Genomic DNA, 247,561 nt, shown 5'->3' with positions numbered 1-247,561 from the left:
GTAGAAGTTATTCTCTGATATATTCCAACTCCTAGACAGTTCCTGTGTTAGATGCCCAATAAATATTTGGTTGGATATTGAATAAGCTTGCTGTGAAGGTAAATAATGGTGGACTAAGCCCAGTTTCGGTAGAGGACTGGGAAGGTTCTTCTGAGAAGGTGGCCTTGAAGCTTGAGACCTGAAGGTTGACTTGGGTTGATTGGGAAGTAGGAGAAGCTTGCCAGAAAGGAGTGTCTTAAGCTGCTCGCCTAAAATCTTTGATTCAGGGAAGAACCTTGGAAGTTAGAAGGGACAGAAAGTAGACCAATGAGGTTGAAGCATGGAGAGTGGGTGAGTCTGAGTAAGTGAGGGTGGCCGCAGACAAACTATAAAGGTAGGAAGGGTTATGATCATCTGGGGTCATGTGAACCGTATACTCTTTCATCTTGATTCTAAGAGCAATAGTTGCCAGGGAAGGGTTTTAATAAGGAGAATGTTATTGACAAATTTCCATTGATCATTCTTGCTGGAGTGTGGTCACTGGGGAAGTCAGTTAAGAACCCATCACCATGGTCCAAACCTGGACTAAGATGATGGCAGTGGAGAAGGGGAGATATGAGCACGTACTTAGGAGGTGATTGCCTGGATACAAAGAGTAAGAGCCAGGGAGAGCATCCGCCAGGGTGCCTGTATTAGTTATCTATTGCTGCGTGACGAATTTCCCCAAACAAGTATTTATTATTTCACACAGTGTCTTTAAAGGTCAAGAGCCTGGGAGCAGCTTACCTGGGTGATTCTGGCTCAGTCTCTCATGAGGCTGCAGTGAAGCCATTGGCAGGTGTTACAGTCCTCTAAGTTTTGATTGGAGCTGGAGGATCTGCTTTCAGTCTCACTCATGTGGTTGATTGCAGTCTCAGTTTTTTACCATACTTGACGTGAAGTCTGGCTCACTTCAAAGTGAATACTCAGAGAGAGCAAAACAACCAAGAAGGAGGCTGCAGTGTTTTTCATGACCAATCTCAGGAGTGACACACCATCACCTCTACCATCTTCTATGGTTAACGCAGACCCAGTCTGACCCACTGTGGGCGGGGACTGCACAAGGATGTGAATACCAGGAGGCAGAGCCTGTTAGGGGCCACCTTGGAGGCTGGTTACCACTGCGCCCATGTGAAAAAGATGGCACTTTCAAATTAGGATAATTTGAGAAGTTGTGTGTACGTATGAATAGTTGGTTTGTTTTCTTACAAAAGGACAATTTACAAAGATGTGTTCAGGGAGCAGGGAGACCACAAAGGAATAATGCAAGTGCCCAGAGCTGGAAGCTGTAGAGCTGTGATCACCCCTGTCCCCAAAAGGACAAGGGGAGGAAGAGGTTGCTGGAATTCTGAAGGGGAGAGAATCATGGACAGCAGGCACACCTTGAGAAGAGTTATGTTATTCTGTCGGGAGACACAGCCAGCCATGTGCTAAGACTGCAACCATCTTTTCCCCACTCTGCATTCAGTGACGTCACCTGGGTAGCTGCAGAGGTTGTGGTTAGAAATATACCAGAGAAATCAGTAAATACTAGGAAACAGAATTCTTATTCTTTTTTTTTTTTTTTTCAGAGAGCCAGTTGTTAAACATTTATAGGCACACTGCTGGGCACAGCCAGCCTGAGGCAGCGTCTTACTGTGGGAGCTAAGAACTCACACCCAGACCTCACTCTCAAGATAGAAGAGGACCAAACTCAACTGGAAAGCCAGAGAACACAGGAGTCTCTTAACTCAATTGATTGCTCTTGACTTTTTCTATTCAAACCTCCCCTGGGGGAGGCAGCAGGTGGAGGAACGTGGAGAGAGGATCCAGCATAGCCAGGCTGCCTTTCAAGCATGATTCTCTGGTTTCTTCTGTGAGCAATTGTGTGGACAGTGATTCAGTTTACTGGGGGGAAAAAAAAGACAAAGTATCATTTGTCACAGTATCTCTTAATTATACCTCCTACCCACCCACATCACTCCTGATTCCTCAAATCAATGGAGGTAACTGTGACAGACAATTGAAAACTTTATAGTTATGTTAGGGTCAGCAAATGAGTTCACTTTTTATTTGTTTTATTTTTTTTTAACAATAGAAACTGACTTTAAGTTAAGAGAGAATGTATTAGAAAGATGTCAGAGAGCTTAGAGAATTGAAAAAGGACCTGCCGAACAAGACTCACCAAGGGCAGAAATAGGGCAGCAATGGATCATCCAAATGGTAGGAACTAATCAACAATCTCGGAGTATCTCTGATGAAAAAACTCCTACTCCAATTGTTTTTTCTTTCATAACGGTCCTTGAGTTACTCTGCACAAGATGCACTGTCCTAGAATAAAATCTGATTGTCCAGCTTCAGTCAGTGGCTACTCTCAGCAAGAAGAAGGCAGGGTTCCTTGACTGACTGTCCCACTGGGACTGTCACACTTACAGGGAGTCAGTAATTCCCAACAAGGAATTGAGTGCTCTTGAGAACAGGAAGGTGCATGGCGGCTGGGAAGCCAAGAGCAACAAGTGTCCACTACAATCTGGAACATGACCTTGCACCAGGGTCCCTCCTGACCTGGGGGGTAGGGAGCAACTTTCAGACCATTAACGTGGAAGTAATTGGAAATTAGCTATTCTTTAAAAAAATCTCTAGGTATAATGTTCAGAATGTCACACGATTTGACATTAAGAGACTTAACATTGAAAGATCCCAGGTATGTAAATAAATGTTGGAATTAAAATAAGAAACTGAAAGAAAAGCTGAAATGTGCTGATGTTTTAAAAGGAAGATCAAATGTCAAACCACAAGCCTGATGAACAGATAAGGGCACTCCAGTAGCATTCGGAGTTAACTGGACAATCTAGAGTTAAGATGGAGACAGGCTGTAGTATGAGTTTGTAGGAAGCTTTCTGGTATACCTCAGTTATGAGAGAAAATGCTTGACCTTTAAGACCATGGGCCCCTGACCTGCTCTCCTCTAAGCTCTGCTGTCCTTCAAGACCCAGCACACGTCTTCTCTCAGAGCTTCCCGGACTGAACCCACAGGTAAATAGCACTTCTTGTCCCATGAACTTGGCACTTCCCAAATGTCCCCGTAGGTTGTTCCACGTCTTCTGATACTGCATCCTGATCCTGGTCCAGTGCCTGAGACTAGTGGAGGCAGGAGCTCTGTCTTATGATGATAAGCTCGCTGTTGGAGGTTTAATGTAACTTTTTAAAAACTTACCCTTTCTTCTCTTTTCTAGTTCCTCTTTTTTGCCTTAACCCTGAAAATGTGCACCTTAGCAGAGATTTCCCCCTTCTTCCTCTTTTTCTTCTACCTCACAGTGTTCTTGAGAGAACTAATGAAAGTACACATGAAAAAGCCCAGACTGACACTCAGGTGTTTTAATTTTGTTTTCTGCTCTCTCCCTATCAGCCGAAATCTCCCAGTGCATAGGAAGTTCCTTGTAACGGTTACTAATATTGGTTGTATGTGTCTCATGCTCCACATCCTTCCTCAACGCTCTCATCTGCTTGGGTGGTCTCAGCTGTGATCTTTAAGAGGGCGACTCACTGTGTGCCTTCAGCTGACTTGTCTTCCAAGCCCCAGGTCTATATTTCCAAACATCTAAGACTCAACATGTCCTGAATTGAACTCATCCTTCCATACAAACCTAGTCCCTTTGATTGAAACACTTGATCACAGGTCATAACTAGGCTAGATGTGACTAATGCTTGAAATGTCAGAACATTCCAGCCCCAGCATCTCCCTTTCACTCTCTTGCGTGCAATATCCTGGTTGGGTCTGCACGGTGTTGCTAATGTTCCGTTTTCCCTGCAACACCCCTGTCTGACCTTCACTAAATCTTAACTCAAACCTTACGAGGATGTCCTATATCTCTGCCCCCACCTCAGCCTGTGCTCTATCTACACTATCAGTAGAGTTTTTTTTTCCTAACACACTAAGATTTTATCAAATCCCAGCACCCTCCCCACATACACCAACGCTTTTAGTCTCCCTCCTGTTGCATATAAGCAATCCAAACGGTAGCCCCCACCACACTTTCTGACCTCCTCTCCTCTCCAATCTCCAAACCTAACACCACCTCGATTCTATTCACGTTCCCAGAAGATGCCCTCCACTGTCACACAATTAACTTAATTGAAGTTGTTTCCACTGTCTTGCCAACCAGGCTCTTCCTAATCTTACATCTTCCTAAACACTTTACTAATTTAAACCGTTAGAATCAGTTGTCCTTGGGGGATGGTTTAACTCAGTGGTAGAGTGCCTGCTTAGCATGCACGAGGCCCTGGGTTCAATCCCCAGTACTGCCATTAAGACATAAATAAATAAACCTAATTACTCCTCCCTAAAATAAAAATAAATTTAAAAAAATCAATTGTTCTTTCAAGTAATGACTACCCATTACAGAGAACCGAGTGCCAGGGGATTTACATATATTATCATAGGAATCCTCACCACGATTGGGCAAGTTGGATATTATAGTTCCACAGTCCCTTAGCCAAAACTATGAGGCCAACTGTGCTTCCAAATTCAGAATGTCTTGTTTTTTTTTTAGAAATGGAATAAAGTGGACTGTCTCAGCTTCCCCATCTGTAAAATGGGGAGGCTGAACACTAGCAGGGTACCCACCTAGTGGGATTGTTGTGAAACAGGCAACGTGTTCCTTCAGAGAAGTGTCTAGTGATATGCCCTCTTCCAGTGCATTTTGGGGATCTATTCATTTGTTATAAATAATTCATAATAGCTTATGAACAGTACCTTACTTGGAAAATGAATGGATCTGACTTTTACAGTTACCTAATTTGTAAGAGGAAAGTAATTTGGAGATAAGCGTCCTCATTTTGTTGGATGTGTTTCTTTTTCTCTTTACTTTCACTTCCTTCTGCTACTTACCACACCCTTTACTCAGCATTTCCTACCAAAATCACAGGCCTCTTGCCACTGCAGTAAAAACTTTCTTCAGTTTTCTGTCCTACTTTACTATTAATTTATCATTTTCTCTGGCAAAAAAAAAAAAAAAGCTAGATAATTATCCCCTTCCTCTCCGACAAAAATACTTCAGGACAATCATGCTAATTTTTAGGAATTCAATGTAAATGCCACTAACAGCTCACCTCCTTTGCTCTTTCACGGGTCTGGAAGCAGACGAGATCAAGGATGTCATTAGTGTTGGCGGGGACTTTGAAGGTCAGCTGGTACACATGACCTGGGTTGATTTAATTATCTGCAGGCAGACCTCGTTTTATTGCACGCCACTTTATTGCGCTTCTCAGATATTGCTTTTTTTTTTTTTTTTTTTTTTTACAAATTGAAGGTTTGTGGCAACCCTGCATTGAGCAAGTCTATCAGCATTGTTTTCCAACAGCATTTGCTCACTTCTTGTCCCTGTGTAGCGTTTTGGTAATTTTCATGTTATTTCAAACTCTCATTATTAGCATATTTGTTACGGTGATCAGTAGGCTTTGATGTTACTATTGTCATTGTTTGGGGGCATCACACACTGCACCCATGTAAGACGGCAAACCTAATTTATATACGTGTGTGTTCTGACTCTCCACCCACCGACTGTTTCCCTCCCCCCACCTCCTTGGGCCTCCATATTCCTTGAGACACAGCAGTATTGATATTAGGCCAATTAATAACCATTCTACAATGGCTCTGAGTGTTTAAGTGAAAGAAAGAGTGGCACGTCTCTCATTTTAAATTAAAAGCTAGAAGTGATTCATCTCGGTGAGGAAGGCACGTCAAAAGCTGAGGCTGAAAACAAGGCCTCTTGCACCGAACAGTTAGCCAAGTTGTGAATGCAAAGGAAGAGTTCTCGAAGGAAATCAAAAGGGCTACCCAGTGAAGACACTGATGGTAAGAAAGCAAAACAGCCTTATTGCTGATGTGGAGGAAGTCATAGTAGTCTGAGAAGAAGATCAAACCACCAAAACATTCCCTTAAACCAAAGCCTGATCCAGGGCAAAGTCCTAACTCTCTTCAATTCTAGGAAGGCTGAGAGAGGTGAGGAAGCTGTGAAAGAAAAATCTGAAGGTAGCAGTGTTTGGTTCGTAAGGCTTAAGGAATGAAGTCATCTCCATGACATTCAAGTGCAAAGTGAAGCAGCAAGTGCTGATGTAGGAGCTGCAGCAACTTACCCAGAAGATCTAGCTCAGATCATTCACGAAGGTGGCTACACTAAACAGCAGATTTTCATTGTAGATGAAACAGCTTTACATGGGAAGAAGATGCCATCTAGACCTTTCATATCTAGAGAGAAGTCAATGCCTGGCTTCACTGCTTTAAAGACAGGCTGACTCTTTCATTAGGGGCTAATGTAGCTGGTAACTTTAAGTTGGAGCCATTGCTTATTTACTGTTCTGAAAATCTTGGGGCTCTAACGAATTATGCTAAATTGACTCTGCCTGTACTCTATAAATGGCACAACAAAGCATGGATGACAGCGTTAAGTATTATAATTTTTATGCAATAAACAGAAATGTAATTTTCTAACTGTTCATTTCATTGTATAGAAATACAATTGATGTTAGTATATTAACCTTATATCTTGAGCACTTACGAGTTCTAGTAGTGTTTTTTTGGTTCTCCAGTTTTTTCTATGAATATAATCATTTCGTTTGTGCACAAAGGCAAATTTACTTCTTCATTTTCAATATGTATGTCTTCTGTTTCTTTCTTTCCTTTTATCTCCTTATTATCCTGCCAGGATCTCCAATACAACTTAAATAGAAATGGTGAGAATGGAAAATCTTGTTGTATTCTCAGTATTGGGGAGAAAACATTCGGTCTTTCAACATTAAGGATGATCTTAACCTAAGATTGCTTCATTTTGTTTCGTCCTGTTTTGAAGATGTCCTTTATTAAGCTGAGAGAGTTACTTCTATTCCAAGTTTATTGAGAGGTTTTATCATGAAAAAATTCACTCTTGGTATGTTGAGTTACATTGATTGATGCTCAAATATCAACTAACCTTCCATTTCAAGAATACTTGCCCCCTTCCCCCCACAACCCCTTGTTCATGATGCATTACCTTTTTATCTTGCTAAATTTGATTTGACAAAATTTTGTTTAGGATTTTTGCACCTATGTTCACGAGGAATATTGGTCTGTAGTTTCCTTTCCTGTAACATCTATGCTTGGTTTTGGTGTCAAGTTAGTATTGGACTCATAAAATAGGTGGAAATTATTCCTTCTTTCTGTCTTTTCTAAAGTAGTTTTTGAAAATTTGTATAATTTCTTCCTTAAATGCTTGATAAAATTCGTTAGTGAAGCCATCTGAGCCTGGAGTCTTCTTTGTAGCAAGATTTTAAATTACTAATTCAGTATCTTTAGGTGTAAGTTCATTTGGATTTTCTATTCTTGTTATGTCAGTTTGATAAATTGTGCCTTTCAAGGAAGTTGTCTGTTTCAGCTGAGTTGTCAGATGTATTGACATAAGTTGTTTATAATATCTCCTTATTATCCTTTAACGCCTGTAGGCTCTACAGTTGTGCTCCTTCTTTTATTCCTAATATTGTTCATTTGTACCTTTGATCTCATTGATCTTTTCAAAGGACCAACTTTTGGTTTCATTCATATTCTCTGTTTTTATCTGTTTTCTGTTTCATTGATTTCTGCTCTTATCTTTCTTATTTTTTTCTTACTACTTACTTTAAGTTCAATGTGCTCTTATTTTTCTGATTTCTTTTTTTCCCCAGCTTTAGTAAGACATATTATGTAAATTTAAGGTGTACAACATTTTAAAATTTTCCTGAGGTCAAAATTTAGATCATTGATTTTAGACCTTTCTTTTTTCTAACAAACATTTAAATTAACAAATTTCACTCTAAGTACTGCTTAGCAAACAAATTCTGATATGGAATTTTCATTATCATTCAGTTCAAAATATTTTGTTATTTCCCATGTGATTTCTTCTTTGATTTATTCAGATATGTATTGTTTAATTTCAAAATATTTGGTGCTTTTCTATTTATCTTATTGTTATTATTTCACATTTAATTCCATTGTGATCAGAGAGCACACTGTAAGATTTCAGTCTTTTGATATTTATTAAGACTTATTTTATGGCCCAGGATATGATCTGCCTGAGTGAACATTCCTTATCTACTTGGAAAGAATGTGTAGTCTGAAGTTGATGAATATAAATAAATCTATAAATGTCAGCTGGGTTATGGTGCAGATAGTGTTGCTCAGATTTTCTACAGCCATACTGAGTTTTTGGTTGTTTGTTCTATTAATTACTAGAGAAGTACTTAAAAATCTCCAACTATTTTTATATATTTGTCTATTTCTCCCTTTAGTTCCATCAATTTTTTTTTGCTTCATGTATTTTGAAGTTCTACATGTATAATTATTATGTATCATAAAAGTACATATCATTATGAAATATCCCTCTCTGTCTCTTAAAAAACTTTTCTTGAATTTTATTTTTTATAATATAATCACTCTAGCTTTCTTACAGTTTGCCAGATGTATATTTTTGACACTGTTTCTCCACTTACATTTCTGTAATTAAAGTGTGTCTCTTATAATACGACCGCAAAAAATTGGGTCTTGCTTTTTAAATTCAGTCTGACAGTCTAACAATCTCTGCTTTTTGACAGTCCTTAGTCAACTTAAATTTAATGTAATTGTTGATCTGATTGGATTTTGGTCTACCATTTTGCTATTTGCTTTCTATTTATCTCGTCTGTTTTTTCCCCCGTTCTTTCTTTCTTACCTTCTTTTGTGTTAAATCAATTATTTGTAGCATTTCATTTTAATTCCTTTATTGACCTTTCAGCTGTATCTCTTGGCATTATTTCTTTAGTGATTGCCCCAGAATTGACAATCTTTAATTTATCACAATCTACTTAGAGTTAATGTTAATTTAACTCTAATGTTGAAATACAGTAACCCTCTGACAATATAGTTCGACTTAATGTTAATTTAACTCTACTGGTGAAATACAGTAACCCTCTAACAATATAGTTCGACTTAACATTTCATCCACTCTTTGTACTAGTGTTCTATCTATCCGCTATTAAATACATGTATATATTTATGTCATCTATACGTATTATAAACTAAAGAATACTAGATCCCAATTTTCTGCTCTATTATGCCTGAATCTTGGTGAGATCAATTTTAAATCACACTCTTAATAGTTATAATATGGCCTAACAAATTCAAAACCAGTTTCTCATTGGGTTAAGAAATTTTCTAAAACATTTTGAGTCTTAATACCGTTATAAAAGCTAGTAACAGGGAAACCTGAACAGCTCACTGAGATTTATTTCTTGACTCTGAAATGAACATATGGAACATTTAAATTTCAAAACTGAAAGAGAATTAGAAACCTTCTAGTCAGCACACTCATTTTGTACACAAAGAAATGATATCCAGACATCTAAGATCATATATATTCATTCATTTAGTAATTCACTTAAAAATTTATTTCATTCTAAAAACATGTACTAACTGTTTACCTGTCCCTGAAGAAACAAAAATGAATAAACACTAAAAATCATTGACATATATACTTAAAATAAGTGAGTACTATGGTGGTAAATTATACCTCAGACAAAGCTGTTTAGAAATGAGTAAAATTGAGTCCTTTCCATCATGAAGATCACAAAGTAATATAAGACAAGCATAAGCAATTACAATAAAATACAAACATGCTGTAACAGACCCATATGCTTAGTCACTTAACACTGGAGTACCCCGGGGCTCAGGCTTGGACTTCTCGTATTTTCTTTCTACAACCACTCCCTTCGTGATCTCACTCAGTGTCATGGCTTTAAATATCAATTGTATGTTGATGACTCCAAAATTTTTATCTCTAGCAGATGTCTCTCCCCAAACTCCAGACCCAGCTGACAGCCTGATGTACGTCTCTCCTTTAAAGGCTAATTAACATCTCAAACTCAACATGTCCATAATCAAATTCCTAATCTTCCCTTCCAAATCTGCTCCTTCCACACAGCCTTTATCATCACAATTCATCTCTCCAGTTGTTCAGGCCAAAAACCTTGGACTCATCTTTGGCTTATTTCTTTCTCTTATTTAATCCATCATGAAATCCTATGACTCTACCTTCAGAATATCCAGAATCTGACTACTTCTTACTGCCTCCCCTGGTGCAACCTTGATCTAGTCCACAATCTTCTCTTTTCTGGATTACTGCCTTGTCCTTCAATGGTCATTTTTCATAAGCCAGAGGAACCTTTAAAATTGTAACTCAGATAAAGTCAATTTTCAGATCAAATCCTCTAATGGCCTCAAATCTCACTCCTAGTAAAAGTCAGAGTTCTCACAATGGCCTTAAAGACCCCATAAAATCTTGCCCCCCACCTCTACTCTATTACCTGTCTGACCTAATCTCTACTGCTGTTCTTTCTGCTCACTCTGTTCCATGCACATAGGCTTCCTCGCTGTTCCTCAAATATTATTGTCAAGCTCCGACCTCAGGGCCTTTGCACTGGCTGTTCCCTCCACTTGGGGCTCTTTTCATTGCATATCCCTGTTGCTTTCTCCTTTAAGTCTTTGCTCAGATGTCCTCCCCTCACTGAAGTCATCCAGATTACACAGTTTCAATTTGTAATCAATTTGTACCCTCCACACACAAACTCACCTTCCCCACTTCCTGTTGCCCACCCACTCTGGTTTCTCCATATGTACTTAATGTTTTAAATATACTACATAAAATGTACTTATTTGGTTCATTGTCTTTCATCTCCATTAGGCCAAAAGCCCTATGAAGGAAGGTTTGTCTGTGTTGTTCACCACCTTTTTCCAGGCATTCAGAACAGTAGGCATTCAATAAAATATAATTGAATAAGTGAATAAATGTGCCTAGTAAGAAGGAAATGAGTGGAGTTTCTTCTGTGACCAGGCCAAGTGTGTTTGTTTGGGTTTTTTTGTTTCTTTAGTTGGGGGGAGGGGTACCATAGCTAAAATGGGAGAAAGGGTGACTGGCTGTTAGGGAAGAGTTAATTGTGGAAGTGGCAGTTGAACTTAGTTGTGTAGGATGCTCAGGTATTTTGCAGACCAAGAAGACAGTGAAGGGCTTTCCAGGTAGAAAGAACAACACGTGCAAGAGCAGGACATTTTGCAAAAGCATGACATGGTCATAAAATGCTGCAGAATTGAGTGTTACCTCAGGGAAGTATGGAGCCGGGAAAGTGAATTTGTGGGTCCAGAGAGGAGGCCAGAGGGCGAGCCAGAGCCAGTCATGAAAGATGGGGGCAGGTCAGACCCTGGTCTCCCAGCTCCCCTCCCAATGCCATGCCCACTGCTTCGAATGGTCTCCCTTTTCAGTCTAAAAGTTATTTTTCTTTTAAATGTTGTAGGCTGATATCTTTACCACCCACATTTTCCTTTATAAATAAAAATGCATTCATGATCCCAGAGTGGGAGATTTAAGGCAGGTGAATCTAAAAATACACACATTTAAAAAAGCAAAAACCTCTGAAAGGGCTTATATTGTGAAATAGATTATAGATTTTTGATTACTTAGATGCAAAAGACTGGAATAACCAAAACTTCCAAAGAAATGACAGCTGGTGCCTAGTGCAAGCCTTAGAGATCAAACTCTGTAGAAAAAAAAATGCCAATGATACAACACAGAGAGAGGGCTGTGGAAACAGATGTAAGTTGGAAAATGTCCTCTGAATTTTTTGGCAATTGGCAACTTTTAGACCAACATGGATATTATATTAACTATTATATATTTGAATTGTTAAATTAAGCAATGAAAAGTAGGAAATTATATGTAGTAAACTGATCATGAACTATAATATCAGTTTTTAATTCTTAAAAATGGTATTTCTTGTACTTCAGTTCTCCTTAATTTGATTTGTAAACCTGAAGATCTTGCGCCTTTTTGTTAACTTTGTTAGAGTTAAGTATTAAATTTTAAAAGTAGGCAATGAGCAGAACAATTAAACATTCATTAATTTATTCAACAACTATTTGACAGCCTACTATGAGCAAAGAGTGTAATTTGGTTTTAGATTTCAATTGACACAAAAGCAAGTAGCTATTTCTCTTTTCTTAGTGTAACCAGGAGGAATACATTGATCTGTAGTGTAGAGAATAACTATTCAGATGAATCTGCAAATTTACAGTCTTGTTTGATTAAGACAAAACTGTTGTGAGAATCCCCCAAAAGTCCTATGGAAATCAGATCACTTCCATTGACCTGTATGCACAATTGACTAGAACTTTGTTGAAAGTTGTATCTGCCTCTGTTTGCCTTCCAACAGAGATGTCACTTAGATTCCTTACACTGACGTGAACTCAGCCCCCATCTAGCCCTTGGGAGCCTGAACCACTGTAATAAGTCCGATTTCCTATGCATACATGTATATATCCATAGTATTTTTAAATTGTATTTCTTGCAATGTGAAGCAAGAGCCAATATATGTTCTGTCACTTTGACCTAGCAATCCTACTCCTGGGAGCTTATCCAAAGGAACTAATTCCACAGAAGCAAAAATCTAGATGCACAGGCTTCTTATAAGGCCAAATGATATAACAGCCAAAATCTGGAAGGAACCTAGGTTTCTACAACAGGAAAATGATTTAGAGAAGTGTAGTGCATAAGTATAGTGCAAAAGTAATGTGTCATATTATGTGATCACTAAAAGCCAGAACCATGAAGACTGCAGAAATGTCAAAAATACTTTTGTTAGAAACTGAAATTAACAATCAATGTGATACACCACATTAACAATCTGAATAAAAACCATATGATCATCTCAATAGATGCAGAAAAACGTTTTGATAAAATTCAACATCCATTTATGATAAAAACTCTCCAGAAAGTGGGCATAGAGGAAACATACCTCAACATAATAAAGGCCGTATTTGACAAGCTCACAGCTAACATCATACTCAATGGTGAAAAGCTGAAAGCATTTTCTCTAAGATCAGGGACAAGACAAAGATGCCCACTTCTGCCACTTTTACTCAATATAATTTTGGAAGTCCTAGCCACAGCAATCAGAGAAGAAAAAGAAAGAAAAGGAATCTAAATTGGAAAAGAAGAAGTAAAACTGTCACTGTTTGCAGATGACATGATACTATACATAGAAAATCCTAAAGATGCTACCAGAAAACTACTAGAGCTCATCAATGAATTCGGTTAAGTTGCAGGATACAAAACTAATATACAGAAATCTGTTGCATTTCTATACGCTAACAACAAAATATCAGAAAAAGAAATTAAGGAAATAATCCCATTTACTATCGCATCAAAAAGAATAAAATACCTAGGAATAAACCTACCTAAGGAGGCAAAGGACCTGTAGTCCAAAAACTGTAAGACACTGATGAAAGAAATTGAAGGTGACACAAACAGAAGGAAAGATATACTGTGTTCTTGGATTGGAAGAATCAATACTGTTAAAATGGCCATACTACCCAAGGCAAAATACAGACTCAATGCAATCCCTATCAGATTACCAAAGACATTTTGCACAGAACTGGAACAAAAAAAATGTTAAAATTTATAGGAAACACGAAAGACCCCAAATAGTCAAAACAATCTTGAGAAAGAATAATAAAGTTGGAGGAATCATGCTGCCTGACTTCAGACTATAATACAAAGCTACAGTAATCAAAACAGTATGGTACTGGCACAAAAATAGACACATAGAACAGGATAGAAAGTCCAGAAATAAACCCACACACTTATGGTCAATTAATCTACATCAAAGGAGGCAAGAATATATAATGGGGAAAAGACAGTCTCTTCAATAAGTGATGCTGGGGAAACTGAACAGCTATGTGTAAAAGAATGAAATTAGAACATTCTCTAACACTGTATACAAAAATAAACTCAAAATGGATTAAAGACCTAAACGTAAGACCAGATACTATAACATTCCTAGAGGAAAACATAGGGAGAATACTCTTTGACATAAATCACAGAAATATTTTTTTTTGAACCACCTCCTAAAGTAATGGAAATGAAAGCAAAATTAAACAAGTGGGACCTAATTAAACTTAAAAGCTTTTTCACAGCTAAGGATACCATCAACAAAACAAAAATACAGCCTACAGAATGGGAGAAAATATTTGCAAATGATGTGACCGACAAGGAACTAATTTCCAAAATATACAAACAACTCCTAGCTTAATATCAAAAAAAAAAAAAAAAAAAAGCAACCCAATTTAAAAAATGGGCAGAAGACCTAAATAGACATTTCTCCAAAGAAGACATCCATCCAACAGGCACATGAAAAGATGTTCAGGTTTGCTAATTATTAGAGAAATGCAAATCAAAACTACAATGAGCTATCACCTCACACCAGTCAGAATGCTCATTATTCAAAAGTCCACAAACAATAAACACTGGAGAGTGTGTGGAGAAAAGGGAACCTTCCTACACTGTTGGTGGGAATGTAAATTCGCGCAGCCACTATGGAGGACAGTATGGACGTTCCTTAAAAAACAAAATAGTTACTGTATGATCTAGCAATCCACTCCTGGGCATATATTTGGAGAAAACTCTAATTCAAAAAAAATACACAAATTTTAAACTTCACTTTAAGGAAAAAACAAAAATTACAGTGTTCCGGTGACTATTTTCAATTTTGATTCTCTGGGGTGCAGTAAGATGTGGCAGATGTGTTCACACTGCTGCAGCCCAAGGCACGCTTTCCTGCGGTCCTCGGAACACACCAAACCAAAGAAGGAAGACCCTAGAGAAGGCGGATGAGCCATCCCAGACCTCTACCCTCAAGGCAGGGCCCTGTGGGACCTTGTAAAGAGACCTTATAAAGTGGCAGCAGAGGTTCTCGGGATTTTCCCAGGAGGCAGATATTGCTTTCTTCATTAAATGTATATGGTGTTCAAAATGCCCTAAGCATCCCAGAATTTTTACTTTGATTCCTAGCAATTTTCAGATACTCAGCTGCTCCCTGTAGAGGCATGAATCTCCATTGCCTCCAGCATCCCCTATGGCAGTGTCCGTGCAGGAGGGAGAGATTTCTGGAGGCGCAGGAGGAATTTATATTGCTGGCTGTGGCACTGATGGTATGGATTGAATTGTGTCCTCCCCACATTTGTATGTTGGGAGTCCTAAGCACCATGTGACTGTTGGACATAGAGCTTTGAGGAAATATAAGGTTAAATGGAGTCATTGGCTCTGATCCCCTGGAACTGGCTTATAAGAAGAGGAAAAAACACCAGAGCTCTCCCTCTGCCATGTGAGGACCCAGCAAGAAGGAAGATGCAAGCCAGGAAGATGTTCTCACCAGAACCTGACTCTGCTGCAGCCTCCAGATCTATGAGAAAAGAAATGTGCATTGTCTAATCCACCCAGTCTATTTTGTTACGGCCGCCTGAGCAGACTGAGACACTGACCTCCTAGAACCTCGTGGCTCCTCTTGGCTTGGTGTTCCAGGCTCCACAGCACTGCCTGGGAACCCCAGCTTCTCCCTGCCCTGGCTGCCAAATGTCAGCTATGGGGGCAGGTCCAGAGTCAGTAACAGTAATGTACGTTCTGCCAGCTTCGGCCGCTGTTCATATGCGCGGTATATAGGAATTAGGTGCTTTAATATATAAACAAGAAGGCACAACTGCACTGCAATGTATGCATTCGCTCATCCAACAAATCTTCAAATACTAGCTATGTGCTGGGCACATGGGCACGAGGGACGTGGTAATAAACAACAGACAAACCTTCCTGTCCTCAGACAGCTGATCCTCTACTGGGGGAAGACAGATGATAAATGAAATGTCAGTCAAGTATATGCTAGACAGGGAGAAGGAGCAGAACGGGCAGCAAGGGGGCTGGGGCGCACTGGCGGTGATTTTCAGTAGAGAGGCCGGGGGACATCTTGCTAAAAAGGAGCAGAGGGGTAGAGATCTGAAGGCGATAGGGAGGGAACCGTGTATATATCAGCAAAAGAATATTCCAGAATGACAAAATACTGAGGTGCATTGGCAGGCACTAAGGAGGACAGTGTGCCAAAGAAGAGACGCAAAGGGGTGGGAGAGATGGAGAAGGTGGCACAGACCATGCAGAGCTGGTAGACCATACCCCTGACCTCACCCTCTCCTCTGAGCAGAGCAGCAGCACGGTCTGCTTTGCATTTGAGCAGAATCTCAGGCTGCTGTGTTGGCAGAGCTGCTGTGGAGTGTCAGCTGGGAACACAAGCCACATTGGCTTCCTAGGGACGCTGTAACCAGTTACCACAACTGGGGGCTTAGAACAACAGAAATGTAGTCTCTCACATTTCTGGAGGCTAGAAGTCTGAAATCAAGGTGTCAGCAGTGTTTCTTCTGGAACCTCCGAGGGAGAATCTGGTCCCTGCTTCTCCCCCAGATTCCTTGCTGTTCCTTGGCTTGTAGCCTCATCACCCACCCTCCCCAAACCCTGCCTCCATCTCCATAGGGGCTTTTCCTTGTGTGTGTGTTTCAGTGTCTCTGCATCTGTATCTCCCTCTCCTTTCTCTCTTTCCCTGTCTTTTTTTTTTTTTTTAATTGAAGTATAGTCAGTTACAATGTGTCAATTTCTGATATACAGCATAATGTCCCAGTCATGCATATTTATACATATATTTGTTTTCATATTCTTTTTCATTAAAGGTTATTACAAGATATTGAGTATAGTTCCCTGTGCTATACAGAAGAAATTCGTTTTTTTTAATCTGTTTTTATATATAGTGGTTAACATTTGCAAATCTCAAACTCCCAAATTTATCCCTTCCTTTCTCTTATAAAGACACTAGTCAGCGGATTGAGGGCCCAGCCTAATCCAGTATGACCTCATCTTAACTAATTCCATCTGCAAAGACCTGGTTTCCAAATGAGGTCACACTGACAGGTTCTGGATGGACATGATTTGCCGGGGTGGGGGGTTCTCTACGACTCACTACACATACCTATCATTAATGTTTAGGTTTATGGTCTGAAAAAACTAGCCTTGTTTTTCTTTTCCATCAATACTAAATTTAGGCCCTGCAATTTAGAGGAAGAAAATACCATGTGAAACAAGGATAGATCTCTCAGTAAAATGGAACTGGCTGAAAACAAAATATAAATAAAAAGGCCAAAGTCCAGGTCTGAGGAACTAAACTATTTTTTTTTTCAAAGTAATAGTGAACTTATATAAACACATACATGTGAAAAGAAAACCAAAAAATCCTTTCCACAACATTATTTTCAGTAATGATGTTTTTAGTCCCATCTGTCCTGGGTCTCCGGGATGAAGGCTGGGTAAGGGCTGCCCATCCTTTCCTGGTGACTTTAAAAAAAGGAACATGTTTGTGCTCCAGGAAATAGAAATGTGGGATAAATTCAACCTCTGCAAATAATAATAATCAAGTTCTTAAAGTGCTGCATCTCTTCCCCACACCCATTTGCTACGTCCTCCATGGAGCCTTCTGAGCCTGGTTCACTGAAGTCTGGGAAGGGATCGCAGGAGAGAAGATCCAAAGGATGTCATCATGCATCGTGTCCGATGTGCACAGAGGTCCTCGTGGTTAAAACACACTCCCCTCCCTCTTGGAGAAGTCAACTATAAGTACTATGAGGGCAAAAAGAGTAAGAAAGTACTGCCTCTTGGGACACACTGGAAAATCTTTTATTGACTCTGAACAGGGAGACAGCAGCTTCTACCCCTAAATTTACATCACATTGCTCTGCATCCCACAGAGGTCCTTTGGCTAACAGGATGTGGTCCATACACTCCTATATAGAGTTCTTGAAAATCCATTTCTCAGATCAGCCAGGATTTAATGCTATAGATAGCTTCTGAGACCCGCCCAGACCAGAGCACCATGGATGAGGTATGTGAATCATCACTTCTCACTATCAAAAAGCATGCAATATGCTGATCGTTAACCCATAACCTAAGAGAATACCTTTCTTGCAAGTGGAGAATCCAGTATGACTTTGATTAGGGTACAGAGATTCCGAGCTGGGACGGGAGCAGGAGCCTTAGCAGTGTGGGACAAAAAAAGGCAAATAAAATCTCTGACTCAGGCAATGTGAACTTGGGGAGAAAGGAACAGTATGAGGTATCAGGTTCAAAGGGGTGGACAGAGAGCAAGAACCAGATTACAATGGAAGTGGGGACAAGGAAGAGTTCCCGAGACTGTATCATGCAGAGAAAGGAGGCTGTCATACAGACCGGTAGTCAGGCCCCAGCACCACTTGAGAGCTATTTAAGAGGCTATTGATCGAAGGTTTTCACCACATATTTGAGGTTTGGAAAGCAAACTTAAAAAAAAAAATCCTAAGAGATTTCACTTAGAAAGAAATGGAGAATGATATCAGAAACCTTTTAATTTGTTTTGGGAAAAAACAGTACAAAGCAAATTGTGTATTTCTATACAAAATAGTTCCAATTCCGGAGAATAACTTCATTGTCAACAAATCTTTTTGTGATCTTTATAAAGTTCCAAGTTAATAAACCCCTCAAGCCCCTCTGGTATTACTTCATATACATATATACACACATACATATACATACCTGGCCAAGGTGGGCAATAAGTTTGAATCAAGATCTGGGTTTCCAAAGTAGCAAAACCAAGTATACAGTTCCTTACGGGAATTCTTTTGTAAGAGGGTTCTTATTTATTTTTAAAGGGTTTGGGGTGTTTTTTTTTCAGTGGGGGCAAAGGGAGGGAATCTGAGCATGCCCCATCCAGATACATGACACCATAATAACTTGTAGGCAAGATAATCACTTTGTTCCTTCGACTACGAGATAACAAATCATGAATAGTTCTGTATTTACGTGGACGTACTCCTGATAAAGGAAAAATATTGAGGGCTAGAGTGAAGGCAGCTCAATGGATATGTTAATGTCTCATTCAAGAAAAGGGAAGCTGAGGGGAGGGTAATAGCTCAGTGGAAGAGCGCATGCTTAGCAGGCACAAGGTCCTGGGTTCAATCCCCAGTACCGCCATTAAATAAATAAATACATTTTTTTAAAAAGAGTTTCAGTTATTAAAAAAAAAAGGAAAGGGAAGCAGGAAAATTCTGAACATTAAGGGGTAAAGTGTAGTGGTTTGGAGATTTGGGGCGAGGGTGTTTATTTGCCTTGTTTCAGCATTGCTAGAGCGCACACTAACAGTAGTGTTCCATTTCTGGAATTCCACTTGTTCTGGAATTCCAGTCCCTCCAGATCATCGTGCGTTCCCCGACCCCATGGTGCTGCTTGGGAAGGCACCTCCTTTTCTTTGCATCATAAATTGTTTAGCAAACTATTCCTGAAAGCCAAAAAAAAAAAAAGAAACAAAACCTATAATATTCCATGGAAATTATCTTGAGCTCTGACTTAATGTATCCAAATATTTTTTTCTGTATCTAATACTCTTAAAAATTAAAACTCAGCTGAAGCTTCAGCTAGTTAATCCTTTGGCATTTTGAGAAGTCATGATCCAAACAGAAGAGACAGCCTTTTGCTTCACCCCACTCATCCTGAGCCTAAAACCGAGACAAGATGTCCCGCTCCCTGGGAAAGGGGCACCACCACACTTTGGCACATCTGCCCTTTTAGAATGTTCCCCAAACGTTAACAGCTGCAGCTGAGCCTGCCAAGGGGATGCTTTAGTGACACAAAAGGCTTTCATTACAGTTCTCAATGCTATTTGTGATGTTTGGACTCTTATGTGGTTACTATTATTCTTGAAGATTGCCTCTAGTTTCGAGCACTAGTTAAAACCTGAGGATATCTTTCTCTTAGATCAAAGTTACCTTGTGCCCACAGATGGTGGTGTATCAGTACACTAAACAGGGCTTTGGCACAGATGATCTTCCAGCTGGGATGACAACACCTGAGCTATTTAATACAAACTCACATTTTTAATCAGTGACATAACATGTCTTATACTTTCGTGTTACATCCTTCTGACTTCAAGTCTTCATTCTACTTTGAATGTGCAGATTTTCTTTAATCCCATTTCTTAATGAAAAAAGAAACTATTAGGGAGATGAAAAGTTTAGCGTTTTTAAATGTATGCTTCGGGGATATTGATTTTTATTCCCTGTATACCCCTTGGTGATACAAATGAAAAAGGATATCAAGCTAACTTAGAAGTTTGCAGGGTTTTCCCTCTCAGGCTTCTGTGCAATTAATTAAAACAACAGGGAAGCCTTTCATGAAAGTTATATCTTCAGGCTCATCCTCATGTCCTTTTATCTGAACGTAACATGTTGGTTTCTAATTTCTTTTCTTTTCACACCCCCCACCCCCAATCATGTAGGGTAACAGCCAATCAAAAAGCAAAGAGATTTTCTAATATTGAGATTATGATGTATTTAACATGATAAACCACTTTCCCAATTTCAAAGTATAGCTTTCATGCAGGAAAAAAAATGTCATTATAGAAGCTGCCCTCTTCAAACCACAATTAATATGATAATGAATTTCTTGGATTTTTAATCTATCAAACCATATTATTGAGTTCCTGACGGGGTCATAGCAGTATGCTCTGTGTTATACTTTGTTAGACTTCTTTGGAGCCTGATACAAATCAGGGATCTGTCCACCAGGGTCTTGTTGACTAGTGGGGGAAACCAAGTGGATAGTTGTGAAAGCATCACTCAGGGTAGTGTTGGGTCCTGTGGTGGAGGCTGGGGTGTGCTCTTCTTTGGCACATTCCCCAGATGCTGGGAGCCATGGGGACCAACAGGCCCTCTCCCAGAATTGCCCTCAGCCAAAGATGGCCATCCCCGCCAAGGTCATGCTCCCTCCCTGAATGCAGCCTTTATCCAATGACTAGTTGATTAGAGATGGGTACCAAAGGCTCCAAGCTCTTGCCTCGAGGCAGGATAACTCAGAGCGACCATCCCTACTCCAGCGCAACCTGTGGGACTACTTAGCTTCATTGCATTTCTGTCATTTTCCCCTCTCCAACTCTGTGCTACTCCTCAGGGCACTTCCCAATATATTCCCACTGTATTTCCCAGTATATTTCTTATATGTAAATCTGTCTCAGAGCCTGTTTTGGGGGGGACCCAGCCACAGCAGCATCAAATGCTGATATAATGAAATCAGGATGCTCAGGCTTTGGTCTTGCTCCTGTGACCACAGGGAGTCACCTCTCTCCGCTTCCTTTAAAAAGAAGGGTTGGACTAGATTTCCAAACGTATCTCTAAAAGTCTGAGATAACTGTCGTGGTAAGCACTCAATCTCTATTTCTTCTAAAAATTACAACCTAAAAGAATGCAGAATCAAAAATCAATGACTAGGAATCAGTCTCCCAATTCAATGACTAATTTGTTTGGCAATACGAAATAGATTTTCCCCCCAAGTACCTACTTGACAATAGAAGATGCTCTTGTAAATCATCCCAATTCTGAGTTTAATTCAACAGCTTTCATCTCCTTCCTCCTCTCTGCCCTGGTTTACAGGAGTGCAGGTAAATCCACTCAGTCATCAACTCTCCATCTAGAACCAGATCAGTGATTGCAGAGAGGGTTTGCAGAATCCATCTGGAATCAGGTATTTCAGAATCAAGCTGCACCGTGCTAGTATTCTTAAGTGGAGGATTTTTAAAGGAAGAGGGGCTCCTTTAAGGCAATTTCATAAATATAACACAGAAAGAATTGTAAACAATTTATTAAGTGGAATATATCCAACTAATTACGATACGTTACTCCACTTCTTTAAGTCCCAAGCCCTTTGCTTTTCGTTTTATCCTCTTAGTTTACTTTTTGGATGTGGACATCATTAAACCTATTGTAGTACTTGCATTAACTCTATCCTTCTGGGTAGGTGCCTTTAGAGAACGTAAACTCCTACTGAGAGAGGCACAGTGTCAGTTCCTATGACCAGCATCAGGGCATTCTTCACCTCAGGATAAAGTTGTTTACAAATTAACTTTTTTTCTCCATTTTCCCTCCCCTTCCTCTCCTTTTTATCTGCTTTTTGGTTCCTCGTTCTGGTAGACACCTTGTCCCGCATCTTTTCCTCTAATGGTGTGCTTTATGCCCACCCTTGACTGTTGTTACTGCGATTGCTTCAGCTTTCTTCCTGCCTGTGTTACCAAACCACAACCTGGGTCTGCTTGCCTCCGTGCAGTAAACCCAACCTACTGACGCTGGGTTGTGGGGAAGGCGAGTGCAGCATTTACTGTAGGGCACCAGACAAGGAGTCCAGGGCAGCTAGTGCTCAAAACACACAGACTCCCTGATGGGTTTCAGGGAGGCACTACTAAGGGCCAGGTGAGGGAGGGCAGCCACAGGACCTGTGATCAGCTCGTGCACAATGCTCTGATTGGTTGATGGAGAGGTAGCAGGTGGTGTCACAGGGATTAACTATCGATCCTTAGGCTCTAGTAGGCCTGGGGGCTGTCTGCTTGTGGTCATCAAGTGGTTAACATCTCCCATTTGGTGGGGAGTTTTAGCATCTGTAAAACAACTCAGGAAATGTGCGTCAGATACTATAATCTGGGTGCTTCAGAGAAGACCCACCACAAAGGATGCGGGGGAGGGATCAGTCCCGGGAAGTCCCTGTGGGTCCTGCTCGGTTATACCTGTTGTCTCCACAGCCTGCTGAACTCACTCTTCCAAGTGCCCGTCTCAGCCGGAGGCTGCCTTCTCCTGGTGCTGTGGGCAGTGTGTGGAGGGGTAGTGAGCTATTATGAGATGACATGTGGGGAGAGAAGGTATGTGATGGGGAGGTGAGGTAAGATGTGGTGTGGGGAAGTGTGGGGAAGTGCGGTTCTATTTTTTCTAAACCTCCTACATGCACAGTGGGAGGAACTATATAACCTGCTCTGGAAACCCTCACGTTGGTCAAAAAGGCCTAGCTATCTGGCAGTACTGTCTGGTGACCCAGTTGACCATGGAAAACAAACACATTCTCCATGTATGTAGTTTGTCTCCCTCACGAGGGAAAGGGGTCTGGATTACCCACCATCTGACGTCTGGTCAGTTGTGGCAACTACCATGCTCATAGTACTTTGCTTTTCATCTGCTACTACCCAGGAGGTGTGTGCAGACTTGTAGCAAATGCATTTGGAGGAGAGCTGTGGAGAAGTTTTTCTACCCAGTTATCCCTGGAATAAAACTGCTCCATGTGAAGAAAGTAAAGAAACGCTTAAAAACTTGCATCAACCTTTGTCTATTCCCCCAGGCTTATATTCTGCCCCAACCCTCTTCATTCACAGATTGCTGCTTGCTTCTCTCACTTTCTGCCATCCTTACTTCCAATCCCATAGACCCATAGAGTTGTATGTAAAGAGGAAAAAATTAGTTTCCAAGAGATTAGGCAATACATTTAAATTTTTCAAATACTTAATTTTTTTAGAGCAATTTTAGATTGACAGCAAAATTGAGAGGGAGGTACAGCGATTTCCCGTGTACCCCCTGCCCCACACGTGCACAGCCCCCCTCATTGTCAACACCCACCGCCAGAGTGGTATGTTTGTTACGACTGATGAACCTACATTGACACATCATAATCACCCAAAGTCCACAGCTTACCTTAGGGCTCACTCTTGCTGGTGTACATTCTATGGGTTTGGACAAATGTTTAATGACATGTATCCATCATTATAATGTCATATGTAGTATTTTCACTGGCCTAAAACTCCTCTGTGCTCCACCTAGTCATCTTTTCCCCTCTCAGTCTTCTCTTCCTAACCCTTTAAATGATGATATTCTCCAGGGCTTCATCCTCACCCTTCCTCTTCATTTCATTCACATTTTCCCTTGGATCCCATACAACTCATAGCTCCAATTTAACTTGCAATCTGATAATTCCATATACTATCTGCCTAGATATCCCAGACATCCCAGAGCCCTTCTGAGCCCTAGGACAGTAACTCCCTCATGGATATTTCTACTTGATAGTCACACAGACACATCAAATTCAACATGTCCCAAATCAGTCTTCATCTCCCAGCCTCCCATACCTGCTCCTCCTCGGCTGCTGTCTTGGTAGAGGATACTGTGATCCACTCAGCCACACAAGCCAGAAATCTGATTCTGATCCTTAGCTCCTCATTCAAATCCTCTCCCTCATCTTCTGTTCTCAATCAGTAAAATCTTATCATGACTATTTTTAGATCTCTTGAATTTGTTTCTTTCTGTCCAATTCCTCAACTATTGCTCCATCATCTCCAACCTGGACCAGTCTCTCTGGCTCCAGCTTTGTCTCTTTCCAATCTGTCCTTCATCAGGCTGCTAGCAGCCATCTTTCCTTGTTAAGGTAGCTTTCTAAATGGTGTATCAATCCTCAGCTAAGAGTTCTTAAGTGAGAGGAACATGGCTATTGAGTAATCAAGTTACCTGAATTTATTTTACTTAATCTATTTTAAATTATAACTTTTATATTACATTTATAGTTAAAAATCTCAGGACCAGTTTGGTAGAGGAATATGTGGGACTTCTAGAACCTCTTTCTCAGAATCAGGCATTCTGATTAATAGGGCATAAGTTAATAGAGCATTCAAGAGTTTTATCTTGAATAGTTCTCAGTTGCCAGTTTGGTGAAATACAACAGTACGTACCTATGAAATTTAATTCTCAAATCAAATAATTAAAAATATATTTATTTCACTTATACAAAATTTTAAAGTTCTCCCTATATTTAAAAAAAAATCAGTTTTTCAGTACTTCTCTTAAGACAAGATCCAGCTGCCTCTCACTTCTCTGGGATCTGACGTGAGGGCAGATGGTTCTGTAACTGAACGCCTGGGAAACAGTGAGTGAATGGGGGCAGCGGCAGATTTTGTATTTATTTGTTTATGATTCTTTATATCTAAATGGGAATTCTTTCTCATGTTTCCTACCAATCCTTGAGTCTGGGGGGAGGAGGGAAATGACAGCAGAAGGGACCCAAATCTGTGTTTACACTATATATATATTTTTCTTATTTTTTAAGTTGCAATATAATTGCATGCAACATTATATTTTTTTCAAGTGTATTGATTCAATATTTGTGTATATTGCAAAACAGTCACCACAATAAGTTTAGTTATCCATCACCACCCATAGTTACAAATTCTTTTTCTAGTGATGAGAACGTTTAAGATCTGCTCTCTTAGCAACTCCCACATACACAATACAGTATTGTTAACTGTAGTCACTATGCCTATATTTTAATCAGTATAACTTTAAATGCATTTTGATATCTGATATGACCATTATCCCCTCTTTACTTTTTTTTAAAGGACCACATTACCTTTAATTTTAGCCCTGCTCTTGCTTTTAACCCTTACTCTTACATGTTTATGCCAAACCATTAAGTCTTAGATCAATACAGAGAAAAGAGACAGAGAGAGAATGGACATTTAGAATTTCTTTTGATTTTGTTTTCCAAAAAGAAGACTGAAAAGGCATTTAAAAATTCTTGAAATGCTAACTGTAGAGGTTAAGACTCACTCTGGAAGCCAAGATCTCCCACCTTGGAATTCCAACTCTACCACACACAAGCTGGGTAAGCTTGGACAAGTTTCTTAACTTTCCTGTGCCCTCAACAGTCACACTGGGATAATATTATTGTGCCAACCTACAGTGGGTAAGAACTGAATGAATGAATACACAAAGCTCTTGGACGGTACCTGGCAGGTAGGAAATGCTTAGTTAATGTTAACTTATACTAACGCCCCCCTAGAACGTACACACCGTGAAAACAGGAACTACTATTTTGGCCACAACCCTATTGCCAGCATCTAGCAAACAGCAATAAATATTTGCAGTTCAGTTCATTTAAGTTCAAGAATATTTGTGAAGACTTACGACATGGCTGACAGATACCCGACATGCGGTGATAAGTAAGAACTGGGCCTTGTCCTAGAGAGGCGAAGACGGACGGGAAGACACCGTTCTCTCTCTACTCTTCCTTTGTATATGCTGGTCCCTATTCCTGGAACACTCTCTCACTACTTCCTCACCTGGTTAATTCCTATCATTATTTACATCCTTAAAAATCTTAGCTCAGACACTACAGCACTTATACAGAAGCCCCTGTGCAAACTTCTGTCATGTTTTTAGCAGATAGTAATCTGTCTCTCTCCTCCTGCTGACTGGACCGAGCAACTGAGGTCAAGAGGCTGGATCTCAGCTCTGTGGCCTCAGTGCCCAGCCCAGGGTCTGTTACATAGTGTGCATACAATTTACAGTGAAGAAAGTAACGATGATGAAAAAACTTGGTAGTCTTCCCAAGACAGGATGACTTTTTTTGAAGAGTCATGCCATAGCTTTAAGAAGCAAAGACATGTACTACACTGCAAATCATCACTTAAAAATAGCATGATAACAAAACAGAAACAGACTCGGACATGGAAAACAAACTTGTGGTTTCCAAAGGGGAGAGGGAAGGGGGGAGGGACAAATTCGGGGTATGGGGTTAACATATACAAACTACTATGTATAGAATAGATAAACAACAAGGCTATATTGTACAGCACAGAGGATTATGGCCATTATCTCGTAATAACTTATAATGGGATACAATCTACAAAAATACGAAATCACCATGCTGTACACCTGAAATTAATATAATATTGTAGATCAACTAAACTCAGTGACAAAAAATAAAAATAAAAGTGACATAACAAGCCAAACTTTATAAAATCTCCTTTTTACCCTTCCTGGGTACTAAATTGTTTTGAAAGTTACATAAACAACTAAATGGTGAGAAATGAAAATTAAAAGTCACTGTTACCTCTGTGGTGACCATGTAGCCAGAACACTAATCTGAAGAGCCTGGCAGGTGACTGCGAGCCTGGGGTCATTTCTACACAATAACATCCATTTTACTCGTTTATAAAACTGTGGGGGAGAGAGCTTAATTATTCCAGATCAGAAGTATTTTATAGAGTACATTTTAAAATGATAAAGGCATTACAACATCTCTGGTTGTTACGGAGGGAAAAAAAAAAAGATATGAATTAAAGTAAGCAAGTCATCTTGGCTCACGTTGAGGGATTAACTACTATGATAATCCTGGCAGTGGCTGAGGTTACCAGAGACTCAAGTGTGCCTGATTTCTTGGCACCACATCTCTGTATCAACCTTATGTTCCTCCAGTACACTGGGAAGGAAGAATAGGTAAAAATGGTTCCCACAGAGGGGTAAGTCTCCAAATCCCTTTCCTGCGCTTCCTCAGCTCCTGGTAATCTTCCACGTGCTTCTCCAAGGGTGCTGCCCTCTGCCTCCCCCATCATGTGTTCAACCTTATCTCCAGAGCGCCAGGGTGCCTTTGCTTTCTCCCCACCCAGTTTGAAAAGCCTGTTAGACCTGGAGTCGACCAGGACTTTACCATTGGAGTAAAAATGGCCCAGAGAGTTTAACATGCGATCCTGAGTAGGACTGTTAGTATTTTAAGAGACGAAGTCTTAATCCAAGAAAATGAATTCCTGGTTTTCAAAGTTTTAGGCATCAACAAGCAAGCAGTGGGAGGGGTTTTGGGGTCTTGCCCAGGGCAGCTGTCTGCTCCACCTAGTTAGATGGCTGATCTTCAGTCTCAGTTTCTATTTAAAAAAAAAAAAAAAAAAAAAAAAGTCTCTTCCTTCTTCCATAAAAAATTTGCCTGGAGTTCTAGCCCATAAAAACATTATAATCTCGTGTAGTGATTTGAGAAAAACCATAATGATGAAAACCTCAAGGTAATCTTTCATCCAAATACTTTATATTATCTGAAATTATAAAAAGTTAATACAGTTACAACCTCCTCCCCCTGCCCAAATCAGAGCAGAAGGAACAGGGTTTTGAACCTAACAGTCTTTCCTCAGTTAAGAGCATTCTGGAAAACAAACCAGCATTTGATCAAGTTTGGACAAGACTTTTTTGGTGGCTGTTTAAGATTGCTGCCATGGCTTCATGTTAAGCTTTCTTGCCCCTTTCCAATTTGTTTACAATCACTCTCCGTCCCCAGGGGTTTTGGAGTGAATCATCAACTTTTCTTTTTCAAGTACACTATTAAATTAGGCTACAGCCTGGAACCAAACATTTGTTCTTACAAGCATTTCTTTCATGTCATCAGCTGTAATGGAAACCAGAAATTCAGTAGGCAGGCCTTATCTTCAACAAAGCAGAAGCAGGGACATCGAGGCCCACACTTCTGCTATCATGCACCATTTGGACAAATCTAAAAATCATATCTAAAGGTTGAAGAATGAATGCCAAAATTAGCAAAGACCAACTTAAATTTATATGAAAATTCATAATTTCTTTTAATTCAGAAGTGAAATATGTCATTCACATTGAGTAAGAAGTTGAAAACAGCTTCTTCCTCTGAATCTCAATCTTATGTAAAATGCTTTTAAAGGACATCCACACTTTAAAATAAACCGTGTTTTTTCAAATTCCAGCTTGAAGAACTTAAAGTTGCTTTCAGTCCATTTTTAATTTCAGGAAACATCAATTGTTGAATATAAAAATACCTGATTATAAGAATGGCTAGTATTTAGTGACATATTATTATGAAAATCAGACCTTTACGAAAAGATGTAAATGAGATGACGTATGAGATAACCATTTATCCTTTCAACTAATAGTGCTATCCTTAAGCTAAGGATTAAGGATGCAGCAATAATCCAAAAACCCCTGTCTTATGGAATTTATATTGAAGGGAGGGCTGGGTAAAATTGATGATAAACAAAATAAATCAGTACATATATAGAGAAATACTATAGAGAAAACAGAGCAGGGAAGGCGATTAGGGAGTGGTGGGGTTGGGGAGGAGGTCACAATTTTAAATAGGAGGGTCAAAGAAGGTGGCGTTTGAGCAAGGTCATAAAGGAAACGTGACTTTGAAGAAGAGGACTCCGGGCAGAAGGAACCACCAGTGCAAAGACCCGAAGGCAGGAGCACCTGGCATGGTTAAGGGACAGCAAAGAGTCCAGTGTGGCCTGTGCAGAGTAGGCCGGAGGGATGGAGGGATTAAGTCACAGAAGTAGGGTTTTGGGGTGGGAGTGAGAAGATTATAAAAGGCCTTGTAGGACATTGAGAAGATGTTAGCTTTTACTTTGAATGAGGTAGGTAGCCATTGGAAGATTCTGAACAGAGAAGTGACATGATTTGATTTAAGTCCATAAAAGATTGTTTTGGTGGCTATGTTGCAAACAGATTTAAGAAAGTCAAGGCTAGAAAGAAGAAGACTAGTTGGGTACATACTGGGCACCCCAGAAATACTTGTTTACTACATACTGCATTTTACATGGTTTCTTCTCTTTTTACTTATTTCACCTTTAAAAAATTTACATTTATTTCCTTATTCTCTGTGTTATTAGGGGTTGTAATTCAAATTTTATTTTATTTTATTTTTTTTTTTAATTTTTTTGTGGGGGAAGGTAACTAGGTTTATTTATTTTTAGAGGAGGTACTGGGGATTGAACCTAGGACCTTGTGCATGCTAAGCATGCACTCTACCACTTGAGCTATACCCTCCCCTCTGTAATTCAAATTTTAAAGCAGTACAGTTGCATTTCTTTGAAAGACTGAATGCATTTCAAACTTTTCACCGTGGAGTCAAACTGGTCTCTCATTGACTTCCCCTTTCCTTTCCCTTAATTTGGGTAGAGAGTTAAAAATAGCTTATTCTCCTAGAGCAGAAACAACTACAAGTCAACAGAAGTAGACGACAGTTAAAAAAAAAAAAGTAGATGAGAGTAGCCTTAATACTAATGGCTAGCATTTTTTTTTTTTTTGACTGTTCTACATGTACTAGGCACAGGGCTAAATGCTCAACATGAATTAGCTCTTTACAATGACTTGATGAAGTAGGTATTGTTATCATTCTCATTTTCACTGGAAGAGAGAAGTTAAACTTGGGGTTACACTGCTGGCAAGTGGCCAGGGCTGGATTGGAACTAAAGCCATGGGGCTCAGAACCTGTGCAGCTGACAGCCCCAGTGTTTCTTCCCAGCCACCCACAGAAATGCCCACGCTAAGAAACTGAGAGAGAGGGAAGCCCTTAGTAAACTTTGACTAAAGAGTGATGCTCTAAAAGTAACAATGGTCCACTTGGTTTTATTGTGGTCTATGTAGTTAATGAACAGATGGCAAATTTCTGTTTATAAATCAGCCTTCTGTGAGTTTGGTTTGCAGGAATCAGCACCTCCTCCTCTGCTACTGCCTCTCCCATCCCCCGACGTCCCAGCCCCCTCGCCTGCCGCCCCATCCCCCTACACCTCCCAGAGCTTTATCCATCCCGGGGCTGGATTCTACTCAAGGTGCCCGTCTGCACCCACCAGCCAGCTCTCCCTCTTTATACACCATGGTTCCAAGTGACTGTTCAGAGTTGTTTACAGCATAATGCAAAATTATTCGGGGAAAGGCTTTTAAGATATTTTTGTGCCATGATTTTGATTTATTTAGGCTTCTTTCGTCTAAATGAAGAGGCTTAGTACATTTTGTAAATTTGATTTGTCACTTTGCTCTCTAGATCGGGAATGCATGGTTCCTATCTTACTTGCCATCAGAGGTAGGGAAAGCTGAGGTGGTGGACGTTTATATTTAATGCCATTAATGTAGCACGGATTCTAGATTTATCTCTTCTGAAACTTGGTAAGGAAACGGATTCGGGGTTTAAATAAACTGGTAACTGACAATATTGGAAAAATACCAAACAGTTTTCTCAGCTGCTTCTCTCCCTTTTTGTGAACAGACCCTTTATCAGGTCTCTGCATTCCATTTGATTCCTTAGAACTGCTTAGCACGTTGTTCCTCTCCTGTAAATATTTTGGATATTTTGCAGATATTGCATTTATTTTATCTGTGTGTATGTATATGTGTATATGTTGTACATGTATCTATTTCTTTTATTTAAAAAAATCCTGCTCTTTTATAAAATACAGTACTTGCTTGCAGAGAGAAGAATGTAGTGGCTAGGAAACAGGGTTGAAAAGGAAATTTTATTCCATGGTATATATTATTTTCTACCTTTTGAATACTATACAGTATTTGTGAGTTATCTATTCTAGTTCATTACCTGATTTAAAACAAAACTATTTCAGATGAAAAGAAATTAATCCTCTCTTTATGTAGGGTCAAATGCATCATATCCTTTTTTATCAACTTAGTTTTAAAAAATTAGAATAATAAGTTACTCTTGATAAATATTGTTTTAGGAAAATTTTCCTCGAAAATGATTATTAGACAAATACTATATGATCTCACTTCTCTGTGGAATCAAAAAAAAAGTGAAGCCATAGATACAGAGAACAGATTGGTGCTTGCCAGAGGTTGGGTTTGAGGCTAGATAAAATAGGTGAAAGGTTGGCAAAAGGTACAAACTTCCAGTTATAAAAATATAAGTCCAGGAGATGTCATGTACAGCACTGTGACTATCATTAATAATACTGTACTGAATACTCGAATGTTGCTAAGAGAGTAGATCTTCAATGTTGTGGTCACAAGAAGAAAATTTTGTAATTATGTGTGGTGCTGGATGGTAACTAGATTTATAGTGGTGATCATTTCACAATATGTACCTATAGCAAATTATTATGTTGTACACCTGAAACTATATGTTATATGCCAATTGTACCTCAATTGAGGGGTAAAAGAATAAAGCCACCATGGTCAGACAGCAGACAGTCAGGTAGAAATCTCAGTTCTGCTGCATACCAGCTGGGTGTCCTAGACACGTGACATAAGCTCTCTGTTCTTCATTTTTTCCCATCTGCAGACTGAAGATGTGATGGTCTCTACAGGGTAGTTGTGAAGATTAAATGAGTCCTGTACAGGTGTAAACCTGTAGCACAAAGCCTGGCACACAGTTGTCTTAATAAATATTACCTTTAAAACAAAAAAATACAAAGTTGTTTTAACCAAAGGTTTCATTTAAAAAAGAAAAAGGGATTGTTAAAGGAGCCTCCCTTTAATAAATATTAAACTATATTCAAGTAGAAATTATAGCAATATTCTCTTAAAACATAATTCAAAAAGGTTTTATAGCAAAATCATGTTCCTCAGCTTATAGCAGTAGCTGCAAAATATACATACAGTTGCAGATACTGCAAAGCATTTACTACTGAGTAGAGACAAAGGGCCATATTTAGTCATGGCAAAACTCTAGAAACATCCCCTTTAAAATAAAGAAAAATATGAAGATAATGTGATCACCACATTAAAAAAAATCTGAGAAGGCAAAATAATAAGCACAAATATTGTCAAGGAGAAAATAAAATTATCATTTGTACATCATACTATCTGCTTAAAAAAAGAGAAATCCATTTATTAGAATTAATATTAGGTGGATGGTTACAAGACATTTAAAAGTCAATAGATTAGGAACTGGGGCAACTGACTATTCACATGCAGAGCAATATAACTGGGCCACAGAAATTAACTGAAAATGGATCATAGATCTAAAAAGAAGGGCTAAAACTACAAAACTCTTAGAAGAAAATATAGTTGTAAAATTTTGTGACCTCGGGTTAGGCAATGGTTTCTTAGATATGATACAAAAGCACAAATGATCAAATAAAAAAATAGATAAATGGGAATTCATCAAAATTTAAAACTTCAAAGAACACCATCAAGAAAGTAAAAAGACAACACACAGAATGGAAGAAAATATTTGCAAATTACATACCTAATTTATCTGATATTCAGAATATATTTAAAAACTCTTACAACTCAACAGTAAAGAGATAAATAACCCAATCAAAAAATGGGCAAAGGACTTGAACAGACTTTTCTCCAAAAAAGATACGGTAGTCCCCCTTTACCCATGGTTTCACTTTTCATGATTGCAGTCAGCTGTGGTCCAAAAATATTAAATGGAAAGTTCCAGAAATAAACAATTCATAAGTTTTAAATTGCATGCCATTCTGAATAGAGTGAGTAAATCTTGCTCTGTCCTGCTCCCTCCCACCTGGGATCACCCCTATGTCCAGCATATCCTGCCCATTAGTCACTTAGACTTGGTAACCCTCTCCGTTATCAGGTTGACTGTCGTTTATTACAGGACTTGTATTCAAGTGACTCTTATTTGACTTAACAATGGTCCCAAAGCACAAGAGCAGTGACACTGGCAATTCAGATATGGCAAAGAGAAGCTGTAAAGTGCTTCCTTTAAGTGAAAAAGTGAAAGTTCTCAACTTAATAAGGAAAGAAAAAAATTTAAAAATTGTATGCTGAGGTTGCTAAAATCTATGGTAAGAATGAATCTTCTATCCATGAAATTGTGAAGAAGGAAAAGAAATTCGTGCTGGTTTGCTGTTGTGCCTCAAACTGTAGCTGTTAAGGCCACAGTGCATGGTAAGCACTTAGTTAAGATGGAAAAGGCATTGAATTTGAGAGAGAGAGACCACTTTCACATAACTTTAACTACAGTTTATTGTTATAATCGTTCTATTTTGTTATGATTGTTGTTGATCTCTTGCCGTGCCCAATTTATAAATGACACTTCATCATAGGTATGGGTGTATAGGAGGAAGCATAGTATATATAGATTTCAGTACTATCTAAGGTTTCAGGCATCCACTGGGGGTCTTGGACGATATCCCCCCAAGGATAAGGGAGACAACTGTATACAAATTGTCAAAAGCACATGAAAAGAAGCTTGTTGCATTTCAACCCCAGCTGGATGTACTGCAATTCAATCTTGGCACTAACAACCCAGAGCCAGTGCAGACCCCACGAGGTAAAAGGCACGACCCCTACAAGAACTGTTCTTACTTCAGATGTCAGCTACGCTTTGGAGGTCCCAGGCCACCCACACTTTTGACCGATTGGCTATAAATTCAGGGGTTTCCATGACTCCCTTAGGTTTGATAATTCACTGGAATGACTCACAGAGCTCAGGCAAGCTGTACTTACAATTAAAATTTTATTATAAAGAATACAGATCAGAAGCAGCTAACGAAGAGACAGAGCTGGGGGGAAGGGGAAATGGGAGTGACCGCTAATGGGTTTGGGTTCCTTTTAGGGGTGATAAAGATGTTCTATAGCAGGTGGTGATGATAGTTGCACAACCTTGTGAACATACTAAAAACCACTGAAATACACACTTTAAAAGGAGGAATTTTATAGTATGTGAATAATATGTCTATAAAACTGTCTGTAGTCTGGATAAGAGACAGTATAATGAAAAAATACTCCACTGAACTATAAGAGTATCAAGGATGAACTTAACATGAAATAGCATAGGCCCATGTGAGGAATCTACAATCCCGATCAAGCGTCATAATCAAAGACCTAGATAAGGAGAAGGATAAACTATGTATCTGGATATTTTAATATTGTGAAAAGTCAATTCTTCCTAAATTCACTTATCAATTTAATGGTATCCCAAAGGATTTTTCTGGGGAGGAAGGCGGGGTGGAGTGAGGAAATGTACCAAAAGTAATATAAAATACATGAAAGAATATATTATTTATAATAGATATAGTATAAAGATATATATTGAAGAAATATGTCAGTGTAAGTTCATCATTTGTAACAAGTGTACCACTCTGGTGGGGGTTGTTGATAATGAGGGAGGCTGTGCATGCGTGGGGACAGGGGGCATATGGGACCTCTCTGTACCTTCCGCTTAATTTTGCTGTGAACCTAAAACTGCTCTAAAAATATAGATGGTTCCAGACGTAGGATGGTTTGACTTATGATTTTTTGACTTTGCAAAAGTGTGAAAGCAATAAGCATTCAGTATAAACCATACTTAGAATTTTGAATTTTACTCTTTTCCTGGGCTAGTGATGTACAGGACAAGGCTTTCTGGTGATGCTGGGCGGTGAGCCACAGCTCCCCGTCAGCCTCGCGATCACCGCAATAAACAGCCAATACACTTAGAATCATTCTGTACCCATACAACCATTCTATTTTTCACTTTCAGTACAGTATTCAATAAATTACATGAGCTATTCCACATGTTATTATAAAATAGGCTTTTGTGTAGGATGACTTTGCCCATCTGTAGGCTAATGCATGTGTTCTGAGCATGTGTAAGACAGGCTAGGCTAAGCCATGATGTTCAGTGGGTTAGGTGCATTAAATGCACTTTTGTCTTAATATCTTCAACTTATGATGGGTTTATGGGACATGACTCCATTGAAAGTTGAGGAAGATCTGTATATATGGAATAATAAATATGGAAGAATAATGGGCACTTTGAAAAAGTGGAGAGGAGTTAAGCATTAAAGATAATCTTTAAAAAACATGAAGACGAGATAAGGATCATATTAGATATCAAAGCACATTATAAAACAATACTGATTAAATGTATAGTATAGGCAGAAGGCTCATAGACAGAACAACCAATCAGAATAAAAAGCCTAGGAACAGATTTAAATTTATTTAAGAGTTTATCATATGTTAGTGATAGCATTTCAATTGAAAAGTGAAAGGATAGATTATTTTATAAGCTTGGGATAATTGCCTAAATAATAGGAAAAAAATAAAGTTAGACTCCTACCTCACAGATGTAATCAAAAGTTTGGTAGGTTAAAGATTTAAAAAGTAGCCAAAATTTCTAATGAATCCGATAATTACAGTGAGAAAGTATAGTTTCTCTTAGATTATTTATATAACCTTGGGTACAGAAGTTCTTTCTTTTTAGCAGTGCAACATAGGCAGACTTATAAAGGAAAACCTGGTATGTTTGACCACTTAAAGAAATCTTTATGCCCAGAAAATTAAATTTAAAACTAAGACAAACTGAAGGATTACCTAAATTTAAAAATTAAAATAAAATAAATTTTAAAAGAAAAAAACTAGAATATATGTAATTCTATATGTAGACTAAACATAAATGTATGATAAATATATAGACAGGGCTCTTAAAACTCAATAAGAAATCTTCAAAGTCAGTAGTTTATGTTCAGAGGACATGAACAGACAGTTCACAGCAGAAGCAATGTACGTGGTCAATAAACATCTTTTTTAAAAAAATCAGGCTCATGAGAAATCAAAGAAATGCAATAAAAACAAGATCCCACTTTTCATTTATTAGATTAGCAAAGATGAAAAAGAATGATATACTCAGAGTGACAAGAGTGTGGGGAAAGAGCCTTCTCAGCCGCTATTGGTGGGAATATAAACTGAAACGATTTAGCAATGTGTTTGTAAAAATCTTAAATATGTACCTACTCTTTGATGTAGAAATCCCACTTCTAAGAACTTGTTCTAGGGAAATAACCAGTTATTTGTACAACGATTTATTTGCCAGGATGTCCATTTACACACTGTTTATAAAAGTAATAAAAAAAAGGAAACAATTTAAATGTTTAATAGCAGGGGAATGATTAAAGAAATTATGATATGCCTATACTATAAAATAGTGTGCATCTATTAAATATTTTAATGGTGCATTTATTAATATGCACATATTTATTACACATTGGTAAGTTAAAGTATAACATGGTATGAACATATTTTATGAAAATTGTAAACGCTACTATATGCACTATTTTGGCAAAAGCCTGGAAGAAAATAAACCACCAACGTTGATTCTGGTTTATTCTGGTGGCAGGATTATGGATACTTTTTCTGTTTCATTAATCCCATTTTTTCTGTAATAAAACAGTAATTATGTAATAAAGTGATGATTAACAAAGAATGACAAAATTCAAAAATTAGAAAGGGAGTAAGTGGAGAAATAATTATTAAAAAAATAAAAGAGAGCTCTGAAGGTAGATTATCTTTGTGACTAAATCTCTGAATATAAGTTAGGCTACATGGACGCTATGAAAAAAAAAATTTCCTCTGGAAAGCCTGAACATTCTTTGTGAAATCTTGCCCGCATGAAGCTATTTTAAAAATGGTACTAATGGTCATAAAGGATCTTGAAAGGTGAAGGCTACGTAAATTACAATGACGGAAGCAAATGAACAGAAAGAATCTATGATCTGGAAATTGTTATGCGTATGATAAATCAACTCAGCATCAAAGGCCTTTTTTTTTTTTTTTCAAGATGTGGCCACATCACTCCTGCTGGGGAATTCATAAGGAGAGCAGCCGAACTGGCTATTTCATTTCTTGATTTACTCGTCGTTTCTTCTGGGAATATTCGGACTGAAATTAGACTGCATGTTGATATATTTCTTTAAGAAACAAAAAAAAGTTCTAGCATAATAGGATCAAAACTTGGTTCTCTGTTATTGTAATGCATTCAGAGATCAGTCCTAATGAGCAGGAAGACTACTCTCTGTGATAGACAAAAAGATACGGGGTTAAGCCGACGTAGGGGAGAGTTTCTTTTTCCTTCCGCAAATGTGTGTATGATACGTGCCAAGTGCATAAAGCAAGCCCCGGGAGTGTCCCCTAGCGTCTTCTCTACTCTGGGCATTATCTACTACGTTTACCTTTTATGTTGTGCCTTCACCTACACAAAATGTAGAGAAAGCTGCATGATTTGGTTATGTATTATTGGAAGATGCTCTCCATGAGACCTGTTAGTGCCTGAGGTTGGGCCCCGGCGAGCAGACTCTGAGATTCGTGGGCAGGAAGTCTGTTGGGGACAACGCCTGTACGGGAGGCAGGGGAGCAGGACAGGGGCAGAAGTTTGGGCCCAGCTGACTTCATGGGGAGCTCCGGAGGTGGAGGTGAGATGGATCATCCGAGTTGTCTCAAAGTTGGAGGCAAGAGGGCTGGATCTTTGTGCTCTTTTCCCACGGTGCCCATCACTACCCCATCTCAGAAAGGAGTCCTAACCTTGAGGGAGGCTGCTTCCTTCAGGCAAGACCTCTGGAGGACTCAGCCAACACTTCTGACACCTAGGGGTCTGAGGGTCTCCAACCTGAAGGGGATCTGGGCTGGGTGCTATGGATTCAATATACCACCGACCTCCAAATTCATATGTCAAAACTCTAATCCCCAAGGTGATGGCACTTGGAGGTGGGGCATTTGGGAGATAGTTAGGGTTAGATGAGATCATTAGAGCAGAGCCCCCAGGGTGAGATGAGTGGCCTTATAAGGAGAAGAGACATGGAAATCTCTCTCTGTGTGTCCAAACCAAGGAAAGGCCATGTGAGAATGTAACCAGGAAGAGAGCTCTCACCAGAACCTGGCCATGCTGGCACCCTGATCTCAGACTTCCAGCCTCCAGAACCGTGAGGAATAAATGTTGTTTAAGCTATGATGATAATTTGTTTTGGCAGCCTGGACTTTTTAAAGACACTGGGCATTGCAGCAAACACTGTAAGCAGAAACACCCTGACTTCTATTAACACTGGGACATTTCCCAGGTCTGTCCTGCACAGGGTGAACGTGTGAGAGGCAAATTAATAGTTGAAGGTAGAATTCTTAAGAAAGCAGGTTTGCATTTTTACCAAAAAAAATTTATTTGACTTCTAGAGTGATAAAGTAGAAAAAATTGTTTCACTCCACCTCCTGTCCTGGGATCAATCCAGGTTATATAGTAAGTTCTTTTGTTAATGAAGATGTGAACTCAGTGTCTAAGAGAAAACGTTTGAACTACCTTCAGTTCCCTGTGTTTCTGCCGCTTCAGGGTTCTGTCCTTTCTACCTTACTCTGGAGACTGAAAAGGCCATGTAGAGTAGGCTGCTAACGTTTCATAGTAAATACTGAAAAAGCTTTGCTTTAAATTTTATCTTGAAAAATAAAGTTAAATTATGAAACTATATTTAGTTTATATTTACCAAAATATAGGCTATAATGATTGATAACCACATGCTTACTCTTAGAACTAAGACTACGTCAAATAATTGACTGGAAGTTCTGGGCATAATTTTTTCCAGCAAAATCTTATAATAGCACAAATGACCTTTTTCCCTTTATATTTTATTTGTGCAGCATGAAAATGAAGATGGACATTTAGCAAAATGCTTGAGGGTTTTATTAATTTTACCGCAGTCTCTCAGTCCTCTAATTAGAACCCGTGGGGAGTTGAACTGATCTTTGGAAACATCTCTGCTGTCATCATTCTTCCAGATGTTTCTCTCTAGTTGTGGACATTTCCACCTGGACATCCAAGAGACATAGCAGTCTTCACGAGTCCAGAACAACCCTTGATTCTCAATTTTCCCTGCCATTCCCCCACTGCTTCCCCATTGTCTCTCCTCCAGATGCTCAAGACAAATATTAGGAATTATCCTTGATTTCTTCTTTTTTCCCCTGCTCTCACATACGGCATCCAATCCATCAGCAAGTCCAGTTGGCTCTCAGACTGACTCCTTCTTACCACCTCCCCAGCTCCCTTCCAGAGCCAGCCACCAGCTACCCCTGCCTGAGCCACTTCCGTAGCTTCCTCGTGGTCTCCCAGCTTCTATTCTTTGGTCCTTACAACCACTCTTCACAGAGCAGCCAGAATGATTTTTAATGTGCTTATTTTTATTAAGTACATCATTTATGTGGTTCAAAATTCAACACACTATAAAAAGATATACCCAATATAAAATAAATAAAAAACAAATTTCTTCTGTATAGCACAGGGAACTATATTCAACTATATATCTTATAGTAACCTATAATGAAAAAGAATAGGACAACAAATATATGCTTGTATATGTATGACTGAGACATTATGCTGTACACCAGAAATTGATGCATTGTAACTGACTATGCTTCAATTAAAAAAAAAGAAGATATGCCCAAAGAAGTCTTGCATCCACTCCTTCATTCCTCACCCCGACCCTCTAATGATAATTATTTCCATGGGTATCTTTTTTTTTTTTTATCCTTATAAGATTTTTAAGACAAATGCAAACATATACAAATATCTCACCTTGTTACATATAAGGTAGCCTACCATATACACTGTTCTGACACTGGTCCATATCTGGCTTTTTTTCACTTACTAATACATCCTAAAGCTCTTTTCGTATTAGTACATGGAGGGCTTCCTTATTTGCTTTTACAGTTGTTCATCATACCATTGTTTATCTAACCAGGCACCTTTTGCTGAACAAGTAATGCAACAGAGAAAAATCTCACATAGGTGTCATTTCATACATGTGGAGCTGCATCTATGGGATAAAAACATAGAAAAACAATTACAAAATCATGTATTTTAGTGTATTTGCCAGTTTCAAAGTGAAAATTTTAGAGATAAGTCTGATTGTCACTTCCCCTGCTTAAGTGCCTCCCCAAATTTCCCATCCCAATTAGCACAAAAATGGAAACCACTGACAGCCACAAGGCCCTCCCTAATCTGGCCTTTGCCTACCTCTTCAATATCACCTACATCTTCCCCCGTCTTTCACTGTGGACTAAGCTCATTGGCCTTCTTTTATCAATCTCATAAAATTATCTTTCACCAAAATGTACAATTTTACTTTGTAGTTGATTTGGATTGTGTTTGGACGGTATTGTCAAATATGTATAAAAATGACTCTAACCAGTCATCGGCTAGAGACTTGACACGGTTGTTCCCAGAACGGGAGAGTGGATGCTAATGTTTAATGGAGGTGGTTATTCGAGGGGGTTTTAGAAGCAGTCATTTGATAAGTAAACATTTCTAAGTTATGATGACTTTTACTCTCCTTCACAACTTCAGACTTCAGGGATACAGGTAATGAATGCTGAGATAATGAGGACTTTCTGTCAGTCTGGAGCTGTGTGACCGCAGATCCCAAACACAAAAAGGCGAAAGTCTAACCTCCTTAGAAATGCAACACAGTCGGGAAAGAACAGTGGGCTGGAAATGGCAAGAGCTGTGTTCTGCTGTAGACTCGTCCACTCAGTAAGTTTGTGGGAGCTTAGGCGGGCCATTTAATCTCTCTCTGCCTCGTTTTATCTGTATGAAAAGGAAGAAAATGGAATTTGTCACGAATCTCAACTTTTTCACTCCCCAGAGATTCCCTTTATTATCCCCACTCATTTTTATAATATGTTGGGATATTTTATCTACTGGAAGTTATTTGTTAATGTTACCATGGTCATTGTTCATTAATCAACGATATATGTAATTTCCAATTCTGCTTAGCATTAAATCATCAATTGATGTTGGTTGAGTGGATGTAATAGCACCCAAAACAAAGAAACTTCATATTTTAATTTGCCTGGGTAGCTTTATCTTGTTTAATCCCTAAGAATGAAGAGACTGCAGGCTGGGAATCTCTGGACCCACTCTAAGTTTCCTTATAAGTCTGGGAATCAGTGTCACGTATATGATCATCTCGTCCAGTGGATTTGTAGACAGTGGCTCAGAGCTGAAGTGAGGGTGGGGAAGGAGGAGGCAAAGCAGCGGGTCTTAGGGACCCCAGACCTATTTTATCCAGAGGACCTTCACTTTTTTTCTGTTCTATATATAAGGTTCTGCTTAGGATTCTGTTTGAAGATTAAACTATTAAAAATAATTTGAAAAATAAATCAATCAAACTCGGTCATATAGATGAGGATAATAAGGTCCAGAAAAGTTAAATGAAATTTGCCTAAGGTTACAGAACTAATTAGTGGCCAAATATTCACTCAGTCAGTCAACACACATTTATTGAACACTGTGGAAAATAAATTTATAATAAAAATTATAAATACAAAACTTGGATTCAGTCTTGGTCTAAAAACAATCTGTGGGTCACTAGGGTATTTGATCAGAAGTATTAGGATGAAAGAATCTTATTGTCACATGCTGGTGGGGAATTGGCATTAATGTGTTTGTTACTACTGTTTGGTAAGACAAGGAAGAGAAGGCAGGAGAATATTGGCATTCTGGTGACCGCAGGAGAGCAATGAACAAGGAGCCCTGTTAGAAGGCCAGGTGGGGTAAAAGTCTTATTGCAGTTTAAGTCCAAGCAGGGGCTCTGTCTCTGATTGTCACACTATTGCTCTCTTTATTGTTCACTGAGGAGGAGCCAAGAGCCCCCTCCTCCCCAAGATTATCCATCAGGTTTTTATTTCATTTCCCAGGTTAAGCACGTTATTACCACTATACTTGGAAAAACCTGTGGCTATAGGAAATATGTTTATTTAATCTATAAGATACATTTATAAAATTTGAATTTGTTCAAGTTAAGCTGATAGTAAATTCACTGGCCTTGTGACAGCTGACCCACGACTGGGTGTTGGGTATGTTCTGTTGTTAGTCCAAAAGCTACAGACCCTCTGGTTCTAGCTTTCTCCTTGCAGGCTATTTGAAATAAAGGGTGTCTTTGGCAGATTCAAATACAAACATAACACAAAGTCTCATTCTTTGTCAGCACCAATAAAGAGTCAGCCGTTCTTTTCGGCATTGAGGATACAGCAATGAACACGTGGGAAGAGTTCCTGCCGCCATGGACCAGAACTGGTTCTCTTCATTTCTGGTCCAATGCAGTTTCTGCTACATTATGCAAAGTGGAAGATTCATTCTGCTGTTTTGTGAACACTTGTCTTTACAGAGTATGCTTATGTCTCCTCCACATCATTTATTCAACAAATATTTATTGAGTAGCTTCTATTACCAGACTCTCTGTGCTAAGTACTGGGCATCCTGATACGAATTAGCTCTCAAGGTACTCACAGACCTAGGGGAACATAGACTTGTAAACAAATTTCAAACCAGCATAATATATACAATGGAGGGAGAGGAATAAGGTACAGACATACTACACAGCAGCAATGGATTAATTCCCTCTGCCTCATATCCAAACTTGGATTCGAAAGGTTAATAGAGGCTTCTCAGGCAAACCAAGGATGGTAGAGGTGGAGATGGCATATACAAAGATAAAGAGATAAGAGAGAACATGCACCTTCTGAGAACTGTACACTGTTCAGTATTGATAGAGTTTAAAGTACAAGGTAGGTGGATGGGAGGCAGGAAATTGATGGACTCTCCATCTAATGGACTCAGTTTTCTCTGTGAGTTAAGAGAGAGCATTTTTTGAGAATGAAGAAGGCAAAGGCTGATAGGAAGCTTGAATGGAGGTTTAAAAGAGCTGCTGAATTGTTTATAAAGTAGAAAAGATCAGGAAAAAAACCTGAAGGTCCATTAATGGGGACTGGCTTAATGGATTATGGTTCACTCATGCCGTGGAATAGTATGCAGCCAGGGAAAACATAAGTGCTCATATGTACTGATATGAAAATATCCACAAGATATCTTACTTAGTGGAAAAAGCAAGATGTGGAACTGTGTGTACTAATTTAGCTTTTGTGGAAAAGGCAGTAGGAGATTAAAAATATTTCCTTACATGCATACACTATCTCTGAACGATTGCATAAGAAAGGGATGCTTTGGTTGCCCATGGGGAGAGAAGTTGGATGGCTAGGGTACAAGATCGGGGGGAACACTTTTCACTGTCTAGTTTTGAATTTGGGATCACTGTGATGTATTATTAAAAAATGAGTTAAAAGTGAAATCTCTACAATCTTCTAGTAAAATGAAAAAATAATTTCTGAGGGCAATGGAAAATAAAACTAAATTTTGGCATCATGGCTATGTTCCTCTGGTGCTTATGCCTAACTTAGGGAAATATTTATTTTCACTAAGGGATCCTATTTGGGAAAGGTGATTTGGTTGAATAATGGGGATTAGGGCTATAGAAAAACCTGTCTGTAGAAAAACCTAACCAGAGTTAGGTTACAGAGTATATAGAAAAACCTAACCAAGGTCTCTGGCTTGCCTTCTTGTAGCTCAGGGTCTCCAGCCATGGCTTTGGCATATTTATAACACCACTTTGGTTCCATTAAAGCAGCTCCTTGAAGAAGATTCCTGTTCCTTTCTCACACCTCCTGGTGCAAAACCCTGTTGGTATACAGTGAATTAAAGCAGAACTCTGCTCTTCAGGACCCAGGAAGTTAAAAGGACTCTGATTATTGCACAGTACATGAACAAATAATGAACAAGACTAATTTTTGTGTGTGAATTGTTGAATCAGTTTCATTGTCTTACAAGCTAACCCTTTTATCTCCAACCAAGTATATAAAGAAATGTTCTGGGTGTTCAACAAGCCTGTGAGGTACTGTCTATGGGCTGTTATAATGTCAGGCAATGACAGTGCAGGGATGCCCAAATCATCGTCCCAGGTGTCTGGGACCAAACGAGGCCATGAAGGAGACAGGCATGAAAAGAACGTTAGAATAAAATGTGGTCCTTAGGGGAGGAGAATAGGTCAGTGTTAGAGATCATGTTTAGCATTCATGAGGTCCTGGGTTCTATCCCCAGTACCTCAGTTTAAAAAATAATAATAAAATAAAATTGCAGGGTGCAATATTTTTAAAATGTTGTCCTTGCTCTCAGGGAGACATGAATGAAATTCTGTGGGAGCTCAGAGGTAGGAGCGAGTAATTCTGCCTGGAAAGAGTTAGGAAGGGCTTCACAGAGGAGAAAATCTGTAACCCAAGTCTTAAGTGAGGAGCTGAAGTTGAGGGAGGATGAGAAGGACATTCCAGGCAGAGAGAATACAGTGGGCAAAGGCAGCAAAGCTCAGAATAACATGGTGCGTTCATGGGACACCAGGCAGCGTGATCTGACTCCGATGTCAAGAGATTTCCAGGGAGTGGCAGGCATCCCGGCTGGAAAGGCAGGTCCGGACAGGATGTGAAGTGTCTCGTGTGCTGGGCAAACAAGTTTACGCTTTGTCGTGTCAGTAAAACACCATATTCTCAGTCGACAGGCTAAGTCAGTACTTTGCCATTACTGTCTAACCCGGTCTTAAGCAAGTCTTCCTTCTGTTGGCTTCCATACTCTTGTTAGAGGCGGGGCACGGATGTGGAAGACAGGTTGGTAAACTTAGCATGATCTTCCCCATTCTTCTTTTTTATTCTTCTCCCACATCTGATTAGTCACCAAAGTCAGTGACTATTCTGTCACAAATGCTTTCTTTGTTTTTTCTTAGGTCAACCATTTAATAAGCATTTACCTGTGGCAGGTATTGGGCCAAGGGCTTTATACATCTTCTTAGTCAACCCTCAATTAGCCCTATGAGGTCATGTTTTAGTCAATGTTCTTGGTAGCAAACAGTAAATATCTTAAGCAGAAGAGGAATTTACTGGAAAGTCATCAGGCAGCTCACAGAATTCATAGGAAGGCGGAGGACTAGGTTCAGGAAAGAGCCATGGGAAGAAGCAGAGTCCAAAGTTGGGATCCTACCTCAGCAACAATTCCCAGGACGTGCCCTGCCACACCTCTGCATGCTAATCTCACTACAGAGGCCTCAAAGATTCTCAAGCTGACCACCGTGCCTTTGCATCACTACCCCCAGCACAGAGAGGAGGATGAGAGGAACAGCTTCCCTTTTGTGGCTTCTCACTTGCATTGGGATTCATTCAAATTAGGAAGGATGTTTAGATACCAGACAGCAAAAATGACAGACATCCATCAGGGTGTTTAACATATGAGGGAATAGACTTAGAGCAGGTAGGGTAGCTAGCCAAGTGCCATCGCTAGTCAGCGGTGGAGCCAGGACTGGAGCCCAAGTCAGCTTGTCTGCAGAGCCCACGGTGTTATGCAATCCTCTGCCTTGCCTCCTCTAAACCATCCCAGCTCGATTTCACAGCCCACACACCAGTCCCATCGCCTCGTTTGCATTCCTGCCTCCTACCTGGTCTCCCTGCTTTGTGCTCCCCCGTCTCAGATCATTCTCTACACAGTTGCTAAGATAATGTTTTTTGAGTACCACCAACACCACGTCAGCCACTTGTTCAAAAACCTGTGACTCACCCCTTTGAGAGCCTTTCCTAACTAATATCATTCCACACTGATCACTCGGTAGTCAGTCAAATAATGTTGCTACGGTGCCGTCGCAGGCGTATAATTTATACTACACTATCTTATACTTATTAATAGTCTCTAGCTATTACATTGATATGTGATTCTGCTAAGGTCAGAGAGCCTGTCTTCTGCTGCTTTTGCGACTCTAACGACAAGTCCCAGTATCTAACACAGTGAATGTCACCTCGTTGAATCCCAGGGCCTCTGGGAGAGTTGTGTTCCCATCATCAGTGTTATTTGCAGAGCATGTCTTGCTGCCTAATTCATTATTAGCGTCCCTGAAATTTCCCAGTTTCTTCCTGTGTTTCTCTGCCATGTATACTGTGCCCTACCAAGAGTTAAGAGTGTTACAAAATTGCTGATGATACCAATAATTTTATCTCAGTTTTTGGACACGTTCGTCTACCCTCAGATACTGTAAGCTGAAGAAAGGTGAAAAGTGGTATATTTTTTCTTGGAGCTGGGAGGTGAGAGGAAATAATATTTAGAGCATGCACCCTCCTTTCCAGTTAGGAATAATAAAGGTAATACAACGTGCAGCACAACATGCAGTTGGGGAATCTGGCTGCCTGAGATTCCTGCAGGGAAGCCTCTTGCCTGGTTGCTGAGTGGCCTTCATGTGGCAGAGGCCGTGATTAGCAATTAAGAACGCTCTGGACTCTCCATATCCTCTAGAGCCTTCTAAATCCAGATCAAGAAGGCCAAGAACCAGAGCACGTAGGTGCTTCACCTCCCTTCTGCCTATACTCCAGTCTGGAGCAACATTTTTTGAGGAATTGTCTCTTTCTTGAGTTTACTTAGTTAGCTCATTATTTGTTTATTTATTTTTTAATTGAAGTTCTGTCAGTTACAATGTGTCAATTTCTGGTGTACGGCACAATGTCCCCGTCATGCATATACATACATACATTCATTTTCATATCTTTCTTGAGTTTCTGACATCAGAAGAGGTCACACCTACACACACAGCCCACAATTTGATGATCACTACCTCCAGAAGAATTTATAAAACTCAGAATTTATTTGAAGTATACTCATATATGCTGTGGTCATTTCAGAGCTGTCAAGAGGAAGGATAAAAATGATAGGGTTTCTGTCCTCAAGGGGTTAACCTTCTGTCTGGGGTACAAATCTGTTAAACATCTAACTGATGGATAATGGGGTAAGAAAGTAAATTAAGTCTGTCCTGGGTATAAGAATGGCACCTGGAAGGGAGTAAGCCACTCTGTCTGGGGGGAGAGATCCCAAAAGGCCTTGCAGAGGATGAAATATTTGAGCTAAGTCTGAAGGAAGAGTCAGAGTTTGCTGGACAGATGAAGTGGAAAGTGCCCATTCTAAGAAGAGGGCAGAGAGGTGTATCACGGAATGAAAAGCTTAGATAGTCACGTAGCTTGGATTCTGAAAATGCTTATTCAGCATCCATTCTCTCCTACCCTGCAAACTTCCTAGCCAGGGGTTGTGTGTAACTGAGCTCCACGGATAGGTCTTGATCGGCCTTAGTCAGTTGGCATAGTCCATTCCCTTGCTAGAGCTGGTTCCCAGAAAGGTTCCCTCCAGGCCTAAAAAATACAGCCATGGCGTTCCTCAGGGATATTAGTTCAGGGCTGGCTATATCAGATCAGAAAGAAGCCGAGTTGGGCTTGATGGTTGGGGGAAGAGATGCACTCATGTGGAAGAGGAAGCATGTAAACCTGAGAGCTGCTAGTTTCCATTTGGTTACTTCAAGGGGAGGCAACCAGAGGATAATGATGTCATGTGGAGCTGGGGGAACTGCAGAGAAACAGAGCCAAATGACCTGAACAAACTCTGACCAGACACTAAGTGATCCCTTGTGTTCCTTTCATTCTTTAAAAGATCAAGTCGAATTTCTTGTTCCTAAATCATCCTACTTGAGGCAGCGTCACTGGATTGGAGGTTTGAAGGGGTAGAAGATGGGAAATGAATAAACTGGAGAGGTAGGCTTGGGCCAGATGATGAGTGTAGTTTCAGTTTTAGGGACATGGAAAGCCCTCAAAGGTTTTAGGCCATGTTGGGGAGTAACACGATCTGATGTGAGTTTTAGAAAGATTACTCTAGCAGCATTGAGGAGGATGGCTTGGCAGAAGCAAGGCTGGGGCCGTGAGAACAGGAAACCATGTCACATTCCCACTTCCTTCATCATTCCATTCACGGGTGCGGGTTCTAGCTCCTTTTGGCATGAATCTCAAAAGGGAATCACTCAGGTTGTTAAAAATACTTAATCTGTGAACATATGGTAGAAGATATAAATTCTTCAGGATTTTATACCCTGGAAGTAAAGATGTATGTTTTAGATGCCCATAAAATTCTTCAGCGATTGAGTGTAAGAGATCAAAGTTTGGGTTATAATTTTTGGTCTATCAGTGATATCTTGGCCTCCTTCTGTTTCTTGTTAGTACTTCCAATTTGTTCTCTGCTCCCTGTGAACTCTTTTTATTTATTTGTCAATGCAGTCTTTTCTTCTCATTGTTTGAGTTTTTTGTTTTTGCTTTTTTTCCCCCTAGAGACAGAATGGCAGTTGAAGAGAAACAATAATGTTGAGTTGTTGGCACAGAAGTTCTTTTCCCATGGTATCTGTTGCTATTGAGGGAAATTAACCTGATCCTAACCAGTTTTACTCAAGAGGAGACGTCTTTGATGACAAACATTTGTCCCAGTCTCTTTGGCCTCCACTATTGATGGCCAAGTAAATTCTGTTGATAGATATGTGACTCTGCTCCATTTCACTGGAAACTGTTCTGCAAGGATATTAAGACTGAATTAATCTTTGCTTACTTATCATTAATGAGCTTTCTATGCCTTGCACTGTGCTTTACACTAGAGACAGCACCATAGGAGAGGGAAGCTGGGCCTCTGCATAAACAGGGCTAATAGTATGAATTCTGAGAATGGAAGTGCTTTTCCTTAAAGCAGGGCGATGAGGCTTAAGCAGTAAGAGAGGTCCATATGTAAGATGGCTGTGCTGTGTTGATCCTTAAACTTATGAGAAGATTTCAAAAGCATCATCAGACATATGTAAAGAGTGTCAGATGCCATTCTGCTAGGACTGCAGTGACACTTGATCATTAACCACTGATCTTCAGCAGGGTCTTTGAGGATACAGATGATCTCATTTTTTGTTGACAGAATCATTGTTCCTCCCCATGTGTATGATTTTAGATGGAAAATGGAACCAAAAGTATGCACTTGTAGAAAAATGTGTTGTCCCCAAAGTTGCCATAACATACAAAATGTCCATTCCTTCAAGAACTATAGTTAAATGTGAGAATTAGAGACTATTCCTTCCAGATAAATAAGCCATTTTGCCTAAATGGCAACACATTTCATCCCCTCCTCCACTCCACTGTTTCCTATGGGCAGTATTCCTTCTCCAAAGTTCCCATTTAATTCCTTCACATGTTTTATTAAACATTATTTGATGCAGGAGATTTGCAGCAAAACTGGCCACAAAAATGTGGACCCGAACCTGAGCATAGTCCTGACCATTATTTTTTATTTTTAAAATGGAGGTAACTGGGGATTGAACCCAGGACCTTGTGCATGCTAAGCTTGTGCTCTACCACTGAGCTGTACCCACCAGTTCTCTGATCTTTATTTTTAAAACAAAATCTTGTCACATTAACTTCTCTTCTCTACTTGCTCATTGGACTCTAGAGCCAATGGTCCTCTAATGATAAAACCAAATTATGAGCCAAGCTGAGCTCTGTCCTTGCCTTCACAAGGGAGTTAATCACATTCAGAACCTGGCTCACTCCCTGGCACAGAGCAGGCACTGAGCAAATATTTGCTGGAAGAAAGAATAAAGGAAGATAGTGTCCGTGGAAATGTGAGTTAGTCTGAGTTTCCTTGAGCTAACCTGAGGACACTGATGGATTTAAGACCCTCAAATGACAGACTGAGGAGCTTGTCTTCTCATTTCTGTTTTCAGTCAGCAATTTTTTGAGCACCGCCATGCTCTGGGAATAGTTGACTCACTTCCTCTTGACCAAATGTGGTTGGGGTTTCTCTGCACTTGGTCTTCTAAGGAGCAGAACTTCTCAGTCATAGTATCTGTCTCTTACTTCAGCCCAGGTCAGGGCTCGTGGAAGGGTGGGTCTGCGGTAGCCTGAAAGTTATTATGTTAGTAAAGAGGATGCCAAGAAGGAACAGACACATAAACTCTCTTCCTTCTTCTCGTTTCTTTCATTATTTCACCCTGTTACCATTTCTCTAAGGTTGGTTCCCATTCCCAGTCCATTCCACTGTGTCCTCTAGGTTCATCTGCAGAAAATTCCTCCAAAATAAAGATGAAACTAACTCCTGTTTACTGCTGGCAGGAATGCAAAATGGTACAGCCACTTTGGAAGACAGCGTGGCAGTTTCTTACAAAAATAAACACGCTTTTACCATGCAATTGGTAATCTGGCTCCTTGGTATTTACCCAAAGGAGTGGAAAACTTATGTCCACACAAAAACCTGAACATGGATGTTTATAGCAGCTTTATTGATAATTGCAAAAACTTGGAAGCAACCAAGATTCAGTAGGTGAGTGGAGAAAAAAACTATGGTGCATTCAGACAATGGAATATTATTCAGTGCTAAAAAGAAATGAGCCATCAAGACATAAAAAGACATGGAGGAACTTATAAACTTATTACTAACTGAAAGAAGCTAATCTGAAAAACTTGCATACTGTATGATTCCAACTATGTGACATTCTGGAAAAGGCAACTATGGAGAAACAAAAGATTAGTGGCTGCCAGGGGTTAGGGGAGGGGAGAGTGATTAGGCAGAGCACAGATGATTTTTAGGACAGTGAAACTATTCTGTATGATACTAGAATGATGCATACGTGTCATTATATATTTGTCCAAACCCACAGAATGTACAACACCGAGAATGAACCCTAAATTAAATAGTAGACTTTGGATGTAGGTTCACTTATTGTAATAAATGGACCACTCTGGTGGGAGGGGAGGCTGTGTACGTATGGGAATAGGAGGTATATGGGAATTCTTTGTACTTCCTGCTCAATTTTGCTGTGAACTTAAAATTCCTTAAAAAAAATTAAGTCTATTAAAAACATATATTGATAGGTAGGTAGATGATATAGGTATAGATATAGATAATATAAATGAACCTGACTTCAGCCCTTCGGGTACATGAAAACCTATTGTTGGCCCCAGCTTGCCCAGGCTAGAGAGGAGTAGGGGGGATTGAAGAGGAAGATTCAGGCAAAAGCCTTGCAAAAGCCTTGTGCTTGCTTCCTCCAGCCCAAGTGAGCAGGGGAAAAGTGACAGGTTGTGTTTTGTTACTCAGTGGGCCACATAAAAGACACTGGTCTGATCAGAAACACTAGATGCTGCCAGGGGAAGAGCAAGCAGACTGGCTAGTCTCTCCTCCTGCGAAAGTACAGGAAATGGGAGACGTGCCCATGACAGGAGACCCAGCCCTCTGTATCTTGGGTCACTTTGCCTGCACCCTTCCATGGGATTCCCAGGTCTTAGTCCCCAGATGACACTCAACACCAAGGGCCACCTGAATTAGAATCACTGGAAATGCTTTATAAAAATTCAGATTCTCAGGTCAAGCTCCCAGAAAACCAAATCCAGCCATTCAGGGGTAGGACCTAGGAACTGGCATTTTTAAGAAGTTCCCCAGGTGCTCATCTGCAGTCAGGCTTCAGAAGCACAAAACCCTTGTTGCCAAGGGGGTCCTCGTGCCTGCTACTGGGAAGGGAATGGGGAAGAGAGGAGGCAGACAATAGAAGGGTGTTTATGTGATGTTCCTGGATGGAACTGAAAAGAAATTCTGGAGAAACGTTATTGGTCATGGAAGTTCTATATCAAGGGACGGTTACTTTGCACTGTAGGGATTTGGTGAACATGCCTGGGACCTACCAGTGCATATCTGAGTCAGCAAGAAAATTCAGAATTCAAAACAATGAATTCTAGACACTGGAATTCACAGAAAGGCAGAGGTATTTTTGAATTCTTTGTGCTCAGATTTTTGCCCTTTCAGAAGTTGGGACTTCTGCTACAAGATGTTATGGCCTTGACCTGTGACCCTATTTGGATAATTAGATTTCTCCTTTGTTTTGAGACCAAGTCGTCATCTCCACCCCTTTTCTTCTCTCTCTCTGTCCTCCCAAGGTTTCCTTCCAACTCCCTCTCCACTATCCCTTCTTGCTTTAGAGGAGCCACTTGCCAGATGCTGGCCTGTTCCTTCAGACGAATGACCTTATTCGTGTTTCACAACAACCCTGTGAGTTTGCTGTCATTATTCCCAGGTTACAGATGAAGAAAGCGGGGGTTCCAACAGATTCAGTGACCTGCTAAAGGACACGCTGGTCTACTCCCACCTTGTCCCCCAGCTCTGGCACCTACGACCCTGTCTAGGCCTCCTGCTCAGAACACCAGTCCTCCCGATCCAGCCCTGTGTTTTCCTAAGTTGTCACTGCAGATTTGAATGCCTGGCTCTTGAACCCAAGCCTGGAGGTTGGTGCGCAGCTGCCTCTCAGATGTCCCTGCGGCTCACTCACTGCCTCTCAGACTGGTATCCCAGATGTGTTTCATCTGATGAGGCCGGATCCCCAGATCCCGGCTGTATTAGGGAAAACTCATTCTTCTCCTGTGCTTCTCCTTTACTCTCACAACGCTACCACCTGCACAGCACTTCTGACGCTGGAAGTGCAGGTGTTTTCCCCTATCAAGCGATTCTCTGACACCAGCTGGATGTCCTACACTTTGACTCAGATCTACCGGGAGATAGCATCAGTTCTCGCAGGTTAAGGGCTCAGTCCTGTGAGACTGTCCCCCACTTCAGATGCCGACTGCAAGTAGTAGGTCCCTAAGTTACCCAAAACTTCTCTCCAACTTGGCTGTAAGTCAGAGGTTCCCACCAGCCGCGCCTCTAATTCAACTGATTTGCTAGAGCGGCTCCAGAACTCAGGGAAACATTTACGTTTACCAGTTATGAAAGGATATGATAAAGGATGCAGATGAACAGTCACATGAAGAGATACATAGGGTGAAGTCTGGCGGGGGGGTGGTCCTGAGGGCAAGAGCTTCTGTCCCTGTGGAGTTGGGGTGCATCACTCTCCCAGCATGGATGTGCTCACCCACCTGGAAGCTTGCTGAACCCCCTCCCATTGGGATCTTGTGGTGCTCCCTCATATAGGCATGAGCAGTTATTCACTTCACTTCCAGCCCCTCTCCCCTCTCTGGAGAAGGGCAGGGGCTGAAATTTTGGAGCTTTTAATCATAGCTTGGTCTTTCTGGTGACCAGCCCTCATCCAGGAGCCACCCAGGAGCCCACCTAACATGACCTCATTAGAACAAGAGATGGTCCTAGTACTCTTATTGCTTTGGAATTTACAAGGGTTTCAGGAGTTCTGTGCCAGGAACAGGGGCAGAGACCAATATATCTATTTCTTCTTATTTACATCTGCCCAGCATTTTATTGCCAGAATAAGTTGCAGAGGATGAGCCAGAAAAATACATGCTGTTTTCTGCAAGAGAAGGCTCTAGACTCTGCTCTGAGCCTTTTCCTTGGACTCACCCTGTTCCCTATGATTGGCCTTCCAAGACTCCAAGAGTGAGGAGTCAATCCAAAAAGAAGTTGCCTTGATCCAATTATTAAGTACAATTCCTTTTCTTTAATCCTCCCCCTGCCTAAAAGCTCTGTGCCCTGCTGGAGTGGCAGCCTCCTTTCTGTTTCCTAGATCAGAATCTTGTCATCTGCTCTGTGAAAACTTTTCAAGTGATACACAGACGCCCGTCATGTTAAGGGTCTCATTTCCAGATCCTCAGCTCTTACAGGTACTTTTTCCTACAACCAATTTGCCTGAGGATGTGCCTGCATTTATATCAGATGTTCTCCCATCTCATAAACTTTACCCATACCAATCTTACTGTGGTGCTTTGCATGGGGTAGAGAACAACAACAACAACAAAGGTACTACAAAATATTGATTTGGGGGAAACATTTTCTATTGAGATATAATGAGCAAATTATATTAGTTTCAGGTGTATGACATCATGATTCAGTATTTGTATATATTGTGAAATGATCACCACAAGTCTAGTTATCACCCATCACCACACAGAGTTACAACTCCTTTTCCCTTGGGATGAGAACTTTTAAGCTCTACTCTCAGCAACTTTCAAATATGCAATACAGTACTATTAGCTCTAGTCACCATTGCTGTATGTTACATCCCCAGGACTTGTTTATTTTATACCTGAATATTTGTACTTTTTGGCTACCTTCACCCATTTCACACACCCATGGGGGATAATTTAATGGTTAATAGGGCAACTTAATGTACAGATCTTTCTGGTCTTGTCTTATAAATATTCCTGGTAAGAGGGAAGAAACAGTGATATTTTGGCTCCTCTTAAGAGGCTCTGAATTCTATAGGGATGCATTTTGAATTAGTGTTTTAGTTTTCCTCAGAGAAATACCAAGATGTGAAACTGTTGGATCATGTGGCAGTTTTATTTTTAATTTTTTGAGCAGCCTCCACTGTTTTCACAGTGGCTGCACCAATTTACATTCCCATCAGCAGTGTACAAGGGGTTCCCTTTTCTCCACATCCTTGCCAACACTTATTTGTTGTCTTTTTGATAACAGCCATTCTGACAGGTGTGAGGTGATATGTCATGGGGTATTGAACTCCTGACTACACCTAGTAATCCATCTTAAAAGATGCAGTCCATTGTATTTGTATAATATTCCTCAAAATACTTATTAATATTTATTTATTTATTTGAATGACAAAATGAAATGAATTTTTTTTCTGACAGAGAATAAGTCTGATTTCCCTGATTGGTCTGACGATAGGCCTTTGAAAACTAGGCTACATGGTGGACTTCTTCCATAAAAATCTGCAGCTCTAAGATTCAGAGAAAGAAGTATATAAGCATGTGATGAGATAAAAGCACTTTATTAAAAAAAATTGTATTAGCAAAGCTATACTGAATTTAAAACATTAATTTTTTTCCCAATTCTTTTTTAGTATATAGGGTTAACCAAAATGCCTTTCAGTGAAAGAATAACAGATAAAAATAATAGCCACCTAATATGTTTTATATACTTCCCAGAAATTGAGAAAATAAACTACTTCAATAAATGTGTAAAAATTCCTTTCACAATTCGGGTGGTTTCAATTCTTTGCTTTCAGTAAAACTGATGGAGGTATAATAGAATTTGTCAGCAAGTCATCAAAAATAATATTAGGTAATAGACAACTATAATTTATGTAGCATAAAATTTATCATTTTAAAGTGTACAATTCAATGTCTTTTAGAATATTCACAAATTTGTGCAATCACTGTGATAATTAATTTTAAAACATTTTTATTATCTGAAAAAGAAATCTTGCACATCCCTTAGCCATCAAAATTGGCCCCCCTAACTTCTCCCATCCCCCCATGTTATTAGCAACCACTAATCAGCTTTCTGTGCCTGTAGATTTGCATATTCTGGACATTTCATATGAATGGGATCTTATAATATGTGATCCTTTATGACTGGCTTTTCTTCTCTCAGCATTAAGTTTTCAAGGTTCATCCCTTTTGTAGCATGTATCAGTATTTTATTTCTTTTTGTTGCTGAATATCCCATTGTATGGATATACTACCTTTTATCCACTCATCAATTGATGAACATTGGGATTTCCACAGTTTGGCTATTTAAATAATACTTCGATGACTATTCATGTCAAGTTTTTTGTGTAGATCTAAGTTTTCCTTTCTCTTGGGTGTATATACTTAGAAAGTGGAATTTCTGGGTCGTATGGTAACTAAATGTTTAACAGTTTGAGGAAATGCCAGACTATCTTCTAGAAACTGCACTGTTTTACAATCTCCCTAGCAGTGCATGAGCAGGCTTCAACCTCTCCATATCTTTGTTAACATTTGCTATTGTCTGTATTTTATTTTAGCCATCCTAGTAGTTGTGAAGTAGTGTCTCATTGTGGTTTTGATTTGCTTTTCCTTGATGACTAATGATGTTGAACATCTATTCATGTGCTTATTAGTCATATGTATATATATATTCCTTGGGAAATGTCTATTTAGATTCTTTGCCAATTTAAAACTTGCATTGTCTTTTTATTATTGAATTGTAAGAGTTATTTATATATTCTAGATACAAGTCTCTTACCAGATACATGATTTGCAAAATTTTTCTCTTGACAATGTGATTTTTGATATGTAACTCAGAGAGAGTTCAAAGAATTGAGTAGCATTGATATAACAAAACTCATTCCACTCCCATATATTTATGTAAATGAGATTTCGTAGCCTTTACATTTACAAGACAAAATATAGGAATAGAATTGATCCTGATTCTTGCTTATGTCTGGCAGTAAGCCATTATTTATCTTTGGATACAGGGGAATGTAAAAACCTAATCTTGTTTATCTCTAATAATAACTTTCATTAAACATTTCTAGTTAAAAATTAACTTTTTATGTTTATATACATTATATAAATTTCTCATATACTTATGTTGTTTTGACCTACTGTGTACTAACAATTGTAAGGATCAATTAATGTAAAAGAAACTTTTAAAAATTAGAGATTTGTGGCCTTATTATACTAAATAAAGTATAGAATTTAAATTTATATATGTATTTATTTGTTTCAGATAGTATTACAGAGGAATCAATGATCCTCAGGCATAAACTATTTACAATAAAGGCTAATATTTACAAGATGCTAGAACTCAGGCTTTTTTTTTTTTAAATATTTAAGCTTATACACTGAAAGTCTTCAAAATTCTTTAAGGTGGTATATGTACAAAGGAGTTTGAGAATCATTTTCTAGCATTCTACTCCTTTCTCTTTAATCTGCATCAGAATGCTCTTTCTTGCAGGTGGGGATGTGGGGCTTAGCAGTCTTAAATTTGCCCAGAGTGAGCTGGAGTACTCAACCTGGGTTTATGATAATTACATGCTTTCTGTAATTGCATATAGAATTGTCTGTTCACATGCATATGTGTCCCCCATTCCAGCTGACCCATAATATTCGTCTGAGTTTCAACAAAGTCTTCCACTAAAACATTTAAGAGCTACTGTGTGTGACTAGTACTTTCCTCTCACCTGTCTATTAGGACACCTCATTTATCTCATGCTAGGCCTTTCTCTTAGGTACCAATTAATCATTTGTTGCCTTTACCATACTGCTATTATCATCTGCCTGCTGGATGTCATTTGCTGTTTCTTCTCCCAAGGATCACCCATCCTAGGAATTAGGGCAAGTTCCAGATACCAGTGTTTCCATTATGCACTAATGGAATAGTTAAACAAATCCTGAACTGCCTCTGTTTCTTTCTATTCATTCATTTAACAAATACTTAACAGCATGCCTCCTAACCTGCCAGGTACTGTTCTAGGGTCTAGGAAAACAATGATGAACAGACAGACAGGTCTCTCTTCTCCTAGTATATCTCTTCTGGAAGAAAAAGACTAAGAAATAAATAAGAAACACACAAGATTATTTTGGGCAGAAGTAAGTACCGTGAAAGAAATAAACCTGGGTGATACCACAGGGAGTGTTATGAAGAGGTGGGGTACAGTTGGGAGGATAAGACTCTTTAAGGAGCTAATACTGGAGCTGAAGCTTGAATGGTGAGAAGAAAGTAACCAGGAGGTGAACATACTTGATGCAAAGGCCACCAGCAGGAAGGAGACTGGTGCTTCTAGGGAATTGGAAAGTACTGAGCAGAAGAGGTGTGGTTGCAAAAGCATTTTATCCCAAGTGCAGTGGTAAGCCACTGATGCATTTTAAGCAGAGGAGTAACTGATCTGGTTTATATTTTATAACAGAATCCTTTTGGCTATTATGATTGAAAAAAAAAGATTGTATGGGTTCAAGAGAAGAAAGAGAGAAAGCAGTTAGGCTACTGTGGTAGTAAACGCCAGAGATTCTGGTGACTTGGACTGTGGTAGAGATGATATAAATGGGAAAATTCGAGATATATTTTGGAAATGGAGCTGATAGATCTTGTTAATGGTTTGGATATGAATTCTGAGGAAAAGAGAAGAATCAAGTTTTGAACAATTGGGTGAATGATGCAGCAGTTTTAAAGATATTGTTTGGGAATATTTGGAACACCTATTAAACAGTTAAGTGACAAAGTGGAGTAGCATTAGATATGAGTCTGGAGTTCAGAAATGTGGTGAGGGTAGAGATCATATGGGTATCAGGAACATATGGATGGTAATTAGAACCACTGTAGTAAGCTCAGTAACATCCCCCCAAATACGTTCCCGACTTAATTGCTGGAACCTTTAAGAATGTATTGTGCATAAAGGCACTTGAAATTTGTCATTTGTAAGCCTCACAACAACCGCCTAAGGTAGGCGCTGTCATCCTCCACCTACTAGATGGAGAACCTGAAGCTCAGAGAACTGGAATGCTTTGGTCTGGGTTGCTAAACTGGAAAATCTCTCAACCTCCCTTTCAAGGGCCTTAGCAAATTTCTACAAGTTGGGAGGGGTAGAAAGCTGCACTGTGGCTTTGACAGGTCCTTTGCAGCCTACTGCCTTGGCTGCCAAAAACCTGCCTTAGAAAATGCATTTCTACAAGGCCTGTTGCAATCTTTGACCAGCTCTGGCCTATCATTTTTCTCACCTCCAGAGCCCTTGGCAGCCCAATCACACCACATAGACCATCACCATTCCTCACCTAGCTTGTTAACTCTGGGAGAGCTAATGGGATTATCACATTACCAAAGACCCCAGGCCCTGTGCCAGGCGCCTAATATTCGTTCAATAATCGTAATAACTCCATCCATTGTCTCTGGTGCAAACTAGAAAGGCTGGATTACTGGGGTGTGTAAAGGAGTCAGAACCAGGAGGAGCAGGGAGGTCTGGGTTCAAGTCTGAGAGGGGGGAGAGGCTATAGCTCTAACTTGAAGCTTAAGTAACCTTGGGCTAGTAACTTATCATCTAAGAAAACGAGGATGTTGACACTACAGATCATCTCTAAGCTCCCTCAAAGATGCCTGTATGAGACTTTTTCCTCTTTCCCCAGCTCCTGACGCTCCACTATTATGGGTAGTGACAGGGGCGGAGCGGTTGTCTGCTCAGCTGAGGGCTACTCTTTCGTCCCCTGCCTTAGAGGCCTGTCCAGGCCGTGACTCGGCACCGAGCTCGCCAGGCCAGGAGCGATGAGAAGTGGGCGATAGGTCATTCTGGGACAAGGAAGAGAAGGCTCCGAAAAACTACAACTCCCAGGAGCCCACGGGGTGGCACTCGGCGGCCTTGGGCTGGTGCATGTTGGAAGCAGTAAACCGCGCTTCATTATAAGGCCGCTCAGGACAGGTAACTCGTGCGCATGCCCAGTCACATCCCAACTAGTACTGCTTCTTTCCTTACTGCAGGATTCTTTTCTTTCCGGCCTCTCCCAGGAGCACTTTTCCCCGCCCCACCTCCGCCCCTCTTTTCAGGGATTTTGAATGGGCGGGGCCACTGGCAAGCGCGTTCCCAGGACTGTGTACGTGCGCGTTCACGGGAGATTAAATAGGGAGGGGACTAAATACTGGGTGTGGAAGGTGGAGAGGAGAAAGCAGAGCATGGAAGGCGCATGCGTTCTTGAGGCGGTGCGGCAAGGCTTCGGGAATGGCGGAGGGGCGGGGCGGAAATGGGCTAGTGGGCTGACGCACGCGCATTGGGCCACCAGCGCCCCGCCTCCTTTTCCAGTTTCCCCTCCTCCTCTAGCACCCTTCCGGAAGTGCAGCCGCCCTCGCGCCCACCAGCGGCCACCCCCTGCGGCAGGCCCCGCCCCCTGCCGGCCCCGCCCCCTGCTCTCCGCCCCCTCCTCCTGTGGTGGTGCCGGGTTGCAGCGCCGGTCGTGGCGGTTTCGGTGCCCGAAGCCGGGAGCCCTGAGTCGTTCCCGGGAGCGGCGGCCAGGCTATGATCGCGGGTCCCCGGCGTCCCGCTCCGGCCAACCAGAGTCCTTGTCTCGGCTTGTGTCCGTACCCGAGCAGTCTCCTCAGCCCGGCTCCGCGGCGCGATCGGCGGCGGCGCCCCCAGCGCGCCCCTTCCTCCGATGGCGGCAGAGATCCAGCCCAAGCCTCTGACCCGAAAGCCGATCCTGCTGCAGCGGGTCGAAGGGTCCCAGGAGGTGGTGAATATGGCCGTGATCGTGCCCAAGGAGGAGGGCGTCATCAGTGTCTCGGAGGACAGGTACGGACCGCTGCCCTCAGTCGCGAGGAGGGGCGGGACGGGACGGCGGTCCCCGAGCCCGCTTCAGGGGCTGTGCCTCCACGTCGGCGCGAGTGTAGAGCGCTCTCAAGTTTTTATTATCATGCGCATCCCGGTGGTGCCCGTGTCTAGCAGCGCGTCGTCGCAGCTGCGTGCCTTGGGGGACGGAGCCCTGACAGCGGCGTGCTGTCTGGCCTTGTCCTGGCTCGGCTGGCGCTTGTCTGGGCCAGGGTGGCCCTTGGACTAACGGTTTGCCGGCCACTGGACCTTGGTCCAGCCCTGAGGACAGGAGGGGAAGAGGGAGGAGCTTCGCGGCCCGGCAGGTGTGTGCGTGGGGAGGATGCTCCAAGCCTCTTCTGCGAGATAACTAAGGGCTTTTTGAGAACTCTGGTACAGTTCCTAAGGCTCCAGACAGAGAAAGCAAATGCCACTCCCTTCTCCCAGACATTCCCACCGAATCCAGATCTCCCAGACATCTTACACTGAATTCAGTGACTATTGCAAGTTGTGAAAAAAGTATTTGGGCTTCTGCCCAAAAGGAGAGGTCCATTCTTTACTTTGCCCTCCTTTTCTTACCTCTTCAAGCTCAAGGGGAAGCTCCTAGAACTTTTAAGGGACTACTGCTGCAAATAGCTCTTGAGTTCCTTCCCTTTGCTTGCTTCCTTTCTTTTTGCCTAATTTTGCTTTATATGCAGAAGTAGAGCCAGTTCTTCTGCCTTTAGTACTCTCCCTTGTTTTTAAGACGGTGCTTTTTTGCTTTAACTTAGTGCCCTTTAATATGCAGAAATTATGCTGACGAAGCTAATTTGCAGAGGAATGATACCTGAATATAGTAGTTATGGTTTTGATCTGGAATTGTTGCTTTTATAGCATCAACTAGCATTCTAAAAAATGTAGCATTATAGAAGTATATGACAAGGGGCTTTAACCTTAAGCAGTAGTTAGGTTTCCTTAATGTACGTTCAAATTATGCTGAGGTAGAAAATACTTTTTCTCAGTAACTTGTAAATTTGCAGGCAGATGTGAAGCAGCAAAATGTTCATACTGTCTTTATACTCATTTCAGCACTTTGCATACAGTGTAGCCTCAAACAATGTGCCTGATAGGTCTGTTCATATCATAGATTCTTCAGTATAACCAGGGTGAATATGTTAATGACATATTCTTGTCTACATCAGACTCCATACAAAGGGCCAAATGGTGCTTGATTCATTTCCCATGCAAATCCAATGGAAAACATTGTAAACATACACCGATGGCAAGCAGTCTGCAAGAACTGAAGAAATTCATGGCGGCAATGGAATACATGGATGTAGAAACCTTTTAAAATTCACAAAGAAGCCTTATGAGTGTTTGATTTTTCCATAGAGGCAAAATTCTATTAAAGAGATGGCTTCTGGACCTAGAAATCTTTTGTCATAGAATTTTGTTGTTTTTTTTTTTAAAGAATGTATTATGAACATCACTTTCCATGTCTATACCTACTAGAGACGAAATCGCTCAACCTAACTGCTGTAGGAAATTCATAAGGAAGTTTGTTGAATCAAGTAAGAGAGGGAGAAAGGTAGTTAAACTTAAGCTCCTTTAATATTACTTTTGAAACTTTTTGCTCTGGTTGAGGGTTTTTGAGTACAGGTTAGTTTTCATAGTTTTTTGGTGGTGTTTTTAAGAGTTCAAAGGGATCTTCGAGGTTATTTGCTGTAACAGATTCCTTTTATATGTATGTGTATGTATAACTGAATTGCTTTGCTCTACACCTGAAACTAACATTATAAATCAACTACTCTTCAATAAAACAAACAAACAAACAATCTAAAGGGGGAAAAAAATCCAGCTTCATTTTACAAATGAGAAAATTTAGGCCAGAGAATTTGCCTGCCCAAGTTCATGTAGCTTGTGGTGAAGCCAGGCCTAGCTCCTAAGTCTTCTGATTCCCATTTCACAGTGTTTATCCTGAAGGAAACAGCGTTAGGGGAGTGCATTTAAGAGTCTTTGGAGAAGCTGAAGTAGCATATATGAAAGAAACTGAAAGATAAGTTTTATTTGATCATGGGACAAAAGAAATGCAATGTTTAGCTATATATTAAGCTTAATTTTCACTTTCCCAGTTTACAATGTAAGTAATAGAAATTATCTTATTATGCAATTACTATTAAGTCCAGAATTATTCTTTACATATATTTTATTGTTAATCAAGTCAACAAGTCTGTGTTTCCATAGCTCATAGACTTTGTTATTTAGAGCTCAATTTTTAAAAAAAAATTTTTAAGGAGATGAGGTAATTAGGTTTACTTATTTACTTATTTTTTAAGTGGAAATACTGGGAATTGAATCTAGGACCTTGTGCATGCTAGGGAGGCCCTCTACCACTGAGCTATCCCCTCCCGCTAGAGCTCAATTTTGATTATGGTTTTCATTAAAAGAGAATTGATCTGTATTCTTGCTTTTCAAAATCCAGTGTCACTGTCACTTGACATAATGATAAAGATATTAAGATATAATATTGATTTTCATCAAAACCTACCAAGCCATTTCCATTCATTGCTTCAGCTAGAAATAAGCAGTTTTCATTCCTGAACTATAAGGTTAAACACAAAATAATGTCACATTTCTGAATGGTAGTGTCTCAAATTCTTCTGAAACCTTGGTTTTTTCTTTTTGACCTGTGGTTCCCAATAGCCTTTATCTATACCTTTGAAAATGCTTAACATTTTCTGCCTTCAACAGTGTTATAGATACTTGTTGTCCATTTATCTTCTCCATGAATTCCCTAAGGTGCTACATGTGTCTTATTCACTGTAATATCTATGGGGCCTAGTATGGTGGGTGGCTGGCTCACAGTAAGCCATCAGTAAACACTTATTGTATCAGTGACTGATCTTTTTGTTGTTCCTGAAAGCCAGCATCTTAACTATTGTAGACATTTCGTTGATATTTGTCTGAATGAATTTTATGACAACCTGTGAAAGGTCTGTGTGGACAAATGTACTCTTGTGGGAAAAGGATTGGACTGGACCACCTTTAAAGGTGCTTTAAAATTTTGAAAGTCCACGCATTGCTTCATTCATTCCATCAGCCAACATTTGAGCCCCTACTGTGTTCCAAGCCCATGAGCACACTACGTTGGTGAAAATGACAAGGTCCTTCCAAGTTGCTCACAAGTCAGTGGGAGGACATTTTAGAAGAAAACAAAACACAACCTCCAAGATTTAGTATTGAAAAGAGAATTTGTAGGTGGGGAGGAGTGACTGGATTCCAGATTCTTGGACTACCGTCTTTACCCTACGGCTGTTGTCAGTAGTGCGCTGATAATATTCTAATCTTCAGGCCCAAGAGTGGCTAAAAACCCTTATCCTCAGTTCATCTGAATCCAGTTAAGAAATATAAAAATGATCTGACTTGCAAGTGTAGGTTTCTGGTGCTATCATAAAGCAGAGTTTGTTCTCAGAACTCACCGGCTTTATCTTAGTCTATCTTTGCTTTAATTGTAGCTGAATTCTGTTTCCAGAGGACATGCCCAACTTTGGTACATGAGGTTCCTCATTTCTCAGCTTCTGTCTAAACTGTCTTTTCTGAGTGAATGTCATTTTTAACAGTCCTTGCCTAGGAGTTTCCTCCCAGACATTTTGGCTCTATTTCGGTTAAGACTAATGTCTAGCCTGCAGCTTACCAGGGTAGCTGGTAATCTGCAGCTCCCTTGTCCAGTGGCAGCCTCTTCTCCAAGTGTTGAAAGCCAGTAGAGACTGTTCCAGGTGGGACCGGCCCCATTTAGACCTTATCTTTGTAAGTTCTTTACATACATACCTTAACACTAGTCAACAATTTTCGCATTCGTACAGAGACTTTCAATGACTTTAGTTAGTTACTGTTAGACACTTATAGGAAATTGTTCCTTCACTGGGCATCTCTACGCCTGCAATGAATAAATGGGGGTAAGATTTTTTTTTTTTAAATCTCATATAAAGAGATGTGCTGATGATGAGTACAAACACCATTCACTGGGGTTGTTGAGGAATCTTTGCTTGTGGTGGTTAAAGAAAAGACCAAGGAGCTTTTCTCCAGATGGGTCTTGTAGGATGAGTAGGAGTTCATGTGAAAAAGCTAGGGTGTTGGAAGGGGCATTCTAGCTCTAGAGGGAAGAGAAAACTTAGTGCATGGAGCAGCACTAGAATGGACTGGTGGTCTGGTTTACAACAGACTTGGGAGTCAGTCAGCTTGAATTCAGAACTCAGCTCTGAATGTCACACTTTGAGGAATCTGGAAAATTAGTGTCTCTAAAGATGGACAGTCCCAAAACCCTGAGTGTAAGAATTTGGAATTCTTTTCTGGATAAAAAGATCTGAGGGTGTGGTGGTGGGGTATTGTGGAGGAGGCTGTGAGGGAGGGGACTGCAGAAGATGAGGTTAATGGGGAGGGACTCTGGGGAACTGCCACCTTATATTTTGACTTTATTCAGGACCAGTTTATACGGCATAAGTTAGCTGTGTTCTCTGTAAGCCCTAAGGATACATAGAACCCATGCAATGGGTAGTAAATAGGGAGTCACATTTTTATCTCAATAGATCTGATCTCCAATGCCTAGCAGAAAGGAGATATGCACTGTATGTTCATTGAATGAATTAAGCAGTGGCTGAACAATCACCTGTTTGGAATGGAATGGGCCTGAGGGGGGTTTAAATTTCTGAGAGCAAAGATATTTAAACTGAACCTGAGAGAAACTTAGCAGCTTACTTTGGGCTACAGGGGATAGGACTGGCAAGGGGCTGGAATGAGAGAGGGGTTGGATTTTTTATTTTTTATCTTTGCCCCCCTCTTTTTTTCTAATTCTAAACTACAGTGATTCTAAGTGGCCATGACTATGTGACTATTTCTTGAAAAGTTATGTTAAAATGTCATTTTATAAATCCTCATAGTATTGGCTCATTTACCATTGATTCTTTTCATTGTGAAATTGTGCTATCTTGGTTCTCTGGTTGAAACCATTAGTTGCACTAATACTTAGACCTTGGCACCATTCAGCTGACCTCCTCATGGAGTTTTATGTACCATGCATTTTATAACACTTGCATTAAAAATTTTTTAAATGCAAATCAAAGATTTTCCCTAAGTGCAGACATATTTCCAAAAGTTGAGTCGAGTGATAGTGTGAGGTCTCAAAAGTTGACAAAACTGGAACCCATCTAAACTAATTTTTGATTGTGTCAAGTTTCTATTTAATGGCATAAAATTAATAAACTTTCAGCTATGCACTAGAGACTCATCACTTGGCAGTAGTAATTGCTGGTTTCAAGGTCCCAAAATGGGAATTTGCCCCATATAATTGTTGAAAATTAGACGTTTCCACTGAACTCAGAGCATGAGGAAGTCTTGGTGCCAGCAGATCTGTCTGGAAACAGGCTGCCTCTAGGTCTCTGAAGGTCAGACTACAGATTGCCTTTTTAAGAAAAGATCACTATGGAAAAGCTGTTTAAGGAAGTTTACTAGAGGAGGCTTAGCTTCTAGTACCCTAAAGCTCCTGATAGTTCTGAATTGCCTACTTAATTTACACAGTTCAGCCAGATTCTTTCCAGGACCTCACAGATCTTAAACAGGATACATTCATCTGGATATTTATTGCAAGATAATGGACAATGTCAGAGTGGCAGTTCTGACACACTCCTTAAAGGAGTGATTCTCAGATTGTGAAATCCTGGCCAGCTATCTTCTGTCTCAAGTGTTACTAAACTTAATTTGAAAAAGAAAAGTAGGTAAAAGTCATAGGATGGTAGAAGCCGGAAGAGACTTCAGCAAGTTGATCTTTTTCCAAGCAAATAAAATAAAAACGGAAATATTACTTTTCCCTTGCACAGCATCTTTCCCTGGCTCTGTTTTCACTTTGAATTTATTTGGCTTTGAGAGGGAGAGATTTTCTGTTTGTTGTTAAGAGCCATGTCATTAAAAAGTAACAGCTTTGGGGAAATTAAAACACTCAGTACCATTTAGAAATCAATAGGTAAATTGTGATTTAAAACTCTTTTAAGTAGTGATCTATTGATATCTGTAACACTAAACTAAATTATATGCAGTGTGTAGTTACCTGAAAAGAAAATGGCCATGAGCCAAACTTTGCTTCTCAACTACAGTATCAGGACAGAAAGAATTCAAAGGAAGCAACACTCCTTTTTTATTTTTATATGAATAGGTCTCCCAAGAAAAATGCCACATTAACCTAGAAATTCCCTAACGCAGAAAAAAATAACTTCTTGCGCAACTTCGGTAAACAGTCTCATTAACTTTTTTTTTTAAAGGGCAGAGGGGCCTCCCCATCCAAATGCTTAATTTAGTCATTAGTAAAAATTAATTCAGAAGTATAAGAAACTAACAAATAAGACCAAAAAAGAAAAAAAGTCATCTACTTGTCTGCTGGCCGAGAGTGCTGGCTTATGCTCTCGTGTGCCTTTAATTTAACGAATCTCGGGGAAGAACTGGTTCTGGGAGTCCGATCGCAGCTCTCCCCTGCCTTGACTTTGGACATTGGGCATTTCATCACTGTTAGCCTCGGTTTCTCCACCTGGCAAAGGAGGGAGCAGGATTTCCTAGCGGTGGCTCTGGCACTGTGATGTGCCCACGTAGGGACGAAATAAGTGTAGTCTGCTGTCACATCATCCTAAAACTTGGAGCCAAAGAAAATGTGCAGGGGGCGCAAAAGGAGCATGCGCTTTGTGAGGGGATGGAAATCGATGCTTCCCGGAGCCTTTGGATGGCAGCGGTTCTTTATTCCCGGATGAAATATTAAAGAGGTGTTTGTTTTGGTGCCTAATACCTAGTTGAACTGGATGCACTACATTCTTATTTCCAGATGAATCCTTTAGTTTCGGATGCTAAACCGTTTTGCTCTGGGTGGTTTACTGGACCCTAAGTCAGGGCTAACGGTTGTCTAGAGCAAAGCTTTTGAAACTTTTTTGACCATAAATCATAGTAAGAAATATATTTAGCATTTGCTACCCAAGACTCACATACACTGACACAGAACACACATGTATAACTGAAACGAAAGTTTTTTAAATGGTTTCCTTTAATGGGACATGCATACTGACAGTTTTTGTTCTACTGTTGGCTTCAGAAAATCCTAATTGTGACTCCTGCAAGCGATTTTATGAGCCATAATGGGTTGAAAACAACAGTTTTGAGATGCAGCGCCCTAGAGAAACTGTTAAATTTTGTACCCTCTTTTTCTTTCTGTAGTTTTGGTGCTCCTTGAAGATGAAAGGAAATACAGTTCAACCCAGAGTCCTATACCCCACCAGCCTACCCTACCCCTGGCCTGTCTTGCTTTTCTGAATTTCCATAGGTTAGAGAATTGAGTTAGTCTCACTGGAAGCCTCCAACTCAGGAGATAACTATGCTTTTTATTATTTTTTTAAAATTTATTTTTTCTTTACATTTTCTAGGTACTTAATTAATTATTTAGGGCTTTTTTGGAGAGGGTGAAGGAAGGTAATGAGGTTTATTTATTTTTAGAGAGGGTACTGGGGATTGAACCTAGGACCTTGTGCATGCTAAGCATGCACTCTACCATTTGAGCTATACCCTTCCCCAGGACATAACTGTTCTAAGCCTTTTCAGTCCAGAGCCAGAGAGTGTTCGGAAGTGCAGCAAACTGAACAGCTGTTTGAGTGGCTGCGTTTTAGCTTCTTGTGATGTGTTCATTTATTACTGAGTTAGGTCTCAGAAGTGATGCATCTCATCTAAGTTACAAGTGTCAGTTGCTGACCTCTCTATAGGACTGTTTTTCTTTTTGGCTGGGTGGATTTACCTATAAAGTTAAGCTATTTGGGGATTGTATGTATTTTTCCATTAGTTATTAAATTTTTAATCTTTTCCTCAGTTTCTAAGAATCAACTTATATTTTAAGAAATCATAATAATCCCTCTGAAGTGTGTTTACATTTTAAATAAAGATAATATAAACATAATGAAGAATAATTGCTCATAAATCTCTTAGCACAATGACTGTTTGGATTTTATGTATTTCCTTCTAGCAGTTTTTCTAATGCAGCTTTGAAAAATATGACTATAATCATACGCTTTTATGTTCTTGCCCCACTTAAAATTGTGCCACCAGCTACCTAGTCTTTAACCATCATTTTAAGTGGCTGTCTATTTTTTTTTTCCTTCTGTATTCACTCATACTTATTTAATGCTTATACTATATGAATTTGGCCCTGAGTCTCCCATCATGAACAAGACATCCTGCTCTCAAGATACTGATAATCTAGTGGGTACAACATTGCCATTTATCCATCCCCTACTGTTGGCTATTTATTTTTAGTTTTATAATTGTTATGACGAGGATATATTGTACATGTAGGTGTTTTTTCTCCCAGACTTTGGGTTATTTCTTCAGGAAAAATTATAAGAAGAATACCTTATTGCTTTCCAAAAGGTTTGTGCCACTTTATAATGTTTACAGTGACATAGGAATATTAGTTTTATCATATCTGAGCAGCCATAAATATTATTATTTAAATTTTTTTCTTCACAATTTGCTTGATAAATTGTAGCACTTTACTCATGTTTAATTTGTATGTTTTGGCTGAATGTGAATTTTTTTCTGTTTGCTTGTTTACTTGTTACTTTTCCTTTTATGAACTACCTGTTCCTGTCCTTTGTTTCTCCATTGAAGTCTCATTCTTCTGAACATATATATTCTGTAGATATAATAAGGATATTAATTCTGTTTCTGTTTTATATCCAGTTATGTCTTATACTTCCATTGTTTGCCTTTTTACTTTTTATATAGAAAATATTTACTCCTTATTGTAACCATCTATCTTTTTCTGTAATTGAAATTTCTTTCATCATTCCTAATTTTTTAAAGTAATTCTTTACCCAGAGATTCATTAAATACTCATTTTTCTTTTATCCCAGTTATATAATTTGGTGAAAAAAATAACTTTTTGATTTATTTTGGAATGTATTTCATTGAATGGTATAAATTGAGGAATATAATGATTTTTCTAAAATTTGCTGTTGATTATTTCAGCATCATTTATTGAATGGTCCTTAGGCTTTTTTTTGTATTTATTTATGAAACTACCTTTATCACAAAATTAAATTCTCATAATCAACAAAGTCTACTATGGGCTCTGTTGTATTTTGAGGATCTCTGCTTTTAATATCAGTCTTATACTTTTTAAAAAATATTTTCTTTTTTAAATTGAAATATAGTTGATGTACAATATTATGTTAGTTTCAGGTGTACTATATAGTGATTTGGCATTTGCATACATTATGAAATGATCAGCATGATAAGTCTGGTAGCCATCTGTCCGCATACAGAGTTATTACAATATTATTGACCACATTCCTTATGCTGTATGTTACATCCCTGTGGCTTATTTATTTTATTACTGGAGGTTTGTACCTCTTAATCCTCTTTAGCTATTCCACTCCTCACCCTCTTACACTTTTAATTATTGTAGCTAATGAGTTGTTCTTGATTGTTTACCATTAGGTATCTACAGTAATAGCTAGAAACTCTCTAGCCAAGTTAATGGGAAAGGAATCACTTGGTTCTAGATGATTGGCTTTTTCCCAAACTTTAAGACTTGAGAGTCTCAGTTTCCTCATCTGTAAATTGAGACTAATGATTGTTCCCAGGATTGTTGGGAATGATACATGGGATGATATTCCTGCAGCACCTGGCATTGTACTTGGAGCATAGATGGTGCTTAGTAGAAGTTAGTTTTATTTTTTGTTTATGGTACCACCATGCCTGTTGCTATGGCTCCATTGAGGCTTGCCTATTTTAAGAATCACCTTGGATACACAAAGTGGGGCTATTGAGTTTTTGTTTGTTTGTTTTCATATAGTTGTGAATCCCTTTATCTCATCTCTAGATATACCGAGGTGGAGTTACTCTCTCATCTTTTCCCTGCCACTTCCCAAACTTGTTCTGTAAAAGCCAGTGGTCAGGGGAGGTATGTGGTGGGTCCTGTGTTCTCCTTTGCAGCCTTTCCTCTCTCTCCATTTGCCATCTTGTCTTGAAATGGTGTGTTCATTGTCCCCACTGGTCTCCTGGAGGGCAAGGGCTATATATCCTATGTCTTCCATGGGGAATACGATGAGGTAGGGATGAAATTTTAACTAAGCTGCCTCAGCTGGGAGACTGGCAGCTAGTGGGCTGAGGTCTACCGTCAAATGGATTTTGTCCATGTACAATGTTTTTAGAAGTTTGAATTAGTAGCCAAGCTTTAAAAATCTGGATTTCACATAAAGGTCCAGCTTGTAGGTTTCTCTTGACAAATGGGAAGATGTACCCCCCATCTGAAATTGATTTTTGATAGTTTTAAATTACATAATATGTGAAAACACTGCATATACCAGAAGTCCCATACAAATGTTAAAGGTTGTTATCTTTTAACTGGCCATAAATATAAAACATGAGTCTATACTTTTAATTTAGAAAGTTTTGTGTTTCTTTATCTTCATTTTAAAAGTGGATGAATGTAATATTTAAATATATTTAAATTCTAATTGTAGATAAATTTAAAATTATATTACTGCCTTTTATTTTGTAGATCTGAATTAATATAATGTTTTCTAGAGTCAATCATCCCCAATAGAAAAAAGGCTTCCCATGCTGTTAGAATCTCAGTAATCTGCGTTAGTATTCATTGGTATTTCTGGGACTTGGAAAATACTAGCTGTCTGATATTTGGTAAGATGGTTTTGTTTGGGGGAGAAGGGAAGGTATTGGAACTAGCTGAGATATTTCATTATATTCTGATTTTTGAAATATTTTTGAATTTGTATTTGAGTGACTTAATAAGTTCTCTCTATATTTCAAAACTTAGATTGTTAAACAATTTGGAAGAATGAATAATTTTCCTCCAGAAGGGCAAATTAAGTTAGAGAGGTTAGTTATGCTTGATCTGAATAGTTATCTGATTTGGATGGATTGAGTTGGTTTGGAATTGGTTGCAGTGTGACTTCTGTGACTTGTTTTTCTTGTTGAGTTTCCATTTGGGAAGTTTCTGTGTATCAGATGTGTACAACATAGATCTTTGAGCTTTATCTGGGTAGAGGATTGGGCAAAGGCTGAGAAAAGAACATTCACAAAGTCCGAAAAGGTTCAAAAGTCATATATAGGGAGAGGAGGGGGCCCAGGCAAGGAGTCTTGAGGCTTCGGAGGGATGTGTGGGTTATCTGTTAGTTATTTGAAATATAATTTAGCTAGGAGATTGCCGCAGTTTGAGAATTAAATAATCATAGTACAAAAGACACAGGTTTTAAGGTTAAAAAATGGCTACTTATTTGGTGGTTCATTTCCCTTGGGGACTGATTCATCCAGACTATAACTGAAGTTCTGAATATTTGAACAAAAAATAGCTGGCAAGAAGAGTTAGATACTAGCAGTTATGTTTAAAAAAATAGTTAAACTGGTTTGTAAGGTGATAGTACATGAATTTGTAAACTTCTGAAGGCTATACTGAGGAAAGATAAGCTCCCTCCCACTTGTGGTGTGAGATTTTATGAAAGGGAAACTGATAGGATTTGCACATGCTCTGATAAGTGCCCTGATATGGATCTCTGTGGGCATTTCTGCTATAGGAACTGCAAACTTTTCACTTGTAAAACTACTCTGGGGATTAAGCCTCCTCATGAGCTTCTGATAGCTGCATTCTGCAGCTCACTCTTCCTGTAAACACCTCCCCACACGCCTTGACATTTTCTGTTTATCTTCTGCTATGGGCTCCCCATCACTGTGTTTCTCAAGGTCTCTAGCTCGGGACTCAGAACATAGTAAGTAAGCAAAATTGGAGCAACGGAGGCTTGTGTGTTAGTTGACGGTGAGGCCTCTCCTGTGGTTTACAGGGGTCACTCAGAAACTAGTTGTCTTCTAAAAAGATGTAATGATGGAGTCTCTTGGTTTCCTTGTTACAGTGAACAGAAACAAGCCTGGCAGGAGGTTCACATATCTTGCAGAATCCAAGGATGGTGATGCATTTGGGCCTCAGGAAGCGAACTAAAGTCTGGAGCACGTGGAGAGCCAGGAAGTGCCCTCTCCCTGTGCTCGTGGGTTTGTCCGTGCCTGCATCATTCTTCTCTCTTCTCTCACTGACTTCCTGTGTTCCTTACTTAGTCCACAAGGCAGAACATGGCTGCCAGCTGCTCCTGACTTTTACACGTGACGCTCTTGATAAGCAGAGAGAGACTGATGTCAGGCTTCTATCCTAGTTCCAGAATTCTTTGGGAAGAGACATATGGGTCCAGTCAGTCAGCAGTCCATTCTCGGATTGTGGCCAGAAGTGGGGTCATGTTGCAGGAGTTTGGTCATCTCTGCTGCAGCCTGTGGATGGGGAGTGGAGGGCAAGTCTCAGAAAAGAGATATAAGATCAACAGTTCAGCATGTGCCCACTGCTGGGGCGGAGCGGGCATGACATGAGCCCGTGCCTTGCAGCTTGGCATGTTGTTGGTTATTGTTCTAGTAGCAGCAGAATGATGAACACTGACTCTTGCTTTTCCCGATTTTCATTGCCCTCTTTTCCTTGAAATCTGCTCGTAGATGTCGCCCTTGACATGCCCAGGTAGCCGTTTTCTCCTCGTTGCTTCATTTGCTGATTTGACATGTTTGTGGACTGCTGTTTTCCTGTAGTGGGTACAATGTGAGGAGTGGGTAGGTATTTCACAGTGAATGTTTGCTGAGCAAAAGCCATTGTTATTTGACAGATTTTAGCACTAGTGAATGGACCCCATATGGTAACCAGATTTTCTAAATTCCAAATCAAAACATATGGCAACGTGAAAGTTTTTTTTCCTGATGGATGGATATATAGACAGACAGATAGATGAATAGATGAATATATATATATGTAGATAGAGAGATAGACACATATAGTGTATATATTTCATTATACATTTAACAAACTGAAATTTAAAAAATGACATGAAACTAGACTGTTAAGCACATAAGGACACAGTATGTGTCCTATTTCAGGGAGGAGGCTGAAAAGCCTCAGAGATATTAATAGTAACTAATAAAAGCTAACATTTACTGAGTACATACCATGCGCCAGGCACTGTGTTAAGCCCTTGATGTGCTTTATGTGCCTTTTCTTATTTAATCCTCAGGATGATTTTATGAAGCTAAATATTTCACTCTTATTTGAAAGATGAGGGATCAGATGCAGCCAGGAAGAGGCAGAGTCTCGGGATGTGCGTGCGCCTGGTTCATTGGACTCTGCAGCCCTTTCTTTCGTCTTCGCTATGCTCCACCACCTCTGTGAGGTGTGGAAGGACCAGTATGGAGCCTCCATGGAGGTCACACACAGCACGCTGAACTGGGTTCTTCGGAGGAAAAGCTACCAAATCAGCTAATCAATCAACAAGTGACAGTACAAATTAAGTAAAAAGAGAGTAGACATCCTTTTTACACCCTTGCATTTCCTTCTTTACCTACTCTAAGTATTTATTATTACAAAATTGTAGATACGACTACCTACTCTAAGTATTTATTATTACAAAATTGTAGATACGACTTTGGGTGAAGTCAGGAAGGGCTAAGCATTTATTGATGGACAACGGGGTCTGTGAATGAGGAGGGCCTTGTTGGCTGCGTGGGGGTGTTTGTAGGCTGATTTTTTTCTTGTAGAACAAGACATCTGGAGATTGGTGGTCCTTATCTCTTTTTGTTCTGCCATCTCCAGCGTGTGGCTTTCATCCCGATGGTTCCCCCATGTTGAAAAGATGATTGGCTTTCAGCTTCACATCTGGTCATAAATCTATCACAAGACCACCTAGCTACAAGGGAGGATGAGGCATTTGTTTATTCATTCATTTATTTATTTTCAATACTTTAACAAATTTGGATATTGGGGAGATAAATAATTAGTGTGGTCTCACGAGACCTTTGGCTAGGGAACTACCCTTTACTCTTTGGACCAATGTTGCCTGTAAGCTTGGGAACAGCTTTGTTTCCAAATGGGTCCCATTTGCCTTTTGTACCCTATAAAACTGATGACAACTCTTCCTCCTGCTCCTAACTCTGCCTCTTGCTCGTACTGCAGGACTGCCTTTGCTGCTTGGAGCAGATTCCCAGGCTGGCCGAGTGCTGTAATCCAAATCCTGATATCAGGAGGTTCTGTGGTTTCCTAAATTCATGGATATAGGCCTGGGGCTTTTACAATTAAAGTATATAATTGGCCATGGACCACTCTAAAGTTCATCAGTTAATCTGGCAAATGTAAGTATCAGAAAGTTTGCCAGTTTTTGCCAGCCTTTTAAAAACACCCGAAGTCATTCGTTTGCTCTTCTCATTTACATCCAGATTTTGAACTCCTGGAAGAATTTATAAATGTCCAACAACTGGATGTGTTTTCTAACATACGGTTACAGTGTATTTTCTACTCACATTTTAATTCCAGAATACCTGGAGTGGAAATATCCTTGTGGGGCTTTAAGTTATAGATGTGGTGAGGTGGTGATTCAGCCTTCAGCACTCAGGGTTGCCTGGTAGGTCCGGGAGCAGCTGGGGCCCCTGGGCTGTGTACTTCTGGCCGGGAGGACCCCTGGCTCCGCACTCAGTTGCTGTCAAAGATTGATTAGCACTTCTTTAGGGACACTCATGGCTTTGATATTGTGGTTACAACAACCAAATCATCAGACCTGGCTGTATTATCTCAGTGACATTTTGAGCAAGATGTTGAAGGATGTTTTCTTTACATTATAATGTAACTAATTTGGCTACAATTTAAATCATACAGTTGTTTTGGGGCTATTGTCAGGCATTATGCCCTGTGGCAGGAAGAACGTGAGAAAGGTAATTATAGGGTCTAAGTTAAAATCATGCTTCTCTCATTTAGTCTTAATTTTTCTGAGGGTCAGCTTTCTAATTGATAAAACAGAGAGAATAAATACTGCCTTCTTCATATGATTGTGGTACGAATTAAGTGAAATAATAGATATGAAAATTCCTTGTAAAGCTCTCTTAGAGGTCATAGACTGACTTGGTCATAGGCACAAAGCGTGTAATATAAATGAGTGGAAAAGCTTGCTTTGAGAATATTTACTAGTTGGAACTGGGTCGAGCCTCAGTGTCAGGCATACGAAAAGGAGTAGTGGGGATTGTGACAAACTGGAGCGTGTTTGCCTAGGGAAAGAGGATAGCTGCTTCTCAGCTCTACAGATGTTTGCCATGGGGAACGCAGGTCCAGAGTCTCCAGGATTGCTGGATTTCTCCAGCAATCCAGAAAATCCAGATTTTTATGTGATATCTTTCAATCTTTAAAGTTAGTGCAAAGGTGTGTTTTAAAACTACCAACCAAGCAAAATACTAACATGGGCTAGAGTCTTCCCTTTGTGCTATAGATATTAATTTCTCTTGAAAATAATGCATGCCAATTTATAATATTTATTGACAAGGTTCTCAGTTAGAAAAAGCATTTACATTAGGGTTGCCTCCTTCATTCTGTCCTCTTAGAAATTTCTGCTTCATATTCTTCATGGAAAGGTCCTTTCTGACTGTGTTGTGTGGAACCTATCACTATGGTCCTGCCTCTATCAAACAGAAACTCATGAGGAGAGGCTTTTTTCGTAGTTAGGAATCAGACTGTCATAACTTTTAGTTAAGAAACAGAAATGCACCCAAAGCCTGAGGAAAGGGGAGTTTATTATGAGCCTACAGGAAAACTCCTGGGACCCAAGGGCAGAGGGAATGTGGCTGAGCCTTATGAATGTCAAAGCTTGAGAACAGGAGAGACTTGAGGACTATGTGGAGCTGTATTGTCCAGTATGGTAGCCACCAGCCACATGTGGTTATTTAAATTTAAATTTAAATTAATTAAAGTTAAATGCAATTAAAAGTCCTTTAGTGGCACTAGCTACATTTCGAGCTCAGACACCTCATGTGGCTAGTGGCTACCATATTAGGAGTGCAGATTATAAAGCATTTCCATCATTGCAGAAACTTTTGTTGGGCGGTGTGGATGGAGGGTCAGGGGTATGAAGTGGAAGGTCTAGTGAACAGTTAAAATGATGGTGGTGGTGGCTGAACTGAAGCAGTGGGGCACATTGAGAAGGATTTTAGTTACTGAAAAAAGTTACCTTTGGGGAGGCAGCTTTGTGTGGGGGTTAAGAGCAAAGATTAGTGTCAGATGTGAGTCCTTTTCATAGGTGTAGGGTTTTAGATAAGTTATTTAAGGCTCAGTTTCCTAGGTTGAAAGATGGGAATTATTGAAGACTTGGAAATGGATGCCATAATCCAGGAACAATAAGTAGAATGAAGAGGGAGGAGGTGAGCAGTGTGATGAAAGAAAACACTGGGGAAGCTTGCAGGAGGAGTGTTAGTTGGGGAAGAGCTCAGGAAGAGGTGGATGCTAACCAAGTTTCTAAAGATGGGTTTTAGAATTGGCCAACATCCACACAAGGACAGCACATTGGATTGAGAGCATAGGCATTAGAGTTAGACCGGTTCAGTATAACCACTTAACTAGCTCTGTGATGTTGAGCAGTTAGCACACAAACTCTCAATTACCTGGGTCTTTGTTTCCCTATGTGCAAAATGGGCATAGTAATAGAATTTATCTCAAAAGGTTGTGAGGATTAAGGAATGTAGTTCATATAAAGACTGAGTAAAAAGCTTGATAGAGTATAAACATTCAATAGATGTTCTTGCTATTAAGAACCCAGCCTTAAGGGAGAAGGGTATAGTGCAGTAGTAGAGGGCATGCTAAGGTCCTGGGTTCAATCCCCAGTACTTCCTCTAAAAATAAATAAATAAACCTAATTATCCCCTCCCCCCCCAAACGAATAAAGAATCCATTCTTGAAAGGTGAAAGTTCTGTATCAAATAATAGAGGATCATGGATGTGGATTGTACAACATGGAGGATTTTCACCAAAGATGTGTTATTAAAACTAAAGAGCACCCTATGGGAAATTTAGAATGTGAAGAAAATAATTTTGCTGTAAATGAAAAAATTTTGCTTTTGTGACTACTGTCATTACTGGTGAAACTCATTATTCAGAGCCATACAGAGAAACATGTTTAATAAAATTTAGAATAGTTGAATTCCTGAAGGAGGAGGATGCTGGGGGTGTTTGGTGCATTTGAGAGAACGAACCAAGATACAGGAGCCATTTTAAATGTTCTCGTGAGGGCTAAGGGCCGCGTGCCTTATGGGGACGGGGAAGAGGGCTTTCCAAGCATTTCATCATGATGAGTTGCTTCCAAAATGATTTTTTTTCTTATTACTCTATGAGTTTGTTCCTCTCTTTTATTCCAGCATAAATTGAAATAGTTCTCTTCTCACTTTAAACAAAAGCACAAGGCAGAGACAGCAAAAAGTTAGTGCTGGGTGGTAAAGACAGCCAGATAGACCTGCCTGAATTAAATCGCAGCTCCTCCACTTAACTAGCTGTGTGACTTTTCTCAGAGAGGTTAAAGTCATTTTTAAGTCTTTGTCATGGTGCTTGTAAGTATTATAAGTATTAAAGTACAGAGGAGTTGTATGTGAAGCTTTTGGTGCATGAAAGGATTTTTAGGTGTTAGAAAATGTGTTAATTCAATTGATACCTCCAATTCAAAAATTTAGGAGATTTGGTTTTTACTGAGGATTTTGTGTCCATAGTCTTAAGCATAGTATCAGGCATGTTATAAGCACTTGATAACTAACTCTGCATTAAATTAAAAATCCAAGAATTTATGTAACTCTTTGTATATGTGGAGAAGAAATTGCTAGGGGTAAAGTTATTTCTATTGCTTATTTATCTTCAGTTATACACCCAGATCAGATATTATTATACCTGGTTATTTGGGAAACAGGCACTCTGTAAATGATAGCTATTATAACAATCCAGAAACTGGATTTTAAAGTTGCAATGTAGGAAATGCCCTTGTCACAATGGATCTGTCATTTGACCTTTTGTTAACAAAATATATCTTGTTTATATCAGCAGAGTATGAACAAGAAGGTCACAACATGCCTATAAATGCAGTATTGTAGTAGAAGGAACTGGAACCTCTTTTGTATTTAGAATCATTTTGGTTAAAAAATTGCAAATGTGATAAGTACAGCTCACACTATACCACACTATATTTTCAATTTTTTTGGTAAAACTATATACTTTATCTACTAAAATTAAGAGATATTTGCCAGCATTGTCACTCTTAATTTATGATTCACAGTACCTGCCTGTGAGAAAGTAATAATTTTTCACCACTTTCTTCTAGTGGTTGTTAGTTTCTTTCCTATTGAATGGGTAAGATAATTTATCTTGCTCTAATATTCTGTGGCCAAAAGTAGAACCCCTGCAGTGCCAGTGATCACTTAATTCAGTGACTTCAGTTATGTGAAATGTAACTAAAAACCAGAAAATAAGCAAAAAATGTGATATAAAAACCCTGCTCACTAAAATTTGTATATTTTCCTCTTAGATATACCCTTTAGACACTTACTTACATGCTGGTATTATACTGAAATGTCCTTACTGAAATATCGTATTTCATTGACTTGAAGAGCCACAGTTTTTTTAACCTTTATATTTTTCTGACGTCAGAATTAGTGGCTTCAAAGAACAACTACTGTTTGCACAAGGTTCAGTGGGTTGGCTGGGGTGGCTGGTAGACCTTCCTGGACTTGTTTATACGGTAGAAAGGAAGCAACAAGAGAAAAGGTAGCCCCAGTGTGCAAGCACTTTCCCAGCTTCTGTTTGAGTCACTTTTGCTAATGTCTCATTAATCAAAGCAAGTTACAAGGCCAAGCCCAGAGTCGGGGGATGGAGAAATAAACTCTGCCTCTTGGCGAGAGGAGCAGTCAAGTCACATTGCAAAGTATGTCCATGGATACTGGGATGGGAGGGATTTCTGAGTGCATTTTAGCAAACCATCTACCATGATATTACAGTGAAATCATAGTTTAATTAGTGGTTTATCTTTCTTAGTCATACATAAAATAGTGTAACTATTGATTGATGATATCTTAGAGTTGATGAAATAGGGTATATATATATTGGGTTTTTAATTAAAACAATACATATTCAATGTCAGAATTTAAGGTAATATAAAAGTATAAGAGAGTGCTTCCTCACTCTCCTTCCTCCACATCTCAGATCCTAGAGACATCCTCCCAGGACAGTTTGGCATGTACTTGGTGTGGTAGGCTGACCAGTGGCCCCCCCAAAGATGCCCCATCCTAATCTCCAGTTCCTGTGAATATGTAACTTTATGTGGTGAAAGGGACTTGGCAGATGCGATTAAGGATCTTGAGATGGGGAAATATCCTGGATTATTGGGGTGGGCCCGGAGTAATCACAAGGATCTTTACGAGAGGGAGGCAGGAGGATTAGCGTCAGAGGAGAAGGCAATGCCAAGATGAAGGCAGAGATTAGCACGATTTGGCCACAAGTCAAGGAGTGCTGGCAGCCACTACAAACTGGAAGAGATAAGATTCTGCCCTGGGGCCTCCACAAGGAACCAGCTCCACTGATACCTTGATTTTTGCCCCTTAATTAAGACTCATTTTGGGCCTCTCTCTCTGCCTTCTCTTTGAAGATGGCCTACACTCTGTGGAGTGTTTAGTTACTTTTACTATAATCTGAGCACCCAACCCCAATATCTCTCTAAATAAATCTACCTTTACTCAAAAAAAAAAAAAAAAAAAAAAGACTCATTTTGGACTTCTGACCTCCAGAGCAGAAAGAGAGTACATTTGTGTTGTTTTAAACTGCTAAGTTCATTTTAGTAATTTGTTACAGCAGTAAATGGAAACTAATATATTCATTCAAGTTTTTACTTTTAAAGAACTACATGGTTATTGGCTAGGAATTCAAACAGAATCAAAGGGTAGAAAGTAAAATCCCCTATCTTTCCTCATCAACTATTCCCACATACTGTAGGGTACCACTGTTAATAGATTCTTTAGGGTATCACGGTTAATAGATTCTACTGTATTCACAAGACTTCAGAAATAGTCACATTTATTCTCTCCTTTTTATACAAGTAAGATCATATCAGACAAGCATATTTCTTTCTGCAACTTGCTTGTTTAATTAAATATAGTCTTGGGCACAGTTTCATATCAGAATAAGGTGATCTGCCTCGTTCAGTACCGTAATTTATCATTCCTCTATTAGGGAACATTAGGTTGTTTCCATTTTTTCCCTTCTGTTTTTCTTTCCTTTTTTCTTTTATAACCAATGCTGAAATGAAGTATCTTCTACACATCCCATTGGCTATCATCTAAAAATATAATTGTAAGCAGCTGAGTTACTACCTGAATGAATATCTCTGTGTGTGTGTGTGTACGCGTGCAAGCGTAAGCACACGCGAGCATGAATGCGTGCTGGAGTAAGAGTAGGGAAGAGTGTATCTCCTCATTCAACTCTTTGCCTATGTGTTATTTTAACTTTTTTTTAAGTTATGGAAAAGCACATAAAACATAAATGTATAGTTAAGTGCGATATTAGAAAGGAAACACCTATGTCAATAAATTGAACGTTGCTTGTCTCTCGGAAGGACCTTGTATGCCCTTTCTGATTACAACCCCCAAGAGATAAACAATATTCTTTTATTACCGCTGTTTATCTTAAGTAGGAGTCTAATAAACTTGGTCATCTGGCCCTCAGAATATTACTGTGAAAAGAGCTAATTAAGGTATTCATAATAATAAGATCAAGAATTGACAGTTGACCTTGGAAAAATTATAGAAATTGGATATAAGAACTGAAAGCAAAGGGAGAGTTTGGGACATTCAGTATTAGAATAAGCAACTCACTGTAGTGTAAGTCTATAAGCTCCTGGGACGTCTGTATTTCAGGCATCAAAAAAAAGGTTAATATATCTTTAAGAACACATGAAAATATTTTAGAAAGAATACCATAAAAATGATTGAAAGAAAAAATAGAATTTGTAAAGCCAACTGCCTGTTACCTTAAAATTTCACTCAGAGATTGCCTCAGTGTGCTGAGATGTCAAATCTGTGCATCCATTATATGGTGCATTTGGTGACCCGACCTTCATTTTTTAAAGCTAAATTAATTGTAAGGAAAGTTCTTGGAAGACTTGATTTACAGCAAGCCCTGAAGGTCTAGTTCTTCTGTTTTATAAACTCCCCGAAGGAGTCCTTTCTGATCAGTGCTGAGTAATCAAAGACAGAATGGAAGTCTTAGGCACATATAATTCTTGTCTTTTTATCTGACCTATACCCAAGCCCAGAGGGTAGCACTAAAAATAGCAAATATGAGTTTCTACTATTAGAAAGCCTTGGCTAGGTTATGTTTTTGGGGTGGTGAGTGCATGGAGATGGAGCTGCACAGACAGAAAGGCAACATCCCTCATCTCAACAGCTGGTACTTGTGAATGTGCTGAGTTGGATTCAGAGTTGTATCATCTTTGCTGTTTTACCCCCAAACATATTTGGCTTTCTTTGGCCTAATAGTCAACTATCTAATTCCTTCCCTTGATGGTTTTTAATGGATATAAAGTTTCAAGGATTTGGGGAGTAAGAAAAAAGTTAAAACTGAAAGTTTAAGGAAAGAGTAGTAAGAGTTTGTCATTTGGTTGTCACTGTGTGTGTGGCACACGCTAAGGGGAACGGGGGAGTGGCTTCATAACACAAAATACTTTTCTCTCACTGTCCTCTGCATAGAAACAGAAATAGGAAATCATGTATCTTTCTGAATAAAAAGGGAAAAGTTGGTATGGCCTTGAATAAAGATCTCTAAAGGAGTTAAGTAAGATGAATCTTTAAAAAGCTCTGCTGAACACTCATTTCTTTAGGAAATAGTTTTTTTCCCCCTCAAATATGCGTAAGTATTATGTATTTATTATATGAAATTACTAGAGAAACTTATTTTAACTGGAACCCAGGTGTTGAATACTTTGGTTAAATACCCAAGTTTCATTCCCATTTCTAATTTGTGTGACTCCTTGGTATCATACTTTTGCAGATATGAAAAGAGGCAGCCAAGGCCTCTTTAAATCCAATAATGTTATTTATCTTGTTTGGTAAGGATTGGTGTGAACGTAACATTTATAATCATCCCTTGGTATACACAGGGGATTTGTTCCAGAATCCGTGAGGATACCAAAACCTGCGGATGCTCAAGTCCTTTATATAAAATGACATAATATTTGTATATAACCCAGGCACAGCCCCCTGTGTACTTTAAATCATCTCTAGGTTACTTATAATACCTAATACGATGTAAATGCTATACGAATATTTGTAAATACGATGTAAATATTATGTAAATAGTTGCCAGTGCTTGACAAATTACAGTTTTGCTTTTTGAAACTTTCTGGCATATTTTTTTCCAATCTGAGGTTGGTTGAAATCTGTGGATGCAGAACCCACGGATATAGAAGGCCAACTGTACTTGTAAGATTCCCAGAAAAAAAGTATAATGTCAAATCTGCTATTAATGGTTGACAGTCATGGAAAACATCCGTTGTAGGTTTGCTCTTAGGATTCCCTGGTTGTCTTTATTCTGTGTGTATTTGATTGTTTTTACTCTATGGATATTGATGCTATTTTAGCAGTATCCTCTGCAAGTATGATTTTCAGAAATGATAGCTGAAATGTGGCCCTGCTTTTTGGCCTTCATCCAGAATTGGGGGGCGCGAAGTGGGGGGTGGAAGTAACAAAGAGGAATCTGGTTAACTTATCCTTTGTTCTAATGATGAGAGCCTGTCAAATTTTTTTTTTCCCCTCGATTCATGCTTGTATTTTTGAGTAGTATGGGAAAGTAGGAGAAGTCAACAAAACCCAGAGTTACTGTAATTAATTTAAATTACACCTGTTCTGTTAATTTCACATGTTGGTGATTAAGAATGCTTGTCTTCAAAAATAGTTATGCAGTTAAGTATAAATAAGGCAGGAATTTTGCTTTCTTTGCTCTGTTATCCCCAGTGCTTAGAATAGTGCCTGGTACATAGTGGGTGCTCAGAAAATATTGTTGAATATAGGATGGAAGTACACATTGGCTGTAAAACCTATTGCTGATGTTCCATGTTGTCAATCTGCATATATTTGAAAAATGCATATATTCATTGTAGTTCAAGACTCACAGTATTATTAGAATGATGATCATTATAGTTTGCTGTTTAATTTTTTTTAAGAATATTCTCTATTTTCAATGAATCTGTTTCATCATTGAGATTTTGGGGAATTCTGCTTCCTTAGTACACAGCATTCTCCTTGAATGAATAATAACCTCTTACATCTGTAAAGCATGTTTTATTTTACAGTTTTTTCATGCATTATCATTTGATCCTCACTACTGCCTGCCTATGTCTACTTAATTCTTTCTTGCTAGCTGAACCTCAGTTTTGTTCAGGTGTCCATCCCTACCCTACATGACTCAGAACTAAATTCTGATTAGTCTAAGCCTGTTACAGTAAGTTCCTTCCCTTTGCTAGGAATTGGTTCAAGAATAGGCATGTGACCCATTTCCGACCAATAATGTGAGAGAGGAGATCGGCTGAGAGTAAGGGAGGGAGGTACATCTGAGAAAAGTCGCCTCTTTTTCCAGACACACAGGAGGAAACATTGTCTATTTAACTGCTGCCTGATGTCCTGACTGGATGTGACCACATGGAGCTGCTGTAGCAGTTTCGTGATGATAAAAAGTAGTAAGTTGGCATGTTGAACATGGTGGAAGAGAAAGAACCAGCTCCCAAATTAACCAACCCTAGAACTGCTTGACTTCTTGTTACCAGAGAATACATTTTCCTTATTCCAGTTGAGAGCATCCTAATTGAAACTGGTATCATTGCCCTTTTACAGGCAAGGAAACTCAGACCCCCAGATCTTTAAATGGAATGATCATCATTAGACAGTGACTTCACTACTGAAGCCAGGAGAATGAAACACGCATTCTGCTTCCTCATCTAGTCTTCCTGGTCCACTGTGTAGTTTCTCTATAAACAGCCCCACCTCCCTGCTTAGGAGGGAACTGAATTACCAAATTTAGGTATTTGTGTTTGAAATGCATTTTAGATAGTTCCTGACTATTTTGTGGTTGATTACCTGTGACAAATGCTGCTTTGAAATTCTCACTAATATTGTTACCTACCTTCTTACCTTGGCTGACATAAATTGGAACTTTATTTACAAATTAACAGTTTGAAGGGAAGTCCTTTTACAATTACTTTTTTTTTCTACTGTTTTGTGAATATATACTTCAAAAAGTTTGTTACATTCTTCCTGAGTTTGTGGATATGTATTTTAAGAATTGTATTAAATTCTGAGAAGTGGTATGGTTCATTTGTAAGGGAATTAAAATAATAACTGAGCAACCCATTGGACTGAATGGGAGTGGGGGCTACATGTCTGGCTTTGGTAGCTGTGTTGACATTTGTTAATATGGAAAGTTATGGTTGGCCATATATGTGATGTTCTTTGCGCGGCCATTTACAGAAAGTTCTTTGACTTTCTTTTCTGCATTCCACCCCACTCTCCTCTCACTTTCCCTCCCGCTTACAGGCGAGGGTAGAGACTGATCAGTAGCTTGTGGTACATTCCTTCCTCCTGCAGAGACAAATCAGGACAGTGTTCAGTCGAGTAAAGGAGTTTATTTATAGTTGCAGAATTCAATTAAATATTTAATGTCATGTGAAAGACACTTTGATGCGGGATGGTTGGGTTTTTTCTAAAAGAGAATTATTCTTGGTGGAAGCAGTGACTAAGTCCCCTGCCTCCTGGAGGTGACAGTGAGTGTCTCCAGCCTCCCTTCTTTCTCAAGCTGAAGTGACAGCCATGTTGGCCAGGACCTCTGTGGGAGGCAGAATATGCTCTTCTCTTGGCCTTTTTGCTCCTTCAGAGTGGGGGGCCCGCCAGCTGAAGTGAGAGCACTAAAAATAGCACCAGCTGTTTAGCAAAGTAGCTAAATAGTTCCCTCAGCTTGTTCTTTTCCTTCCTACTCCAGTGAAATACTTTGAATAGTATAATCTTGGACAGTGGTGGGACTTTCACTGGGCACCTTCTGGAATATTTTCTTTATTCTTAATTTCATTTAAAACTACAAGTGAGCCCAAATCTTGGGGATTGATTAATGACAGAAATTAAAACTCAGTTTTCTGTAATTATTAAGAATACCTTCAATGCTGTGATTTGTTTTTCACTGAAAATTTTTTTGTCCGTAAAATTTTATTTTACACCTAAAATGAGCTGTGTGGTGTCCTGAGGAGGGTAATTTAACACCAGGATTAACACAGGTGACACCATATATTGCTGATTACTGACTCCTCCTTAAGGGTCCTCTTAGATTTCTATTTGAAGTGCTTAATGATTTGATTTCTCCTTTTAAAATTAAGTAAATCCGTAAATGGAGAACTTTCCCTTCAAACTAGCAAAGCTGTTCTTCAAGAGACCATCTCAAGCCATGAAAATGGAGAGTATTTTAAGATTTGTATGAAAGTATTGGGTGAACCGTGACATGTAGTTTAGATACTACATTCTGCTGTAATTAACAGAAAACCTAACTCATTAATAATGTCTCAGACAAGTAAAGGGGTTGTTTTCCTCTTGTAAAAAGAAGTCTGGAAGGGCATTCCAGGATTGGGCAAAGCCATCAAAGACCCAAACTGCTTCTGCCTTTCTATTTGGCCATCCTTCATGATCTTGTCACTTCGAAGTCTCAAGATGGCTGCTCTCCAGCCTGCATCGCATCTGCCTTCCAGGCGAGAAGAAGGAGGGCAGATGGCAAAAAGGCATGTACCAGCTGTGCCTGTTCTCTTTCAAAGAGCTTCCTGGAAGCTCAGTTCAGTGACTTCTGCTTGCATCTCATTAACCAGAACTGTGTCATACTGCCACCCCCAGCTATACACGAGGTTGGGAAATGCAGTTGTTTCAGCCTGGCTTGTCAACACCCTGAACACAATTGGAATTCTGATGGAAAATATTTTGAGAATTATGTGCCTGTTGTTTCTAAACTAATAGGACTTAGGAGGAATAAAATAAATGAACATCTCTTGAAAACCTACTGCATTCTAGATGCCGTGCTGGTTGTTTCTGGTTGCATTATCTTATTTAAACTTCAGCACTCAAAGATGGGTCATATACACATTTATATAAAAGAATAAAGTAAGTTCAAGGTGATTTAAAGAGCTAAAAAAGCAAGATTAATGTATTCTTTGTGGAAGTGTTCTCATAGCCTGTTAAGCTTGGAATTAATTTAAAGGATTATATCTTGAAACCCCAGATATTATAATGCAAAATTTTGACAAACTTAATTATATTAATTTAAAAGAAATCATTATGTTGAAACCCAGCATTCACAAATGAAGGCTTGGAGAAAATATTTGCAATATAGATTAAAAAGTCTTAATATTGGTAATAGATAAAAAGCTTCAACAAGTAAATAATAAAAACACATCTATTAAAAATGAAAAATATGAAAAGGCAGACATTTCTTTGAAGAAAATAAACAGATAAAAGGAGTTGAAAAAGTGCAATGCAAATGAAAAAAATACTGAGCACTCTATTTTTGATTCCCAGCTTGACAGATATTTTTAAAAATTGATAATACCGAGTTTTGTAAAATTCTAGGGAGAAAAGATACTTTTATGTACTATTGGCAATAGTGTTATGTTGATACCATCATTTTGGAGAGCAGTTTAGCAGTACCTGTCAAAATGTGAAATGTACATACCCTTTGACTCAGCAGGCCCCCTTCTTAGGATAAATTTTATAGAAATAATGGCATTATTTTATAAGGCTATTTATTGTAGCATTGCAATTAAATAAAAATGTGGGACAAGCCAAAATGTCCATCAGTAGGAACATGGTTAAATAAACTATGTGATGGCCATACAATATAATTATTAACTGGAAAGCTGTCTATGGACTATTAAGCAGACAAGTTATAAAGTAACATGTATACTACTTTTGTGATACCTCCCCCCCTTAAAAAGGGATTCTGTGCATGCATATAAAAGAATTGGAGTCTGATGATTTTTCACTTTTTATATGTAGGTATTTGAATTTTTTGCAAGGGCAAATTACTTTTGTGTGTGGGTGTATGTTTTCCAAGGATGAATTACCTTTTTAAAAAACCAATAATGACTTTTTAAAGAAGAATTTTAAAAAAATAAAGGAATGTATACATTTTAAATTCTATAAAAATGCCAACATGCTAATAGTGATTTTTATGAATTGTTTTCTGGGAGTTGAGGGGACCAGATGATGTGATAAGGAGAAAACAGTCTGGATTAATGAACAATCTGAATGACGGAATACTGGAGAAGAAATGTTATGTATCTTTCAACCACCTTATATGAGTCAGGATAGGCTGAATTATATCACAGTGACAAACAGCCTCCGAATCTCAGCGGTTCCATCACGAAGATTGATTTCTCACTCATGGTTCATGGCTATTGTGAGTTGTCTGTGGGCTCTGCTAACAGAGCTGGTGGGCTTACAGAGGCTCCACCAACTTGGGCATTGCCACTCATCTGGACGGGAGGGGACTTGGCAGATCCTGCACTGGCTTTTATAGACCTGTTCCCAGAAGTGACACACGTCCCTTCCACTTACACCTCATCAGTCAAAGCAAGTCTCAGGGTCACGCCTAAATTTAAAGAGCCTGGTAAGTGCCATCCTCCCACATGCCTGGAAGAAGGAGGATCAGAGGATGTGGGATCATTGGGGAACTGTGAGATGAGCTTCTAAAACAGTGTCTGGCACAGAGTTAGAAGTGTTTTTATTTTTATAGAGACAGTAATTTATACTAATCTAGATGAATTTCTTAAATATGTAAGAACTGGTTTGCATATATATTGAATGAACAGGTGTTTGTTGAGTTCACATCACTTTACTAAACTTGTAAAAGATAAAAAGATTTGTTTGTGAATAGGTACTTTAAAAAAAGATATAGTGGATTTACAGTATTAGTTTCAGGTGTATAACATAGTGATTCAAAATTTTATATATTATAGTCCATTTAAATTTATAAAATATTGGCTATGTTCCCTCTGCTGTACTATGTATCCTTGTATCCTTGTATCTTACTTATTTTATACATAGTAGTTTGTACCTGTTAAACCCTTACCTCTGTCTTGCACCCGCCATCCCACGACCCACTGGTAACCACTACTTTGCTCTCTATATGTGTGAGTCTGTTGTTTCTGTTTTGTTATATTCATTTGTTTATTTTATTTTTCACATTCCTCATATGAATGATAACATAGAGTATTTGTCTTTCTCTGTGTGACTTAATTCACTAAGCATAATATCCTCCAGGTCCATCCATGTTGTTGCAAGTGGCAGAATTTCATTTTTTTAATGGCTGAGTATTATTCCATTGTATATATACCACATCTTTATTCATTCATCTGTTGATGGATACTTAGGTTGCTTCCATATCTTGGGCAAGTGTAAATAATGCTGCTATGAACATTGGGGTGCATGTATCTTTTTGAATTAATGTTTTCATTTTCTTCAACTATACACCCAGGAGTGGGATTGCTGGATCATATGGTAGTTCTAGTTTTAGTTTTTTGAGGAACCTCCATACTGTTTTCCATACTGGCTTCACCAATCTACATTCTCTGAATAGTGTGTGGATAGGTACTTTTAAAGTAAGGTTTTGTGACAACTTTTCATAAATATTTTGAAAATCTTCTTCCTCCTTTTGTTCATTCTAACTCCATGAAGAAAGTGTTTATTAATAAAGGAAATTTCTGTGAGGCTTTTGATGTATTTTTACAAAACTCTAACTTAATGAGGTTCTTTTTTTTTTAGCTAGATGCAGTTTCTTTTTAACATTTTTTATTGATTTATAATCATTTTACAATGTTGTGTCAAATTCCAGTGTAGAGCACAATTTTTCAGTTATACATGAACATATATATATATTTATGGTCAATTTTTTTCTCTGTGAGCTACCATAAGATCTTGTATATATTTCCCTGTCCTATACAGTATAATCTTGTTTATCTATTCTACAATTTTGAAATCCCAATCTATCCCTTCCCACCCTCCGCCCCCTTGGCAACCACGAGTTTGTATTCTATGTCTATGAGTCTATTTCTGTTTTGTATTTATATTCTTTTTTTTTTTTTTTTAAGATTCCACATATGAGCAATCTCATATGGTATTTTTATTTCTCTTTCTGGCTTACTTCACTTAGAATGACATTCTCCAGGAGCATCCATGTTGCTGCAAATGGCATTGTGTTGTCAGTTTTTATGGCTGAGTAGTATTTCATTGTATAAATATACCACATCTTCTTTATCCAGTCATCTGTTGATGGACATTTAATGAGGTTTTAATCTATTTAATAATAAATTCCTGTTTATGCTAGTTATCAGGGATGCATTTAATAACTAATTCTTTAGCTGTGCTTGTTGGGTTTAGATGAGTGGGAAGGCACATTCCACTAACAGAAAGGACATCTTTATAGACAACCCCCTAGACACTTGAAGTCCAAATGCAGAGTTCTTTACTATTGTGATGGCCATCATTTAGTAGGAAGTTGTTCTCTTCTGGGCATGATGGAGTTCCTCCTCTCTCTCTGATCTTCCTTCCTCTCCGCGTAATTCTCTCAGTCTTTTTATCTTTCCTTCCCCTATGACTCAGCTCTTGGCCATAAAGTTCCATCTTGTTTTCTCATAAATGAGCAGACTTTTTAGGTCCTTAAATTCCTCAGGATGGAATATGACAGACAAACCTTTCTCCTAGGAGGAGTCAGAAAATCTCTCCTTCTACTTTAACAAAATGATGGGTTGAATCTCAAGAAATTCCATGAAATGTGTGCATAGCTTGATAGGGTTGAGATGTAGGCCAACTTTCTAGGCCTTGAATTTTCCGTGCTAACTTGTTTGATGTTTTGGTTTTATTTTTCTTTCTTAAACTCTAGTTGTTAAATGGAAAAATCTCTGAATTCTCTGTAATACTTAAGAAGCTTGATTGTAAACGATGAAGCTGCCTACATGTTCCTGTGTAATGATAATTTCTCCTACCCTTACTCAGCAGTCTTGGCACTGACGGTAGAACCCAAACTTTTGTGAAGAGAACAGTCACACCTTTGCTGAGTACAACTACTTCAGAGTTTGGGATGCCTCTTTAAGTACAAGTGACAAGCACTCTATGAACTCAACAGAATTTTGTGTCCTCATCCTCAGGCCACCTGGGTTTAGTGCTACATTTTGGCAGCACTTCCTTAAGAGTATCAGTAAAGAGAGGATATGAAAGATAATTAAGGTTCTTTCTGAGCACTGACTGTGCGCCAGAACTGTATTATGACACATTACCTCATTCGAAGTCTGCTCTAGGCTAACAGATGGCCTGTTTCTGCAGCTAGTCCCAGTGATACTGGTAATAAACTAAGACAGTATGGTGCCCTACCAGTCTGTTTCTGCTGCTCGCTTTCAAGCTTCTTGAGGGCAGGACCAGTATCTTGTTCTCCTGCGTATAATGACGATGACCCACGAGGTGTAGCAGTAAAGTTAGTTAAGCGATTGGCCGTGTAAAGGGACGGGTGAATGGGTGAACTGGTGGACTCAGTCACTTGTGCTACCTGGTCCCTAATCTGGAGAACTCAGTGATTTACAAATAATTAATGGATCTTGACATGATCAGTGGATGTTTGGAGGGTTTCCTATGGTAGAGTATAATGCAGCCTGTTGTCTACTCTGTATAAAAGGAACCTCCCCATCTGTTCCTGTCACTCATGTCATATGCCCAGTCCTCACTGTTAGGATATAGCGTCGGCCGGTGACTAACCCATATTCTCGTAGAATGTGGCTGGAATTTCCCTAAATGCAGAACATCACAGTTCTAGAAGACGAGAGCCTGGCTAGAGCAAAACAATAAAGGCTGGGGTGGGGGTGGGGGGTCCTCCCTGCCTGTCTCTGTTGTGAGGCCTGGAAGAGGGCGAGGTGAAGAGGGGAGGGGCAGTGCCCGCAAGACTCCTGGGCTTCCGCACCTCTTAGGCTAGAGAGGTAAACAAACCATGATGGCTTTTGCGTCTCTAACTGTGCCATAGCGGTGAGCAGCAGAGCTCAGCGTAGGAAAAGCAAACAGTGTCTTGCTTTCTCTCCTTGGCTTTCCATCCTCTCTCTCACCTGTCTGTTTTCTCATTCCTCACAAGGCCTTCTTCCACCTCCAACAACAGACAGGAAAGAAGAACTCCAGCAAGTGGTTAGTAGAGATTCTACCCCTGGCCCTTCCAAAATTAAGTAAAGGAACCGAAGTCCCTCAAATAGGATTGGGGACTATTTTCCTTGTTCTTCTTCATATTGTGGGCAATCAGAATAAGGGTGAGAAGAAACAGTGTTTAAGGATCACATAGGCAGAGAGAATGATTTCCTATTTCTAATAATCTGGGCCGATGGTCCTTACAAGCCCCTTCCCAGTATGGAAATGGGGGAGTGGCTCAACTGTGGTTCAGTCCCATACAGTTAGTCTGATGTGACAATTTAAGTAGCTTTTAGATAAATGCTCACTTTTAAACAGGTCAGGTGTTCTGATTGTAATATGTCCTCTCCCTCCACATTTCTCACTCAGCTGGCCGTGCAGTGGGGATGGGAGGGCGGATGGGATGCGTAGACCCACCCCTGGACCCTTTCTGGCTCTGCCGTGGCACAGCCGCCCTGGCCAGTTGCCTGGACTGGAGGTGGCCAAGGGATGACTCCCTTGGCTGAAAACTCTTGCTGGTAGAACTGTTTTTGCTTGTCATGCTCAGTCATGCCTGGTGGTGCACTTGGCGGGCTCCACTTCACTTTGGCTCTGGCAGGCCTGCCTCCCCTCTGGGTCTCTGCCATATCCTTCATCCGGTTTGTGGCCCAGTGCTCTAGTCCGTTGCAGTCTTGTGGTGGCACCATGCTGCCCCATACCAGGCACTGCTGCGGCCCTCAACCACCCCTTCCCAGCTGCACGAGCTCACTTGCAGCCCGCTTCCATCCAGGCAGGATTTGCTGGGTCTTGGGGAAACCAAAGTAAGGGCCTAAGGGTGAAAGATAAATGCCAGCCGCAGTTCTGTCTGACTTCGCTGGAGCAGAGTCTCCTTTGTAGGAGGGACCCGGGGCTGGTGTGGTGGCCAGAATCCTAAATGGGAAGCGTAGAGACACCCTCCTGCCTTCACCCTGTGCACACACCTGCCATGATGGGGAGGTTGGGTCACACTCACCTCACCCACTTCCTCTCTTGACTCCAGCCCCCACTTTCCCACTTCTCTGGGCCAGGCCTCCCTCCTTCCTCATCCTGTCAGGTCAGAACTTCCTTTCCATATATAACTTGATGAGCAAGTCCTGTTGGCTTCAATATGTTGACTGAAGTTAAAGGATTTAGAAAAATACATGTTCTCTGGCTAAAGCCTGAGATTCCTGCTGCAAAATCGTGTCTCCCTCCTCTCATTGCCCCCCACCCCGATCCCAACCCTTGCATTTCTGCTCTAACAGAAGCCTTGTCCAGGCAAACAGGTCCCTTTGATAGATAGGGGGTGGTCATGTTCAGTACAAGTACATTAGTAGCACACAAATGCTCTCTTCATTAAGAATTAAAGGGACCTTGTTTAAGACTATTTTGAATTGAAGATTCTCTGGACTTCGTATCTTAAACAGTTGCAAATAATAAGATGGCAGCCGCCTCAGTTCTATGGGTAAAAGTTTTAAAGTACGGATGAGATGGTTGGCCAGATTCATCCTGTTGGGTTCCCTTGGGCACAAATTCAGTTGCCATCAGAAAAAATACCAAGAGTTGTAGATTTTGGTTCTGGAGTGGCCACGTGGTACGAGTGACTCAAAAACTTGGGTGGAGCAGTTGAAAGAAAAAAAAAAACTTCACCATTAATATGATGATGATTAAACTGTCCCAGTTAGTAATGCAGTGGGATTTTCTGTTTTTAAATCAACAAAAGGACATACTTCGTTCGATTCCTTTTTTCTTAATTTTGTTTTCTCTCTTTGCTCAATTTAACTAGATGTGGAAAGCCAGGAGTGTGTGGCGGGGAGTGGAGGTGAAGAGAGAGCGAGGAAGGGGAGGATGGGTTCTTTAGCCTCGTATTAAACAGTGCGTTTTAGGTTATAAAATCGCACAGAAACTGAAGGTCATTATTATTTCCCTCTTCACAAGGGTGCGAGATTAACCCCAAGCACGTTTGTGTGGTGCTTTCTGCTCACTCCAGGAGGCCGTATGCTGACAGTGTGGAGCTTTGTAGTATTGGCATCTCTAAAGATAATATTTGACTTTTAAAGGAATGTTTAAGGGGAGCACTTAACATTCCTCTCTGTTTTGAGTCCCTTCTTTAGGTAGTTTCTTTGTTTTAATTATTGTTCCTTATTTCAGTCTTGTGAATCTGTCCACATATGTAGGAGCCCACGCACATTTCTTGCAGCCACCGTCTCCTGTGGCGGCCCACTGCTGGGTAATTGACTGTTCCGTCCTCGTCCAGCAACATGCATTGACAGCATTCTGCAGCCCACTGGCTCTTTCTCTAGTTGGAGACAGCTGGAACAGTTTACAAGTTTCAAATTCTGAACCTGGGGAAGGCAGTAAAAGGAAAATTAACCAGTGGGGATTTTAGGATACCATTCTTTCGTTTGTTCACTTATTAAACATTTACTAACAGTATGCCTGGTACTGTGCTGGATTGCGTGCATAAAAATGCAGGACATACCGTTCCATTCTCCTAAAGCTCACAGATCCGTCAGGGAGGCAGGTAAGTCAACAGTTACAGTAGAGATTAAAGTCGAGAAGGGTAATCAAGTAATCCAAACTGCAACACTTTTCAAAGTGAAGGTACACTTAAAAATGGTTAAGATGGTAAATTTTATGTTATGTGTTTTTTCCTACAATTGAAAAAAGAAAAAAAAAAGTTGTTACTGTGTAGTCCAGGACAGCAGACAAACCAGGGCAGTCCTGGGCAAACCATAGGAACAGACAGTGTGAGAGCCATGGTTGAAGGATGAGAGGGAGTCTGGTCCGGAGAAGGGGCAGGGAGTGACGCATGGTGGACGCTCACCTGCCTTACTTTCCTCATCTCTAAAATGGGATGATTATAGCCCCTAATCCTTAGGGGTCCTTATGAGGATTCAGTGAGTTAATTCAAGCTCCAATCTCTTCACCGATTTTTCAGTAGTCACCTGTGACTTTCCTTGGTTGTAGTTGTTGATATTTTTTGTGTTTTTTACACGGTCGCCTCTCAACAACTGTTTGTGTTTTAACCTTTCGGCCTCATCATAGTTTCATCAGCGACTCGCTCATCTCTCCAGCACGCCGCTGGTCAGAACGCACATCCCGCCAGCACTTGGAAGCTACTTTATTTCTAGCTTTTTCTCACGCCCTCTGGATATTCTGTGGTTCCTGTCCTCCCAATCTTGTGGTCATTTCTGGCTTTCTACAACAGTTAGTTTTATAGGCAGCTCTTTTTAAAGGGGTGAATCCTTTTTTAATTTCTAGAAGTGATTTCTTCACAGCGCTGCCCCTCCCCCCCACTTTTGAAATAAAGGAGCAGAATAGAGAGACATAATTAAATGACTGTGCTCTCACTGTCACCTCATACTCCTTTCAAGAGCCGTCTTTGAAGTGATTGAACCCTGTTTTGGGATAATGTAATAAAGGATGAAGGATTAGAGAAAGGATCAGGTTAGGAGAAACCAATATATAGTGAAATTGATTCATTTAATCAGCGGCTACTCCAGGCACACGCTTTTCTTGGGCTAGTTGTAGATGGATTACTGCTGGGTTCTGATAGAATGAATTTGCTAGAAGCAGGAGATCAGATTTCATCCAAGATACCCTAGCGCTATGTCTCAGGCCTTGCCTGATTATTTGTAGTTCTGTTCCCAAGAAGTGTGGTGTGAGCCATCCCTCTTGCACTTTTGTGACTCCTAATTTGCTTTTCCTGGTTCCATTCATCACTGGGAGGGGCAGGAGTCCTGTGTGCTGGGATCCTGATGTGACTGCAGAAGACGCTTTCACTCTGCTTGTTTTACTTTAATTCAGCCTGTGTTCAACAAATGTTAGTTGAGTTCCTGATTGTATCAGGCACTATTCTAGGCAGGGGATAATATTAAAAAACAAAACAAAGATCCCTGCCACTATGGAACTTAACGTTCTTATGGGGAAAAATAAACAATGATCATGATAGGTAAGTAAAGAGTGTTAGAAAGTGATAAGCACTGTGGAAAAAAACACAGAGCAGAGTAAAAGGCCTGGGAATGTGGGTGTGGGTTGAGAGGGAGGTGATGTTTCCACTTTTTAAAAAGGAATGGCCAGGATGGTCCTCACTGAGAAGGCGATATTTGAATCAAGTTGGAAGGATGAGGGAGTTAGCCATGGGGCTGCCTGGGCATAAGTCTTTTTGGCAGAGGGAACAGTTGGTGCAAAAGTCCTAAGGCAGGAGCATCCTTGGTGTTGTAGCTGGGAGGAGAGTGCTAGCAGGCGAGGTCAGGGACTGTCACAGGGGGAAAGGTTGCTTTGTAGACCACTATGAAGATACTGGCTTTTGCTCTGGTAAAATGGGAGCCGCTGCAGAGTTTTGAGCAGAGAAAGGATGAGATTTAACCTGTTTTAATAGTACCACCTGACTGTTGTGTGAGAGCTACTAGTTGCAGCATGGAGGTGACTGAGGCAGAAGCTGGGGACCCCATCGCAGTAGGAGAGGTGATGATGGCTTTGGCCAGGATGTTGGTGGCAGAGGTAATGAAAGGTGGTTGGGTTCTTAACATACAGTTGTCCCTTAGTATCCTTAGGGGATTGGTTCCAGGAGCCCCCACAGAAACCAGAATCTGCAGATGCTCAAGTCCCTTATATAGAATGGCGGGTGTAGTACAATGAATACTGTATATATATAGATACACTTTCATAATCCAAACTTGACTTAGCAGTTTCTGGTCAAGCATGTTCTGAATGAATAGCACTCTAGACACATTCACTCCTAGAATACTAGGTGGTTGGTTTCCTCCCCTAAGAGTGCATGTGTATGAATTTGTTTGTGTAAGTGTTTGGGGTACAAAATTCTTGAGTTTAATTTTGACTTTCTCTTTTTAAATTTATTTATTTATTTTCTTTAAACAGTCTTTTTATTTTTATTTTTTTTAATGGAGGTACTGGGCATTGAACCCAGGACCTCATGGATGCTAAGCATGTGCTCTACCCCTGAGATATACCCACCCCATTAATCTTGAGTTACTTGAGCTTAATCTTGTTTTAAAGAGAGAACCAACGTACATCTTTTAGCTCTAATTATGTAATAAAAGAAACAATATATCTGTTTATCTTAAATGTAAAAATTCTTAAAAAAAAAACCCCAAAATTTACAATATACAAAGCAAAATTGTTTCAGCCCACCCAAGGCAACATTTGGTACCTGTCCTCAATACAAGTCAATTAAAATACTCCTCAATTTGGAGGGTTTCAAAAGTTCAGTACAAAAAATGGCAGTCATTTATAGAATAAGTATCTCTGGACTTGAGAGCTAAGCAAAAATATTACTGAGACCAACTAAAATCATGTGGAATTCAGCCAAGATTAGCCAGCCCAGAGTGCGGCCAGCCCTGGCTGAGGGCAGAATGCTGACAGGGCAGGGACGCAGTGCGGCCAGAACTTCGAAAAGGAAACTGAGATCAGTGGAGGGAATTTTCACCTGATGTAGCATTTAATACTTAGCCCTCCAGAGAGTTCCTTCTGCTTGATTGTTTTCATATTGTCATACATTGTTCAGAGAGTTATGAATAAGTCAGGCTGAGAAGTTATAGTGAATTCTTAGTCCTGTTTGGGTGGCCCAGCCATGCCAGGCCTGCTGCCACACCAGTGGCCTTGCAGGGAGGAACTGAGTGAGGACAGATGCTGAAGGGGAAAGAATATTCTAGAATGCCAGTTGAAAATCTCAAACTCTTAAATAAGTGAGGGAATGAGACCCGAGTTTGTCTTTAGAACATCAATTCTTCAACAGTAAGGCCCAGATCTTTTCTTTCTTCACAAGTGCTTGTAGCATTTGCACAGTGGAGGGAAGATACCGGTCAGGTTGGAGTGAGACTGGCCAGTTTCAAACTCCAGCTTCCCTTCCTGTTTTCTGTGTGGCTAGAACAAGTTATCCTCCCCCAGCCTCAGTTTCCTTCTCTGTATAATGGGGTCAGGATCATACCAGGCAGTGTGCACAGAATTACAGGAAGCATCTTCTACTGGGCAGGGCTCATTAAATAGCTCCTTCCTCTTTCTCCACCAACGGCTCAAACCATTAATGTTGATGGACAATGAAATCATAGATGTTGATAGTTTAATTCTGTATATGAAGTTTATTGCATTTCATAATTTATATGATGAATGTGGCAGGGCCTAAAACAAAATGAAACCAATCTAACAAAATTTTATTTTAGTGAATTTTTTTTGCAATTTGGTGTTTACACCTTCCTCTTTGATACCTTGGGTCACATTTCCAAAGATAACAGTGACCAAAAAGGCAGAGATTAATTCCCATTCCTGTAGATGGAGAAGAGGAGGCAGGATGACCTAACTGGATGCACCACAGAGAAAGGGCACTGAGATGCTTTACTCTGCACATCATGCTTAACCGAATGCAATATTCTTACTTGAGGCTTTGTAATTTCTAAAAAGGACCTTAGACACTGATTGACCAGCATTTTAAAAATAGACTCATAACTAAAGATTGAGGAGCAGGATAAATTCTTGCAGGGTTTAGACCTTTTGGGAAGACATCTTTGTGTGCTCAGTGGAACGTTTCTGTTTATAACAGTGATCTATTTTGATGGTTTTAAACTGTGTCTTGGCAGTTTCCTTGTGTATGAAATGAGAGGTTTGATGAGATTATTTCTCATGTGTCCTTCAGTTTGGAAATGAATGAGATCCAATTTTTTAGTTTTAAGCCAAGGAGGAGCAGTCTTGAAAGATACTAATGAAGTTAGCGGATTAAGTGGTACTCCACACCGGGAAGCCCCTCAAGCTCTCGTGCCCACCTCACCCTGCGAGGAAGGTTAACCAAAGAAGGTCACTGAAGCACACCAAATGGGTCACGTAGGCTTCCCCTGACCTGCTTTTGTGTCTCAGCATTCATTTTGTCCACAGTAGATTTAGGAGCACAGATGGTTACTGGTATTAGATATCTAAAAAAATTTGAGCCCCTAGGAAACTGATACAGTATTAACCATGACTTTATTTTAATAAAATCTTTATGAAATGTGATACATGAAAAAAGAATGCTTTTGGAGTTAATTGTATTTAAGTTTCCCAATTTAATGTGATTTTGGGAAAGGCTCTCAAATGATGGAGTTTCAAATTCCTCACTGCAAAATGCTCTATTTATCTATTTTTATTTTCCTGTATTTATTTGATAGTCATGAAATAAAGGCTTGTGAAGAGGAACTGTTACCTTCTGTACAAGTGTTACACTCTACATAGAGGATAATCACTAACAACAATATTACGAGCTTACTTTTTATACAAAACTACTGTGCATGTGGTGGAGAATTAGAAAATTCTTCCGTATAACCCATCAATTTGAAAGAATTGGAACTGGAAAACAAGGAGAGAATACCTATGTCATTACGGCCAAGGGGAATTAAGCCCCTTTGTTCAGTAGCGCTTCTCTTTTAGTTCTTTGACACATGTATTTTTTTCTTTTTTCAGTTTCTATACGTATTACATTCTGATAAAAAATATGGAAAGTTCAAAAAAGTCTGTGAAGCAGGAGGTAAGAAACCACCCATGATCTCACTATCTTGGAGCAACCACTATTAACAGATTTCTTTTAACTCCTGTTTTCTTCTGATTTCAGGATAGTTAAGATCATTTCATGTATACCGTCTTTTGAGGGGGGAGGGTAATAACTCAGTGGTAGAGTGCATGCTTAGCATGCATGAGGTCCTGGGTTCAATCCCCAGTACCTCCTCTAAAAAAACGAAAAAAGTCTTATAAACCCTGTATTCGCCTACCTTGATGTCCCCAGCACACTGAAGGTGATAGGGAGAAAGATGGAGCCTTGGCCATTAAAGTTGTATTTGAGATACTGAATCAACCTGAACCTACCTACCTTCTAGTCTTTTTGTTTAAATCAGACCCTTTTTGTTTAAATCACTTTGGTTGTGTATTCTGTTATTTGCAGCCCAGATTATTTCAAACTGAGAAAACTCTCTTGAATTTATTCATGTTTCCCAAGTATAATTTCTTTTACCACATTTGAATGGAGAGTAAATTTCTACAAATGGAATTTCTGGGTCAAAGATTATGTACATTTTATTAGATTTTTTTTTTTTGACCTCTGAGGGTTTTCTTTATTTTTTTGCCAGTTCATCATGAGACTTAAAAAATATTTTTTTAATGAATTTTTTGATATTTGAAACTGGTAAAGTTTCCTCTTTTTTTTTTTTTAAATTGTTTTTAAGTGTTTGATTTACCACAGTGCCTACAATGTTCTTTCTTTCTATATATAATACTTTGGAGCAACTGTTAAATGCCTGGCACTTTCTACACACGTTGCCTCATTAAAAAACCCAGGAAGGTGAGTGATAATTTGCTCTTTCACCCACTTTGTGTGTTTTGTCTTGCTTTGTTTATCAAGTTTTCTTTTAAAGAAGAGAAACAGTTCTCCTGGTGACTTGGGTGTTATGTGTCCAATTCTTGTTCTAATTGTGGGTGCATTTAAAATGTGTACTTACTCATCGTTAGAGCAGTCTTCGTGGATTCTCCCAAACTATTCACTTCAGCATGTTCTTTCCTTCCTTCCTTACCCTCGCCCATGAATTTTGCTGAAATAATTAGAAATGTTTGTCCATACTATTTTTTAAAACCATTTTTCTCCTTCAAGCATCCTTGCTGTATATTTCTATCAAGATTTTAACACCATTAGCATACATAATTGAACTTTTTTTTTAAGTATAGCTGATTTACAGTGTTGTATTAGTTTTTTTATGGAGGGGGGAGCAGGGGGAGGTAATTAAGTTTATTTGTTTATTATGGAGGTACTGGGGATTGAACTAAGCATGCACTCTACCACTGAGCTATACCCTCTCCCTAGCATACATAATTTAGACCACTCAAGTTTCATTAGCTTTATTTCTCACTGGTATTTCTTTTATCCTGCTCTGTGTCTACACTTCTGTGTATCGTCTAGTTTTTTGAGTTCTTTATTCTAATTTATTTTTTCAATTGATTTGTATATATTCCCTTCCTTAAGATTATTTTTTTCCTGAAAAGATAGGTGTAGTATATTTTGGGGTTCTTTTAAGTTTATTAATATATTTCTTCTGCTTTATCATAATGATAATTACAATATTGATAGTTTAACTACATTTAGAATTCTGAGGCCACCTTTTTTTTTTCCTTCAGAGTTCTGGAATCCTTACTCTGTTGTCTTTTAGCAGTCTGCATGGTAGCTGAGAAGTCTGATGTCTGTCTCATTCATACTCCTTTTTTTATTGTAATTTTTAACCTTGGTGGAGGTTTAGACTTTATTGGATTTTTTACCTCCGTGACATTTAGAAATTTGGGCATGGATCTTTGATGATTAATTCTTAGTGAATAACTTTAGTCTGAAAAGCTCATTTTAAGTTGTCCCTCCCCCATTATTTACTTAATACTTCTCCTTTATTTAATTATTATTTCTCCTTCTGTTTCATTTTCTCTTTCAGAAATTCCTATTATACACATATCTGATCTTCCGGGTCTGTTATTCAGGTGCTGTCTTTTCACTGATGATTTTCAGTTTTTCACAGTTTTCCTGTGAGTTCCAGGAGCTTTCACTGAGCACATCCTTTCAGGCACCAGTGTGGTTTTCTGCAGGCACCAGTCTGCATTTCACTGCTTCTGTTCTTTGGGCCACCAGTTTCACTTTTACCTTCAAAAACTGTTTCCTGTTGCTCTTTTTTCACCTTTCATTGTAGTAACATTTGTATCAGTGATTCAGTCCTTTTGAATCTCACTGAGAATGTAAAATTTAAAATTTGTCAAGTTGTCTTGTTCCTTGCAGTTACCCAGACTGTTCAGAGTATTCCATGTCTCTTAAATGTCCCAGTCTGTCTAGTTGGCTAGCTTCTCTGTTTGCTCATCTGCCAAACGACGTCTAGTTTGTTCAATATTGGTAACTGAAATCAGCTTTGTCAGAGGCTGTATAGGTCATTGTTCACTTCTTTTCATTACAGGCAAAAATAGGGGAAAAGTTAGCTGATTGTAACTTCTCATCAGCAGCTTAGAGTTCTGATAGTTTGCGTAGGGTTGGGATGGAGCTGTAGGCAGTGGGAGACAGCTGCAGGGCAGAGTTCCCCTTTGTTGCAGAACAGTCTTCTTTTGTGTCGCTTTGGCAGCTCTGAGCCTACTGGAGTAGTTTCCCTTCCCCCTGAATAGCTGCCCGGCCTGGCTTCCAGGGAGAAGCTCCGGGATAGGTCTTTCTCCAGCACTGGTCTTGCCTCCAGCCTCTGCTCTAATCCAAAAGCTGTCCACAGGCTGTGAAGAGGGGACCCTGGTGGACTTGGCCCCTCTGTATGTACGGAGTGATTCATAAGAGTTTAAGCTTGAGTTTTATAGCCATTGTGTTCCAATCTTGGCTTGGCTATTTATTAGCTGTTTAACACTGGGCATCTTGTTTAACCTCCTGGGCACCAGTTTACTCCTGTGTATAATAATATTGAAGTTTGATAATAGCTGAAGGCACTTAGTAGTGTGTCTGGGTCACGATAACTGATGATTGGCAGGAGTTTTACTACTGATGTTCTAGGGACTGGCTACTCGCCGGTCACTACGCTCTTTCCTAAACCACTTCCTGCTGACTGTCCTCCAGGGTTCAGCTTTGTGGGTGAGGTGGTAGTTAAGTGGCCAAGAATGTTCTCAATTGAGTTAGTTGGGTTATTTTACCAATAAGTAATGAGGAAGGGGAGTCGTATCCATCACCTTGGTTCCAGGTACTCCCATGTAATTCGTAAAACCACTGAAATTTATTTTAATAAGTGGTGTGAGGTAAGGGTCTACTTTTTGGGAACTAAATAATTCAGTAATTAAGGCAGCACCTTTTATTGTATAATTCATCTTTCCCCAATTATTTGTAATTACTTTCTAGTGTGCTGTGATTAGTAGCACATTTGACTCTGTTCTGGGCCTTTTATTCTGTTCCATTGGTCAGTCTGTTTAATGTGGACAGTGCCATGATGTTTGAATCTTTCTTCAGTGGCAGGAATAGTTGTTAAGAGCATGCGATTTGGAGACAGGCTGCCTGGGTTTGAATTTTGGTTCCTTTAATTCCTAGAAGAGTCAGTAAATTACATAACCTCTCTGTACCTCAGTTTCATCATCTTGAAAATGGACATAGTGATAGTGCCCTCAGTCTGCAGGATCCATATAAAGATTAAATCAAATAATTCCCATGAAGTAATTGAACCTGGACTTGGCTCAATGTAAGCTCTTATTAGATGTTAGTTATTATCATTAAGTCTTAAAATCTCTTGCCAAATGTAACACAGACTTTTAAATTTTTGAGGCCAGTTTCTCAAACTGGAGATCAAAATCCTAGAAAGATTCTTCTTCTTTATGATCTTCTTTCTCCCTTATTTCCAAGCAGAGACATAGCTTTAATCCTATAAATAACAACACCAAGAACTAATAGCGTAGTTTTGAGAAGCTCTGGGGGTGTGTTTTTTGAGAAAGAGTGGGTAAAACAGCAGATGAGGACTGGAACCCCACTTTTACCCTGTTTGTGTTTCTACTGCTAGGCCTGGTTTGTGATGAGGACTCAATACACCATTTTCAAAACGAAGGAAAAGTAACACTTCAGCAGTTTAATAAACAAAGATATTTAAAATATCATGGATCTCAGTGAGGTATCACCTCACACCAGTCAGAATGGTCAGTATTAAAAAGTTTACAAATAATAAATGCTGGAGAGTGTGTGGAGAAAAAGGAACCCTCCTTCCAACACTGTTGGTGAGAATGTAAACTGGTGCAGCCACTGTGGAGAACAGTATGGAGGTTCCTTAAAAAGCTAAAATAGACTTTATGATCCAGCAGTCCCACTCCTGAGCATTTATCTGTAGAAAACTCTCATTCAAAAAGACACATGCACCCCAATGTTAAACAGCAGCACCGTTTACAATAGCCAAGACATGGAAGCAACCCAAATGTCCAACAACAGAGGAATGGATAAAGAAGGTGTGCTCTGTGTGTGTGTGTGTGTGTGTGTGTGTGTATATGTATAATGGAATATTATTCTTCCACAAAAAAGAATGAAACAATGCATTTGCAGCAACATGGATAGACTAGAGATTATATTAAGTGAAGTAAGTCAGATAAAGACGAGTATCATATAATATCACTTATATGTGAAATCTAAAAAAAAAAAAATTTATTTATAAACCAGAAAGAGACTCACAGACATAGATAACAAACTATGGTTACCAAAGGAGAAAGGTGTAGGGAGGGGAGGGTTAAATTAGGAGTTTGGGATTAACAGATACACACTACTATATATAAAACAGATAAACAACAAGGACCTACTGTATAGCAATGGGAACTATATTCAATTTCTTATAGTAAGCTATAATGGAAAAGAATTTGAAAAAAAGCATATGTGTGTGTGTATGACTGAGTTGCTTTGCTATATAACTGAAACTAACATTGTAATTCAACTATACTTCAATAAAAAATAACAATTAAAAATAAAAATAAATAAAATATCATGGATCCAGCTGAGGATCAATTAAACTTTTATAAATTTACAATAGCTTTTAGCACCTTAATAGTAGAAAAGGCTGATTTTTCTCATATGTTCAATACCAAGAAATAACTTCAGTAGAACAAGGAGGAGTTTTTTGTTAAAACTTTTATGAACTGATCAAAGCAATCAAATGTGTTGTTTGGATTAAGTGGGTTTCATCCACACTGACAAAGCAGAGATGGAGGAGGAGATATACTTAGTTGTCCCAACAGGAAGCCCTAATCCTTTTAAGTGGCGTAAGAAGAGCTGAGAGATAAATTATGAAGTGATAATTTTCCATGCCAGCCTGTAGATCAGCAGCTTTGTGTGATGGAGAGAATTTCGCTGAGCAGCAGCAGCGTGTTTTTATCTCACGTACCTCTAGGCGTTAGATGTGCAAGGTGCTCTCAAGGCCTGTCAGCCACTTTCTTGGGTTCCTGTCTTTGGCTGTTGTCTAAGTAGTGAAGTCGCCAAGCTGCCTTCATTTTTGCTTTTGTCCTCACGGTCTGATTTAGTCCTCTTTCTGCATGGTCAGATGGCTTCAGAAATAGGAAAGTGAGTAAGTAAGACTTAGGCTTCAGAGTCAGATGGCCTGGGGTAATTCCTGGTTCTTCCTCTCCACGGCTTGGGGACCCCAGGCACGTTAGCGTCTGCTCAGTGCAGTTCCTCACTTCCGACAGGGAAATGAAAGCAGGACCCCTCAGAACGTTTGTGAGGATTAAGTGAAGGAAAGCAAGTCAAGCACAGTGTGTCTTACGTAGCAGATGCTCGGTATGTTGGTGTCAGTTCGAGCTGCAGTAAGAAATTACCTAGGCTGGGTGCTTTTCTCACAGTTCTGGAGGCTGGAAGTCTGAGATCAGGGTGCCAGCTTGGTCGGGTCCTCAGTGAGAGCTTTCTTCCTGGCTTCTAGGTGGCCGTCTTCTCTTCGTGTCCTCATGTAGCAGAGAGTCTGGTGTTTCTTCTTAGAAGTGTACGAATCCCATTCACGAGGGCTCCACCTTCATGACCTAATTACCTCCCACCTCCTAGCACCGTCACACTGGGGGTTAGGGTTTCAATATGAATGGGGGAGGGCACATTTAGTCCTTAGCAGTTATTATTCCTTCTACTACTATTTGTTAACTCTCTCAGCTAATAGAAGCTTTATTCTAATTCTATACCACCACTCTCAATTTCTTTTCTGTGTCTCCGTGTCTGGGGGGTGCTGGAGTGTAACTCTGATCAGACTCTGGAAGCTCCTGCATACATTTTAATCTGGCTTGGCTCTTAACGGAAGGGATGCCCACCAGAAGTTTCATCTTTTTTGCAATGTGCTGGATACCCATCTTGTTTTCCTCTACAAATCAGGAAGCCTGACAATTGTCTCTTGGGTAGTTGGTGATATTTCTTGAAAGATTTTGGCTTTTGCTGGGTTTTGCTCACTCTTAGGTCCATGTATCAGCTTCCACTGCCTTCCATAGCACACATGCACGCTTACACTCACCCACTCTGATTTATAAACATGCTTTAGACTGAAAAATGCCTTATTTTATGATTGTCCTTAGTTACCGAAGGTAATCTGGCCATGGTTACTGATGATTATCAAAACAGACCTGTAGATCTAAGTAGCACTAGAACTTGGGAAGTGACATTCCCAGCAGAGAGAGCAAAGAGGGAAATAACCTTGACCTGTTTAGGCAGGATGGAACACAGCCAGTCCCTTGGCTTTGTGTTCTGTCTCTTTAATCACAGAAAGCAAAATCACTGCCGCAGTTACCCAGGGTCAGTTAATTGAAAGGACTCGTAAGACTTCACATAGTTTACTAAGGCTTTAGTAAAGACCATAGATACAATACAGCAGGAGAAACAAAGGTAAACCTCAAGGAGGTCTGGAACATTCCAGGTCCTTTCTTTGTGCAGAATACTTTTTGTCTTTGGATCATAAGCCTCCAAAATCATATGAAATAACTTGGCCTAGACAAATAAATCAATGGAACAGGATAGACAGTCCGGAAAGAGACCCCCACAAGTATATGGCCAATTGACTTTTGACAAAGGGGCAAAGGCAGTTCGGTGGAGAAAAGATTATCTTTTCAACAATTGGTGCTGGAACAATTGGATATCCACAGATTTAAAAAATGAACTTTGAACCATGCCGCAGACACATACAAAAATGAAAACAGAGTGGATCATAGAGTTCAGTGTAGAACCTAAAGCCATAACGCTTTGAGAAGAAACATAGGCCAAGATCTTTGTGACCAGAATCTGCATTTTATAAACCCCAGGTTATTCTCATGCACATTAAAGTTTAAAAAGGACTGCCTGATAAGGTGCGGGTTAAAGGATGAGGACTAGTCATGCAGGTGAAAGAGGGGGATGAAGGAGAAGCCGATGCTTTAGCAGAGGGTCGGCATGTGCAAGGGCATAAAGGTATTGAGTGAGGGTGTTGGTTTCATCGAATAAGTTCATGCAAGAGTTTGTGCCAGTGCGCAGTGAATTTTTTTTTTTAAAGGACAATATAGTGAGCTTTTTAATCTAAAATTTATTCGAATTTTAGAACTCTAAGATCATGTTCTTCTTAACTTTTTGTAAAATGAAAGTGCTAGCAAAATGTGGATATTGTTTCTGTTTGAAATTCTGCCGCCGCCCCCTCCCCCCTTGGCAACATTTAAAAACTGGTAACCCTGTAATTAACTCACTACCCTTTCAGCTTTTGTTTCGGTTTTTGACCTGACCTATGAAATCCAACCAAAAGTTACTGGCCATTACTGAGTTAGTGAACTAAGAATAGTTTGGTAGAGTGTTGGGCAGCTGGGGTGGGTGGGGCCAGAGAAGCCAACAGCGGTCAGATCCTAGAGAACCTGGTAGACCATCGAGTTGGACTTGACCACCACATTTTTGAAGGTTGTGACATAAATGGATTTGCATTTTAGGAAGATGACTTCAGTGGCTGGGGAAGGGGATTAGAGAAGGGTGAAACAGGAGGCAGGAGACCAGCTAGGAGGCTCTCGCAGGTTTTTAAGGCAATATTATAGATAGCAGAAATACAATGGATTTTAGTTACATTAAGGAGGTAGGATTCACAGGGGTTAGCAGTGTATTAGATGGAAGAGCAATGTGGACAGCAGAGAGAGGAGACTTTAGATACATTAAGGAGGTAGATTTGGCAGGAATTAGCAGCCTATTGGATTGAACAGGTAACTTTACATAATTTAAATTATTCTCTGACTTTAAATTTTGGCAAATTTAGTATAACCAAATAAGTGGAAGTCAGCGCAGCTCTCAAAACTCTTAAATGGATTGATTTAAATGACTATAGAGGAGAGTGATTGAGCATCTGTGCAGTGCAGTCCCTCAAAGACAAAGAGAAACTCATTAAAATGAGATCAGAGAGTTAATCCATCTTCATACTTAAGTACCCATTCATGAAAAGCTACGCTGTGTGAGTCAGAAAATGCTGATTTCATTCATTTTATTATATATGTTGTAACTCCTTGGGAGAATACTGCCTGGTAAAAGCATTGGGTTCTGCTAAGCTTTTCGGACTTTTGTTTTTGCAGGGATTAACTTGCTACCGCGGCATGTTCTGTAGAGCAATAATTTACGTATCATGCTTGCTTTTACGGAATGGCTTTTGGTGTGGAGGGGCTCTGTGTTATGTCAGCCTTAGCTCAAGATTCTTACGAATTTCAGAATCTTTTTGCAATTTAATGAATTCTTTAAAAAATTTCAGAAAATAATTTAGTTTCAGCTCTTACTTTTATCTGAGTTCACCCACAAAAGCATAAATGAGAGTTGACTAATACACAGAAGGTTCTGTTTTTCTGGCTTGCTGTCTGCATTTAATGAGTTTACATGTAAGCTTTTCTGTTGGCTTGGCTTAAATCAAGTGTATTTTCCAAGGGAGGCCGCAATATAGTGAATTATTTCCGGTAATATAGTTGACTTTTCTTCAACCAGCATGAAAAGAAATTTTGTTGTTGTAGGTTTACCTGCACTTTTTTACACTATGGACTTTGATACATCGAAGAAATTCTATGGAAGCTTATGGGGACGGTTCAATATGGAAAGAAAGTTAATGTGATTTTGATTTATGGGATTTATTAACATTCATGATTATACATTATGTATCTCAAAAACCCACAGGAAGAAAGGTTGATTGTAGGAAGAGAGGATATCTGTATACTCTGGTTTTTTAAGATAACATGAGATTTTTCAACCATTCATGCTAAATCATTACTTTACATCAAGCAGAATTGTAGAGGTCAATGGCTACTGTTACATGTTTATTTGACTTGACAGAGTAAAGCTGTTGTATTATTGTCTTTTTGATTTTCCTGTTTTATACCTCCTTTGTATTACTACAAAGCATGTCAGATGCATTTAAAATTTGTGAGAAATACAGTTAGCCTTAGTTACTTTTTATAATAGGCTGGATTGGAAGGGCTTTTATGATTCCATCTAGAAACTCAGTTCTTGTCTCTTTGTTATAAAGGAGAGCAGATGGATGTTTGAAATAATGTAGATTATTTAATATGGAGTCTGAATTCACTTACGCCATTTAGTGTGTTCTAGGAGTGAGGAGAATTTAATCACCTAATGAAATACATTTAAACACTGCAGACAATGGAAATTTTATCCACTCTGCTAACTTCAAAGCAGTCCATATGCTATTATTGTCTCCATTGTCATTGATTTTTGCCAATGTAATTTATATATTGAGAATATTTAATGTGAGAACTTAAACATTTTTTTCTGGCAGGATTATTCTGATACTTTGTACTAATTTCTTTTGGGCGTATATGTTAGGGAATTTGCCTCAACTGTTTACACCTTTTAATGAATAACTTTTTCAAGGTTGTTCATTTTAGAGACCCTGAAGGTGTTATCTGTTCTCTAGAAATGAGGAGTTTTTCATCTGTGCTCTATTTATTAATACCTACAAATGATATTAAACCAATGCAGATTGCCAAGTAGATGACCTAAGTGTTTACTACTACTTGAATTAATCCACTACTGTTTCTCTATTCACAATTTCTCTTATAGTACTCCCAAAGGAGGCTATGCCTTTCTGTTACATACAGTTATATACAGTTGTTATAAGTCAAAACCTCAAAATTTTAAAAAATAATGCGGACAGTTTCAAACATACACAACACACAAAAGTAACAACGTACCCATCACTCGGCTTCCATGATCAGTCTTTTGCCAATCTTGTTTCATCTATCTCCCCACTCCATCCTTTGTTGAATAGGGATACTGGGATTCACTTGAAATAAATTTTGGGTTACTATGTCATTTCACCTATTAATACTATAAAGGATAATCTGTTCCACATTCCATAATGCCATTATCACACAGAGCTAACTAACAATAATTTCTTAATATCGTCTAACATGTTAAGATTTCCCTAATTTGAATATATATTTTTATGGTTGATTTATTCAGAGCAGTATCTAAACAAGTTTCACACACTGTATTTTAAGACAATAAAGTTTTGATGTGACTTTTCCCTCCATCTTCCTCTGTGATTTTCAGCAAATCCTTTAATTCCTCTAGATTCTTAGCACCTTCACACATCCACTGGCAATGAGTATATTTTTGCTTTATTCATCTTTGGATGTTTTGTAAAAGATAAAGAAAATTAGAGTAAAGCAGACAAAATGGACTTCTTATTTTCTGTCCTATTTCATTAGTGGAGGTTATTTCCCCAAACCGTGTTCTTCCTGGCTTGTGCCCATCTTATTCATGGAAGATTTCTAGTCACCTCTGAATTACAAGAGGTGGTACTGAAAAATGTATATGGCGTGGTTCTTGTAAGAACGTGGGCAGGAAAGAAAAATGATTATGATCTGATGGTGCATGACTGGATTCTTATTTTCTCTAACAGGGCCCACATACATTCTTAGAGAGTATTTTCTTTGTCTGACATTCTAGGATTTCAGGAAAATAGGATTGTAGGTGAGTTACAGTCACCATCGTGGTCTGATCAGTTCATCTAGGAAAGGAAATTATAACTTTTGATCTGATCTGGGATAATTTCCTGCTGTTGAGTGTCTTCATCTTAGAATTGGCATCTTTCAAAATTTCTATGAGCGTCTGAGCCATTATCTCTCAGCTGTTGGCTCTTTTCTTATTCTCTCTTAGTCTTTCCAATTAGCATATCTTAGACCTTTTCATTCTAATCTTTTCTACTCAAAAACTTCATGTCTTTTAATATGTTAATTTTCCATATGTTTGTGAGGACTGTATTGTAGATTGTTTTGCATTTATCTTCTAGTTTATAAATGCTCTCTTTGATTGTGTCTAATCTGTTTCATTTGTCCATTGAAATTTTAATTTTAATAATATATTTTTCATTTTCAGAAGTTGTATTTGGTTCTTTTTCCAATCTGCTTACTCTTGGTTCATTTTTAAATCTCTTTTATTCCTGAAACACATTAATTGTAGCTTTTTTGTGTTCTGTTTCTGATAATTTTAGTACCTGAAGCCCTTGTTGGTCCCTGTTTGTTCTTTTATTTTTGCTGGTTCTCACTCTGTGATACTTAGTTTCTTTGTGAGCTTTGTCATTTAAAAAAATTGTGATCTGCTCATTTTCCTTAGAAATTCACCTGGGGAAATTTCTTAAGATCTCCTGAAATTTGAGCTTCTCCATTAGGACTGGGTTTACTTTTGCTTCTTCTGGTTGTCCGAGGACATAATAAATCTAGGACCACTTAAAATTAAATTCTCCACTTGAGGCTGTTTAAGTGACACAAATAGATTAAATTTGTACTGAATCTTTCATGAGGATCAGCTTGTGGAGAACAGCTTGATTTTTAATTTTTATTTTTATTTTTGTCCAGACAAAAGTTTCCTTGCTGTCCTATTTTTGCATGTGGGGATTTATTTCTTATAAACTCTTGCATTAAGGATGTAACCTTCAGAATCCCAGCTTAAATAGGATCTCTTATTAGATTCCTCCTGTTGGTCAGGCCCTAGGCCTTTTCTCCTGTATCTCATGCCCAATGTGGCATTAAAATGGATACTTAAGATCTCCAGGATCCAAAAGAAACTTTTAAGCCTAAAAACTATTAAAACTCCCTTATTAGAGTTTTGGGGATCTGCAGATCCTTCACTTTCAAACAAATTGGCAATGTTTTAAAATAACAAACACAATAAAAAGAAAATCAAATTCTACTAAATTTTACCTAGCATTTTACTATTCAACTCCAGAAAGCCTTTCAGATTGCCTGTTCTGTCACACTGCTGGAAATCAGTAAGATTTTCCAGTTTCTCTCTCTTGAAAAAGTAATCTGACTTTGTGAGGCCTTTCCTTGTTTTTAATATATGGGTCAGTAGCATCTGTCACAAGCTGCTTTCATCAGTATGGCTCTCCAGGCTGGAAATGTTGGAGCCACCTTTGTCTCTTTTTGAAGCCTTCTTTTGATTCCTTCTTAGAAACGTATCTAGGATTTGGTTCCTCCTCCTTACTCCCCTTCCATTCCTGTCTCTCGGATGTTGATCACTATAGCAGGCTCTCACCGGTCTTGTAGCCTTTAATTTTTCTCCTTTCTAATCCAGGTTGCTCACTACTGCCAAAGGAGTCTTTTGAAAACATCCCCTTTCATTGTGTACACTTACCCACTTACATCTGGCTCAGAAACTCTCCTTTGTTCCTTTTTTCATAGGGTATCAAGTCGAATTCCTCCAAACCCTAAGTTCGAGTAGGATTTGAATGCTGGATAGGTACCCTGCTGCCCTATCTTACTGGAATGGGCAAGTGAATCCCTTTTGCGCATGCTCAGCCAAGATGTCCTTTGCAGACCTACTCCAGGGCCAGTCTGTCCAAAGCTATCATCTGATTGCTGGTCTCTGGCAACTCAATGAAGACTGCAGTTTTAGAAAGATAGTCATTCTACTGTGTTTCTTTTTAAAAAGATTTTTAAAAATGTTTTCTTTTTTTTAATTGCGGTAAAATAGACATAACTTAAAATGTAGCATTATAACTTTTTAAGTGTACAATTCAGTGGCATTAAATATATTCACAGTGTTGTGCAACCACCGCCACTATCCATTTCCCACGTGGAAATTCCATACCCGTTAAACAGTAACTCCCCATTCTCTCCTCGGTCAGTTCTACTGGTTTTTTTGAAGGTGTAAAATTCTTGGCCATTTTGCTACATGTGGCTGCCTTGGAAGAGAGTAGTTCATCTATCTGCAGATTCAGAACAGTCGTGGCCAGGGGCGTCCTCTGAATCACTGCTCGTTCAGTTCACTATTTCATTAGGTCTCTGTTGAGCATTCATCATGTGCCTGCCACTGGCACGGGCTGTAGGAATATGGTGGCGAGTGGGATGATGTAGACCATGCCCTCCTGCTGCTAACAGAGCCAAGAGCAGTATTGACATTTATATTGTTCGTCTAGTGCTTCCATCCTCATTCCTCCCAGTGGGTGACACTGATGAACATTCTCATAGTGCTGATTTGCCCAGACTGACAGCTCAAGGCTCGTCCTCAGGTTTCTTTGGCCTGTGAGGGGCTCTGGCTGAGGAGCAGATGGCGCTGCTGATGCTGATGCCCGGAAACCTGTCCGGGAACCTCTCTGATTGTTCATTCTTGGTGTTTCCCTGTGGGTTATTCTTCTCTGTTGCACTTGGAATGTGTTCATTTTTTGGTCTTCTCTTTTATTTTCCTGTTCTTTTTTCTTTCTTAAATGTATTTTTATGACCTTTTCCAAGCATCTTTCTTACGCTCAGTACTGTATGTATTCAGCATAAAAGCATTGTAGGTATTAAAGTCAAAGATAAAATTTTTGAACTTTTCCGGGAAATCACGGTCCATGGGGGAGATGGACTTGCTAAGTAGCATTGACAGCTAAAGACACTGTCCTAACATCGGTGAAATACAGCATGATCCCAGAGCTTAATTTTGCCCAGGAGTCTTGAAAGCTTGTAGCAGATTTTTGCTGATATGGGAGAGCAGATATCCAGGTAACGTTCGTTAGAGGGAAAGAGCCTGCAAACTCTAAAACCCACAACTATGCCAGGGCAGGAAGGCTGTGTTTAAACATTAGCCACTAAGAGTCAAATTACCAAGAAAACAAAATATGCAAAACAAGTCTAGAATGCAAGGAAGCTATTTGCAGACACGGAATAATGCTTATTAATAATAAAACTACTCAGAATGAAGGCCTTGTGAGGGCTCCTTTCTCCCAAGGCTCTTACTCCTGATAAAGATAACAATTCCATTCATTTCGTGTGTGTTTGTCATCTCTCACTTGGCATCTGGGTCCATTTGAGCTTATTTTGAGATTTCATTTTATAGGCTTAAAAAAAAAACAATGACGATATTGCCACGTGATTGAGATTTTTAAAATTCTAAATTGTGAAGGCTTTGATGACCTTTGGTTTGTGAGAAATGACCCAGCTGGTTAAAATGCCATGGGTGGGGGCGGGGGGTGGGGGGGAGCTGGCTGTAATCAGCCCACTACTGCAAATGACCTGAATGACTGTTTTTGTTTTTAAAGCAGGAATACCATTAAAAGCTCAAGGTACTGAAACATAAAACAGCCACACCTCTTCTTTAGCCACTGATTGCTAGGTTGCTACAGCCATGGGAAAAAAATCCAGGTGTCTGTGGTTCAACAAAGTTGATTAGGTCCCATGTAGGGAGGTGGTTAATACTTGGAACTGAGCTACTTGGCAGTGTGGTCTCGAAGCTGGATAGCGCCCAGCTTGAGCCCCTGTATCTGAAACCCCCGGCCGCCTTAATTCACTCCACACAGCAGCCTCTGTCCATCCCTGGAAAAACCCGCAATACAGAGATACACAGTGTTTTGTAGAAGACTGGATTTAGTTTATTTACTACATGTGTTCTGAGTGCGTATAATGAGAATTTCATAGTTTGTTCTTACTACAAATCATCATAGAGAAGTAGCCTTTAAAAATTTTTTTTCAGCTCTGGTTTCCAAGAATTTCTACATTTTCTGCATTTGAGGCATTTTCCCCCCCTTGAAACAAGTCACTGTAAAAACTACAAAAAGACATTGACTGACATGCCATGGCTCAAAGTTTTTCTCTTAGTTTGCAGATTGCTCAGGACTGCTTTCTGTTAGTATTGAGGTTGTAATGTGTGATCTGTTGGAAAAGGATTCCCTGAAAATTCAGGGTCTTCGAAACACAGTGGGTTTGACTGTCTCCCCTCCACACCCCCCAAGTTACTTCAGTGGTGGCAAAAATAACAATTGTCCCCTGGGAAATGAAGCTCATCGCTATGGTAACTAATGAAGGTTGCATCATTCCAGGGCACATTTTTAAAAGCCTGGATTTCGACATGGGTAGACGCCCCGTCTTATTTTACTCAGTATCTTAGCAACCTGTGGTCTCCTGTTTGTCACCACCCCCAATCTTCCCTCTTCCCTCAGAAAAGTGACCTATATAGATAGTTTTTTATTGTGGGCACGTTCACACTGTGAATTTGGTTCAGTTCTTAGGTATGTTTATAATGACCTTATTTTCTGGACCAAAAATTAGGACACATGCTGGGTCTAAGAAGTAAGAGTTTTTCTTCTCCTTCCCTGGCAGCCTGGTCTTCACAGATCTTTTTAGTTCTACACCCCTTAACTTTGGTGTTCTTAGGGGCTTGTTGTTGGCCCTCTTTTCTTCTTCACCTAGGACTTAACTACTGCTTATGTGCTGGTGACTCCCAGATGTTAATTTTCGACTCAGGTCTCGCCCCTGGTCCCAAGCAAGCAGGCAGCTAGTTCACTCCTCGACAGCCCTGAGTCAGTCCCCAAGCCCAGCAAGTTCAAGAACAAGTCAGCATTGCCTTCCACAAAAATCACTTACTGATGAACCGCACCCCTGTCCGGTCAGCGCCCAAGTCCAGATGCTTCTACTTCCTAAATGCTCTAAAGTCTGTCCTCTTCTCTCTTCTAGGGCCTCGTCCTTCTTTGCCTGGTTTCCCGCCCACATCCTCCAAATTGGTTACTTCAGTGTGGCCAGGCTTCTTCCAGGCTTCCCTCAAACAAACAAAAATATTATGCTTTTGTGACTTGCTGCTTATTCTCCAGTGGCTCCCCATATCCTCAAAGTAAAACCCAGACTCTTCAGCAGGGCAGACGAAGCCCTCAGTGGCCTCCTGCTTGCTCCTTTGTCCAGGCTGGTTTCTCATTACTCCTACCTTGCCCTCTCCTCTGCTTGTTCTTGCCTTCTTCCTGCATCCCTCCTGCCCCAACTCCCTGCCAGAAATGTGCTCCCACCCTCTCCCCTTTCCTCTGGCAAATAACCTTCCTCCTCATCCTGTATCTTGGACACCATCCTTCTGGGAAGCTTTCTCCACTGTCACCTAACCCAGCTCTGTCGTCAGAGTTAGCTAGGTGCTCTTGTAACAGCAAGGGCCTATCCTGACTGTAGATCTTACCTGCCTATAATGTATTGCCCTGCAGCCCCTCTCCGCCAGGGGGCAGTGAGCTTCTGACATACTTATTTGTGCATTTCACATACTAGCACCTAGCGGGAATTTAATAAATGTTTGTCAGATGACTTAATGATCAACAAATCAATGATTGAATGTATAAGTGCACTTGTGGGGCAGAATTCCTAACTTTTAGATTTTAATAGTATTGGAAAATCCAGGTTGTTCCAGTCCCTGGAATTCATTGTCCCCACCAGTCTAAGCAGATTTAAAGATTGCTAGAATAGAGAACAAAGGGTATATTCCTGTATAGGGTGTGGGAGGTGAACCTGGTGTGGTGCTTGGCCATATATACATGCAGACACACACACACAGACACACAGTTGAGCAGCTGTGTCTAACTAAACTCTACTGCCGGCGTGTAGGTATCAGCACGGGTCAAAACAGCAAAGTCAAACTGAGACTTGGGGCATTTCATGAAGGGAGCATCCTGACTCCCCTGTTTGATTGAACCCCTCTGTGTGATCGTGTTGGCTACTGCACTGAGGGCTGCGGGCTGCCTGTGAGGTGGACACACCCGTCCTGGTTAAGGTTGTAGCTCAGACAGGCACAGATTTGGTTCTTTGGAGGGACTTGGGGTGGGAAGGGAGGCAGCACAGAAATACCATTCCCTTGCCTATTGCTTTAGAGTGCTGGTGGATGCTGGAGCTGTGAAGTGAAGGATTTATAGTTCCTTCCCATCATCTCACCCAGCACAGTGTTCCGATTTCTCGGTGTGAGCCCAGCTTGGTTGCTGCCATTCTGCATGTGCCTCTGTGCAGGTGTAATCAGAGAGCTTCCTGACGTGGACAGGTGGGAGGTAGGTGCCGAGAGGGAGACATTTTAGACCCATCCTTTTGATATGTCTCAAATAATGAGCACCAGTTTTGGACCTGGTGTGGACTCCGCCCTGGGGCAGATGTCAAGTACGATAAAATGTGTTTTCTTCTGATTGTATTTAGAGCTCAGTCAAGGAGCCAACCAGCTCTGATGATGGGGAAGTTTTGATCAATGCTATAATTGATCCAACACCTGTTTTAACCTTAAAAGACAAACAAACTTCTTTAGGTTTAAAGAGTAATAATTAGGGCTAATATTTAAAGGTAATTTTTACTTGTTGAAATATGGTCAGCTATGTCCAACGTAGAGTAAGACTTTGCCATTTTCTAAATAGCCCAGCTGCTGAACTGACTTAGGTCCACTGGGGATACCCTGTCTTACTAATTTTGAGATGAGCATTGCTTCTTCCAACTCGCTTGTGTCTGTTTCTGCCTAGTGCAGACAATTTGGGGGAGAGGAAGAGCGAGTGGGGGAGTGGGTGGGCGGGGAGGAAATAGGACCTGGCAAGGTGCGGTGCTTGTGGCTGCACTGGGTTGCTGCATCCTGGGGCTTTATGTGTGGGAGGAATGCAGTTTCCCTGCCTTTCACTGGGGTTATGCATTTTTCTCTAACACACTGACCTCTACTGGCTTAACTCTGACTCTTAAATTTTCTTTCAAGGAAAAAAAATTTCACTTACTATTAAAAGCTTTTTGGGTTGCTTTTAAAATATAGTTTGCAGGAAAATGAATACTTACTTATAAACTTTATATAGTGGAATTTACATTTATCTGTAAATTCCTAGCCGGCCAAATGACATTTTTGTCCTCTAGGATGCAGTCTCTTTTTTCTTTTTTAAACTGCTATTATACCTCTGAATACAAGACAATATAAGAATATAAGAGAACAGATGTTTTTATATCATTTTCCTCTAGGTTGTAAAGTTTATCAATTGCCAAATACATATTGGTGTAAGGAAGCCAGTATGTTTAGTGAAGAGAGCACGGAATTTAAAATCACTGCATCTACTCACTAGTTCAGTGCAGATCGCTTAAGTTCTCTGGGCCTTCCATTTTCATCTCTAAAAGATGGTTTCTATTTCATAGGGCTTTGCAAGGATTAAATCTATATGCAAAATGTTTTGGGGGCTGTTATTTCTGTAGAAATGTTTGTTACCATTATTAAAATTAAAACTAGTATTATCCAGCCATCTTATTGACCTATATAGCTATTTTAAAAAATCTTCAGGGGGTGGGTACAGCTCAGTGGTAGAGTGTAAGCTTAGCATGCACGAGGTCCTGGGTTCAATCCCCAGTACCTCCATTAAAAAAAAACAACACACAACAAAACTTAAAAATCTTTAAACAAACCTGTACTAACTGTACTGATGTGTACCTTTTTTCATTGGGATTTTTAGGAACACTGTTACTTTAAAAATACATATGTATATATTTTTATGTTTTTATATTTTTAAAAATAATTCATGCATCTGAAAGACATTTGTTGAGCTAACATTACAATAATAGTGTAACAACCTTTGTGCACACGGCATAGGTGCTACCTATATCTCTAAGCCTCAAGTAAGAAGCTGTTCCACATGTGGTCGATACTCAGATGAGCTCTGTCATCTTAAACTCAGTATATTGAAATGAAACTCAGGGTGTTTTCCTACCTTCCTCTCTGTCCCATATTAAGGAACAGTCCTCACGGTGTAGTGGCTGCGAGGCGCCCCCTCTGAAGGTTCGCCTTGTGGCTCTGCAGCCTGGGCCCCTCCGTGCTTCAGGACCCTCCTCTGTGACAAGATCATACCGTCCCTGTGGGACTGTTGGGAGGCCACATTTGGGATTCTGTTGACAAAACAGTCCCCTGGAAAGCCCTGTAGGCTTCTTGTCCATTTGTGACAGTATCTGTAAAACAGAAGCTCTGCTGAGCATCTGGTCCAGCCTGAAGTCTGTGGTCTTTACTTCCTGGCCTTTGTGCTCTGCCCAGCGCTCTCGGGTCAGTGTAACTGCTGCTGGGGAAGAAGAGGATGAATCGGGGTAGGTAACCAGCAGGCTCTGCCACCTCGGACCAACACTTTATAGGGGGGCAGAGTTTGCCACCCCAAAATATGTCTCTTTGATGTATTAACTTTAAGCTGGTTATTTTCTCAGAAACAGCAGACATGGGAAAGACTCTGAAAATCAGGTAGGAGTTCCCTTTTTGCGAGAAACATTTACATTTGTAAGGGAAATTTCCACTTGTAAGGGTGGCACCCTGTCTGTGTCAGGAAGAAGACGTTGACCAAATCTCTTGAAACCCTAATCCATAGAGAAGGCAGTGACTGAAATCTGCATCACAATCCTAGCTTTTTACTGTGCCTTTCCTGGTAACCTCCCCTAACTGACTTGTCTTTCGCTGGATGGGATTTAAGGTGAGGGCTTCAGCCCTTTTGGAGAGTTACTCAAGTGTTCTTAGACCTCTCCCATGTATGCATGTTATTAAACTTTTGTTTGGTTTCCTTCTGTTAATCTGTCTTGTGTCAATCCTTAGACCTGCCGGAAGAACCTAGAAGGATAGAGGAAATTCTTCCTTGCTACTTTCATTTATCCAACAAATATTGTATTTACATGTGCATGTACTCCTAGGCTCCCGGTAGGCAGCAGTGAGCCAGAATAGAATGTTCTTTATCCTCATGCTTATTTCCAATTGGGGGAATCAAATTGTAACTGGGCAGGAGCCTCTGGGGTCTTCCTGGGACAGACCTCTCCCTCATATCCTCTGTTGTAGCTCCTTTATTAAGTACCCAGATAATAGTATCTGATGCACATTTCCTGAGTTGTTTTACAGATGCTAAAACTCCCTACCAAATGGAAGATGCTAACTACTTGATGACCATGAGCCCACAGCCTCCAGTCCTACTGGAGCCTAAGGACTGATCACGTTAACCCCTGTGACACCACCTGCTGCCTCTCCACCAACCAATACAGAGAATTGTCCAGAGCTGATCGCATACCCTGGGATTCCCCTCCCTCACCCGGCCTTTAAAAGTGCTTTCCTAAAACCCATCGGGGAATTCAGGCTTTTTGAGCACTAGCTGGCCCCAGCGCCTTACTATAAATATTGCACTTTCCTTCACCACAGCCTGGTATCAGTGAATTGTCTTTACTGTGCATGGGCGAGCGGACCCAGATTTGGTTAGGTAACAACATAATAGACACATTAGAAGTAGGCAGTGGTAGAGTGCATGCTTGGCATGTACAAGGCCCTGGGTTCAATCCCCAGTTCCTCCATACTATTAAAAAAAAAAAGAAATGGAGAGTAGGGAAATAAGAGTTAAGAATTTAAAAAATAAAAAAATAAGTAGGCAGATCAAATAACAGATTGTGGCCAGTGCCATGAAGGAAACAAATGAAATAATAGATAATGTCACTCCCTCCAGAGTCAGCACTTCCTGAAACTGCGCCCTTTCCCATGTGGATTAGACCCCTTTCCGACATGGCCTTAAATAGATATAAAACAGCTTGCAGCTCTTATCAGGCACTGTTTTAATGATGTTTACTTGTCTGTCCACATGGAGCTCCTGCACAATGCCTGGCACATGGCAGATGTTCAGCACCTGTTAAAGAAATGGAAAGGAATGGATAAAAATTTATAAGGCACTCAATTTGTAGATTGAGTGTAAAATCCCTTACATTAAGGAGTAAGATGTTCCATATGCTGGCAGAGCAGGAAAGATTTGGGATCTTGATCTTTCACAAGCTATGATTACTGGTAGGTTTTAAAATAATAGTGGTGATAATATAAGACCAATAATTGTTGGCAGTTACCTAGTGCTTGCCATGTGCCAAGCACCGTTTCAGGAACCTTGCATTTAATCTTCACAGCAGCTTCACGCAACAGGCTCTGTCTTGTATTAATTAGGAATTCTGGGCTACCTCAAAGATACCTCAGACTCATAGTTTAAGAGTGAACTTGTGATACTCACGACCCATCTGGTCCTTTCCCAGTGTTCCTCATCTCAGTGACTGACAGCATCACCCATGCAGTTGGACAAACCCAAAACCTGAGGAAAGACATTCCTTTCCTTCATCTTCCCTATCAGTTAACATGTAATTCAGATCCTGGTAATAAAATGTACTTCACAGTGGCTTAGGGTAAAAATAAATTGAATCCTCTCACAAACAAGTCTAGAGTTAGTCTAAAGGGTTGGTGGGTCAACAGTGGTGTTACTGAGCCCACGCTCTTTCTGGTCTTCACCTCTGCTGTCCTCAGCATGTCAGCTTCTGTCCCCAAGCTTGTTGTCTCATGACCAAAGATGATGGCCTCAACTTCAGACAAAGTTTTTGTTGACTCTGTTCATTTTTCTTTATTCTTTCTCTTTCTTCTCCTCAGACTAAGTAATTTCAATTGTCCTATCTTGAAGGTCACTGATTCTTCTGTCTTCTCCAACCTATCGTTGACCCTTTCTAGTGAATGTCCCATTTCAGCTATTGTACTTTTCAGCTCCAGGATTTCTTTCTGATTCCCTTATATAATTTCTGTCTCTTTATTCATATTCCCTACTTGTTCATACATCCTTCTCCTGATTTCCTTAGTTCTTTGTGGTTCCCTTCAGCTCTTTGAGCATATTTATGTAATTTAAAGTCTTGGCTAGTCAATGTTTGGACTTCTTCCTCGTGGTTACTATCACTTTTTTTTTCTCTCTATGAATGGGCCATTTCCTGTTTCTTTGTATACTTTGCAATTTTTTGTTAAAAACTGGATATTTTAAATAATATGATGTGGTAACTGAAAATCACATCCTCATTCCTCTCTAGAGTTGTTACTTGTTGAATGCTGCAGTTGCCTCTCTAGTGGCTTTTTCAAACTATTTCTGCAAAGACTGTCTTTCTTGTTGTATGTGATCATGTGATCATTGAAGTTTCTGTTCTTCTGTCTCTGAGGTCAACCAGTGATTGCTTTTAATGCCTGTAATTAATAAAGGGGTAAAAGGTCTTCCTTCTCCTTAAATTCTTTTGACAGACTTGCCCAGGAAGCCCTTCAGACGGACCTAGGGGCTTGAAACAATGGCCAATCTCTTCTCTAGTCTCTTAGTGAACTGCCAGGCAAATCAACACATTCCCCAGATACTGGAGGACAGGATTCGCTCCCTGGTACCAGCAAGCCACTCTGAACATAGGCTGCTGTCTCCACAGCTGCCTGCTATGAGGTTGGGACATGTGATGGTAGCTGGGAGTAAAATGTGAAATTCTCTGATGTACACCAGCTTCTTCGTCAAGCAGTCCCACAGGTATTGAGAGGGTCTAACTAGTTAGAGTTCTGAAGTCATGATTCTGACAATTGTTCTTAGCTCAGTGATTGATTTGGTACAGGGACTGATTCTTGGAGCTTCCTACTCTGCTATTTTTCATAATGTCACTCCTGTATTCTTGTTGAGATAATATTCTGTATATTAAAATTCAGTGGTGTATATTGTGAAAAGATTTTAAGTGAAGGCTGATATATGTATAGTGTATGTATTGAATTATTTCTTAAGAATTATTTTCCACTGTATCTGGCCATCTCACAAACTAGGATAGCTGACCAAAAAGATGGAGTTTGACAGGTACATGGAGTGGTGTCACTATGTGTGGCTGCATTGTATCTTGTGGCTGTGCAGATACAGTGGCGGTTCTTTACTGCATCTATGGTTAGTCTAATCTTTTTCCTCCTATTCTGATTGGGAGACCCACTGATTAACTTGGGAAGAAATCCAGTACAATTTAAAACTTGGTCTAATGTGATGACTTAAATAGTCTTTTTAGGTAATGTCCAGCTTTCTCTGAGATAAAAGTGCTCAGTGTCTGCTTTTTACCCTGGGATGGTGTTGGGGGGGTGGGGTGGGTGAGGGGTGTGATGTATGTGATTTCCCAGCAGCAGTGGGGAACTGCTCATTTCCCTTGCTTGGATGTCCGCTACTTCCTCCAGTCCTTGGGGCAATGCCCCATTATCTCCTAGTTGAGTTTGCCTTGCCAGCATGTGCTTATGGTGTCACAGCTGGTGGTACTCGGGGTAGGGCTTCCGGCTGCTAAGAACCTCACAGTGTTCCCTAACTGGTTCCTTGCACTTTGACTCCTCCTCTCTGAGCTCTCCTGGGCGCCTGCCACCTCGGCCTGGCCTGCTGGTCTGGAACTTCACCCACAGCCTGGCTGCAGGATCACCGTGTTCCGCAGTGGGTTCCGTGGCCAGCCCTCTAGCTCAGCAGTCTGAGACTCAGAGTTTACCACTGCTTCACCATGTTTGGGAAAACCCTCTCTCAAGTCAGTAGCCTGGCTTGTAAGACTGTGGATTTACTATGTAATCCTTCTGTGTGTGTCAGATGCTGCATACTGCTTCATTTTATCTCGTCACTAGTAAATCCTAAATACCCTCCAGGGAGATGAGTGCTCCCAGCAGACCAGGGCAACGGCCATATAATAGCTTTCAAACGCTATCACACATGTGTATGCAAACATATATGAGGATAAAATTTAATTATCCTCAAATATTTAATTATAAAAAGTCATGTAATTTTAAATGTATACAGCCTTAAATTTAAGGAATATTGGATTTAAAGAGATATAAGTGGTGTGTGTGTGTGTGTGTATATATATATATATATATACTTAAAAACACAAACATATATGTTATAAATGTTTCTATAGAATATATATTATATAATTATAGCAATATAATTGTGTCTCACACACACAGGCACACAGTTGACCCTCGAACAACACAGGGGTTAGGGCGCTGACCCTCCGTGCCGTCTGAAGTCTGCATGTAACTTTACAGTTGGTCCTCTGGATCCGTGGTTCTGCATCTGCAGGTTCAACCACGTGTGGATCATGTGGTGTCGTAATACGTACTTAGTGAAAAAAATACGCATGTAAGTGGACCCGTGTAGTTTATTTAAACCCATGTTGTTCAAGGGTCCACTGTGTACATAATTCAGAGGTTCGGTTTCTGCTGTCAGCATTTTCCCATGACTAAATACACTGTGATTTAACGCACATATTTTCTTTTGTTGCAGGACTGTTCGTGTGTGGTTAAAGAGAGACAGTGGGCAATACTGGCCAAGCATATACCATATGATGCCTTGTAAGTATCTGGATCTCTGTCTTTAAAAATCAGACATGGACCCTCAACTCCCGTTCCTTCCCAGAATGCCTTCTCTGTCTTTTCTTGAGTAGAGATGCCTGAGGGTTGGGATTATTATAATGGAAAGTACCACATTAAATCATTTTAGCTCTCAGTGTGTAAAATAAGAAAATTGTTCTGAAATTGACTGTATATTCACAGTTTCTGAATAAGATTAATGAAAGGACTACAGCACATAGGCTCTCTGATTATAGCAGGCTCCCTGTCTTTTCCAATTTTTTGTTTAACTTTTTTGTAAAGTACTTCCTTAGACAATTCAAAATTTTGTCCAGTGATTACATTTGTGAAGTAAATTTGTTCTTGCATTATTGTAACATTATTTATTCAAGTTCAAGACATTCAGCATTGAACATTCAGTTCTCAAAAGGATTTGCTTAGAATTGAAACGTCCTAATTAGAAGTCAGTCTCATTTCCCCAAAATCTTATGTGAGGAATATGTCCTTGCACTGATAAATAGCAAATCTTTCAAATATACTTTTTTTTAAAAAGATGACTGATTCTTAGATTCTTGCACTGGCAGAAGTTCCCCTGCAGGGAGAGAAGAGCTGGCTCCCTAAAAAGAACTAGGAAATTTCTGGTCTAGTGTTTTATCATTAAAATTAATGAAGTTTCGGTATCCTATTCCATATTTATTTTAGTGAGTGTAAAATAATTATTTAAATTCATTGTCAGTTATATTATTAAACATTTTCCTTCCTCCCCTTCCTTTAAATCTTAATTAAAATTGACACCCTAGAAATCTCCCCTAGATGAGTTGTTTGAGCTCGTGTGCCCTCTGGCTTCCCGCAGGGTGCACCTCTTCCCTGGGTGCACTGTCCTAGTTTGAGTAGCACATGCTGTAATGTACAGCCAACACAAATTCATGCTACATTATAGATGTGATGAAGTTTATGCCTCTGGCAAAAGAATACTGTAACAATTTAACAATTTTGCCTGTTTATGAACAAATAAATTATTAAAGGTGTGATGGATTTCTGAGGCTCTACATATCTTTACAATTGTAGTTAATAAGTGATAACCACGAAGCTGAACCAAGTATTCCACTGTACACTAGTGAAGAGGAAGGTTCTTATAATTCTGAGTACTCATATTCTCCCCTTCTGTTGTGCCTCCATCAGACCCCATGATATAGCAAAGACCGTCTGTGCACTTTATTCATTTTCTTAAGCAGAGGTGCTGAGAATTGAACCCAGGACCTTGTGCATGCCAGGCATGCCCTCTAACCACTGAGCTATACCCTCCCCTTTATGGTCTTCCTTTTTCATCAAACTGGGCCTAATATATGAGTGGACGAGATGAGGAAGTTCTGTAGTCCAGCAAGTTGAAGTTGACCCCAGAGGCCTGTCACTCCTTTATTAACTGTGAAGACAGAGGAAAGGTGGACCTGAGCAGAACACTGAGGGCTTGGGGATGGTGGTCAAGGAACCATCTAGACATTGATAAGAACCCATGAAGACATGGGTTACCCACCCCTTCCCCATACACACATCGGTAAACACTTTGTGCCATTCTCCATTGTTCTCTTTGTTTGAATGTCGCTGAGAATACAGAGGAGCCTCTCACTCGTTACCTTTTCATCCTTTATTAGACTCTGTAGGAGGATGCCCAAAGGCTGCCGTGGCTCCTGTACCTGGCACAGGTTCTCAATAAATAAGTACTTGTTGAAGACTTGAATCCGATAATAAAGATGAGTTTCCCTGAGAATATTATCAGACATTTTCCTAAACGACTATGCATGATCTTTGAGAAGAAGGACTCTCTAATTATTTATGTATCTTGCCTATGGCGTTCTACTAAAGGGAGTAAAGAAGGGATTTCTTTGCTATTAAAATGTGGTCTGTGGACTAGGAGCATTGGGGGCACCTGAGAACTTACTAGAAATGCAAATATTGGCCTCCACCCCAGATCTCACGAATCAGAACCTGCATTTTAATAAGATCCCTATGTGATTTGAGTGCCCTTTAAAGTTTGAGAAGATTGCCTTTTAACATATATGCAACATGCTGATCTATTTACATACTGTATGTGAACACATGTAAAGCCTCGTGTGTATATGGTGTTGACTTGTAAACACACAGATATAAGTACACATTCTAGTCGGTCAAATATTTACTGCGTATCTACTGTATACAGGCCATGGAGCTAGGTGTGAGAAATTGCAGACGAACATGGCACAGATGGTCACGATGATTTCTGTAATTTTTCATTGTTGGATGTTTCCATCTGCCTTGGGGAATTAAAAGAACAAAAGGCTATGTTCTTCACAGTTGGTCAGAAATTGGCTTTTATGTTCCTAGGGATCATCTACATTCAACATAGGAACTGATATCTGAGTAAGAATTTAAATAAACTTGAGAGATGCAGCATCCTATTGCGTAAGGAAACATGCTACAGTTTTGGTCAGCTGGAATTCATTTGCTGAATTTACAAAGGGTTGATTTGCAATCCTTTCTATTGAAAGGTGTTTTGTTAAGAGGCTACCCAGTATTATCCTTAACGGTAATGTGGTATTAGTTACAAAATAAGTGGAAGGGCACAGTATATCCAGAGGTCATTATATGGATACCACAAGGCAGATATGACCATGTTGTGTGTTTATAGTGGTACAGGGTAAGTAATATTCCAAATCCAGAAGAAAACATAAACATCTTGTACATACAATATATGGCTTGTTTATTTCATCCATTAAAATACCTTTAAAAAAAAAAGGACAAACTCATAGAAACAGAGAGTAGAAAAGTGGTTGTCAGGAGCAGAGAGATGGAAGAAATACGGGAGAGATTGGTCAAAGGGTACAGACCATTCAGTTATGGGGTGAATGGAGTGTGGGGATCTAGTGTATAACATGGTGACTATAGTTGATGACACTATTCTATAATTGAATTTTGCTGAGAGAGTACAACTTAAATGTTCTCACCCCACCCCCCAAAATTAAATATGTGAGGTAATGAACGTGTTAACTTGGTGGCTGGAATCCTTTCACAATGTATACCAATTCATCACGTTGTACACTTTATTTCATTATTTTTTTATTGTCAGTTACAATGACACATTGTAACATCGTATACTTTAAATATCTTACAATTTTATTCGAAAATTATACCTTAGTAAAGTTGGGGAAAAAAGGTCACAGAACCTAAAATAAGCAAACGCGGAAAAGAAATTACCTCTGAGTGTAGTGTTTGTCATGTTCTGGGTAGCAGAGTAGCGTTTCATGCATTGAGGAGAATCTGAAGTTTTATGCAGGGAAGGGAGCAAGAAGGCATGGGATGAGGAAGGATGAAGAGTGAAGGCGGAATTTGATGGCAGGGAGTGAGCCTGAAAGGCTGAGTGTGATAAGGCTGTGTGAACTTGGGAGCGTGGCAGATGAGAGGAAGTTGAGGAGCAGACACATCATGATCAAAAGCCCAGCCGCTGCTTTGTCCTCCTACCCTGTCTTTTCTGAGGAGTTCTCACATCCCCTTCAGGAGGGATCCTGGAGAAACCAGACTTAACTGGGCTGTTGGACCCCAATCCAGTCTGATTTTCTCAGGAATTTATAGTTTGGAGTAGAAAATGCTAATCTCATCCTAGGCTGGGCCTTTGAGCTGGGAACACAGAAGTCCAACAGCTGTGAGGCATTTGTGTGCATAAAGAAACAGGGAGAACCAATACACTTAAAAGGAAGCGTGAATCAGGGAGGAAGGACCACTTGGCTCCAGAGGGAGAGAAGCAGATGATGAGCATGTGATGCTTTCAGGTTTTCTTCCTCATCCTCCTAACCCCCAAGCCCGGCTCTGCTTCTGCCTTTGAGGTCAAGAGATGCTCCCTCTCTTAGTGGAGGTGCCGTTTGTGCTCAAGTTCACGCCAGTGGGTTTCAGCCGCTTGTCACTGCAAGTGTCTAACTCAGCCTTGCCCTGAATGCACACCTCCCAGTTCCTGCCTTTTCACTTGCTCCTGGATCTCTGTGATCTTTAAAGAGAGAGGACTGAGCCACGGGTGTCCCTCTTGGTGCCTCTGAAGTGTTGAGCTGAAAATAGTATGGGGAAAAGTGAAGGCAGGTAAAGAAGAAAACGGAAAGAAACATTCATCCTACTTTCTTTCATTTCTTTGGACAGTGCACTCAACAAATGTTAAATGTTTCTTCCATATCAAACACTGTGCAGGGTACTAAGGATCTAGGGGTGAAATATGGCAGATGAATCCCATCTTCATGGTGTGTACAGTTTGGTGGGGAAGGTGGACCTAAAATGAGTACCACCCATGATGTGTGTTATAACACGTGAAGGGGGGGGGTAATGAGCACATGGTGACAAAGGGTCACCAAGGAAGATCCATTTTTAAACCCTGCTGTCTATAGAGAGTTTGGAGTGACTAATGACTTGTTTTGTAGTTTCCTATAAGCTGGTTTTTATGGATGAATGAGAAATAGGAGCATTTCCTTATCAAATATTCTTTCAAAAATAGTATCTTGACATATCTTGTGTAGTAGCTAGAAAGTAGCCTACGACAAGATCAAGTTACAACCTGCCCAACTGGGACCTGCCTGACCTTGGAAACCAGAGAGGGGCCTTCCTGAGGATACAGAGCTAAGGTTTCAACTGTAGCCATAACTGTGATTATTTGTTCCAGAATAGATCTGCATCACAGTATAGAGAAAAACACACAACATACCTGAAAAGCACAGGCATTCCTATTTTCATGGTTGAGTTATTTTAAATTTACTTGACCAACAAGGTTTGCTATTCATGCGGCTCAACAAAGGAGAGGAGGAGAGAGCGTGCAGGCAGGGACTGGGGTAGCATGTGTTTGAGATTTTTCTGACTCTGCAGTATTGGGTGTCATGTCTGGGCCTTTACTGCCTAGTTTTCATCTCGGGTATGAGGAGTAGGTAAAGCAACTTGGCTGCCAAAGATGTAGTGAAGAGGAGGTTAAGAGGGCCAGAGGCTCAGCCCTGAGTGGGGTTGTGTTGGGCAATTGGAGTCTGTCTCGTTGCCAGGGCAGGCAGGTGGAATTTACTTTGGTTCCTAAGTGTTTATGAATTTGTCCCCAAAGAAAAAACAGAAGATGGTTTTTCAAAGGTAATTACAAATAAAAGGCACACTTAATAAATAAAATGACCGATTTTGTCATTTTCCAGCTCTCTGCCTTAGCCTGGTGGGATGATATGTGCCCAGTCTGAGGCCATGGTTGGGCGCCTTCAGTTTTTACACCAGTGTGACCACTTTACCATTTGTTCAGCTAACTTTTAAAGTATAGGAACTCTACTAAGTGAAGTAGGTCAGACGGAGAAAGACAAATATGATATGATTTCAGTCACGTGCAATATGAAAAACCAACAAACAAATAAGTGAACAAACCAAAAAAAAAAATAAATAAACTCATAGATACAGCTAACAGAGTAGTGGTTACCAGAGGGGAAGTAGGTTGTGAAATGGGTGAAGGGGATCCACTGTGATGGTGATGGGTGGAAACTAAATTTTGGGCAGTGAGCATGCTGCAGGGTGTGCGAAAGTCGAAATATAATGTTGAAACCTGAAACACATATAATGTTATAAACCAATGTTACCTCAACAAAAAATAAATCTAAAAAAATTTTTAAGTGTTTAAAATTTAAATAAAAAAGTAAAGTAAAAAAGTAAAGCATGGGAACTCTAGTCCTCAGGAAAATGTAATTTTGAACTGTCTGCTTTCCAGTTTTTATCAACAGCCTGGTTGAGAGAAAGGTTATTTATTGTTTATGATGGGCAGCATGAATCCTATGCAGTCTGATTATTCATCTGTATTCTGAGGTTTCCCGCTTTGTTTGCCCTCTGCAGAAATGCCTTCATTCACTGCGCCCTCAGCTCGTACTGCTGTGTGTAGACGTGAATTGCTTTATCTGCTTGTGAAGTAGCTATCCAGCATAATGCTCAGCACCCCTTTGAGAAACACTACGGGAGAATACTTTTCAGATAGGAGAGCCAGAAACCCTTGGCTCTCTCTAAGACAGGACTTCCCATCCTGTATGCTACAACAATCTGGAATGATCCAAATGGATTACAGGCCCCGAGAACTGATCTGCTTAGCTAGGCAGGGTAGAACCACTCATCTGGGCCCTGGATCTCTTCCGTTTACTCCAGGGACTGTCAAAATCTAAATTTCTGTATGTACCATGAGGCAAAAAAAGCTGGGAGGAAAATTCTACAGACGCAACATAGTCCTTAAGGATAACGTGAAACATGGGACCTGCTCTATTTCCCAACAGATCTTTATTCTAATTTTCTTTCTGTTCTTACATGTATGCTCCTTAGGACTTTTGCTTATTTCTTTTGTTTGGTTTTATTGTATCTGCTTTTAAATCCATTTCCAATTTTTTTGTGAAATGAGTTAAGGACTGCATTAAATAAATTCTCTTGGTTAAGACAGAGAGATGAAGTTTGAACTTAGTCTTACTATTTACATTAAATTCACCAAAAACTATGCATTGTTTAAGATCAGAGTATTCAGAATCGCTTGTAGGGTAGCACCTAGCCGCCCGGGTGCGGAACTGGAATTTGATTTTCATTTTTGCTATCAATTTGCTGACCCACTTGGGGCAAGTCCTTGCATTTTCTCTGAACCTAACAGATAAACTTTCCATTTTCTTTGTTCTCAGATTTGCAGAAATATTTTGGTTATGAGATATGTCAACTAACTATTCTTAAAGGATTTTCAGGTTCTTGGTGTTTAGCAACGTATACTGTCATTGCTGATCTTAGCCCAGAGGGGCTGGGAAAGTGGCTAATTTCTGAGATTGCGGCTAGACTGGTTTCCTTTTCCCACGTATTGAAACTGTAGTCTTTCAGCAACAGATAACTTGAAATTGAGGCTTTAGAAAATTAAAATGATTAATACGTTTGTATTTATATGTTTATATCTGAGATGGAAATGAGTTATTTTGTATGTAAATTGCAGATGTTAATTTTCCCATTGGTGCCGCCCAAGAACTCTCAGTGATTTAGGACAGTGGAGGTGGTTCGTGTGCTGTCCCACCTCTTTCTGCTGGGCTTATGGGAGTTTGGGGGGTAATTCATGTGGAAAGATCCATGATAGAAAGATATTTAAAATAATGAATTTGGCATTTCTGTTTTTAATAATATAGTGATTGTTTTGGTGACTTTTAGACAATATCTTTAACTCAGTTGAGGGAGATTCTTGGCAGTGAGAGAATATGTGTATAATTGGGAAATACTCATCCTGTTGTTTGACTTACATCTAATTTCAAATAACTTCTTGGTTCCTAGCTGTGAAGTGTATTGCTCCTTTGCTGGTTTCTTTTTGGTATGAGTTATATAATAAAACCACATGTTCAAAATAATTTATTGTTTTTACTATTTACATTTTCAATAACAGTAATGTAATCTGGTCTTTTATTTCTGTTTACTAAGAAGAAAAGATGCCCAAGGAACTTTGATTTTTAACAGAAATGAAGGGAAAACCTAGATTAACCAAATTAAAGATAACATATTAATAAATCTGAATAATTATAGCATTTATTTAGCATACTCTTATTTGATTTTCATCTGTCAGAGTAATTTAAAACTTACGGTAGTTAGATCACTTTCCTGTAATTTAAAACTTACCTGGGAGAAAAGAGACTAATGCTAATTCACTGTAGTTTTGCTGATGTTACCCAGACTGAATAAAAAGAAAATAAATGGTTAATTTTAGTTTAGTGTATAAAATATTTGATTTAAGTGAAAGGTGCTTTTTTATGCTAGGAAATTGAAGTCCTAAATATAAGTATTTTTAATAAAGTAAAACATGGGCTGAGTATTGTAGACCTAATAAATATTATCTTATGACAAACAGTGGAACAAGATTGTGTCCATGAATTTAATCTTCACTTAGCGGTGGCAGGGTGCTCTTTGAAAGCCTTTCTAATCAAGGCCCTCTTATCATAGGATCCTGAACACGTAATGTCATCAAGATGCCTTGAACATTTAAAGTTTTATTCATAGAAGTACCATTGCTTATTTAAAGTTCCCACCAGCACATCCCATGAAGATTAGTGTCTCCTGCCAAATAATGCCTTTAGCATTGTAAAGCTGTCATTGTGATTGAAATCCACAGCTCAACCTTCAAGGAAACTTGTGTTTATTTGAGCAAAGTTCAGCCTATCAGCAAAGGACAGGAAATAAATTTGTCATAAAATGAAAGAATTATAGGTATAAATGATAGATATTGGGAAACTTTCTGCCAAATAGAAGTATTTTGAAAATGCCTCCTCTCAACTCAGATTTTTTTTTAGAAAGCAAGAGCAATATTTTTTCTTAAATCACCTGTGAGATGAAAATATTTAAAATACAAGTAGCCAGTTTCTCTCTGATCCACTTAATTATGGACTCAGCTGATTGGTGTTGGTGTCTTGAGTTCCCTTTGCCCAGGGCTCATATCCTGAGCTTTTCCCCCTTCAAATTATATGGTCATTAATAGAATCACCTAGACTGGGGTTTCTCTTTATTTTTATTCTCCCTAAACTTTAGGCTGTGTACCTGCCTCAAACTACAAAGATTTCTTTTTTAAAAACACTCAATATTATGAAAGTATTTAAAGATAAGATTTTGACAGGTCATCAGGGTCTAAAGTCCTGACACTAATATAAGAGAATATTGTTTCTCATTACCCATAGACTTCCACAAATTTATTTTCTATCTGATTTGTACTTTTCATTCTTGCTTCCTAAAATTTCGCCAAATATGCTTCTTGTTGACCGTCATCGGGCTGAGACAGAGAAGGGAGGTGGCAAATCCTGATCAGACAGCGTGGAGGATGAGAGTTCTTCTCTTATTTCTAGATGAAATTTTTAGATGAATTGCATCCAGAGTTCAGGGATGCAGCTTCACAGAGCGAGTCAGTTGAGGGGAGCTGCACTGTGGTTTGGAGTCCTGCTCAGCCACGTGGCTCAGCTTTTGGAGTGCCTTTTAAGGTCATTCCAAACACGGCAGTCAGCCAGTTCATCTCTGACCTGAACTTTCAGCCACCAGAGAGACCCAAGTGTTTCTTCATCGACTAATGAATTACTAGTGTTAGAGCATTTACAGCTGAATTCTATTAGGGAAACATCCAATTTTTGCATCCTGGATACAGATATTGTGTTTAAGTCCTATATTGCTTGTTTCCTCTCTTATTCTTTCTGAAGGAGTCCCTTTACCATTTGGCCATAAGTACCATTACTTTACTGTGTTTTATTATCCTTCCCCAGACAGTTTTGCCCTTTGCTAGTTTCTCGCGTGGACGGACAGGAGCTTATTTTGTATGGGCCACAGCGCTAGACTTTCAGAGGTTGCTTTTTTAAAATTAATTTCTGGTGAGTTTTAGTAGAAGGATCCCTGTGTCTATGTATCTATTTCTCCAACCCCCAAAAGGAAAGACATTTACTGTAACAACAAATACGGGTGTCAGTATTTCTTTCAGTTCATTCCTTTTCTCCTTGGCCCTGCAGGGCCTATGGATAACCAACCCAGGCCTCTTCCTATGGGAGCGTCACAGTTGGGAAATGGCTTGGGGAACATAAGTTTCACTCACCAAAAGTCTGTGCACACACATGCACGCGCGCGCGCGCACACACACACACACACACACAGGGTGGCTTGGTATTTTACCATAATGCCTCTTCAAAGGGGTGTTTGCACCTTTGGGGGCACCAGGGAGGTAATGCTCTCTGGGTCTGTCAGTCCCCTGTCTACAGCCATCTTGGGTTCAAGCATATGGGTCCTGCAACAACAGAATTTCTGTTAAAACTTCCTTTATGGTCCTTTGTAGGAAAGGTCTTTCCTTTTGCATTCTAGTGTTTCCTGCCATCAGTATGAAGTGGTATGAACCAATGAGGTAACATCGGGGACAAGTCTTTATAGTTCCCACATATAGTTGGTGTCACAATCTATAAATTCCTTGATGACAGCTATAGTACTTTATATATCATTTCATCACCTGCCTTGAACATAATTAGCATTCTAAATTTTTGTTAAAGAATAACAAGCAATTTAGTAAATGGAAGAAAGATAAGAAAGAAGTAACAATGTAGATTTAAGGGTCACTTGTGCTGTATTGTAAAAAAAGTCTTTTAAGTCACATTCAAAGATCAGTGAATATTCTAGTTATTACATAACCAGATATGAACTTAGTAAATCACACAGCAAATACTTTTTATAATCAGGAAGGCAGCTAAGTGATAAGGTTATTTTTCACTTGTGTATAGCCGTTTGGGCTGAAATCAAGTTCTGCCTCATGCTCATGTGCATATCTTATAAGTTGTTAGGTATTTAGAAATTTTAATGGGAATAGCAAAATAATAAATAAAGACAATGTTACAGAAGTAATTTTGTGACTCGAACACAAGAACTGTGTTGTTTTTCCATTTTTATGTGAGTGCGTACTTTATGTAGTTATCATCAGTGTATTTTTTTCTTTTCCTTTTTTCAGCTAACATGATAGTTTTCCATGAAATGATTAAATTTTAATCCTGCACACATGTTATGGGATTATGAGATCTGGCACCTTAGCATCTGTGTAGAAATTTTGCCAGCATAGTTTATAAGGCCAAAGGCAAGTAAGACTGGCTTTCTTTGGGCAGTGCATTAAATATCACTTGATGGCTTTTTTTCCAGCGGTGTTCTTTTGGAAATCTAGTTTATTTATTTATTTTTGGGGGTTGGAGAGATGATTAGGTTTATTTACTTATTATTATTTTTTTACTGGAGGTACTGGGTACTGAACCCAGGACCTTGTGCACGCTAAGCGTCCGCTCTACCGCTGAACTGTACCCTCCCCCTGTTGGAAATCTAGTTTAAATTTGCGGCTAAACCAAAAGAAGATATTCTGCTTTACTGGTGGAAGCTGGTGGTGGTGGTCGGAGGAGGGGTTCTATTTTCTAATATCACAATTGAAAATTAGAAAAAAGTACTTTATGCAGTTTAGAAGATTTGTTGTTGTTCAGGACCCTTTTATAGAGGATGAAAAAATTGTTACCAAGTGATATATTTATGAAGTGGTTCTGTTAGTAGAACTTGCAGTTTATAGTTCAAAGATAATCTAAGCTGAGTATTTGAAAATAGGACTGTGTGTATGAATTGTCTTTGAACCTTTGCCAACTTTTTTTTCCCTGGGTGACCTTGGGTAAGACATCTAATCATAACTGGGAGAAGTAAGAATGAAATATTTGATGCTGATTGTGATTATGATGGTGGGTAGTTCATGACCTACAGGGCGACAGTGAGGATGCGGGGAGAAATTTAAAAATTACGTTGGGCTCTTTAGAACACTATTTCAGTATAGAATAAGTTGCTAGAAAGCCCCCATTCTTACAAGCAAGCATAGGTAGAAAAGACTGGGAACTGGAATTTGGCTGTTCAGCAAGCACTTTTTGGCCACATGTGGCTTCCAAGCATGTTTCCCTCAGGCTTGTAATGGTAGCAGTCAGTCCTGCAGAACAGGGAGGCCCTGTCCAGGACTGGGCAGACCGACTCACCTGATTTCTTTCCTCTGGAGCCTGGCCGTGTGTCAAGTTGGCTCTCTTTTAGATTGAGACAAATCCTCCTTCTTTTTCCAACTGGCAGCCTCCAGCATATCCCTTGAATTACTGAGAGTGAAAGACTTCTGTTAGTCTGCATGCCCCAAATCACTTTTTTTGAATTAAAAAAAGTGTATTTCTATACTTGGGGATGGGAGAATAGGGGATGATAAGATCTTCCTTTTGTTTCCCTAGTTCAGAAAAGAGGTTATTTCCATTAAAGATGTGGTCTGTGTAGAAGAGAGAGATTGGTGACTGAAGGATTCCACAGCACAAAATATTGTTGATCTAGTGAAGCAAATTTAGACTTGATCCTGACAGAACAGCCGAGACCACGCCCCTTGGAACTTGTCCAGTTTGAGAATGTCTTATTTGTTCCATTCATTAAAAGGGTAACTGAAAAACTAGGGGTTGCTTGTAAAATCACTGTTTTTATTTTTTGGCAAGTGGGAGTTAAATGAACGGTTTTTTAGGAAATAGTGGGGAAAAGAAATAGCCATACACTTTTAGCTCGTCAGTCACTCCTGAATCCATGAGAATCATCGTTTTGTTAATTTCACCAACATGTTCATTTCTTTCAGCTCCATGTTCATGCATGTCTTTTAACCCGGAAACAAGAAGACTGTCCATAGGTCTAGACAATGGTACAATCTCAGTAAGTACACGTAAATAAGATTTCCAGTTGAAATACTTCCCTTCCTGTGGAGTATGTATATGTATATTGTGATGAGAATTCTTTATTAGTCTTTTTTTTTTTTTCAAATTAACAAGTTAATTTTCTTGCTAAGTAAAGTGGAAATTGCAGTGCAGCAAATAAATGATGGTGAGGGGCAGGGAGAGCTGTCATCAGCCTCAACTTAAATGCTGACAAGATTCAGCTTGACTTATACGTACACAGTGGCTGGAATAGGGGTGTCACAAGGCCATCGAGTGTACTACATGAATGTGTGGGTTAGTGAGAGCAAGCTGTAATCAGATGCTTAACCGTGGCGTCATCTGCTTCCCCACACAAGTGACAGAACACAAGGGAAATGTCTCTTCTGGACCCACGTGTCTGGTCTTGTCTTTGATACTTGATGTTGCCCTCCTTCCTCTTTCTCCTGCTCCTCGCTGTCTTCTTAACTCCCTCTAGCATGAGAGTAGAATTCTGTAAATTCATATGAGTTTGTTAAGCAAGCACAGAATCTCGACTGTCGGGTAGATCCAGATAAATATTAGATCCTTGGGTTATAGACCTTGAGGGAACTCAGGTGATCAGAGATTGGAATTTCAGGGGTTTTCATGTATTTATGTTCAACTAGTATATTAACTAATAAGGAGGTTGATGTGGTAAATACTCCTTTTTGGTAAATTATCCAGTATCGCCTTTAGTCGTGGGCAACAGAGGCCCTGCTCTGGCACTCGGGAATTAGAGGACCCTCCTCTGGCCACACTTTTCCACAGGATGCAGATCTGAGGGGCCAAGAGCATGTGCCCAGCCTAAGCCCTCATTTCATTCACCCTCATGCTCTGGGCTCCCAGCTCTGGAATTTCCTTCCTGAAAACAGCTTAAGGTCTGCTTCTAGGGCCTACATGGGCCTTATCCCTAGGCATGTCCTGAGGAGGATAAAACTGGAAAATGTACCCATAGCCTGGAGGGTGGCTAAGGGGCAGTCGTTTGAGGTGGGTAGGATGTCCACACAGGTGCTCAAGGCCCATCAAGGTGTTCCTGGTACTGGGGAATGGGGAGAGAAGGGTGTGGCCTGGCCCTTCCATGTCATCACGCTGTGCTGTGGAACCTGAAGGAGTCTAAAAATTCTAAATTTGTACCTGTACCTCCAGGTGGTTGAAGGTATATTTGTTGAGATTGGAGGTAGAGACCTTATTTAATAGTTTAACTTGGTGTATCACTTCTAAATATTTAGACATACGGAATATGGGTCTCCATTGTAGCCTTGACCCGACCCCTCTGAGGGGTCTGAAGAGGTGGGCTTGACATGTTCCACTTGCTCATTAGTCAAAACATTCATTTGGTGATCTTTATGGAAATTTTTAACAATATCGTTACATATAGATCAGCCCTTTGACAAATATTTATGGAATTCCTAGAAGCTCCAATGCATTTGGGAGGCCTGTAAACCCTGTTCCTTAGGAGGACAGAAGAGAAGGTCATGATACAGAACTCTGTCTACTTGAAGGAGAGCCGTTTTTAACAAGTAGAATGCGTGTAGGAAAAATTTATTTTTAAAAGAGAAAGGGAGGTAATTGGATTGTTCAATGAACTGCAGTTTCATTACAAAGGAAAAATCGGAAAAAATGAGCTGAGATCATGTATTGCCCAGCAGTTTACACAATAGTGTGTATAATACTCACTGTCCGCGAAAAGACTTAATGTGTATAAAGCACATAGGTGATTCTTTGCATTTTTGAAATCAGTATAGGTGGTTAAATGGGTCCTGATAAACTTGAAGGCAGACCAGGTGAACAAAGTAAGTTCTGGAGAGTTCTGGCTATTTATTGTATATAAGAGGAGAAGCCATCTTAGCCATTATGCCTTTAGTTAATGAAACTGCCAGGCAATCGAAACAGAAACCAGGGACTGGACTGAGATGCTTCTCTAGGTGTGTCAGCAGGTGTCGAGATACCCAGTCTTACCTTACCCGATCTTCTGAAAAAGATTAAGGACCTGGCTTGTATGAAATAATTTCCTTAAAAATACCTCTTTTCTGTTGCTGAAGATGAATTGTTTACCCTACCTGTTCTCATCTGAAGAATTGTAAAGAGCTCTGCGTTAGGGAACGATACAGTGAGAGAACAGCGTGTTGAAGGTTCAGAATTCTCATCCATCACTGCAATAACAGCTTCTTCACTGAAAATGCTTCCGCAGAGTCTCAGCTGCTTGACAGTTTACTATCTGGACATGAGAAATCCTATTCAGAGGCTATACATTTCTGTTCCCTGAAGATAGCAAATAAATTTTTAAAGAAATTTTACAACAAAGGAAGGAGGAAATCAGAAAGTAAATCCTTACTTCATTTTATTTTACTGAATAAAAGAGATTTAAGAGGCAGTTAACCTTATGTAACGGAATAGTGCATTAAAGCTGAAGTAGAGATAACAAGTATAGACCATTCTTTCAAAAATTTGGCCATGAAAGGAAGGAGAGAGGCGGGTAAGTGCTAGAACAAGATGTGATCGTAGACAAGCAGCAAGAGGATCCAGAACGATTTGGAGAAATTAGTTTTGGGAAAGAATGAGGGAGATTTTTAAGATAGGAGGGAAAGACCGAGACAGTTTTGAAATGGAAGAGAGGAATGGCCTTTTATTTTTCCCATGAAGTAGCAAGTTAGATCATCTACTGAGAGAAGCAAAAATGGGGTGAAGGTATATTTTCATATCTATAACTTTTGTTCTTTCTGATCATATAGCCCAGAACCCCCTTCCGCCATGTTGGTCTACAGTCACAGTTCTTTCTCCAGGTCTTATTCAAATGTTATCTTCATTCTCTCTCTCTCTCTCTCTATTTTTTTTTTTTTTTTTGGAGGGGGTGGAGGGGGACAGGTGGTTCCTGAGGCCTCCCAATTAAAATTAATCACATACAGTACTCAGTAGGTTAGTTATATCATATTGCTTCTTTAAGTTGTTTTGTAAAAAGTTTTCAAGTCTGTCTCCTCCATTAAAGTGTTGAGTGTTGAGGACTTGGCCAGTCTTTTATTCATCTCCTCTCCCAGTGGATCTTAGTTAGTGTGGTTCCTTGTACAAATTAGGGACTCTGAATAATTTGTTAAGTAAGTTGTTGACTAAAGTATAATCACTATCATTATTAATATGGCTGTTTATAAGTACTTGCTTAAATTCTGAGATAGTTTATTTATACAATTCTATTGCTACTCAACATGTTTTTCACAATGAAATTAACTTCCATAGAGGAAGAAGTTATGCCAGTAATTTAATTCATCTCGAGTTTGAGTTTTCAGAAATGCCTTCTGTTTTAATGCTGAAAGAAGTCAGATTGTGCTAACTGCTATTCATGCTGAAATAGGACTTAACTTTTTCTATCATAATGTCTCATGTATTCTCGCCAACCAACAAATACATAAATATCAACTGTGTGCAAAAGATTATGCTCAGTTCTAACATGTGGTTTATGGTCTCAAAGAGTTTACCATTCAATTGGGGTAAAATGAAAGATGAAGTTTTGAAATAAGTAATACAAAGTTAAAAAAAATAACAGCGAAAGTAGCAGTACACTGGGGAGTGTGGTGTTAGCAAGGCAATGAGGTCAGGAGAGGGTGGGAGAGAACGGTCTGGGGCAGCTCCATGGAGACTGGTTGTGAGCTAGGATTTGATAGCTACAGATGGGAAGGTAAGGTATTTCAGACAAAGTGAATGGCACTGGGGAAAAAAATGCTCATCTTTATAAATATATTTTTTCTTCTTCATCAAAACTGATTGGGAGCCAAAATTTTTATTAAAACCTTGCCAAGATAAATGCATAGTCACTGAAAGTTTTTTGAACAAGGCCCCAAAATGATAAAATCTCTGTTCTCTGAAGATTAATTTCATATATGTGTTATGGAAAGTTTGATTGTGGTGAGAGGGAAAGGTTGTTCTGTATAATGGTTAGCATTCGGGATAGTGATTATTGTATAAAAGTAAGTGATATTGACCATATATGAATTTGTTGTTGCTATTTTCATAGCTCTTGTGGTTATTATATTCTTTTAGTTCACACAGGTTTTCCAAGGGGATGAAAAAGAAAAGAGAATAAACATTTATTGAGCATCTACTATATACCAGGCATTCTGCTTTGCATACATCCCCTCATTCTAGCTTCATAATAATTCTGTGTTGTAGATGGTATTACTCACATTTTTCAGATAAGGAGATTAAGGCTGGGAGAGTTCTCTTGCTTCTCCGGCTTACTTAGCCAGGAAGCAGCTCCCAGCAGAGTTAAGGACTCTGTCTTTGTGCCCTGAAGCCTGGGCTTTCTCTTCACCCCACCCCTGGCCAGGAGCCACTCCTGCCTCTGTTAAAGACTTTCCATCGTGCCTTCTCCCCAGTAGGCGATTGTATCTCTGTGCTTCCAGGTACCCTGGGCATGTTGCCTCACTTGTTTATGGGTCTGTCTCCTTCATTAGCCTGCTCACTGCCTGAAGACAGAAACCGTGTCTGCTTCAGGCTTGTGTCCTGGACCACTCTGGATGCTTTGTAAAAGGTCTTTTGAATGAAGGAGAGAAGGCATTTCAGTTCCTGTTATCAGGATGCTATAACCAAAGTTGGGCACAACCAGCAGGATAAAATTACTCTCAACAGCTGACGCAATGTGAGTGTATCATGTGTTTAAGTGACTGGTTTGTGTTTAAATGACATAGAAAAATCTGATGTCCATACTCTGCTTCCTGAAATTCATAAGCGTAGATACATTAAGCATGCAACTAAGAAATCTAAGTAGAAATATTATGTGTTCCTGAAAGTTTGGGCTCTAAAATGTGCTGTTGGGAAGTCTTTCATTGCCTCTTTTTGCGCTAAGTCTAGAAATCTGATGAAAGTTTGGGGCTATTGAAGGAATATGCCTTTTCACATCATTTATCATTTAGAGATTCATATTTTGCAATTAAATTAACAGCTTTATGAGAATATCACCACTATTTTCATCCGTTTCACCGATGCTCGTCCTTAGATGGTGCGTTCTAAAATTGCTTCACACGATGGAATTCAGAATGGTGCATGTCTTGGCGGAATCTCATAAATAGGGAGTCTGTATCACAGGTCCCTTTCAATTCTGATCATTTCTTATTCAGGCAAAGAGTTCTTGTAAGGGGGAAGCAAAAAGTGTCCCCCTTCCAGAAGGCCTACAACTTCAAGAGAGAGGCATGTAGTGTCTGTAAGAGAGGATATTACCTTTTTAAATAAAAGGAGAGGTTACCTCTTTGAAAATGTAATTCTTAGCACCTACTAGAAGGAAATCCAGGAATCATCAGAGCTGATTTTATCACCTTGGATCTTGAATTCCAAGTGTTTGATTATATTCAGAAGGTCTGAGATATTGGAGTATTTGTAACAGTCCTTGTCTATTACCATGAGAGCAAGGTGAGTCATTACCAGCTGCAGGTTGGCAATACCTGGTGTATTACTTTCCTAAGGTGCCATAACAAAGCACTGCAAATTGGGTGGCTTAAAACAACAGAACTTGTTCTCTCTCAGTTCTGGGGACTCTAAGTCCAAAGTCAAGGTGTAGGTAGAGCTGGGCTTCTTGTGGAGGTTCTAGGGGAGAATCCTTCTCTGCCTTTTCATGGCTTCTGGTGGCTACTGGACATCCTTGACTTGTAGATACATTGCTCCAGTTCCTGCTTTCATCTTCACATTGTCTCTGGGTCTTCACATGGCCATCTTACAAACCATTGGATGAAGGGCTCACCCTAATCCAGTGTGACCACATTTTAACTAATTACATCTGCAGAGACCTTAGTTCCAAATAAAGTCACATTCTGTGGTTCCAGGTGGACATGAATTTTGGAAGGAAACTATTCAGCTCAGTACACCTGATAATATTGTATCCACAGAATTTCCCCAGCAATGTTCTAACAGTTGGTTAGGAAACAACTTTGTGAATGTATAAAATGATGCCTTCAGGAAGAGGTATCCAAAGATATTAAAAGAGGATGATTCAATACCCCCTTGGAGGAGATAAGAAAAGATTGGAATTAAAAAGGACCTTAATTCTATCTAATGCCATCTTCCCCTGGATTTAGTGATGTTTGTTAGATAAGTCACTTGTCAAGGTAGTGGTGACTGAGCTAGGACTTCCTTGATCCTGGACAAATTTTCTTATCATACCAGGCCAATTTCTTCACACAACTAGGACACCCAGTTGCAAGGAAATGCCCTAGGATGGTCACTAACAAATTGGAAGCTTGTGTTGTTCTATGCATCTAGCCATCGCTAAAAAGATTTTTTTTAAAGAATTTGAGCATTTAATGTAACAATGTCTTGGATGAGTTGTTTATTACTGTGGATTATAATGAGTCTACAGGGACTGAACCCAAATGGTGAGGTCACCTTCTGCAGTGATGAGAAGTAACCTATGAATAAAGCACTTGAGCTGTACCCAGGTTGGGTGTACGTACAGTCAGGCCACTCCTGCTGGAGGGAAATTCCTCTGAAAACCTTCACCTTGATCGCCTCAGAGACATCAGCACCACAGTCGACTCCCACTTATCAATCATCATGGTGCATTCCAAGTTTTGTACTTACAGAAGAATTGGTGTTGCTTCTGGAATTTCCCTGCCTTCCAGGATTTCTAGTGTGATACCAAACATGAATAATATCCTAGTCATGAGGTCAACAGAGGCTGGATTTGAAGAAAATTTCAAGAGGTCCTGTGTTCAGAGAAATGTAGACCTGGAATCTACAGGACCTCCTTTTAAACCCTTACACAACCTCACTATTTTCACTGCCTTATGATTCTCTCATTCTTCCGTGGCTCCTACCACAAAAGACCGTCATTTCAGAGTCATTTCCTCGTTCTATGGCCCTAGACTTTCTAGTGTGAGAAGTTCCTTTTATAGACTGTTAGGTAGTCATTCTTTTCTGAGCTTGTGTTAATAAGTTATAATAAACTTAAATATGTATGTATTTATATATAAATATTAAATATACATATATGTATATATCTTTTTTTCCCTGCTTGGCAGAACAAGAGTCTTAGGGTACTGACATGCCAGTTGCTTACTATTTCTTCATATAGCGTAATTCACTGAAGGTGATTTTTGTCAAAGAAAACATATGCTGTTGTTGTGGGAGTTATTGTGCCTTCAGTGTTTGTGTGGGTGACAGATCTTCTTAGAATCTCTCAAGGACAAACCTGTCTCTTCCAGTTATGTCATTGTATAGGTTACCCTGTTATCTTTTGTTCAGTACCTACATGTTTTCTAAAAACTTGGTCAAATAGTACAGAATGCATACACCGAGAGCATTTGTTTCCCAGATTATTTTGTGGCACCTCCATTACAATTATGAAAATTTGAAGGCCCTCTTGATCCCACTTTTAGACTGATTCTGTAACATGAATACCCATAGGAGTGCCCAGATTGCCCTAAATTTTAAATTGGATGCTAAGGAGATCAGTAGAGTATGTGGTGGATTGAAATAATTTATACAATATCTCTAGGAAGTATCTGCCACAAATAAATGGCTTTATTAGGGACATTGTATTACCATTTTAGAAGGCGGTCATCCATATCTTGGCCACATCAAGCAGTGTATCTATGGTTCAGAAAGGCAATGGCTGGGAATTGATGATTATTATGTTCCAAGTTACTTTCCCTTTGTTTTATTCCTTAATAATCTCTCCCTCCCCCCTGGATCCTTCACATTGGCATTTAAACACAGTCAAATTTCTTTTCATTAAAAACAAGGATGAAAACATCAAAACTCTTCCCTGTTCACCTAATGGTCTCTCTGTCTTCTCTCCTTATTATCAAACATCTCAAGAGAATTGTCTGTATCACTTTCTACATTTTCTCACTTCCCTTCTTCTCAACCGCTGCGGACTGGCCTCTAGCCCCATCAGTCTCTCCACACAGTTCTGGCCGTGCTTACAAAAGATCTCCTTGTGCATCTGTGCAACTGACACTCTAAGTCCACATCACATTTGACCTCCCAGCAGCATTTCCTCTGCTGTTTCTTCCTGAAATAGTCTCTTTATGTGCATCTGCTGGTTTTCCTCCATTTCTCTGGCTGCTTTGTCTGTTTCCATCACAGGACGTCCTCAGACCAGCTTTGGATTGGTGTTGGAGTTTCTCAACATTTGTCCTCCTGGGCCCACCTCCAATTGCCCTCTCTATGGGCAGCCTTTCCTGTGTCATGGCTGCATTTGCTGCCCATGTGACCATAAATCTCAACTTTTACTCTATCCAGACCTTTCTCTGAGATTCCAGCTTCCTTCTTAAGGGTTTCTATTGACTATCTCAAAGGAACCTCAGATTCACCATGTCTAAAATCAGACCCCTTGTTCCTCCCCACATACCTGATCTTTCTCAGTGTCTCCTATTTTAGAGACTGTAACCACTGTCCATCCTGTTTCACAAGCCATAGCTCTTTGGAGTTACAAAAGTAACTCCTCTTCCCTCAACTCTACCTAGTTTATTCTTTATGGATTTTTACCTCCTAAATACCTCTCAGCTCCCACCCCTCTCCATTGTCATTACCATCACCACCATCGCCACCATCACCATCATCACCACCATCACCGCGATCACCATCCTTCTCCATCATCTCCTCCTTGGAGCTCCTCCTTGGTCATCCCATATCTGCTCTGCCCCCTCCAGTCTGTTTTCCATACTGAAGCAAAAAGGATCTTTTCAAAACATACATTTTATCTTGACATAGCCTCAGCCAAACCTCTCTCGGGCTTCCCCTTGCTATCAGGACACAGGCCAATAGAATTCCTCCCACGGCCTGTGCGACCCCACAGGGTCCGGCCCTGCCCTCCGCAGCCGTACTTTCCATCAGCCTGAGCGGCCACTTTCAGCTCCCTGTGCCCTCCTTCCACAGGGCCACTGCCTTGAGTACGCGTCCTTCCTCTCTTCACCTGTTTATGTCTCCTCCTCCAGATCCCATTTTAATTTTCCTTTCCTTGGGGAAGTCTTCCCTGATCTTCCCACAGTTCATGTCCCTGGGTTATAAGTGTTCACAGCACTGAGTGCCCCTCCTGTAACAGGTGTCTCAGTTGCCCTTTTATGTTCATTCGTGTGATTTTTGATGAATGCGCGTATTCAGCACAAGCTCTACAAGGCAGCGGCTATGTCCTCTTGACTCTGTTGCATTCCTGACACCCAGTGCCCACAAATTGTAAGTGCTCTGTATATTTGTATAGAATGAATTAATGAGTGAGTAAATGAACCAATATAGTCTATCAAGTTGACGATATAGAGAGGTTAAGAGTGCAGGCTCTGGAATCAGACTGCCTGCTTCCAATCTCAGCTTCACCAGCACACATTGTGTCTCCCCGGGCAGTTTGCTTGCCTCTCTGTGCCTCAGTTTGCTTATCTGTAAAATAGGGATAATAATTATATCCGTGTTACAGGGTTGTAGTGAGGATTATCTGATATGATATGCAGAAAGCTCTTAAGACAGTGCCTGGATGTATCTAGTGCTCCATAAATAGTAGCCCCTGTCAACATCACTAGCACTGTCTTCAGTTGGTAGGAACCAGGAAGCCTTGGTTAAAAATCAATGTCACGTAACAAAGTCCTACTGTATAGCACAGGGAACTATATTCAATATCTTATAGTAACCTATAATGAAAAGGAATATGAAAACGACATGTATATATATGTATGACTGAAACATTATGCTGTACACCAGAAATTGGCACAACATTGTAAACTGACTATATGTCAATGAAAACTAAAAATTTTTAAATTTTAAAAAGTCAATGTCATGCGGGTTTAGCAGGCTGGTTCTAAGGGGAGGCAACGTCTTAGTGGTGGCACACTGCTTAGGATGATTCAATTTACTTCTGGTCCATTTTCCATCTTTGCTGCATCATTTCAGCAATTCACTGGGGATATGCAAAACACAGGCTATCAAATACTTTTTTTCTTCTGCAAAAATGTTTATTATTCAAGTTATTACTATTCATCACCCTCAGGAAAAGGTTGAGCTCCAAGAGGTGACTAAAGAGTAGAGAGGATGGAGCAGATTCTCATCACAAGAGTCACTCTTCCTCCCAAGGACTGAAAGACTCGGGGGAGGGTGGGTTACCAGCCATCAAGGGTGATTCCACTTTCTTCCCGTTTGGGAATCTGGACTTTCTAGGCCAGAATATCCAGAAAGCTATCTGTGGTTCTGCAAATTTTTTTTCAACAGTAGGAATCAGTCTTGTAGCACAAATCGTTTATTAACCATTTCCATCTCTACACGTGAGAATAATAGTCTCTGTGTGCATGAATATGTTGCTAATTTTTGAGTTCATCTTTTAAACATACTGTAGAGCCCGACCACAATTCTCAAGTCACTGTCATTTAGCGCCAAGGTTCAGAGTCCAGAGGGGCCAATGTGGCCTTTCCATGTCAATCAGCTTTGAAGGTATTCCTCCCAGAGTACCTCGACAGCTGCAGAGTCGTGAAACATAACCCATAAAGAGCCGTCTGACATTTATTCTTTTGCTATAAAGCTTGAGAACTCACGAGAGCCAGTGCGTGTGAAGGAAGCAGTTACTCTTTTATAGCCCCTATGGTGGCTGGGTTGCCATCACCGGGTGCTACTTCACCTACACGAGACAGTCTTGAAGACAGGCTGCCCTCTTGCCGGCTAGAGGCTGTTAGCAGAAAAGGGGGATAGCGGTCGGTGTGCCCTGGTCCCTCGGGCGCAGTGCTGGTGTTCTCCGTGGGCTTGTGTTTCTTTGTTTCACTGTGGTTAGATGCTACTGACTCAGGGTGGTGGTGACCCAGAAGCGTTTTTGTTTCCAAAGTGAGTGCCCCTCCCTGTTTATTTACTGCTCCTCCAGCAGGACACCTTGAACGTAGGCTCCATAATCCACGCATCTCCAGTTCCGCCTCCTTACAGATGGAGGAATAACTCTTCTCTCAGTTACCAGCAAATGTTACACTTTTATAAGTACTCATTTGGTGTAGGAAGAAAGCGATCAGTATTAGACCATAAGCTCACTGAAGCAAGCTACACAGTTGACCATATGGACCATAGGGGCACATGAGAACAGCACAGTTTTTCCATTGGCTGCAGACACTCAGGTCCAACTGCTTTCCTGGACTGGAGAGAGGTCAGAACATTAGGGTAGATTCTTGCGCCCAGAGTTTGTCTGTCATGGATGGGAGAGAAAGGCATGGTAGATAATTGGCGGGGTGTTTTAAATTTAGTAAACCCTGAGCTCTCCCCACATACCCCCCCAGCCCACAGGCAGAGCCTGCGTTGATGCTCCCCGGGGTTCTTCCCCGTGCTGCACGTTCTTCCTGGTGGTCTTCTCCTGCGGCTTAAGTGTCCTGCACCTGCAGTTCTCAAGGCTACAGCGCATTCTGTCCTCCTGAACCTAAACTCAGACTCGAGCTGCTTACTTGGCCTTCCTACCTGAGAGTCTCCAGGACACCTCTGATTTAGCACATTCTAAGTAGAAATAATTCTCTTTCCCTGACATATGCTTTACCTCCTTATTCCTTCAGTAAATGGCATCACCGAGTAGCCCCATCCAGAAATGGGAGTTACGGTAGATCTGCATTTCCCCTCAAGCCTCAAAACATCAGAGCCCTGGCCCAACTGATGACCTCAGCTCCCAGACTCTCCTCTTTTGTCTCTTCCTGCAAGGACTTTGCAGATCTCTGTCTCCCGCGCATTTGCTTGGATTGTTGCAGTAAGCTCCAGACTAGCCCTCCTGTCTCTTGTCTCTGGAAGCCTCCGCTGCTCTGCCATCAAATGTCCACAATTCTGCTGTGATTTGGCCACTCCCCTGGGTATAAACTGTCAATAATTTCCAGAAAGATAAAGTTCAGATTCCTTTCTCACTTTGTCAGCCTCATCTAACACAACCCTCCTACTCAGATATCAGACTCATTGCTTGCCTGGTGTTACCTCGCTAAAAAAGAGGTGGTACCCTGTGCTGACCTCCTGCTTCCCTGCTGAGAAATTCCTCTCCTACCTATAAGAATTAGCCTATCAGCCTATCAGTATCTTGTAATAACCTGTAATGGAAAAGAATTAGAAAAAGAATATATGTGTGTGTGTGTATAAACTCAATCACTTTGCTGTACACCTGAAACTAATGCAACATTGTAAATCAACTATACTTTAATAAAAAAAAATAAAAAAAATAAAAGAATTGGCCTAAAGCCCCAAACTCATTCTTCTGAGAAGTTTGCCCTACCCCCAGGGCACTGTTAAAAGGACCTTCTTAAGAGTTCTCATAGCACTTAGTTCAAATTTCTACTTCAGAATTTATGTGATAATTACTAGTTTACATGGAGGCTTCATCTATATGATTGTGTATTAGGTAAGATAGCACGTATATAGCTGCTGACAGTGTCTGGTATGCAGGGCACGTTTCATAAGGGCTGACTGCCTTGTGTCCTTGACCTCCAGTAGCCCCAGCAGCTTCAAGGCAGGAGCCGTGATCTTGCATGGCCTGTTCCAATCCCCAGTAGAGAGCTTGCACACATTGGAACCTCAGGAATAGTTTTCAAGTGAATAAAACCCAACTAGTTTAGTCTATTTTGTCTGTTCTATCTGTTCATGATTTCATCCAGAAGTTCTTTCTCCTTTTACTTTCACTCTTTTTTTTTTGATTTCTCTCTTTTTTTAAACATTTTTTATTGAGTTATAATCATTTTACAATGTTGTGTCAAATTCCAGTGTAGAGCACAATTTTTCAGTTATACATGAACATATATATATTCATTGTCACATTTTTTTCTCTGTAAGCTACCATAAGATCTTGTATATATTTCCCTGTGCTAAACAGTATAATCTTGTTTATCTATTCTACAATTTTGAAATCCCAGTCTATCCCTTCCGACCCTCCGCCCCCTTGGCAACCACAAGTTTGTATTCTATGTCTATGAGTCTGTTTCTGTTTTGTATTTCAGTTTTGTTTGTTTGTTTGTTTGTTTAGATTGCACATATGACAATCTCATATGGTATTTTTCTTTCTCTTTCTGGCTTACTTCACTTAGAATGACATTCTCCAGGAGCATCCATGTTGCTGCAAATGGCGTTATATTGTCAGTTTTTATGGCTGAATAGTATTCCATTGTATAAATATACCACATCTTCTTTATCCAGTCATCTGCTGATGGACATTTGGGCTGTTTCCATGTCTTCGCTATTGTAAATAGTGCTGCTATGAACATTGGGGTGCAGGTGTCATTTTGGAGTAGGGTTCCTTCTGGATATATGCCCAGGAGTGGGATTCCTAAAGAGAAAAGCAAAGAGTGAGTTACAAGGGAATTCCCATAAGGCTCTCAGCTGATTTCTGTACACAAACACTACAGGCCACTTTCACTCTTACAGTCTGCTCATCCTTACCGAAGCCCTTGTCTCCCACCAGCTCTCTGATACGGAGGAAGCCACTGTAGAGCTTATTCAGAGTTCATGGGAAAAGTCATTAACACGCTACCTTCTTATAGCAGGGGCAGAAGTCCTGGTGGTTGAGGTCTGAACTTGGCTCCCAGAAAGATCTGCATCTGAATTCCAGCCCTCCCAGCTTTTAGCTGAATAATGATGGACGAGTTGGTTAACTTCAGTAAGCCTCAATTTATTCACTGTAGACTGGGAATAATAACACGTTCCTTGTGGGATTATTGTGGGGATTACATGAAGTCATTTATATAGAGGCTTCAGGAACTGGTAATCATTTTTATAGCAGAAATTCTGTTCAGAATTCTGAATAGACTTTTTGATAAGGTTAATAATTTTATCTGAAATTAAAGAGTATTATTTTTATGCAATTATTTGTCATCTCAGGTTAAAGATAATATTTGAAAACTCATAATTTTTAAACCAGTTTATTTCTTGTGAGCACCATCTTTGGCTAGTACAACTGATTTTGTATGTAGTTTTTTTCCAGTTTTATTGAGAAATAAGTGTCATATGTCACTCCATAAGTTTAAGGCACGTACAGCATAATGGTTTGATTTACATATATTGTGAAATGATTGCTACAGTAGATTCAGCTAACATCCGTCATCTTATGTAAATACAATAAAAAGGAAAGAAAGAGGAAAAGAAAAAAGAAAAAAAATTCTTGTAATGAGACTCTTAAAATTAACTCTCCTGTGTATCAAACAGCCATCGTTACCTGGAAGTAATGTTTGCTTTCTCCTTTTGCTCATCAGTTACTATTTGCATAGTTATTGGTTTAAATAATATTCAGCTCTGAAAATTCATGAATTTAAATCTAGAAAAAGATAATTTAACATTTTAGCACAAAAACCATGGTTAGAAACAGTTAATATTAAAAAGCAACACATTATTGTGCTTTCCGATTGACCTAGGAAGTAAAACATTGATTAGTCCTAAGATGTGAGTTAAAAGTTATACTGTTCCATTTTTTGGCATTGCTTACAAAAAGTAATAGCTTAGCAATTCAGCTCTCTTCCTTTTTTCTTTTATTATTTGACCTTCTGGTAATTGTACATACTTGGATCAAAACCTCCTCTGGGTAGCAATGAACCCCAAATGAAGAAATCTCGTTCCTGCTTCCAAGTCTACTATTGATTAACAAATCATTTAATCTTTTTCTAGCATTTTCTCTAAATGAAAACATAAACTGTGTGTCATATTTATATTCTGTAGCCATCAGTGAAATGATGATGATGAAATGATATACTTTATGACATGTTTGTATAGCATTATAGTATTATTTTCACATATTTCAAAGTTATATTAATAGCTACTATATGTAAATTAATATATTACTTAAAATAACATTTTAATGCTTTCATTCAGTTCTTTTAACAAATATATGTTGAGCAGCTACCACGTGCCAGGGTGTGGTCTAGATGCTTGAGATACACGTCCATGAACTCTCCCCTCTCCTCAATAAAAAATCCCTCTCTGTGTATGTTGCATTTAGTAAACAGGAAATATACTCATTCATATATGTTAGAAGGTAATAGGTGCTATGGGGAAAACAGAGCAGAGTGAGGGGGATTGGGAATGTGAGGGTGGGGCAGAGGAGACAGATTGCAATTTTTAAAAATTGAGAAGGCCACATTGAGAAGATGTCATTTGAGCACAGGACTTGAAGTTTGGGGTAACGAGTCACGCTAGTACCTGAGAAAACAGAGGCACAGACAATGTCAAGGCCTTGAACCACGAGTGTTTATAATATTAGTACAATTAAAATCTTGACTTTAAAAAAGCAAGTGATTATTCCTTTATAAATATTTAGTGATTACCCCTTCTACATGGCATAATGGGAAAAATGCAAGATATATGGGAGGTACCATTTTAAGATGACAAAAACTCCATTCCTTTCAAACTTAAAATCTGTAAGGAAAGATAAAATAATCTGATCTTAGATAGCTCTAACTTCATGCAGATTGTGATCAATATCATAAAAGAGCTTATAGAGTCTCTTGAACTTCAGCAGAGAAAAGATCTGTTCTGCCTGGGGTGATCATACTAATGCAGACCATTAACCTTGCCCCACAGTAGGTTTGAAAAGTGCTGGAGATTGGGGAAAGGAAACAGCTTCCTGGGAAAGGACAGACTAGGGCAAGGGCTAGTAGTGAGGGTGTTTAGTCCACTGTCAAGGACAAATGTAGTTTAATTGGAAATGCATTGGAAAGGGCATGGGTTCAAGAAGGATGGTAAGGATCTGATGATTAAATGTGTAGGAGAAATTGAGTGGAGAGAAAGGGTAGTTGGCAAGGATAATGCTTGTTCTGAGCCAGGGTCCATCATTGCTGCTGTCTCCGACCAGCCTGTGCCCTGACTGGTCAGTGTCCATGGCATACCACTTGGTCCTGTTTCCAGGTGTCAGATTTGGGAAACAGGGATAATGGTGGAGGCATTAGTGATACTTTGTGCTTATCTTCCCTTCATGTCTGTTGTAGTGTACTGTCATCTAGATTCTCTGAAGTGTGGGGTGATTTCAGAATTTGCACTGTAGTATTTTCCTTTGCTCATAGAAATTCAATGAGACATTCACCTCTAGATTAAAAAAAATCAAGAGACAGACCCAAGTTTCAGGCCCAGGTTGTGCAACCAAGGAAGCCTGTGACCTTGGATAAGTCCCTTAGTATCTCTGGACTTGAGTTTCTCTATCTAAAGAATGAGTCATTGTGCTAGGAGCCCTTGCAGACTCTAAAATTCCCAGAAATCCAAAACTTGACAACCAAAGATCCAAACTTCTTTCACCAGCTGCTTTCATAAGTAGAAACAGTAGTCATCAGCGTTGGCTATCGGGCTAAATTCCATGACATCGGCTATAAGCAGTTTTCAGTTTCAGTAGGCAGCTCTTTTGTTCAGAACAATTTTGTCAAAAGTTTGGAGCTTTTTTTGTTTAAAAAATAAGTATTAGCAACTAGGCTTTATGTAAACTAATGTCTCATGTAATTTGCTATTAATATTACAGCAGAATTTTTAATGTGTATGGATGTTGCTTACAGCATTCAGTTTCTTTCACTCTCTGTGAAGGGTAACGGGCGCATGGACTACTTCGATGACTTCCTTTGTTTGATACATCAGTGTTTTAGCTTCAGATCTTGGCCTTGAGCAGGATATTCTCCATTTACTGAATAACTTCCAAGACCATTTGTCTTCAAGATTCTGAAATTTGCCAGAAGCGGTCTTAGAAGTACTTGCATTCAAACTTATGTATCTTTTTTCTTTTACCCTCTCCCTCCCATCTTCTTGGGAGAGATATTATTTAAAAAAAACCAACTGCATCTGGTTACCTGCATTTATTGCTGGGGAACTGGGGATGGGAAAGCACAAAAACATGTTACTGTTGATGTAAAGAAACGTGATGACAGGCAAACAGTTAAGCGCCAGGCAAACCTAGAAAGGGGGCAGCTAGACCTGAGTTTATGGGCACAAAGACTTTGAACTTTTATGTGTTTTGTATGTAAACCTGTATTTGAAGGAGAATTTATCGAGAGAATTTGGAAACCTGAATTTGTTTCTTTGTAGGTGATATTTGGAATTTAGAGAGCCTAACAGCTGCTGTTGTTACACAAATCCCAATTATCTTTTCTCTTGCTTCGAATGCTTCCAAGTAATGTGACATGTTAGTCTTCTTGGAAATGTGACTAAGGGCTTCTTACAAAGTTTACAGCTGATGCTGGGGGTTTGCAGCTGAAGCATTCCTTCTCTCCACCTCTTAAAATGCATGTAGTCAGAAAAGATTGAGGTCATTAGGCATTTGAGAGGGGGGGAAAGGATCCTACAATTTCCTGGGTGGAGAGAATATTCCATCGTTTGGTAGACAGCGAAACCTCTTTTCATAATTTAAAAACAAACAAGAATAATTCTTTCAACTCCCCAGGCAGATTAGCAGAATCTAAAATGAAGATTAATCAAAACCAAAAGTCAACTTAGTCACTGAACTAGTGGTCCTCAAACTACGGTCCGTTAGGGCAAAGCTATTTTCATAAGAAGATGAAGATGTTGTTTGCCTTTTTAGTTTTCATTGTCTAACAAGTGTGCAGACTGAATGCAGAAGCAGAGATGAAGCTCCACCTCTCTTCTACTAATGAGATTTGCAAAAATGGAAAACAGTGCCACTCTTTCCACTTAATTTTTTGTTTTGCACAAGGTAGTTATTTTCATAAAGAATGTTATCTATGTTAACATGTAATGAATGTATTATTGTTAATTTAATGAATTAATAGTTTACAGTTTTTTCAGTTTTAATTTCTAATATAATAAATGTCAATAGATCCAACCCATGGGGTCCTCAATAATTTTTAAGAATAAAGGGAACTAGAGACCCAAAAGTTTGAGAACTGCTGGTTTAAACAAAAAGAGGCTCAAATTCCAGGTCACTGATTGCTAGAGAGTGGAGACAGCCTTAAGTAAGAGCACGAGAATCTTCAAGGATCTTTCTTAGTGTCGTCTCTATGGGATTTGAATTTTTTTATCTTGTGCAGAAGGGAAAAATAAGGCACATATTGACAGCAAGGTCAGAGAGAGAACAAGACATATTGATAGAAAGAGGCCAAATGAAAGCTCAGTGGGTAAGATACTGGCTCCTCCTGTCCTCATTCCACGGAGTCGTGACCTCCTAGAGTGGATACTTGGCCCAAAGACTGGCCAGTGGTCTTTATTGGCTGGCTAGGGTCCTAGTGAGAAACGATGTTAAGTTGGTCAGATTCCTACCTTGAATTTGAACCTGGATGCACTACGAGAGTGAGCCAGTGGGTGAAGGTGAGAACTGTCACATTGTAGAGAGGGGCCAAAGGGGTTTTGATGGCTCCGTGCAAATCCAATTGTGAGGGACCCAAAGCTGAGCTGTCAGACGGGATTGGTTGGTTGAGAAAGGATAGTAGATTGCACTTGGAGAAAAAACAGAGAGAGGCCCCGAGCCTGCAAGAGAGACAGAGGGTGGCAGGTGTGGCTTCGGTGGCCAGTGCTCTCCCATTACGGCCTCTAATTCTTTACAGTGAGTCCTCTCTTCTTTACTGGGTTGAGTTTTCAGTAACCAAAAAAGCCTGAATAAAACCTAGAATAACACAAGTGTGCAGATTGTAAGGACTAGCACAGCTGGTATGATAAAGACTTGAATTTGTTTCTGAACTACCTGATAGCCAAGGCAGCAAGGAGACACGGTTCATCATGAAACTGTATAATAAAAAAGATGGCAGTTCTAAGGGTAGTTAATAGTTTTCTGTCACTGAATTTATAATCAATCACCTTCTTATGTATGGAGGTTCTTAAAAGATTTTAAAAAGAATTACCATATGATCCAGCAATCCGTCTGTGAGTATATATACCCAAAATAATTCAAACTGGATCTGGAAAAGAGATTTGCACACCCATGTTTATTGCTGCATTATTCACACTAGTCAAGAGATGAAAGCAACCCAAATGTCCCTTGACAGATGAATGGATTTTTTAAATGTAGTATACACATAGAAGGGAGTATTATTTAGTCTTAAAAAGGAAGGAAATTCTGACACCTGCTACACCATTGGTGAGCCTCAAGGACATGTTGCTTTGTGAAATAAGCCAGTCACAAAAGGACAAATGCTGTATGATTCCACTCATGTGAAGTATCTAAAGCAGTCAAAATCATAAAAACAAAAGTAGAAAGGTGGTTACGAAGAACTGCAGGAGGGCCAGGGAATTCATGTTTAGTGGGTTTAGAGTTTCAGTTTTGCAAGATGGAAAAGTTTCTAGAGGTACATTGCACAACAGTATGAATATACTTTACTGAACTGTACACTTAAAAATGGTTGAGGTGATAAATTCAATATTATGTATTTTTTAACCACAATTAAAAAGTCACTCAATAAATTAATAATTGAGGCACTAAGTAATATATTTGACAATATCCTGAACATTTCTAAAGCTGAAGCAGAAGTGGATCTTATATGGAAGTGTAAAAAATGAGAAGTTTACCAATATTGGGCCTCCCAACAAGATTTTGGCTTTAGATCACTTTCTCTTTCATGGAGGGAGATACAGAAAGAAGACACCTCTGTTCCAACCAGAAATGTAGTACCTCTACACTCAAGAAACTTCTAATGTGTATTTTCTCTTCTCAGTAATAGCTGTGCATACGTTCGTGTGTAAGAGTACCTTGGAGCCGTGCACTTTGTGACACTTTTGCTGAGCAGTTAAGCTGAAGACATTCCTTCCCTCATTCTTCATCACACTGGGGCTGAGTCAAGAGTTCCTGTTTATTTTTGTGTGTGTGACCTTGCCGGTTGGTTTGACTTCTTTTTCCCCGAGGAAGAGGAAATTAGATAAATATTAAATCAATTTATATACTCTGAAGTGCAACAAACTTGACAAAGAATCAGTAGCTAATCATCTAATTTTAGACATTTCTATTCCCTAAAATAGTGCTATATTTTAAGAAATAAGAGATCATTGGCCAACTTTCAACTAAACAAGAAACTTTATATTTTTTATGTGTAAAATACCATGATTCTATTATTAGAATTCTTCAGGATCTGTTTCACTGAACCTTAATAAGTGAGCAGGTGGGCCGTGCTTAGAACCGGTTAGCATTCCTTTACTGTAAACTCAGAGAGGAGAGTCTGGGTGACCATGGGAACAGCAGAGGAGCCAAGCTCATTGCTTTCTAATTGAATTATTATTGATTGTTCAAAAGTTCTCCTATTTTGTGCTGGTTGAACATTACTTTGAAAAAAGAGAAGAGAGAAGGGAGGGAGAGGGGAAGGGAGGAAGAAAGGAGGAAACTTGGTCAGGAAGTGTACTTGGCCCCGGTCGGTCGGAGCTGCTGCCTTGACAACCGCATACAGTCTGGGTCTCCTTGCAGGGGAGCAGATACTTCCATTTCTTTCAGCCGCCGGGCCTTACTGTCCTTCTGTTATGCCTGTCTGGTCCCTGGATGGAACCAGAAGCCACAGCGTGGCCCTGTGGAGCTTAGTCTGCTGTTCCATTACTTCCTGTATTGCCTGGAAGAATCCAGGACATCTCTGGAACTTGTGATGTGTAGGAATCTAAGGGTCACCAGAAACAAACAAACGTTCCCTTTATTTGAGTGAAAACAGGAAGTACTGCCCGCAAGCCTCTTACTCAGACTGACAAAGGCTGAGGGACAACTTGACTCAGGTAAGGTGACCTCTGTTACCCAACAAGAGCCCTGGTATCTACTTGACAGATGGAAATGTATACACCAGTAGGAAATAATGTTTTTGTGAAAGATGCTACGAGAGGGTTGAGAATGGCACATGCGGATGCAGGCATGGGCCTTGTTGACATTCTTCAATGACAGGGCATGTCGGCAACTTTTCTTTTCAGTATGATGTTGCTGAAATAAAGAAATATGACCATCTGATTGACTCATTCTGCGGGGCCTGGTTTTTGGAGGAATTCAGAGAGAATTCCACAAGACGAGGAGGAGTAGAAAAAAACATTGACAAATGTATGAAGAAGCTGAATAGCCGGCCTCCATTTTTATTCTTTACTCCACCCCCAGTCCAAAGCGCTGGCCAGCAGTAAAGCCCTTAACACTGGAACGGAACCAGCCTTGCAGTTTGTTTTTCTCTTTTCATTTCTTTCCTTCTTTTGATCTGAAACATGCCTTCTTCCTTTCCTTCTAAATCTTAGGAATAGAATGGCGCTTCGTTCTGCCGTTGTAGTTACGATTGTGTTAAATGTCCCATGTAACAGGTACCCTGGCCAATATTGATCATCTCACTATAACTGCCACAAATCAAGACTTTTATTGGGTCCATAGTGTGTCTCCCAGGAACTGTGTTATCACCATTTTTCAATTTTAGTCCAAAAGTAGCAACCATAAATCTGTCTTTTTCACTCAGAGTTTATGAAGGAATGAAAAAACAATCCCATTCACAGAAGTTAACAGCAAAAGTCGAAATACGATCTCAAAAGGAAATATGTGAAACTTTGTTGAAGAAAATTGTAAAATGTTGTGAATATACATAAAAGAAGACTTTTAAATGTCAGTTCTTGAATTTAGGGATGTAGTGCCATTCCAATCAAAATTCTTAATGTCTTTTTTTTTCTTTTTTTCACAAAAAAAAGATTATTATAATGACCATCCAGCTACATTTTTTAAGAAGAGAAATTACATATATTTTGTATCTGAAGTAGTTAAATCATTTTCATTTTGATACAAGAATAGAATAGCAGATCAATAGAGCAGAGTTAGATAACTCCCAGACAGATCCAATTACATGTAAGAACATAAAATATGGTAAAGAAAATGTTAGAAGTCAGTCGTGGGTGGGAGAAGTTTTTAAGTAAAGAGTGCTGAAGCAGCTGATTTGCTCTTAAGAAAAAGATCGATTTTAATCTTCACTTCATGTCTGATACCAAAATAAATTCTGGGAGCTTTAAGCAGCTTTAAATGTACAAAGTGAAGCTTTAAAAGAAAAAACAAGAAACTAGGAGTAAACAGAGTGCACATTTATAAACAGTCTCTATCAGGAAGAACATGTAAGCTTAAAACAATAGAAATCACAGAGGAAAATATCATATTTGATTACATAAAATTTGAAATCTCTCAGTATGAAAAAGCTACTTAAATACAACTTAAATGAAAACAATAAATAGTTTACAAAATCATTAATATATTTTCTTTTAATTTTGGGGAGGTGGGTAATTAGGTTTTTTTAATTTATTTATTTATTTATTTATTTATTTATTTATTTATTTATTTATTTATTTATTTATTTATTTATTTAACAGAGGTACTGGGGATTGAACCCAGAACTTTGTGCACGCTAAGCATGCACTGTATCACTGAGCTATACCATCCCCCAGTATTTTGACAATGAAGAAAATAGTTGTTTAAAATATGACGGAGAAAGGATAATACCCTCAATCTTTGATAAGCATATTACAAGTAGATAAGAAAAACACTGAGAATCTAGCTATATTCTGATTATAAAGCTAGTAAAACTAAAAGTTAACAAAAATATAGCCACAAATGTAACTGCTTATAAATTCTGCTTAGACTTTTTTTCTAAATAATTCCTAACTTAAAGAAGAAATCAACATATAATATAGAAATTGTTTTAAAAGAGAGCCACTTTGTATCAAAACCTGTGGAGTACAGTCAAGGCTGTATTTAAAGAATTTTACCTTAAAATGTTATTACTTTAATATAAAAATGTATACATATGACCTAAGCATTGAACTTAATTTATGTGAAGAAATGATAAACCAAAAGGAAGTCTGAAGAGAGAATTATGAAAATAAATCTTGACATTAGCAATAGAGAAAACAAAGGACAGCAAATAAAATCAAAAGCTAGGTTTTAGAAACTACTGATAAAAATAGGTAAATTCCTGGCACATGACATTAAGAAAAACTATAAAAATTAAAAGCCGATGATATTAAACATAAAAAAATAGATACAACCATGTTATATTTATAACCACCTAATTCTGCTATAATGCAACATGTTTGTTTGTTTTCATGCACTGTGCAGAATCACACAATAAAAACCATGGGCCATGTGGGAAAAATAGGGACACAATACTCAAAGTTGTTAAAAACCTGCTCTTTTTTAAAAAGGACCAAGCATTCACAATTTTATAGCCGAATTCTCTCTAATTCTTCAGTCAGAATTGTTCATTATAGTCCAGAAGAGTTTGTTTGTTTGTTTTTTAAGGTTAAGATGCTTACTTCATTTTACAAAGATAGCATTTGTTTATTTAACTTAACTCTCAAAGAGTACTTACTGTGTGCCAGGCACTGCTTTAAATGCTTCATGAATATTAACCAATCCTCTCTGCAGTCTTAGGAGGCTAGTACAGAGGAGGAAATGCAGCACAGAAATCCTGAATAACTTGTCCAAGATCTTGTAACTAGTACGTACTGTACCTGGGATTTAAACCAGACAGTTTGGCTCCAGTGCCTGAGCTCTGAACTCTTAACTACTGTACTTTGCTATCTTTAAACCCAAACCCAAGGAAGTTGGCTCTCTGGTTCCTCAGTGGCTTTCTGAATTGTGTGAAGTACAGCCCCAGCAAGGCCTAAAATCTGACTTCTTCGGTGGCTGCTAACAAGGATAGACAGTACAACCTTTCAGAAGGAGGGGGAAGATAAGTTCCATGGAGTTATGATCAGAATTCAAAGCAAGGGAGGAGGGAGAGAGCTGGTAGATAAATTCTCTCTTCATCCTCTGCTTCCAAAGCCTCGTGTTTGTTCTTCTGTCGAGAGACTTACTGTTTGCCAGGGAGCTAGCTGGGTTTCTTCATGAAACATGGGCCAGCTTGGTGACACACCGCTCATCTTTTCCACTTCTTTGCCTTTTCTTCACTCATATCCTCTGATATTGCACCTCCAAACAATGGCTTTAGTTTCACCTCAGACTCTACTTTTTAGGAAACCAGCCTGCAGAAGAATTTGAAGACGATTCATGGAGCAAGAAATGAATGTGGCAAATAAATGTATAAAAAGTGCTCTGACTCATGAGCAGTTAGGGTAATACATACTAAACCATAGTGAGTTATAACTTTTTGTACATTAATTTTGGCAAAAAATTGAAAAGATGAGCAGTACCTAATGCAAAAATGATCACCACAAGCCTATTTAACACCCATCACCACACAGTTACAAATTATTTTTTTCTTGTGATGAGAACTTTTAAGATCTACTCTCTTAGCAACTTTCAAATATACAATGCAGTAATTAAAAAAAATTTTTATGACGCAGTATTTTTAACTATAGTTACTATATTGTATATGGTATCTCCAGGACTTATTTTATAATTGGAAGTTTGTACATTTTGATCACCTTCACCTGTTTTGATCATCCCCACCCCTCATCCCACCCCAGGCAACCACCAGCCTACTCTCTGTATCAGTTTTTTGTGGGGAGGGAGTAGTTTGTTTTGTTTTGTTTTAGTTTCCACGTGTAAGTGAGATCATACAATATTTATCTTCCTCTGTCTCACGTAGTTCACTTAGCATAATGATGCCCTCATGGTCCATCCATGTTGCCACAGATGGCAAGATTTTTGTTTTTAATGGCTGAATGATATTCCATTGTAGTAATATCCCACATTTTCTCTATCCATCCATCCATCCATCCATCCATGGACACTTAGGTTGCTTCCATGTCTTGGCTATTTGTAAATAATGCTACAGTGAATATGGGAGGACATACATATCTTTTCCAGTTAATGTTTTTGTTTTCTTTGGATAAATATCCAGAGGAATTCCTGGATCATATGGTAGTTCTTTTTAAAATTTTTAACAAGCCTCCATGCCATTTTCCATAGTGGCTGCACCAATTTACACTCCCACCAACATTGCACAAGGGTTCCCTTTTCTCCAGATGCTTGTCAACACTTGTTATCTCTTATCTTTTTGATAATAGCCATTCTGACAGGTGTAGGTGATATCTCATTATGGTTTTAATTTGCATTTCCCTGATAATTAGTGATATTGAGCATCTTTTCATGTACCTGTTGGCCATCTGTATGTCTTCTTTGGGAAAATTGCTATTCAGATCCTCTGCCCATTTCTTAATTAGATTGTTTTTTGTTATAGAGTTGTATGAGTTCTTTATATATTTTAGATATAACCTCTTATCAGATACATGGTTTGTAAATATTTTCTCCCATTCAGCAGGTCGTTTTTTCATTTTGTTGATGGTTTCCTTCACTGTGCAGGCTTTTAGTTCGATGTAGTCCCACTTGTTTATTTTTGCTTGTGTTGCCTTTGCTTTTTGGTATCAAATCCAAAAACTCATCCCCAAGACCAATGTCGAGGAGCTTACTGCCTATGTTTTCTTCTGGGAGTTTTATGGTTCAGTCTTATGTTCAAGTCTTTAATCCATTTTAAGTTAATTTTTGTGTTTGGTGTAAGATAGTGGTCCAGTTTCACTGTTTTTCATGTGGCTGTCTAGTTTTCCCAACACCATTTATTGAAGAGACTGTCCTTTCCCCATTGTATATTCTTGGTTCCTTTGTCGTAAATTGATTGACCATGTGATATTTTTTAATAAGGAAAACTAGAAACAATGTAAATATTCAATATAAGAACATTACAGTACATCCCATGTAGTCATTAAAAAGAATGAAGTCAAGTATGTACTTATATGCAATGATATGCATGATTTGTTACCAGAAAAAAGTATTGTTAAATATATTCATATTTTTAAAATTGTGTATATTATTCCAATACTTTCCATAATTATCTCTGAGAAATGGTATCATAGGGACTTTTTAATATTCATCAGTCTTACATTTCTTCGAATAGCATATTATTTCTTTCATCAAAAAAAATGAAAATGTGCTGACAAATTTCCTAAAATTTCTCCATAATTATGTTTTTAATTTCATAGGAAAAACAAATGAACAAAAACTTAAGTTTACCAATGCAGTGAACTGGTAATTTTATGTATATATACATTAACCTTAAGCACAGGTCTACATCCAGTTGTTTTATTTCATAGACTGCCTGTTTCCACAAGGAATTAATATACCTTTTGCCCAAGCTAAAGAACCATTTCAGTATAGTCAAAATTACATGAACTATATGAACCCAGTAAACACTTGCCCAAATAGTAATTGTCCTTAGTCAATTTATTTTGCATGTACGTTAGGAAATTTGGGGTGCTTTAAAGTGTGGAGCCCAGGATTGAGCTACTTGCCTGGGATGAAGGGTGCAGTGAACCGTTGCTCAGACCTGTGCGTGGCTTTCTTACCCACACTATGTGCTCCTTATGGGAAAACTACTCTAAAATTAGTCTGCTCTCCTCAGGTGTAAGTCTAACTCTCCAGGAATGAATATAGTGCCCCTCCATGAAGGAATAATGATACGAATTTTAAAAGTGACAAGTTGAATAATGTTATTACTGAGAAAATCCTGGTGAAGAAAATCCGTTTGTAGATAAGCCTCTTAAGAAGGGGTGGGCTAGGAAAACGGTACCCAGAGGAACTCTGTTACCGTGTTCAGGCTCTCATCACCTTGTACTTTATTTAACTATGTGGTATCTGTCACAAAAAGAGTATAATCGTTTACTTCTGAAAAGTCACACAAGCTATATGAATTCAGTAAATGCCGAGATAACACGTCATGAGTCTGTGCGTCTGTCCTCCCACCCAGTTTCTTTACGAAGTCAAGGAGAAATCCTGGAAGCCTCTGAATGCTTTGAAAAGATTCATTGTTCTGTTTTTAAGTTCAGACAAAGGCATCAGTTTATTACCCTTTGCAGCTTTCCTCATACCTGACAACCTACTGTTTACGGATATAGGGGTATTTGCATGTAAAAGAAGCTGAGGGACTCAAAGCATGACCGGGGCTTATAAACACTTGATTGATTTCTGCATATAATAGGTCATTGTATTTGTAGGTGCTCAGGTGAAGCCTGCACACAGATACACAGACTTACCTTTTCTGCGTCCTTACAAGAGTATATACAATGTGTTATGGAAACTGACATTTTGCAGTAAATTTGGCATACAAACTAATCCCGTCGGGTTGGGAGATAGCCATTTTGTCAGTGTTTATTGACTACCTGCTGCACCAAAGCATTGTGCCACGTGTCGTGCCAGGGACGAGCAAGGCGCAGCCTTGAGAAGCTTGTTGTACAGGGAAGTAAGTTACTGCTATTAGAAACAGAATCTTTAAAATATCTAATTTATTTCTCTAGTAGAGAATTGCCACCCATTTGCTCACTGGCCAGAGCCTTGCAAATTTTCAGCTGTGGCACCACTGAGAGAAAAGTAATTTGAGTCGGATTTGTCTTCAAAATTGACCAGAATCAGGACTCTGAACTTGATCCAGTTTCCTTCTCATGTATACTCCAAAAAAAAAAAAAAAAAATCAACTTCAGAGTTATAAGATAAAAATGAAAATTGCATTGGGTTGTAATTATGATTGTTACTCTTTAAGAGTTGATTGGCAAAACATTAATGTTAGATGTAATCCTGTGATGGTGTTTGCGCTATACAGTCTGGTTTTACCAAAACACTTACTCACTTAAAGAATTTCTTTTTGCTTAATATGTTTCTTCTCTTTTGCAGGAGTTTATTTTATCAGAAGATTATAACAAGATGACTCCTGTGAAAAACTATCAAGGTAGGAATGAGAGCAGTGTTTTCATCTTCCTAGACTTTGAAGTGTTTCCTGATGGCTTCCATCGCCAAGAGAGGGCTTGACTTTACAATAGTCAGGAAGACAAAACAGCAGTCCTTTGTCGTGAATATTATCCCAGTTTCTGACTTCAGAAGCAGAGGCCCCGAGAGGTTGGCTGACAGGCCTGTGGTCCTGTAGCTGGAGCCAGAGCAGGTCAGTGGGACTCCAGGGCCCACAGTCTTGGTCCTTTGTCTTCCTGCTCCACCACACTGCCTGGAAACCCTGCCCCAGACTTGGAGAGTGGGGCCAGGAGTGGCTTTCCATGGAGCTCATTTAATTTTTGGTTAAATGTTTTAAAAAGCTGAGAGTGTTCATATTGTCTAAGGAAAGGAACTAGAGTTTTATTGTGTCTTTGACATTGGCAGTGTACCGTAGACCATTTCCATAGTATAGACCAGGAGCAACGTTCAGCAAAGATTTTTTTCATCCAGGCAAATGTCAGTGTCAGGGTTCAGAACATGAGAAGTAGACCTTTTAGCACTTAGAGGTCATTTCATCCAAATCTCATGACCTCATTCATTCTGCATGATCATGCAGCATCTTCTCTGATACCTTCAGGGACATAGCATCCCATCCTGATTTTAGAAAATTCTAAGCGTGAAGTTCTTTATTTTTAGATTTTGATCCAAAATTTATTTCCTTATGGATTTATTCTTTAATTTTTTTCAAATATCATTTATCAAGTATTTATTGAGTACCTGCTGTGTTCCAATAACTGGATATAATAGTGAACAAGACATGTATATTATCTATAGATCAGCAGCACCCATGAAAATAGATGCCAAAAAAATCTAAACAAAATTTCAGCAGGTCAAATTTAGCAATATATCAAAGGATAAGTACCTCACCAAGTGAGGTTTATTCCAGGTTTATACCCAAAAGAAATGAAAGCAGGAACTCAAAACAGATACCTGTGTACCCATATGTATAGCATTATTCACTGTAGCTAAAAAGTGGAAACAAACTAAATGTCCATGGATGGATGAATGGGTAAACAAAATGTGGTATATCAATATGATGCATTATTATTTGGCCATAAAAAGGGAATGAAGTACTAATTCCTGCTATAATGTGGGTGAAGCTTGAAAACGTGCTAAGTGATGGAAACTACTCACAAAACACCATACCTTGTATGATTACACTTATATGAAATACCAAGAACAGGAGAATCCTTAGAGACAAAGCAAATTAGTCACTACCCAGGATTGGGGAAGGGGGAATTTGGGTATGGGTTTCTTTTGGGGGTAATGGAAATGTTCTGGAAATAGAAAATTTTCCATGATAATTGTACAACATTGTGAGTATACTAAAAAAAATCACTGAATTATATATACTCTAAAATGGTTTAAATGGTAAAATTATATTAAGTGAATTTTATCACAATTAACATTAAAAAATTAATCAGTGATACCAAAACCAGACAAAGATATTACAAGAAAGGAACTACAGTGCAGTATCTCTCATGAACTTAGCTGTAAAAATCCTCAAAAAATGCTAGCAAATCCAACAATGTATAGAAAGAATTATACACTGTGACCAAGTGGGAATTATTCCAGAAATACAAAGCTGGTTCAACATTTGAAAATCAGTGTAATCCATCACATTAAAAGGCTTGAAGAAAAATCATGTGATCATATTGATTGATACAGAAAAAGCATTTAATAAAATCTGACACCCATCCATAATAAAAACTCTCAGGAAATGACGAATAGATGGGAACTTCTTCAACTTGATAGCGAAATGTCTATAAAAAACCTAGAGCTAACATCAGACATTTGACCCTTGAACAACGCGAGAGTTAAGGGCACCAACCCTCTGCGCAGTGGAAAATCCGTGTGTAATTTACAGTCAGCCCACCGTATCTGCATTTTATCACATCCTCAGATTCAACCAACCTTGGATCATGCAGTACTGTAGTATTTACTAGTGAAAAAAAATCTGCACATAAGCAGACCCACGCAGTTCAAACCTGCATTGTTGGAGGCTCAGCTGTACTTAATTGTGAGAAACTAGATACTTTATCCCTAAGATCAAGATCATGACTCCTATTTAAGAAGTAGAGCCAGGCTTCAAGCCCAGGTTCCTGAAACTGAGTGATATGTATGTATCTTCACACGGTTTGTTTTTGAATAAAAGAATTCTGTCACCTTAGAAAAAGTATGTGCCTTAAGTTTTAAGGTTTGGTTTTTGTTTGTTTTCTTCAGTAGTCACAGGCAGCCTGACAGAGGAAGAGAACCAACTCTGGCAGAGAGACTAGGGTTTTAAAATTCTCTCTGCGTCGTTGATTGTGTAGCTTTGAGCGAGTCACGTAACATTTTTGAGCCTCTGTCTCCTCCTCTGGCACATGACCACAGCTCAGAGGGCCAAACCCCCTTATCTTTCTAGGCTACTGTCATCCCCTTGGACTTAGAAAGTAACAGGTAAAAGATCAAAGGCCTCTTCATAAGAAAAGGAGGCAAAGCGCTGGGGGCCGCTTTCTGCCTGAGACAGACTCGCGCACTTGAGGGTGAACCAAGGGAGAGTTCATTTTTATCCCGTCATTGGCGGAGCTTAAATTGAGCATTTGATGACACAGACGTGACAAGATCTTCAGGAGTTTTTCCAGGAAGTCCCATCTTTTAGTTAAAGACGACATTTTGATCTTGATGGTGGCCAAGTCTCTGAAAAGCAGGTACTGTGTAGAGAAGTCATATTATTACTGCTCCGGTGCCCCTTCAGAAGCCCCGTAGATTCACCAGGCTTCAAATATCAGATTTTAAAGCATCAGGCATTTGGTGGAATGACTGTCCTGGAGGTACCCACTGCGGTTCTGACTGTACTGTTCAGTAGCCAGTCTGTGAGGGCCATTTTGCCAAGGCCAGGTTGTGCCTGTAAAATGAGGAAGCCACCCAGCTTTGCACAGACATTACAATGACAAAGTGGGAATATCTTTTAAGTACCTGGCCCTAATTAGACACTCAGAAGTAGGCAGTGATGCTGTTCTTGCTGATAGAGCTGCATTGATCCATCCATACTGTCTGTAATCCTATTTTCATGATCAAAACGGGAAACTGCTGTCTTCTCTGTCATCTCATCACAGTCAGGATGAGTCTGCTCTCACCCACCAGGCTGCCAGCTCCTCAGCACGGAGCCTGGTGGGGCCCAAATTCCAGGGTATCAATCTTTGTTTATTCCAGTCTGCACTGTTCAGTGACCTTGGACCCCCTATACCTCTCCTCTGGAACTGCGTAATAAGAAAGCAAATATTTTATTGATTTTATTTGGTAATGGAGAAACCACGAGACCTTGGCCAAACTACTTAACGTCATTGTGCCTCAGTTTGCCCATATATAAAATATGGAGATGGAGTCGACGTGACATCAATAGTTTCTTCTAACTCTGAAATTGTATGATGCAGTAATTCTGTGATGGTGAGCAACCCTGGGAAATTCGCTCTCGTGATCACATGATGCATACATATACTTTGATGTCAGGGGTATTTCATTCTTTTTTTTATGGCACTTGGGAATAATTCTGTCCTCCTTTCCAAGCATTTGCTTTCTCACAGAAAGTTCATCTAGAACTTTGTTGTGGGTTTTTAAGCTAGCTTTCATCAGAAGGAGAACAGTAATGCTCTTTGCTTTTTTTTAAAGCTTAAATAAACTGACCTCGGTGACTTCATTAGAAGAACATCATTTCAAATGTGTTTTGTGGTCACACTGATCTAGCATTTTCTATTCCAGTAGCTCTAACATGTCTGAGAGAGGTGGCCTAGGCCCTTTGTATTGGGAAGAATTGCATATAAAAACTCGGCATGGCGCTCTACAGTGTCACGCCCCTACCCTGATGAGAACCACTGTTCTAGCCCGTGTTGATAATGGTTATCTACTCTTCAGCATACTCTAGGGTGGGGAGGAGAGAATGATGCATCTCTGTGGACTACGCTTTACCAGCCTCCTTCAGGATGTTTTACGGGTTGTCTTCTTGTCTCTTGGTTTTTAGCACATCAGAGCAGAGTGACGATGATCCTGTTTGTCCTGGAGCTGGAGTGGGTACTGAGCACGGGGCAGGACAAGCAGTTTGCCTGGCACTGCTCCGAGAGTGGGCAGCGCCTGGGAGGTTATCGCACCAGTGCCGTGGCCTCGGGCCTGCAGTATCCTTTGCTGGACAAAATCCTTTGGTGGGAACTTAGTTGTTGACTTCCTTCTTTTGTGAACATTTTGGGTATGTGCAGCTTGGAAGTTTCTTGTTTTACTTGCTGAAGTTGCCAAGCTGATTAAGATGCTTGCAGACTCTCCAACACACAAATCATCAAGGGTCCTGACGTAGGTGGAGTAAAGTAAGCTAATTTCACCCGAAATAACAGTCCCTGATGAGCAGCTGAGCAGGTTGTGGGTCTACTATGACACAAAGTCTGACTTCTGGACAGGACACAGCCCAGATTTGTGAGCCTCAGCTGTCAGAAAGAATTACGGAACATGGAGATAAAACCATCACTGAAATACAATTTTTTAATTTTTGTACAGAAGTAATTTACACCCAGACATTAAGGTTGTGAACACTCCCACTGGTGCCTGGTGGAAGAACCACAGGACTCCTGTTCACTTTAAGAATATTTATTGCGAGGGTACCCTGCCAGCACCAGAGTAGTTAGCTGGTATCTACACAGTGATGCTACAGTCTTTGTTCCAGGTACAAGACTTTTCCAGGATGTATAGAATGATATTAATTCTCATCTCCCAAGTCTCCAGGGCCCATGTGCTCAGTGTGAATACCTGCTAATGCTCGGTAACCCTCACATCTGGCCCCCTGGGCTCCAGCGAGCGCAGGCCTGACAAGTATGAAGCCCGTATGGGCGCTGCTACCATTGGAAGTAGTTAAGAGCCCCAAGTTTCTTTGTTTAAAAAGTGTAGAATCTCTCCACCTTCTGACAAGTGAGGAAATAGTTGGAAACATTGCTTGTCTGCAAAAGCAGGGTGAAATCAACTTGCTTTCAGATTTCCATCTCGTATTTATAAAATGCCTATTCAGTGATTCGCAGCCATCTGACAAAGTCCCCTGCTGCTTCCCTGCAGATGTGTGACAGTAGCTGTATTTCTGTGTGTGTGTATCTATAAGCTAATGTCACTCTTATTTTCCTAATGGAAAAGCAAGATGAAGAACCTGGGAATGGCCATTGTGGCAGGTTGTAAAAGTGGCGAGTCACCAAGAAGACCAGAAGCAAGGGCAGTAAGGAATGGAAAGCAGACTCCGCTTACCGCTGAGAGGGAGGTACCACTCGTACCTTTGAGAGGGTGGTTAACAAAAGAAACTCCAAAGTTTACTTTCTAAAAGCCAGTTCAGACAAGCATAATGCTTGAGTTGAAATACATGGACTCTCCTGCCAATAGATTAATGATTCCTTTCAGTGTTAGAATTGGATCTCCCTTAGAGATCATCCAGTCCGATTTCTCACTTTACAGACGAGCTGGCTGAAGCCCAGAGAGGGTCACGTGCCTTGTCTGCAGCCACCCAGCTGGTATGCAGGAAAACCACCACCAGCGCCCAGATCTTCTGCCTCGGACTGCTGGTTTTTCTCATTATACTGTACTACCCCTTTGAGAACAGAACTAATGGCATCAATATAATTTGTTCTTAACCTGCTGACTTCTAGATCACTAGCCAAGCCTAGTGATAAATCTTCTGTATCACCTAACCAAACCAGGGAATATGGAAAAAATACAGATTGTGCCTTAAGATGTTTACTTTTTAAACTATCTGAAAATGAAAGAAAAAAAGAAAAAAAGAAAACAAAAACTCCACAAATACACAGAGTTAAACTTGTCCTGACTCTTACAGTCTTTCGCTCCTCTCTTCCAGCATCTCCAAAAGTCATCTTCATTTTTCAGCTGTTTTCTTTGGCCACACCATGTAGTTCACTAAGCAGAAAAAAATCATGTGATTGGCGATCAGAAGCTTTTGTGTGAATGTGAAAGCCTCAGTGTGAATGACCATCCAGCCCACCCTTGCTATTCAGGTGGACGGGAGCTGCACTACTCCAGACGCAGAGGACCTTCCAGGAGACTCCCTCCCCCTCCACCAGGTCTGCTCCTCTAGCTCCAGCTTTGGAGCGCAGTGCCCGCCCTTGCTCCTGGGAGCATGTATGTACCTGGGGTTTTTCCAGGGCTGCACACTGACGCACAGCACAGCCGCTTTTGCTGGAGGGGCTCAGCCAAGAACCACGTGACTTTCCTAAGGCTACAGGGTGTTTTCTGGGAGCTGCCTGGTGCACAGATTGTTAACCAGAAACTCATATAGCGTTGAGGTTCACATTAAAATCCAGGGTTTTCTTTTTTAATCCTTATTTTTTATTGAAGTGTAGTCGATTTACAATGTTAGATTCAGATATATGGCAAAGCATAAAATCCAGTTTTTAAACACATTTTTCTAATGGGAACCCTCCACCAACCACCATCCCACACCTCCTCTTCTTTCTGCCACCTCCGTACTTACAGGTTTTGGGTTTTGGCAGGTTTTTTTTTTTGATTTGGGGGGTTTTTTAGTGATAAGTAAAGGAAGGATATCTCTTGAAGTAACATAAAATGTTCAGAATATTATTACCCCTATTTCTCTTCATAGTGGACGTCGGTGGCATAGACTTCTACAGATGGCACCTAATTGTCTCCCATCGCCACCTCAAACAGTCATTCAAACAAGCCAACAAGAAAAAGCCAGATTGAATTCAGCCTTTTTTTCTCTTCTTTCAGGCCTCTTAGTAGAGAAGTAAATATGCAGTGAAAAATAACCAAAATTCAAGTAGAGAAATAAAGGATGACAAAGAGACTGACCAGTTCGCAAACTGAATTATCAGGTGATTTTAAATCACCTCAAAATCTTTGTTGCTTTGGCCAAAGATCTGAAGCATGAAATATTAAGTGAACTACAATATTAATAACAACAACAATAATAATAAGGAAGCAAAGGAGGGGAAAGAGGAGGAAATATTTTACATTTGCAGTCCCTCAGAGTCTAGGTGGTACTTCTACGTAATGTTACTCTGTGTACTATCGGAACAATAAGGCAAAGTAAAAACAAAAAGATGTGATTCTCAATTTTCACAGTGTAGAAACCAAGGCCCAGAGAGGCTCAAAAAGATTAACAGACTTTCTTGAGGTCACATGACTATTATGTGGCAGAACCAGGATTAGAACTTGGGTGTTAACACCTTTCACCTGACCCCCTCTGCTCATACTATTATTTACCTGCAGTTGTGAAGACTGTTGGGTATCAGATTGCATCTGTTTTTTCATCAGTGTTCTTATAATTAATCAAGATAACTTTAAGGTGATTTTATTCTGTGTAAATCTGAACATTGTTTTACATATATCTGATAACTTGTGTGGAAAGGATAACCTTTCTCCCTTGTTCTTGAGACTGGAAGGATTTGTTACACCCTCTTCTCCTTCACTTAAAGAAAAAATGTTTTGTTATGAAAATTTTCAAAATGTGTAGCAAATTGGAGAAAAAGTGTAACAGACACTCATGCACTCATCACTCAGTTGCACTGTTGATTCTTCTGTCCCTTGTCGCTTTGCCTCTTTTTGCTAGAAGATTTTAAAGCAAATTCCAGACCTTCTGGAATTTGTCTTCTTATCCTTACATATTTCATTGTGCACCTCTGAAAAATATGGACCTTTTCCCAATAATCACTGTACTGTTATTACTCCTAAAAATTTATAATCATTCCTTGATAATGTTGAATAATTGATCCATTTTCAAATTTCATCCATTGTTTCAAAAATGGCTTTTGGCAGTGGGTTTGTGTGAAATTAGGTCCAGACAAGCTGCACATATAGGATATGATTATTTCATCTAAATTTCTCAATCCCCCTTTCACTTTTTAAAAAATGTGCCTCTGTAACTTGTTGGAGGCAGTCCCACACTTTAAAGTGATCTCTTCTTCCTCACCATGGAATTTAACTTGTTCCTCTTCCTCCCTTTCTCCCAGATTTTTCTGTAAACTGCAAGTTGCCTCTGTCATCTTGACTGCGTTCAGATGCGACTTTTGGTTAGAACCCTTGGTAGTTGTGCTGTGTGGTTCACACGGCTTCTCAGCAGGAAGCACACAGTGTTGGGTTGTCACCCTTCCGGTGTGGCCCAGATTGATCAGTGATTCGGGGGGTGACAGCCAGGTCTCTGCAGTGCAGTCCTCTCCATCAGCCTTTCATTTAGTGGTTTTGTCCACTGCTGGTCTTCGCCTGAACCAGCCCTTTCATTAGGGTTGCAAAATGGTGATTTTGTAATCCTCTCATTTTTTTCCAAGTTTATTGATTGGAATTCTTCTATAATGTAGATCTTTCCCTCATTAAGTAGGGCTATTTGGTTATCCTGAAATACAATTAGTACAGGAAAAGCAACATAGATTCTTAATTATTTCTCTTTAATTGCCCATTTTTAGAGCAGAGATTTAGTGCCCTGGTTACCTCCAATAGGGATTTTTTTTAATTCACATTTTTTATTGAAGTGTAGTTGATCTATAATATTAATTTCAGGTGTACAGCAAAGCAATTCAGTTGCATATACATACATATTTCTTTCTCAGATTCTTTTCCATTACAACTCATTACAAGAAATTGAATATAGTTCCCTGTGTTACATAGTAGGTCCTTGTTGTTTATCTCTTTTATATATAGTAATGTGTATTTATTAATCCCAAACTCCTAAAGTATCCCTTCCCCACCCACCACCCCCATAGGGACCTTCTTTTTTTCTTTTTGAGCTTTATTATAAACTCTTAGGGTTTGGCTTTTTAATAATATATTCAGTATATTTCAATAAATTGCCTCTCCCCCTTTTTAATACTCATATTGTCCCATCTTCAGCCAGTAAGAGCCACATCATATTGGCTCCTGTGTCTTTTTGATACAACCCCATTAGCCGTCGATAGCATCTTTGCTTTTTGGCTCAACATATCTGAGGCTCATCGTGTACTTTTCCTGTTCCGGTCCTGGAATCAGCCAGTTCTTTTATGAGAAATAGTATTCAGAGATAGCTAGGAAATATATAAGTGTATATTTTAAAAAAGAAAATAAATCTTCAGTTCATATAATATGTCTGATTCAAATTTAACATTAGTAGAGTTTTTACTTCATTTTTGTACTTGATTCTTTTGGGCTGAAAAACTTGGTTCCTAAAACATCAGCATTCCTATTTGCTTCATCTTTTTTTACATTGTTTCAAAATAATAATACCAATACTATAATAACAAGACTACCGAATGAGATTTTAGATTTCTTTGCAGTGTTCTTGGTCCTTAGAATAGATTCTGCCAAGAATGTACGGTCAAAATGCTATGTTTTAAAGTCACTTGAAATAATTCTGTTAACTCATATCACCAATTTGATAGTTAGGTTTATTTGTTTCAATTTGTTGTCAGTTTGGGGGACTGTAAAAAAATTTTTATGAATATTTTGAACATGTAAAATAATTACAAGATTCCATAATAGAAACTACATAACAAGAGAGAAGTCTCACTGCCATCTCTGTCCCCTTGGCTTGTTTGTCCCTTCTTACAGGTGGCCACTTTTGTTAGATCTTGATTAATCCTTCCAGTGCTTCCTTTTGTAAATATACGTGTGCATGCACTTCTATTCAGATTACCCTCCTTATGTACACAGAGGCAGTGTAGCATATAAACTCTTAGGTACCTTGACTTTTCTTCCCACTTAATAATCTATCCTGGAGATTACTCTATGTCAGATTTCCCAGCTGCATAGTATTCTATTGCACAGATGTATCATAGTTAATGAGTCCTCTTTTGATGGACTTTTGGGTAGTTTTCAAACCTTAACTATTAAAATAATGTGCAGTGAGTAGCCTCAGGCATGTGTCATTTCGTATTTTTGCCATTGTGCCTCTGGGGCAGAACTCTACAAGTAGGAGTCCAAGGCATTACCAACCAGGGGAGCTCCCTGGAGACCCAGTGCCTCGGGTTTTTACTGGAGCCTGGTCACATGGGCAGCCTCTTCTTGGCATGGGCCAAAATTCCAGACCCCCTAGAAGGAAAACAGATGTTTGGCATAAACCATATTGTTTGTACGGTTAGGGCACAGTGAGCCACTTTTGTCTTTTAGTGGTGGGAACCATCCCTAAACCCAAGTTCCCAGATGCCATGCCAATCTTGTAACAGCAGCCTTTCAAAGGATAGTGGTCAGGCCTGCTAGGTTACTATTTCATTTCATTTTATTTTTTTGTAAGGCACCGTTTTCATGTCTTGAACTATCCATACATGTATCTTGCCCATTTTTTCAGTAGGTTTGTAGTCTTCTTGATTGCTCTTTTTATTTGAGGGATTTAGGCTTTTTGTGACATCAGCTGCAATTTTTTTTTCAATTTGTCTTTTGCTTTGCTTATGGCATTTGTTTGTTGTTTGTGTTTTTGAGTCATAGCTTAATTCCCACTCCAAGCTTATAAAGGATCTCTCCCATCTAGAACTTAACAGTTTTCATTTTTTACATTTAGAATCCCATTTGGAATTCATCCTGGTATATGAAGTGTAATATAGATCCTGTTTTGTTTTTCCAAATGATTATTCAGTTTGTACCAACTTTTTTTTTTATCCATCTTTTCCCTCTTCGTTTGAAGAGCCACCTTTGTCAGACATGAATATGCTTGCATGTTAGACATCTATGTGCTTTGGGGTCTATTTCTAGACTTTCTATTCTGTTCCATTGGTCTGTTTGTCTATCTATGCACCACACTTTTAATTAAAGAAATTTTGTAACATGTTTTAGTATCTAGTAGGGCTAATCTCCCCCATCACAATACCACACTGCACTTATTTTCAGAGTATTCCTGGCTCTTCTTGCTTATTTATTTTTCTATATAAACTTTAGAATTAACATATCTCTAGGAAAAATCCATATGTTGACATTTTTATAGGGATTATATTAAGTTTATAAATTCATTTTGTGAGAATTGACATCTTTATCATACTGAGTCTTACTGTCCAGTAATACTGTATGTCTTTCGTTTTGTCATGTCACTTGTGTCTTTCAGCATTATAGCCAAGTTCTCCTCGTATGGGATTTGCACATTTCTTGTTACATTTATGCTTTTGGGCATGGGTGGGAGGCAGGTATTGGTAAATCCATCCACTCGCTTTTGAGAAACAATCCTTAACGCTTACATGACAGATTTGATGTTGAAACCCGGCATGTGTTTATTGGTGACCACTCAGGCCAAGTAACCATCCTCAAACTGGAGCAAGAAAACTGCAGCCTGGTCACAACGTTCAGAGGACATACAGGTGGGACTGAAAGCAGACTCTCCACGTGCTGCTGTCACAGTGAGACGTCGCCTGCTGCATGTTCTGATGTGCACGTGATATGCTGTGAAGGTGATGCGGTACAGTCTGGGCTTGTGCAGAGATGCACGTGACACCCGTAACTGATTTCAGAACGGTTCAGTAAGATAGAACATCAAAAATGTTCTACATGCGCCCAAACGAAAGAGCAAACCATCTGTTTTGAAAATGGCGATGATTTGGTTCTTTGTCACATTGCGCTGGAGAAGGCTGGTGTTGGCATCCGTTAGTGAGACATTGTCTGAGGCTATGTGGCAGCTGCAGAACCCTGGAAGGCCAAAAGGACAGCTGCTTCAGTCTGTCCTTGCATTCCTTGGAAGATGGTGTGCGAGACAGACTCTCACTTCTAAGACAAATGAAATGAAAAATAGATTCGTCATGGGTATCTAGGCTACATGAAAAGGTATAAGCTCCTCTTTAACTTTCCTTCCTCTGGGGCTCTTTTCAAGGCCCCTTTTATGTTACTGGTCTGCTCAAGGTCGTTTAAGCAAGGTGATAGAACGTGTCCACACTTAGCCTTTGAGAGACTTGAATAGATGACGATGACCGATTGTTTACCAGTATTTTTAACAGGTGATGTTGACCCTGGAAAATGTCACTGCCTGTTTTTGCGGTTCTTAAGGAGATTTTGTGTCTTCTGTAGATTAGCAACCCATTTTTTTTAGTATAGAACAAAGTTAATATCGAGTTTAGACGTCATATAAGAACAAAAGTAGGAGAATGAGGATGTAAAATGGGATAGTACCTAGATCATAAGGGATTTCCTAAAGGGGAAAAAGGGAATGTGTTAAAGAGAAAATTGAATCCAGTGGAAAAGATTCATAAAAGACCCTCTTAATTATCTGTATCTTTGGGAGGAAGAGCACAGAGAAGTGTCTGCTGTGGATAGGACCCTGGTCTTTCCTGACTGGATTTCTCCTTTCAGCCACCTACATCCTGGCCACGCCTGGCCTGCTAGGGGCCTGAGACTGTCCTGCGTCAGGGCTGTGGGTCCTGCTGACTTCAGCCTCCTAATCTTTTCCTTAAACCCTCACTCCGCCTCCACTCACTCTTGCCCTTGTCGACAAGTCCAGTCCTTGACCCCTCCTTCCCTGGTGTCTCCGCCCCACCTCCCCGTCCTTCCGCCTCACATCAGCCCCACATTCCCCAGCACTGTTAGTTCAGGGCGCTTCTTCCTTCCTGGTGAAACTTATCTGTGATTCAGACTATCCACGCCCTCTCCCGGGTCTGCCACAAGTCACGCCCCGAGCTTCAGACCATTATTACCATTGCAGATGCATCATTCCAACCCAGACTCCGGAGCCCTCAGCTAATCCGTGTGATGTCCTCAGTCCACAGTCCACTCCTCCTCCCACCCGCCTCAGCAGCTCTTCCAGACCTTCGCCACTCTCCCCAGGCTCCCTTCAAAGAAAAATGGAGGTGATTATAGACTGAAACTTGGTGTTCATTAAGCACTAACTCCCTACTTCCTCTCCCTGCAGCCTCTGGCAAACACCCTGCTGCTTTCTGTCTCTGTGAATTTAGTGACTCTGGGTACCTCATCTGAGTGGACTCATGCAGTATTTGCTGCTTTGTGACTGGCTCATTTCACTAGCACAGTATCGCCACGTTGTAGCAAACAGCAGCACGTCTTAAAAGAGCATCCTTCTCCCAGCTGCCTCACACTCACCCCCTCCTGTTGGCTTTCCAGCCACCTGCAATTTGGCTCATGTCTCTCACTTCTCTTCCGCTGCTCCCCCTGAGGTGGCCCGTGGCCTGCTGGTTGCTCAGTCCAGTGGCCATGTTTTAAACTATGTCCTACTTAACCTTTCGGTAGCATTTCACATTGTGGCCATTCCTTCCTGCTGTAACAGCTCTCGTTTGGCTTCTGTAACACAGTCTCTCCCAGTTTGAAGTCTCCGACTATTCCCTTCTCTCCTTTGTGGTGTGGTTGTCTTTGTGGCTTCTGCCCTGGACCCTCGTCTCCTCACCTCCCGTGCTCGCCATGGTTGACCTTGGCCACTACTCCCAATCACAGCAAGAAAGGGCGTAGTCGTCATCCTCCCCTCAGAGCCCTCACAGCCCAGCGAGCGAGACAGAAGCTAGACAGTAATTACAGTGCGTGGTGGGAAGGGCGGGGAAGCAGCACCCAGCACTTCCAAGAACGCAAGATGGGCACCTCGCTTGGACAGGAGTGGGCGTCAGTCAGGAGGGTCAGGGAGGGTCCCAGGGGAGATGTGGCTGGACCTGAGCTCTTTGGGGAAGAGTAAGTGTTGAGTTCATTAAAAAAAAAAAAAAAAAAAAAAAAAAGGCGAGGAGAGCAGTGCAGGCAGAGAAAACCAACAGAGTCTGAGGCCTAAAGATTTGCAAAAGCATGGCTGTCTTGGGACACCTAGTATCTCTTCTTGGCTGGAACACCAAGCATGAGGTGGGGGCAGCCAGAAAGGAAGTGAGAATCAGTTCAGATCACCGAGAGCGTTATCCTGACGTTAGTGAGAAACGTGAAGGCGTTTTAAGCAAAGATGTTAACCTGGTCAGATTTTAGAAGATTGCTGTGGCAGTAGAGAGGGTGATCGGAAAGCTCGCAGGAAACTGTCCTCGCAACGTGGCCGAGGTGATGGGAAAGCGGGGAGGGGATGGACCCACGGTAAACTGTTAGGCAGTGAGCTCAGCGGGCCTGGTGATGGGCTGGATGGCTCCCAGATTTGGTTCAGGCAGAGGCGGCTTTCAGCGCCGACCTTCTGGCTCTTTAGAAGTCAGGCGTTAACGAGAGCACTGATCGGAACGCTCTGGGTCATAAAGGGAGTAAGTAGCTGCTGCTTACTGCTGTGAGGTGAGCCAGCTGTGGCCCAGGGATTTCATGTCTTCCAGGTTAGTCCAATATAAAATATTACCTTGACATTGTATCTTATCTTTCTGAAAGAGTGAAAGCATTTTCACATGATTTTGCCATGAAATATCTTTGAGGAAGATAGGACATGTCCCAGGAAGGTCCTTATCTAACATGAAGGCAAATAAATGTAGCAGGTCACATATTTAACTTGTTGTTATTCCTAGACAGTAATCTCTGCCCATCACCAGTCTGGCCACAGCACAGCGCATTCATTTAAAGCTAAAGTGAGGGCGTCTATGAGGTTCCACAATGATTCAAACATCGTCAAGCTCTTCCTATGCAGTAAGTCCGTTCTGAGCCCTGGGAGGTCCCGAACTTAGCCAGACACAGTTCTGGAGAGAGGGGCTGTGAATGGAGGGTTTGTTTAATCTCCTCAGTCCCTTACCCCACAAAGACCTTAAGATGAGCCCAGATCCATTAAGAGTGATCTTGGGGATCTTATCAGTCCAGATCCAAAGTCAGAAGCAGACAAGTCTTCTGTATGTGTACAGAGTCATAGCCATTCACCCATCCCTCTCTGTTACAGGACAGAAGGTCATGTAAAAATGTGAGTTAGTGATGGAATCAGCCTCATTGCCATACTCAGAGGCCAAAACATGGCATTTACTAATCCATGGGGATTTAAGAAACTAATTTTATGTTCTTATGCTCCCTCTGCTGGTTTTATTTCTGGAGCTAAGTGCCAAGTATCATAGTTCCTTGATATTTCTGCAGAAATTAGAATATATTTCTATCAAAAAGTCATACACTGACTTGAACAAAGGGGGAAAAATCAGATTTTGACCATTGGAAATTCATAGTATCAATAAATCTTTTTTTTTCTTCTAAGAGTTTTTTTGGTTAGTATGAATCTGTTGGAAACAGTAGGGTTTGAATGTGGACCTGCCAGAGCATACTACTTACCTGGAAAATTAAATACAGGCTTGTTCATTGACTGTTAGGAGAATTATTGAAAGTAACAGTGCATCTATAGCAAAATAACTAAAATAAGGATACTCACAGTGAAGATATGCAAGTTTAAATCGTTAAATTGAAAGCTTAATTTTTGTTTACAGTGGAGACATTCACATCCAAAAGATGCAGATTTCCATCAAGTCAGTCAGGTCATTGGCTCCCCATGTGATGAGTCTGCCACACGGTGGTGAAGGGAGTCAGCGTAGCGCGTGCCCTGTTCAGCTCCCACTCACGGAGTATAAGCACTAGACCAGTAGTTGGAAATACTATGAGTGTAGCAAGTGTGGTGAAGCCCCAGTGCCGCACGTAGGCTGCTTTGGGAACAGGGAACAAGAGGGCCTCTCCTTGTCCCAAGAGTTAAAGGGAGGCTTCTAGGAAGGTGGTATTTAAACAACACCTTAAGGAGAATGAGGATCTACCCAGGTGGTGAGAACATTCCAGGCCCCGGATGTATGAAGCAGGTTTGAAGCCAGGAGTGGGTGTGAGTGGAGTCCAGTGGCCCGTGTTGAGAGCCAGGAATACAGGGTGAGGAACGTAGGGTGACTGCAGGCAGCGTGAGGAACTGCGGACATTCTCAGGCGGTGGGAATCCAGCGATGAAGCTGAAGCAGGTTAGCAGCATGGTTTCCGTGGTAAGGAATGGCTTGGTAGCAAGGGTGGTGGATTGAGTCGGGGTGGGAGTGGATGTGAGGAGACCATGTGGAAGGAAGGAGTCCCTGTTTGTACTGGGAGGATGGCAGTCGGCATGGAGGGAAGGAAGGGGAGGGGTTCCCACTCTGTTTTGGAGATGAGGAGTCAGCAGCACTTGGTGATTGGTTGAGGCTTTCTCTCTGGGTGGACGATGATGCCATTGACAGAAACCGGGAAGGTTGGAGGTGACTGCAGGTTTGGAAGAGAATTATCATGGTGCTTTAAACCAAACATGACCAAGAGGCACCCTTGCGGAGGCAGCAAGGAGACAGCCGAATGTCCAGTTGTGGGTCTCAGGGGGAAGATGTAGCCTGGAGATAGAGCTCGTGTATCTTTCCAGAAACACTTATCACTTCCACCTAGAGCCAAATACAGTAACCGAAAGGTCACATACTTTATTCTAGAAGCTTCATGGTCTGAGGACTTACTTCGATGGCTCTCCTGTAGCCCGTTTTGCCTCCATGCCCTCACCTTGCAGTCCGAGGGGTGCCACTCTTGGTGAGTTGCCAGGTCACGCTGGTGGAGACAGACCCAGCAGTGTCCAGCCCTGACTTTCTGACACCCCACCTCGTCTTTAGCTTGTGCGGGATATGTTGTGAAAGTATCCAAAGATTAGTTCACTGAACATTTGGTAGCACATATGAAATTTCTAAAAATGTTTATCTGGTTTATCTGTTTGATCTGGTTCCACAGTTGAGAATCTCTTCTAAGTAAATCAGAAATGTGAACCAAGATTTATGTACAGAAATGTTCATCTTAGCAAAATTTATAGTAGTTAAAAGTTGAGAAAAATCTAGTAAATAAAATATCCCACACATCCCTGTGTTGGGTTATTAGGCAGCCATTAAAAATTCCCTTTATCAGCATATAGAAGAATATAGCTAAATTTTATAATGATCAAAACCTTTTACTTTTAAGAATGAGTCATTTGTGTTAAAAGTTACCGGTCGTATTGTGGACGTCCAAGGCAGGGAGAAGCATATAATGAAACATTGAGGGGAAGCAGAAATCTGGAGGGAAGTACGAAGAAATGGAATAAATGATTTTCATCAGTTAAAATACCATAAACCCTGGAAACCCACAACCGTTGGCGCCCTGGCTCTCATTCTTTATCCCTGCTCTAGGTTGTGGAGGGCGAGGAGAGTGGCCTGGGGGTGGACGAGGCTGGAGGGGTGTGGGTCTGCACTGCTCTGGAAAGCAGGCTCATTGTTAATGGGGTGTCATTGCTTCTAGGCCTTCTCAGTAGACAGAGGGCTTATTCTAACCTCCCCCCATTTGTAACTCCCACTATAATAGCGAGAAACTGAGCTCTCATTATCCTCAATTCATTTACTTAGTTGCTCAATCCTAGAATACACGTAAAATAGTTCCAGAATTGCCAACCTGTATAAACTATAGCCCTGTGAAATACAGACTCACTGAGTACTGCATTTGTGTACAGATCTTTTTTTATTTGGTTTATTACCATTTTCCAAAGTTAATTTTGTTGATTCGTCCCCTGACCCCCTTCAGTGAGGTTGGATCATTCACTTATGTATAACACAGCTGGGCTCACGTGCTTCTGTTTATATTTCAGTTTAAGTCCTCCACCCACCCCCACCCCGCTAGGAGACACACTCTCCTAGTTTTTATGTTTTACTTGTTTTTGAGTATGTGAAACACTAAACTCGGAACCAAACAAAAAATATGTGATGAAAATGTCACTCCCCTTCATCTGTTCTCCATTCCCAGTGCCCAGCCTCTTCCACACACCTGCTCTAGGTAACAAATCTCATTAATTTCTCATCTACCCTTTTTTCTTAGATGTAGGTAGCATAATGTAGATATTCTTTTGCCCTTTGTCTTTTTCAGTTTATAGTTTATTCTGGAAATTGCATCATATCCATCCAGCAGGCCTTCATCCTTTTTCATGGCTGCTTAGTATTCCGCGTGGAGTTTATTCACCTACTCTCTTGTATGAGCGTTTAAGTTGTTCCCAATGTTTTGCTGTTTCAAACAACGTTGAGATTAATAGCCTTGTACATATGTATTTTGAATGTTATTTGATGGGAGTGGGGACAGTCTCTTGAACACAAATTCCTGGAAGTGAGAACCTGGATTGAAAGCTAAGTGTGTATGTAGTTTTGTTGGGTGTGGTTCCCCCCATATTACTGGTTTGCATTTTCATCAACAGTGTATGAGAGTGCTTTGTCTCCCCAGAGCTTTTATAACAAAATGTGTGTCATACTTTAAAATTTTCTAGGCAAGATTTTGATGATGGCTTATATAAGGATGGTAGCAGCAGAGGTGGTGAGCAGTGCTTAGATTCTTGATACATTTTGGAGGAAAAACCAATTCAGAGTTTATAGTGGGTTGCTTTGGAGGCCAATCTAACAGTTTCCCGACCAGGGTTCTCTCCAAATCTGTTTAAATATTAGGTATCAATATTAACAGTCTAAATTAGTAAATTCTTTCTGCTTGTCTTACATTTATGAAGCTTTGGGTGACTCTTGGACCAGCCTTGTTATAATATTCCAGTAATTATATGGCACTATAACAGGTAATGCTGCTGCTCTAACAAATGACTTGCAGCATTTCAGTGGCTTAATGCAGTGGCTTATTTCTCGCTCATGTAACAACCCAGTGCGGATGTTCCTGCTCTCTTCCATGTGATGATTCAGGGTCTCGGGATCCTTCTAGGCTTTCTCTGTGCCCTGGGGTCATGGAGTCCTCTAGGAGAAAGTGTAAAGAGAAAGTAGAAAAGGGACATCCTAACTGCCTTGGCCTGGAAGAGATGCATATGACTTCCATGTGCTTTCTGGGTTCCATTGCTGAGAAATCACATGCCCCCTACTTGCAAGAGAGACCAGTGAATGTGGTCCAGCTTTCCAGGGGGTGCTGTATATACAGAAGGGGGAACATGAATTTCAGTAGACCATTAGCTAACTCTGCCACATATAGTTAACAAAGTGAGTCATTTGAGTACTGTGTGGGAATAAACATTTTGCAAGATGGAATGCATATCTTGAAGCATTCCAGTCTCAGATACTGCAGGAAAGTTGGGGGTGGTATATGGAGTTTGATAACGGGGAGAGAAGAAGAGATAACACAGGAGAAATTGCTTGGCTTTGAAAGGCTAAGCAAGCATCGCAGAGGAGTTGGGGAATGGTGTGTGTTCTTACGTGGGCAGGAATATAGACAAGCAGAATGCTGTGCAGGTATAGGAAGAAGCTGTTAAGCATAATCCAGAATAGTGGGTTTTTTTTTTTCTTTTTGTCCTTGAAAAGGTATCTTCTGAAACAATTATATGAGAGAAACTTTCTTTAAAGCTTTTGTTTTTCATTTTTTATTGTTACTTGTTGAAATATAGTTGATCTACGGTGTTGTATTAGTTTCTGGTGTACAACGTAGTGGTTCAGTTATACGTATATGTTCTTTTTCATTATAGGCTATTGCAAGATATTGGATGTAGTTCCCTGTGCTATACAGTAGGACCTTGTTTACCTATTTTGTATATAGTAGTTTGTACCTAAAAGCCTTTAAAGTGCAGTACTTCATTAGGACAAATTGATAGGCTAAATTTTAAAAATGTCAGATTCCAACAAATAAGCAATTTTGTGTTCTTTTCAGAATACAGTATTTTTTAATAATGTAAAAAATTAGTATTCTTACCTTCTTAAGTATTCATAGGCTTTGTGCTCATCTTATATAGAAAAAGTTACTATTGTTCTCAGTACAGGGAGTGTGATTTACAAGGGGACTGCCAGGGAAGGAAGTCTGTCGTAATATTTTATAGCCACACCACTGGAGTAATGCTAATAACCAGCACTGCTGCTGCACACTGCAGTTTACAGAGTGGCCTCTGTAATCGAGGCAGTCTTTCTTAACTGCTGTCCTAGTGAAGCAGGTGGCTGTCAGGTTGATACCATCATCGACAGCAGTAGTAGTGCTAATCGCATTCCCCCCCACCCCCAATTTACAGTTGAGGACACTGACACTTAAGGATGTAAGTAGTTTTTCCAGAATCTATAGATTTAAATTCCCAAAGAACAAAAGTAAATTTTAAAGTCTCATGTTGTTGTCTATCCATATCTGTGTTCAAGAATTTAAAAAAATCTAACTGAGCTTTTTAAAACTCCACTTACTTCTCATCTGTTATTGTAGGGGTGGGAGGTAGGTAGCAGCTTTAAAAAATACGGTGACTATTTCCAAACAGTATAATATTTTCCATTCTTCTTAGAATTATGTCTGTTGTTTTGAAGGTCAATTAATTGCCTCTTTCATTTCCCTTTGGTCTTTACGGTAATTGATTTTATGGGACATTAAATTTTGGGAGAGAAATCCTTAAAGGGTGTGACTTTTATTTTCGGAGCTAGTTTTTTTCTCTTTTGGGACTTACGTGTTCTTTCAGCAAAAGTGTGTTGTCAGCCAGGAACTGCACGAGACCCTCACTCCTTTGCTCTCACACTGTGTGAATAACGCTGTTCCTTTGCGACTGATGTCTGGCTGTTATCTGTCTTCTCAGGTGGGGTGACGGCTCTCTGTTGGGACCCCGTCCAGCGAGTGTTGTTCTCGGGCAGTTCTGATCACTCTGTCATCATGTGGGACATCGGTGGGAGAAAAGGAACGGCCATCGAGCTCCAAGGACACAAGTAAGGCCGCTGATGCTTGTGTAAAGAGCTCTGAGGAAACATCCCCAGCTGCCTGCGGGGCCAGAGGCGTGCAGGCCAGCCCCAGGGACAGGATCTGAGCGCGGGAGTAACATGGCAGGAACGCAAGTAATAGTCACTTTGATTTATATCCGGACGTAGTGTGTTTACTTATTTATACCTCATTTTATTCCACAGAGGATTTGAGACTGCTTGCAAAAGCCATAAAACAGAACAATGGCAGCCAGGAAAAAAACGGTAAAAATTAGAACCAGGGAAGAATATGAGTCAAAATTTGAGAGTGAGAGAAAAAACAGCTTCGAAACACAAGCCATGCAGGCCCACAGAATTTCTGTAATTGAGTTCAAATGCTGCTTCAAGATCCCTGGCAGCTTAAGGAAAAGGGGAGAGAGAAAATCCTCACCCAGTACATTTTGTCCTTCACCAGCTATTTATTGAGTCCTCGCCTTGCTGCCTGTCAGGCTCTTCTTCCTTATGGGGTGGATTTCAGGAGGCTGAGAAGAGCAGAGAAAGCTCTGTGTTTCCTTGGAGCAGTTCTCAGACCTTCCCGTATACGAAGAATTACTGAGGAATCTGTTAAGAAGCAAATTCCTGGGCCCTGTCTTCTGAGATTCGGGCCACTGGTCCGGGCTGCGGGCATCTGTGTCCTAACAAACCTCCCAGGCAGGTGTGCTGGTGACCCTCGGACCGCACTCCGGTTTGTCCCGTGTGTGCTGCTCACGGTCCCTGGAGGCAAAGCATGATTGGTGCAGAGAATTTTCGATCTACTTTAGAACTCTAAAGCCAATCTGAATTTTTTTTTTTGTTTTTTATTGAAATATAGTCAGTTTATAATGTTGTGTTAATTTCTGGTGTACAGCATAGTGATTGATTCAGTTATATATATATATATATTCCTTTTCATATTCTTTTTCATTCTAGGTTATTTACAAGGTATTGAATTAGTTCCCTGTGCTATATAGTAGGACCTTGTTGTTTATCTATTTTATATATAGTAGTTAGTATCTGCAAATGAGTTGTTCATAACTTGTAAATTTTTCTAAATGATATTAAGAGTGACTCTAGTATCAGACTCTAATATCAGCTCCCGTGAACTGACTGATTTAAAGCATCATTAGCTCTGCCTGTAGATCTGCCTGGAAACACTAGTTTTAAAAACTTCTCCTGAGTGGTTAAATTTATAGTTTGGGAGTATTGGATATGAGCTAATTCAATTTTAGAGGGCCTATGCACGAATCATTATTTTTTGTGTTAGAGTTTAGTTTTAGAGAAGGCGCTATTAAGCCCTTCTTTCCCACATGAGAGAACAGATCAGTTGTCTGGGGCTACGCCTGGCTTGTGGGGCCACTGGGACCTCAGTATCAGCTTATTAAAGGAATCGTTCCCTTGTATTTATCTCCATGACAAGGGGACATATATCGAGATCACGTAGAAGGAGTTGACATCATCCATGTAAGTGAAGAGAAAGGGAAGCCAAGTGCAGTCCTGTTTAATAACACTCGGTTATTATCTCATCTGCCAAGTAACTCCTGCTACTCGGACTCACTCAGCGAAATAAAATACAGGCTTTGAATGAAGACCAGTACTATTTGTTGGACCCATTCAGGTTAGCACATAACTAGTTTTATTTCTGCACAGTGGTTCACGAAGACTGCAAGCAGGCAGGTGTCACAGGGCTCACTGCCAGCATCCCTGGGTGCCGCATGTCCTCGGGCAAAACGTTGTTCTGGGAAACTTGCACCGATAGTTGGGTAAGAAAGGAAAAGCTATGTAGTTGAGTTGGGGTCTCTCAGTTCCAGAAAAATGGAGCCTAAACTGCTAGGTCTTCCATTTCTAAGAAATACAAGCTTGGCCTTTTAGAAAATGGAACAGACTGTCCTTGGAGTCCATCCTGATAGGATCCCACCCTGGGAGCTTGGTGGGGCGGGCAGACTGGGCGATCTGGAGCTACCAGTCAGAATTGGCTTTAAACAGGAGTAACGGCAGAAGGCCTTTGCCTGGTGCTTTATTTAATTCAAGCTGAGTAATAAGGTGAACTCTTTGAAGGCATTCTTGTCACCAGGTCTTAGCCTATGAGGGGTTGTCCGGGTGCCACAGAGCTGGGAGAGGTAACTCCCTCAGCATCCCTGCTGTCTGTGAGAGTGGTTTGAATACCCGAGGTGGGGAAGGGGAAGCTGTTGGAGCTGCTGGAAGAAGGACGATGGGATCCACAGAGAAGGTGCACGCAAGAAGGGGCTAGGCCATCAGGCAGGAAAAGGCCCGCTTTCACGGCAGCCATTCCTTTGCCCTGAAGATTGGCCACTGGACTGGCATTTGATTCTTGTGTTGGAGTAGCGCCTAATATTTTGTCAAAGAGCTCTCTAAACACACAGACACTTCCATTTGATCTTACAGTCACCCTATGAAAGAGAGAGGTCAGATGTCATCTTCTCGATGAGAATATTGAGCTACCATCCTCAAAGACCCCAGCTAGGGGTCTCCCAGACTTTAGTTCTGTCCAGCGGAGACAGCTACTCAGAACCTTCTTTGTATCCAGTGCCGTGCTAGGCACTGGGATACAAAAAAAATGACCATTGAATAACGTGGTCCCCGCCATGTCTGATGATGTTCTGTCTCTTTTCTGCTTTAGAGGCCAGAGATTTTCTGCTTGGGGCCCCAGGCTGCCCCTCGATCTACTGCAATATCTCATTTTCCCACCTTCCCCCAAGGTGACTCTTTGTGGGTAGAGTTCCAAATCGGGGACCGATTTGGTGAGCTGGGGCGCCGTGGAGAGCTGACCAGTCCTGAGATCGCCGCCCCTCAGGGTGGGGAGACTGCCCTCTCCTCTTCTGGAAATGTTTAACAGCTCCCCGTGTCTTCTGTCTCGGGTTCTGAGCCTTCACACCATCCTTCAGTGGCAGAAATAAAACATTTATGTAGCTCGTTTGATTTGGTGTGTAAAATGCCATCAAAGCAGAGAGAGCGTTAGCACAAGTAAGTGATTGATGACAGCAAAGATGTTTCCAAGTCTGAGGGAAAAAAGCTAAGAAAGTATACTTCTAGAGAACAGTATTATCTGCATTTGCAGCACTTTGGTGTTTTTATTCCCTACAGCAAGTGGGACATGATTGCGTGCTAGCTCTGTGGAAGGAAAGGCAAAGAAGATGTTCTAATTTCAAGGACCAGCTATGTTTTTCAAGAGTCAGTTACCAGTTGGATGGATATTATCGAAGCATAAACCTGGACATTTATTGTCCCGTGCTCACCTTTTCAAATCTAATAATGGTACTTGGACTTTTTAGATCCTTTTTTATTCTTAGATAATACCTATCATTTCATGACCAACTTTATGACCACACTTTTCTTTCTAATAGTGTTTTCTTAGGCTTCTAAGACTTTGTGGCAATTTAATTTAATGGTAACTTAATTTAAAGCCCACGGAAAGGGTCTGAGTGGTCCCTTGTGATGAGTTCCTCCCCCGAGACTGGGATCCGCGGGTTACATGAGGCTCGGGCTCAGCCATGACCCTCAGCACACGTGGCCTGTGTATTTGCTTCTTCTTTCCACCATCCCAGCTCGTGGTTTCTCTCTTTCTCCTCTTACCATTGTTATAAGCATTCTCAAATTATTTTGGTAAAGAAATAGGCTATTCATAAGTAGTGTTCATTGAGACAATTTGTGCTCTTCTCTTGTATCAAGTAAGTTGCACGTGAAGTTAGTGCAATGAAAGAAAGTAAAATTCTTGCATTCAGCTTCTTCTAGGTTTGGGGGAGGGGACCAAGGATAAATACATATGAAAGTTCTCTCCCCTTATGACTTCGAAGCATTTCTCACCTAACACTAGAGACTTATTAAGGAAGAGGGGATTAACTATTCGGCTAAACACATAATAGATCAAATTTCAGCTATTAGAGTTCTCATAGAAGGTAGCATCTTGTCAAAGATAGAGGGGCTGCATCGTATGGTCACTAAGTGCCAGGTCTGAGCCAGGCCAGGCTGTGTACAACTCAGCCCTCCTGCTGGCTGTGTAGGCCTTGACCAGGCACTTCATCTCTGATCCTCAGTTTCCTTGTCTAAAATAGGGATAATATTGGAAAGAAAACCCCTCAAAGTTTGTCAAAAACCGTAAATGATATAATGCATGTAAAATAATTAGCACAAGAGGAAGAGGTCGTTAGTGGCAGCCGTTAACATTATTCTTGTTAATGAAAATGATAATAATTCAAAAATCAAGCTTTCAGGTAAGATTACTGTTTCCCTCTGATTGTAGCATTTCCAGTGGAATTATTGCCACATCTACCTACTCCCTCTACTCCTAATACATTCAGCAAATGTTTACTGAGCTCCGTCCACATACCAGTCATTGTATTGGGCTCTTAGGACCCAAAGGTGACTAAACAAACAGTCCCTGCCTGTACGGAGCTGTGCTAGAAGTGTGAGAACGAGGTAGACGGGGGACAGTTTGATCCAGATCTTGGGAGATGAAGAGATTCTCATAGTTCTCAGGATCAGGAGGTATTACCCAAACAGCACAGTGTTTTCAAGAAATTGCAAGTGGGCAGAGGACCGGTGGCTGATCTGAACTTTTACCCTAGCCAGTTAAGAGCAAAATGTTGTTGATGCTCAAACCAGTGTTTCCAGAAAGGAGACCTTGAGCGTCAGGTTCAGACTTGGCTGTGGCCCAAGGATCGCTGGGGAGACAGATCCTTCTGGGGTCCCTTTGGTGTGAGTGAGATAACCCTAGATGTCATTTATTCCAGAGACCTCTCACGTGTGGATTGCTCACAAGCCTTCTCTGGTCCTTGGAGACGTGGATAACTTAGGAGCGTGGGATTTTGTATATGAGAGAGTAAAATGCATAAGTGATTAGTTTCACCAACTGGACTAGGGTTTTTCATTCTTTGGGAAGTTTCATTTCTTTGCCATGTATTTAAGTCCCCCCTACTCTTAGGGGATGGAATAGGGCCTAAGTTGACATTTGGGTAGACGTTAACCTGTGTCTTAACATCTGTTACTATAAAGAGACTAAGGGCTTCTCTACCCTTCTTCCTTGAGAAGCATCAGACTCAGGACGAGTGTCATGGATGTGTGACCTGTGCAGTCATACGAGGCCTCACGCTTAGAAAGGCCTCATGCTTGGCTTAATGCTCTGCTGTCACCACCTTGTAATTCTTAATAATTTTAGCAAAGGGCCCTGTATTTTCATTTTGCATCGGATCCCCCATATTACATAGCTGGGCCTGATCAGACATGTTGCCTCCAGGGCTGGTGAGAAAGGAAGTGAAGCCATCCCACTAAGTATAGTCTTTGTAAATGGTGGGTCCTGGTGGTTGTGCCACGTGGGGTCTTTGTACACTCATAAAGGCATTTGCAGTGCAGTACGTGGAAGGCGCATCCATGAAATAATGACCAGTTTTGAGATGCTTTCTAGTATAAATGCTACAGTGATGCCAGATGAAACATGAAGGCAAGAAGATATCTTTATTCTTTATAACCCTTGATCTGTGAACCTGGGGATGTCCCCTCATCTTATTTTTAACTGCAGGGTGGTTATATCTTTAAATACTTAAATCAGGAAGTCCCCAAGCAGCTTTATTACAAAGCTTGGATCCAGCATTCATCATTGTGTTCTTCTGTGTTGAAATACTAACAGGACTGGAGTCCCATAAATTATGTGTCTGTTGCTGAATGTTGCTGCCAGCTCTGAGTGGCAAAGCAGTTCCTTCTGTAGCTTATTTTGGTTTTGCAAGATCGTTGATGTGTATCAAGATGCCTTAACAAATGAAGTGGAGCTCAAATCACTGGGTTATGAGGCTGCTCAACTAGATAGATTTTCCTTCTTGCCCTTGATTGTCACTGTGGTGGCAGTCCATACTCTAAAATATATGAAATAACAACCAGGAGAGATAGAAAACAACTTTGTTTTTTATTGAATACATGTCAAAGGTTTTATATTAGTCATTAATTAATAAAGGAACTGGTAAGATGTTACTTCCAGTTAAAAGGAAAATCCAGAGTAGAAACATGCATAGACAGTGGAGAATGCTAAGTGAATTTGTGTTTTCACAATTTGCTTCTTCTTAGGGAGAGAGTAGGGCATCGGAATTGGTTGTATCTTCACTGGACAAGACTCATGTACAATAGTATCAGCTTTCTGTAACTTACAGAGTTACAAGATAGCACGAAGATACTGAAGGTACAGACCCCCACAGAGTCAGATAGTCTGGAGGGGTGTGTTAGACCACACCTGCTATTCCACTGGAAAGATACCCAGTAATTTCTTTTTGCCCATTTCAAAGTTTTTTGGTCTACCCAAGGTTCTTCCTCCCTCTTCTCCCGTAATCATAATCGTCTCAAAGATTATTCTTGATCACAAGAAAAGGCTGGTCTCATAAAGTTTGGCCTAATTATTTACAATGGTGCAGTGAGAGTGTTAATTAACCCTATAGATCACCTTGGTTTGCTTTGCAAATATGGATCCCTTCAGTATTAAACAACTGTTAAGCCCACAAAATTTACTTTTGCTGAAAGTTTTTATAAGGAATCTTGGAATGGGCTTTTCAAAGCCCATTATCTGCTATCCCAAGGCTAAGAAACCAAGCCCAAGAAAATCTCCACCGTTTTTCACCTATGGTCCTTATAACCGTGGTCAAATTCCTTGAGGTTTCCAAGATTTGCTAGATTCCTGGCCTGATAGCTTCCTAAGCACCTGTAAGACCAGGACTCTGCAAACCAGGTACCAGGCCAGTTTTCCTTTGAGGGGAAGGGGGTTATAGGCTTTGGCTCTCTTAGTTCTTAAAGAGGCTAGTCATATGTGACAGTGAGCATTATTATCCTCTCGTATGACACTCAGGGTAAGGGCTTGGTGGCCCAGGGATATCCTATGGATGGATTCTAACAAACCTGTGAAATAACTATATTGCTATGAAAATCAAGGGGACTCAGTTTTTGAATTGTAGGGGATCCGTGATAATTGGCTGTCATTTTTAAATGTTTGAAATTTAGCTTATCAAACAGAGTTGACTGCATTGAAGGTTAAAGATAGCGTAAAAAGAGAAAAGGCATCCTCATGTAGCCAGAAAACAGAACATTGAAACAGTATCAGCAGTATTCCAGATCAGTGACCACAGTAAAATCTTCCTCTTCAGTTCATTCAGTCCTGTGTCTTTAATTCTTGTTCTGCTGGTTCTTGGTTGAAAAGTCTGCCTTCATGAAGCCATCTGCATCCTGACTAAAAAGATTCCGGAAATCCAAGAAAATCCTGACTCAGGCCACTGGCACAGCTCACCCACGACTTAAGCAATGTCAGTTCAGTGGCCTTTGCCCAAGAGTCTGTTCTTTGAATATCAATATTTAAAAGTACCTGGTACATACAGTCCTTTTCCACGAAATTCTTGAGATTGTCCTTTCTGGCCTGTAGCCTGTAAAGAGCCTTCAGGCAAGCATCAGACTAATACGAAGTTATCTGTAGATTATAGAGGCTTAATGGTTAATTTTTCACTCTGACAGGAGTCAGAATTGAGAAGAGTAAAATTCTCTATTGAGCTACTCTACATAACTATTTCCTAAGAGTTTCTGATCAGTATTTCCCCTGAAGGTAAAAACATTATAGACAATGAGCTCACTGATAAATCTCCAGGGTTTTCCCATATAGTATATAATTTCAGAAATATATTAATACTATTTTACCCATACCAACTTAACCTAGGGAAAACTAGGCATCTCTTCTAATCTGACAACTCTTCCCTTGCAACTCTTAAAATACAACACAGTAAACAAAGGCGATTTTTGATCGCATCTCTCTTTTCATAAGGTAAAGGAAACAAATCTTTTTGATATTCCAGGCCCCATCTAGGAAATCACCAAGATAGTTTTAGGTGTAAAAATAACCTCAAAAAAATTGTTTCCCCCAAAATATGTAGAGTTCAGTCTGGGAAGGCAAAACCAAAATTAATCTCAGAAGATTTTCAGGTATGATTAAGATAGGACCACGGGCGCCTAAAAAACAATGCTTGGTTATCTGTAGAATCAAAGTAACAAAAAGAAGTTTGAAAATAAATATAGAATGTAACACAGTCTTAAAGAACTTAGGTCTTTTCACAGTGAGAGCACTTGTTCTTTTTCTTTCCTTAAATAATCAGCGACTTTTCAAGTTAATGTAAAGCTCTGAAAATAATTTTGGTGAGACACAGAATCTCTGCTAGCCAGGCAGATTCCATAGAAGGTAAGGAATAAGATCACTCTGTATTGTAATTCAAGGCATTAATCAGTAAGCCAGGGAAGCAAGCCATCAAAACTGAGGGAACTAGGCCAGAATTTTAATGTATTTTATACTTTTTTTGATTCAAATATTATAAACCAGAGCAAATAAAATTCACTTTCCAAGTTTTGTCTTTTATTTTTCTCTTTTATATTCTGAAACAAATTTATATTTTACTTTTAGAATTGCCTTCTCATTCACGCTCTCTCAAAAGCATACCGTGGAGTTTTCCAGAATGTACATGAATGACATCACAATAAATGGAGAAAGAGATATGTATCTGGCTCTCTCCTATTAAGCCAGACATTGGAAAGACTTGCACAAATGTTAAACGATGCATTTTGTCATTCATATATTTCATTTTGGGAAATACAGTTATTTTTCCCAAAATATATATTATTTATGTTAAAATGGATTTGTCATTGCTATCTTCAGATGAATCAATATTTTAAAAATTTCTCAGTTTTGATTCAAATACAATAATGTGGACAGTTATCACTCACTTAAACCAAAGCTCTTTGGTGTCCTCAAATGAGTTTTGAGAATATAAAGGGGCCCTGAGACCAGGAAGTTTGAGAACCACTGCTTTAAGAGAAAACTACTCTCTTTTTCTTCCCAAAACAAAAACACATACACAGTTGTATTTCTTTTTCATTATTGTACCTGGCCTAGTCTCAACCACCCATTTTAATTATAATAATTAACCAAAATAACTTATATTTCACAGAGAAGTTTGGGAAGAGAGAAGATGTGGATAACTGAGAACTTTCCATCACCTACAAGCATTTTAGCAGACTAGCACGGCTCCTGAAACACGTGACATAAATCACTTTTCCATCCCCTTGAAGTGGCAAAAAGGAACACATTCATTTGCCATGACTCACTTAAGTTACAGCCTCTCAGTAGCATATACGAATAAGAAGCAAACATACATAATCTTAATATTATGCTTTATAATCAAAGTTTCGGTATTCTCACTTACTTAGAAATTAGGTAGATACCCAATGACTGTCAGCTCAACTTAAATAAGTCCATTTTAAGTTACCTAAAGATTTTGGGAATTATCTTTAAATTGATATGCTACAAAACATAACTGCTGTATATATAAAAATTTTATGAGAAAAATTATTCATTTTAATTGAACTCATTTATTTTTCACAATCTTAAACATTTTATAGGCATAATATTAGCTTATTGACCAGTTATCCTGTATAAATTTAGGAGAAATCAACCCAAGTAAAATAAAATGTACATTTGCATTATATTTAACAGTGAATAAGTCAGAGAAAGATATAACTGTGTTTTAAAACTCATCATACTAGTATTATTTGCCAAAAAGTTACCTTAATTTTGGGAACTTGGAGTCTTAAAATATCACTGAGTTAGATAGTATTTTATGTAAAATAATTTGAAGTCTAGTAAACTTAAAGTCTTAGAGGTTCAATTTCCTTATTTTCTGTGAGGTTTAGGAATAGTCAGTTTATATAAACACCTGCTTACCTTTATAAGCAACTGCTTATAATTTAAAAGATGCCATAATCTAATTTTTTGGTACCCTCCAGAAATAGGAAATTTTCCATACATAAGTGGTAAAGGCGCTTCTGAATTGCAGACACAGACACACAGGGCTTAATAGCTTCAGTTCTATAACTGCAGCCACTAGTCAAAATAAACACAGAAGCACACAAAAAAAATCGCCAATCCAGATGTCGCAGAGTTATTTTCCTTCCCAGTGGGCACCAACTTCTTAATTGATTTGAGCTCAAAATAGAAAAATATTCAAACAAAACCAAACAAAAGAGATTCTCTGATTTTTCTCTTCCAAGGGAGAACAGATCTCTATTGTATTCTGTTAGTGTATCACTAAATTGTATGACCCTAAAACTGAATCATCCACCAGGAGGGAATAGCTTGCCGGCCATGTACAAACTAGAAAGAAAAATAAAACTCAAAATCAGTAAAGAGGGCATGAAAACTAGAGAAATAAGAGAGTCAGTGAAACTCAAGTCTGTGCTGCTCTGGATTCACACGGGGAGCCGTGCGGGTCCCTTACACCTCAGGCAGCTCAGGTTACCTGGCTCTGCCAGCTACACCCAGGGGGCATTTCGATAGACGACCTTAAAACTATAACATGAACAGATGGCACAGATTTTAGTTTATCGGTTAAGGAACCATTGAGATACTATAATCAGTTCAATAGCCTTTTTCGTCAAATGTTGGTAACTGACAGAGACTACCTCCTCCTGGGACCTTAGCATCTTAAACGAACTTTTTTTTTAAATTGAACTATAGTTGATTTATAATGTGTTAGTTGCAGGTGTACAGCAAAGTGATTTATTTATGCAGATACATACATATATGTATATGTTCTTTTTCATATTCATTATAGGTTATTGTAAGATAGTGAATATAGTTCCCTGTGCTAGACAGTTAATCCTTATTGTTTCTCTATTTTGTATATAGTGGTATGTCTCTATTAATCCATACCCCTAATTTATCCCTCCCCCTACTTTTCCCTTTGGACATAAATCGTAGCAACATTTTCTTAGATCAGTCTCCCAAGGCAGAAGAAATGAAAGCAAAAATAAACATGGACCTCATCAAACCTATAAGCTTTTGCACAGCAAAGGAAACCGTAAACAAAACAAAAAGACAGCCTATGGGCTGGGAGAAAATATTTGCAAATGATGCAATTGACAAGGGCTTAATTTCCAAAATATACAAACAGCTCATACAACTCAATAACAGATATAACAAACAACCCAGTCAAAAAATGGGTGGAAGACCTACATAGACATTTCTCTAAAGAAGACATGCAGATGGCCAACAGGCACATGAAAAGAGGCTCAACATTGCTAATTATTAAACGAGCATTTTGACTTTTTTTAAATCTTGAGTACTCTCCCAGTGACGGCATGTTGACAGTTCCATCCAGTTTCCGAGATCAGCACTTGGGTGGGGCCCTGGGTGAGCGTGCCCGTGACTGACTGCTGGGCTTCCTTCCCTTGGGGCTCACACCACTCTCCACAAGTGCCCCTGACTCCTGATTTCCTTTGCAGTGACAGAGTCCAGGCCCTGTCCTATGCACAGCACACGCGGCAGCTCATCTCCTGTGGCGGCGACGGTGGGATCGTCGTCTGGAACATGGACGTGGAGAGGCAGGAGGTAGGCGTCACTGCAGCTCAGGCCACCCTCCACAGCCCCCGGGCTGAGCTCCGCTGGAAAACACCTCAGCCTCCCCTCCTGCTCATTTCCTCTTTCCTTTATGACTAAACCATGAAATCAGACGCGTTGTGTCAGAAAATTTAAAATTCTAGTATAAATGGAGCTTCGTTTTTCTTTTTAACCCCTCACAAACTGGCACGCAACTCTCCTGTAATGGAGAGGTCATACGCATCTCAACTGAGACTAAGCTATTTAGACTTTAACAACAAAAGTTCAGGGGAGAAAAAGGAACGAGCCACTTCGGGTGGTTAAGCCCTCAGGTGTTAAGTGCCTGACGAAAATGGAAAACTTCTGTGCTTTTATGTTTTGGGGGGACATGGTAGCTAGTGTGTGAGAAATGGTGTTTGATGAAGTGAGAGCCCTTAGTCTGGTATTAATAGAAATCTTAGAAGTCATCACTTCTGTGTTTCTTTACGACTCATGTTCTAAACACTTCTCCAGGTATAAATATATACCTTGTCATTTTTAAGCACATATTTAAGTTTTATTGTAACATTCTTTTTTCAAAGAATTTTCTTTTTCATCTTTGAGCATCTTAACTGATTTGTTTACTAATATCCCCTTTGACACGTACTTTGAAGTTAATCATTTTCTCATTTCCCTACAGTTATGGTAGGTAAATTTCCCCTTTGATAGTGTATATTCTTCTAATTTATTTTCTAGCAGGATGCAAGGATTAGACAGAAAAGCAACACTTGAGAAAGACAAAAGCACTTTCCCAACTTCTCTCCTTTCCCTCACCCCAGTCTCATTCCAAGAGAGTAGTTGCTATTACCCACAATGCAGTGCCTTTTAAGTGCCAGTAATTAAATGCTTAAGAAGATAAAGCTTGATTTGCTCAAACCATAAATCCACAGGAGTTCTATTAGTAACTAATTAAAATGATCTTTACAGTTAGGGAGTGGGGAATTGTGGAATGTTGCTTTTGAAAGTACCACTTGGCCTCGTCAGTATAAAGACAGGGAGCTCGGCGCAACGTTTGCTCGTCGTGCTAGCTGGACCCTGTGTGTGATGGATTATTCTGCACGGTGGCCTGCTTTGGGTGAGGGCCAGTCACTCCTGGTCTGTCCTGGCTTCTTCCCAGGCCCGACTGACCAGAAGACCAAGGGACACAGCCTCCACCTTTGATAGACAGAGGCCCAAAGGAGGGTAAGGATGCGGTTTCCAGAGACAATACCAGATGATTGGTGGGCAGCCCTTTGAGTCATCTTGCTTAAATTATGCCTCTTGACATGCAGGTATATGGGCACTTGGTACTTCTTGACTGTTTTAAATCTTCTCGTTGAGGGATTTAAAGTTCTAAGTGAGCAGTTGGAGATGGTTATATTCACAAGTGTTATATTTTATAAACAAAATCCCCTGAGGTGTGTCTGTGGGGCACTTCCTGGTTGTGACAAGTGCTGTGCGGGGCTCAGCTTGGGAGGTCAGGGATGCGTACTGGAGCCGTCCCTGCCCTGAAGGGCTGGTAGCCTTTCTGGAAGAAAAGACATGGGAGAAATCAGAAAACCATTAAATGGTGTAAATGATTCGATCACAGTTAACGTGTGTTAGAGCCTCAGTGCTGGGCATGTAGGAAGGGGCGTTGTCATTGTCAGCTCAGGGTTTTTGGAAGGAGATAGCGCTGTGAGTGTGATAGGCCCGAATATACTCTGACTTGGTCAGGAAACACCAAGAGCCCAGACACGGTGAGCGGGAGAGGTCGCTCACAGAGCAGTGGACGCGGTCAGAGATGGTGCCGCAGATAGTGGGAGACCTGGAGGGGCTGAGCGCAGATCTGGTTGACATCTCGTAGGTTAAACGTGTGTTTATGCAGTTAATGAAATCCATCTTTCATCATTTTATCATTTTTAAAAGTATGTATAACACTTGTTCTTTGCAGAGAAGTTAGAGTGCTCGTTAACAAAGACAGTATCATTATTGGTGATCCCACCACCCAGAAATGTCACCCTTCACATGCTGGCAAACATCCCTCCTGACATTCTTCTCTTCATACACGTGTATGTAAGATTTATTTGACCAAAAAGGAATCGTACCACACATGCTGATTTTTTTTTCCCTTTTCAGATCTCTGCTCAGTTCCCTCCTCATAGACACTAACTGATACATTTCATGGACATCCTAAACCATGCTTCCTTATAAAAGATGTAGGGATATGTGTGTGTGTGAGAAGCTTTTTTGTAAAGCCTCCTGATTTTCCTGCATCATAAGTGTTCTGAAAAAAAATCACAACATAGATCAGTCTTCTAGGAGTAAAATGTTGTCTTTGGCTAAAAATTTTGTATTATTTTATTACATCTGTATTTAAACTAATTAGGGCATGAAAATTACCAAGCAAGTCAAGGCTTACTTCTTTTCTTCAATTTTAATAAAATAGACTAAGAATTAGAGCTCTTAAAATGTCATCTCTGTACTCTTTTTATTTTTTCCTCCTAAGAAAATGTGTAGCCTTAGGTTCATTTCCACCAAGTCCCCAAATCTGTTCCATAACAGGTCTTCCTCAGAAAAGGATTCCATCAACAAAGGGCTTCCCGAGCCCGCCCGTACTGTGCTGCTGTTGGTTGTGAATTGCAGAGAGGCGGGCTCTTGTTTACCACATTTCTCAAACTTGTTTGATCACAGGCCTCTTCTGCAGTAACTGCCCTGTGAGTCAAATTGGAGTGCCTTGCAATCCACTTTTGAGAAACCCTGGAGTTGGATGTATTTCTCCCAGTTCCTTGGGTTTGGTGACATGTGGGAAGAGACCAGTCTCTCTGCGAGAGGGTGAATTTACAGAGCTGCACATGGAACCCAAGAAGCAAATGCAGAGTCATCATATGCAGAATCTATAAGAGATTTGTTAAAGAACAGCTTTAAGCTTAACACATCTTTGAAATTTGTTTGGCATAGTTTAGAGTACTCGTGATGGGGTTGGGAAATCGTGAACAAGCCAGGATATTGTATGACTCATGAGGCAAGGAGCAGACCCTCCAGCCCTGCTGGGCACTGCCTTGGCAGTGGACCTGTAGCTTCCCTGAGTGCCCGCTGTGGTCAGGTTCTGTGCCCCCAGCACAGGTAGCTGTGCGCATGGGTGATGTGCAGGTACATATGATTGTACACAGTTAGAGCACATATGATTGCATGTGATCAGAGAGTATGAGATAAAGTCCTCAGTCCTCAACATAGCTGTCAGGACTCTGTGTGCGGCCCCTGCATCCTCTCCAGCCTCAACCCTTCATATCCTGCCCACCCCTCCACCCCCCTGGCTCACGCACACATGTGCTCTGGCCAACCTGCCCTCTCTCAGCCCCTGTGCCTGCCCTCCTCCCATCCATCGCCAGGTCTCAGTTTATCATCATTTGTCAGAGACAAAGTCCTGAACCTCAGCCTAGGGCATCCCACTCTCACAGCCTCCTGTGCTTCTCCTTCTCAGGCCTTTGGTCCTTATACTGATTTAAATAATAACTATTATTTATAAGATTTTCGTGTTTCGTCTTCCCTGATAAATTATGCACTCCATGATGGTAGAGATTCTTCTTATTCACCACTACATCCCCAGGGCCTGACCCATCATAGGCATCCAGTAAGTATTTCTTAAATGATCGAGAGATCACACCAGTTTCTTAGAAACACATCTTGCTTGTGTAAGTTTCAGCAACAACAGTGGTTCCCTTGTCCTCACTGCTTCTCACGTGACCTGTTCTGTGCTTTATTTGACAAGACCCCTGAGTGGCTGGACAGTGATTCCTGCCAAAAGTGTGATCAGCCTTTTTTCTGGAACTTCAAGCAAATGTGGGACAGTAAGAAAATTGGCCTGAGACAGGTGGGTGACATGAATGCTTCATCAAAATGTGCTAGTGTGGGAATAAGTTCACCGTGTGATCTTAGAAGAAATAGTATACCTGGGTGGGAGCTGTGGCCGGGGCACATTACTGCCCTGCAGTCGCTTTGGGACTGCACCCTAATTTATTCCCGTTCTCTGCCAAAGCTCATCCCTCCTGGATTCGGTTTCTGTAGTGACGTGTTCCCAGTGGTTAAGGGATACAATTTGAGAATTCTAGTGGCATCTACTGAAATACACCTTAAAATCCCAGGGGTCATGCTTAGCTCATATTGGCACCAATCCATGAAATTATTGTATATGGTATTTATTTCTTCTTAATAGTTCCACTTTCCTTCCTTCCATCTGAGTTTAGTTATTTAGATCTACTTATAGTGCAGTATTTTCCATCTGATTCCATGGTAGGGTTTGGTCTGCTGCAAGGAAACCAGATGTCAGTCACCTTTGAGCAAAGCCAAAGCGTAGACTGTGGCTTGAATCAGATTTCGTCCGTGTTCCCCTTCACCCAGCAGCGTAGTCTCTGGAGGTGATACTGCCTCTGTACACCCAGCTTTAAGATAACTCAGCTGCCGGGTGGTACCTCCAGTTAATACTGATGATAGTTGGAAAGAACCAAGCCTGGGGAGGGGGGCCTTGGGGCCGTGGCACAATCATGTGTTTCCCAGCAGTCTTTATTCTGAATTAACAGAGTCCAAAAAGAGGGGCACCTGGTGTGTTTCCTCAGTGTCCTGGGTTAGCATCCTCACCTGGATGCTGTGGGTACCCTCACCTGAGCCTACTAGGCGGGGCCAAGGCGCGCAGCGCAGCCGCAGTCGCAGTGATCATGTTTTCTCTCCCTCCAGCACCACTGCCGAAAGTGCGGGAAGGCTGTCTGTGGCAAGTGCAGCTCCAAGCGCTCCTCCATCCCTCTGATGGGCTTCGAGTTTGAAGTGAGGGTATGCGACAGCTGCCACGAGGCCATCACAGACGAGGAGTAAGTCCCAGCCACCTGCAGAAGCATCACGGTTCAGGGGAGGGTGGGATCTGAGCGCTGCGCGCGGCTCCGCAGCCGTGACTGGTAGTGCCGCAGTTCCTGCTGGTTTCAAACCGACCGTGGCGGGTGGGCAGAGCCCTCCTCTCCACCAAAAGATTGTGTCCTCTTGTGAGACAGGAGAGAGAGTGCAAGCTAAGAATTCATCTCTCCATTTCAGTCCCAGGGTAGGGGGCGTGGTGAGCCTTGAAAATAGATGTTCTTGGAGCAAACCCTCTCTGCCTGCTTATTGTCTCAAGAACTGCCCAGGAGTGAGGAGCCCAGGCTTCACGGTGTAGCTCAAGCTGCTAACTTAACAGGAGCAGATCAGCCTACAGGCTCCAGAGGTTTTATTTCCCAAGAAGAACTAAGCCACTTCACCTAAGAGGCCAGTACTCCCAGTTGCCCAGCTACTGAGTCTTGCTGGTCGGTCTTGCCCAGCAACCTGGAACCGGAGGTTACTGCGCCACTGTGCTTTTTTTGGGTGCGGGGGGGGGGGGATGTTGTCTTATTAATGTCAGCTGTTGCAAACTGTGCCCACGTCAGCAGAGTGCGCTCCAACAAGTTCCCTTCTGAGTGAATTACATACAGCAGGATTTCATAAGAGACTTGTCTGCCCAGTTCCCCCACCTCCACCCACCCCCGCACCTGGTATATAGGAAAATCATTTCAAGTACTAGATGGGTGTCTGAAAAGCTTCATGTAAATAGAAACATATTTTAAAGGCACTAGAGGAGGTTGGCATTTAAAGGAAACTCTTGGCAAATTAGCATTCTCTTACAGATGACCCTAATGTTTGTTTTTTTCATTCTTATTTAGTCATAGCAAATATAAATTAAGATGCCCTTGCATAAGTAAGCATCCATGTTCATGGATTATTTTCTGCTCATCACGTGATGAAATTAATGCGAGAGTCCTCATTAAATTGGAGAGCTGCGAGAGACATTAGAAATATTCTAGTTTGATTGTTCTTTAAAGTCACAGACCCAGAGAGCCTAAGTGACTACAAATTAAACCTAATTCTTTCATTCTAAATATTTTAAAGCAATCATTTTTAGGATACTGAAGATCTGTTCTCCAGATTGAGCTTAGAAAAAAAGAAAACAGCAGTCTTCAGAGAGCCCATGGCAGAGGAGTGGGAACTAAAACAAGATTAGAAAACTGACATCGTCCCTCCCACGTCTGTCCCGTGTCCCCCCATCAGCGTTCCCCTGCGTCTCCTCTGTGTCCCCTCCGCGTCCCCCGCCACGTCCCCTCCGCGTCCCTCCACACGCTGTCCCCTTGCCCACATCACTGTTTCTTCTGCTCCTTCTCTGTGGAAGCATTTGCATCTCTTCTAGAGCACCTAGGCCGTTGACAAGCCTTTTATTTTTTTATTTTTTCATTGAAGTATAGTCAGTTTACAATGTTGTGTTAATTTCTGGTGTACAGCATAGTGATTCAGTTATACATATGTATATATTCCTTTTCATATTCTTTTTCATTATAGGCTTTTACAATGTATTGAATATAGTCCTGTGCTACACAGTAGGACCTTGCTGTTTATCTGTTTTATCTATAGTAATTAGTATCTATCTACGGCCATACCACTGCATGCTCCCAATCTGTCTGATCTCAGAAGCTAAGCAGGGTCAGGGCTGGTTAGTGCTTGGATAGGAGACCAGCCTTCTTACCGAAAAAAAAAAAAAGCACAGATTAAAAAAATAAAAGGCAAATAACAGTGCTTGTTTATATGTTATGTTATTTGTTAAAGCATTAGAATGCTGCAGAAAAACTAAGTCTGCAGTTAGACCAGTGAAAAAGGAGAAAGAATGAATAGCCCTTGGATTAGAATGATAGTAGCATCTTAGGCATTTTACCAAGCGTGCTTTTTAAAAAATGAAATAGACAAAGGTATTTTACCAGCAAGGCCATCTGAGATCAAACTCAGCAAAAGCACTGGGTTATTTTAAACGTTTGTCAACAGCTCAGCTAGAGATTCTCACAGAGTCTATCACAGCAACAAATTCTTGAAAAGTTTTGGAAACTTCATCGTCTCTTGACCATTTTGGAGAATATATAAGAATCCTTTTTTTTTTTAATCATAATGTGTCATCAGGGAATAGAGGTGGATCTGAGGAGCAGTTCTAACAGTGAAGTAGTTTTGGCCATTTGGCTAAAAATTAGACCTTAATGTCACTCTAAATCTCCTTCATTTATGTACTACTGCTTTTAACTCTTGGAAACTTTCTTTGCTCCCTCCAGACGTGCGCCCACCGCCACCTTCCATGACAGTAAACATAATATTGTTCATGTGCATTTTGATCCCACCAGAGGCTGGTTACTGACTTCGGGAACTGACAAGGTTATTAAGGTAGGATGCTGTTGTTGTAGAAGCTTTCCATCTTTGGCCCTATGCAGATATACAGGGGCACCAAGGCTGCGTAAGGGCTGCTCAAAAGGTTACCCTTGAAAGCGAGCATTTTTGAGACCTCATTACAGGCACTGGCTGTACACCCCAAAGTGAGACATGGCTCTTGCCTGAAAGGAACAGCCATTCTCCTGGGGACATACTCTTAAAAAGACAGTTAATAATAGTCGCACGTTCAGCAGCCAAAAGAGTAACATAGGCAAGAATTACTTGAAAAGTTCAGTAGAGGGAGACGGTGCTGCTGGAGATGGCTTCATGAAAGAGGTGGGGTTTGAGCTGAGCATTGAAGAAGCCAACAAGTAATAAACAAGATCTTTTCCCAGTGAGGTCAGTTAGCCAGAAGCATCCCCCCAGGGCCTCTCTCAGGACTGTGCTGGACCGGTGGATTCAGTGCCACAGCAGAGGCCCAGGATGGAAGCGGCCACCCCTGCATCGTTCTCTGAGACACAGGCTTACCTGGTTCACTGAGCTCTACTTCCTGGGTCCATTCTGGTCCCTTCTTGGAGGCTGCAGGATGAGGTGGTTAAAATAACCCCCTTTGGAAGCTGCCAGCTCTGTGACTTTGAGCAAGTTTAAAGTAAATCATGGGAGCCTTGGCTGCTTTATTTTCTATGAGACATCTTGTAGAACTGTTTGGAAGATTAGGTAAGATGTAGAGGACACAGCGCATCCTGGTACCATTTGTTGCCTCATACATGTCACTTCCCTTCCCCCTTAAATAAATCGAATCTGCCTTTATTCTCCATCAACTGGATTACAATTTCCAGCTGCCATTGCCCTGGTTTTGAGGATATGTTGAAACTTTTTCGTGGACAAATACTGTTTTATAGATTTATGAATGATGTTAGTTCAACACTTAGTTCCTTGTTAAATTTAAAAATTCTGTTGTAAGGACTGTCGGTCCTCAGCACAATTTAATTGTAGTTCATTAGAGCTCTTCTTTTTACAGCTGTGGGATATGACCCCGGTTGTGTCTTGATGACACTCTCAGGCATCAGAAAGATAGTATTTACTCAAGAAATGGTGGTTCTAATCCAAGTCATTACTGGAGCGGGAAAGCAGACGCGTGAGAAGGAAGAGAGAAGCTGAGTTTGCAGGTCAGCCGCGCCACAGCGCTGAGCATCAGTGAACTCACGAGGGAACGCTTTCAACTTGTTCATACGACATAAAAGAAGATATTTTTTTAACAAAGGGATTATACAGTCTGGCTGTGCTACATTGTTGTGAGTATCCTGGAGTATCCTGAAAACTGAGTTTGGGGTGTTTCATTTTCATATTTTTCAGCACTTCATTTTCGTTGTTGCTTTGTGCATTGAAGAAATAAGGGTGGTTGTTAAGTAGTTCCCATGTTTCCTTCACTTGGGCACGTGCCTTGCATCCTGTGATCAGCATCTTTTTCTTCTCTGTGTTTCCACCCTCACCTTCACTTGCCATTTGCCAGAGTTGGTGGCATTTACGGTTTATTTGCGGCGTTTCTGCTTCCATAGAAATCCTCTTCCATTGAGAGATTTGGAATATCATTTATGTGGGTTTCCCAACTGACTTCTTGAATCACCTGGAGAAGCATCCGTTTGTAATGTTGGGGTCACTCACGTTCTCATGGAGTGGAAATGATCTTGTGTTTCGGCCTCTGTTTTTCTGTCTTTCCCACGTTTAAAAAAAAAATGCTGGGAGAAAGCTGCTCCTAAACACTCTCATCACAGAGGCACATTTTCATAACTCAGACCTTCAACCCTCAGTGCCTGGATCATTTCTAATTCTGATCCTTTTATGTTTTAATTTTATTGACACAGCTCTCCGTCACTCATATTAAAAACAAAACCTTGCGTCCTCCAAGAATAGTGTCTTTTAAGATGTGTTTTTCCGTGTGATGTCACCTCTGAACTTGAACGTCTTCATTGCTTTGAGGTTGTAGCCTGCTTTTATTCTTCACTGTCTGTATTTTCTTCCCCTTTCAAAACTAGATATTTAAAGATTGTTATCTTCATGTATTTTATCTGAATACTTTGCACACTTTCATACTAAACCTGTGTGATCTGAGACATGGAAGACACTGAACCCTGCAGCTCATGCCCTGTTCCTGTTGGGCTTGTATGGGGTGAGGGGCTGTAGAAAATACACCTGCAGAACTCACTTTAAGGGAATCCAGTCAAACTTGATAAATTGAGGTGTTCTTGTGTGTAGTGACTCAACTTGGGATCCTGAAGTCTTTTTTAAAAATCTGATTTTCACCTGGAAAAACAGGATTTAAATTAGCGGCAGGCGTGTGCTGTGTGACCTCCCCATTTCTAAGCACTTTACAGGTACCACCTCATCCAGCCCGCACCTGTCAGGACCATGGCGGGGGGGGGGGGGTCACTGAGTCCTTGGGGTTCATCAGGTTAAACAGAGCCTTGCAGATGAACAGGCCAGTTATTTGCCCTTCCCAGTCTGAGCCCTGCCTCCACAGGGTCTTGTCCTCTTCCGATTTGACAACTTGGAGGATGGTAGTATTTAAAATCCTCCCTATTTTTTCTCTTTTCCTGGAAAGCATTTTTTTTTTTTCCCTCGTGATCTTTACTTTCCTTTCTAACCAGGAGAAACTACCAGCCATACTCGGATACTACCCCTAACACTGACCAAGCATGCTTCCTGAGGATGGGCTTCCTCAAGAGGCTTCTGCTGCTGCAGCTTTGAGGGTCAGGACAGTGGGTGTGCCCTGTGCAGCCCCGGGACCTGACAGCCAGGACCTGAGACGTCAGAGCACATCGGCCTGTGTGCCCAGATTCTAAGGTTGTGTACACACACACACACACATGCAATCGCCGACTTGTCACTTCACTGTCCCTTCCACACTCCCCTTGCAGGCCATCAGTCAAAGCCATTATAACCAACCTGTGTCTCTTCTGCATGGTTGGTCTGTGAGAGAGCTTTAAAAAGGGAATTCAACTGAAAATACTCAGATATTTTGTAGTTTACTACTAGAACATGGAGCCATTTACTCTGTTGTACAGGATAACAAACTATGTGTTGGAAATGAGTCATAGAAATGAATCGCTCTTGTCCCTCCCTCAACTCTGTGGCGTGGCCTGTACTGACAGAGGCAGACACAGTGTCAGGGAGGCAGCAGACCAGGCGCCCAGCAAACCTGACCTGGATCTGAGTTGGGTCGAGATGAGTTCAGACCCCACTGAGGAAGCTGACTGTCCCCAGTGGGTCACATGTGACACCGTGGTCCCTCTGGTCTGTGACCCTGCACTTCAGTCCAGCCGTCTCCCTCCCAGCGTGGCTGTACCCCAGCCCACAGAGCCACTCAGAGGTTGAACTCACTTGACACCTTGTTAGTGATGTGAGTTGTCATCAAAACCCACAGGTTTGTGGAAGTTTCCATGCTCTGTCCTTTTCTGTCTCCTCATCTCTGTCAGTGCTTGAATTTGGTGAGAAGTGCTTAGCCGACCAACTGTGTGTGTTTATAATACTGTGAACTCTTGAGTTTTACGATGGCTCCCCGTGTTTTGTAACTCATAGATGATATGTGTTGGTGTTGGGGTGCCTTCCATGCATCGTATGGAATAGAGGCTTCAGTCATTAGGAGTGGAAGCTGGCACCCACTCCTGGCTTTCCTCCTGTCTAGGTGAACTCACAGTTCGTTTCATCCCACTGGAATTGCACTTTACATGTATTTTTTGCTCTATTATTTCAACATACAGAAGCTTTGGCAGGTAACGCCTAACGCGATTATGTTGGGAAAGTGGCAGAACCACACATCACGCACAGGGCTGCCCTTTATGTGGGAGGATAAAACTGATCATGTGCTCTCAGTTTCTCCAAAGAAATGATGTTACTGGAACCTTTACCTGCCTGCCTTGTCCCCACAGTAGCAGAAGCTGTTTTAGATCAAGTACTTGGAGTTGTGTCTTTCTCTATGAGGTCTGCCAACCTCACGAGGTCTGTCATGATGTACTTCCCACTTGATTGTGCGAATTATTCACAGAATCATAAAATCACAAAACTGGAAGGGATCTTTTGAGTACTAGAATGTTCCAAGCACAGAACACCTTAGTCACACCAAGCAGGTCGATAGAGCAGAGGTATAAACTAGAGGAATCTAAAAGAAGAATTTTCGAGGAACAATTATTTTTGAACATTAGCTGCGTGAGTGGGAGGAATGACTTGCAGCCTTGAGACGGGGCTCTCAGGAACCGGGTCTGTTGACCCGTAGATCATTGGAGGTGAATCTGATCATTCTGGCCGCAACCCTGTGGTTCCGAGCGGGTGGGCCCGTGCAGTGAGGTGGTTATTGCAGGTCTTCATCAGCATAAACTCCTTCCCACGCTCGTCCCCACAGACCAACCCAGCTGCAAAATTCCAGTGCAAACCAGGGGCCCTGGAAACGCACCTTCCCCTCTGTGTGCAGGCTGGCCGAGTGAGTTCCTTCACTGCCCTTCTTATGGTACATGGCCTTTTCCTGTTCTGAGATTCATTTCTCAAAGGCCTAATTTATTTTTGCTTAACATTAATCAGTTTTCAAAAGCCTGAATTTTGACTTTTAAGCAAGGGTCTAGGTCTCAACTATGTATCAAAGTTACTGGACATAAATATTCCTTAAATGAGATTCCTTTGGTTTTGCCTTCTCATAGTAGTTTAATTGTGTATGTAAGTGACCTTGTCTGCTAAGACTTATATTTTAAAGTGGAAGAAAGCATTGTGCCAAAACATTCTTTTTTCCCTTTCTCCTTTAGAATAATGTTAAGTTACATTTTTCCTGATGTGCAAGTGGATATATAGGGCTGTGACTGGGAAACACAGAAGCAAAGTTCTGAGCACTGCAGGATCTAGGTGACCCTTGAGGCTCTCAGTCTATCCAGTTCAACCATTTGCTGGGCATCCACCACGCAGCAGGCTTTGAAGCAGGCCCTGGGGTCACCAGGGCCATTCTGTGGCTGGGACAGAGGCCACACTAATGAGTAGATGGAGCGTTTCCGTGTCAGGTGATAAATTCAGTGATGGAAGCCACGTGGGGTCCTGCCCAGGAGCTGCACGGGTGCCCCTGCCCCAGCGGGTGGAGCCAGGGGACTTCGCAGAGGAAAGGACTTCTGAGCTGAGTGTTGAAGGATGTGTTGGAGTGATGGAGTAAGGAAATGACCTTCCAGGTTGTGGAAACAGCGTAAACAAAGGCCCAAGAACAGCCTCAGCCTGGTACTTGGGGCCCATGGTGATCTGGAGTCGCCAGAGGGTACCACATGTGCAGCTGCCTCCCAGAGCCTGAGCTCCTGTCTCCGTGAGACACCGATGCTCATGACCCCAGAGAGGGAGGCGGCACATGGTCCCCCCCCGGCATTTACCCGGAGGCCTGTCATTTTGAGAGTCAAATTGTCCTACAGCTGAGGCTAGTTACCAGTTTCTTGTTCTTTGGAAATACCTGGAATTATTATCTTAAAATGGCCCCTGGTAACTAACTTTTGAACTTCGTGGGGGCATAGCTCCTCACTAGAGGCCTCCGCTTGCACGGACTTGGCCTCGAAGAGCTTACGACATACTCTGTTGGGACACAGGGGCCAGGCTTAGCTTGACCTTTGAAAAAGGACAGACCTTGACCTGTGGCGGGGGAGACTGTCCTGTAGGGGGGACACTGCACTCACACGCAGCGCAAGCAGGCCACCACCGCCCTCGTTTCCCTCCCGGCCTTGAGTCATTCTTGCAAGTCATGGGTCATTTCAGTACAGTGAGGTCAGTGTGATAAACCCTCATCACGGTGGCACTGACCGAGTGGACGGGAACGTTTTTCTCAATTCAGTGACAGTAAAAGGGTTTCAGGCAGCCACCACCCCGGGGACCTGGCTCTACCGAGCAGGGGTGTCCCAGCACGCTGCCGCAGGCTACTTTCTAGTATTTACTATGCCATCCACTTGCCTTTTCCTTTCGGTGTCCAAGCATCATATGTCCGTAACTTAATTCAGGAACACCCATGTTCATTTTTAAACCTTAGCTCAACTTTTACAACCAAGAACTAAATACGCACCAACCCTGGGGTTTCTAGTTTGTAATTCTGCCTTTAAACATTATCCTTTCCACCGACAAGCCTATTTAGGCCTAACACAAGAAAGCAGGGATTAAAATTAGATCTGTTCAACACTGGAATGGGATTCCTCTTTTGTTTCTCATGCCAGGGGATTTTTGGACAGTACATAGCCCCTTGTCTGTTGTGGAAAGGAGAGTAAAAGTCTTGAGGAAAAGTTGAATTTGATGATTGTTCTTAAGATTCCTTCCAGTCCGTGATCCTATGACTTGATGACTGTTGTTTGTTACTGGACAGGCCCAACCCTGACCAGTGACCTGCCCACACGTGGCCAGCTTAACTCAGGTAAATGGGAGCAGATCCCCATGCCTTTGTCTTCTGTCACATCAAGTAAATTGCTTCCTGTATTTTCCCATCTAGAGCCCTGGAGGTTTGGAAAAAATGGTGAAGGTGGAGGTCAATCATGGGACCGTCTCATTAAAAACAGACACTTCAAAGTGTTCACTTTTGTGAGTCCAAAAGTGTGCCTGGCTTTCTGGGGCAAGAAAGAGAACTGCGGGTTGACTTACGGGTTAGATTTGGGATAAGACCTTGATATTTAGGGTCCTTTCTTTTTTCCTCCTTGGTTCTCTGGGGAGCAAGAGAGGGTAAACTGTAACACAAAAAGGGGAAATGGTTTGAAAAAAAGTATTTCATTTAAACACTTTTTTTTCATTTAAGTGGATGGCTGCCTTATGTTAATAACATACACCACTATGAAGTACGGACCAAAACACTGGTGTCGCTGATAACCATTGTATTCCTATGTATTTGTGTTTTACGCCATCTGCCTTTTTTCCCCAACGTACTGTCATTTTGCAAAAGAAAATCTTTGTATGAAAAGTGCAAAAACTGTTACTAACTGGACAACAGGGGAGGTGCTAGCCCCACACTCGTGCCTGCCTGCCGCGGCCTCCGTGCCAGGGACACGGCTCCTCCATCCTGCGCGCCCATCATTCCACAGCCGCATCGGAACCTGGCTGCAGCGGGCGCATTGCTTTATGGATGTCTGTTCCTTTCTTTTTGAAATGAGAGATTCTCCAAGGGGTGAGGCTGAGGCTCTAACAAGCCCACAGCTGGAACAGATTGCTCAGATGTGGCTCTAGCCAAACCCCTCTGGCCTTGCCACGCCCTCTGCCGCTAGATTCCACCAGGAGGACCAAGCAGTCTTGACGCTGACTTCCTGAATGTGATCAGGTGGGAACGAGCAAGCACTTCCCATCATGTTACAATGTCTGGATCTAGGTCTACATTCAGATGCTGCTGGATGCTGTGAATGTTTCTGAGCTCTGCTCAGCTTCCCACTGTGCTTCCCTCTAACTGAAATATACGCGTTGCCATTACTGATATCAGAGACTCTCAATGCAAGTTACTGCCCTGGTTTAAAATAAATGTCTGTGGAAACCTTCCTGCAGCTGTGGTCCCATCAATTTGTTGTTGAGCTGTACCACGTGCCCACACGCACCCCAGCAGCCCCGACTTGGTCTCACCCTGGCTGGCTGACTAGGCTCGAGGGCACAGCAGATGGGGTGTGGCCGAGTAGTCCTTTTCATTTTCTCTTTGTCACGGAAGACTGCTTTAACTGTGGCTGATAAACTTTTCAAATGAAGAGAAAGAGGACTCAGGGAAAATACAGCCAGGAAAAAGCCTCTGTAAAAATTTATGAGGCCCATTTTATGGATAAGAAGAGACGTTGGAAGAAATCAATGACCTGCACACTGTCGAACAGCCAGTGGGTGGGGCGGCTGGGTCGCACCAGGGCCACCATCCCAGTGATGTCCTTCCCTCCACCTGCCTGTGCTGGTGAATGCCCCCCGCCCACACACCCCCCCAGAACTCCAGAAGCCCGTGCTTTCCTTCCAGAGAGGAGACTGCTCCCTGACCTTCCCAGCAGATGCACCAGGAAAACCCTTCCTTGGCTGAGAGCCTGGATCGGAGCACCTGAGGCCCTGCCGAGGCCTGGCACCTTGGGACTGGCTGAGCCATGCCCAGCTGGGTTTTCTGCCGCTATGGGTGATGAGTTATGTTTATTTCACCTTGAACATCAAGAATGTAAGTAAATAATAACTCTGTTCATTGATTTTGTTACAACTTTCCCTAGCATCACTAAGAGGTAAAATGGGGGTTAACACAGAAGTTTTACCAGACTGTAGCACCGGAATGCCAGGTGCATAACTGAAGCCGCGCCTAATCTTAAGAAATGTCAAACCAGGCCTCACGTGACTGTTTGTGTAAACAGGCACTGAGTCTTAGTTCAGCTCTGCTCCAGGGGCCTGGGGGCCAGGCCAGGGCCGCAGAGAGCCCCCTCCTGCCTCTCTCTCCCAAAAAGAAGTGTGGGGTACTCTTAAACAGACTCTAAGAAAACCACATTCTCAAATGAAAGATTTACATAGGAAAAGAAGCTGCTGAGGAAGGTGATGATTTGCTTGTTCCCAGCCCCGTTCTGTGTGGGTTCCTTCCTGCTACAGGGGGTGGGGGTCATCTTTAGGGGGATTTTTTTGGTGTGAGTTATTAAGTGCTGATGTTAACAGCTAACATATATCAAGTCTTTACGATGCACCAACCGTTCTTCTAAGTGCATTACAAATAGTAACTCAATCAGGTAACAATCACCCCATGAGGTACGCAGCACTATAATCTTCTTTACTGCCAGGGAAGATGAAGCCCCAGAGGGTAAGTAACCCGACCTGTGGTCCCACGGTGAGGTGGTGGTGGATCAAGCCTTCAAAACTGGGCTTTATAAAGAATGGGGTTAATTTCTGTGACCGTAGATGGAGGGGAAACCAGCTCAAAGCGCAACAGTGGAATATGAGCCAATCTCCAGGGCCATGGGGGGAAGCAGAAGTGGGGTCTGCTCACTGGCCTCTGGTCCACACCTTCCCATGTTGGGTCTGGCCTGGCCTATTTAAATCTCTGAGCCATCTCTTCCAGGATTTCAATTAGTTTCTCCTCTTCAGCTGGTGAGGACGATGTTCTAGCAAGAGGCAAGTGTGTGGGCACTGGTTTCCGATCTAAAAGTGAGAGAGGAAAACAAAGATGTGAGCAGCTCGGCAGCATGGATGGACCTCTGTGGCTGATGCACAGGCCTCAGCCCCGTCATTTCATCAACACTTGCCTGGGAGGGGCCCATCATGGGAGTCAGATGCAGTCCTTGTCCTCATGGGTCCACACGGACAATGAGGTGTGACAGAAGGGAGACCAGATAGCCAAGATGGCAGAGTGGAGGACACAGAGCTCACCCTCTCCCACAAGTAAGCCAAAGCTACATCTACATACAGAACAATTCGCACAGAATACCTACTGAACTTTGGCAGAATATCTCTTACTTCAGTACTACAAGAATCCTCATAAAAACAGGTCAGAAAAAGAAAGAAAAAGGAAATCAGTGCAGGACCTGTCCCCTGGGGAGGGAGCAGCAAAAGAGGAAAGCACCCTCTCTCTGGGAAGCCCCCTCCCCAGCAGGGAGGTCAGCGGGGACAGAAAGGGAGCTTCAGAGGCTCCAAGGAGAAAGCAGAAGCCACTTGGCACACAGAACTGAGAGGAACTGACACAGAAGTCCCCTGCAATCCCTAGCTCAAGACATGAGCCAGTGGGGGCAGGCCAGGACTGGCTGTTGGAGCTCAGTCTTCTAAGAGTGAGCCCAGGGAGAGGACTGGGGCTGACTGCACAGAGGCGGCCTTGGGACTGGAGTGCAGTGCAGGCTGTGGCTGAGAGTGTGCAGAACAGGACAGGCTGGGTGCCCCATAAAAAAAAAAGGCATCACTGCTGGTGCATGCGGAGGGGGTGGGGGGCAACACAGCCAGGCCATAGCTGCCGTATTTGAAGAAATCTTGACTGAAGACTTCCCAAACCTAAAGAAGGAAACAGATATCCAAGTACAGGAAGCACAGAGGGTCCCAAACAAGATGAACACAAACAGATCTACACAAAGACATTATAATTAAGATCGCCAAAGTTAAAGATGAAAGATTCTAAAGGCAGCAAGAGAAAAACAAAGAGTTAGTTACATGGGAACCCCTATAAGGCTTTCAGCTGATCTCTCTACACACACACTGCTGGCCAGAAGGGAGTGGCAAGATATATTCAAAGTCCTGAATGAGAAAAAGCTGCAACATAGGATACTCTACCCAGCAAAACTATCCTTTAGAATAGAAGGAGAGAGAGAATTTCACAGATAAGCAAACACTAAAAGAACTCAGCAATACTAAAACCTGTCCTAAAATATTGAAAGGTCTTCTCTAAATAGAAAAGAAGCAGGAAGCTACAGAAAAGAGAAAACCATAACTGGAAATGTGATGACTACAATGAACTGCACGAGAATAAACATGAAAGTGTAAAAGAGGGTATCAAAATCATAAAAGGTGGGAGAGGGGAGCAAGAAAATGTAGATTTTCTTTTCATTCTTCTTAGGATGTGTTTGAGCCTATATGACTACCAATCTAAAGCAAGCTAACGTACTTAAACAGGGTAATACTATGACAAATGCTGGAGAGGCTGTGGAGAAAAGGGAACACTCCTTCACTGCTGGTGGGAATGCAGTTTGGTGCAGCCACTGTGGAAAACAGTATGGAGATTCCTCAAAAGACTAGGAATAGACTTACCATATGACCCAGTCATCCCGCTCCTGGGCATATATCCAGAAGGAACCCTATTTCAGGATGACACCTGCACCCCAATGTTCATAGCAGCATTATTTACAATGGCCAAGACATTGGAACAGCCTAAATGTCCATCAACAGATGACTGGATAAAGAAGAGGTGGTATATTTATACAATGGAATACTACTCAGCCATAAAAACCAACAACATAACACCATTTACAGCAACATGGATGCTTCTGGAGAAGGTCATTCTAAGTGAAGTAAGCCAGAAAGAGAAAGAAAAATACCATATGAGATCACTCATATGTGGAATCTAAAAACAAACAAACAAAGCATAAATACAGAACAGAAATAGACTCATAGACACAGAATACAGACTTGTGGTTGCCAAGGGGGTAGGGGGTGGGAAGAGATAGACTGGGATTTCAAAATTGTAGAATAGATAAACAAGATTATACTGTATAGCACAGGGAAATATATGTAAGATCTTATGGTAGCTCACAGAGAAAGGAATGTGACAATGAATATATATATGTTCATGTATAACAGAAAAATTGTGCTCTACACTGGAATTTGACACAACATTGTAAAATGAATATAAATCAATAAAAAATGTTAAAAAAACAAAACAAAACAGGGTAATACTCAATGGTGAAAAGTTGAAAGCCTTCCCACCAAAATCTGGAACAAGACAAGGATGCCCACTCTCCCCACTTCTGTTCAACATAGTATTGGAAGTCCTAGCCATATAAATCGGGGGGGGGGGGAGGGATCCAAATTGGAAGAGAAGAGGTAAAATTATCACCATTTGTGGATGACATGATACTGTATATAGAAAACCCTAAAGGCTCCACATAAAAATTATTAGAGCTAGTAAAAGAATTAGGCAAGGTAGCAGGATGCAAGATTAACATAAAGAAATCAGTGCATTTCTTTACACTAACAATGAAAGAGCAGAAAAAGAAAGTAAAGAAACAATCCTCTAAAATCACATCCAAAAAATAAAATATTAAGGAATAAATCTGACCAAGGAGGTGAAAGACTTATACACAGAGAACTACAAAACATTGATTACGAAAATTAAAGATTACTTAAAGAAATAAAAGGTTATCCCATGCTCTTGGATTGGAAGAATTAATATTGTTAAAATGGCCATACTGCCCATTGGCAATCTACAGACGTAATGCAAATCCCTATCAAGTTATCCAGGATATTGTTCACAAAACTAGATTAATCCTAAAATTTATGTGGAATCACAGAAGACCCAGAACTTCCAAAGCAATACTGGAAAAAAAAAAAAATGAAGCTGGAGGAATAACCCTCCCAGACTTCAGGCAATACCAGAGCTACAGTAATCATAATAGTATGGTATTGGCACAGAAACAGATATATGGATCAATGGAACAGAACAGAGAGCCCAGAAATAAACTCACAAACTTATAGTCAATTAATCTTCTACAAAGGAGGCAAGAGGATACAATGGAGAAAAGACAGCCTCTTCAGCAAGTGGTGTTGGGAAACTGGACAGCAGCATGTAAATCAGTGAAGTTAGAGCACTCCCTCACACCATACACAAAAATAAACTCAAATGGCTTAAAGACTTAAACATAAGACATGACACTATAAACCTCCTAGAAGAAAACATTGGCAAAACATTTTCCGACATAAATCTTAGCAATGTTCTCCTAGGCCAGTCTACCCAGGCAATAGAAATAAGAGCAAAAATAAACAAATGGGATCTAATTAAACTTGTAAGTTTTTGCACAGCAAAGGAAACCATAAGCAAAACCAAAAGACAGCCTATGGAATGGGAGAAAATATTTGCAAGTGATGAGACCGACAAGGGCTTAATTTCCAGAATACATAAACAGCTCACACAACTTAACAAAAAAACCAAACAACCCAATCCAAAACTGGGCAGAAAACCTAAACAAGCAATTCTCCAATGAAGACATACAAATGGCCAACAGGCACATGAAAAAATGCTCAGTATTTCGCTCATTATCAGAGAAATGCAAATCAAAACTACGATGAGCTATCACCTCACACCAGTGAGAATGGTCGTCATTCAAAAGTCCACAAACAATAAATGCTGGAGAGGGTGTGGAGAAAAGGGAACCTTCCTACACTGTTGGTGGGAATGCAGTTTGGTGCAGCCTTTATGGAAAACAGTATGGAGATTCCTCAAAAAACTAAAAATACACTTACCCTATGACCCAGCAATCCCACTCCTGGGCATATTAAGTGGAGGGAACTGTAATTCAAAAAGATACATGCATGCCAATTTTCATAGCAGCACTATTAATAATAGCCAAGACATGGAAACAGCCTAAATGTCCATCAGCAGATGACTGGATAAAGTTGTGGTAAATATATACACTGGAATACTACTCAGGCATAAAAAGAATAAAATGTCATCTGCAGCAACATGGATGGGCCTGGATATTGTCATTCTAAGTGAAGTAAGCCAGAAAGAGAGAAAAATACCATATGGTATCACTTATATGTAGAATCTTAAAAAAGATACAAATGAACTTATTTACAAAACAGAAACAGACTCACAGACATAGAAAACAAACTTATAGTTACCAGGGTAGGGGGCAGGGCATAGGAAGGGATAAATTGGGAGTTCGAGATTTGCAGATCCTAACTACTATATATAAAATAAATCAACAACGAGGTCCTACTGTAGAGCACACAGAACTATATTCAAGATCTTGTAGTAACTTGTAATGAAAAAAATATGAAAAGGAATATATGTATGTATATGTGTGACTGAAACATTATGCTGTACACCAGAAATTGACACATTATAAACTGACTATACGTCAATTAAAAAAAGAAGAAGGGAGACCGAGTCAGGGTGGACAGGTGTCAAGCTGAGTTTCAACAGGACTCCAGGTGGCTGGGGGGAAGGTCCTCAGGCCTAGGTGCTGGCTGGGTGGGGTTGGGGGACTGGGGAGTGTGTTGTGTTTGGGAACTGGCAGCTGGTAGCCAGAGGAGAAGATTCGGGCTGCCACAGGGTCACCAGAGCTTCATAGTGGCTCAAGCAAAAGTGACCACATCCATGATGGGGAAAGAGCCAGCGAGAAGACCCTAGCCTCCGCCCAAGGTCACATGTTCTCTTTGACCGTCTTCCCTCAGCCTGCTTCCTCCCTGAGCACTTGCCCCCGGGACCCTGCCCAGGTAGGAACACAACCTTAACAGGTAACTGCCTCCTGAAACAGAAAAGCTGAGTCACCGGCTCCGCACTGCTGCCCTGGGCCCCTCCCACCCCCAGGGGACAGAGAAGGAGCTCCCTTCTCCAGGCGCCACGGGGCCTGGTCTTGCCCAAATGCTGAGGACAGGGATCACAGTCCGAGGATTTCATCCTCAAAGGACCCACTGAGTTCAGAAAGATAGATGGAAAGAGCAGGGGGTGCAAAGCCCTTCACAAAACTAACCCCAGCAGGCAAATGAGCCGTCCTCTGGCACAATCACAGCCCCACCCTCACCCGAGTTTCATGGAGAGGAGGGTGGTTTGGGGAAGGAGGGTCCTGGGCACCTTCACACCTGGGGAGGAAGTCACCTTGGAAGAAGAGGCCGCTGGGCTGCGCGGTGGCGGCGGGGGCGAGGGCCAGCCACAGCACGGTGTCCGCGCCCTGGGCCGCAGAGCGCAGCCTGTCCCCCATGCTGGCGTGGAACCCTGGCATGGAGAGCCGCACGCCTGCGAGAAGGGAGGGGACACAGACGAGGTGGTTAGGTCAGCGTCCTTGACTGAGGAGACCGCGTGCGGCTGGCTTCTTTCATCACCAAAATAACCATGATAAAATGGAACAGGATCACAGACTGCCCTCTTTCCACTGCACAACAGGATTTATCTCGGCTGTTCAGATCTCAGCCTTGTTACAAAGCCCTCTGCGGCCTGGGAGGAACGTGCTGCTCACCAGAGCCCCAGAGCGTGTTGGGTCCCGTGTCCCCCAGGCTCCAGGGCCCGGGGGACCCCAACCAGCCCGTTCCCTGGGAGCAAAATCACCCACACCTCCCCCCTTTCTATCCTAAGAAATGCGGTATTGGCTGCACTGAGGCCGGGAGGACCAGACTCCCGCCTCCAGGGTGAGCCACCTCTCCCAGGATCCTGGCTGATGGATGGGTCCTTGGACCGCACTAGTGTTTTTTACTTTTTAGGGAACTTTTTACTTCCTGCCAAGCTCCCCTGCGTCATCTCCCTCTGCACTGCAAGTCCCGGCTACACAGAGGTCCCTCTGCTGGTGTCGCCTCCCCAGCCCCCCTCTTCACTGCGGGCAGCCCAGCGCTGGCTGCAGGCTACACCCGTTTGCCCACAGACCTTGGGGAACACACTGTCTCTACAGTGAGCACATTGGGAAACAAAACTGCTCTCTCATGAAGCCAAGGAAAGAAAAGGAAGCAGAGAAACAACATTTGAGAGCAGTGATGAGATCAGAGGATTTCAGAGATAGAAAGGATCATCTAATCTAGGCCCTTGTTTTGTAAATTAGAAATAAAGGTTTGGTTTTTTTCTTTGTACAGAAGCAATACGTGCTTACTGTGGGAAAAATTGGGAAACACTGACCAGCAGAAAGAAGGAATTTGAACCCTGAGTGGTACCACTCAGGGAGGACAAGTGTCCCCTAGCTCAGGCCCTGCGCAGCCCTCCCTCGGGCCTCTGTGTCCACAGGCAGGCCGTCTGCAGCCGAGCTGCCCAGTCCTTGCCCTGTGACCTTGGACAGCAGACGGCAGATCCGGGTGGTGGGCTTGCTAGCACGGATTCTGCCAGCACACAGGCTGCTGTGGGAGCTGTCAGGGTGAGGTACCCGGGAAGATGAGAGGCTGGCAGCTCTCCACGGCCTGATGGAGCTACGTGGTCTCCTGTCAGGAAGTGACAAGAAGTGAGACGCTATCCTCTTCCAACAGCCCTGGCCTGAGTCCCTCCTGGGGTGCTGGGCTGAGGACACCCCCTTTGCTTTACAACGGAGGTGTCTGGAGGCTGCCAGACATCCCCGGATCCGGGCCACAGAGGGCTGGTCTGTGTCAGGTCTCCCTGCCAGGTCTCCTGGGATGCTGCGTAGCACCAACATACACCTTTCTCCGTGGGGATGTGGGTGTATCAAAACTAAGACCGTGAGGCACATATGACTTGGGGCCTGATATCTTCATTTAATGACAGTGCAGTTTTCCTTTCCCGTAGACATGTATCCTCGGCAGAGTTTTCAGGGCTGAGCAGATTCCTCGTGCAGGTGTTCCATAATCTATTAATTCACCTAGCACTGGTGCTGTGACGAGCAACCTCATCTCCACAGCTCTCATGATTTCTTAGGATGAATTCCAAGGGTGTGTGTTACAAATGTTAAGGCTTCTAATAAGCCGGCTTTCAGAAAGGTGATGGCAAGTGTATGAGAACACCTGCTCCCCAAAACGCTGTAGCCCGGCCCCACAGGGAAGCCCTTGCCTCTGTGTGTTCCGGGTCCCCACCTGTAACTGGGGGCGATAGCAGTGCCCACCGCACGGGGGCTGTGAGGACAAGCGCCTCATGTCCACACAGCCTGAGAGCAGCCCCGGGCACTCAGGTGTCCTGCGGGGGCTGTTTTCAGTTCCCTTGCTGGGGGAGGAGGAAAGGGCTCAGAGCCCAAGTGATCTGCCTGGGCTCACGGAGCTGGGAGGGGCAGTGCCTGAAAGGAGCGCTCCTCTCCTGCCCTGCTGCTCCAGAGAATTCCACCCCTTAGTGATTATTTGCCTTTGTGCATTCATGTCCAGAAACCTGGGGAGTGGTGAGGTGGCCTATCCTCATGTCCCCAGCACCTCCCTGTGACTTCCCTGGGCCCTCGTTCATTCCTCTCACTTGGGAATGCCTGTGTGGATCAGATCCCACTCCCGAGGGAGGCCCCCAGCACCGCCCCCCCCGCCCCGCCCCCTCCCTCAGCCACACACACGGCAAACCGACAACAAGACCACCTGTGGGACCAGGCTTCTCCCCCTCCAGCCCCGGCCTGCCCCTCACGTGGGAGCGAATTCCTAGTCCTCATGACACAGGTTTCAGGTCATTCCTGGGGAGAGTCAATCCTGCGGCTGCCCAGATATTTTTAGATGAAATGCAGGCGGCAAGGAAATTAAAGGCTACGACCTACCTGGGGTGTCGGCCCAGCCGGGATGCATGCAGGAGAAGTGGATGGCCGGGTGCGCTCGGGCCCAGTGCTCCGTCAGAACCACCTGCTGCCTCTGGACGGGCCAGGAGAACAAGTGGGAGGGGAGAGGGCCGCGGGCGCACAAAGTCAGCCCCTACCCGGCCAGGCCCGGACTCTGCAACGTCAGGTGATCACCTTCCTCGAGAATCTTCCGGCTCCAACCCAGTGCTGCGTCCTGGCCCCTCCGTCGGAGGTGCGGACAGACCAGCACCAGGAACGAGGGCACCGCACGCTGCCCGCTGCCTGGGGGCTTCTCTCCCCGACCCCCATGAAATTACACCCAGAGCTTCCTCTTTCCTAGTTGCTTCTGTGGCCCTATTTGTTGCCAGACACAGCTCAGTGAGGTCACGGCCGGCCCGGCTCGCGGCAGACCTGGGCCCAGCACAGACGGGCACGGCGTGGTGCCGCGGACAGGAGCAGGAACCCCGCCTCGGAGTGGAGGAGCCGTGCTGGAGATGCTGGAGAACACCAGCTGCGGATCTTTTAAAGACCCTTTCGGTACTTAATGACCCCACCTAAGCCTCAGCTGTGTGGAGGCTGCCGCCCAATCGCAGGGCAGTTTGATTACATTTTGCAAGGAACTCCATCTGGGCCTGATTGACGGAGTGCGTGGTTTATTCCTGCGTCCCCTGGAGAAACCGTAAAGAAGTATGGTTCCTTCAAATGTCAGGATTTTGAGTCATAAGAGGAAATCTGCCAGGATTTGGTCTGGGGGTCGAGGAGCAAAAGGGGGGTGGGGGGTGAGGTGGGGCAGCAGACCACACCAACAAGAGGGAAGGCTGGTGAGCCCGGCAGCTTCACAAACGAGGGAGCCCAACCAGGTGAATTTAAGGGCAGGAACTGTAAATGCGGACGGTATACAGCCGGCTTTTAAAACAGCTGTGATAAACTGAGATATAGCAGTGTGACTACACTTTCTCTTAACATCAGGCATGAGATCCAGACCCCTGCCCTTTCATGTCTTCAGAATCGAATGCACATGTCAGTCAAAGGGAGCCCGGAACCCAGACTTGTTCTGGTGGCATCTGTCCAGCCAGTGAGCAGGGCTGCCCAGGGAAGGGAGTGACCTCCCGCGGTCCCTACTCCCTCGGAGCCGTGCAGGGCAAGGAACCTCTGCCGGACCCCTGCTTCGGTGCTCACCCACTCGCACATTCTCCTTGTGGGTCTGAGAAACCCAGGAAGAGAGCTGGCAGATTTTGTGGCTCCTCCTAGGGGCAAGGTGAACCCCCGCCCCAGACCCCCACTCCACCCCCTCCCCCCAGTCTGAGCAGAGCTGCTCTCTCCCCACCTGGGGACATTCGGGTGCTGCTGTGAATTACTAGGATCCAAATTAATGTGCACCCATGTGGCAGTCTTGAGAAAACCCCCCACTCACTTTGTTTTGTGCGTAGACCATAGTTCCATTGAAAGCTGTCCTTTCTGACTGTAGGTCGTTGGTATTCAGTTTCTGAACCAACATTCCTCCAGAGGAGACCGTTATCTGTGATGAACATAATGGAGATTTGTAAAGAAAAGTTTGTGATACCTCCGCGTTCCTCTTCTCCTTCAAGCAGTGTATTGGTTTCTTGTTGCTGCTGCAACAAATGACCGCAAACTTAGTGGCTTATAAAATCGCAAATTCTCTCACAGCACTGAAGTCAGAGTCTGAAATGGGTCTTATGGGGCTAAAATCAAGGTGTTAGCAGAGCTGCGTTCCTTCTGGCAGTTTTGGGGGGAATCTGTTCCTTGCCTTCCCCAGCTTCTAGAAGCCGCTTGCAAGCCTTCGTTTGTGGCTGCACCACCCGACCACCTCTGCCCCCATTGTCACGTCTCCTTCACTGACTCTGGCCCTCTTCTCAGGACCCCTGTGACTACATGGGCCACCTGGATAGCCCATGATACCCTCTGCCTCTCAATACCCTTAATCACCTCTGCAAAGTCCCCTTTTGCCATATTCACAGGTGCCAGGAATTAGGACCTGGACATCTGGGTCGGGGGAGGTCACCACAGCAGAGAGAAGGCAGCCAGTGTAAACTGCCGCCTTCCTGATTTTTCTGATTTCTGTCATTTTACTCTATTAGCCATAACTCCGCTCGCCTGCCCCCTCCCATTTGAGCGGCAGGTTCTTGAGGAAGTGCACCCGCCCAGCCCAGCCTGCCTGCCTCCCGAAGCTGCCCCTGCTTCAGAAGCTTTGTTGACTCTAAGATGACACCCAGGAAAAGGCTTCAGCGAGGGCTGGGATCTTCGACACGACTCTTTGCAGGGCTCTGCCTCCCTTTTCAGAGGGACTTGGTGGGCCAGGTGTGGGCGGCAGCCACCCAGCCACGACGAGACAGGAGCAGGGGAGGTGGAGGGGCCTGAGAGAGCAGGGGGAGGCAGGATTTACAGCCGGCTTCCAGGAAGTATCTGCTGCCAGGACGAGCATTCTGGAATCCCAGGTCAGGCCTCACAAGCTCCCCAAGTCCGGACATCCTTGGGACGAAGCCCCAGGCTGACCCTCACCTTGTCTGGGTCTCTCCCCACTGCTTGGGCTCCTCCCAAGACCCACCTGGACACTGTCTGGGCTGGCGCACCGCTCGGGCTCAGCTTATTAAACAGCAGGATGAGTGCACAGAGTTTGGCTCTCCCTGTGGATGTGGACAGCATGGCCCCCTCAGGACAGCTGGGGCAGCCAATGTAGGACCACTGATTGCCCATCAGGAACAAAGTCGTTTACTTAAAAAACATCCCCAAAGTCCACTCACCACTCTGGAGTCGTGTTCTTTCTCCAGCACAGGGATCAGGGCAGTCGTGAGGACATACACACCTGGGGGGAGACAGAGCATTCCATGAGGGGGCGTGGGGCTGTGGGGTGCCGCGGGAATCCTCTTCTCCAGTGGCTTGCTCACCTGCATCCCGGGGACAAGTGGCAAACTGCCACCTGTGCCGCAGGCTTCCTCCTCTAGGAGGTTGCTAACCCGAACGCTGAAACCAGCCCTGGGTGGCTGTCACTCACTATTGTCCCTTCCCCAGCCTCCTCGGGGTTTTCTTTCCCCAGAATGGGAACGAAGATGCCTTAGAAACCCAGGAACTGAGACGACAAGCAGTCCACACCAGAGGAGGGAAAAAAGCAAACTGCACAACAGTCTGTGAGCCCACTTTGCAGAGAAAAATGTGTATTTATACACATATGTTCATGACATCATCTGTGCATGGAAAAATATGAATAGGAAATATGAAATGTATCAACACTACTAATGGCCCCAGGGTGGGATTAAGTCAAATGTTTGCTTCCTTTGCTGGGCATTTCTGTACGGTTTGAATTGGAATATTTTTACAATGAGCATATAATTTTATGATTATTTCTGCAATCATTAAAAAATACATATGTAACATTGCTAAGGAAATGAGTAAAACACTGTTAAAGTATAGTTGACATGGAAAGAGTCACAGTATATGGAAGGAGAATTACAAAACAAAGGAGAAACAGAATTCCATTTTTGTGAGGAAAGATGTCAAAATGAAGGAAAAGTGTCTGCAAGGATTTCCTGATGCACTAAAATGTTAAAAATGCTTATCTCTGAGTGGTGGGTTATTATGTCTATGTTCTTATGTTTCTATCCGTTTTTTGTTTTTTTTCAAACGATGGACACATAGTACCTTGTGTTGGGGAAGGAGCTTAAATGAAAGTCCTGGGCTCTTTCTGGGGCCACTCCTTAGAGTTTCTGGCTGACCAACTCTGCCCACAGCTTCGAGCCCGGCCCTGCACCCCAGCTCACAGGGGCACCTGGCATCAGGAGAGGGCAGTGGAGGCACGAGGAGCCTGGGTTGAGTCCTGGCTGGTACCTACCAGCGGTGTGACCATGGGCAGGCTGACATAGCATTTAGCCTTGGTTTCTTTACTTGTGACAACAGTTGGCCAGCCCATCTCCTAGGACCAGAGGGTTTGTGGTGAAATAAAAAAGCACGTGTGGACTGGAAAGCTCTCTGTGCACGCTGGTTGTTGCCATTTTATTTCTTTACTATTATTATTATTTGTGATTCTGAGTTGTGACTTTCGTCCCATGCAGCATTCTTAGTTGTCCACATCCCAGTATATCATCGGAGAGGCCTGCCTCGTTAGCATTCGTGGACGTTTGAAGTCTGGGGAGCACTGGGTCTCAGACAGCTGTTCACCCCCGTGCAGTGGCCTTGAACCCTTTCTTTGCAATCTCTGCTGGTGTCTTTCTCTGTGATTTAATTTGCGAGAAGTAGAAAGGACCTCTGCCAAAAGCTATCAGCCCTATCAGCCTGCAGTGACGGATTGTCATAAACGACTCCTTTGCGTAAAGGAGCTGAAAGCTGGAAGCGGGTTCCACACAGCAGGCCTGCGCCCCCTCCTCTGAGAGGCCTTGCTGCTTCCCTCCCGGAGGCCCGGGCTGGGCCGAGGGCCCGACTTGCTCACATCCTGTCCTCTCCAGGATGGATGCGAGCTGGGGAAGCCCCTCTGCACCTCTCTCCCTACCCAGGAAATGGTTGTGTGTTTTGTTCTCTGCTTCTTCCCTGCAAGAGTATACTTGGATCAGTTTAGATGCGAACAGAATCACCTGCAGGAAGATGGTGCCATCATTCCCACCAAATGCTTGCCTCTGGGCACAGCCAGGTGGGTAGGTGCTTATTAAAAACTCCTGGAGAAAACAGCAGTTTTTAGCAACAGGGCTTCCAAGAGCCTTTCCTATCAAAAAAAGCCACCTTCCTCATTCCAAGTCCACAAAATGGGCCCTTCCAACTCTGCTCCCTGGTCCCCCCACCCCCAAAGGAGCAGATCTGAGCCATCATGCACGTCTGTACGCCTTTTGCCTCCCAGGCCTCCAGCTTTATCGTTTCAAAGCACATATGTCACTTTTCACACGCAGCAAGCATTTCTCCTCCCTGAGAAGGCGATGAAACCACTCTCTTTCTGGCCACAAGCGATTTATAATCCTCCAGCCTCCCAGCCTGCTTTCCAAGCCCCTCCCCCGTGTACCTTCGGCATCTTTTCAGGCCAGCAAAGAGAAACCCAAGAATAATAAGCTAAAATAATGACAAAAATATATATGTAATGTGTATGTGTATATTTATATTCTTTTTAATTAAAAAAATTGGAATTAAGAGAACCCCAAAGAGGTTCAGTGACTTATCCAAGTTCCCAGCAAGTCCACACAGAGTGGAAAACAGATGGCAAATCTCCCTTTTCTTGAGTCATTAAACCACAGAGTCCCAACGGACTCCAGTGCCAAGGGAGTAGGAATGAATCCCATTGTCTGCAAGTCACTGTTCCCTTAGGATGAACTTGGCACCAGGAGCTCCTTGCCCAGCGTATAGATCCCACCACAAGCCTGCTGTCAACACAGGCCCCAGTGCCACTCTCCTGCCCCGGAGCCCTTCAACACTCCAGGCTCCCAGCCAAATTAAGCAGAAGACTCCTTGGCCTGGTGTAGCTGACTTCTTCTGGAGATGTGCCCCGTCCTCTCCCCTTAGGGGTGGGCCCTGCATCCTGTTTATAACAATAACATATAACTGAGTCATGACCTTGGGCCAGTGCTGTGTTGGTCCCATGTGGCCTCAACCTCACGGGCAGAGCAGACTGAGTTGGGGTGACACCTGACCCAAGCTGTTGCCAGTCGAACTCCCACTCCCCCCGCCAAGACTGTGGACACGGGCCCCTTGACTCACTGGCCGCCGTATTTGGCATATGTGTTTGGAAAAGTAGCCAGAGCCTGCCTGCCGAGGCGGAGAGGGCTGTGATGGGAGTCTGTGGACAAGCCCCAGAGAAACAGGAAAAGTTCACCCCAGTTCCTCACACTCTCCTGGCCTGTCCCTGCTGTTCCCAAAGCCCAGCTGTGCCTCTGCCACCGAGTTCCATGAGGGCTGCCCTTATCTCCTCCCAATAAATCAATTTTATTAAGTTGACTTGAGGGGGTTCCTGGAACTTGTAACCAGACAATCCCTAAGACACTGGGCTTCTCTTAGTTAGAGAGTTCCCCAGTCCTTCTGTGCTAATCAGCTAATAAGAATGTCCCTGGAAAGGTACAGGCAGGGCACTGCTGCAAATGACTAGTGGGTGCTTTCAGTCATTCATATCTTAGTGTGAACCACTTCAGTAAATCCCATTCCTCCAAGATTGACTAGCTAAGATCAGGGACATCTGGAGGATTCAGAGCCTTGATGCAAGAGGAAAAAAAAAAAAAAGGAAGATATTTCAGAGTTCAGGCTCCCGGCGGAGGGCAAGCCTGGGTGTAGGGAAGACACCTTTAGCCACTGGATAATGTGCCCAAGGTGACTCCTGCTCCCAGTAATAGGGAAAATAATTCATTATCATTCTGAATCATTAGTATTTTTAATTCACTCAATGCCTTCCTTCCAAGGAACTCATTATGTCGATGGAGGTTGGTTCGTTATGAGAAAGCGATTTGGGAGTGGAATTTATGTTGGACATAGTCTTCTAAATATGGCAACAAGGACCTTTATTACGTGGGTACATGACTTGCAGCAAATCTCTCTCTATAAGCTAATTAGGAAGGGACGTTAAACTGTGTCAATCCGGGTGATGCTGAAGGAGAGACATGGAGTACTCTTAAAAGTGGTCCTGAAACCACGTTTCTGTCCAAATATTAAATTCACGGTGCTCCTGAAATCATACCATTTCTTAGCTATGGTATATTTTAATAGCATTAAAACTAATTATTATTTGATGAGAAAAATATACTGCAATGTTTACATAGCATAGGAAAACTGACTGGAGTTTCTATTAAGACACCTTCAAAGTCAGCTTGAATTAAAGCCACCTTGGTTACCAGCCAGCGGGTACATGCTCTCACCGATTGTACTGTCTGCCTGGAGGAAATAATTGTCCCTCTGCCCCTGGGAAGTTACTGGTGTAGATTTTAAAGGAGCAGACAGCTGCCCTGAGGTACACATTTGGCACTTATCCATTTGTGCCCTAACACAAACACCCCATAGCGAGCCCAGGGGACCTTCACACAGACTTTACAAATTATGTAAAGACCGTTTCAAAGATCATATTACCTGGGGAAGCCAGCAGCACAGAGTCCCAGAGAAAATGAGGCATTAAGAGGCATTCAAGTCCTCAGCTTCTCAGTTTGGGACTAGAGTCCCAAACTTGGCACCAGGAGCTCCTTGCCCAGTGCATAGATCCCACCTCAAGCCTGCTGCCATTCAAGTCCTCAGCTTCTCGGTTTGGGATTAGACAGTGGTGAGGGTGACAGATCTTTCCCTTTGCCCCCAAGCTCAACTCACCCCCCACCCCAGCCCCTTATCCAGTTCCACTCATTCACAAGGACTTTAAATGCCAGGCCCGGTGCTGAGTACTAGGGACACTGTGAGGGCCCCCTGCCCTCATGGAGTCCACCAGGCATTAAACAGGTGACTGTGAACTTAACCTGCCTGCACAGCTCAGGCAAGTGCTGAGGTGAACAGTGCACGCACACTGCTGTGAGCACAGGGGGCGGGCGGGGGTGCTGTCGGGCCGCGTCAGCACCGAGGTGACACCTGAGCTAAGACTGAGCGGCGAGGCAGGAAGCAGCTGGCGGAGTGTGGGGAGAGGGTCGGGGATGGGAAGGAGGGCGTCCGGGCGTGGACCACAGCCTGTGTGAAGAGCCCTGGGGTGGAGGGCTCGCTCAAAAGCGGCTGAAGCCGGGAGAGCGGGTGGCAGGGGCTTTCTCAGCGTGGGAAGGGACATCTGTGAGCACCAGTGGTCAGGGGCCGCCTGTGAGGACAGGGGAGCGCCTTGGTCACCAGCCTGGGCTCCAGGTCACACACACAGGTGAAAATGCCGTGGCTTCCTCGTCCTCCCCAGGCCATCCGAGGTCTGTGCCTCGGTATGACGACACCTGGGACACAGTGAAAGAGCCTGCTTTACAGCGAGGACAGCCCGAGCGTGGGCTCATTAAAAGCACGAAGGTGCTTAATTGGGATTTTGTTTTTAAAATTCCCCAAATGAGTGCCTGATCGAACAGCTGTGAGTAGCACACCTTTAAAAAACACCCCAAGAATCCCAGCCAGATAATCAGACGAGGTTCTGGGCCCACAGGCCAGGAAGAGACCGGGCACCTCACTGAATTCCTGGCCGGAAGGCAGGAGGGGCGGGCCCTGCGGCCCGGAGAGCTCGGCCTGCCCCGGGCGCTGCAGCCGCTCGGACCCCAGCCCCCCAGCCCGGGGTGGCCCAGGGGCTCAGCTCTGGAAGGTTTTGGTGCCTCATCCAAAGCAGCCTCAACGGCCAGCAGAAAACCAAAAGCCAATGGGCAGTGACCTCTGACCCTGGGGTTTATTCATTCTCTCCTTAGAGGGCTGGGCAGAGCTCCGCAGTGCAGTTTTAGACCAAGAGCCTCACCCAGGGCTCCAAAGTCCTTCTGGAGGTTGAGGGGGGCTCCTACTTGTGGCTTCAGGAGCTCCAGACCCCACCAGTCTCCCCCGGTGCCTGAAATCTGCCCTCCTCACCCCCAGTCTATAATCCTCGGAGTGAAAATGTCTTAAGAATGAGAGGAGCAAAGAGCTGGGGCTGCCCGGGAAGACAGTACAACGTATGTGAATAATCAGGACAAGTGGACGTGACCTAGCAAGGAACAGGTCAGCGGGACAGACTAGAGCTCGGGAAAAGCAGCAACTTAATGAGAACTTGGTGTATAATAAACACGGCATCACAACACAAAAGAAAATAAAGTTAATGCAATAAGAAAGCAGAGCTGCGACTCTGCTTATTAAAAAAAAATAGAAGAGAGAAAGAAATAGGAAAGGGTCCTTATCTACCTAATACCAAAATAACTTCCAATGGAGGAAAAGCTAAATAAGAGAAAATGTTATAAGAAAATGGGGGAAGAAACAACCATTTAGAGTAACTAGGATTTTTTTTTTAACCGTAAAAATGAGTAAATCGGTCTTAGTAATAAATACACAGCCTGACAACATAAAAAATTTAAACTTTTTGATGTCAAACCAAAACAGAACTAAAGAGCAATTTGCTAAACTGGGTGGTGGTGGGGCTGGGGGGAGGCACATGCAATAAATGTGCCAAAGAAGGCTTGTAACTCAGCAATTTGAAAGATGATGATCACAAGAGAAAAACTGGGGAAGAACATGAATAGGCAACTCACAAAAGAAATACAAATGGCCAAAAAAGCACCACCACCACCAAGAAAAGAGGCCATGTGTCATCTGTCAGTTTGGGGAAGATCCTTCTTTTGGGAATGATGGGACCAGAGTTTGTTGGGATGAGGAGAGAGAACGGTGCTGCTGGGAATATAAATTGCTACAATTTTTCTGGAGGGCAATTTGGTTCATGTATATCAAATGTCTTTAAAATGCTCACACGGTGTCTGTAATTTCACCCCTGCTAGGAATCCATCCTAAGGCAATAACCAGATGTACACAAAAATGTACATACAAAAGTGTTCATCCTGGAGTCATTTTCAATAGTGAGAAGTCGGCAACCAGCTAAATATCCCATAACAGGGGATTAACATAATAAATTATTGAACATACAACAGAATATATTTTACATAGAAGTAACATTTTAAGGGATATTTAATGACATGAGAAAAAATTTATAATATAATGTTAAATGGAAAAACATAGGACTCAGAATGGAATATACAGTGTGTCTTCTACTGGGAGTAGGGGACATGCATAGAAAAAGGCTGGAGAAAACAGACCAAAAATAATAATAGTGATTATATCTTAATGCTGGATTATAGAAGAGTTTTGGTTTCTCTTGTATATTGTTATTTCCTTGTTTTCTAAATGAATACGTATTTTTTTTTATGATTAGAAAAAAGTGATCTTGAATGAATACCTCCTCCCTGCCCCGCCCCCCAGCCATAAGACTGCACCTGCTGAAGTGAGCTCAGGTCCCTTGATTGACTGAACTGTGAGTTGGGACCCAGAAAGGAGTGTGGCCTCAAGGAATGCAAGAAAGGAGACACATGATTGGAGGGAAGGCAGAGAGGAGGCGTGGAGAAGGGAGCTGGGAATGGTCCAGGATGTGGGACGCTGCTGAAGCCGTGCTGGTTTTGCTGGGGCCCTAATGACACCCAGCGTCCGTTAGTTCAGTTGTTTGAAGGGGTCAGAGGAGCTTGAGCGCTGCAGGCCGACTCCAAAACCGGAGGAGGACACCTAAGGAGACCTCTGGAGTAGCTGGAAGGCAGGCAGCCCTCTCTCCCTCCATTTCAGTGGCTTCTTGGGGGAGAGGTGGTGCAGAGAAACTTCTAGTACAATGATGGAGGTGAGGAACAGTGGGAAGACCAATGAGACACTGGGGCTGGCTGTTCATCTTTTCTTTTGTGACCACTGCCTGCTTCCCAATCTTACCCAGAAACAGATGGGCTCACAGAAATCATGAAATCTGGCTGCGGTCAAGGGTTCCTCACGGGGCCACCTTCCCTCACCCCCAGGAGCTCTCCTGGACTGAAAGGTTGCCGTCCCTCCTTCCACAGCCTTGCACACTCCATTGTCCCTGAAATAGTGAGAGGTACTTGCCTCAGCCTCTCAGAAGCTGCCTCTGCATTTACTCCTCACCAACTGGTACTTCTGAGCACCTGCTGTGACCAGGCCTGAGCAGGGGGACCTGTGCTCCGAGCTGAAGAGAACGCAGTGCCCCTTTCAGGAGCGCACTGATTACTGAGGGACGGCAGGCCCCCGAAACATCAGAATAAATAATCAGCTTCTTACCAAGAAACAGACTCGGTGTGCTTGAGAGCCACGATGCTTTCCTTTCTCTTTGCCTTTTCTTATATATATATATTTTTACACACAGTAAAATTCTGTGTGTGTGTGTGTGTATACAACTCTATGATTTTCTGCAAATGCACTGGGTTGGGTAACTCTATGCATTAGACTGTGTGTGATTCAGAACCGTTCCATCACCCCAAATGTTCCCTCACAGTCACCTACCTATTCCCTTTGTGGTCACATCTCCACCCACCCCTAACCCCAGCAACCCGGATCTGTTCTCAGTCCCTACAGGTTTGCCTTTTCCAGAACATCATATAAACAGAATCATTCAGTGCATCCTTTTGAGTCTGGCTTGACTTTTGCCAATGCATTTAAGCTTTATCCGTGTTGCTGCAAACATCAATATTTTGTTCCTTTTTATTGCTGGATAGCATCTCTCATGGAAGCACAACAGTTTATTCGCCAGTTGAAGGACATCTGAGTTGCTTCCAGTTGGGGGTGATTATGAATAATAAAAAATAAAGCAGCTACAAACATTCGTGTGTATGTTTTTGTGTGAACACATTATTTCTCTTGGTAAATAACTTATAACTCTTTCTTTAATCCTCACCTCTAGCCTATACAAGTAGCATCATCCCCATTTTACAGAATGGGAACGTGAGGCCTGGCGGTGGGGTAAGCAATTTGCACAGTCATGTAGCTGCAGGAACTGGATGATCCACCCAGTGAGTCAGCTCACAACGGACTGAGCTCCTGGTAAGGGTCAGGCAGTGCCTGCCCTCAGCAATTCATACCCTGTGCACAAAACCAGCCTATAGACAGGTGACTTCTATGGTGCTCAAGACAGGGTCACAGAGGGAGCCCAGAGGAGGAGCACTGGCCACGCTCCAGGCTGGGGACACTCCCAGCCAAGTCACGGAGGAAAGTGAAAGTTAACCAGGAAAGGGGCATCCAGGCAGAGGAGCCACAGGGACAAAAGCATGGGGGCATCTTCCAAAAATAATGGGCTGACAGGCAGAGGATCCATTCTGGGAAATAACAGGAAATATATTTGGACAGGGGGTGGGGGTCACACTAACAAATAACTTCAATTCCAGGCTAAAGGATGTGGATGTTATACCGTATTGGCTGACGTTTCGACAGTACTTACTATTTTCCAGGTACTGTGTCTCTCTGGGAATCTTGAAGGTCCGGGGACTAGAAGGACGTTTTAGGACCCAGAAGGTACATGGGTAACGCTCAGGGTGAGGACAGTGGACAAATAATACTTGGTATGGAACACATTCAGTGTCTAAGGACATACTCCATCTAGGAAGTACTGTTCTCTGCTTTCCTCTGAGCGCTCGTACCCCAGCTGCCTTCACAGACGAGAAGAGAACCTACCATAACAAGTACTGAAACTCTTTATGTGTCTAACTCCCCCACTGGACCAGGAGTCCCTGTGATTTCTGAGTCCTCATCACTGACCACAGTGTCCAGCATATAGTGGGCACGCTATCAATGATTACTGAACAAATAAGGTATTTTGTTCATTAAATATCTTGGGTTAATTAATAGTTACCACATCAAACTCAGATGACCCATTTCCAAAAAACAAGAGTGTAATAAAATAGACCCTTGTGGTAGATTATCATTTGACAATATTCACCCCTCTTCTCCACTTTCGTTGAAGAAGCATGCTTCCCTGACTCTTGATTTTGGGGCTCTGTGAAATGACCTGCACTCTTCAGTTGGACATCAGCAGATGTGAAGCAAGCAGGGGCTTGCAATGTGCTTGCACACTTGGGCTTCTGCTATTGCCACTAGAACCTACTCTGGCCAGCCTAATGGTCCAAACAAATTTGAAACATAATCCAGACCCAGCTTGCTGCTTAGATAACCCCGCTGAGCTCAGCTGAGATTAGCTCACCCAGCAGACCTGCATAAAAGTCAGCAAGAAACATGTGCTTCTTACTGTATGCCTCTGACACTTGGGAGTTGTTTGTTACATAGCAAGAGCTGACAGATACAACCCTATACCAAAAGTCACCAACTATAATTTTGTGATCCTTTGATTAGGAAGGTGAGTCACAGACTCTGGTTTCATACTGCTTCTGACCCTCAGTTTCCTCGTCTGTGAAATCTGTAAAGTTGTTATGAGGATTGAATGAGATAATCCAAGAAAAACACTTAGTGCAGCCTCTGGCACATGGAAAGTGCTCAGCATGTGCTATTATTATTACTACTAAGTGTTACTAATAGTAGTAATAATAATGTTATTATTAAGGTGTTTCTGGACCCTAGGTCCCTGCCATAAACAGCAGTTACCATTGGGTGTGGAGCTATGCCAGTGAGTAGAAAGCTCCAAATACCAGCATGTCAAGAACAGAACAGGTACTATATACTGATGTAGGTATGTCCTTCCAAAAGGCCCTAAACCGAACTTCCCCCTCTTCTGCCAAAGAGCTAAGGCACCACTGCCTGTTTATTACAGTCAATGAACTGATGACACAGCTGTCCTGGAGGAGGTGGAATCAGCATCCTCGTCGGGTGTCCTGCGGGGGAGAGGGGCTAAGACGTGGGTGAGAGTTTTAATCGGCTAACGCTCAGGCTGTGGCCGGCTGCCAGCAGAGCACTTAGCACATCTCCCTTCCCCTCCCATCTGTCTTCACTCCTCACAGACTCTTGATGCCACTGAATGCTAACAGGCAAAATGTGCATGATTTGAGAAGACCCAAAACACGGAGGCGAGAACAGCAACCAAACAGAACCTGTCTCATGAGATCACTTCACCTCCACACTTCGTCTACCCACAAACCTACCCCGGGCAGCTCATTTTTGTTCCCCAGGAGAGTCAACTATGAAAACCTCTCCATGCCCCACCCACCCCTAAGAAATATTAAGAATGATTTCCAAACTTAATCTAAATCATATCCTGTGATATTGTCACAAAGAGCCGTGTGCAGCTGTGGGCTCTGACAGTATCTCACCTGTAACTAATGTTCCACCTTCCAAACCCTTAGGAGCTGGGATAAATTCTGCAAATACTAGTGTTTTCCCACCCTCAGAGTATCAGGAATCTAGTGATGTCTGGCTGGGGATTGCAAGTATTTCTAGAGGCCTGACTGAATCTTAGAAAATAGAAAACAACCTAACCCGTGTTACATAATTGGGCCAGGAAAACATGTTTCATATTAGAGAGGCAGCCAGCAATTTCCTAGGATTCAGACAGAGGTCTGAGCTGTTCACTTGGCTCTGGACCTGCTTAAGAATGACAACCTCTGAACCTCTCTGTATCTCCTTATCTGCGGAGCAGACAAACATTAAGCTGCCCTCTCTGTCACTGACATGCCTCTGTGTATATTGGACTATGTCTTCCCCTCTGGAGAGGATGAATAAATATTAAGCATGAGACTTACTGTGCTTCTTAGAGAGCTTGGGAAGATCAATAAAATGTTTCTAACACAAATAGGAAATGAAAATGAAAAGATATCAAGGTCCTCAGAAGCAGACCGGATCCATACAAAAGTACATTACCAGCCGTATAATCAAAAAGGCAGTCCCCTTAGAGTCTATCAGATCTGTCCACGGTCAGTGCTGATTCCCAGGCGGCCTTGGGAGCAGGGTCCCCGGCCCCAGCCCATGGTCCCCCTGGCCTGGCTGGATACTGCCCTTCCGGCCTCTCTCAGCATTCATTTCCCGATGATGCAGTGATGAGTTAGAGGGAGGAGATGCTGCAGGCTGGTAGGACTCGTCCTGGTTGTGAACCTGGGCTGTGGAGGCACAGACTTGGTTCAAATTCTGCCTCCTCCACTTGACCTTGGGCACATTATACAACCTCTCTCGGTCCTAGGTTTTCCATCGGAAACGCATAGGCAGGAATCCCTCCATCAGAAGGTGGTCATGAGTGTTCGATGACCAGCATATGTACAACACCTACGAGTGCCCAGCACGCAGCAAACACCCAGCAGAGTTTTGCTGGATGGCGGATGGGTGGTGGGAAAACAGCAGAGCTGGCTTCATCCTGTGCAGTCCCACAGGGCCCTGCACTTTTTGAATACAGGCCCCGCCTCCCCATTTTTGTTTGGTACTGGGCCCTGCCGATCACGAAGTGGGTCCCGGAGAGCAGCTACCTGGGAGGCCAGCTGTGGTCCCCTAGGAGTCTTTGCCATCCAGTAGAGCAAGAAGGCAACACCCCCAACCCCGCCCCCTGGCATGACCCGGCATTTGCATACTTTCGGTACCTTAGGCAAGGATGCTGCGTTTAGAACAAAGCAAAAGATAGAAGTATTTTGTACTAAGCCTGCACCATTTCATAGCAAGCTTCCAGGTATTTGTTTGAGTACAGGGAACTATATTCAATTTCTTGTAATAGTATATAATGGAAAAGAATCAGAAAATACATATGTGCATGTATGTGCGTAACTGAATCACTGTGTACACCCGAAACATTGTAAATCAACTACATTTCAATAAATTTTTTTAAATTTTAAAAACAGAAGAAATAAATGCAACCTCATTGCTGGGGAGAAAGGTTCTCCCCCACTCCTGACGCTCCCTTCCTCATGGAGAGAGGACCGTGAGTGCGATGCTGCCCCCCTCAGCGCCCTCCTCCCTCCACTGCGAGGAGTGGAGCACTTCAACTGAGCAAATCTGGGAGCAATAGACTGAGCTTGCTCAGCTCTGCTCCCCACTTCCCCCTCTTCCTGGGGGAGTGTCTACCTGAGGCCAGCCAGCTGCAACAAAGCAGGCGAGGATGTCTAACTGTGGGGTTCAATACCAAGGAAGCCACTGGGCTCTCACAGGAGCCACGCCCTTCAGCCAGCCTTCCCAGTGACAGCAGTGATACCTGGCTCTTACCCATTACTCCACGATCTGACTCCTCGAATTGTTCAGTTCTTGGGTGGGAAGAGGTTTGCCATTTAACAGACACCCTTGATGACCCCGACAACCACATGAACCCTCGCCCTTCATTTTGTGACTTAGGATTAATTAAAATACCTTTTTAAAAGCTTAACTTGCTATGAAGAAGTGGTCCCTGATTTACGATGGTTTGAAAGATGATTTTTTGACTTTACAATGGCGTGAAAGCGATACACATTTAGTGGAAATTATGCTTTGAATTTTGGATACTGATCTTTTCTCTGGCTAGTGATGCACAGGACAAGGCTCTCTCATGATGCTGGGCTGTGAGCCACAGCTCCCTGTCAGCCTCGCCATCGCCGGCGTGAACAACTCATATGCTTAGAACCATTCTGGACCCAGACAACCATTCTGTTTTTCACTTTCAGTACAGTATTCAATAAATTACATGACACATTCAATACTTTACTATAAAATAGGTTTTGTGTTAGATGATTTTGCTCAACTGTAGGCTAATATAAGTGTTCTGAGCACGTTTAAGTTAGGATGTTTGGTAGGTTAGGTGGATTAAATGCATTTTCAATTTATGATAGTATCAAGTTCCGATAGGTTTGTTGGGACCTAACCCCACTGTAAGCTGAGGAAGATCTGGACTCCAGACCTCTTGGTTCAAGAAGGAGACAAGCCAAAGAGGTTAAAAGCTCAGTACATTGGTTCTCAAACTTCAATGGGCATTAGAATCACCTGGGGGCTTTGTTAAAACAGATTTCTCAGCCTCATCCTGGTTTTGGGTTCAGTAGATCTGGGGGTGAGACCTAAGAATGTGCATCTCTACCAAGTTCCCCAGAGATGCTGATGCTGCTCTCCCAGGAACCCTACTTTGAGAACCACTGGCCTGGCACAAAATGAATCAGCTATTACAGAGCAGGAACCAAAACCCAGGGGTCCTGTGTTCCAGGTGGATGCCCTTCTTGGTCCATCTTCTTGACTCTTGGTGGCGCCTTCCTCAGCCCTGACTGGAGGTTCCCTTGGCTGCAGTTTTCACGTCTGCACTTTCTACCTAAGATGAGCCTGCTCTTCTCACCAAAGTCCTGTCTACAATGAGCACTGAGCTTCCTAGAAAAATACGCTTTAACAATACTAAGTATTTCCGGCACTAACACATATTACAAAAAACACAAGAACAGTGTTTCGTAAAGAAAAGGTGATGCACTGAAGGATAAACTTCAAGCAAAGGCAGTCATGCATGCCAAGGACCAAGAACCCAAAGAGTTGATCACTGTTTTTCTGATCCTTCCACGGGGTCATCCATGTCTACGTTTATTTTGCTAAACACAGACAAGAAAAACCACTCTACTTACCCAGAGTGTTGGTGGCAAAGTTTTTTTCAAGTCCATCTTCTGTGAGCTCTCTTTTATTGACCATGCAGCCTGCATTATTGATCTAGAAATCACAGTTCTTACTTCAAAATAGGGCCAAAGGACTTGTTGCCAAACCAAACAGCTTCCCTTCCACCCACATTCATGGGACAACAATTCTCCTTAGCTGTGCCTTCACTCCAAACCCCTTCCTGGACACTGTCATTTGTGAAGCAGGCTCAGCCGCAGAACTAGGCAGAGACCTCCAATGACCAGAGCTTGGCCGAGCAACCTAATTCCCAATAAGGCACCCCAGGAATTTGTCTAGACCAGCGTCCAGCTACATTTCAAACGCTCCAAAGCCATACTGCTATTACTGATTTTTTTCCTTAAGCTACCTCCCTTATTTCAAAGTGTCAAAAACTAAAGATACTCTTGTGCACATACATATGCTGTGAATCTAAGAATTCAGAACTATGCAAAGACTTTTTCAACACGACTTTAAAAATGAAATATTTACACACATTAGTGTTGAGCTTAATTCTTATTTTGCAATCTACTGCTGAGTTACTTTTAAAGGACAATGACTCAACCAGAAAAATAGTCAAGGTTGCCTTTTCTTTGGTAAAGTGCTTATTAGCAACCATATCCAAAAGCAATGGGTTTTAGAAATACATAATATTAAAGGTGCTCAAAGAGTCACTACTTTCAGAATCGAATATGTCGTTTTGTAGCTTTGCACATGTAAACTGATTTTATCTGCACTAATGAAAAATTGCTTTCAATGGCTCTCAATTATATGCTTCAAATCAAGATAGTGCTATTAGCATCAGCAGTGCGAAGAGTAACAGCAGAACAAACCCCAGCACATTTTAAATGGATCGCAGCAGATTTGGGCCTCAACGAACATTTTGAAGCCCATTAGAACCTATCTGGGGCGGGAAGGGATAGCTCAGTGGTAGCGTGCATGCTTAGCATGCACGGCAATTTGCTAGCCTGCAGCAGGTCATTCTTTTGGACTAAGCTTTTTATTTTTATTTCCCGGAGCCTCTAAGTTCCATACACCAATCCCCAAATCTACAGAGCACGGGAATACAGCTATACAAATCATCATTCTACTCAAAAAATGAAACCTCCCATCTCCTCACAGACCCAGTGGATGGTCCTGTCTTTTCCTCACAAATCTCATGTGGTGAGGTTCACTCCAGTGAGTGAACTGGGTGACATTAACAGGCCTCACCATGAAAGATTCTCACTAAGGGGTCGCCGTAAAGATCCACAAACACACACATCCGTCAACATCCACCCAGACGAGAAACACACACGCGTTGAGATCTGTCCCCTACTTATGTTTACAAAGCTCACCAGGACATGGAGTGTGTGTTCCTGCTTGAAATTTTCCACAAATTCCCAGATTGCCTTGGGATCAGACAAGTCCACAATGTGCAGGAAGATGTTCTAAACCAGAAAACAAAAAAAGTTATAAAGCTTTGGGGAAAAAAAAATATATATAGATATATATTTTTTCATTTTTAATGGTTTTCAAAATATCTTACAACTTTTAATGGAAAAAAATATGAAAATGAATATATGTATGTATATGCATGACTGGGACATTGCACTGTACACCAGAAATTAACACACTGTAATTTGACTGTACTTTAATTTAAAAAAAAAGAAGCATATAAAAGAAAAATCAAATCATTTGGAATGATTCAAAATGGAAAGTCTCATGCCTCAGAAGTGCACCATTGCTCAGTTTCTTGGGAATTATCCAGAAATATTTTAAGCATATGCAATATTTATACACATATATTTTAGACATTATATATTATGTACTTTAAGCATTATATGTGTGTGTCCCCTTTCCATATAAATAGGATCAGACTATACATTCTTCTATATGCTTCTTTTTGGTTCAACAATATATTGTGGATTTTTTTTGTTATATATAAATCTACCTTATCTCTTTTAATGGCCACAGAACTTACTTTTGCATGGGTGTGTCATAGTTTCCTACTGATCATTTGGGGTTTCTGTCAATATTTTCCTCCTAAGAGACTGTCTAAGGCCCATCATAATTCTAAGGTGACAGCTTCCTCTGTGACTCAGTCCTTGCCTAGGATGCGAATCAGCTTCTGCCCTGTGATACGGTCGTCTCTGGGCAACTCCTGGATGGAGGAGCCAGGCTGACTGCCCCTTGCCCCTGTGGCGGGGCACACAGCCCCACATGTAAATGACCCGTGCATGTTGGTTGTTTAGCTCTTTTGTTCTGTGCCTGTGAAACTTGTGTTCTCAGTACCCCGTGAACGCGACGCTGTTCTCTCTGAGCTCCAGCAGATGCCAGGGACTTCTCACCCACCCAAGGCAGGATCCCCGCTGCTGGGAACTGAGCCTACAGTGCCCTGCCTGTTCCCCCATTAACTGGGCCACCGAACCCAAGGCTGTAGTAAGAATCTCCTTCTACTGATCTTAAAAAATATTTTCTCACCCTGAGACAAAGGTCCAGAGAATGAGAAAACAAAAGCAATCTCACATTTTCATGACTCAGAATGTCTGGAATCAGCTTGACTACCTACCATATTCGGCTGAAGTCTGGCACAACCAAACACTCCTCTACCTTCAAGGGAGAGGGCGAGCATTGTCGGTACAGGACTGGGCTCTTTTTCTGCAGGCCCTCGTCCAGGGGGTGGGCACAGGGCTGCTGACTCACCCTCGGCTCGGCTGTGAGCCGCTACCAGTGACGGTAAACGGAGTCTGGACACCTAATCCTTTCATTCTGAGGCCTTCCCCGCAATCACCCTCAAACTCCCTCCCACCCAGCAGGGCAGCAAAACACACAAAAGCCAGATTCAAAAGACAACAAAATTCAAATAAGCTACAAAATCCAAGCGAGCGAAAATCAGTTCTCCTCTGATCATTCCACAGTCTCCTCGAGCTTCCTGGAAGTACCCAAGATGGCTCAGAATTTAAAAGAGGCAGCAGCAGGGAAGAGGGAATCACTGTTCTAGATAAATCAACACGGAGCCTGGTGAAATGAAGTGTCGTGGAAAGGTGAAGGAAATCACCTGTCCCCCCCGGGTGAAAACAGGAGAGGCCAGCAGTCTGCTGTGACCAAGAGGAGGAACCTGCAACAGGTACCTGTGTGTACAAACCCTAATCTGCTGATCTCCATGTGACAAGGCTGGACCAAGGGGCCACCGGCCCCCTGTACTCACTCTATAAACCTGGGATGCTAGCGTGGTTACTGAAACTGAGCAAAACTCAACTGGGATCCTTTCTGTAGATGAGCCACCATTCAGCCACTGGGTGGCCCAGAAGTCATGAGGTGACATTACGGGAACCTCTCTACCCATGGCAGAGGGTGAGTCTGAAGAGCAAATGGAAAACAGCACATGAATGTGCCCTTGGAAGTGGCAATTACTACGTAAGAACAAGGTGGTAGTTAATACGAATGTCTAGGACTTGGGAAGCTAAACCGATAATTCTCAAGGAGATGGAATTCCACGTTGGCCTGGGAGAACTGGAGACCAGAAACCCCTGTTTTTAATCTTGGTGTTTTGATGTTGATGGAGTCAATCTCCACCAGACAGAGGCTCACTTCCAGCCCCTTCCTGCCGTATCGGGAGTGTGGTAGGAGTGAAAATGTTGCCCTGGCACTTTACGTCTGTGATCTTTCTCCTGGAAACCCATCACTCCATTCTAATCAATGAAAAACACATCCGACCAACCCCAGTGGAGGGATGGTACACACACCACCTCACCAGGACTCTTCAAATCCATCAAGATCATCAAAAACTAGAGAAGCCTGAGAAACTGTCACAGCCAAGAGGACACTAAGGAGACATGACAACTAAATGTAATGTGGGGTCCTCGCTGGGATCTGCGAACAGAAAAAGGGTGTCAGGGAAAAACTAAGGAAATCTGAATGGACTTTGGGTAGTAATAATGTATCAATATTCACAAACAGCTGCTGATCCCAGCCAGACCTGGAGGGTGCTCCGAGTCCGGGAAACCACACCCATGGGGATGCGCCGACGGGTACCACGAGCCCCAGACCCTCCGAGCTCTCAGTGCTGGAGGTCACTTACAAACACAAAAGAGGAGGGAATTTCCTGTGGGTTTGTGCACGTGGATGGGGAGGCAGTAGGTGGAGGGCTCCCTCTCTTCCCACCCCAGGAAACAGGCTTGCTCCCCCTTTCGGCTCTACCTTCCCAAAGATGAGGCAGTTGGGTATCAGGATGGCTCAACAGTATAAAAAACCATATTGTCATCTTTTCCTATATAAATCCACTTTGTGAAAAATGTAGCCCAAACCACAGCAGGCTGGAATCCAGGCGCGTCCTCCTCTGCCCATGGCCTGAGATTAGTATTCCTGTTGCATTCTGCAGCAGCACCACTGAAAGTTATCAGCGGGCAGACAGCCAGCTCTCCATCTCGAGGGCTGCAGCCCCCAGATCACAGCCGCACTTGCAGACATTAGAGGAAGATTTAGAGACCCTCCTGCTCGCCGCCAGCACTAAGCCTCTGGAAGGCACCTGACGGTCAGAGGCTGCAGAGTCTGCTGAGAAGGGAAAGGATGGGCCACTGGCTTTGAAAACATTCTTTAAAGATAAATAATAACCTTCATGAGCAGATGCAAAATATCCCATTCTAGATTGGGGCATTTTTTTCGTTTGGCCACAGTCCCAGCCTGCGGGAGTGAGGCATTGTCCGCCTCTCCCCAGGCTCCTCCCACGGCCCCTCAGGTGTGGGGGCTGCTGGAGAAGCAGGTGCACAGGACAGAGGAGGAAACTCCAGGCAGGACTGCAAGGAGGACGCTCTTCAGTGACAGTGTGGGGCCCCTTCTCTCCGCCTTACAGTGGGTCCAGGGGTTTCCACTGGGGTCAGCTTCATGGGCCCCACATCTGGGCCCCACTTGTTTTAACACTCTGCCTTCACCATCTCTCTCTCTCTCTCTCTCTCTCTCTCTCTCTCTCTCTCTCTCTCTCTATATATATATATATATATATATATATATATATTTTAATGGAGGTACTGGGGTTGAACCCAAGACCTCATGCATGCTAAGCATACGCTCCACCACTGAGCTATACCTTCCCCAAGCCCGCCGTCTTCAAATTCTTAAGTGTTTTTTACACAAGGGTTCCACACTGTCATTTTGCACTGGGCCCCACAAATAGGGTAGCTGGTCCTTGTTCCAACTCTTCTAGAAAAGGAAGACCACAGAACGTGCACCAGTGCTGGAAGCTCTCGTCCCAAAGTGGCTCTCATCAAGACCAAAATGCTGTCTGTTGTCCCTCTTTATCGGAGGGCCGTTGGGTCAGTTCACAGCTTGGCTCACCCTGAGTCCCCCCTGACGTGTCTCACTGACGTGGGTTCCTTCTGGGGGAGGAGCCCCAGCAGTGCGTTGTCCCATGCAATGTCTCCGCAGCAGGCTGTGGCCCCGGCCCCAGTCAAACCTCACTGCCCTCGTTATCCCGGGTCGAGGCCAGCCTGTGAAGCGCGCGGCTCCGACACTGTGGGCTGAAGCTGTCTCCACAGCGGAAGCACCCACAGGCCACTGCCAATTCAGGGAGCAGGGGCAGGAGTCCAGCCCCCACCCGCCAAGTCCCTGACCCTGGAGGCAGGAAGCCCCAGCGGGAGGCACGGAGAACAGCTTACCCGGTTACCGCTCTCCCGGATGATCTCACCTCTGGCACCTTCTGCTCGGTTCTGATCGCGACAAACCAGGTGAACTGTGCCACCTGGTGGAATTGAACAAAACCACCAGTGAGGGACAGCGATGGTGGTAACTGTGGAGACCAGCTTTTCCAAATGAGGAATTAAGACATACGGGCTTGCAGAAAGAGTACCTGAAATTGCGACTATTCTGGAAAATCTAGACAGATGGTCCCCACAGTCAGAGCAGCAGGTGTAAGAGAGAGGGGCATCCTGAAACCTGTCCTCCTGCCTACCTGGGCTGACTGATGATGCATCTGGGATAACGTCCTGATTTTTTAAGGATCTGAATACATCAAGTATAAGAAGGGTCTGTCTTGGTCACACCTGCCTCCCAGAGCATCTCACAGCGTACCCAACACAGAGGGCTCAACCTGGCTGAACTTTAGACCCACTTGGGAAGTTTTCAAAAGCTCCACATGATGGGCCCAGGCCAGGGTATGTTTTAAAAGCTCCCCAGGTGAGTGTAATGTTCAGCCCAAGTTGAGAAGCACTGGCCTGATATGTAGCAGGAACTCAATAAATAGTTACTGAATGGCTGAATCCACAAAGGGCACTCAGACTATTTCAGCAAAGGCCATACCATCATCAACCAAGGCGTATTTAAGGGTAATGCCCTGGCTGCAGTCGTGAAGACGTAATCATTGCAGAACCTGCTTTCTTCACCTAAAATAGCCCACTTTATTAAATGGGGTCTGCTTCATGGGAGGCTACAGGCTAACCACACCACCAGCCCCTGTTTCACCCTCCTCCCCACAACACTTCAGAGTACCTCCCAGCTGCTGAGATGCAGTTAATCTTCCCCCTGACTTGGCAGATAATTAAATACAGCTCCAAATGGTGTAACATTCCCCTGGAAAATGCCTAACTGAATTTTAGAGAAAAAAATAAAACATCTCGACTATCTTGGAAAGTGATAAATTCCCAACCTATTTCCCCAACTCCCGCTAAAGCAACCATTTTCCCCCCAAGAAGTGGCTCTGGAGAGTCACAGCAGACATTTCTAGCCACCAAGTGCCATTGAGTGACCCAAGGCACTTGAGCTCATGTAGGAAATTTTGGTATTTACCCAGAGGAAGACTTCAGCTGGTTGAATAATTTATGGGCACCCAGAGAGCCACTTTCCAAAATCAAGGTTAGGTTTGAGAAAGAGGAGGCTGTCTCCAGCTGCTCTAACCCTGGAGGAGAGACACCAGCACACAAGGAAGGAAGAAGGAAGTTCAATGCCCTCCCCTCCACAATTATTCTGGGGGCACTGGTTCTTAAAGAGGCCCACAGCCAAACTGTGATGGACTCCCCATCTCCTTCCCGCACTCCCACCCTGTTCTTGTTGAGAAGACAGGAACCAGGTATTCCAGTTTTTTTGTTTTAAGGTTCCACTGGTGATTCAGACACCTAGGGTTGGCAGGAGCCCCTAACTGCTCTTTATCAGAAAGCACTGGCCTGTGGACAGAACTCTAGCTCCCCTGTGAATTAACTGTGTCGAGGAAAGCCTCCTCTAGTCACCTGTTCTGTCCACCTCCAGCTTGAAGCATAACGCACAGCTCAGAAAGCTGGCAGCTGTGCCGATCACCATGGGGTCACTGTTCAGGGCTGGCTGGGGTCTTCCTGACCAGCCCATGACATGGGGCACTCTCCCCGGTGTGGACCGACCACAGGCTGGCCTCGGGGCCCAGGGCACACACGAGTCAGCAGGCCGCTCACCTCGCTTGGCTATCTCGATGGCGGTCGCTTTCCCAATGCCGCTGTTTCCACCGGTGACCAAGAAGGATCTCCCAGGAACTTGGACCTCCAAGTCATCAGGGACAAAGTCCTTGGAAGCAGACTCATAGCCACTCCTGGAAGCAGCAGACCCACAGAAGGAATGGTTGTCAGGAGCTGGGAACACAATCTCCCGCAGGGAGAAAACCTACTCCTGGGCTGGGCACTATAGGGCATGAACAAGGAGGCAGGTAGAATTATATGATGCCTGCATTCCTGCAGAGGAAGAAAAGTCTCCTTCAGAGCCACAGGGTGTGTGCCGCACAACTCTAGGGGGCGCTAGCGATGGGAGATTTGTATCCTGCAAAAGACAACTTTCTGCCAGACGACAGCAAAGCACATTGAGAAGGCGGTGTTTTTTTTCTAATTTGTACAAAGGCATCACGTTGGATAGAGACAACCCTGAGCTCCTCGACTGTTTCTCTCTGCTTTTTGAGATACCTCCTGTCTTCACCATCCTAGCATTTCCTGGTTACAAAATTGGCAAGAGGGGTGGAGGCAGGATGGAGGGGGACTGGCAGGAGGAGACCCTGAGGGCGGAGCTCTTCCCACATGGCAGGCTTGGTCTCAGGTGGCAACTCTCACCCAAAGAGCCGATTCCCTGCAACGTAGAATGCAACTCTTTCCCCTGAAGGTTCTGGAAGACTCCCAGTGCCCTCCCCACACCCTGTTTACATAGAGACTGCCAACAGCTGGTCTCCTGCCCCAAGCCCCAGTACAGCACAACGGCCAATTACATGCCTGGACACTGGTGAAGAGGCCAAAGAATGTTTATGAGCTTGGGTTTGGTTTGGAAGGCATTGCTACAGGGGCAGTCAAGAGACCAAGAAGAATGTTCCTGTTCCCACCGGCTGTGACTCGCCCAAACACCCAGGGCAGCTCGGAGGACGGCCCTCTCGTTGCTTCTGCTGTTCACTAAGCAGCCCACTTAGTGGGGCAAGTAAGACTTCTGCCTGTTCCAAGGCTTCCTGAAAGGCTGACTTGAAACTAAAAATAATATCAATAATGAGGGCTTTGGATCAAACAACCTGGCTTTAAAGCACAGCTCTGCCTCTTATCAGCTGTGCACGCTCATGTGTCGGCTTAACCTTTCTGCGCTCCTGTCTCGCCTCATCTGCACAAACGGGGCGGCCTAGGTGAGATAATGTCCGTAAGGCATTTATCACACACTTGGAATAAAGAATTCAAAAACCAGCAGTTGCTATTATTATTAGTTATTAATAATGACATGAATACCCTTCACATTCAAAATTAAGCTCTTCATTTGCAGCTGCCCACTCCCCCTGCCCCCATGCTTCAAATCATTAGGGAATTTGAGAGTGTTTGAAACTATAAGCAAAGATGAAGCTGGAAGATTTGTTTTCCCCTAAGAGTGGGGGTCCCAGGACCACCGTGAAAGGATTTTCTTACAGAAGAAAGTTTCCCTACAAAGAGCCAAGAGGCAGGGAGGGTATAGCTTAGTGGTGGAGCGCAGGCTTAGCATGCACGAGGTCCTGGGATTCATCCCCAGCACCTCCATATAAATAAGTAAACAGAAACCCTAAAGACCTCCCCCCAGGGGAAAAAAAAGAAGAGCAAGGAGTCAGTGACTAGGGGCCTGGACAGGAGAAGGCACTGGTGGGGCGCGAGTGAGAGCTTCCCGAACCACAACAGGGCTGGAAGAAGAGCAGGCCACAGAGAACAGGCCCCGAGGGAGTACCCCACGGGGAACAGGCCCAAGAGCCCCTTCCTCCCAGGGACAGGAGCGGAGGGGCTGTCCTCCGGGACACAGCTAGAGGAGACTTTAGCCTCTGGGCCACCACGTTGATCCTATTAGAGACTATGTTTTGCTGAGGGCGGCTCCTGTGGATTAAACCTCTTCCTCAAACTCCAGGCCAGGGGCCAGTTGCCAAGTGGGTGGTGCCAAGCTGGCCTGCAAGCCTCCCTTTGTCCTTTGCCTTCAACACAAGGATTCCATCCTGATCCAATCTGTTGTTAATAATAAGACAGCTTTTTTGGTATCCTCCTGCCCTCTGTTTTTAATCTTTATAAACTCTCCATATCAGTGGTTATTTTGCAAACAGAGAGAAGCAAATGACTTGCCCAAGGTCACAAGATGGTAGGTGACAAAGCCCATGGACAATTCCATTCTTTCAGCATCCAGCCTAGGCCACCATCTACCTTGCCCGTGGTGCTCAGAGCAGTCCCCAGACAAGCAGCACCAGCATCACCTGGGAATGTCTGTGGAGTCAGACATTTCAGGGTGAGGCCCAGCAATCTGTGGTTTCACGTGCCCTCCAGGTGATTTTGATTCAAGCTCAGCAACCACTGTCTTTAGTGTTTCCTGAACCCCTAGTACAGAAATCACCCGGTGGCAAGCTCCCAGCACGTTCCTCCCAATTTACCAACATGGAATTTGCTTAGGTCCCACCCACACCCACTAGGGGCTCAGCAGTCAGTCACTGGTGTTTAATTGCCCCTGGTAATTCTTAGCTTCAGGTAGTTTTAGGAAACTGATTAGATTTTGCTGCCTCGGGGCCCAATACAGGGAAGCTTTATAAAAATACAGATGTCCTAAGAAAAAAACATTGTAAAGCAAAACTACAGACTCTCACAAAAGTGTAGTCTTCCCCTCCAACTCACTAAATGCACAACAGCAGGGAAACTCGCCTAAGTTTGCATCCCTCCAATTCTACGAAAGAGTCTGGGGAGAGACTTTTAGAAGCCTGCCTTCCTGGGGCAGGAAGCTGACTCAAGCCCTTCCTGCTGCATTCTGTGTAACATGGAAAGACCCAGCAAATGGTGGCCACTGCGAGCACACCCCTTTGAAAGAGAGAGGTTGCCAGCGTATGTATTCACCTAAACTCAGCGGCTCAGGGATGACAGCTACACGTCCCACATTCTCTGCAGCACTGACCCCTAAGGAGCGTCTGCACTTTTCCCAAAAGTGAGGGGTGAAGAGATGGGAGCAGCAGCAGCTGTCTCCCCTTGGAATGACGCCTGGGGTCCTGGGATGATACAAATCTGCCCAGGCTGCGTTGGGAACTGATAAAAGCCCTAGTGCAGGGAGAAAAGGAAGTCTGTTAGAGATTAATGGGCTGCTTAGGAGAATCACCTGTAGGATTTTTATAAAACGTCAGTATAGGCCCCAGTGCACACCAACTGAATCATAATCTCTAGGGAGAGGGCCTGAAAACTGGTACCTTAAAATCTCTGCCGGTGATTCTGATGTTCATATAGGATTGAGAAACACTAAAAACCATCTCTCCATCCCCAGAAGTGGCACCCCCTAAAACCACGGAGGCAGTAAGCGGAGCCTGCCTAGCAAGGCGCCAAGGTAACGCCCAGGAGGCTCGTAGGCGCCGGGGCCGCCTGACGTCAGTGGGTGGGACCCCAAGGCGGCAAAGCCCCGCCCCCGGGCGCAAGCCCCGCCCCCCGGAGCCAGCCGGGTCCCGGAGCGCGGAAGGGTCGGACCAGGCCAGCTGCCCCCACTTGTATCTGCCGGCTGCCAGCCAGCGGCCGCCACTGTCGCTTAGCGGGTCCAAGCCGCGGGCGCGTCCCCGTTAGCGCTGAGGTGGGCCACGTGACAGCCAGACGGCCCCGCCTCGCGGCCGGCAGTGCCCGTGGCCCGCGGCCCTCGGCGCGGTACCCTGGCATCCTTACTTGGTGTATTCGCGCAGCCCCTTGGCGAACCACGCGGCGCTGCGGTAGAGGAGCATGGTGGGGCGCACGCCGCACGCAGAGTTCCGCGGCCCCGCACTCCCGGTGCCTCCGCCCAGCCCCTCCCGAGCCGCCAGCGGTTACATCATCCCAGTTATGTAAGAGCCGCTTTCCGGTGCTTTTCTCCACTGGGAGAGAAAGATCCGTACGATGGGGAACGTCCCCTTGCCCCGGCTCTGGAGAGCGCCCCCTCCAGCCCTGGGTGAGGGAATCCAGACCCTGCTGCGGGCCGCGCTCGAGGTCCGCATAGTCACCTCGGGGTTGAAACCGGGTGTCAGTACGTGTTTGAGGAATACCTGCCTGCTGGGTATGACTGGGATGCAAAAATGGCACTGCAACACACCGAGAATTTGGTGACTCAGAAAGTCATGTGTAATAAAAACGATGAGGCTATTGATACTAAAAAGATGTCTCCATCTGATGGGTTTTATCATAGTTCCCACCTATTTTACTTCACATAATACCCCCAATAACTCAGCGGAGGGACACTGTCTTTTCAGCAGGTGCCGTAAATCAGGTTAGTAACGTGCACACAGTGACACAGGTTGGGAGACAGGGCTGGGTCTTCCTCGCCAGAGGTAAGACTGTCTCCAAAGTATAGACTTGCCATTAGTTTTGCAACGTCGTGTAGTGCCAGGGAGGGCCCCTTAATCTCCTCCAAATCTTCATCGGTCTCCCTGATTCCCCAAGCCCAAATAAACATAGTGTAAATAAATTTTTAAAAAGCATAGTGGTTGTGGCAGCCTACATGTTATTCCCTCTGGGCCCTGTTACGTAGGACTCAGACACCCTGTCCACATCTGACTTTTCATCCTTAACTCCATTTTTGGCTCACTCGGTTGAATTCTGTGCTGTTTAGCCCAGCTCACCCAGAGACTAAGCCACTCTTACATAAGATGTGAGGAGACCAGCTGCTTTAATGGCCTCATTACCTAGGATATAGGATATACGATGTAGGATCACTGCCCCCTCCCAAGTGGGTGTGTTTTTAATTCAGAATATCCTTTGAAATAAATTTCCCCAGAA

At 41.7% G+C, this 247,561-nt stretch overlaps 2 protein-coding genes across 7 annotated transcripts; one reads left to right on the top strand and one right to left on the bottom strand.

Moving 5' to 3' along the window:
• The first annotated feature begins 59,220 nt into the window (after positions 1-59,220).
• Positions 59,221-209,115, top strand: WDFY2 (WD repeat and FYVE domain containing 2). Of its 2 annotated transcripts, XM_045514071.2 has the most exons (13): positions 59,584-59,688; positions 98,275-98,338; positions 122,592-122,659; positions 134,814-134,887; positions 162,371-162,425; positions 166,464-166,614; positions 173,636-173,748; positions 182,825-182,951; positions 194,268-194,373; positions 198,131-198,232; positions 199,093-199,223; positions 201,504-201,612; positions 202,619-209,115. In XM_045514071.2, exons 3-13 carry the CDS (start codon positions 122,650-122,652, stop codon positions 202,646-202,648), a joined length of 1,008 nt encoding a protein of 335 aa, XP_045370027.1. In that variant the 5' UTR covers positions 59,584-59,688; positions 98,275-98,338; positions 122,592-122,649; the 3' UTR covers positions 202,649-209,115. The 2 variants fall into 2 exon arrangements, with proteins under 2 accessions (XP_010949742.1, XP_045370027.1); XM_010951440.3 differs by lacking the exon at positions 98,275-98,338 and having other exon boundaries at positions 59,221-59,688.
• Positions 209,116-210,328: 1,213 nt separating this feature from the next.
• On the bottom strand, positions 210,329-246,636 carry DHRS12 (dehydrogenase/reductase 12). 5 transcript variants are annotated; one of them, XM_074378114.1, is made up of 10 exons: positions 246,479-246,636; positions 242,780-242,913; positions 241,019-241,101; positions 236,720-236,812; positions 235,358-235,439; positions 221,213-221,274; positions 219,865-219,969; positions 218,433-218,523; positions 215,802-216,013; positions 210,329-210,717 (listed from the first exon to the last, which is right to left on the bottom strand). In XM_074378114.1, the coding sequence occupies exons 1-10, from the start codon at positions 246,532-246,534 to the stop codon at positions 210,646-210,648; spliced, it is 990 nt and encodes a 329-aa protein (XP_074234215.1). In that variant the 5' UTR covers positions 246,535-246,636; the 3' UTR covers positions 210,329-210,645. The 5 variants fall into 5 exon arrangements, with proteins under 5 accessions (XP_074234215.1, XP_074234217.1, XP_074234216.1 ...); XM_074378116.1 differs by having other exon boundaries at positions 215,860-216,013; XM_074378115.1 differs by having other exon boundaries at positions 215,876-216,013.
• Between the last annotated feature and the right edge of the window lie 925 nt (positions 246,637-247,561).

Source organism: Camelus bactrianus, chromosome 14, assembly GCF_048773025.1.
Source record: "Camelus bactrianus isolate YW-2024 breed Bactrian camel chromosome 14, ASM4877302v1, whole genome shotgun sequence".
Lineage (NCBI taxonomy): Eukaryota > Metazoa > Chordata > Mammalia > Artiodactyla > Camelidae > Camelus > Camelus bactrianus.
Note: the sequence above shows the minus strand (reverse complement) of the source record. Positions and strands in the feature narration are given on the sequence as shown.

Excerpts from the sequence above, each read along its gene's own strand:
- WDFY2 (XM_010951440.3), top strand. The coding sequence starts at position 59,552 with ATGGCGGCAGAGATCCAGCCCAAGCCTCTGACCCGAAAGCCGATCCTG. Across the intron at positions 134,888-162,370 it reads TAGACAATGGTACAATCTCA|GAGTTTATTTTATCAGAAGA; the intron begins GTAAGTACACGT and ends TCTCTTTTGCAG. Across the intron at positions 182,952-194,267 it reads ATCGAGCTCCAAGGACACAA|TGACAGAGTCCAGGCCCTGT; the intron begins GTAAGGCCGCTG and ends TTTCCTTTGCAG.
- DHRS12 (XM_074378114.1), bottom strand. The coding sequence starts at position 246,534 with ATGCTCCTCTACCGCAGCGCCGCGTGGTTCGCCAAGGGGCTGCGCGAA. Across the intron at positions 219,970-221,212 it reads AAGAACACGACTCCAGAGTG|ATAACGGTCTCCTCTGGAGG; the intron begins GTGAGTGGACTT and ends TGTTCATCACAG. Across the intron at positions 218,524-219,864 it reads TGGTCTACGCACAAAACAAA|AGGCAGCAGGTGGTTCTGAC; the intron begins GTGAGTGGGGGG and ends TGGCCCGTCCAG.